Source organism: Myotis yumanensis, unplaced genomic scaffold (assembly GCF_028538775.1).
Source record: "Myotis yumanensis isolate MYYU_CA2020_CCGP unplaced genomic scaffold, mMyoYum1.0.hap1 SCAF_6, whole genome shotgun sequence".
In the NCBI taxonomy this organism is placed as follows: Eukaryota; Metazoa; Chordata; class Mammalia; order Chiroptera; family Vespertilionidae; genus Myotis; species Myotis yumanensis.
In genome coordinates, this window is record NW_027223757.1 from 12,523,652 (window position 1) to 12,812,009 (window position 288,358).

General features: G+C 40.5%; 1 protein-coding gene across 1 annotated transcript; it reads right to left on the reverse strand.

Annotated features, from left to right (window-relative positions):
- Positions 1-32,965: 32,965 nt before the first annotated feature.
- Positions 32,966-185,130, reverse strand: MAN1A1 (mannosidase alpha class 1A member 1). The gene is made up of 13 exons (XM_070417580.1): positions 184,886-185,130; positions 183,817-184,674; positions 136,829-136,925; positions 135,703-135,818; positions 126,817-126,897; positions 89,819-89,913; positions 55,377-55,500; positions 53,202-53,295; positions 47,289-47,404; positions 44,037-44,256; positions 42,362-42,534; positions 36,057-36,172; positions 32,966-35,682 (listed from the first exon to the last, which is right to left on the reverse strand). Exons 2-13 carry the CDS (start codon positions 184,429-184,431, stop codon positions 35,559-35,561), a joined length of 1,971 nt encoding a protein of 656 aa, XP_070273681.1. The 5' UTR covers positions 184,432-184,674; positions 184,886-185,130; the 3' UTR covers positions 32,966-35,558.
- Positions 185,131-288,358: the final 103,228 nt, after the last annotated feature.

Consider the following 288,358-nt stretch of genomic DNA (forward strand, 5'->3'; position numbering starts at 1 on the left):
CTGTGACCTCAAATCCTAGGCCCTTCCCCCTACATGACCTCTAACAACAGTTGGCTTAGAGGTGAACAAAAAAGAGATGCGCAGCCATTCCATTTCTGGGTCTATTCTCAAAAAACTGAAAGCAGGGTCTCAAGGAGCTATTTGTATACTCACAGTTGTTGCAGCATTATTCACAATGCCCCCAAAGTGGGAGCAACCCAACTGTTCTTCGATGGATGAATGGATAAACAAAATGTGGAATAGATATGCAATAGAATATTACCCAGCCTTAGAAAGGAAGGAATTCTGACACATGCTACCACATAGATGAAACTGGAGGCCATTTTGCTGATTGAAATAAGCCAATCACAAGAAGACAGATACTGTATGATCCCTCTTATACGAGGTACCTAGAGTAGTCGAATCCCTAGAGACAGAAAGTACAAAGGTGGTTGCCGGGCCTGGGAGGAGGGGGCAATGGGAAATTGTTGTTTAATGGGCATAGGGTTCAGTTTTACAAGGTGAGAAGAGTTCTTGGTTTTACAGCCACATAAAAGAGTTCTTGGTTTTACAACAACATAAATGCACTTACTACTGAACTGTACACGTACAAACGGTTAAATGGCGAATTTTATGTGTATTTCCCACAATTTAACATCAAGCAGAGATGTGGTGGAGCTTGTTCTGATGGCGATTGCTGGCTTGGCCTGGCCATGGGCAGGCAGTCGGATTGGACAGGCTGGTTTCCACATTCTGCCGGTCGGGGACTTGCTTCCTTTCCCCTGCCTTCCTCTCTGCCCTGCATGCCAACCCACACTCTGTTGCTGTTACTCCAAACTGCTATTGCAGGCACTTGGCTCAGGTCTTTAGCATCTGTCCCCTCCCTCCCCCCTGGGACGTACAGTGCTGTTTTCTCAGAACACTTGGGGCACACTCCCTTTGTTAGAATGAGTTGTAAACGCCAAGTGAATAGCAGCTGGCTTCCTGTAAACCTGACTCATGGCAGTTGAAACGCCAGGAGAGCAATTTTGGTTGTGCTGCTTCCTGACTTTGCCAGCTTGTGGTGAGGATGAGAATAGGGAGGGTCCCCCCTATGGACTAGTCCCCTCACTTCCAAAGCCATGCTCCTTGCCGGCCAGTTCCTGGATGGGACTGAGAGCTGCGGCTCCTGGCCTTCAGCGGGCTCTCTCTTGGTGCTCTATGGGTGGTACATGCCTCTATTTTGTTTGCCCCACCTCCCAACTCATCTTTGTGTCGCTGATGCACACGTTCACAGTCCCATTCACTTGACGTTTACAGCTCATCCTACTGAGTTTAAGGGGTGCAAAGGCGCATCACAGATATCTGACCATCATAATGTTATGTGTTGGTTGTTCTCCATCTGGCCCTTCTTGATCCATTCTTAGTCCATCTAAAGATGACATAGTCGGTGTTCCCCTTGTCCTCCAGCTTCCAGTTGGGTTAATCCCCTGGGGGGCACTGGCAGGGGACATCAGGCAGGAGGAGAATGCACCCACAGAAATCACTCCCTCTCTGCTGGCCCCTTGGCAGTGACCCACAATCTGCAGTGACCTTCCCAGAAAACCAATCCTCTTCTCCACGGTAAACAACCCAGAAACCCAGCCGGCCGTGAGTCAGGTTCACTGGAAGCCAGACTGCCATCTCTAGTGACAGTCCAGGAAGCCAAACAAGAACTTCTGTAACAAGTGATCCCCCATGGCCAGGACTTGATTCATCACTGACAACTTCCCTAATTTATGTCCCTGCTTCCAACTTAGGACCAACCAGAGAAAACCACTAACCAATTATACAGGATGCCCACTTCTAGTTAATCCCCCCTACAGCTTCCCCAGGCCAATAGCCTCCCATCAGCACACACCTGAGGTCTTCTCCTTTTGCTCTGTGAAGCTGTCCCACTCCTCTGCCTGCCTGGGGTCCCTGAGAAAAGGAAACCGACGGTGGCTGACTCCCTTGCTTGAGCAACCTAAGAGTGAATCGCCCTTGCTGTTCTCATTTGGTTGGTCTTGGTTTATTTCCACAGAGCCCATGACCTTCTTATCTCCCTGGTGTCCTGCCCTATGATGAAGACACTCAGACTCCAGATTCTCCTCTGTGGACTGGGTTCCCTTCCTCTGCTGGAGAGAGGTGTGTGGCCAGTGGAGTGTCAGCAGGAGCACCTTCCCAGGGAAGGGCCCAGGTAGGGGTTGGCTGGACTTCTGGCATTCATGAGTGAGACACATGGGGCACTTGAATTCTTTCTTTTAAAGTTTTTAAAAAATATATATTTCATTGATTTCAGAGTGGAAGGGAGAGGGGGAGAGAGAGAGAGAAACATCAATGATGAGAGAGAATCATTGATCGGCTGCCTCCTGCCTGTCTCCAACCTAGGATCTAGCCAGCAACCGGGGCATGTACCCTGACTGGGAATTGAACCAGGACCTCCTGGTTCGTAGGTCGATGCTCAACCACTGAGCTGCACCAGCCAGGTCTAAATTCTTTTAAGAGCCAGTGATCAGGCAAGACCATAACTAAAGTTTAACTCTGGTTCCTACTTTATTTTCCAGTCCCATCCACCCATTGAGGGTTGGGGCCTATCCTTACTCTTGCCAATGAACCCAAGCCCACTAGTATGGCCTGAATCCCCAGTGGACAGATTTCCTCTCTGCCAGCTGCCTGTCCCCATGCCAAGTCCAGCTGCCTGCTTTCTCCTTGCTCCACCCCTGCTCTCCTCCAGGGATCTCAGCCCTTTCTTTCTCCTCCCTCCCCCCAGTGCACACACGTGGTTACTGCCTGTATCAGATGCAGGACTGGCCAGCACCATTCTTACAAGCCGCCCAACACAATCATATCTGAATCATTCAGTGTCTCTCCTCCAAGCTTGGCTCTAGTGGAATTTTTGAACAGATTGAGAAGTGACCACATGATGGCACTATAAAGCTGTTGATGTTCTCATAAAGTTGGCAAACTGCAGAGCTCCAGGGCATCAAAATCTGCATTCTTCTGTTTTTGTGAATGTCAGAAAATAAAAATTGATAATGGTCAACAACCTCCAGAAAATCGTACTCTGTTTTGCCAAGGACTCTTCCTAATCAATTGCTATTAGTGTTTGACACTTGCCAACATCAACTCTCCTTCCTCCGCACACGTCCCCACTGCCCAAGGCCCTTGTTGCTTTGCACTCAGCACATGCACTGCCTGTCCTACATTGTCTGTTGGTTGCTATGAACCAAAAAATACACACAGAGAGATTTAAGAAAGGTGAAAATATCTTACCTAAGCAGGAATGAAATGATTTCTCCTTTTGTTTTGGGCCATCATTATGGTAAATAAATAGATGCATTTTTTCCTTTCCACATATATAAATGGGCAAATCACATGCACAAATGAAAACTGCCCACATCTAGAAAAATCTCTCAGCTGCTCTAGTTAATTAGTCACGATCATAGTTAGCTAGCACAGGCAAGGTTGCCCAGGTAATCACACAAACATTTGATATTTTCCCACACCTCTCCTATCTGATTCAAACTCTTAGAATTAAGGTTTGTTTGGGGCACACTCTTAAAAACAGCACTGGTGAGATTCACATGGATCTTAATTTTTCATGTGACCAAATGATAACCTGATAGTCCTGAGTTCTGTGTGAAAGGCAGCAAAGCACAGTGCGGAGAAATACACCTTCTGGGTCAAGATTGGGGAGGTGGTGACTCAAATCCTAGCTCGAGCCTTACTTTATTTCTGATCTTGACCAAATGTTCTCAGCTTCTTTGACCTTCAATTTGCTTATTTGTGAACTGATGTAAAGAGTATTTGGCTCCTAGAGTTATTTTTTGGGGGGGGGGGGGGGCGGGGAGGAGGAGTTAAATGAGATAATGCAAATATTCATACTAGGTGATCAATCACTGGGTGCTAGTATTCCTGTGAGTAGATTGGATGATTGAAGAGCATAACCTGTTCAAGCAACTGAAAGTTCAGGAAAATTCCTTATGCTCCTTTGGAAACCCCCAGTGGTAATTAAGAGCATGATATTTTGAGTCAAATTGTCTGGATCCAAACCCTGGACCTGCCATTTATGCAGTAAATGAATTCAGGAAAGGTAAGCAAAGCTTTCTAAGCCTCGGTGTCCAGCTTGAAATGGCAATAATCATAGCTCCCGCTTCGATGTTGAGTATGAGATAATGCATATGCTATGGGTTGAATTCTATTTCCCCCCTAAGATGTTGAAGTCCTAATCCCCAGCACCTGGGAAGGTGAGCTTATTTAGTAATAGGGTCTTTGCAGATGGGCAAGTTAGGATGAGGTCATTAGGGTGGGCTCTAAAACAATACAACTAGAAGAGAAAAAATGGAGAGGGACACCCACACAGAGAGAATGCCATGTGAAGATGAAGGGAGAGATCGAAGTGATGTATCTACAAGTCAGGGAATGCCAAAGATGGCCATCGGACACCAGGAACTAGGAGAGAGGTATGGAACAGGTTCTTTCTTATAGCCCTCAGAAGGAAGCAACCCTGCTGACACCGTGACCTCCAACTTCTAGCCTCCAGAACTGTGAGACAATACATTTCTGTTAAGCCACCTAGTTTGTGGTACTTTGTTGTGGCAGCCCAGGAAACTCAGACAGCATGGATGCACCGACCCAATGCTGGGCACCCAGTAAGCATTCAATGAATGTTACATATTATTGCTGTTGCTGTGTGCTAGTGAGATTTCTCACCTTTTTCTAACATCAGTTCCTCTGCACAGGAATATTCCCATCTGGTTTCTCTTGCCTGGTTACTAGAACCCGTGTTTCACTGTGATGCCTAAACACAAGCAGAAAGGCACATACAAAAACAGATTTCAATCACGCTGCTGATTAGATTTTAAAAAATGTAACCACCTTGGGCAGAGCATTACTAACTAGTGTATAAAAGATGATTTTATACAAGATGAGGGTAGAACAAGACAACTTCCATAATTAAATGTCAAGGTGTCCTCGAAGGTGTCAGGCCCATGGCTAGCGGCAGACAAACCAGCAGCACCGAGGCGGGCTCTCAGCATCCTGATTGGCTGTTCACTCATCTCCAGGGAGTGGAGATTCGTCTCATGAAAAGCACAAGATTCCTGGTAGGGCTCCTTGGTGGCTGCTTTATCTTACCCTTGTCCTGTGACAGCACAAAGGAAGCGGTGTGATTCTCTCCGTTTTCAATGTGACCTGTCTAGCTGATGACAGCTATGCAGAAGTCTTGACCCATCTGGCCTGTGCCTTCATTTTGGATGTTGGCATCCAAAGTGTCTCTAAACCACCCACCCAGCAGAGAAGCTCCACGGCTTCTGACTCACGCAAGGCGTTCAGTAATAAGCATGTGTTGTAAGAACAAATGACCTGCAAAAATAAGTATGTATTTTATGAATACTTAATTCTGGGTCTTAAAGATCATGAAGACAACCTCCCAGGAAAATGCACTTTAAAAGTGGGAGGTAGAAAGCATGAGTGGTCTTTCTTTCTGGAGAAATTAAAATGATAAGCATTTCCTTCTTCTCTTACGTGCCATGTACAAACAATCCCTGGAAACAAACTGTCTGGAGTATTTTATTTCTTAATTAATCCAGTTTTGCTATTTGGTATAAATAGGATGATGTTCAGGCTGAATGAAAGAACAGGAAAGTTTAAGGGATACAATCCAAGGAGGATTTTCAACTCCCTCCACATCTGCTGCTCTATTTTGCTTTAAATTAGATTTGTAAATTAATTTAATTTTTCATTTGAAATTGCTCAGCTCTCCCTCACCCCTTTTTCTTTTCTTCCAGCAGCTGGTCCTCTTGTCGGTGTCCCCAGTCTTTCCCCAGGAGACGAAACTCTACTTTCTACTTCATCTGACAATTCTCTTTCCATATTAAACATGAAGCACTTAAGCTAGACAGGTAATGTAAGAAGAGCACCACTTACAGGCTAATTGGTATGTGAAAAAGACAGAGATCTCCCCCACTGATGTTAGAAATTCCCTTCTCTGATTTGTCTCTTTCAGCATGAAAATACTCAAGGCAACACAATAGTACACATCTAGACCCAGCTTCACCTTTGTTTCCTCATCTAGAAAAACTGAGTCACAGTATGGGGCTATTTCACACGGTTATTGTCGGGAATTATATTTTCATGTACTTATTAATACTCAGTTTTCCCCCAACCAAGATTTTTATCTGCTGATCACAGATATCATACAAAAATGGTGAAATAAAATTAAGGAATCAGAAACAAGGAACTTAAACACAATAGTAGAGCATGAAGACTAAGTTAGGAAAAATGTTCAGGTGTTGGGGGTGGAGTGGCTACTTAGTTTCTGTAATTAAGCTTTAAAAATATAACTCAGATTCTTGAAAGTTCAAGGTTAAGGGTCAGTTACATGATCAGAGAAAAAAATAAGGGTCCTAAGAAATGACATATGGAACTTGAATGTCTCTCTGTGTCCTCACATGGTGGAGGGAACAAGGGAGCTCTGGGGGTCTCTTCTATCAAAGGGCACTAATCCCATTCATGAGGGCTCCACCCTCATGACCTCAGTACCTCCCAAAGGCCCTACCTCCTAATATTATCACTTAGGATTTATTTTTTATTTGTTTAGAATTAATTTTTTAAAATTTATTGATTTGAGAGAAAGAGAGAGAGAAGGAGAGAAATGTTGATTTGTTGTTCCACTTATTGATACATTCATTGGTTGATTCTTATATGTGCCCTGACCCAGGATCAAACCCAAAACCTTGGCGTATTGGGACAATGCTCTAACCAACTGAGTTACCCAGCCAGGGTGCACCACATAGGATTTGGACACATGAATGTTAACACATTCAGTCTATGGCAGTGGCAGATTCCTCTGCTCAGCAGTGGGGTGGTTCTGATCATGGAAAACTGAAATCTTTTTTTCAATAAAAAAAATGAACTCTTTTTTTTAAGTTGCCTTTTTTGAACAAAGTTAAATCCCTTGAGTAGGAGGGATGAGGAAACGGTTAGCGAGCTGACATAAGCCACAGAAGGAAGCCATGAGGAGTTTACCTGCATCGGCTGGGCACTTGGCCTCTGGTCAGTAGCCCATTATGCTCCCTTCCCCCTTTCCGGGCAGATTTCCTCAGCCCCCACCCCTGGGCCTTAACAGACTTGCCTGCCTTTCATTCTGGAATCGAGTTGCTTGACAGGAGAGGTTCTTTTTGTCTTTTATCTCAGTATCTCCAATTCTGAGCAGATTCTTAGCTCCAAGGGGGCAGAGAATCCCTTCTGTTATTTCCTGTACCTCCTGCTCAGTCTCTAATAAATATCTGCTGTATGAATAAATACATTACCCAGCAAATTGTAGGCACTTAATAAGTATTTGTTCAATTAAGGAATTGTGCTTAAAAGTAAATCATATTTTATGCAATCTGGGAGTTAAGTATATTGAGAAACATTTAATAAATCTTATATAAAGTGACTATCTTATCTACTTAAAATCTCTAGTCCTCTCTTTAGGCTTCTGATTATACAAATAGTACACGTTTCTTGCAGAAAATGGGGAAAACAGAAGAAAATAAAAATGATAGAGAATTCTCCCATATAAAATTAAGAACTGTTAATATAGTCTTAATGGCACACATAATTTTTTATTCTGCCTTTTACTTATTTGTGAATATTTTTCTACATTGATGTGCCTTCATTCCACCTAGCTATTTTTCTTATTATTTCTAATATAGGTTGGTTTCAATTGTTCATTATTATAAATAATATTAAAGTGAAAATTTTGAATCAAAGTTTCTATCTGCATTTCTGATGGTGTGCTTAGAATAGATTGCTAAAAATCTTCTCCCAAGTCATTCATGACAATATATTCAAGAAAACACTGGTACTTTCTGCCTTTTGGTAGTGACTCCGGAAGGAGGTCAACATGGTTACCAGCTATTAGTTTGCTAATTGTCCTTATTTGAAGCCAGTGACCCAATAGTTTCTACTACTCTAGCCTTGTGACCACCTCAAGATTGCATTGTTGTCTCAGCCAGGTTGATAATGGCCCACCCCCTCCAGGGTAGCCTGAGTAATGCTGGACGCTTCTGTGACATCCAAAGGTTTTGAAAAAGTAGAGATTGATGGAGTCCATTTGGAGTGTGCTCTTTAGGTGGAAAGGATAAGAGGCAAGTGCATTTTTATGATGGCTTTCAGTCATCCTGAACACCTATTGACCCAACCAGCCCCTTGAGTTTATGCCCCTCATAACCCTCTGAAGAGCACTCTGGACTATACAGACTCAAGGGCATGCTGATTCTCTACACACAGGCTGCGACAGCTGGCCCTCTTTTCTTCTTTCTGCCTAAAATACCTCATTATAGAGGAGATAAGTATCCTTTAGCCCCATACGTTACATCAGCAATGCGGCCTCCACTGCAGGAGGGTTGGCTTACCTTGACACTCCAGAGGTAGTGCTTTCCAGCTGTGACCTAAGTGGCTACAGATTTGAAGCAGGGCTGCAAAGAAATTGCCACAAGGCTAAAGACAGAGCTGGTCCTGGTCACCAGCTCCGCGTGCCCCAAGGAGGCTGCCGTGTAAATCCCTGTGGCCGCTGCCCCACGAGCTCCAGCGGCTCCTGGGAGAGAGGCCGAATGTCTGCAGGTGAAGCCACAGCTGAGAGGACAGGATGGCGCTCAAGATGGTCATGTGGCCCGGAAGGGGGTCAAGAGGGTCAGGATGCCAACATGCCCACTTCTGTTTTAGAAAACATGTGGGTTACAGTTCCCCGGGAGAAGAAAGGACATCCTTGAAAACCAGGGTAATCGCAGTCATGTGTGGGAAAGCTGTGTATCTCAGGTATGAGATAAGCACAGAGCCAAGCAGAGGGTGAGAAGAGCAGTGAAGGGGGGGCGGGTGCAGGTAACTATTAATGGGCCCAAGTTTATAGGCAACTAGTTATTCTGCTACCCCGAGAGTTCTGTTTCAGAACAAAAGACACATTTGGTCAGGAAGTAGATGACAGGCAGGATTAAAGCAGACGTTTATTAATTAATAGCATAAACTTTAAATAAGTGAGACACACACTTTACTGCAGTCCAAACACTGTGGTTTAAATAATATTACATGGCCAACAACCGTTGCCAATATATTTTTACAAGGCTGTTAAGTACTGCCAACACTCTGATGTTGAGCCAAATTGCTCTGGAATATCGTGGTGCAAAGCACAACCCTGTGTTTTTGTGAAAGACTTGGGATACCAAGGGAATAATCCATATAGCTCATGAATGTGTGGTGGGTGCCAGAAGGTATGGGTGAGAGCCACCCCTCAAAACTGAGGTTCTCGGCCAGACCTGAGCCCAGAGGGTCGGAGGGAGACCGCATGGCAGACAGCCGCGTCTCTTGGGACAGACACAGACCCTGACCAGGGTAAGGAGTTCCGCGGGTTTGCTGGCGCCAGGAGATTTGAGATTTGGATTTTGTGATTGCGGAGAACTGAGACTAAAGGGGGCATCCTGAGGAACTGATCAGACCGTGCAGTGCCCATAAGAGAGGAGCGTTTCCCAGACCATGCAGTGCTGGTAAGAGGAGCGTTTCCCAGACCGATCCAAGCAACAGCAGCCCCCTGATCACCGCAGCCTCCTGATCACCACAGCCTCCTGATCACCACACCCTCTGTCTGTGGAACAGCAACTGTACGTGAAGCCTCCCCCCACCAGCCAGAAGAGCCAACACAGCTGTGAACAACACCCACCAGAGGAGCTGCTGCCAACTGGAAAGCAGCTGCTACCGCAACCGTCTGAGCAGCAACCACAACCCAAGGAGCCCCTGCCACCCAGGGAGCAGCCACTGAACACCTCAACATCTACATATGTCAGCGAGATCAAACATGGGTAGGCAAAGAAACCCCCAAAGGAAAGAAAAGGAGGACTCGCCAGAAAAGCAGCTAAGTGAGACAGAGATATGCAACATGACGGAAAAAGAATTCAGAATAAGGTTCCTAGAGTACATGCACCACATGTTCAAGAAGCAAGAAGAAACAGATGAAAAACTCAACTACTTATGCAAGAAGCTAGAAGAAACAGATGAAAAAATCAACAACTTAAGTAAGTCCCAAGAAGAAATGAAGAGTGACATAGCTTCAATAAAAAACTCCATTGAAAGTATCAACAGTAGACTGGGAGAAGCGGAGGACCGAATTAGTGAATTAGAAGACAAGGAAGCAAAACACACTCAAACTGTACGGCAAATGGAGAAAAAAATTAAAAGACAGGAGGAGAGCCTAAGGGAGCTTTGGGACAACATGAAACGAAACAACATACGAATAATAGGGGTGCCAGAACAACAGAAAGATGAACATGGATTAGAAAACCTATTCGAAGAAATAATATCAGAAAACTTCCCTGAGGTGGGGAAGAAAAAAGTCACACAAGCCCAGAGAGTCCCAAACAAGGTGAACCCGAAAAGACCCACACCAAGACACATCATAATTACCATGGCAAATGTTCAGGATAAAGAGAGAATCTTACAGGCTGCAAGAGAGAGACGGAAAGTAACATACAAGGGATCTCCCATTAGATTATCAAATGATTTCTCAACAGAAACACATCAGGCCAGAAAAGAATGGACGGAAATCTACAAAGTGATGCAAAGCAAAGGACTGAATCCAAGAATACTCTATCCAGCAAGGCTATCATTCAAAATTGAAGGGGAAATAAGAAGCTTCACAGACAAAAAAGGGCTAAGGGAGTTTATCACCACCAAGCCAGCCATGCAAGAAATGCTAAAGGGACTGGTGTAAAAAGAAGAAATATCAAGCTCAGAAAGAAAACAGCCACACACACACACACAAAAAGAAATGGCTACAAACAAATACCTTTCAATAATAACTTTAAATGTAAATGGACTAAATGCTCCAACCAAAAGACATCGAGTGGCTGAATGGATAAAAAAACATGACCCATACATCTGCTGTCTACAAGAGACCCACCTCATTAGAAGGGACTCACACAGACTGAAAGTGAAGGGATGGAAAAATATCTTTCACGCAAATGGAAAGGAAAAGAAAGCTGGGGTAGCAATACTTATATCTGACAAAGTACATCTCAAAGTGAAGGCCATAACCAGAGATAAGGAAGGCCACTTCATAATACTAAAGGGATCAATACAACAAGAAGATATAACCCTGGTAAACATATATGCACCCAATGCAGGAGCACCCACATACATAAGAAAACTTCTGGAAGATATCAGGGGAGAGATCGACAACAATACAATCATAGTAGGGGACTTTAATACACCACTGACATCACTGGATAAATCCGCTAGACAAAAACTCAGCAAAGAAACAGCAATCCTAAATGACTCACTAGATCAGATGGACTTAATTGACATCTTCAGAACACTTCACCCCACAGCTGCGGAATATACATTCCTCTCAGGTGCTCATGGGACATATTCAAAAATAGACCACATATTGGGTCACAAGCAAAGTCTCCACAAATTCAAGAAGATTGAAATCATAAAAAGCTTCTTCACAGACCACGATGGCATAATGTTAGAAATAAACTACAATAAAAACAACCCAAAATACTCAAACACTTGGAAGCTGAATAGCATGTTATTAAATATTGATTGGGTTACCGATGACATCAAAGAAGAAATTAAAAACATCCTGGACACTAATGACAATGAAAACACAACAATCCAAAACCTCTGGGACACAATGAAAGCAGTCCTGAGAGGGAAGTTTATAGCTCTACAGGCCTATCTCAAAAAACAAGAAAAAATGGTAGTCAATCATCTAACTCTACAACTCAAAGAATTAGAAAGAGAGCAACAAGAAAACCCCAGAGTGAGCAGAAGGAAGGAGATAATAAAGATTAGAGCAGAAATCAATGAAATAGAGACCAAAAAAACAATACAGAAAATCAATGAAACCAAGAGCTGGTTCTTTGAAAGGATAAACAAGATTGACAAACCCCTAGCCAGGCTCACCAAGAAGCAAAGAGAGAGGTCCCAAATAAACCAAATCAGAAATGATAGAGGCGAAATAACAACAGACCCCACAGAAATACAAATGATTGTTAAACAATACTACGAGCAACTCTACTCCAACAAACTGGACAACCTGGAGGAAATGGACAAATTCCTAGAAAAATACAACATTCCAAAACTCAATCAGGAAGAATCTAAAAACCTCAATAGGCCAATAACTATGGAAGAAATTGAAGCAGTCATCAGAAAGCTTCCAGCAAACAAAAGCCCAGGGCCAGACAGCTTCACAGGGGAGTTCTACCAAACATTCAAGGAAGAACTAAAACCTACCCTCCTCAGACTACTACAAAAAATTCAAGAGGAAGGAACGCTTCCAAGCTCATTCTATGAAGCCAGCATCACCCTAATACCAAAACCAGGTAAAGACATCACAATGAAAGAGAATTACAGGCCAATATCCCTCATGAACATAGATGCCAAAATCCTCAACAAAATCTTAGCAAATCGGATCCAGCAGTACATCAGAAGGATCATACACCATGACCAAGTAGGATTCATCCCAGAGATGCAAGGATGGTACAACATCCGTAAATCAATAAATGTGATACATCACATAAACAAATTGAAAGAAAAAAACCACATGGTCATATCAATTGATGCAGAAAAAGCATTCGACAAAATCCAACACCCATTTTTGATAAAAACTCTCAGAAAGGTGGGAATAGAAGGATCATACCTCAACATAATAAAAGCCATATATGACAGGCCCACTGCCAACATCATACTCAATGGACAAAAACTAACACCATTTCCCCTAAGAACAGGAACAAGACAGGGATGCCCACTCTCACCACTCCTGTTCAACATAGTACTGGAAGTATTAGCCATTGCAATTAGGCAAGAAGAAGGAATAAAAGGCATCCAAATTGGAAAAGAGGAAGTAAAACTGTCCTTATTTGCAGATGACATGATATTATACATACAAAACCCTAGAGACTCCATCAAAAAGCTACTAGACTTAATACATGAATTTGGCAATGTAGCAGGATACAAAATTAACCCCAAGAAATCTGAGGCATTTCTATACACCAACAGTGAACTTTCAGAAAGGGAGATCAGAAAAACAATCCCATTTACCATCGCACCAAAAAAATTAAGATACCTAGGAATAAACTTAACTAAAGAGGTTAAAGACCTCTACTCAGAAAACTACAGGACGTTGAAAAAAGAGATAGAGGAAGACATAAACAGATGGAAGAACATACCATGTTCTTGGATTGGTAGAATCAACATCATTAAAATGTCCATACTACCCAAAGCAATCTATACATTCAACGCACTTCCCATTAAAATACCAATGGCCTTCTTCAAAGATCTAGAACGAACTCTCCAAAAATTCATCTGGAATAAAAAAAGACCCCGAATAGCTGCAACGATCCTGAGAAAGAACAAAGTAGGTGGGATCTCAATGCCAGATATCAAGCTGTATTACAAAGCCACTGTTCTCAAAACTGCCTGGTACTGGCACAAGAACAGACATATAGATCAGTGGAATAGAATAGAGAGTCCAGAAATTAGCCCGAACCAATATGCTCAATTAATTTTTGACAAAGGAGGCATGAACATACAATGGAGCCAAGATAGTCTCTTCAATAAATGGTGTTGGGAAAATTGGACAGACATATGCAAGAAAATGAAACTAGACCACCAACTTACACCATACACAAGAATAAACTCAAAATGGATAAAGGACTTAAATGTACGACAGGAAACCATAAAAATTCTAGAAGAATACAAAGGCAACAAAATCTCAGACATATGCCAAAACAATTTCTTCACTGATACAGCTCCTAGGGCAGTTGAAACTAAAGAGAAACTGAACAAATGGGACTACATCAAAATAAAAAGCTTCTGCACAGCAAAAGAAACCATCAACAAAACAACAAGAAAACCCACCTCGTGGGAAAACATATTTGCCAACGTCATATCGGATAAGGGCTTAATCTCCAAAATTTATAGGGAACTCATACAACTTAACAAAAAGAAGATAAACAATCCAATCAAAAAATGGGCAAAGGATCTAAATAGACACCTTTCAAAAGAGGACATTCAGAAAGCCAAGAGACATATGAAAACATGCTCAAAGTCACTAATCATCCGAGAGATGCAAATCAAAACAACAATGAGGTACCATCTCACACCTGTCAGAATGGCCATCATCAACAAATCAACAAACGACAAGTGCTGGAGAGGATGTGGAGAAAAAGGAACACTTGTGCACTGCTGGTGGGAATGCAGACTGGTGCAGCCACTATGGAAGGCAGTATGGAGGTTCCTCAAAAAATTGGAAATGGAACTCCCATTTGACCCTGTGATCCCACTACTAGGAATATATCCCAAGAAACCAGAAACACCTATCAGAAAGGATATATGCACCCAGATGTTCATAGCAGCACAATTCACCATAGCTAAGATCTGGAAACAGCCTAAGTGCCCATCAGTAGATGAATGGATTAGAAAACTGTGGTACATCTACACGATGGAATACTATGCTGCTGTTAAAAAGAAGGAACTCCTACCATTTGCAACATCATGGATGGAACTGGAGAGCATTATGCTAAGTGAAACAAGCCAGTCAATGAAGGAAAAATACCACATGATCTCACTCATTCATGGATAATAAAGACCATTACAAACTTTTGAACAATAATAGATACAGAGGCAGAGCTGCCTCAAACTGATTGTCAAACTGCAGTGGGAAGGCCAGAGAGAGTTGGGGGGCAGGAGGGAGGGGAGTAAGAGATCAACCGAAGGACTTGTATGCATGCATATAAGCATAACTAATGGACATAAGACACTGGGGGGTAAGGGAGGGTAGTGGTTTGTCAAGGGCGGGGGGGGGGGGAAAAAGGATACTTATGTAATACCCTTTGTAATACTTTAAGAGGAAAATAAAAAAAAAAATAAAATAAAAAAAAAAAAAAAAACAAAAAAAAAAAACTGAGGTTCTCACCTCCATGCCTGTGATGGAATGAGGGGGGGTATATTTAGAGTGAGAGGGACATCTGATTAGGAAGCAGGGGAGGCAAGACCTGGGATTTGTCTTTAAAAACCCCAAAGATAGCCCTGGCCAGTTGGCTCAGTGGACAGAGCATCGGCTTCGGACTGAAGTGTCCCAGATTCAATTCTGGTCAAGGGTACCTGCCTGGGTTGCGGGCTCGATCTCCAGTAGAGGGCATGCAGGAGGCAGCCCATCAATGATTCTCTCTCATCATTGATGTTTCTATCTCTCTCCCTCTCCCATTCTCTCTGAAATCAATAAAAATATATTTAAAAAAGCAACAACCCAAGGGTACATCTCATAACTGACTGGGAACTTCTCCTGACTTAACCTTTGCCTCAGCGTGTGGTGCCCTAAAATTGCCAGTGATCTCTTCCAAGCGCAGATCTCAGCTCTGGCTGGAGCTCAGCTTACAGACGCTTGGAGCAGGTCTCCTTGAGATCATCACCGTCAAAGTAGGCCCCGCATCCATCCAGTGCTCGCTGCATCTGCAGGCGGCCAGGCCTGCCGCCTGCCCTCACAGACCCTCCTGGCCAGGGCTGCTTCCCCGCACTCCCAGTGCGACTTCCTTCCTGCCGTTCCTCTTAATTTCCTGACATTTAGCCAAATTGCATGATTAGTAAGCTATGGTTCAGTATGTACTTCAGAATCAGGAGATGCAGAGGCCTGGGAGTTTGGCTGAGATTTAACTGGTCCCGAAGCCAGAGGAGAGCTGGGAGTGTGCTGAGGGGGCAGATGGGTTTCTCACATCGGGCTTTTCCGGAGGTTCTCCTCGGAGTTGGCTCTGGCCTGGCCCTGTATCGGGGTCTCCCATGGGGCTGGTGGAGATAGATGGGCAGATGCGTGCTGGGGGAAGGTGCTGAGTTACTGCGGAACAGCAACTACACAGACCATCAACAGAGGCATCTAACACTTGCCAAGGAGCCTGGGGTAAGTGTGCCATAACTATTTACTCAATAAAGAAATCAACGATTTCACCACAGATCACACTGTGAGAGAGGGAAGGAGGAAGTCTTTTTTTTTATACCAGGAAGTGTAGATAACTAGGTTTTTAAAAATTTTATTTATTTTTTCCTGGTAGTAATCACCCTTCCCACCCCAACCTCCACCCTTTGAATGAAGGATGATATGGAATATGGAACAGAGGCACATTGATCTTTTTGTTTCCTCCCCTGCAGTTTCTCTGCCATCAAAACTAAGCCACGACAAGTGGGAAAGAAGGGAAGCCCTTGCCAGCTGGGAAAAGGAGAGGAGAATGTTCTTTTCTTTAGGGGTGGACATAAAAAATGAGAGGAGAGGGGACATGAAGTGGGGGACCAGGGGTCCGCTGTGAGTGTCCACCTGTTGCGGTGAGGTGAGGGGGAGCAACAGCTTGAGGGGCGGACTTGTCAAGTACCGGTGGAGCCTGGAGCCCTCCTCACTGTCCCTGTCCCCTCCCTAGCTCAGTTCGGGGTCCTGAAATGTCTCCTGGGTCACTGTGGTTGGAAGCTGAAAAGGCAAAATAAAAGCACAAGAATGAATGGCGCCAAAACAGTGCAGGCTGAGCTTGCCGTCTGCGAGTTTTCAGAGTGACTTGCTTCCAACTTCCCCTCCAGAGGCAGCTGACACTGTTTTCATAGGCAGAGCTTCCCATAGCCTGGCCGCCTTCTCTGGCTGCCAGAAATGGAGCACGGGCTCAAGGAGCTTCCCCAGAGATCCGATCGTTCAGGAAGAACGTTCTCTGTGGCTGCCCAGGGCCGGGCAGCCCTGGCTCCCGGGATGCCTTGAGCGTGCGACCGGCTGTGTGGAGGAGGCCTCCTGAGGGCTGTGCAACTGCACTTCCAGCAACATCAGCCCAGCGCATGCAACCTTCCATGACCCGCATTTCCTAATGGATCGTTTCTTAATGGAGGGGCCTAAGTTTTTCTTCCTTGCTTTCAACACCCTCCTTAATCTGACCCCACCCTGCTTATGCAACTTGTTTTGTCCTCAACATCTCATCCTCAGTCTGGTTGCCCCGTTGGCTTATTTGTAAATTCCTCATCTTTCATAGAATCTCCCAGGTCTCCTGGCTCTCCTCCTTTCAGACCCCTGGTGGTGCTTATCACACGTTAGTTATGCACGCGCTCCCAAAGCTCACCCAGGTCTCCCTTGTGTGGGTTTTGTTCCCCCCAACTCATTTACCAACGCAATGAGGTCGGAGTCACTGCCCGATTCTCCCCCTTGGAGCCCTATGTTGGTAAATGCAGATAAGGCGAGCTTTCCCTGGGGTTCAGGTCTTGGGTCTCCTACCTGGGACCGAGCGCTTTTAGCTGCGACCTGCTTTGCAACAGGGAGGGACAGCTAGTTCTTGGAAGGGTAGGAGGAATGGGGCAACAACTAGGTTGGACAATTCCTGGAAGTCGAATGCACACAAGTGGAACAGGTTCGTTGGCTATGAGGGCTCCTGACCCTTTCTTTCTTTTGGTTAATCCTCACTTGAGGATTTTCCCCCCCTATTGATTTTTAGAGAGAGTGGAAGCAAGGTGTGGGGGGAGATATGTGTTGCCTCCTGCACACACCTGGACCTAAGCGGAGATGGGGCCTGAAACCCATGTACATGCCCTTGACTGGGAATTGAAGCCGGACCCTTCCGTCCTCGGGTTGATGCTCTGACTACTGAGCAACTGGCCAGGGCTATCCCTTCTTTTCATTTCTCTTCTCCCTTCAGGCTAGCTATAGGTTGGGGCTGGGAAAGAAACCACAGCCTGTGGTTTCCCCTCCTCACTATGTTGGGCTCCTGCCTGAGTGGGAAGGTTCTGTGTGAAGGCAAGAGCATTTGCCACAGAAATTGTGCTTCTGGAATTCTGGCTGACGTAGATGCCCATCTAAGCGCCTGTACCTTTGAGGCAGGAAGGCGAGCCTCCTCTCTCTGCCTGTCTGCACTCCACTTCCTCTTGTTGGCCGAAAGAGAAGTGGGGGAATCCCAGCCAGAGCAGTTGCAACAGCTTCTGCTACCTTCAAGGCGGGGACAGCCCTTCAGATTCCCCGGGCTAAGCAGTCCTCCCCCGGGAACGCTCCCACCTGCTTTTCCTTCCCCAGTGTGGTGTGCCCTCCTCCTTCCCAAGAGCCTGCTGATTCGCATCCACGTCATTCCTTAAAGAAGGTGGGACTCTTAGCTCTGCCCAGGGACACACATCCAGGGGCCCACATGACACTGGGCAGCAGGGTAAGACCCTTCCCCCCAGTTTAGGGACTGGCCAACCCTGGGGTATAGGAATGGGGAGGGGGCAGGGGATGAGAAGGAAATCCCCTTGAGAACCAAAGATCCTCCATCTCAGACTCTTTCCTTTGACCTTGGGTCTCTAGGTCGCAGTGTCCACTTGCTGCCAAGGAAGGTGGGGGCCATGAACTTGGACTGACGGCTGGGGGGGTGGGGTGTTGGGGAGAGTGGAGGGATCAAATTTGTGAATATATATACTTGTTATGCTTGTGGTTCTGGTTTCTGTTTTGTTTTTCTTGTTTTTGTTCCTGTTATTAGCTGACCTTGTTTATGTTGGAATTAAGGACAATATATATATGTCTATATATTCACATCCACAAAACAATGAGGGCCGAGATGAGGTGACTTGTTCCTGACAGGGTCTCCACAGTCCCTTCTGCAGTCCTTCTCTCAGTCATGCCCTCCCTCACGCCATTCCTGTCCCCTCACTGTTCCTCAGCCGTCCCCACCACTTCCCCAAGCCCCACAAGCTCTTAAGTCCTTTGCTCCAGCCAGTCCCTCTGCCTGGGACACTCTTCACCTGGATAACCCCAATGGTTCCTTGGCTAATTCCTCACATCCTCGTGCCTTCACTCCAATCTGCCCTCAGTGAGGTGCACCCTGACCACCTGCCTTCATACGTACTGTGTACATGCTTCCAAGCACTCCGATTGTCTTACCCCGTTCCATGTTTACATTTTCCTGTAGTTCTCATCTTCTAGCATTTGTGCAATTTCCTCATTTATGAAGACTTCTTTGTCTTCTGCTAGAATATAAGCTGCCCAGGAAAAGGGGGTGAGGTCCTTTTGTCCTCTGCTGTCTCCAAAGCATTGGGATAGTGATTGACACATGGTAGGCACTCCATCAATAGCTAAGATATCAATGTAATGAAAGGTGACCCTAGCGTTGATCCAGCAAGAGGCAGAGCTGGATTTGAATTCCAAAGCTGGTCGTCCTGCGTCCCCACCTCAGAACCCATGGCCTGTCCGGGTGGAGAGCACATTAGTGGCTGCCCAAGAGATGCCTGTTAATTAGATTTCCCCATCAGACCGCTCCCTCCCAACACAGATACTAGAGCTCTGTGTGTGAACACAGGGCCTTGCCTCGTTTTTCCTGGGTGACAGGTTTGCTGGCATCCTGCACGTCCTGATGAGGTGGCACGTCCCTGGTCACAGAGCACTAAGCTTTATGGTCCCTGGGAGTGTCCGGAACGAACCCTCTTTGAAAACAACACAAGCTGTTGGCCCATGCTGAGTGCTTAAGACCATATGCTTGTGAACTCTCCAAGCAAAGACACCTGTCAAATCCAGAATTGGCTTCCGGCCTTGCTCCAAGGATTGGCTCTCTAGGAAATGATGGAGGAACACAGCTGGGGCTTGTAAGGCATGAGCTGGAGGTGCCAGGGCAGGACAGAGCCTGAGAGGGTGTGAGGGGAAGCCCGTGGAGCAGGGACACCAGGCATTCATTACCTGGGTGGCTGCTCTCTGGGCAGAAATGCAGCTGAGCCCCTGAGGGTTGGGTTGCTGCAGTGGTTTTGTCATGTTTGTTTCTAATTAGGGTCTAAAAATGGATCTTAGTTCCTGTGAAGAAACTCCATAATGTGAGGGCAGAATTGGGCCAACTGGGTCGACTGGCTTTGAGGATGCAAGCATTTCACTGCTTCTCCCACAATCAGGTCCCTCAGGACAGACCCTCTCTTGGACTCTCGCTCACCTGACCCTTTTACTTGTTATGCTTGTGGTTCTGGTTTCTGTTTTGTTTTTCTTGTTTTTGTTCCTGTTATTAGCTGACCTTGTTTATGTTGGAATTAAGGACAATTTTCATCCTAATCTCAACATCTTGGTAATAGAAAGTTACACATTATATGGATTCTGGGTGAAAGGGAACAGTCAAATTAGGCTCATACGTACTGGCTCACTGAGTGTATTTCTAGAATAGCCCCGGAATTAATGTTTTAATGAACACTCCAACTGCTCAGGAATACCATTCTAGAACATATTAACCTAGAGATCAGCCAGTTAAGCTGGTATTTGGTCAACAACAAGCATTTCTTCCCCACAAAAGACTGTAATGGGATTAATTTAACATTTCCTAGCTTGTGGCATCTATTTTGACATAAATCTTTATACCGAGTTCGATTACACATGTAACTATACAACAGGATTTGGGGAAATATTTTGATGAGGAAAATCAGAACACAAACACAAATCAGGCCTTGGCTGATGACTTACAAGAAAACCAATGCATGTTCTGGGAACAGCACTTGGAGGTTGTGGGGCTGGGTAAGAAAGGTGAAAGGATTAAACAACAAATAAACTAAATTCATAGACACATACAACAGTATGGTGATTACCAGAGGGCAAGGGGCTTAGGGGGAGGTAGAAGAAGGTAAAGGGGATAAATAGTGACAGAAGGAGACTTGACTTTGGGTGGTGAATACAGAATACAATATACAGATGATGTATTATAGAATTACACACCTGAAATCTACATAATTTTATTAACCAACTAGGGGCTCAGTGCATGAATTTGTGCACTTTGAAAGGAACTGTGGGCTGTGAGGCTGCGGTGGGCACAGGGGCGGGTTTACGAACAGCCCCTCCTGCTGCGGCCCCTGGTCCCCTGTCTGCCGGTAGCCCTGCTCCCGCTGCTGCTCCCACGCGCTGATGGTGCTGGCCCCGCTCACACCTGCTGATGGCGCGAAGTAATTGGGGCCAGCGCTGTCAGTGGGTCTGAGCTTCGGCTGCTGCCCCGATTGCCCCTCAGGAACAGGGGGAGGTGGAGAAGCCCTGGGGGGCAATTGGGGCCAGTAGCCACCGCTTGTATCCTCTGATGGCGCCGAGTGATCGGGACCGGCGCTGGGTGTCAGCAGCGGGTTCGAGCGGTTGGCGGGACCGCAGCGTGCGGGAACAAAGAATTTTCAGTAACGACCACAGGCTCGCCCCGATGACAACAGCGACCAGTGCCCTGCCTTGGTCTGGCACCCCCGCTCACCTGCTCCACCATCCCGCTGCAGCTGACGCCCACCATGTCCTGCGCGCGTCCCCCTGGTGGCCAGTGCACGTCTTAGTGACCAGTTCGGTTGTTCCACCATTCGGTCTATTTGCATATTAGCCTTTTATTATATAGGATGTCACCACAATAAATTCAATAATTAAAAAAAATGAGCTTAATGAAAAGAAACTACCTCTACATGACTTCCCATTGCAAGATGCTGGTGTCGGCAGATAATCTCAGTACTTGCAATGAGCATGGCATTGTTTTAGTTAATTCTGGGTGATTTAGTTTTGCTCCCAATGGTTATACATTTTCTTCACGAGTTGCTTTGTAACAGAAGATCTCAAAGTATGTTGTAGGATTCAGATTGTCACTGTTTGTTTACCTAACAAATAAATACAACAAATCTCTTAATCAGCACCCTGGTGACTTGAGAGAATATGCATAGTTTCCCAGAGTGGGTAGCTTGCCAGGATGCAGTGTGCCCCTGGCCCAGACTGCCTGGTCTAGCAGAAAATGTAGTGTCACACATAGTAAGAACTTCCTTTGATATATGTGCATCTCGGTATTCTAGTAAAAACTACCAAATGAATAAAAAAAAAGAGTTCACCTCTTCACCTTACATTAAGAAGGATCACAGAGGGAAAATGAGCCATTTTAGCAGAATTCTCTAGATTCAAGCAGTGCAACAAACCTACATTTGGATAGCTCTGAGGTTAACTGAACCAACTATATTTGTTAACTGTAGCATCTAAACATGACCTTTCCATTTTCATAGTCCAAAATACCTCTTTATTCCTGTTTCTTATGATTTATTTTAAAAATTACCACATGCCTACACTCTAGTTTTATAGGACACGTAGTTTTGGGTGTGTGCATTCTGTAAAAAAACAACAAAAACCCCACTTCTCTGCAGTTCTCTGATGGGCTTGCACCTGACTGTAACTCCAACAGAGGTCTTGCCAAAAGCAATCCAATTCTGACCTGAATTAGTCATTTTATTAATTACATTTTAAGCAAGCCGATTACTTTTTTGACTGATTTCTTGTTATAAACCATTAAAGTTCATTAATATTCTGAATTATATCCTACTTCCTGCACCATATATTGGAAATAACACCAGTCACCACTATGCCGGATTGGTTCCGAAGGATCCCGGCTGCAATCTCACTCTCATGTATGACTTCGGAAGTAGTAACCACCCAAGAATAATTTCTGAGCTGGCTAATTCTTTCTTTTCCCCTTGTGCCTTCTGTTATGAAGAGCCCTTAGGAGTGTTGTCTAAATGAAATTCTTAGAGTTGGGCGGAAAATAACTTATGAAAGGGATAACTTTGTCCTAGCACAGTGGTTCTCAACCTTGGCTGCACATTAGAATCACCTGGGAATTCTATTTCTTTGTTATGGGGTGGGGCCACAACATTAGTAACAAAGAAACAGAATTTCTGGAGGATGAGGCCCAGAAATCAGGATTTTAAAAAGATTCCCAGGTGATTCTAATGTGCAGCTAAGGTTGAGAACCACTGTCCTAGCATATGGTTTATAGATAGCGAGAGTTTGGCTTGCCATTTGGGAAGGCGGGGTAGGGAATGGGAGGAACTGGGAACTGGAGAAACAGACTGAGAGGAGTAGGGAGAGAAAAGATGTGTACTTCCCACTTGGAAAAATAGAATCTTAGCTCAGTAAAATTAAATTTGAACCAGTGCATTCATGCAAAATCTTCCATAAAGAAAGATCTCTCAATAAAGACAGATCTGTTGAATGCCTGAAAGAGGGAGTACCTTCTATTGAGATGGATTGAACTTAGAAGGAAAAAGAACAAAAATTATATTCATACTGTCTTAGTCCATTCAGGCTGCTTAACAGACTCTCATAGACCAGGTGGCTTATGAACAACCTCTCACAGTTCTGGAGGTTGGGAAGTTTAGGTTCAAGGTGCTGGCACATTCAGTTTCTTGTGAGGGCCCTATTCTTGGTTCATAGACTTTGTGCTATGTCCTCACATGGTGAAATAGGTGAGGACGCTCTGTGGGGTCTCTTTTATGAGGGCACTAATCCCATTCATGAGGGCTCCACCCTCATGACCTAAACACCTCCCCAAATCCCCACCTCCAAATACCATCACATTGGGAATTAGGTTTCAACATATCAATTTTTGAGGGGGGCTGTCACAAATATTTAGTCTATAGCACATACTCATTTATTAGATGCTTATTTTATACTATGAGCTAGAGTCAAGTATTAACAGGCATCATTATAATATATTTCTATGAAAAGAAAAATATAACTTACATATTCTTTTCCAGCCAATCGATTTTGGATTTTAAGGTTGTTCCAGTTTGTCCTTGTACTGAAAACTTGTTCCCTCCAATCTCTTAAATTGGATATTATGGTTATTTCAACTTTTGAAATAACACAGAGTAGCAACAACTAGCTGAAAATAAATGATCAAAGATGAGAAAAGCTCCACTCCCATTCCTGTAAAAATGACAAAAAAGCTTAAATTCTGGACCCACAAAGTATTGCAAAACAACCTCATTCCACAACAAAGTTATCAAACTTGGCAACAGTGACTGGGGATATTAATTTCTGACCGAATTGTAGTGTAGACCAGCTTATACTTATTTAATCTGCAAAGTCAAATTGCTTTTGACAGGTTATTTTGTTCTAAATCACTAGTAGAGAGAGAGAGAGAGACTGGCAGCAAATAAACGCAGTAAAATGTAATAAGTACACCTGTTGCAGCTTATGCAAGCTGCTAACAGAGCAAAAAGAAGAAGACAGGGAAAGGTTCAGAGGTGACATTTCAACTGGGCTTAGAAGGGTAGGCTTTGTCATTTAAACCGAGTGAGGAATACAAAACACGACTGAAAATGTCTTCTCTCTGAGTGGTTAAAAACACACCACAGGGTTCTTGTGCTGATGAGTAGTACTATTAAACTAATAGAGTCAGAATCTTTTTTTTTTTTTTAAAAAAAGAAGCGTAAGTTCTATCCCTTGCATGATCATTTAGCTTTCATCATTTTTATGCTCCACTAAGTAGGATATTAAACCAGGCGGATGCATTTGGGTTGGCAGATAAAGGCTTAGAAAGTGCTAATATCAGTCATGTGAAAATTTGGAGTTAAAATCATTTGTGATCCAAGGCAGGTTGGCCAAGGTTTAATCACTGACATGTAAAGAGGATCGTTTTGACGGCCATGCCTTTGGCAGGTTTTATTTGAGGCCTACCTGTCTTTCTATCCTCTGACAGCAAGCAAGTGCTTCATGGAGCCACAGACTTCCTTCTCTCAAGCCTACTCTTTTACTGAAAGCACCTGTTAAACTTTTTTGAACTTTCATGGACGGGCAGATGTGGCTTCTCACTAGTGAGTTCAATACTGAGATATGAAGGCTCAAAAATATGTCAAAGATATTTGCTGTGTAGCTCAGGGGTGATGCATCGATCACTGCACTCAAGGCTCTCTGTCAGTTCTAGGATCTGGTAGTCTTGAGGCTTGTTTTTTTCAATAAAGATGTCAAGCTAAGCAGAGGTCCAAAATGACGGGTCTAGCTATTGTCACTTTTGCCAGTAATTCACCTACTTTCTTTCATAAATGTTACTCCTCAGCTTGGCTCTGTGTCTCAGGGAACTACATTTCCCAGACTCCCTTGCCCTGTTTTCTGTCATCTTGACCAATGGGAGGCATTTATGGAAGATTGGAAAGTAGGAGACAGAGAAACCAGGGTATTTCTCCCATTGGTTGTGCTTTTAGTGGTGTTTCTAACAGCAGCTACCATCACCTTCATGATTCTAGCTTCTGTTGGACTATTTCTCCCCTCCTGATCCCAGTTCCTGCTGGCCAGTCCTCCATTGTAGACTTAGTTCATGCTCTGGCCATTTCTGGTCTCTGGTAACATTACCTCCACCTTGTGTCTTTCTAACTCAGGCCCTAGCCGGTGGCATCCTGCAGCTGCTGATTTCTGACTTTCCATGAGAATTCATCATCCCTCTGGCTTCTCAGCTCTCCTATCACTTATGCAATGAAGTTCCTGCATTAAATTTATTCTTTTTGAGACAGAATGATACACCACTTGTAATAATCACAAAGACAATGACCACAAAAAAACACACACACACAACAAATTAGTTCACAATGTGATGCCTGCTTCTGAGGCTTCTATCCAGGAATCTTGGTATCTTAACCATCAGGCTCACAGAGAAAGCAGGGTTTCCCTGTCTTCCCTTTGAGATGTGGGGCACAGCAGTCGTTAATCAAAGGTCCCAGGGCAGTTCCTAATGTGTACTGGGGAGCAGCCAAGTGACCTCTGCCCAGCGGAGTCATTGTTGGCACTTGGTCTTGGATTTCCATCTCAGGAGGAAAAATACAATCTCATTGCCAAATGGATTTCTTTTCCTGCTTCTAGCTCTTAATAGAAATATCACGGGCAAAAAAATAATATAACATATTTGCAGGGTTGGGGAAGGAAATGCATGTCTCAGATTTCCCTTTACAGTCTTTATTCTAAAATAGAATAAAACATTTACTTTAGAGAGTATTCATGAATCATTTTAAACAAAAAGTCTTCTACAGTTAATCAATAGATAAAGACTCTTGAGAAGTCTTCGCTCCTGCCTGGACGTGCTGAAACTCCTATTTAAAGAATGAGCTGTGTACATGAGCCAAGAATGCTTTCTGGCTTGGCAGTCTTTTCTGATCTTTGGGAGAGGTTAAAAGCCCAGATATGCAATGTGGAAATTCTGAAACTTCTCCTTAATGCAGTCCTCATTATGTGAAGGGGACCAGAGAGAAGAAAACAATCTCTCCTCTACTTTTTCAGAGCTGCAAAATAAATCTAAGCTCTTGTTCGAATTTGCGATGTTTATTTACCTTTTAATCACGGTTTTGACATTCTATATGGTTTTTATCTAGTCTTTAATGGAATCCTGCCTATTGATTTATAATTGTGACAAATGTCACTTTCAGATTTTTCAGGGACTGATTCATTGCCCTGGGAGCCTTTGTTTTTCCTCCCTGTCTGCTCATTTATATCAGCACCTCCCCTAGATGCCAGAGACAAGAAGATAAGGTGGAGGAGGGTGAACGTTCTAATCAGTCATTTTTGTCACCTGTAGGAATGCTTGAAGAAAGGCCCCCTGAGAAAAGGAAGCTGAACGTATCAGAAAGAATACCACCATATAAATAACAATGGATTTGCTTTAGCCCCAGAATCCTTTGTCCTATGACTAGAGGATTACAAAAGGGCTGCCATCACCACAGAGGAGTTAGATGTTGTTGACATCACTGAGTGTCCCTCAAGTGTTTCATTGACCAGATGCCAGTCCCTGATGTGTGAGTGTGCCAGTGAGCAGTCTTCATCTGTGATGGATAGAGTAAGCAAGCAAGCAAACAAACAACTCACCCCCCACAAACACAACAAGCCAAACCCCAGCGGCCCTGAGAGGAGCTGATGTGTCTGTTGATTTTACCAACAGCGTGGAGTCCAGAAGCAATTACGATGGAGGGACCCAGCTCGGGCTCCTGGGGTTTTCCCTGAGACAGTTGATATATTATGAACATATTAAAAGATGACAAGTGGCCTATTTTCGGTGAGTTTGCTTTTGCAAGGACAGTGATGAGAATTTTCTAATGACAGCTCATAATTAGGCATCTCGCAGTTAAGGTAAACACTAGATTATCCCCTCAATATAAGCTCTGCATTCCACTGTGTAGGTAGCTGCACTACTGAGTTAGCAGGGCCTGGCGGGGGCTGTGTTCTCTTGCAGGAAAACTTAAGGTGAAAACTGTGTTTATATTTTTTGAAGGAAAGTTTTCAATTTTTTCTCCATTTCTTAACAATTTGTTCACCCTTTATCGAATGATTTCTGAGTGCCTCCTAAATATAGGATAAAAGGGTGCATTTGGGTTGAAACAAATACGTGCCCGATGCCGTATTACGTCCTGTATTTATATGAATGACTAAGTCATGGCACCTTCCTTTTTTCTAGTCTTCAGCTCCATGAAAACAAGAAAATCTTGCTCCCTGCTGAATCCCTAGGGTAGTGTCCAGAGTATTCTTGGAGCTTAATAAATATTTGTGATAGAATGAATAAATGAATGAAAACACATAGTGACACCACAGTGTGCTGCATGTGAATAGAAATTTGCATAAAGTCCTTAGGAGTCCCAGAAGGGCAAGAATACGTTGGGGGAACAGAGAGGCGGACAGGTAGGCATTTCCCAAGAAGAGGAGGAAAAGACTGGGAGGGCCATTTCAGGAAGAGTGCAGGTTAGCAGAGGGTGGCATGGGGGAGGCGGGGGTGGGAGAGAGGGGACTCTGAGCGCTTGGTTAGGCAGAACCTGGGGGCAGGACTGCAAGCCCCTCTTCAGAAGCCAAGTCTGACATTCCTGGGGAGGAGAGTAGAAGAAAAGGCAGTGTTCTTCTCACACAATTCATGTCCCCTACGCTGTGGAAACGAAGGGTTTTTGGGGTGGGTGGGTGAAGATAGGTTAAGTAGACTCTGAATCAAAATCACTTTATGTATTTTTCTTTGGATATGATTAGTTTTCAGCCACTAGAAGCAATTTTTAAACATATAAGCTGATTTTGGAAGCCATACTGGCTCTTTCAGAAATTATTCCTTCCCAATTCATAAAATTGATTTGTTGGTTTTCAAAGCTACTCTGGGATGGAAATAAACTAAAATTTAAATGGAGTTCTTAACGTGCAGTCATTGTTTTATTTTTACTAGGCTATTTCAATAGATCAATGATGATCGATAATAGTGTTCTTACCAGTGCAACAATCAGGCAGGTTGATCTTTATTTCTTCTACAAATGCGAAAGGAAAACCTGTTCTTCAGAAAAAGAAAGAGAAAAAAAAAAAAAAGTGAAAACGTCTTCCATTAGTGCACAATTCAGGTGTGAAGACAGAGCAGAGTATTTCTGTCTTCTCATGTCAGAAAGCAAGTGCTAACTCTGACCTTGGAAGATGAGCAGGAGCATGTGTTTGCAGCAGTCTGCCGGGAGGACGGCATCCAAAACCCGGCGGCAGTTGGAACCAGCAAGAGAAATAATCGCACACGTGTTGTCCTAGCAGAACACGCTGGCAGCTTGCCAACGTGGAGCAGCGAGGCTTCCGTCCCAGGATGTAAGAGCTGCAATCAGGGCCTGGAATTCAGGGTTGAAGGCCCGATCCTGCCAGGTAGAGAGCTAAGAATGTTCACCTACAAGAGCAATTTTAATCCTCAGGAAGTGGGTATTATTGGTCCCACTTCACAGATGAGGAAACTAAGGTCTGAAGTCTTGTAATTCAGGTGTGGTGGTCCCTCGTCCATGGATGGGAAACTCCTGGTTTGGGTACTGCTGGTTCCTGCTCCAGGTCCCCACACAGGCATCGTTCAGGGCAGAGCCCAGCGGCTGCCCCTGGACTAATCGCTCTTCCCTATTTACAGACGAGGAAACCGAGAAGTGAAAACTTGAGGACTTGTTCCGAATCACACAGGAAGTTCATAACAGAGCTAAGTTTGGACCTCAGTTGTCTTGATTCCTAGTGAAACGTGCTTACCATTGTATAAATCCAAATATATATAGGTCCTTACCAAAGAATAGGTCCAAATGCATCTACACTTTCTCCCCCTTCTATACCGCACCGAGGGCCGTAATTTATTATAATGGCAGTATTTAAAACATATATAATTTTGCAGCGCCTGGCTGAGACTAAGTCACAAAGTTACCAGCTTGGGACTAGCAGGCCAAAAGTGTGAATAGCTGTGAAATGTACTCAGGGTTTATGTAACTGGTGAGGGGAAGTGTTGTACTGACTGGCAGAATGGTGATGACATTTTCCACACAGAAGGGAGAGACCCAGCTTGTTCTCTGGTACTTACTAAGTGGAGTCACAACAAGCAAGAGGCCATGTCTATGGAGTGGGACCCACAGCACTGAGCCTACTTTGAGAAGTTGACATTGTGTGGCCTCCCATCCCAGTTCTAGGAGATGATTCTAAGCCTGTTTCTACTTCCCACAAAGAACTCCAAAAACAGTCAGAAAGTCAAGAACAAACTTCCCAAGATTTTGTGAATTAGGGTCATTTACTTCTTTCCCCTAAGATATTTAAAAGCAAAGCAAAACAAAATACTCTCAGATGCCAGTCGTTTTGAAAGACATGATTTGAAAAGCAGTGCATGTTGAGGCCTTGTTTGTAAAATTATGAATTAATATGGGCTCGTAGCCTAAGGCCAAAACATCCCAGTCTGTGGAAAAGTTTTTAAAAGTGCTATATATCTATTACTGCTTTCTAAGCTTTCATGGTAATTTGCATGCACTGGGGAATTAAATGGATCTGTGACACAAATTTACGTTAATTTATTCAGTAACTAATGGCATGTTTTAAGGAGATTCAAAGTGATCATAATAATGGCAAGCCAACAAATGTTTGACAATTGCATCACAATGAATGCAAAAACACAGGGGACAGAGGATAGAAATGAAGGTGCTTTTCAAAGGTCATTTCCAAGAATATCTTATATATTTATACGACACATAGCCTACCTATGTAGTCTGTGCAAGTGACAATATTGTCAAATTCAACAAGAACAGAAGAAACAATTTGAGAATTGACTTTAAAAGCAGCTACTGGGAGAAGAAAGCAAATGAAACAGTCACTGAATAAAAAGAGGGATGATTGAAGTTAATGCTTTTGAGTTTGCTCAATAAGAAAGACTTATGTTTAAAAATCCAGTGTGAATCTGTTTCTAAAAGATGTAGATTATATGGCTTATTGCTCAGAAATACTTTTGTAAAAGAATGAATCCACATTTCCAAAGTGATCCAAATTATGTTTCAAGTTGTTGTTCTGCTTAAGCCTGGAAGTAGAAACAAAAATACAGAAAGAAGATCCATGGGCTTCTCATCACTTGCTAATTAATTCATTATTTCTTCTGCTATCCTGGGACTTCCACCCCCTATAACTTAAAATTGTGGTTCTCCACTCCAGTATTCCAGGGCCCCACCACAATTTTGATTTGCTAAATTTGGGGTATGCTCTGGAACCTGCATTTTAACAAGACTTACCAGAGGTTCTGATATAGATAAACTGGAGCCCACACCTTGAGAAATATGGCCTTAGCTCAGTTTCCAAGGGTGAACTCTCAGTTTACACCTTTATTTTAGAGTGGTTGGATAGGACATGTGCTCCCGTATGTTGTTTTTAACTTTTATTAGCATAAATCTTACCAAATCACTGTACCTGGCAGCATAGAGCCAGGATAAAAAACTGTTCCTGACCTTGGGAAATTCTCGTGTCCTTATGTTTAAAATAAGAGTTGGACTGAATGCCGTCTAGACTCCGATGCAGTTCTAAGACTTTATATGCATATCTGATGCTTGGCAGATAGTTCTTGAATATTATGACTCATGTGTTGGCCAGTGTGAATGGAATAAGCCGGGAAAAACAGAAATCAGTCTCTGGGCCATTAAATTAAAATTAAATAAGATTCCTTTCCCCACCCTCACATTTCAGCCACAACCTAGCGAACTGGAATGGCGATTAGATATATGAATTTTATGCTTCAATGAAAAAAGGTTTCTCTTGTTTTCTTAAAAATTTAAGGAATCCTCTGCATGTAATTATCAGAAATTGGATGTATTGATTGCCAGGCTGCAATTTCTGTGTGGATGGTTGACGATTAGTATAAATAAAAATTATGTTTAGAAACTGTTTAATAATTTGGTCACCAACAGAGTAAACATAACCAATATCCTCTATGTTACAAGTAATTGAATTCAGAAGGTTCTCATTTGACTAGCTGTATTTTAAATGAAAAACCAATTATTTTGCTTGATGTTGTAGAAAGCATTAAAAAAAAAATATATGACACAGGACTGTGAGATTAAGTCAGAAAACAATACAGTGTAGTAGGCTATTCAAATAGTAACACTGAAAACACTATATTGGAGAAATCACGACTTACATTTCTTTGGTAGGTGTTTTCATAGGGCCATATGTGATAAAAAGTGATTTTTAAAAATCTGTTTTTTTAGTTAATTTCAGTCACAACCACAATTTACTCTGTATTTCCTTAAAACGACTGCAAGTAGCAATGAAAGAAATTGTCCCTTCTTATAATTATCTATTTAAAACAGCATGTTATGCAATTCTGGCATGTAATACTTTAAAAAATGGACAGCTTATTAGAAGACATTTGCAAATAGCTGTAGCAAACCCTACGAACCCCATTCATTCATTCATTCATTCATGCATTAACTGTTCACCAAACATTCCCTGTGGGCTGCCAAGTGCTAGACGCTCCTTCAGGCACTGGAGATGCAGATGGGAGAGGAAGGCACCAAAACAAGTAACTTCTGTTCTCATGAGGCTTACATTCTAAGGCAGCGGTTCTCAACCTGAGGGTCACGACCCCTTTGGGGGTCGAACGACCCTTTCACTGGGGTCGCCTAAGACCATCGGAAAACACACATATAATTACATATTGTTTTTGTGATTAATCACTATGCTTTAATTATATTCAATTTGTAACCATGAAAATACATCCTGCATATCAGATATTTACATGACGATTCATAACAGTAGCAAAATTACAGTTATGAAGTAGCAACAAAAATACTTTTATGGTTGGGGGTCACCACATGAGGAACTGTATTAAAGGGTCGCGGCATTAGGAAGGTTGAGAACCACTGTTCTAAGGGGTCAGAAAGACAATAGACATACAAGGAAATGAGTATGTAACCTAACAAATGCTAAGCAGGAAATACAGTAAGACCAAGGGACTCAGGGTGATGGGGAATCTTATATTGATTTGTCAAAACAGCCACTCTGATGAGGTGCCATTGAGCAGACACCCACATGAAGCGAGGATGAGCCAGTGAGGAAAGAGAGTCCCAGGCAGGCAGAAAAAACCCAAAATGTCTAAAACATTCTAGTAAGTGGAACATGAATTTGAAAAACCCAGGCTTTTTCAAAAATATTGGAGGCTCTCCTGCAGCTTAAGTTCTCTCTTTTCTACGAAGCTTCTTTGACTATCAACTTGGGTGCTTCAGGAAGGGGAGCCCCAGGCTGGACTCATTAGGGGAAAGGCCTGGGAGGTAAGGGCGGGGCTTTGGCCTCATCCTACAGCCTGGGGCTGGGCAAGCCGAGGAGTCCCTGAGCCAAGTTAACTGCACTTCCCACCAAGCAGCCTGCCCTGGTGTGCCCACTGCACTGTCACTGCAGAGAAGCCCTGGGGGGTTGGGGGGGTGGGAGTGGGGTGGTGGAGGGGGAGGGGGGAGGGGGCGGGAGACAGGCACAGACACAGGGATGAGTCCCTGATGTCCCCAGAACCCGGTCAAGCTCCAAAAGGAGGGACATATCAAATCCTAGTGGCCTGCTCCTTGAACAGAATTTCACCTGTCATTTCACACTAAATGCTGCTTTGTTTTGTTTCAGTGGGACAGTGAGGATGTAAATGTTAGCACAACGATCATACTTCATGCTATTGCTGACACCAACTCCCCCCCTCCACCCTACAGGCCCTGGTGTTGAACATGTTAGATTCTTAATAAAGGTGTTTGTTCAACCAAAGGCCATGCATGCAAAATTATTTGCAAGTTAAAGTTTTTAATGGGAAATGTTTCATTGTCAGGGTACTCTGGGTGTGGTAGGAAATCACTATTCAGATCTAATATCTTCATTTTCAACTCTACACACTCGCCCCTACATATATTCAAAAACTTATTTACAAGGAGAAAAACATAACAAAGGAGGAGATATATTAAAAGGCTTTATTCACAATAGAGAAATTTTACAAATATAGTTTTTAAAAATTATGTGTCAATCTATTATGTTTCCCATAACATTAAAGATTTATATAAAGTTGGAAATGACAGAATGGATTTATGCACAAATCAAAAACAATCATTGTAAAGGATGGATAACACATATGAAGTAATTATGTCAAACATCGAGTCCTGAAAATCGCCACACAATTTTTATGTGTAATATTAATTGCACAAAGTATAGCAAAAACACATACAGAGAATTAAGTGCTATTTTAATTATTTGCCTTTTAGGTGAAATTTCTGCAAATGAATGAAAGACAGTGTCTACGTAAAGACATCAGTTGTTTAAAATAATTAACACAAAATATAACTTTAGTTAAATTACATCACTATAATATTAATCTCTTGCTTACATTTTTGTTGTTTTGGGACTTATGTTAAAAAAATCCAAGTTCTAGAATTGAAAACACTTTATTCTTGCCATTGGCAGAACAATGTCTAGTATAATCTTTTGGCCTACTTATACCAGGATACAGAAGGTACATTGTAGTGCAGGGTGTACATAAACCTGATATTAAAATCCTGTCTGCTGCAGAAATACATACCTGCTCTGTGCTCTTTCAAATCAAATTTAAATGCAAAGAAAAGAAGGTAACTTAAATTGTTAGCCCAAGGACGTTTATGTGAAAATTATAATCTAAATACATATGGCCTGGTTTTTGCAATAATCTTTTATATTTTGCCTTTATGTTCTGGGACAAAAGAGCTCTCACTATCCATTCATTTCATAAGGTGAGCTGACATACGAGTGGAAGATATTCTGGGACTCAAAACACATTGACTTGGCAATAATGATTCATTAAAGTAATGATTAATAATGATTTAATAAAGTACATTTTTAATTTACTAATTTTATTAATTTATTCTTTGTATACCAATGTACAATATGGAAAAAAAGAGCAGGTCACACGAAGTGGTCCTTTCAGTCAAAAGAAATATTTTGAAACACCTTTAAAAGCTGAAAGACCTAAAACAATTAAGTCTATGGGGATCCAAGAAGATAACTGTCTTAAAAATATTAGGTTGAACCATATGAAATTGTTGATATTGGATAGTTTTTAAACTACAAATGCAGCAACTTCATATGCTTCAGCTTAATGCATGGGGTTGCACTGATCTATCTGACCACTGTAGGTGGAGAACGCAGGTGGTTAAAGTCTTTGTACCTCAGAATATACATCACCATATTAGCTCTTGGGGTCATATATATAATATGATCCAATATGATAAGAAAACACAAGGTATCACCAAATCTATTCTTGGGAAAAGCACTCATATCTCAACACAATGCTTTGAAGAACCATATAATTATTTTGATCTGCTACCGGATTGTGGGGGATTAGGAGCATCCATTCCTACATATTCTTTCTAAGCTGGGACATCTATATTGAATTTAACCAAAGTAGACTATATTCTTATTTGACCTAAAAGTTTATTAGATTTTCCTCAATTGACCACGAAGAAATACATTGGTAAAGCTTCTTTCAGACTTAATTCTGCTTTCATTAACTGAAATGAAATAATTTACTATATTTGAGAAAGGGCCCCTGTCAAATCTGAAAAATCTGACCCACATGTAATGTTTTCTTTACTTCAAGGAAAAAAGTTAAAGATGAAATGCAAATGCAAAATCATTTGAAATATTCATCCTCTCTTTAGAGATACCCGATTCTTCATATGTTTAGTAAAAAGCGAAAGCTAACACACTAAGAGTGATGCTATTTCCCTTTAAAAAACATAACTGAGCAATAGCAGAGATCTGCCAAACTTGCAAGCTCACTTTGCTGTGTGGTGAGGATGGAAGAAATTAACCAGCACATGATCCAGAAATGACACAGGACATTTCAAGTAAAATTTGAGAACTAATTCACAAATTAGGAAACACTAACATAATTCACCAACGGAAATATACTGTGGTTCCAATGAAATGAGGTCAACATGAGATGATCTTTTTGGAATGGCATTCTATTTTGAATTAAATTGTAGGTAAAGTATTTTAGAAGACATTCTATCAAATAATGATAGACCCGCATAAGGAGGCTGTCACAGTTATAAGATCTGTCTCTGGTGGATAGACAAACCATATACACATGAAATTAAAAAGGAAAAAGCTTTTTTAATATTTAATTTATTATTATGGCTTTTTGCAACATGGCAAAACATTACAGCTTAAAGCAGACACTATCTCCTCATAGAGGAGGAAAAAGTTTTGCAGTCAAATCAAAACTGTAATTAAGAGGTCACTGGTATACCATTTTATCCAGTCTAATAAAAATGATACTACACCTTCATGAATTCCAGAGATAACAGATTATGTGAAATAAGAAAATCTGTGATCTACTGACTGAATACTAAAGGAAGGAATTTGCGTCCCATTTAAGCCTATGAGAAAAAACATAAAAGACTGCAAAACAATTTTAGAACTGAGAATAATCACAGATCTACTAATAAAATTCATCATGGGCCTGGATACCAGAAGAGGAACTATTAAGGTATGCAGTGATGGGAATGAGCAGAGTAAAATGTCAAATGTCTTGTCATTATCCATTGACTTCCACTTCTTTTTCATTAGTGCAGAGTTTAGGGAGAAGATGGGCCTCAGTATTGAAGATCCAATGTTCCAGTGGAAGTAGATCGTCGTCAGAAAATATTAAGTACAAATATCTAGAGGGAGAAACACGAGTGTATGAAGCAGTAAAACCACAAAGGCACAGCCCAAACCACATCGGTGTCTCCATTCATCCGAGGGAGAACCAGGGAGAATCAAGTATAGCAAAGCGTTGAGGGAATATACACATTAATGCAGAGTGACGAGGCTACTCTGGGCTTTGATACTAGAGTACCAGAACCGTGGAAGCAGGCCTGAGTCAGCACACTCACACGATGACCGAGGACAAACCTGCAATCATCGCCATGTGTGTAGAATGGCATTCAGAGGCAGCCATGCGTGACAGTGCCTGAATGTGCTCATGATAAAGACATGGACAGAGGTCTGCCCAGCTTCCTCGGCCACATACTTTTAGAGGATTTTTACTCACTTTAGTGTCTCCGCCAGGAAGAAGCTCTGCTGCACATCATCGTAACTGTCATGATTGAGGTAAACATCCCTGAGGCCCGAGTAGCCCCCGCTCACCCTGCAGTGATTCTCCAGAGCCTGAATGACCAAGAAGATGGAAAAAAACTGGTCATGAGTCGGTCAACCCATTGTCACTAATTTTTATTACTAGATTGTCAAATTCAAATAAAATAAGAATTCAAATTGAATTGCTAGACTGGAACAGCTTTAGTTGGAAATTAAAAAAACAAACAAACCCTATCCAATGTAAATACAAATAAAGCATGAAAAGTTAAAGGACGTATGGACAATATATCTTCTCACCTAATTAGAAACACTTCCACATTGAGTTTTGGAATAAATTTTCAGTCATATTTACCATCTCCTACTATAACCTAGAGCAGGGTTCATCAAACTATGGACCACAGGCTAAATCCCATCTGCTGTCTGTTTTGGTAAATGAAGGGTTATTGAGCCACAGCTATACTCACATGCTGTCTGTGGCTATTTCTTCACTACAGTGACAGTTGAGTAGTTGCGTATGGCCCCCAAACCTAATTCTCTCCAGCCCTTACAGAAAACAGTTGCTGACCCCTGGTCTAGAAAGATTATTCATATCGAATGGGACTATAAACCCCTGGTGAAAAAAGTGTGCCGGACCAAAAACAGCTGCTACAATAAGCAGACCATCTTATTGCTTAAAAATCAATTGTGGAGTACTAATTAGTGATCCTGGTGAAAGAGATAAAAGTGGAAAATGGAAAGCAGTTGGAAAAATGTGGTTGGTATCTATTTCTAAAGCACACTTTTCTTTTCTTTGGTCTGGGATGGAAGAAGACGGGATGAATCCACTGGTAATATCTAGGGAGAAAGGACCCTACATTCCTGTAGCTGTCTGACTATAAAGAGTATTTGGATAAGAGATGGGATGGGCAGGGTTGGAAAGAAAATTTACAGAAAATAACTTGCCTTCTACATTGTCAGCTGCCACTAAGTTGACTAGTCCTTGTATTTTGAAATCACATTGGCTGCTTTGTTAGTGACCAGGCCTAGTCAGTTCTAAAGAAGTTATTTCCTACTCACCACATCCCATTACTCTTATTAACTATACTATAAGTCATATCAAAATTGCCATCTGAAATCTGGTTCTAATTCATGTCATTTTAAATTTATTTTTCACTTTTCTCTTATGAAACATAACCCTGCCCCTCTTTTTTAAATGTGTATAATTATGCTCCATTTTTCTCCCATCCAGCCAAACTAGCAAAAAAAGATGGAGAACATAGTTGAGATATTAGTTGAGAAAGATCGTTATTGGCTAGAAAAAGATTTTGGAGGAAAACATGGCTGTAAGAATGCAGAGACCAGAAAAGAGGGGAGAGAGAAGGTGAATCCCGTGAGCAGGGATGTGGGGCTGAGGGCTCAGCTCCCCTCTGCAGATGCTAGCAATGAGGACATTGACTTGGCACACCAGGGCTGGAGGGCCGAAGACATACAGCATTTAATTACCAGGTTAAAGAAAATCTAACTGGCAGGCTCCACGCATAAAGAAAATGTCTCATGATTGGTACTTTTTAAAAGCCCCCGGGAAAATAAGATCAACTTCAAAAATAAAATGCTTTGATTATATTCTTCGTTGCACACAATGAACCAAGAGCACGAAAGCCTACAGAAAGGGACTTTCAGGTCCAATTATTTTTTTCCTTCCTTCCTTTTCTGATCAAAGTTCCTTTTGATAAAAAGTTAAATACCAGATAAAATGGAGGTTAAAAATTGTTTGTAAAAAGAAAAAGATCGAGATTTAGAAGAAATGAGTAAGTTCATTATTATGGAACATAACGAAATCTTATTTCCTAAAAAGTAATTTAACCACACAGCTTTTTCTTGGTTTTTCTCTGGAAGTTCTTTGGCGATGAGCTAATGAGAGTGTCAGGCCGTTCTCCCTCCCATAGAGATTTCTATAAGCTCCTTCATTTTTTGCTTTGGGGCTGGCGATGTCCAAAGTTTTTCCTCTTTTCAGTTCACCCCAGTTGTCCTTTCTCTCCCATAGTCCTAGTGTGGAGAGCCATAGTAGTTAAGAACACAACCTAAAGTTTTAGAGGAGGGAGTCGTGTCCCAGCTCTGGACTTGCTAACTGTGGCCTCAGAGGTCCCTGGACCCAGGCAGTGTTCCTGTGGTCCACATGGGGTTGTTGTGACAATAAAACAAGATAGAGACACAGTCAACATAGTACAGGGCCCTGTTAGAGGTCCAGAGAGGCCTAGCTTATTTTAAAAAAAATTTTTTTAGGCTTTTGGTAAATAAATAAAAAAATGCTAAAGATGCATTGAAAAACCTTCATGTCAAGTCTAAATTTTAAGACTTTAGCCGTAACCGGTTTGGCTCAGTGGATAGAGCATCAGCCTGCGGACTGAAAGGTTCCAGGTTCGATTCCGGTCACGGGCACGTACCTTGGTTGTGGGCACATCCCCAGTAGGGGGTGTGCAGGAGGCAGCTGATCGATGTTTCTAACTCTCTATCCCTCTCCCTTCCTCTTTGTAAAAAATCAATAAAATATATTAAAAAAAAAGACTTTAGATGTGTAAATCTAGGGACAAGCAGCTCTCTTGAGCCCCCATAACAGACTGATTTTACAGAACCTCAACAGTGGAAGGATGTATCTACATAGCAGAGTCTGATCAGAGCATCATTTTACTGCAGTCTGTTCTTTGGATCCAGTCTCTGGGCATAGGGACCCCGTCAGTTTTAGTAAATGCTTACATTACTTATTAGTGACCATATGTAAATGGGACTTGCTAATAGCAAAGAAAAGGAGGACAGGAGAATGTTTATACCGACTAGAGCTCTAAACAAAAGAAGAAACACAAACCTGACTGCAAGCGACTGTACCTTTTTAGGGGGGAGCAGGTAAAAGAATAGTGAGCAGCAGGAGCTAAGTCCTAAGCCGGAAAGCATCACTATAAGAACAGAGAAGCCTTTTCTTATCTACCAGGTTAGAAAAACAGCTGATCAACGGAGATTTCCAAGGGTGGACCCCAGAGAACAACTCTAATAATAAGGCTAACTCGTTGAGTTTGGTCTGAGAACCAGGCAAAACAGACACATCAAAGAGTCTGAGGACAGGGATTGAGCCTGGGCAGGCAGAAGCAGACACTGGGAAGACAAATCATTCTCTGAGAGCCAAGATGCCCATGTGTAAAAGGTTAGATTCAGGGAACTGTAGAAAAACGTGTGTGCAAATAAAGAAATGAACATTCCTACGTAAGGCTTATCCACAACTCTAGCCCAGTGGAGAGATGATATAATCTACACATACCTACATCTATAGACATTATATAATCCATATTTACCTACACATGTATGAATGTATAGGTATAACTTATCGTAAGAGCTTTATCAGAATATTAATTATACATGTCTAATTAGAAGGAATTTAATGTAGTTCTTCATGACATTAAAGAGATGCCTCAACTCGTCAATGTAGTCGTTAACATCATTCGACCATAGTTTCCATGTAAGCCAGGGGTTTTCTAAATCTATTAAAGGAACAAGTTGACCACAGGCTGTAGGAATTAGCCCCCAGGAGAGAGGCTCCTGAGTCACAGTGCTCAGCCCTGCAAGAACACCCCTGGAAACACGTCAGGAGAAGGTGGAGGAAAAGGGTGAAGGCGGGAGGAACAGCTGGCAGGAGGTGCTGTCTTCAGATAACTGAGGAGCTAAAATGTACAAGAGAGAGATTATTTTTTCAAAAGCACAGAACTGTAAATTCTGGTTTTAAAAGGAGTAACTTCCTAATACTCCCGGCCATTAAAAAAAGTGACACGAATCACGTTATTAGTAGCATATTCCTTTTCGCTACAAAGTCCTTGAATTGATGAGGAATAGCCATCTGCAAAGATCGGCAGAGGAGTCTTTCCTTTGCGTGGAATCTGGACTTGGTGATTTTCAAGGGCCCCTATGTTTTAGTTTTGGTTCTCCTAAAAACAGAGCATGAGTCATGGGTTGGATGCAGGAAATTTGGGGGGGGGAGGTGATATCAGGAAGTAGGGAGAGTGAAACAGGGAAGTGAGAGGAGCCAGTGAAACGAGCTGTGTGCAACCAGGGCCCCCTCCCGCCTGCACCTCCAAGGAACCATGCAGAACACATCTCAGAACTATTCTTTGAAGAAGGAAGACTGGGAAAGCCACCCACTCACTCCAGTATCTCACTGGGGAGGGGTGCCCCTGGGACCAGGAACTCTCCCCCACTTCCCAGACCAGGCCAGCTGCCTGGGGAGAAGCTCCGAGTCAGAACAGCTGGGAGGCACGGGCACTTGGGTAATGCTGCCAGCACTCGGGCATCTCCCATCGGCATCCCCTATCGCAGAGGCAACACCAACACAGGGGGCCGAGGGCATGCGACAGTGAAGTAAGTATTGCCTACTCTATTTCTGTGCTTTAGAAAAGGCAAGAGCCCACAGCGCTCCCCCCTCCCCACTGCGTCTCAAGTCCAAGCAGAAGTTACTGGGGGCAAAAACAGGAGGATCCCTGCACTGGGACGCAATGAAACAATTTCACATCATATCCTACACTAAGAGGGGGCAACAGGCAAAATTCCTAACACCTCACATCAACCTTCTTCCTTCACCAACAAACTCCCCCGAAGAACAAGCAAATCAAAGCTTCCTGCCCAAATGGCAAGAGAGATTTAGTAACCTTCCATTTTTGAGCAAGTCTCTGTCATACATTTTTCACATTTTAACATCTCCAAAATTGTTGTGTCACAATTTAATTGGTAGGGCTGTACTTTCTTAGTGGTACATAAAATAATGGTGTTTTAGATTTGATGAAAAACATAATCCCTGCTATTTTTAATTTAAACTGATATTTCTAAGGTGAGCGCTAGCCTTAATTCCTTTGCTGGCTTATTGAAGACCAAAGTAATTCCCTATCAACAGAGCTTAGATGAAATATAATTTAAATACATTTTTCAGAGAAAATATTTCTAAAGAAATTGAAATTACCACTGACTAAATATAATTAGAAAACTGCAAAAAAATATTAAAAAAGGCCTAAAGAATCGCTATTACTTAAAACGAGTGATGACTAGTGATAAGACAGACACTAAATGCACAGGGTGATAAGCGAGATTCATCAACGGCTTCCTGAGATATTAAATTTTACACTAAGGCAATATTCATCTTAGATTTCCTGAGAGAAGTTGCTCCTAATGGACTGTTTTTAAAGACAGCAAACTTTCTAAGAAAGAGTGTGGAGAATAAGAAAGTGTAATTAAAGCCTTTGCTTGTTCTCATCCCCTGAATTCCCTCCCACTCCTTTCAGAATAAGAGCTCTTAAAATTAGACATTGTTCGATGCACACTCCGGAGGGTGCCTCCGCTGGCATCCACACATAATAGTTTAGTTTAGGAAGATGATATACCATATTCGGCAGGAAGAGACGCAAGAGATGACAAAGAATTAAATCAGCACACTGGACAGATGGAAAGCTTATCGACATTCAGAGAAACCTGAACTTGCAGAAAGTAGTTCTTCTACAGGTTATTTCTAAAACTAAGTAGCTAATTTACTCTAAGTCAGTGATGGCGAACCTTTTGAGCTCGGCCTGTCAGCATTTTGAAAAACTCTAACTTAACTCTGGTGCCGTGTCACATATAGAAATTTTTTGATATTTGCAACCATAGTAAAACAAAGATTTATATTTTTGATATTTATTTTATATATTTAAATGCCATTTAACAAAGAGAAATCAACCAAAAAAATGAGTTCACGTGTCACCTCTGACACGCGTGTCATAGGTTCGCCATCACTGCTAAGTAAAAGTATGTACTGTATTATCATTTAAATGCCCAAAGACTAATAGAGAATACACACACCACACACACCACACACACACACACACACACACACACACACACAGTGTTTCTTGAAATAGACAACAGGCAAGGGGTGACTATCACCAAGTTGCCTATAACCCTTGTGGAATTAAGTGGTTATCACTTCTAGTCATGGGAACTTAATTTTATAATATACCTTTCTAGATATCTCCTTCAATATCTATCTATCTATCTATCTATCTATCTATCTATCTATCTATCTTAAGCAAAGCTGAAAAGATGAAGCCAAATATGCAGGATGACCTAAATGAAAACACTCAGTCTTGAATGGAAAAAGTCTGGTAAAAACTTTAACAATTATAGAAAAGCTGATATGCTAGATTTATCTGTACATGCTACATTTTTTTTCTGAGACATTTATCTATATGAAACACAAGCAAATTAAAATTTCACCTCTACAGCTTCCCAGGCCCATTTCCTGTACTTTGGATCATGAGTCAGTCGCCACATGTACATGTAAGTCTCAACAACCTCTGGCCGTAGAATGTAGTATTTTTCATTTTGCCTTGTAGCAATGGCTTCAACACCGCCATCGAATCTGAAAGCTTCTGGTCCCAGTTTCACAACTAAAGAATATGGAATGGTAACAAAGGTTATTGTCTTGAACAATGCATAGTGTCTACCACTTAACTGAAACTAGAAAGTACTTTACAATAGTCAGGAACAATGACAAATCACTTTAAGAAATAGTTATAAACATCATATCTCTATATATAAAAGGCTAAGCCACCATCTGACCAGTAGCTATGACGTGCAATGACCACCTGGGGGCAAACGCTTCGACCAGTAGCTATGATGCGCACTGAGCACCAGGGGACAGACGCTCAATGCAGGAGCTGCTGTGACTTGGCAGTGGCCGTTCTTGGGTGATACACCCGGAACCAGAGAGGAGGGAGCCTGATTCTGGGGTGTATCACCGGAGAATTACCCTTTCACAATATGGGACCCCTCGGGGGATGTCAGAGAGCCGGTTTCGGCCTGATCCGCAGACCAGGCCGAGCGACCCAATCTGCCAGAGGGACCTCGCTCACTCCACAGTCCACCTTCAAGCTGCGATGTCACCTCAGGTGTGGCCGGCTGGGGAGGGACCATGGGAGGTTGGCTCCAGGGTGTGCCCGGCCTGGCTTGCTCAGTCCCACCCCACCGGCCACCTTCTAATTAATTTCCTTTCAATGTGCACTGGGGCACTAGTAAATAATACTCAATATACATTTTTTTTGGTTAATCCTCCCCTAAGGATATTTTTTCCATTGATTTTTAGAGAGAGTGGAAGGGAGGAAGGAAGAGGGGCAGGGAGAAGAGCGAGAGAAAGAGAAATATTGATATGAGAGAGACACATCAATTGGTTGGCTCCCACCCATGTCCCAACTGGGGGTGGGGGGTTGAACTTGTAACCCAGGTACATGGGAATAGAACTCGTGACCCTTTGATTTGAGGGCCGATAATCTAACCACTGATACACACTGGCCAGGGCTATTTAATATATTTTTTAAATTCAGTCATCTAAGGTAATGATTCTATATTTTCTTTCATTTAACCAACAGTTATTGAGCACCCAGTGGATAGGTGCAAGGCCCCAGGAAATACCTTATAAGCTAGCTAGAAAATCAGGGGTGTGAATTCTAAGTCATTATGTCATGAAAGGTAATTTAATCTTTGTGCTTCAAACCCTATTTTATAAGGAGGGAGCCAAAGTCAAAATCTAATTCATAGAGACACTGGAAAGATTAATGATAATTTACAAAAATATATTACATCTCTTTAGCAGCGAGAAAGAAACTCTTATCCAATGTATTTACTTAAAGCAAGGCCAATAAATTAGACTGGCCTAATAATGTTTTATGGCCTGAATTTCCATTTCTTGGCAAACTAAGAGTAAATATTTTTATGTAGCAAAGCAGTATCTTTTAAGCTGAAAATATACATTCCTTTAATATATTAATCATGATTATGAGGTTTCATCAGGCACAGTGGATATTCTTTTGAGGGCAACAACAACCAAGTTCTTTACTGAACGAAATAAAAGCATGTGGCAATAGACTGTAGATGAAGAATAACATGTACTCACATGTGCGATTGTAAGATTCATGGCAGGTACGGGCAATCTCAGCTCCGAGCTGAAGGTAGTGCTGGGTCAGGCCCTCCGGAGCATCGTCTGCCCCCAGCGCAAACATGCCTCCAGCAAAGCAGGTCAGGTGGCCCATCTTGTGCTCTAGGAGGCCGCCTTTCCACTCTGCGATGTAAGTCAGCCCCCTACTAGACTTGCGGATCAAGTGAGTCTCGATTGCCTGAAAATAATGCTTATTTTCAGCATTTGTAATCTCTTCTCAAATTTATACAAAAACATGTACCCTCCCCCCCGACAATTACTTCATAGCAGACTAGGGCTATAACAGTGTCTGTACCTTTTATACTATTATCAAAAAAGAGGGGTTTTTAGGAAGCACATTTGGGAATAGTAGACACAGATAAAACTTGTGATAGAGAAGAATAAATTAAAATGAATACACAGGCAGATAAAACTTTCCCTACCTTTATTATAAGTAAACAAATGAAATTAAGATGGTAATAAATAAATAAACATACTGCTGTGCTCATTTACTGTGGTTAAGCTAATTTTATTGATGACCCATTTATTACATTAATATTTCATTCTTACTTAATGCAACTGAACATCTTAGCTATTTACACTTTTCAGAGCACAAATTGCAATAAAGTCCTTCAAGCAGATACCTGTTCATCACCAAAGAAATTATTCTTTCTAGATAGCAAGAGCAATAGCTTTTGAGCATGGATTAGAGAAACATTATTATCCTGTTATGGATCCTGAATAAAGCACTATATTATTTTTGGCATGATTCTGAACAAATCGCTACTTCTCAATATAAAGTAGGCAACTAAGTTCCAAGGTCTCCACACCAATGTTTGTATGGCAATTGGCAAATATAAGTTAATACAGAGGATGGAAAAGTAGCTCTAAAAAATGTTGTGTCAAGTCTATAGAGAATTAATTAGGAAAAAGGAGTATTGGATATTTTGTGATTTTTATCCTTCTATATTAGGAAACAATTAGTTTGATGAAGCCTGTAGAAACCTAAGTGTCTAATATAGCATCTGCCCAGGTACTGATCACTCCAATGGCCCTGTGACAGGGTGAGCATCTCTCACTGTGGATTCTTAGTGTGGTCTCCAGAGAAGGCCATGATAGCCAATAAAAAGTTCAGGGTATTTTATTATTAAAACAACCAACCCCCCCAAAAAACAAACAAACAAAACAAAACAAAAAACCCATACCACTCTTGGATTAAAGACTTTCTAAAACCCACTTGCAGCTAAAACTGATGAACTATATCTCTAGCAACTCAACTGTACAGAACAATAATGCAAGATACCCTCTCCGTGGTAACAATGATCTATCTCTGTAAGTACAACCAGACAAAGAAACTTTGCTCTGTAAGACATGGCTACTTGTCACAATCAGAAGTTTAAGTGTTCTAGCTGTGCTTTCTCAGTCGAAAACACAATGGATTGAAAGTGCTTTTACTATTAAGAGAAACAAGAAACACTTTGACTTCAATTGTTCTTAATGGATTTTTTTCCTGTCAATGGTTTGTCTAAATACAGTATGTTAAAAGCTGTGTGGGTATAGTTCTAGAAACTGAGGGAAAATACTTCAAAGAATATTTTAAAGTTGCTCTTCCTGGAACAGCAGGTCTTAGGGGGCCAGGATGGGAATAATTAAAATGTCTGCCAGGATAGTAATTAAAAAATGACATAATGGAAACCACGCTGTATGGAGAGGAACTCCCTCGGTTAAAACCTAAACCTCATAGGAATGAAGAAAAAGAAACCTGGAAGAGGCCGTGTGGGCCTATCCTAGTAGAGAGGTTTTTGATGTCCATCATGTGCCTGAATAAAGGCTGTGCTAAATGCAGGCCCGGGTCCTTGCTAAGGTGTTTTCGTTCTCATATGTGAAATAGCAGAGTTGTAGCTGCTCTATTAGGGAAGCTCCCTATTGGCATTGAGTGGGGACCAATGTGGCATTTAATCTGGTCAATCAAAGCAAAGCAAGTTGCATTTATATTCAAATAAATAAATCAGTCTATATCAAAACCACTCAGACCTCTTCTGAGGGAGACCGATTTTAGAACAATGGCTGTATTTTTGGAATTCCAAGTTTCCATTTTTTTTCTCCTCTATTACTCTAAATTATATAAAAAAATTACTATTCTAAATTATAAAAAAATTCTAAGCAGTCAATTTTTTGATGATTTCACCATAATTTTACAACATTATTTGAGATGCCTTAATAATAATTAATATTTAAAAATATATGTTACCATAGAAACTACTTTTTTTTTTTTTCATAGAAACTACTTTTAACAATCAGAAGTGCACTTGATTCTGCTACAAAATTTGTTCCTGAAAAGCTGGGTACAAGTTCAGGTATTTTATATAAAATAATTTTCTTTCTTTACTGTATTTACTTTCAAATTTTATTTTCATTTTTGACTGAGGTTTAGTTTACTCTCACACTGGCCACCTCCTAAAGACTTTGCTAAGTAGTTTCTGACTTACCTCACTAACTTACTGCCCATAAGGAAATATATACATGTAGTACAGAAATCCTATTCACAAATAAATCCATAGTGGTGAGGTGTTGACACAAATTTTAATCTGAATTTTGATTTCACACTCAACCTGAAGTTCAGTAATGCAATCTGTAACACAGGTGAATAACATCTAAACTACTGTGAGGAAACAAACTAGTACTTTAGAGGATCTACCTAACACTTAGCATACAGTTCACAATTCAACAAGGGTTTGTTGCCTCTCATTCCTCCTCCATTTTAAAGGAACTCTGAAAACTGTTAGTAATATTAGGGTGATTTCAGATTTTTATTTGAGAGTACTGTCCATATACCTCTGGAGATAAGTTTATTTCAAATGTCTAGGTAGGCAATTTTAACTAAGTCAATTTTCAGAATATAAATTCAGGATTCTTTCCTCTCCATAATTGTAATGGACTCCAAGCACAAAAATATCTTTTTTTTCAGATATGCAAACCTTTTATTTTCAGATATGTAAACCTTCACTGAGGTTTGAACTACGTAAAAAAGTTAAGTGCCCTCTGAGAACTACATACATCAAATATGTTGACTATTGTTATAGTTACGTTAGCAGATCGTTTACTCTTCCTAACTGGAAGTAATTTGTAACTCACTTATGTAGTATTCCATTATTTTTCATTAAAGCTTGATTGAATAAGTAAGTTACAAGTCAGAGCTGAGTGGCAAAATGATTTAACTACTGGGTTTACCTGAACAGCATCAAAATACATCTGCTTAGCTTCCAGATCTGTCTTGTCAGACATTAACCATGCCTTTAGCAAATATTCATAAAAGCTGTCTCCGAGTCCTCCAACTGATACATGATCTGCAAGGGAGGGAAGTGCATTTTAGAGTGATTCAGCCTTTAATTCAGATAATGCAGCAAAATCACATTAGCAACTAGGATGCAAAACCCTACGTCAACTGCAACTCAGTGTTACATTCAAATTCCAACAAATCTCGTTTTCAGAAAGACATTCTGAAATGAGCAGATGTGCTGTTAACTAATGCGATATACTCTAAATAATTACCAGGGTAATTTTGTAAGCAGGAATATATATAATCCCCCCTAATTCCAAAAATCTGGTTCTCTAGTAAAAATACCAAATTAAAAATGTTTCACAGTATATATTCTAATAAATATTTGTTTAGCTCAATAATATAAACCATGGCAAAGCTATGAGTATTAGCAAATCTTTTAAAAAAGTGGTTTGCAATAAAGCCAGAAGGGTCAAAAACCTTGGGAGGGGTGGTAAGAAAGAAGATAGTGGCAGGCGCTTCTCTTCCTTACACATCGATTCTGCAATCCTCCGCTGCCATTCATTATGCCAGATCCACTACATACAGGACCAACAATCTTGCAACTTGTAGAGTAGGTGCCCTCATTAAAAATGAGAAACCTGAGCCTCACAGACGCTAAATGAGATTACAACCTTCTGATTCGTGCCAATTGATTTGACTCCTACAGAGGCTGGCCTGTGGACCTGCTGGCTCTTCACCATATAACACGACATGGGTTCCTTTGCCCTTTATACTTTTATTTTTCAAGCATGTTTAGCTACAAAGACAGATGTAATCTACAGAATTCATAGAGAACACGAGCATTAACAAGATGCACTTATTTTGGAAAACTGCATGGAGTGGCTACTCAGTAAACAATTGAACAAAGCAAAACTTCTAAGTCAACCTTAATAAGGACCACATCTATTCACGCTAGAAGGGCTATATCTGTTCAGTGGTTAAATATGGATTTTATTATAAAAGTCCAGAATAATAGTTTTAATTTTAATGTAAAATGAGTGTTTTTACAATTGTAAAGCTGGTTCTTAAAATAGCAGTGTTTGAAGTGACCTTTACAGTTTCCTAAATAAATCACCACAGAAACCTCTGACATTTAAAAATTAAATAGACGAAGACCTATCTCATCAATAATGAGCCCTGTTGTTATAAACATGATTGCAGGAGACAAATGCAAGTGATGCATGGTCAGGCAGGTCACTGTCCGGCTCCTGTCAACATAACAAGGCCTGAAGGAAATAATACGAAATGATGGCCATGATCCAGACAGGTCCTCCGAGTTAAAGCGATGAGAGTTGAAACCCAACAGCCAGAAGCAGCGGCTTCATTTTCTGAGCCCCCCTCCTCCCTACTCCTTGGGTTATGATTCTATAATAGATGCCAGAAGCAATTTTGGGCATTTGGTGATTAAAAAAAAAGGATTACATATTATTACATGTATTTTAACTATTTTTTAGTACATGCTAGTTTATTTTTTACTTTTTTAATTTCCTGCTTACAAAATTTTCATGTTAGGAAAGAATAAAAATAAAGGAAGTAGAGGAGAAATAAGAGAGAAAGTCCTTTGCGATTTTAGCATCTCACTCACTAAGCTTCCTCTGGTTTTGGATGACTGTTTGTGTTGGCAACAGGGTCCTGTGTAAACATCTTCATGGGTGTAGGAGAGAACATGCCGGATTTGGCCAGTAGGAAGGGACCGCCTATTGCTAGAAAGAACATATGTCGTATTTTTATTCCCAAATGCTCTAAGGTAATGTGTACTATTGTCACTCAATTATGTTCTTCTCTAAAGGGGGTAATTTATCCTTTTCTTCCCAATAGAAATAGGTCCCATAAAAGGATTTTTAATAATTAAAGAGAGAGAAAATAGCAAAATAAGAAGACAAAAAGAATACTCAATAGCCCCTTAATTTTGTTGACTTCAATCTGAATCTGAACTTCTCTCCTCAGAGCAATCCCCCGGTGATGCTAGTGGCACTATATGTATATTAGTGTTGTTATACAATCAGAGAAGGGTGATAATTATTGTTTATTGACATGGAGCCCCACATCTGGTCTCAATAGCTGCCAGATCTCTTTCTATGATTAGTGACCAGGACCAGATGCTGCCTCTTAGTCACAACTGAAGAGCAAGGCAAACTGTTCTAAGAGAATAAATAGAACCACTATTAAGAGCAGAGGCAGAAATATAGTCAGATTGGATACAGACTGTATGAATGTCCACAAAATTCAAGTTAAGTGAACACCTACTGGTGTAAGATACCGTGTGTTGGGTTAACAAATATGACTTAAGACAAAGTCATAGCCCTCAAAAGTTTGGATCCCTAGGTTGATGGGTAAGTATACGAATCATTAGGAAAAGGCCTGTAACTGGAAAGTACCCAAAGTGTTGGGACGAGGAGGAAGAAGGGGGGGACGAGAGGAGGAATGGGTGCTGACAAATTCCAACCGGGGTCGTGAACAAGAAGGTCTCCCAGAAGAAGTGGCAATCGAGCTGGGCCTTGGTAGAGTCAGAAGGAAACAGAACAAGCACAAATCCGGGCACGGCCAAGCAGGCCTTGAATAAAGAATAAAAACATAAGTCTTCCTTGTGGTTGGAACCCCAGATAGGGTTGGGGAGGAGAGACAGGGGACTCGTCAACCCTGTTTGTTTTTCCACCAGGAAACTGACCCATAAGCAATCCAAATATAAAGGGCTCTTTGTAGCAGGAAACATGGCCAAATAGATAGTATATTTGTGACCCAGAAGGTGAAGCCAGGATGTTCCAGTACAACGAACTCTTTTGTCCCTTTCCATTGTGACTCCTAAACCCTAAGTCACGGGGGAAAAAACCCCAGTAAATCCTCAGACTTTTCTTCAACTTTTGAACTTTCATGAGAAGGAGAATTCTAAAAACCCTGTCCTTTTAGAGAATCACATCTGGCCATTTTGTCCTTAGAAAGCTACTCTAGTTCTGCTTTATCCCAAATACTCCAGTGGCCCTCAAACTTTTCATGGTCTTAGCACCCCTTTACACTTAATAAAAAATCCTCACCTGAGGATATTTTCCCATTTCTTTCAGACAGAGTAGGGGGTGGGGAGGAGGAGACAGAAGCATCGATCGATGTGAGAGAGACACATTGATTGACTGCCTCCAGCTCGCACCCCTACCGGGCCAGGATGGAGCCTGCAACCGAGGTATGTGTCCTTGACCTGGAATCAAACCCACCACCCTGTGATGTGTGGGCCGAAGCTCCAACCACTGAGCAAAACTGGCCAGGGCACCCCCTTACACTTTCAAAAATGAATAAGCACTTCAAAAAACTTGTTTCTATAATATTACCAATATTTACAATATCGGAAATTAAAATAGAATTTAATATATTTTCTTAATATATTTAAAGCAATAATAATATACCCCTTATAACATTTTTTTTCATAAAAATGTTATATTTTTACAAAAAAATAATTAGTGAGAAGAGTGACACTATTTCATATTTTTGTAAATCTCTTTGACGTTTCCTGTTCTAGAACACAGGTGGATTTTCATATCTGTTCTACATGCCACCTATACTATATGTTGTCCTGGCTGAAACAGATGAAGAAAACTCAGTCTCACAGTTATACAGCTGGAAAAGGGAAGAATATTTAAGGCTCTTCAGATTATTGTGGATACTTTTCTTTGATACTACAACAAAACTGGACAAGCAGATTTTTTTTTAAAGGTTAGAGTGTTTTAAAAGTTGCAGTGTAGAATTAGAAACCACATCAATGCATTTTTGTGCTGTTGCATTAAAATCCATTGGTCTCCCTTGTGCTTTGAATGGATCTTTTACGTGATTTTGTAAAAGCATGCACTGGTCATTCGGAAAATATTGCTCACTTGAATTATGCAGATCTTCTACATGTTGATACATTTCATTACACATTTGTTAATGTATAATTAACATCAGAACAGTCATCAAGTGTTGCTTAAAGGCAATGAGTTCATTCCTAGTGGCATATACAAGTTTCCCAAGATTCTAATTTTCATGCAGAGTTCAAATTTTATCATCGGGACAGATACTGCCAGTTTTCCTTGATGTGGACGGGCTCATTTTCAAGAACACATCTACTAATCGCCCAACTCGGAAAAACCAGCCTGTCTTCAGTTGTTCTTTCAAGTAGAACTGGTGACCGTGAAACAGTAAGTTCAGCTCAGGACTCAGAGGATCACACAAGTGCTTTTCTGTGAGGCAACCCACTGTTCTTTATTGAGCAGCAGAAGTGCTTTGAGTGTACTTGGGATTTAATCACACAGAATGTTACGAAGATGTGTATTCAATGGTTGAGGTTTACTAGAATCAATAATTTACTTTTGCTTCATTATGAACATTCATAAGTGAAACTGGCTCCCCCCCCCCCCCTTTTTTTTTTCAAACTCGCTGTGAAGATTTAAAAATGTGACGAATATTCGGAGCCTCTGCTATGGTTCTCACTTTAGTAGTTTCACCCATCAGTACTTTTGCAACCTAAGTGCAAATGTCAGCACTGTGGCAGGCAGTCTCAATGTTATTATAAAAACACCTTTGACCTTGTGGGCTCTCTGAAAGGTCTCAGGGATGCCCAGTGATTGGTGGACCACACTGAGGTTACCTGGCAACCTTGACTATGGTTTTATGATCTCAAAACCTAGGCCTTTCCAAGCCATTACTAACACTTATAGATTTTAGCATTTTTTCCTACTAAGTTATTCTTTAAGCAAAGTAATTCTAAGGCAGCAGTGAGGCACAGCCATCTAAGAATATATGGCATTTAAATATAATGAAAAAACTCAAATCAGAGTAAATTTTAAGGCATTTGAACACACTCGGCACAGCTAGGCGTCTCACTTAGTATTCTTCACCGGCTCTCAGTTGCTGCTTCATCTACCACTGGTTTTCCAAATCAGCTCCAGGACATTTCTCTCAATGACTCTGAATCATTACACTGCTGGTCAAAGTCTGCCAGGATCTCAAGTGAGGGCTTCTGGCACAATACTTTTCTCCTACCCTAAAGAGAACTCTACTGGCAAGAAACCTTTACCTGCTGGCTTAAAATTAGGTAGAAAAAATACGCTGTTTGCTCTTTCATTTTCCCAACCCTTAAAGACTCAGGCTCCTCTCTCATCTCGTAGTCAAGCAGAAAGGAGCTGTTATGAAGTAGAATGATCTAGCTACTCTTTAGAAAATCCTGATGTTAGTCATTAAAACAAAGGAACAATTCCCCCGCCCCCCACCCACATGTGTAGTTTGTTACAGGCTAACATCCCCCCACTACCCTGACTAGATCTTCCCTTTTTGATCAATAGCTTTAAATGTGCTTATATGTCATCATGCTCACAGTTCCGCATGAAAAATAAACACTCTAGTTTCCTGGTAACACTTACAGTCTGTCTAGTGACAGAAGCCTATTTATTGAAGGAACCAGGCCTTCTTTCTCCTTTTCTAAACATTCTCCCAAAATATTGTGCTTTATTCTGCCTTTTCTCTCTGTTACCAGGACAGTGCTGGGTACCTTAAAGAGCTAAAACAATGCTAATCTTTTTTTTCACTGTTGTTAATCCTCACCTGAGGGTACTCTTTCCATTCATTTTTAGAGAGAGTGGAAGGGAGGGAGGGGAAGTGAGGGAGAGAGAGACATCAGTGTGAGAGACATGCTGATTGGTTTCCTCCTACATGTTCCCCAACTGGGTCGGAGATATAACCTGCAACCCAGGTATGGCCCTTGACCGGGAACCGAACCCGAGACCCTTCTTTGCGTGGGCCAACACTCTAACCACTGAGACACACCCACCAGGGCAAACAGTGATAATCTTTTGACTTACATTGACCCCACTGTCCACTACTGGGATTCAGATAGTTAGGGTAAAGGCCTTGTGGTTTCACCAGTTTATTCAGTACTGTCCGAATATTCATTACCTGCGATAGAAAATAAAATGTTACTGGGAAAATCCAAAAAACCATTTTGGTGCCATTCTTCTCTCTTTCTTGATAATAGTTTTCCATATTAGAAAAAAAGAAGTTGATGAAAGTTGATTTAAATGATGCAGAATTAGAGCAAAGATAGTCGCTATCAGCTTACAAAAATAATAGGCAGCAAGTGAACACAGTCACACTGATCTGCCGTATGCCAGATGCCATACAAGGAACTAGTGACGTTCCAGTAGTTAAGCAAAGTCCATGCCGGTGGGATGAGAAAGACTTTGCATAAAGAAATATCGTATCTGCAGTGTGAGGACTATAACCTGTGGTAGTAAGTGCTATGGAAAAACACAGGATGGTAACAGGGCAGAAGGCTGTGGAGTGGTGAGCTGGGTGGGGTGGGGGAGGCTGATGGAAGATTATTTGAGCAGACTTTGAAGAAACGAAGAAGCAAGCCATGCAGAAATTGGAGGAAGAGCAACCAGGGTAAGAGGGAGGAGCAAGGACGAAAGGCATGAAAAGAGAGTCGGTTGGGAGGACAGGAAGCAAAGGGGAGACACAGGCCTTGCAGGCCACGAGGGCTTATGTTATGCTGGGGGTGATAACAGAAGACGTGTGTGTAACTGGTGTGACTGGGGTGCCAGAGAGTGAGTGGCAGTCAGGGGGCTACTGCACAGTCCAGGTGACAGATGATGGGTGCCTGGACCAGGGTGGCAGCAGACGGAACAGCACAGAGCCTAAGGGTTTCTTGATGCTTTGGAGCTGAGGTTTACCAGGCAAGAACCAGGGTGACCACTGGAATTTGGGCCTGAGCCACTGGATGAACTGAGGTTTGTTACCCAGATGTGAAGACTGGAGTAGAAGCAGGTGTGGGGGCTGAGTCTGAGACGTTTTAAGGGGAAGCTAGGAGACCCCTGCAGGGGTGGGGGACCTTTTTCTGCCATGGGCCAATTGGATATTTATAACATCGTTTGCAGGCCACAAAAAATGATCAACTTAAAAATTAGCCTGTTGTATTTGGTCAAACATTTAATTAACTCACCCCTAATGCCTTGGCAGGACCAGACCAAATGATTTTGCGGACCTCCTACGGCCCGAGGGCCATACATTCCCCACCCCTGCCTTAGTGAAATGCTGAATAGGTACTTGGATTTGGAGTCAGGGGACAGTCTGGAGGTCAGGGGACAGGTTGAGACTGAAACGATAACTTTGGAGTCAATAGCATAGAGACAGCATGTAAACCCATCGGGGAAATGATGTATGGAGTGAGCATAAAAGGAAGAGGCCCAGGGTGAACGAAGTTTTCTAATGTTTAGAGGTCGGTGTGACGAGGAGGGGCCCAGAGAGGAGAATGAGAAGCCACACCCAGGAAGGAAGGAGACGAGCCAGGGAGCACCTTGTGCCCGCTGCCACGGGCAGAGAGTCTCAGGGAGAGGGCGAAGAAGACCAGGGGTGAGGATGATGACTGGGTCTGGCAATGTGGCACTCACTGGTCACCAGGACAGGTGTGGCTGGGAGAATAGCTGGGCGGGAAAGCATTCAAGAAAGTGGGAGACAGAGAGTGAGGGTAACAAACAGGGACAACTCTTCCAAGGGATTCCGCTGTAACGAGGAGCAGAGAAGTGGGGTGGAAGCTAAGGGCAGCGTGGTGGGGTGAAAATGGATTTATTCAAATATCTATGTTTGTTTCTTAAAAATTAGAAATTAATTCAATAGCTACTTTGCATTCATATGATACCCTGAGTTTAAAAAGTCTTTCACATACTTGGTTCATATAGCCCATACAACTTTATATATTTTTAGATATGAAAAAAAGTTCGGAGAAAGTGACTTGATTGAGGTATAGGGAATCAGCCATAGAAGCCAGGCGCTCTCACGCTGAGCTAGAATCATGCATGGAAAGACTGTGAGCCCACAGTTGGTTAAAGGAAAGGCGCCTGTAACAAAACTTCATATAGGGCTGCTATCTTAAACTTGGTTGTTCTTTTCCACATCCAATATTATCAAATCTCTCAGCAGAGGATACTGTTTCTCACAAGCGATGCTTTGCAATGCAAGGCATCTGTGGAGAATCTCACCTTTTCAGCAAAGACGGGGTCTCCTGATAATTGGCTCAAGTGCATAAATTCCAAATGCAGGGTCCCAAATTCGGCCAGAATGCTGCTGCCTCCTGAGGCCCAGGGCCAGTTCCTTCCAATCCCACTAAAGAGGAGAATAGATAGAAGAGTTATGGGTCAGACTAATTCCTTTTTTTCCACCGGCTCTACACAGAAGTGAAAGGGACAGCTTTTGGATAATGGCTCCTTAGCTCATAGTCCACTCTGGATATTTGAAAGCAGAGTTGTCTTTGACTGGGTACCAGTCTCAGGCTTTCACTTCTATTTCCAAATTGAAAATCAGTGTTGACTTAAGTCACAGAGAAGTTGTTATGTGCTTGCTGGTGGTGATGAACAGATAGACATTTTGGAAGGTACATGTGTCATATAGAGATGTATACACAATCTAAGTAGAATATTAAACAAAATCATACCAAAACATCCCCACCGGTTCCCAAATCCCACCTATAGCTCTTCAACATTTTAATTAATGTCAGCCTGAGATTCCATGGACTTCTATAGACATTCATATGATATGCAGGTTTTTCTTGGGTATTGGAAACATTTCAAAGATTCCTTAGTAATCCACTTACACCATACCCTCTCCAAACCTTCCATTTACTGAACTTCCTTTCTTATGTTTCTCTTCATACCATTTTACCTATATCCTAAGTATATTTTCTAAGGATTTACTCATTCCCTGACATATTTAATCTATGCTTAAAAATGTCAGCAAATTTATGTAATTCAAATTTAAAAGGGGTCAAAGGCAGGAGCTTCAAAAATGATTGCCTCTCATCTTGGAGAAATGCTCTTTAAAAAGAGTAAGTCCTAAATACACACACACACACACATATACACATACACACAAAGAGGCTACTAAAACATGATCATACTCTTGGGTACAGTTTATTTCTGGAAAGCCACTTACACTGTCAAGACACAGGTAATAATTCAAATAAAGAATAAAGTCAATGATTCTCCGGACCAGTCAATTCCCTTGCAGAAATCTGAAAACCCACATGTTGGTTTTAGTTCAGATGCGCATTTATTAAATGCCTACTCTTTGCCACGGACTACGCGTGATACTGGCTTGCAAGATGGCTATGATGAATAAATCACTCTTTTCTCAAAGACCTTTTAGTGTAACGGAAGAGAAAGATCTAAGCATAAGTAATTCCAACTGACTGTGGTAAATGCCAACGTAAATGTGTGTAGAGTTCCCCGAGCACCTAGAGCCAGGACATGAGATCCAACACAGTGAAGATCACAAAAGGCTTCTTCAAGGAGGGGAGTCCTGAGTTGCTTCTTGAAGGATAAGTAAGAAGCCGTAAGGAAAGAATGGAGGGAGGGAGAATGTGGACATGGAGACACACAGCAGAAGGGCTAGCTGGGAGCTGGAGGCAGCTGCAATACCTGTGAGTGGAGGACAGGAAAGGCAGCAGGAGAGAAGGCTATGGGTTCCACTGAGGCCACGTCTGAGTCTTGTGGGAGTCTCACTTTCCTTTCTTTCCAGTTTGGCCCCAGTTAAACACAGTTCTTGGTGTCCCCTAGATTTACTAACCCCTCTGTCTTTTCCTTATATTTTCACAGCTCTGGACAAAGCCTTCCAGCCTGCATGTCCTGCTGCAGGGCTGCCACGGAAGGCTGAAGAAAGGAAAGCAACCTGGACATCTGGTTCGTGACTTCTAAGCTGGCCTCACCCTTATTCCTGATTTCTTTGTAGAGTGAGATCTAGACTTTGTTCCAAAACTTTGACTTATAGAACACCTAATAAAGAGTAAGCAAAAGAGGCCCTTGCTGGTTTGGCTCAGTGGATAGAGCGTTGGCCTGCAGACTGAAGGGTCCCAGGTTCGATTCTGGTCAGGGCCCATGCCCAGATTGCAGGCTCAATCCACAGTAGGGGGCATGCAGGAGGCAGCCAATCAATGATTCTCTCTCATCATCGATGTTTCTAACTCTCTTTCCCTCTCCCTTCCTCTCTAAAATCAATAAAAATATATTTTAAAAAAAGTAAGCAGAAGAGATCTGAAAATCAGATATTCATTTATTTTAGAAATGCCTGATATTTATTAAGTTCTGAGAACATGAGTCAGTTTTTATTTTCATGGTTGACTTATAGAGAAAGAACATCTAATCATCCAGATAAGAGGAACAGCTACATTAAAATTTTATTAACATATGGCAAATGCACATAGTAATCGGTCATTAATATGTTGTCATGACATTATTTTTTATAGCCCAACCATTCCATCACTGACCAAAGTCAATAAGCACATTAAGCAAAATTACAAATTTCTAGGTTCTAGAGAGACTATTAAGCCCAAAGCTGCAATGTACTAGTATGGTGGTGCCAGGAGAGGAGGGCATGATGACTTCATCTTGGAAAGGGAAGAGGACAGCATGCTGAGGAACCCAGTGCACTCCCAGGTCTCCAGGACTGGTTCTTTTCAGTGCAGGGTAGGAGAGAGTGTGGTGGCGCACTCAGATGGAAAACCTAAGCAGTACATACACACTAAACTACAATTCAAATTACTTTTGTATCCAGACATTTGTTCCCCGCTATTAACATGATAAGGCAAGAGAAAACCAGTGATATAATGAAAACTTTCAATATGTTTTTAAGCAAGTAAGATTTAAAAGGATTTTACATATAAACTCTCTCCTTTGCACACATTCATATCAACAGGCAAACAGCCTTCTTTGCTATCACTGTTTAATACATAGGGGCAAGAACATTAAAAGCACTGACAAAGGATATCTCATGATAACAGAAAGGAATGCTGAGTCTAGAATACATATTATGTTATATGAAAGGATGGCTTTCGTTACCACGTTTTCAACATACAGAATTAATGCATTTCAGTAAAATTATAAGATCAACAGTTGCATTGGTCAAGGAAGGGTTTTAAGAAATGAGAGAAAGCATCATTATATCTAGATACTAAATAAGGCCACTTGCCTTTTCTTAGGCGAAAGTTTAAAGACTTGGAGGTTGGCTTGGGTGAGGACCTGCGGCACAGACTATGGGCCATCACAGCTAAAACATGTGTGTGTGTGTCCGGGAGATGGTGCTGACTTGCACAGCACATGTGCAGTGAGTGAGAACCAAGTTCTGGTTACTCACAGAATGAGTTCCAAGATCTTTCTTATCTTTAAAGTCTATGACTCTACTCAGGAGTCTATATATTTGTATGGCTCTAATATCTAAAGTGACATATATGGACAGTGGGCATTTGACTCCAAAATGGTGGAGCTGTGACAAAGGGAAATGAATCTACAGAGAGTCTTGCTCCTTTGGTCTGGGGGGTCAGGGTGCCCTGGGCATAGCATGATACAAAAGGTTAAGCTTTCTAGGCCTCTGGCTCAAAATGAGTCTCATCTGAAGGAATAGGGGATTTAAAATGTCTTGGACTTGACTCGGTGTGGTGAATACACAATACAATATACAGATGATGTGTTATAGAGGTGTACACATGAAACCTATATAATTTTATTAAGCAATGTCACCCCAATACATTCAATTAAAAATGTCTTTAACCTCAGTTCCCTTATCACAGTATTTTAAAGGCAGTCCTAGTGTTCTTTAACTATTTTGTCTTTATTTTATCAACACTAATACTATTTAAAAAATACTTTAAAGATAAAGTAACAGTTTGTTTTCAGAAACTATTAGTTCCACAAGGCAGGCATGAAAGAAAAGAATATTTTATTAATATGCCAAATGGTGTTACAATGACTGCACTTTAAGCCAAAACCATGAGTCAGCATATGGAAATGTATACACAAAAAGGCAATTAGCACGATCTGGGGAGCTGCCAAGTGTTTGTTTTGGTTCAAGGAATCCTGGAAAAGAACTTCAGGCTTTTGTGTCACTATAATTTCATTTCTTTCTGTTTCCTCCAATCTCCAGTTTTCCCATTTTAATTTGGAGTGGCATTTTAATAGGTAGTTGACACTTGAACAACATGGGTTTGAACTGCAGGGATCCACTTATATTCAGATTTTTTTTCAACAAATTCTGTAAATGTATTTTCTCTTCCTTATGATTTCCTTATAATAACATTTTCTTTTTTCTCGCTGATTTTATTGCAAGACTACAGTACAAAATACACATAACATATAAAATGTGTTCATCAACTGTCTATGTTATCCATAAAGCTTCCAGTCAGTAGTGTAGACTATTAGTAATTAAGGTTTCAGGGAGTCAAAAGTTACATGTGGATTTTCGACTGCATGGGGGTTGGCATCCCTAACCGCCACATTGTGCCAGGTCAAATATATATGTGTCAAGATTTCATTTAATTTAAATTTCCAGTAGTCTACAAAGGTAATAATTCTTTGAAAACAAAACATCAAAACGAAAATAACTGATTTTGGAAACTACAATTAGAATCATGTCTTTAAAAATGGAATCGCTATGAATCTTTTGAAAACGTGAAATACTATTTTACTCTTTAGAGTCATAATTTGAATGTAGTTTATTAGCAGTGGCAGTATACTGCACTCAAAACAAAAAGGTATAATTATTTACTGACCTCATAGCTTGATAAGCAATGGGCATTATATGTTTTTCCTTCTCTCTCCCAGGAATGGTTAATAGCACCAAAGAAAGGAACTACAGTACTAATGACACTATTCTACTCAGGGCTGAATCCCATGGGAAAGCTGCTAACTCTTTTGCTAGAGCTTGAAATGAGTCAAATAGCCAGAGGGTTGTTCTAAATTGATGGTATATATCTTCAAAATAATCTTACATTGAGGTACCTAAAGTTTTGTTATAGTTATTGCCCATTTGTATCCTTGATAAATACATTTGGCTACTCAGTATAATCGAATACAGCAAAAAACCAAAACAAAACATTTATAGAACTGAAACAATTCCAAAAAGCCAGATGAATATATAAATAAAGCATTAAAGAGTTGTAAAGTCTCAATTAGCTCTGACTTTCAAATTTACTTTTCCTTGCTGCTTGCTATTCTATGCAAAATGGGAAATGGGCCAATAAAAATTTTCTTGAGGATTCATGCCTGAATAATTTCTGATTAGCTGAGGAGTAAACACACTCCCTTCAAGGTCAGAGTAGGGAATACAGTTTACTCCCTGGGGGGCAATGGAGTTTAACAAGTTTTAGGAGAAAAATGTCCCTCACATTCTGTGTATTATGGTAAAGCCTTACTTATATATGCAAATGGAGAGGCACACATGGGTATTTATTTCAAAAGAGCAGGTAACTTAATATTATTCCTTCTGGGTTTTAGCACAAATTAGAAAAGACTAATTAGAAAGTTCATAAATGATTGCTCCATTTAGCTGTATTCCCAAAGCTCAGTGATGTTGAGCGTAAGTGATTTCATCGTCACTCATTACAAATACCTCTTTCCTGAAAGGTTCATGCAGAACCATTCTTTCAGGTTTGTGGTCTAGAACCCCACTGAGAGTTGAGCCAACAGTTCCAGGGGCTGATGTTCTAAAACTAGTCAAGATTCTATTGTAGGCCACCCTTGAAAGTTAGACTTCGGAGAACTACTTCCCCAAGGTTTATCCCACGGGGAAAGAAAAAGGCAAATAAGGCAGCCGTTTGATTACATTGATTCATAATCTACAGCTCACTACCTCTCAACAGCAGCATGTGGGCTAAATCTCCAAAGGATTCTCATATTTAGATTTTTTAACAAAAAGCCAAAATAACATTTTTAAAATTAGCCATATCTTGCTTCGTATTATGGGTATTTTATACAGGACTGAAATGGAATACTTTCATTTTAGTTTATTCTCGCTTTCCATACTGCTGTCCTTGTATTTGACTATCAAAGATTGTGTTAGTTTATTCTCACCCTTAATATGGTGGTCCCTGTATCTGGCTGTTGAGGATTGGAGGAGAGGCTGGGAGTTACAAAGACTGAGATGGTGAGAAGCCCTCTCTGATTCTGTAAATAATCTGCTCATCAGGTCCAATGATGCCAAAATTCTGTTTTCTAGTTGTCCTTTGGGTTAGATCGCCTTGACTACCATAATCAACAGACTGCAATAATTGAATGCAGCTTCTGCCCAGTTTATAGGCAAACTGGGATATCCTATCAACAGTACTGATGAGAAAGCATTTCAGTGCATGGAGGGTGTGCAGGCATGCAAACACATTCACTTTACTAAACTTAAAAACAAATCATATTCTATATATTGTTTTAAATATACACTTCATTTTTCATGAACATGCCCCATGCCAATAAATGTATATTATTATTGTTGAATGCACAGTATCTGATTGGATAAATTCTAATTTTTTTAAACATACCCCTACTACAGGACATTCAGTCTAATTTATTTATTTTTGCCACTATAAACAATGTAACAGTATGTCTAGTTCTTTTTTAAGTGAACTTATATTCACACAAAAATATCTACATAGGTACCAGCTGGAAGATGTTAGTGTAATTGTCTGAATTGATAAAGGGGATGGATTTGGGGATGTGTATTGGAGGCATAAATGTCCATTGTGGAGTTGTTTCTCTTTACGGTGTGGGCCTGCTAAGTTCCACTTGGTAGCCTCTAGAATTCCTGGGATATCTCAGATCCATTGCTGTAAATCACTGCATCACATCCTTTAACACCGGGGAGGGAGGCTACAGACAAGCATTTTTATCCAGACACTTATCTAAAAACCTCAGGATAAACAGGAGCATAATACAGTCCATCTTCAGAAATGGTAATCCACTAATATTAATTTGCCAGACATCCCCTTCCTTTGGTTTTATATACATTTGCTCCATTGTTGTAAGAGTTTAACACAAATCACCATTAAAATACATTACTTAAGATTCAAGACTTTAGTAAAATTGGGCTGTTTATTCATCTCTGTCTGCCTTTCATTCGATGGGTCTATGACTCACCTTTGGATCAAACTAAATGCAATTAGCACAGACCCCGGCTTTTAATTCTCCAGATTCTGTTCTACAGTCTTTCAGGAACCAGAATGTCCAGGACTGCTCTCTTCTTCCAGTCAAAGATCCTCAGGGACTGACTGGTTGATACACCTGTGTAATCCCCAAGTCTAGGACAGTGTCAAGAAACAGAGGCACTTGATACATGTTTCATTTAATAAAATTAAAAAATAATAATGAAAGTGTTGTCATTGGTTTTCACCCCTAACATGTGTGAATAATTTAATCTTATATTAGTGTCACCATATAGCTCTCTTATAGTCAATTAAAAAAAAACCCCATCCATTCTAGCCCGGCCAGCATGGCTCACTGGTTGCTCGTTGACCTATGAACCAGGAGGTCACGGTTCGATTCCAGGTCAGGGAACATGCCTGGGTTGCAGCCCCGATCCTCAGTGTAGGGCATGCAAGAGGCAGCCGATCAATGATTCTCTTTCATTATTGATGTTTCTCTCTCTCTCTCTCTCTCTCTTCCTTCCTCTCTGAAATCAAATAAAAATATATTAAAAGAAAACATTCTTTCTAGGCTGATCACATAGGCTACTATCACAAACTTGAAGTGGTCTGAAGTTGGGTTTTCTCAGAGTTATGGTGAAATAAGGAGAGTAAGGACAGGATGGTAAATTTTTATGAAGGTTACATTTTATTCAATTGAAATGATTGTCTTTTTTGTCCTCCCCATTTCTGTGATGCCAGGCTGATCTTTTTTCATTAAAATGAAAGAATGATAGTAGATAGTAGGTAATTTTTCTTTTCTGGTGTCTTTTATTTTTAAGGAGATAAAAACATTGGCAACTAGGGCTCGCCTCTCAACAATTAGGGAAACTACTTGTCCCATTAGCTAAATCTTTGGCACCATTGACCTTAAGATGCAGCTAAAGCTACGGAGCAATTACTAATGGAAAAGAACATCTTACTATCCATTATGCCATAACTAATGTAAGTTTCTGGCAGAAATTCGGAGGTAGGAAATAACATTCAATGATTTTGTTCAATGTGTTAAGAGATGAGCAGTTTGCGGGTATCTTGCCAAACTCAGCAAGTAAGAGTGAGTCAGTGAGTCAACCATACTTTACTGAGTGCTTACCTGTGCCAGGTACTGAGGAGCGCACCCATCGAACACTACAGGAAACCTGCTAAGGTTCTTTTAATGGTCAAGATCGTCTGCTCTGAAATTTTGGAGCTTTGGGGCATCAATTGCAACTCAATTAAACTTTTGTTCAGGCACTTGAGTAGAAGTAGAACAGTTTTTTCTGGAGAACAATTTCTGGTTTTCCTATGGGCATTCCTTAGAGGTCTTTAGGGAAGATATCAAGTGGGTCTAATTAACTTTTAATAAAAGAAAGTGATCTTTGTCTGATTGGTATCTGAAACACAGTGATATCACAGTATGACATTCAGCAGATCCTCACTGTAGGTTTTTTTCCAGATATTAAACTACTTGGGAGTAATTGGGGAAGATTCATCCCTGGATGCTAAATGAATTAGTTATCATTATACTTCAGAGTAGGCAATAAATTGCAAAATCAGTAAACTAAATGCTAAATTAAGAAGCCTGTAGTGGGAAAATGTTGCTAAATGCTACAAATGCTATTAAAATTCCCAAATGATAAATTAACAGCAAGAAAGTTTAAGAAAATAGATGATGTCTAGGTAATCAGGGCCAATAATTAGTGTGTTGTTTTAAGCTGCATTATGTAAATTCAAGACAATTCTCTTAACATCTTAAGAAAGTTAGACAGTTAATTAAACCACCTTATTATTTAAAATGCTAGCTTTTCTTAGTTTTGAGTTTTTACGTAAGAAGTATCACATAAACAAAAATGTGTGCATAGCTTGTGGTTAGAACAGATTCAGGATCACTGGGAACAGATGATGGAGAATAAAGCTATCATGTTCCTTCATTCTCATTTTCCTGCCTTCTGCCTACAACTTATGGTTTGCAGTGGTTCTCAACCTTCCTAATGCCTCGACCCTTTAATACAGTTCCTCATGTTGTGGTGACTCCCAATTTCATTGTTACAAATGGAACATAATTAAAGCATAGTGATTAATCACAAAAACAATATGTAATTATATATGTGTTTTCTGATGGTCTTAGGCGACCCCTGTGAAAGGGTCATTCGACCCCCAAAGGGGTCTCGACCCACAGGTTGAGAACCGCTGGTTCAGAGCCTGTGGAAGACTGTGTTATGAAGCAGTATAGCAACTAAAGTTTTAAAGATATAAAGATTAGAAAAAGCATGACAAAAGAATAAAGAGGATAATGGAGAATAAAAAATACAGAGGAAGAATAGGTTGCTGAGGAAAACTCAACAATGAAGACAGATATCCTCAACAGAACATGAGCTACTACAAGGAAAACACCATCTATTCTGTTTTGGCCCTCAGTGACTCCTGTTTATAAAAGACTAGAAGCCCGCCCTGCCTGCAGTATGCAAATTAGCCGCCATCTTTGTTGGCAGTTAATTTGCATATCGTGCTGATTAGCCAATGGGAGGTGTAGTGAAGGTACGGTCAATTACCATGTTTGTCTATTATTAGATAGGATAGGCACTGCAAAGTGTAATCTGCCTGTAATGAGCTCCATGCTGCCTGGTGACACCACTGTTACTTAACTTTCTGCTTACACACATCTCCCTAGCTGTAGAATACGTCCTAAATGCAGAGGTACGATTCTGTTTCTTTTACCACCATCACCTTCTCAAATAGATTTTTGCATAGTAGATGCCATAATTTGTTGGTTGTTGCATTTATATATGGAAGCAACAAATCCCTTTCAAACATAACTATAATTCATATATATACTTTTAAATTCAGGAAATACTCTAAGCAAGTATAAATAGTTTATATGTATTTATGTTTTTCCTTTTGCTTACATGTTTACTTATTTTTAGTAATTAGATTCTTTATATTATAGGGAAAAAATCTGAAAAATGTAGCTGAACTATCATCTTCTGCAAAATAAGAATAATCAAAATGGGTAGCTCACATGGTCTCAACTTTTGGTAGCCACCTAATGATGATATTAATATTAAAAAGTATTTCAAAGTACGGTTGACCTTTGAACCACAGGAGTTTGAATGGTGTGGGTTCACTTATACCAGGATTTTTTTTTGATAAATACTGTAAATGTATTTTCTTTTCCTTATGATTTTTTAATAACTTTTTTTCTAGCTTACTTTATTGAAGAATACAGTACATAACACATACAAAATACGTGTTGATCAACTATTTACATGATTGGTAAGACTTTCGGTCAACAGTCTGTTATTAATAGTTAAGTTTTTGGGAGTCAAAAGTTACACGTGGATTTTCAGTTGTGTGTGGGGATAGGAATCCCTCACCCCCATGTTGTTCAAGGGTCACCTGTACTAAGTAAATGGTTGGTGGAACTTTGACAGTAAAACTACCTATTTCCTAGCAGACATATTCAAAATATACGAGTGTCGACAGACATGAATAACTGTAGCTTTCGAAAAACCTTTATTATGTAATGTCTGTTAGCTCTGTAAAACGAAAACATCAACATAGTAACTTGAGACCACACCATCATTCCTATTTTACCGTTAAGGAAATACTTAGATAAATAAGTGCTCACATAAAAAGTTGTAGCTTGCGGTAACTTTAATTTGCTGGAAAACATTTATAAAGCTAAAAAAATGAAAACATCAAAATAGTATTTTGCAATGACAAACAGCAATCACATTCATTTCACCTTTAGGAAAAGGAAGAGAGAAAAAACCCTTCCTCCTTTGCTTCCTGCCTCTGGCGTTGAGGCTCCCCGCTGCAGGAGGGGCAGGCAGAGCTACCTGCAGGCTCAGAGCACTGTGGGCAATAACTGTGGTCCTCACCAGCTGAGGACAGGATTTGGTGATTCGTGAAGGGAACCTCGGAGAGACAGAGGAATCTGGAATTGATGGGGAGGGGATGAACTTAGGACAGATGATGCCGGAGTAAGTAAGACCAGGCTTGCCTCACACATCTAGTCGGAAATGAACTGCTGTGAAATCATGCAGTGAGCTGGTAGGAGGATTCCTGAGTTTTATGGATCGGGGCTTTCTTGGTACAAAATAAATCTCACAGCTTTGATGAGTGCCTTCTCTTCCCTTAAATGTCAATTTAAGAACAATAACCCTGTTTAGGAGCTATTTCTCCCCTGATTCCAAATGAAAAATGCTCTCTTGGGTCCCATGGGCAAAATGTACATTACCTACTTCAGTTAATAGTAAAACGCCAACGTGAAGCACGGCACGGTTATCCTGCAATATTAAGGGCTAAGAAGAAAGTGAAAGAGGATGGTGCGGCCGTCTGAAGGAGAGTGTCTTTAGAAGGGCTTCTCGGAGAGATCTCATTGAAGCGGAGATCTTCAAGCTGAGACCAGCGAGACAAAGAAGCACCTGTCAGTGAAGACTTGGGGGGTGGGGGGCTCTGCCAGTGCCCTAAGGTGGGAATGACTACGAAGCATGAAAACAGAAGGACAGTCAGTGAAGAGACTCTCTGACAGGAACCCTGGAGAGCTGATAGGGGGCAGATCACACAGGACCTGTAGGCCAGAGCAAGCATTTGGATTTATTCTAAGTGCAATGGGAAGTCACACAAAAGTTTTAAACAGGAGGCGATAAGATCTGATTTGCACATTTAAAAGTTCACTCTGGACACTGTGGGAAGAGATGATTATATGAGAGCAGCTCTGAAGTCAGCTAGCAAACTGGTCTTCAGGCAAAAGACAGGTGGTGGTCTGATCAGGGGACAACAGTAGAGACAGACAGATTTGGAAGGATTCAGGCTATGTCTGGATGTAAGAGTTGTCAGGAAGAATTGGATTTGGGGATCAGGGAAGACAGAAATTAAAGATGATTTCTAGCATGATTTTTTTTGGCTTTAGCAGCTGGGTGGTTACTGGTGCTATTTAAGAATATGAGAAAGACTGAGGTAGGAATGGCCATGATAAAGGAAAGTATGAGTTCTGTTTTTAGTTTTTGCTCTAATAAGCATAAGTAGCAATTATAAGAAAAAAAATTGTAATTTTCCTTTCTTAGTTTCTTATAAAGATCAATTTATTTAATTCAAGGAACTCTTTTGTGCAATGGTTTTCTAAAATAATTTTTAAAATCTAAAAACATACATAAGGAAAAAAATTGAAAGCATACAAAAGATTATGTCATGGAAAGGAATTGCCTCATATTCTAGATTCCATTATCATATCTCAGAGTAAAAATAATTAATTAACTGATATCTCTTCCAAAATTTCTTAGTGCATGGTCATTAGACAAAATTAAAACAACCACCAAATGAAAGAATACTATACATATTGTTATATACTGTGTTTCATGAACACGTAAAATATCTTGGTGCTCTGCCTCATTACAGCTGGCTAGTATGCCAGTGTGTGTGTGTGCATGTATGTGTGTTTGGGGGAGGGGTGTGCAGTGACTTATTCAATCACTTTTCTTTTGTCTCAAGTTCTGCTATTATAAACAATGTTACAAATTCTTGAGTAGATCTCCTGGATAAAATCCTACAAGTGGAATTTCCAGGTTATAAATGTATTTAAATTTAATAAACACCATCTGATCACCTTCTAAAGAGTTTGCCCCAAGGCATACTCCCTCTAAGTATGCATAAGAATGTTCTTGCTCCTAACTCTGGGCATTTGTAAAGTGTTTAAAACTTGGTGGAAAAAAACACCAAACACATCTTAAAGCTATTTTAATTTGCATTTCTTTACATGTGAGCTTCTGATATTCAGTGCCAATGCACATCTTTTTTTGAGAAGTACATGTTTATGGGTTTGTCTAATTGATGTATTGGTGTTACTGCTTCCCCCAGTACTATTATTTTTATACTTTAGAAAATTATACAAGTAATGCATACTCATTTTATGAGTGAAACAATGTAAAATGTATTGAGAAAAGCTAATATTGTATTCCTATCCCTTTGTACTTTCTCCACTTGCCAATTCCAGTTAACAATGTTATCCGCTCAGGTGCATAACAAACATATGGATATATATATATTCAAGACTTGTTCTTTTTCAATAAAATGGGATTGTATTATATACGTTACTTTGCAAGGTACCTGTCTCAATTAGTAGCTAATCACAGACACTAGGATAATCATTTTTAACAGCTATATTATAAATATTATTACATGAAATGGATAATCAGATTATATCAAACCAATCCTCTATTGATAGATCTGTTCTAATCTTACCTAATAATAGACAAACATGTAAATTAACCACCCCTCCCCTACGCTCACCAGCCAATCAGGAGAGTATGCAAATTAACCCAACAAAGATGGCAGTTAATTTGCATACATAGGGGCTAAGCGGCAGTGGAGCGAAGACTGAAGGCTCCATCCGGAGCTGCAAAGGTCTGGGTCCCGGGTGCTGGAGGAAAACCGGTGCCGGCAGCCAGGGGAAGGGAAGGCCTATTGCACGAATCTCTTCATGCAATGGGCCTCTAGTTTTTAGACATAACAATCAATCCACATTAACCATCCATATTCATAGTAATTCTGTTAGCAAGATATATTTATACATTAAGAAAACTTGCCTTTTAGCCATCATGTGCTTTGCAATTTTTTCCCAATATTTATGCATGCAGAGAATTGTGGAATTGTCAGGTGTGACCTTGGGCAGGTCCCTTAAACTCTCTAAGGCAGCAATCTCTTGATCTTTAAAACAAAGTAACACTTGCAAAACCCACCTTGTAGGATGTTAGCATAATCAAATGGGATAATACACATGAAAGTGCTTTGAAAGTATTTTTATCTTTTGCATTAGCAACTGACATTTAACTAACCAAAAGAAATCTGTTTTCAGGTTTTTTCCTTCAATTTTAGAGATGTCTATTCAAAAATAAATTCACCAAATGTTCACTTGGAGTTAGAAATTATAACATAAGTAATAATGAAATAAAGTAAGGCATTCCCAAGATTTTGAAATGTAACAAATTCTTACAGTTAGCTAACTTTCTTAAAGCAATTAATTGCTGTACAACTACCAAATACAAATATGTAGCACTTTAAGAGATCTTTCCTGTCTTGCAAGTCTTCCAGAGAAATTAAGTCAAAAAATATTTCCAGTTGTAAGAGACAGCTGTAGAGACGGATGACATATATGTGACTTACTCAGGTAAAGTACAAAAATCCTGTCATCACCCCGCAAAGGTGAGAAATCTCGGTCTGTTTTGAACAGATGCAGTATATCCTTTCTGCAGGTTGGCTAAATAATCAATTTTGAGTCCTTAAGGAATCATTGCTTAAAAATCCATCTACTTCTAAATATCCATATGCACAGGAAATTAGTTAAGATTACTCACTTAAAATACCCTCTGCTAGAGGAGTACTTTTTTTTTTTTTTATCACAACATTCATTTCCAGAATGATCTCCAAATCTTTCTTAGGCCCAAACTTGCTCATTATGCCAACTACTTTACCACAGGCAATAGGTAATGTTTGTAAATGGACATTATGATTTCTAGAGCTGCTGATCCAATCAACTAAACCAATGGGTTAAACCAACTGACAGTGTAAAGCTTAATTATGAAGGGTAAATATTTGATAATTCAGGAATTTATATTACTTGGTCAGCCTGAAGAAACTATGGTCTAAAATAATTTTTGAAATTAACCTAATTTTAAAATCTAATTAAAATTACCCTCATATAATGTCTTGTTTGTAAGTAAATGGTTTAAATTTCATTCTTGTTAGAGTTACCTGCAAATAAATGAAGGAGTGTAACCAATGTCGAAATTAATGGTCCTTCACAGACTTATTGGTAAGCCGCACTTTAAAAATAGCCAGTGGTTGCCCCCTTTAAATGAGGGCATGACCGGTCGGAGGTTCTTTAAATAATTCAATTAATCTTCACAACCGCCATGTAGGTAGTAGTTTCTTCCTCTTTGCCAAAGGAAACGGTGGCTCAGCAAAGCTAAAGGCTTCCTATGACCTTCAGGGAGGTGGCAGGGACTGCACATAGTTTCGACAACGTGCGCTCCACTCTTCACGTACACTGACAACGATGCATACACATCCACCCGTTTTCCATCAATAGTAGCTGACTAAACACTGTTAAGACCATATCTTAGTTCATTTCTAAGATATTCAGACTCATTTAAAAAACTTTATTAATAAAAATTTCAATGATACAAAGTAAAGCAGAAGTTCAATAAATTATATCTCAATAAAGTAGTTTTTTAAAGAGGGGAGGAAATAAACATAAAACATATTCTAACGTATCTTCTGTTTTCTAAAGTGGAATGTAAATATTTTCTATGTATTCTTAGTACTGAAATGAAAGCATAATAATTGAAGTAAATAAACTGAAGCTCCTACTCATTCCACTATTTTGCTTATGCAACCATATTTCCATGTGACTCTTGTTAACGTAAGCATAATATGTGCATACAGTTTATAGAAAGGAACAAATCAGGAATAATTTTTCACTTTATAAAAACCAATAAAAATTTTTTTAGCAAAATAAAACCCATAATAAATTTAAAGTTATGTGCCTTGAAGAGAAGTGAGTAATCCTATAGAATTAATGACAACTGGCACTGACAATTGGTACAACCATTCTGCAGGGATGTTTGGCAAAATGTATCAAAAGTATGAATAATATTCATACTCACTAATATAATAATTCCATTTCTGGAAATTTACCCTAAAGAAACAATTACAATTTTATCTTCAAGTGCAAGTACTTATATTATATCCTCAAGTATAAACACATAGAGTACTATTTATACCAGTCAAAAAACTGAAAAGAGTTTGGATATCTAACAAGGGAAAGGATAAAAATTATTGCCTATTTAGAAGATCTAATAGTAGACAGCCATTAAAGATTATGTTGTAAGAAAAGTTTAATAACACAAAGAATTCTTTATAACACATCTCTTTTCCATTGATTTTTTTAGAGAGAGTGGAAGGGAGGAAAGAGACACAGATATGAGAGAGAGACACATATTTGGTGGCCTTACGCGCATGCCCCGACTAGGGCCGGGGATCAAGCCTGCAATAGAGGTGTGTGCTTTTGACCGGGAATCAAACCCGTGACCCTTACAGCAGTTCTCAACCTGTGGGTTGCGAACAATGAAAATAGATCCTGCATATCAGATATTTACATTACGATTCATAACAGTAGCAAAATTACAGTTATAAAGTAGCAACGAAAATAATTTTATGGTTGGGGGTCACCACAACATGAGGAACTGTATTAAAGGGTCGCAGCATTAGGAAGGTTGAGAACCACCGCTAGGCTGACGAACACTGACACTCTAACCGGTGCAGGGGTGGGCAAACTTTTTTACTCGAGGGCCACAATGGGTTCTTAAACTGGACCGGAGGGCAGGAACAAAAGCATGGATGGAGTGTTTGTGTGAACTAATATAAATTCAAAGTAAACATCATTACATAAAAGGGTACGTCTTTTTTTTTTTTTTTTAGTTTTATTCATTTCAAACGGGCCATAGTTTGCCCACGGCTGGGCTAGGGCATAATACATTTTTTTTTTTTAAATTCACGGATTGCTGGCTTCCAGTAATGGTAAAGGGAATTGGTTGGCAAATACTCCAATAAGTAACAATTATAAAATCTATAGTGTGTGTGTGTGTATTTTTTTAAACCAAATAAACTGTTATTTAAAAGCACTGGAAAGTGACCAAAAGCAAGCATAAACTAAGTGCTAGCCACTGACAGGGAGCAACTGCAGTGAGTTAGAATTCGAGTTAGTGCCTTTCCCCTCCCCAGATTTCACAAAATTGTAGTTTTACTTTCCACAAGAGTTAAAGGTTGGCAGAACAGCTGAAAATCTAGGGTTGAGGGAAAATTCTGAAAATGAGTGAGCCATGTAAGGGGCGGAACCAAATATCTGAGTATAATCCCTGTCCCCAATTCCAGGACACCACTTGATCAGACATCAGTGGACGGCCAGGAAGACAGTTGACAAAAACCAGAGGGACATTTATCTCTGCGAGACAGAACTGCTCTAGATGAGATCTGTGAGTTTGCCGCTTTGTCTGAACCAGGTACTCCTGAATCTCCGAGTGACTCAGGAGACAGCAAGCTAAAGCCTTAGTGATTTCCTGTGCCAGAGGACAGAGCCTGGTGATGGCCAGACTTTGCCCAGATCCTGACGGGATGCTACATTGCACAGGTATATGAAAGGTCCCCAGGAGGTCAGGTTAGAAACAACCATAGCTGGAAACTGAAAGAACTGAACAGAAATCTCAGCTGTAGTGCACTGCAGAGGAGACAGCGTTTATGGTTAGAGTCCAAGAGAGTTAACGGTACTTGCTCACAACAACAACAAAATTCTCGGATGCATGTTACACATTGGGAGTTCCAACATATATTGGTGATGTCTAATTTTTAACCAAAAATTACTAAATATTCAAAGAAACAGGAAAATGGGACTCATGCTCCGGAAGAGGTAGTTAAATGAACTGAAACTGACTCTGAGTGGGTCTAGATGCTGATTTAGCAAAGACTTCAAAGCAACAGGTAAACACACTCAAAGACGTAAAGAAAAATGTGCCCAACAAATGGGTAGGAGAAACAGTAAACTTGAAAGTATCAATAAATCTGATCATACCTGAATAGAGAGAAAATAGATTAAATATAACTGAACAGAACTCCTAATAGAGATCAAACAGAATAGTAACTGAAGTCCCAGAAGAAGAGTAGAAGAAAGTCAGAGGGAAAAGGACAAGAACCATGATTTCACTCATATGTCGGATATAAAACAGGAAGCAACAAACAAACAAACTCATAGACACAGCAACACGTGATGGTTACCAGAGGGGAAGGGAGGTAGGAAGAGGAGGAAGAAGGTAAAGGGGTTCAAATATATACAGACTATGGGTGGTGAGCACCCAGGCAATATACAGATGACGTATTATAGAACTGAATACTTGAAATATATATAATGTTATTTACCAATGTTACTCAAATAAATTTAATTTAAAAACAAAAGTGTAGCCCTAGCCAGTTTGGTTCCGTGGATAGAGTGCTGGCCTGCGGGCTGAAGGGTCTCAGGTTCAATTCTGGTCAAGGGCACATGCCCGGGTTGCGGGCTCAATCCCTAGTCGGGGATGTGCAGGAAGCAGCCCATCAGTGATTCTCTCTCATCATTGACGTTTCTATCTCTCTCCCTCTCCCTTACTCTCTGAAGTCAATAAAAATATATTTTTTAAAAAGTGTATAATATCATTGTTGTCTCTTTAAAAATGAAAAGTAAGTGATACATAATAGGGTGTTTACACTACATTGAAACTCTATACTCAGAAGAAAAGAAACTATAACATTTATTTAAAATAATAAGCATAAAGGTTAATTTGTTCATTAAGATAAGAAAGTTCATTACATACAGAGAATACATCTGTAGTATCTCACGACTACACTTTTAAATGCTTAGGAAACCAAAATTTTTCCAAATATGTGAAAATACTTATTGGAGCAAAAAAGGAGACAAAAAGTTGCCTGATTTTCTAGCTCTCAGTTTAACATATTCAACTGAAAGTTAATGTTGGAAAACTAAACTTTTCAGACTTGTGAAGGTGACATGGTTCAGAGAGACCCTAGTAATACAACTTGGTGGTAATTATGTACAATTATTCACCAGCCTATTTTATCTAGGAGGCCCGTAGATAAAATCTTCACGTCTCTACATAGTGGGGAGGATGAGGTGTTGATGAGTAGGTTGTGTGAAAGATGAAGAGAGAAGGACTGATGCCTTCAAAATTCAAGACAAGGTGGGAGAGAGGACAAAAAGGGCTCCTTCGCTGAGCTGAGGGCCTGGCCAATGTACTAAAGTAAGTATGAGTGCTTACTTTACAGAGAAATGCATTCTCTCTTCCTAATTAGCTGACTCACTGAACACAGTTTCAAATTTTGATCATATTATCACAAACACCAGGAGACAGTACCGAAGTAGAGCAGTCACTAAGATGGCAGGAAGGCAGACACAATGCTCCTGACAAGGTTTAAAAGAATTCAGTTTCTATATTTTAGAAGAGGAGATGAAGGGAGGATTTGCATAATCCTAGTTTTTATATCCAGATAAAGAAGATGGTATGCATATGATTTTTCACTTTTAACCTGTTAGAGGTGATTCTATCTGTTTACATTTATTTTTACCCTTAAGTAGTGAAAATGAGCTTAACAGGTTGTTTGTATATATCAAAGACTAGGGTTACTGGTGAAATTTAATTCCAACCAGACCCTTGGAGAACTTCTTTAATAACCTGGTAGTGCTTAATAATCAACATAGTACAAAAAGACAAACCCAGTGCTAGCTTATAGTGGCAGTAAAATATTTGGACAGATTTTTCTGTCTTTCTATCATGTATGAGGAAATTTAAAAGCATAAACTTATTTTTTTTGTTCCAATAATTCTGAACTATTTTTTAAAATTACAGAATTGAATATTCATGCTTGTGCCACACTAGATTAAATCAAATTAATGAAACTTTAAAAATATACATATATTTGGAACTCCTATGTAGACTACAAAGAATTGTAATGTATAAGGCATTAGTAAATTAGCTTGTCTGGTGCCCATAGCTTGTACATTCATAATTCCTTTTGCTTTCCATCTCCTACCCTTTACAGACTTTTCCTTTAGAATCAACATAATAATAAATGTATTTTGTAGCACTTTTTTAGTTTGAAAAGAGACCTAGACTTTACTGTCTTTAGAAAAACTTTAAAAGCAAATTTATTATTTTTATAGATTGTTCTATAGAGTTTATATATACTTGCTATATAAATTCTATAAAGTCCAGTTTTTGAAACTTCTTTTTTAAATATAAATATGAAATCACCATTCTCTTGGTCATAGGCCCCAGAAATATAGATTAGTCAATTTTGTCATTTGAACCCTTTGAATTTAGTTAAACTTTTGCATTCCAGCACTAAATATGTTGTTCATTTTAAACCATCATCCTTTCAGTACAGACTGACATTCTTGTTCATATTTTTGGCTTACCAAATCAATATTAAAAATTAATGTCTTCAAGCACGTTCTGACTTACTGCATATTAAAACCAATAACTCATCTAAGAAAAGCTCTTGATCTAATTAAAAACCTTTGCAGGCATACTTCCTCTCTTGGCCCACTTTAAAGTGGAAAAACTTCATACACATAAAGAAGAATGTGCCACGAGACTGTTTAGTGTTATAACATTTAAATCTGGTTAAAGCTAATTTAGAACTTTCACTGAAACCAATTTAAAAAATATTCTCAAGAGTAATCTAAAAAGGATCAAAGTCCACATAATATAATGAGACAATATGCCCATTATGAACTGCTAAATGATAAGACACTTGCCTGGGCTTGATAAGGTAAGTGACACTTAGATATGTATTGTTTATGGCAGTAACCTTTGAAGCCGAATGCAAGATTCTTAATTAGAGTGCAGGAGGAAACTATCAAAGCTGCTATTTCTAAATTTTTTTTTAATCTAAAAGTAAGAAAAAAACGCTTTATTAAGTTAAATATTCAGATAGACCCAGCTCCCATCCCTTGGTGCTTATGTGAAAGGTTTTATATAAAAGATACCCAGAGGTTCTTGTAGAGATTACAACACAATGAGGAGAGATTGGCAGCGGGACTCCCACTGTTCTATGGCTTTCAGAGACTTCTGATGCATAGTCACCCCTCGATATCTGTGGGGGATTGGTTCCAGGACCCCCTCTCGAACACCAAAATCCAGGGATGTTCAAGTCCCTTATATAAAATGAGGTAATGTTTGCATATAACATATGCATATTCATCAGTGTACTTTTAATCATCTCTAAATTACCTATAATGCCTAATATAATGCAAATGCTACATACATACTTTTTATACTGTATTGTTTAGGAAATAATGTCAAGAAAAAAAGTTTATACATGTTAAGTACATTAGCAACCATCGTAGACCTACATGTTAGCAGCAACGAAACATTTTATTTTTGCTCAGCAGTTGGTCGAATCTGTGAATTCGGAACCTGCAGGAATGAGGGCCGAATACATTAGGGTTTATGAGCTATAGAATTTCACGGATACAATTAATTTTAAAACCCAAGACCTTTAAATAGAATAATTACAATGCGTTGTAAAGAGGTGTAGAGTGATCTTGAAAATATTTTGCGCCAAAAGAGATTTTCTGATTGTCTCGAGGCAAAGTATTCAATCAAGAGCTGACATTGCACAAAAAGAATGTGTCCCTATGTACTGATGTTTTCTGGGACAAGTGGTTGTCAGGAGTATGCTACCTAACAGATAATTTTTTTAAAAGAAGAAAAATAAAAGAAATAGGAAGAATACAATATACTTAGTCTGCCACTTGAAGATAAAAGTGAAAAGTTAAAATGAATTTTTAAAATCTGAATTTTAAAGAAACATTAATAAAAAAATCATTTTGAAATTTGATGTTTATGAAAATATCTGTGAAAGTGGTTTACCTTTAATACTCGAACTTATCTCAAACTTGAGAATGGAATTTTGTATCCTGCTTTAAAATCTTTCAAAGGAACAAATGATGATATCAGGAAAAATTTAAATTTTCTAGCAGAATTACAAAAATATCCTTTGCATAAGTGAAAAGTGGGATTTAAAACAAACATCATGTTTTAGGAAGGTCGGTCAACACCACACTTCTCTCATTAATATAACTTCCCATCTTTTTCACCTGGACAGAGTTTAAATCAAGTTTTGGACATTTTTCCATTGACTTTTAGACAGAGTGGAAGAGAGGGAAAGACAGAGAGAAATATCGATGTGAGAGAAATACATCGATTGGTTGCCTCCTGCATGTGCCTGCAACTGAGGTACCTGCCCTTGACCAGAATTGAACCTGGGACCCTTCAGCCCTCTATCCACTGAGCCAAACCAGCTAGAGCCAAACCAAGTTCTGAAATAACACAGAACAAGAACTTTGAATCACTCACTGTATCACAATCATTAAACTAAAATTTAAAACAATAATGAATCACTAAAAATATCACTCTTCTGTTCTAAATAAAGTATTTTATTTCCTCACTTATAGTTATCCTTTTATAATTTTACTAGAGGCCCGATGCACGAATTCGTGCAAGAGTAGGTCTTCTTTCCTCTGGCTGCCGGCACTGGCTTCCCTCCGACTGCCCACAGGCACCCAGGGTCCAGGCTTGCTTCCCTCCTGCCACCCGCAGGCACCCGGGACCAGGGCTTCCCTCGCAGCCCTGGCTTTGTCCAGAAGGACGTCCGGTCTAATTAGCAAATTATGCTTTTATTATTATAGATTTCAATTTTATTTTTGAATGTTTTAAAATGAATATGACATTAGAATAGTAATACATGCATATGTAATTTGTGAATAAGAATACATGTTTTGGAGTAAATGTTTAAAAATATTTTACTGATTAGAGAGCAAAAAAGTTTAAAAACCAAAGGCTTATTTTTATGTTCCTGATATAATTGTGGGTGCAAATTCCATCATTCAACTAGCTGTAGAAATTGCATGTAAATAAATGGCTAGGAGTGCTGTATTTATACAGTGTTAAATTAGTTTTTTCCTGTTACATTCGAGAACCACAAATTTTAAATACCTTGTCGTTAATGAAATTGCCACAATTTTAGTCCTTATTTTAGGGTATTCCACTCATTTAAAAATAACCCTTCTTCAGCTGTGCAGTTTCATTGTGCTCGTCCCTTTGTTGTCCCAGATGATGCCAATTACAATTACTATGAGGACTCTATGGTACTTCCCCTGCTTGAGGAAGACTATACAAACTGAACACACAGGAGGCTTGCTAGAATTACAGATGTGTACACATATCTCACACACACACACACACACACACACACACACACACACACACTTTACTTGAAAGTCCATTCTTTCTTGTTAAGGTCTAACTTAAACATAGATTGTATAGATGCCTACCATGATTTCAGGATCTTGAAATCCCACAGTGATCTACTCTTCTAGATATAAAAGACCCTGATTTCTCAAATTTCTAGGTTTTTGTCATGAACACTATTCCTGTAAAACTGATACTCTTAATCCCACTTAAAAAAATGAAAAAAAAACTCAAGGTTTAAAAAATGAGGATGTGTGATCACATTATTTTTAATAGTTATAGGTATATTCAGTAAAACACAGGATCTTAAACACAGATGTATTTTGAGAACTATATATATTTGTCACAGTGGATACAGGACTGACATTCCTGTTCTTTTGGCTGCCATTTTCTTAAACATTTGCAATCAGCAAAGTTAGAGGAATTGGCACTGCCAGAAATTAAAACAAAATGGCAAATTTGTAATTCGTAATCCATTTGTTTTCCAAAGTCTATTTGCAGAGTGCCAAGTAGGTATAAAAGGGCACTATGCCGAGAGCTCTCTGGGGCAGGGAGAGTGGGACAGACACTGCATAGCTCTTGGAGGAGAGGGCATCAACCAAGGGCACCAGCGCAGAAAAGCAGAGATGAGAAAACATAAGAATGTACAATGGTTTTGTCCAGGACATATAGAAGATCTCACAAAACCATGTGGTTTAAGGGCTAAGCAAGAAGATTCACTGACTTCTGAAATAAATGTAAAACATATTTAAAAAGGAAGAGCATGGCTCAGTGGTTGAGCATCGACCTATGAACCGGTAGGTTGTGGTTCAATTCCAGGTTGCGGGTTTGATCCCCCAGTGTGGGGTGTGCAGGAGACAGCCGATCAATGATTCTCTCTCATCATTGATGTTTCTATCTCTCTCCCTCTCCCTTCCTTTCTGAAATCAACGAAAATACATTAAACACACACACACACACACGCAGAAATCCAAGCTATTTGCATAATGTGCTCACATATCACTATAGCAATGAATGATATCCATCTTAAAATGATGTCTGTAACTTTTATTGCACTTCAAGGGGGATAGAACAGATTTATGCTTAAGTTTTGGAAAACTGCTCACTGATAAAGCCATTATAGTAATTGCACTGGGTCTGTTTATTAATTTGTCACAATTAAGTCAATAACAGCTTTACTAATGTCCTATTACTTGATTAGTTTTGAAAGTGATTATCTTGAGAACTCGACTTAATTGGAAGCCTCTCGATTTACAAGGTACATTAAACTCTCAGTAGCATCCTAAGATTATTCAACATATGCAGGTCAATTACCAGTAATCACTGTTTTGTATAAATGTTCCATAAAAACTATAGCATGACATGACAAAGGGGGGAAGCGAGATCTAATTAATGATGCTAAACTCCAACTGCCATGTCTAGGATAAGAGGGCAACCTGGGCATTCATACTGTCTTCCTGAAACTGGGTCTGTTACTAAGAGTCAAGTAAAGAGAAGCTAGCAACTGTCCCCTTTTCGGAGGAAGGTAATTTGTCATGATGGCTAAATCACCAAACTGCACTGCCTGTACTCATGCCCAGCTGCACATTAATTTCCAGATTAATAATTACAATTAATTCTGACGATTGCTCCATCAGTTCTCTTTTTCCAGTTAATACAAGAGACGGCAATCAATCCTTGTTCATCCCATTTTTCACAGCAGAGCAACAACAGTGGTGACTGCAGAAGCAGGTATCATGGAGTGGTTAATGCCTCCATTGAGATTGTGAGGCCTTTAAAAATTATTGGCCGTATATAAATATTTTATGTTGACCTTCCAATTCCCACTCAAAGATTCAACGCAGTTGGTTTAATATTTACAATGAGTAACAAGGATAAGGGCTGAGAAAGTGACTTGATACCAAGCTGATTTTCAAACACCTCAACACCTATTCAAACAATGTCATAAATCTTTAAACTAACTTTATTAATTAAACTAGAGGCCCGGTGCACGACATTCATGCACTGGAGGGGGGTGAGGGGGAAGAGAATCCCTCAGCTAGGCCTGTGCCCTCTCGCAGTCCGGGACCCCTCGGGGGATGTCTGCCAAGGGGTCCTTTGCGCTGCTATGGAGGCAGGACAGGCTCTTGCCACCACTGCTGTGCTCACCAGCCTTGAGCCCAGCTTTTGGCTGAGCAGCACTCCCTCTGTGGGAGCGCACTGACCACCAGGGGGCAGCTCCTGCATTGAGCGTCTGTCCCCTGGTAGTCAGTGTGCATCATAGCGACTGGTCGTTCTGCTGTTTGGTCAATTTGCATATTAGCCATTTATTATATAGGATATTTTAAAGGTTTGCCCCACGCTAACACCACGAGCCTGGTCTTGAGAATAATCACAGGGAAATTGATTGCTGTTTCATTAAAAACTTAGGGTAGCAAGCTCCTTGAATGGGTTGCTCCACTGCTGACCTGTAAAGACATTGTATGAATTATATGCTGTGACTTGTATCTGATCTACATTCTGTACACAGAACACATTTCAAATCACCAAGGCTGATTTACCACCTATTGTGTGAATAATGTGAGCAAAGCTGAATCTGTAAAACACCGGTTTTGTGCATCTGAAAACCTTGAGATGAAAGCCACTTTGCATTTGCTGCATCCAAATGACTATAATTGTCCTTAGCAAAATTTTCCTGGTGAGTCGACATGGTTAACTGCTTGATGTGGGGAAAGTAGAGGCCGTAGCTATAAATCCAGTCCCATGGGGTTTTGCACCAAGGCTCTCTAAGTACCAAAAATTGAAGAGTGAGACAGGCCCCTTAACAGACTTCCATAAGTCCCTTTCTAAGGGATGCAAGAAATCCTCTTCAGGTAGATTGTCTCTATATTGGCTACACATTACCTTTGATAAATTCCTGCACTAGGGTTACTCATATGCTGCAATTTGGCCTTAAAATGCAGGATGTTATGAAAGTATAGAACAACCCCCCCCCCCCCAATATCTAATATACGGTTGAGTAAAATATTTACTCCATTCACACTTCAATTTTTTTCCAGTGCCCCACCAGCAGCACAGCGCAAGTGGTCTGTGGCAGACGGGAATTCCTGGAGAAAGAGGGAAGGGTGGTATGGAGAAATACCCCAGGGCTTAAAAAGAGACTGGAAGCCCCATTTACCTGGCATTACCTTCCATTATGACTGGATGAGCGGGAAGAAAGGGGACAGTCCAGGCACCCTTAGGCACTTAAAGTTCCCTCTGCCTCCCAATGCACGACTGAGAAACAGCAAAGCATCCTTTGACCAGAATTGTTTGTCCCTTAAGTCTCAATTGAGGAGGCTGTACACAAGTTCCATTTAAACTAAGTGCTACCATCCTTCTTGTCCACTTGCAATAAATAAATGCCTTTGATTTGGTCAAGTGACTGCGTGCCGGGCACAGACGGAGCGGTCTGCAGCTCGGTGGGAGGATTAAAAGATCCAGAAGAAGCCGAGGTCCCATCCTCTGGTGGGAGGATAATGCTGCCTCTTTTTGCTCGGGAATGCCTTCAGGGACAGGGCGAAGTCACCAGGTGCTCAAAATAAAATCACTTTGGCTGAAGCCACCGGAATGGCTTTAGGAAAATGGCTCTCCTTTTTAACAGTTACCCCGAAGTCCTTAATTAAAAATGCCACTTTCTCCTCCCACTATATTAAAAGGGCACGAAGTTTGCTTTCTAGTCCTAATGGATAAAATGGTAATAATAATTATTATTAATGATGATGATGATGCAAGGGGGAAAAAGGACATTGTAAACTCTTTTTGGGTCATCAGTGGCTGGAATTAGCTACATTCCATAAGCAGCAACATACTGCTTAGATTGAAGTGAAAATGTTGGGTAATGAGTAAATTAGTGATAGAAACAACAACCCGCCCTCGCCACTTTGGCTCGGTGGATAGAGCATTGGCCTGCGGACTGAAGGGTCCCGGGTTTGATTCTGGTCAGGGCACATGCCCGGGTTGCAGGCTCAATCCCCAGTGGGGAGCGTGCAGGAGGCAGCCGATCAATGATTCTCTCACCATTGATGTTTCTCTCTCTCTCCCCTTCTCCTTTCCTCTCTGAAATCAATAAAAATATATTAAAAAAACAAACAAACAAAAAACCCCTCTCCCTTTCCGTGGATGTTTGGAGCTGGCTGCCTCCCTAAGCAGCTGGTTTAAAAATGTGAACAGCCCCGCTGGCTGGCTCAGTCATTTCTTGTATTACGATAGTTCTCAAAGTGTAGTCCTGGGACCACCAGCAGCAGCCTCTCCATCAACTGGGATCTGGTTTGAAATGCAAATTATGGAGCCAGGTCCAAAACCCTATGAATCCGAAACTCTGAGGGTGGGCAATATGCATTTTCACAAGCTCTCCAGACAATTCTCATATACTCTAAAGTTTGAGAACCGCTGTTCTATTAAAGCTGGGCATTATCAAACCAACTTTCTAATATTCTATATTTCAATAGGTTCACAATCAGGGGGCAGGAGAAAGTTTCCAAAGTTAACGGAGGGGAGAAATGAAACTATCCTCAGGATACAAATACTAGACATAGAGCAGTGATCCTCAAGCCCAGCTGAATATTGGAATGCCCCGAGGAGGCTTATAAAAATGCCAGGAACTACCTCAAAACCAATTGAAACAGACTGGGGGGAGGGAGGCAGCAATGATATACATGCTTTTGAATGCCCTAGTTATTCTAAAGCACTGGGGAGGCGGAGCATCACTGACAGAAAGTGAGAAGCCACAGCAGTCAGACCCTTGATAGAAGTAGGACAGCCTAGGAACAAGGAAATAGAATGTGAAGGTTTACAGCAGTGGTTCCCAGCATGGGGCACACGCCCCACAGGGGGGCAATTTGATTTTTAAGAGGAGGCAATTCGAGAATGAGTTATCAATAGTGAATTTTTTGCTTTTCTTATGGTTCTAGGGGCCTCATATACAGTATATAAATATATGTTGTGACATATTTATGCATTTCAGTTCTCTATTATATGTTTTGAAACTTTATTTGCTATTTTTTCATATCACTTCATATTATTATTATTTTTTAAAACAATTTCTTAGTGATTTCTTCCTCAGCACCTAAACTGTCCTTTCGTTCTTTTATTTTTCTCTTTCATGGATGCCGTGTTCTTTGGAAGCTTGTGTAGACCAAGTTAATGGCCTTTTAGGCTTCCTCCATGTGAATAGTTCATTTTTTGAATAATAAGAATTATACATCACGGGGGGGGCAAGGGGCATCAGGATTTTAGAGATGCTTAGGTGGGGCATGGCCAAAAAAAGGTTAGGAGCCACTAGTTTTCAGTAAGGATGCATACACCTTTCCAGAGACTGTTTGTACCATATTAATTACTAGCTAGCATGCAGAACTTGGAAAAAAAATTACATTTTATTGCCTTACGCTCTTCTTAAATCTTATGGATTAAACAGTTCTTATTTTGAGAGAAGATAATTCAACAATAAATATAATTCTGGAGAGGAAATTGTTTTGACTCTATAGATTAATCCCAAAATAACTTAAAACATAAGGAATGTTTGAGCCTGGAGTTACAACTATTCCACATGGACCACATGGAGACATTCTCTCCATCTTTCCAGCTATTTCTACCAATATTCTCTTCCGTCCTGGCCTGAGAAAATGGGACTTGAGCTTGAGAATGGATTAGAAGCACTGAGTGGCTTAAAAACTGAAGACTATCATAAAAAGGCATCAGAACGAAGTTAAGTTTTAGCTATGTTATTTTATCGTATACCATATTTCATAATAACATTTCAGAACAAGACCACGAATTAATAATTCCAATTTACATTTACTTCATGGCATTTGCAATGATTAATCTTCTAGATATTAATTCATTAGATTTCCACTAAAACCTTATGAGATCATCAGGACAGATACTATTATTATTGTTATTTTAGTTTTACTTATGAGAAGACAAACTCAGTTATGTGAATTATCCAAGGCTAAGAGCTAAATTGACAATATTAATGGCAGCTTTAATAAGGGTAATAATATTCTAATGTCTAATATTAATAACTGTGCATTTCAGTATTAAAACCTTAAAGTGTAGTTATTACTGTTTCCAGAAGAGTTTAAGTGGCCAAATGAATTAAAGTAGATAAAAGAGGGTAACCCAATATAATAAAATATCCAATCAGAAAAAATAAAACCATAAAACCGGTGAGCTTAAAATACTTGGTAAGTCTGTAACTTCTTTTAAACTTTTCTAGAGTTTGTAGAACTTTAAATTTAACAGACCCATAGCACATGTAATCTATACTAATAAAAGGGTAATATGCTAATTAGACCGGATTGACCAGATGTCTTCCAGACGTCCTTCTGGACAAAGCCAAAGTGGCTGCGAGGACCGAGCAGGGCCGGCGGTTGGCAGTGGCAGCAGCAGCGGGGTGATGGGGCGGTGCCTTCCCCTGATTGGTCCGGTTGCTTCCCACAGAGGGAGGCCAGACTGCAGCTTAGGCCCACTCATGAGGAGCGGGCCTAAGCTGTCAGTAGGACATCCCCTGAGGGCTCCCGGACTGTGAGAAGGGCCAGGCCAGGCCGAGGGACCCCCCTCCCCCCAGTGCACGATTTTTGTGCACTGGACCTCTAGTAAAGATAAAAGTGTAAGCTGTGGCTCTGATTTTCTGCTCAGTGTATATCACTGCTGCAGAACACTTTTTAGGGTAACTAATGGCTATTTTACCTCTTAGAATATTAGCAAGTCATTAAAAAACTTTGATCTGCTCATATTCAGGAAATTTGCTTCTTGATATTTCTTATGATGTAAGAATCTGAAATCAGCTACTTTAAAAAATGGTTGACAAATTTAATGATCGGAAATTTATATTTCAACTGTCAAGTAAAAACACAAGAAGATATGTTAAAAATCTTTTAAAAATATTTAACCTAATCAGATTGTTTTTCAGAGTTTGTGTTTATTTAATATTTAAGCATTTTACAACACTAAAGTACTAAGAAACCCAATAAAGGGGCTAGTGCCTTTTGTCACAATATATATAGTACATGCTTCACAAGGGATAATCTTTCACTATTAGAAAACATTAAGTTATGTACTATTCTTAATTAAGGCCCCATTTCAGTTAAAGTAAAGCAATTTGCAACTTAATTATCATAATACAAACTGCAATGTAATTAATGACAGAGTATGTATTTGCATTGGATAATGAGAGTAGTCAGCGAATAAAACTTCACACAGAAGGAAATAAACACAGGTGTCAGAGTTGTACCGCATTCATCACCTTGCTGACTAATGAGAGCCAGAATGCAGATCAGTCATTCCCCAGAACATTCCTTGATACGTGCAGTAAACGCACATGCTGCAGACAGTTCTGCTAACCTAATATAACCACCAGGAAAATGTCAGTTCAGAACAACCCACAAAGACAAACAAGTGATAAAACGGTACATAGCTAAAACGAACTCATTTATCAAGAAAGACAGAATAATTATTAGGAATGCCCAGAAGGTATGCCCTGTGATAGAAATGAATAATGGGAACAGTACCTATATTATTTGAAATTAAGCACACATTTTAGGAAACTTAAAATATAATAAGTTTACTCTACCTGGGCTTGAATTTCATGTATATTTTCATATATATGAAAATGGTGGAATACTTCATTTTACAAACCACAGAGGTGCTTTTTCTTCTTTAGGTTGAAAGAAAAAAATGAACATGGCCTCTTGCTAATCGTAACAAGATCATATATCAAATGTTGATGTTTACACATTAGAGAAATTGAGTTCTACCCAAATCTAATTGGTTAAAAGGCAATGGTTTTCGTTTAGCAGGGTGTTATGTAAGTTATGCATTGTCATTCTACTGTTGTGTTGGTGAAGCAAGCACGTTCGCCCAATCAGGTGCTGCATATACCACCATGATGTTTGTTCTGTTTGTTCCATCAAATTACCACCTGCTATTAAATCACAATTCCGACTAATTTACAACTTAATACAGCAGCTCTTGAATGTGTTACAGATGTAGCAGAAGAGATCATTATAAAATACTTTTTTTTTTCCTGAACAGATTTTGGGACAGAGCTCCTAATGTAGAATATGAGTAAATTATTTAGGTTCTCTGCTATTCTCAGTTTGCACAAGTACTGAAATCCAATTTGGCTTATTGGTGTTTTGGCTCCAAATGCATAAACCTCCCCAATTCAAAATACTGCTTGCTTTAAATTCAATTCAGTGAGATCGTATTATCTCTCCTTGGCACAGACTATTTGTCAATTACATGAGTGAATGTATAATACAGCACATAAGATATATATATTGTGCTTTAAGAATCATGCTGTAAATACCTGGAGGGAGAGACCATACCTGTTTTCTTTTTTAATAAAATGAGGAGAAGAGGGCAACCTTCCCAGGACCTGGCATAAAACCTTCATCAGAGCAGGGTCTCAAACACATCTTTATTTAGTCATTTTTTACAAAGAAAAGGTAAAGAAACCAATTATCTTTAGGCAATAACCTGAATGCTAGAGAGGTGTGAACAGATAATACCAACAGGTTCACATTTTTGTGAACAGACAGTTGTTGGCAAAGAGCAGCATCCATAACTATTTTCAGAATTGAGAGGGAAGAGCCGAATTCTATTATAGATGGCATATTCTGTGCCTCTCCCATCATAATTATTGCCAAGAGTTTCAAAGCCAGTCAACAGTGAACACACAGCTATTCTAAAGAGCATCCTCAAGCACTTTTTTCCTCTTGGGCATACACTCCCTTATTCTGGGAGAGTAATTAAGAAAATGTGCTTGTGCCAGACATATTTTTTCTCCTCTTCTTTGAACCTTCTCCTGGTGACAGCCTTCAAAAAGTTAGCAAAGAGGCTCCATGGCAGCTGTCCCTTATCCCCTGGCCCAAACTGTAAACATACACAGATTCCGATAAAACAGCATATATGTCTAGGTTGACATCAACAGTGTATCCCGAAATGTAATTATTGCAGATAAATATGAAATGTTTTCTTCCAAATCAGCGTCACAGCTGGAAGGTGAGGGGACTCGATGGGTGGATTTGGTTGGGCAAAGGGATTGGAGGAATTTAATGAAATGATATTACTAATAATTTTGCCAAGGCTTATTGTGTAAATCTGGGCAAGTCACTGCTATTTAGTAAATGGAATTGAGAGTGGATAAAATCTATAATAAAAAATTCATACGGGATGCCAGGAAGAAATTAAAAGTTTGCCTATCAGCTGTCAAACAGTCACCTGATTTCCTCTAGTTTTACTTGAAAACATTAGACAACACATAAATGAAATGGCACATTATTTTTCACCACATCCAAATTTTCTATAATCTTTGAAATTGAATAATAACATCCATATAAAACACTGTAATTGCAAAATAAGGTGTTAAGGAAAACGTGAATGCCCCATTTAATGAATTTTCAAGAAGCACAGATAGGAAAGATCGTAGACGATTCAGTATTTAATAGTTTCTAGAAGCATTCCTTTATGCACCAAAAAATATCTCCACTGTACACTAAGGACAGATTTCCTAAGGAAAAATCCTCTAGCTGTTAGAAATAAACACTAAGTTAAGTATGCTTTAAAATAATCCAATTTCTTATGCTTATTTCAAGAGAGGCTAGAACTAATTAAATGATATCAGCACCTTACAATAATTGACTGACTTTTTGCAAAGATATAGGCCCACACGTCTCTCTATTAGCTTTAGTAGCCTTTTATCTAATTTCATTACCTTCCAGGAAGCAACAAGAACTATTTCTGTGAAATCCTAGGGTAGAGGGTTGGAGTGATCAATCACTCCAGTCTTTTAAACCTGGGGTCCTTGGGTCGTAAGTGGCTGGTAAGGCACAGTTTTGCTTTTGGAAACTAAAAATATGTGTACTCAGGAATATGCAGTTTATGAGGAGAAGGCCATGTTTCGGCAGAATTTCAAAGTGGCCTGTGAACCTGAAAATTTTCACAAAAGAACAAATAAAGTAGCCTAACTTCCAGTTTACAAATAAGCCTGGAGAGTGGAAATGATTGCTCTGAAGACAAACCTACAGCACCTATAAAATACCTAGAACCAGGTCTCTTGATAACCAATTAGCTCAGTGTACTGTTCTGCCCCTATCATTTTTCTCAGAACTACCAGGCAGGGGAAAATGTGTTAAATGTGCACAGTGTGTTTGTAACCAGATCTTACTTCAGGGAATACAGTAGTTCCTAGGTCAGAATAGTGTCTATAAATCCAAAGGCTGAAGATGTGGAAGGTAATATAGGTGGTCTACATGAGTTAAAAAAAAAACTCCAATAAATGCCATGCTGCCTCTAAGCCAAGCTCATTGCCATGGCCTTGAGACCTGTGGCAGCATATGCTTTGGTCTTCAAGATCAAAGAGAAAGAAAGCCTCAGGCCCCTTAAAGGGGGACACAGATCCTGAGATATCACATATACTAGAGAACTACCTCAGTTACTAACACATGCCAGCTATGTGGTCTCTTCCCACCTCACTGCCTCAGCATCACTGCCCCTGGACCCCCCCTTCTCCGATGATTATAGACATAATCATTTCAAGGCATACATATATAACACACAAATGAAAATACTGCATGACATTTAACTGATGATTTTTCATAATTAATTTTAGGAAAGAATGTCATAAAGTAAATAATGAAGAAGAAATCTCTATTAATCCTGCCAAACCACCCTGTACAGTTTCTTGGCATTTATAAAACAAGAAAGCTGTTTAATTAATGCCTATATATCATGTGTGCATAAACATCAAAGTACATATTCTAGTCCTACCATTTATATATAGCATGGTGTCAGGCAAATGACTTAATCTGTCTGTGACTCGAGTTCCTTGTTATTAAAATGGAGATAACATCAGTACTGACATTATTGGATTGTTGTGAGCATTAAATGTGGTAGTATGTACAAAATGTCTATAACAAAGCTTTGTATTTTATGATTTTTATAAACAGTTCTCATCATCATTATCATTACCTTTCTTATCATTACTAAGAGGCACATATGCAATTAATTACTTATGGGGAAGGAGTTAAGAAGAAAGCTTAAGATAAAATTGTTTATTAACGAAATGCTCAAGCTATCATGAAAATTCAAGCTATTCCCTGGGAGAACACCAGGCAGTCTTCAGCCCAGGTTTTTCTTGGGGCCACATTCCCATGGACTTGTCACACCAGGGTTCTCCACCCAAGTGGGATGCGAGGGTTGGTTTGATCTGGGTCAGTGGAGCAGTTCCCCTCCCTCCTGTACCTGGGGGTGGGACAGCCTCAGGTGCTCCCAGTCTCATTGCGTGGGAGATCTGATTAGTCCAAGTGTCCTACCTCTCAAATATTTTCATGACAATTTTAAAGATAATGGGGTGCTCTTGGAATCTATGGAGACAGTTTTTCGGATGCAATGTCACCATGAGAATGAAAACCTCAAATCATGCCTGGCTTGGATGACTCTGTTGGGGTCATGTTATCCCATGACAAGGACCCATCTAAGGCCATGGAACACTGAAAAATTAGTAACTTCCAACACAAGGACAGATGCCAAGACTCCCAATGGTGGAAGAGGCTGACATTATACAAGTAATTATCCATCCAGTGTCTATTTCAACTTAAAATATGTTGTCAAAAATGAAGAGTTTTACCTTTTTAAATTCAGCAATGCCCAAGGTATTCCAGAGGGAGTATGAAATGCAGGTAGCAATTTTACCCCAAGTTCCACTGCTTTCTCTCGAAATATCTGAAAAGTTAAACAGTCAAGTAAGCTACGGTTGTAAGCAAAACAAAATGTACTATACTGCTATCTCTCATCCAGCACTTTTCTACTTTAAAATTTTCTATATATGAAAAAAATTAAAATTTTCTGAAATTAAAAGAATTCCCAAATAAGTATAATTATCTAGGAAAGCTAGAATGGTCCAAGGGCCACGTGTGCTGTAGGACATTTATTCCAATTTTGCTTGCACATTAGAATCACATGGGGAGTTTTTTTTTGTTTTTTTTTTAATATATTTTATTGATTTTTTACAGAGAGGAAGGGAGAGGAATAGAGAGTTAGAAACATCGATGAGAGAGAAACATCGATCAGCTGCCTCCTGCACATCTCCTACTGGGGATGTGCCCGCAACCCAGGTACATGCCCTTGACCGGAATCAAACCTGGGACCCTTCAGTCCGCAGGCCGACACTCTATCCACTGAGCCAAACCGGTTTCGGCTCACATGGGGAGTTTTAAATAATACGGATGTCTGGGTTGCACTCCTGAGATTCTGGTTTGGAGCTTCCAGATCAGAATAGTTTAAAGCATCACAGGTGATGTCAGATGATTCCAATGTGCAAGCCAGGAGGAGAACCACTGTTATTGGTGGATAAGTCGTGGACTAAAAATCCTGGTCCTTTTCTCTCCTCACTTATTTATGAGATCACAGTGAAAGAAGACCAGAGGGATGGAGGTAGTAAAGGTTAAGGGGACCCAATATATGGTGACGGAAGGTGATCTGACTTTGAGTGGTGGGAACACAATGCAATATACAGATGATGTATCATAGAAATGTATATTTGAAACCTATGTGATCTTATTAATCAATGTCACTCCAATAAAATTAATAAAAAATAAAAATAACACCCACAAAAAATAAAGTTATAAAAAGACATATTATTGTAAGTAATCGATATGTCTGTCCTCTTAGCCCTTGACAGTTTGAATTTCCTCTAATGGTAAGTGTAAGTGATTTGAAAGATACAAAGTTAAATTAGGTACACATTCTACCCAGGATTTGGTAAAGAAGATAATAGATGCACAATACATATCTAGAACACAGATACATGGGAGCTGGAGATAAAATTGTCTAGGAGTTCAGAAGGCTGTGTGGTGGAGAGGCACTTCCATGAAGGTTGTATGCAGCATGTACGCGAGGCTAATAATGCCAGAGACTGGGGTGAGGATGGGAAGTGGAGGGGGCATCCCTGAAGGCATTGGTCTAAACACAGGCAGAGGTGAGTGGGGACCTGCAGGAGAAATGGAACAGGCCAGTAAAGGGGAATGCTGCTAAATAAGGTCAGGCACACACAGCTGTGTTGACCTAAACTATGAAAGGTCATAAATGAAAGGCTAGGAATTTTATTCTGTTAAAATGGAAAAATATTGACAGTTTTTGAGCAGCCAATTCACTGGAGAAAATCATGCTTTAGGAAGATTAACTGGTTGACATCCATTCGTAGTTCTGGTCCAAAGAAAAGCACAGAGTTAGTTTACTCATTGGAGGAAGCACTGCTCCAGCTGTGGCAGCAAGCAGGTGCCTTCCCCCTTCTCCTGGTCACATGGTGTGCCTGAGCATGGGAGGCTGGGAACTACACACTTTCCTTTTGCCTCTTTTTTTCAAACAAGGGAGATGCGAGAAAGGCTGGGGGAGCCCTGAAAAGCATGGAGAATAGAAGCAAGTCCTCTCCCAGCCATTGGGAAAGCGTGAATGAAAGCAGTGTCAAAGCAGCCAGTATGGCCCGGCCGGCATGGCTCAGTGGTTGAGCATCGGCCTATGAACCAGGAGGTCACTGTTAGATTCCCGGTCAGGGCATATGCCTGATTGGCAGGCTCAGTCCCCAGCCGGGGAGGGGTTAGGGGTGGGAGTTGGGGGGTGCAGGAGGCAGCCGATCAGTGATTCTCTCTCATCATTGATGTTTCTATCTCTCTCTCCCTCTCCCTTCCTCTCTGAAATCAATAAAAATATATATTTAAGCAAATAATAATAAAGCAGTCAGTGTGGCTTCTCCAGAGAGTGGGTTCCAGTCCACAGCGCCTGCTCCAAGACCTGAGTCTCATCACAGAAACCTGGGCACGTGAGCTCCCACACTGAAGACTACCCCATAACACCAATGTTGGCTCTATTTCTGAGACCCTACTCTTTTGGAATCCCACTCTCATTTAGTAATAAAAATTAAGAAAGTAGTGTGTTTAATGTAAAACTCTGATTGACAATCGATTTAGATAAACTAATATTCCTGGAGTCCAGGCATTTGAAGTATATAGAAATAGCTAAAAAAATAGAGGTACCATGTTTCCCCTCCACAAATTATTACAACTCTTTAAAGTAGACAATTTCCTGTTCCAACAACTAACAATGCATGGAAAGAGAGGAGAGAAAAAAAAAGACCAAAGGGTATATTCTTCCTCCTTTCTCTGCCTTACCCTAGAGCAGTGGTTCTCAACCTTCCTAATGCCACGACCCTTTAATACAGTTCCTCATGTTGTGGTGACCCCCAACCATAAAATTATTTTCGTTGCTACTTCATAACTGTAATTTTGCTACTGTTATGAATCGTGATGTAAATATCTGATATGCAGGATGTATTTTCATTGTTACAAATTGAACATAATTAAAGCATAGTGATTAATCACAAAAACAATATGTAATTATATATGTGTTTTCTGATGGTCTTAGGCGACCCCTGTGAAAGGGTCATTCGACCCCCAAAGGGGTCTCGACCCACAGGTTAAGAACCGCTGCCCTAGAGAATTCCAAGTTCTCTTCTGCTGTATGGGATTACCCAATTATTGCCCAGCCATCTCTTGACTTTCTAGTTTCAACCCAATTTCTTAAAACTGTAAATTGACTCTTTTTCAAGAAACTTGTAAGAGATAAAAGTCAAACTATGCAGTTAAAACACCATCGTTAATAGTGTCGGAAACTATCTATCGTCTTCACTAGCAGAGAAGAGTACAGACCCCCAAAAGCTAGTGACCTTTGAAGCCCTAGCAAAGGTCGGAGCTGTACACCACCCAGTTCATCTAGATAATGGTAGCTGAAGCATCATCCCCACCTTAGTTCACTTAATTCCTTAGATACTCATTTAAATCCTTGTTGATTATTATTGATTAGATATTCTGCCTATTTCTGGAAATTGTCTGCTGATGAACTAATCTGTGTGTCATTGAAATCTCCTTACCTAAGGGCTACTCCAGATCAATAAAAGGTGGGAGCGGCCTGAGCATCAGTGGAAGTCTTCCTGGACTTGCCCGCCTGGTCCCCCAATATTTCCAAATTATCTCGTGTCATTTTTCTCTCATTTGTGTGCGGCTCCTCTTTCAGATCCCGAACCCTAATCCACGCAGGACGTGGAGGGAAACACACCCGACAAATAGTATAATCTTATGGCAGGTGAGTTAAGGGTCCAGGCTTTAAAAACATTCTTCAAATTGGGTAATCTTGGACAAATTGCTTAATCTCCCTGTACCTAAATTTCCTCGTTTTAAAATGGGAATAACAATAGCATTTACTATTTTAAAGGTTGTGGAAAGAAATGAACACACTATTACATTTAAAGATCTTAGAATACATAGCAACTACTCTAAAAGGCTAGTTGTAGTTTTCATAGTGATGATAATAACGGTATTTCCCCAAGAACTTTCCTTATTTAACTGCTTGAAATTTTTTCTGGTCTTGGCCTTTACCCAACTGCTGTTTTCATACCTTCTACTCAAGTTCTGTGAGTGTGTGCTCCCTCCCCCAAAACACACACTCTTAATCACAAGCATTCATTCTCAAGAACTAAGCACTCAGTTCTTACCACCTGCTGGAATTCCTAAATTCAACTTCCCAGTTTAGCTTTAGTTCTGTACTTCTATTTCTGTGCTCACACCACAGTTTGGGTGTCTTGTTGTCTCCTGACACTTAACATGTCCAAGATGAAATCAATCATTTAATGTCCCAGGCAAACTTCCCCAGTTCCATCACTGACATGGACACTGAGTCCCTGGGGCTTGAGAGCACAGGCATTTTGACTTTAGATTTATTGCTCTTCAGTCCCTGAAATGTCTCATATATAGCTCATTCCCTTTCCATGATATGAGCATAATCCATATTTTCATCGCTGGGTACAATGAAATGGCATGATGGAAAAGAAGGTCCTCCAATCAAGTCTACCACTTTCTCTTTTTAGTATCCAATGTTCTTGTTCAAGAAACCATACTGATTCCCTCTGTTGTCTAAAATATCAGGTCAAAACTGATCTACTGACCTTACAATGACCTCCATCAATCTATTATCTTCTGTTCTCTCAAAGACCAGTCTGACTCTAGCTTGAATCTCATGGTCTCAAGCACTCACTCAAGTTCAGTCCATTCTATTATCTGTTTTTTAATGTTCCTCAGCTTTATCTTTACTGAGATATAATTGACATATAACATTGTGTACAATATGATTTGATATGTATAGAAATGATTACCACAATAAGGTTATTTAACACCTCCATCTTTGTTTTTATTGGTGATGCCACCTTACCACCTTTAGTATATTTATTTACACAATTCTCTCATCCTGAAACTCCCTTTTCTGCCTCCTTCTGGGCCATACAAATTCACCTATTATTCAAGACCAAGGCCAAGATCTTTTCCTTCTGTGAACACCTACAATGCAGCTTTTGATTTTAGAAAGCAAGATATATTCCTTCCTTCTTTTATTCCCAAGTAATTTTCTTTCTAAAAGTAGAGAAAAAATCCTCAGTTTCTTCGTCATTGCCTATTATACATATCCACCTCAGACTAGGTCATTTTGTTTTTAAATGTATTGATATCACCGTATTTCTGTAAGTAGCATGGGGGAAGTTATTTATATTCTCAGTTAACAGGAAACAATGGCACATCCTGTCTCAAGGTTTTTGTCTTTACTGGTTCCTTTGGCTGCAATGCTCTTTCTCTCCACTTTCCTGTTTTGTTCTTAACTTCAGTGGTCCCTTTAAATAGTCCCTTTTTAAGAGAGGTCTTTTTCAAGAACTCCCCATAAAGTTGGCCATTTTCACTTATTATTTATCATATCATCTTTTTAATTTCCATTTCATATGGAAGCCTCCAAAGCATGGACTTCGCCTTATTTGGTGGTGGTGGTGGTGTGTGTAGCATCTAGCAAAGTAACTGGTGCTCAATAATAAAGGTTCATTTAATAAACAGACATAGCTGGGGCACTATAATGAGAAACCACTGATATTCCAGTGTTTGCAAATCGCTCCATCCCATTCCACTGGTTTCTACTACCTGAAAATAATTATGTCACGTATTCCGGAGTCTTGGGCACAATTACAAAAGAGTTTTGGATTCTAACATTAAACTATTGATGCTTTCAATGACATCATATGTGAGCCAGAATCAGTTCCAATTCTTCATGTTTGATTTACCTTCTCCTGAGATATGAAGAGAGGTTACTTGGAGGAGGAATCTAGATTCTCAAAGAGAACATCTTTCTAGCTAACATGGCCAGAAGGTAATAAAATTCCAAACTAGCTTATCAAGTTAATATTATTAAAAGAATAAAGGAGAAATGTCACAAATCATTCTAAAGGGCAGTTAAATTTTAACTAGCACATCTTGGATAATGTGCTGGAAAGCAAACGATCACAAGAAGTACACTAAATGGTACTTCAGCACTCCTTCAAAGGGGCAGGCATGACGGACAGAGGGCGGAGCCCCGGCCAGCAGGTGCTGCTAGGACCGGCTCTCCCATGGCTTCAATGGGAGGCCTGCACCAGTCACTTAACTTTTCTGGTTCTCAGTTTCCCCAGTAAAATGGGAGAGCAGGGCTCATAATCTCTACTTTTGATTTAACCCTGAAAAAAACCTAGTATTCAGAAGTCATAAAGCTAGTACTGAAATGAGACTGGCAAAAGAGCAAAATTATGCTCATGTTTTATGAAGATAAGTGCTAACTTGCCACCGGATTCTTCATCAGTCTTTTTTTTTGTTTGTTTGTTTTTTTAAAAATATATTTTATTAATTTTTTACAGAGAGGAAGGGAGAGAGATAGAGAGTTAGAAACATCGATGAGAGAGAAACATCGATCAGCTGCCTCCTGCACACTCCCCACTGGGGATGTGCCCGCAACCCAGGTACATGCCCTTGACCGGAATCGAACCTGGGACCCTTCAGTCCGCAGGCCGACGCTCTATCCACTGAGCCAAACCGGTTTTGGCATTCTTCATCAGTCTTGATTTCCAGGGTTTGTTGGTACTTATATTTGGTGAAGAGGATTTTACAAAGTTAAAAAAATAAAATGAAAAATGACAGTAAATAAAATGTAATCCATGTTGACAACAGGTATTTCCTATTTTTTTAAAAATGACCATTAAAATTAAATAGGATATTTGTGCAATTCACCAATCAGTTTGAGATGGGCAAATATCTTATGATTCAACAAGAATCTTCAGAAAAATTCTGCATAAGAGAGATTCTGATTTTACTCACAGTAAAAATAAAAACTAATATATGCTAAAAGAAGAGTGGTAAAATATTATAAAACAGCTTATAAAATAATCTTTAAAGCATGCAACTCACACATAGGTTTAGATAAAAACATTTATGGTCTAAAGTCAAGAATTTCAAAATAACTACACCCAAACTGTATCTTTCAATTACACTTAAGTAAGATCATCACAGTCTTTGATCAATGTTTAAAAAACTTCAGATTTTAGAATCTGTCAAATAAAAACATTTATCTTTTTACTCTACCCTTACAAATAGGATTGGACAAGGCCGTAAAACAAGATGTATGGCTTTCCTTGCTTTGCTAGTTTGCAGATCCCCAAAGAACTGTACAATATATTTACATGCCAGAGCCAAGAGTTTAGAAAGAAGAAGTGAAGAAGAACAGACAGTGCTGGAAAGAACCAGTTTCAGTTCAGGCATGCTTCGGTTTAAATGCACAATCAATATGAAAACCTGTCTTCAAATGCGCTCGCTGAAAACTTCACAGTTAAAAGATCAAACACCGATTTTCCCCATTAATAAAAGCAGACTTTACCTATTACTCATTATTGCTACAAAAAGCTTTCAGTGAACAATGCCAGAGAAATGATAAATATCTGGCTGAACAATAACAGAAATAACCCATATATTGTTAGCTGAGTCGATCAACACACATAATATGAACCAAATTTAATCCTTCAACAAACTTATTGAGCTACTCTGGCTTTTTTGGTTTAGAGTGGAACCTCTAAAGGTTAAATATTCAAGTAAAGACATATAAAGTAATTAATACAGCAGAAATTTACAGCTCGAAGAGCCAGCCAAGGTCAACTATTCCCATAATCTTGATATGTAGTTGAGGAAACTAAGGTTCAGAGAGGCCCTCTTCTAGTTCAGTGATTTGATAGGGGATGGTGTATGATGGTAGCTACAGCCAAGTAGTGCTGGACTCATGCCACCTCAGATACCTCTACCTCTTTTGATGTAGAGGGACTCCCCCTGTGAGTCTCTTGTATCGGTATGTGTCCACATCTTCACTTTGCTGCCTACTTTTAACCTTTGCATTTTCGCTCTAATTAATTAAAATCCCAAACTGAAATTTAAAAAAATACTTTTGTTTTATTTCTCAAATTGCATTATGAACTTCATTTTTTTCAAGTTTATAGGTTTTAATTAGATGAACACTTTTGTCAATTGTTTTGTTTTTTCCCCCTGTGATTCAGTACAATTCATTCTTTAGCTTTTAGGCAATTAGATGAAGAGAGTGTCCTTCACTTTCCTAAAAAATTAAAGCACTAAGATCTCAACTTGTTTATTCAAAACATAAAGGATATGCATACGAACCTGCCAGTAACCTTGGGTCAAAACTTAAGAGGAAACAATATAATTGTACCTTTGACTTGAGTTTCTAATGTATGAAAGCACAAAGCTTAAAAGCAAGAAAAACACTTCTTATATTTTATAAATCTAGATGCAAAATGCACTAGTGAATAGGCATTTTATTTATTTATTTTTAAAATACATTTTTATTGATTTCAGAGAGGAAGAGGGAGAGAATAGAAAATATCAATTATGAGAGAGAATCATTGATTGGCTGCCTCCTGCATGCCCCCTACTGGAGATTGAGCCCACAACCCGGGCATGTGCCCTTGACTGGAATCAAACCTGGGACCCTTCAGTCTGCAGGCCAATGCTCTGTCCACTGAGCCAAATTGGCTAGGGCATGAATAGGTATTTTAGACTTAACTATCTTTACCCTATCTAATAAAGAGGTAATATGCAAATTGACCATCACTCCAACACACAACATGGCCGCCCTAATGTGGTCAAAGATGGCTGCCCCAATGTGGACACAAGATGGCCGGCAGGGGAGGGCAGTTATGGGCAACCAGGCCAACAGGGGAGGGCAATTGGGAGGGACCAGGCCTGCAAGGGAGGGCAGTTGGGGGGGAGGGGGCCAGGCCTGCAGGGGAGGGCAGTTGGGGGGGACCCAGGCCTGCAGGGGAGGGCAGTTGGGGGTGACCAGGCCAGCAGGGGAGGGCAATTGGGGGTGACCAGGCCAGCAGGGGAGAGCAGTTAGGGGCAATCGGGCTGGCAGGGGAGCAGTTAGGCGTCGATCAGGCTGGCAGGGGCGTGGTTAGGGGGTGATCAGGCTGGCAGGCAGAAGCAGTTAGGGGCAATCAGGAAGGCAGGCAGGTGAGTGGTTGGGATCCAGCAGTCCCGGATTGTGAGAGGGATGTCCAACTGCCCAGTGGGATCAGGCCTAAATGGGCAGTTGGACATCCCTCGAGGGGTCCCCGATTGGAGAGGGTGCAGGCTGGGCTGAGGAACACCCTCCCCCCCCCCCCCCCCATGCACAAATTTTGTGCACTGGACCTCTAGTAAAAGATATTTTCATGAAAAAATTAATAGCAAGTTAATTTTTTTAAAGTTTGCTTTTATGTTATCCCCTACTCATAATGAATAAATGTTGATAAATGAACACTGATTTTTTTTCCCCTATGGGCTCTGATTTCATTCCCTGGTTCCCGAGTTGGCAAGATTTTCTAAAGTTAAGAGAACAGGGTGAAAGATGAAGAGGAAACTTGGAAAATTTTCAGGCTGTTGTCCAAGGTAGACATCACCAGTATCCAGGTATGCAGAGACCAATGCTACCTACACCTGGAAATTGCTTGTGTTTTCCCTGAGCAGAAGCTAGGGTCAAGGTGGTAACAGACACACTGAACAGGGAGTCAGGAAGCCCAAGTTCAAGTTCAGATCTGCTGCTCACTAGTTCTGCACCATGAATATGAGTAACTTCACTTCTCATTTCTGAGAGCTAAGGGGCAAAGATACATAAATGACGACACCAAGAAATTATATTGGTTGTCTGATAGAGGAAATAGCTTGAGAAATAATTAGGGTCCTTCAAGAAAGTGTCTCCTAAAGAAGAAAGTTTGTTGTAGAGATAAATGGTGCAGAGGGGGAAGCTGGGAAAAATAATATAGTATGATGATAGGAAATTGTCCCTCTTCTAACATGCATTCCATATGGAAGTTACAAGTGCACAGAAAAGGAGAGGAAAGGCTATTTAGCTCCTGTGGTTAGAATTAGTCTGAGGTGTTCCCCACATTGTGTTCTCTTAGATGCTTTAACTCCTAAAGTAGCAGCCCAAGAACAGTAAATAACAGCAAAACAGTCCAAACCATGACACAGTCCTCAAAAATGAGCTGTTGAGCTGCTCATTTTATCTCAATTTATGTTTAAAAAATGGGCAAGTTACCAACATGATGCTCTGAAAAATATGCAGTATATTGTTAATAACATTTAACATTAGATAAGTATGCCAGCAAGTTTCTAAACCCACATTTCATACAAAAAAAAAACAAAACATTTTAAAATAAACCATGCCTGCTAAAGACACAGGAATTATGAAAGCATGTACCCTATCTAGCTATGACTTCTAACATAATTTGTGAAATCCCCCACATAGAGCTTGCTAATACGTGATATCATAGCGTTAAAACAAGGAGTGTTCTATTTATTATTACACTAGAGGCCTAGTGCATGAAATTCGTGCACTTGGGGCGTCCCTCAGCCGAGCCTGTGCCCTCTCGCAGTCCAGGAGCCCTCGGGGGATGTCCGATTGCTGGCTTAGGCCCATGGGGAGCAGGCCTAAGCGGGCAGTTTGACATCCTTAGTGCTGCTGCAGAGGCGGGAGAGGCTTCCGCCACCGCCACTGCGCTCGCCAGCTTCTGGCTGACTGGCACTTCCCCTGTGGGAGCGCACTGACCACCAGGGGGCAGCTCCTGTGTTGAGCATCTGCCCTCTGGTGGTCAGTGCACGTTAAAGTGATCTGTTGTCCTGCCGTTAGTTTGATTTGCATATTAGCCTTTTATTATATAGGATTTGCAGGTAAACAGCACAAATCATTTGGAATATACAAAATTTGGACTTGGGAAACCTTTGTTCATTAGAAAGATAAGAGGAAGAAAATAACAGCCTCATCTATGCAAGTATATTATGATTCCTGGGCATTTTGGGGTTATGAAGCGTTCTATGTTAGTGAATTGTTCCAGATCCCCAATCTCACTGTTAAAGAGCATTAAAATGTTTATAGTTTATCCTTCTTCTTTGCATTGATTTCAAAAACTTGTTTAGTTCTTTTGATTTAGTGAAACGTGCAGGGATCCTGTCTTGGTGACTCAGCATCAGCATCACACGCAAACTCTGAGTTGGAGCCCTGTCATCAGCTGCCTGGGCTGTATTATCTTGAACATTCACTTTGTGCCTCAGTTTCTAGGTATATGAATAGGGAATCATTCTCCCAAATCACAAGATATTTAAATGTGATTAAATGCACAAGTGCTTTTTGAAGAGCTATAACAATAGCTATCATCTGCATTGTTCTTTGCTATAAGATAGTGGTTTCCTCAGGAATTACTGAAAGATGTTAGCATTTTTGTCCATACAAATGGACCAAAAGCTGTTGAGCTTTTTCATGTCTGCTCTTTGTCCTGTGATTCTATGGTCCTGCTCTTTCTTCCTGTGATTAGCTATCAGCTCATTACAGTGAAGATGACTCACTGTTGCTCTCCTTCTAAGTTGGAGTAATTTTGTAAACAGTTGTCTGTATCAGGGCTTGAAGTATCTATCTTTTGGGAAGGGAATAAACTTCAGGAAATGTTCCCTTTTTGTGTCAGATGACATAACTTGAACTATAAACTCTATAGGTATGAAAAAGCAATGAATTAGCATATTATTTAGCAGTAATAGTTTGCAGATTTACAAAATACACTAAATAGCCATATCTACATAGGTTTTTTTCTTTTTTGAAAAAAAAAAAAGGCAAAATGTAAATTAATCTTTTTGTTGTTGTTGTTCAAGTAAATGGAAACCTATCTGGTTGTGCATCTAATACCATTAAACTGGTGGGTTTGTTTTTGTTATTGTTGTTGTTTATCCTCACCTGATGATATTTTTCCATTGATTTTTAGGGTGAGTGGAAGGGAGGGGGAGAGACAGAGAGAAACATTGGTGTGAGAGAGCCACAACGATTGTTTGCCTCCAGTACGCGCCCCAGGGGATCAAGCCTGCAACAAGGTACATGCCCTTGACCAGAATTGAACCCAAGATCCTTCAGTCTGCAGGCTGATGCTTTATCCACTGAGCCAAACTAGCTAGGGCAAACTGGTGGTTTTGGATTTCAGCGTAAAATCTCCTTTATTATATACTAGAGGCTCAGTGCATGAAATTCGTGCACTCGGGGGGGGGGGGGGTCCCTCAGCCCAGCCTGGGCCCTCTCCCAGTCCAGGAGCCCTTGGTGGATGTCCGACTGAAGGCTTACGTCTGGGGGGAGCGGGCCTAAGCCATCAGTCGGACATTCTTAGTGCTGCTGCGGTGGCAGGAGAGGCTCCTGTCACCGCTGCTGTGCTCGCTGGCTGTGAGCCCGGTTTCTGGCTAAGCGGTGCTCCCCCTGTGGGAACGCACTGACCACCAGGGAGCAGCTCCTGCGTTGAGTGATGCCCCCTGGTGGTCAGTGCTCATCATAGCGACTGGTCATTCCGCCATTTGGTCGATTTGCATATAAGCCTCTTATTATATAGGACTAGAGGCCCGGTGCACAAAAATTTGTGCACTTGGGAGGATCCCTCAGCCGGGCCTGTGCCCTCTCACAGTCTGGGACCCCTCAGGGAATGACCACCTGCTGGATTAGGCCCACTCCCCAGGGGATTGGGCCTAAGCTGGCAGTCAAACATCCCTCTGGCAGCCCAGGAGCCCTTGGGGGATGTCAACTTGCCAGCGGGGAGCAGGCCTAGCTGCAGTCGGACATCCTTAGCGCTGCTGAGGAGGCGGGAGAGGCTCCCGCCACCACCGCTGTACTGGCAGCCATCAGCCTGGCTTGTGGCTGAGCAGAGCTCCCCCTGTGGGAGAACACTGACCACCACAGGGCAGCTCCTGCATTGAGCGTCTGTCCCCTGGTGGTCAGTGTGTGTCATAGTGACCAGTGATTCCCAGTTGCTCTGCTGTTAGGGTCAATTTGCATATTACCCTTTTATTATATAGGATAGAGGCCTGGTGCATAGGTGGGGGCTGGCTGGTTTGCCCTGGTGTCCTGGATCAGGTAGGGGTCTCCCTGGGGTGCCTGGCCAGCCTGGGTGAAGGGCTGAGGGCCGTTTTCAGGCTGGCCACACCCCTTCAGGGAGGGGGGTCCTGCTGGGGTGCCTGGCCAGCCTGGGTGAGTGGCTGATGGCTGTTTGCAGGCTGTCCACAACCCCTTCAGAGTAGGGGTCCCCACTGGGGTGCCTGGCCAGCCTGGGTGAGGGGCTGAGGGCGTTTTCAGGCTGGCTACACCCCCTTCAGGGTGGAGGGTTCTGCTGGGGTCCCTGGCCAGTCTGGGTGAGGGGCTGATGGCTGTTTGCAGGCTGGCCACAGCCCCCTGTCACCCAAGCTCCCAGTGGAGGCTGGCTGGAAGCAGGTAACTGGGATTTATTTAGCTTCTATAATTGAAACTTTGTTGCCTTTTGTGGAGGCCAGAGCTGGCCAGAACAAGCAGGAAGCTTGGCTTCCTCCATTCCCGGGGCAACCAAGCCTCCTGCTTGCTCCAGCTCCATGGCTGCCGGCCGCCATCTTGGTTGGGTTAATTTGCATAGAGTTGCTCTGATTGGCTGGTGGGCGTGGCTTGGGTGTAGCAAAGTTATGGTCAATTAGCATCTTTGTCTTTTATTAGTGTAGATTACACTGATTCCTCTAAGTACCTTTGGGCATAGAGTTCAAAATTTTATGTCAGCTGATGGGTGAACATTTTAAATTATTAAGTAGTGATGCTGCTGGACAGAAAAATTGGGAGCAGGGCAATTGTTCTCATGTTTGTTCCCCTTGGCAAGTTGATTGACCTCTCTTAGACTCAGTTGCTTTATCTACAAAATGAAAAAAAATATATTTGCACCTTAGAATTTAGAGAAGTTCTCTTTTTCCTGTTCTTTTGTCCCATACCCAAATTAAAATTTATAATTTTCTCATTAATCAATGAATATATTCTCATTATTGAAAAACCATAAAATTGTCACATAAACAAAAATTATAGGACATCATTAATCCTATACACCCAAACACACTATTGTTAACATCTTAAGCATCTATCCTTTTAAATAATATTGATTGCATTTTTTAGAAAAATGGTATTATTCCATATGTACTATGTTGTAATGTTTTAAATCCATCTCAGCAACCGAATCTACATTAAATACAACACTCTATGTCAGAGGTTACCAAAGACTTTCTGTAAAGGACTACTGTTTAGCACAGGGGTGGGCAAACTTTTTGACTCGAGGGCCACAATGGGTTCTTAAACTGGACCAGAGGGCCGGAACAAAAGCATGGATGGAGTGTTTGTGTGAACTAATATAAATTCAAAGTAAACATCATTACATAAAAGGGTACCGTCTTTTTTTTTTTTTTTTAGTTTTATTCATTTCAAACGGGCTGGATCCGGCACGCGGGCCGTAGATTGCCCACGGCTGGTTTAGCCAGTCCCTTGTTATTTGACTCTTGGGTTTCCATTGCTTTGATATTACAAACAGCAGTGGTATGAACATCCCTGTGCATATTTATTTGTACACATGACTTTCTTCAGGGTAAATGTTCAAAAGTGGAATTTCTGGTCAGAGTGCATTCATTAATTCATTGACTCATTCACTAACTATAGTTTCAGGGTCAAAGCAGCCACAGACAAAATGTAAATGAATGTGTGTTGGTACACTGTCAATCCCGGGATTATTACCTTGATTGAAAGCATTTTAAATATTTTTCATTTAAATTAGGAAGCTTTAAAATATTTTCATACATACTATTTCATGACAACACTATATCTGTTTTTAGTAAATCAGTTATATTCTTACAGCACCAGAAAGAACTCAATGAAGCAATGCCTTGTATTAATAGCAATCACCATCAGAATATCAAAATGTCACATAACGCAATACTTTTCTATTAGAAGAGTTTTGAAAATATAGAACTGAAATAATTAGAGAGGCATTTTCTCTTTAAAATACAAACAAATATTAGCCAACAGCATATATAACATCTCGTCTATTGTGGCCACTCTTGCACTATTTGAATGCTTTTTAAAGCTATTAGACACACACACACACACACACACACAAAACACTTCAACATAGTTTAAACTTTCTAAATTATAAACTTTTAAAAAGGAACTTTTTATAATTCTGACCTTTTAAAAATGTCATTTCACTTACTCAACAAATATTTATTGAGTGCCTATGTCCTACATGCCAAGTTGCAAGAGGCACTTGGAATACATAAGTAAACAAGACGGCTGTGGTCAATGACTCATAACAATACTTGTTTTTGAAGTGGAACAGTGGAGAACCATCCACAGAGTATTATTTTATGATACACAGGAAAGGATGAAGTAATAACTTCCATTTCTCCTCTAAAAACAAAAAACGAAGATGGATAAAATATTGTTGTGAGTGCTGCACGATGTTAGCAGGCAAATCCTCACCATCACAATGCCTGACCAAGTAAAACGGGTAACAGCATCACAGATATGGAGAAAGAAGATTGTGTAAAACTGTAGAGAACGTTATTTGAAGATGGTAAATTCGGCTTCAGATAAAGCAGGCTTCCCCCAATATGATCAATGCATATCAGGTATATATCTTTTCTTCTGTGACTGGTGGGTATCTTATTATTCAGATGGGAATCACCTTTAGTAGCTGAGAAACTGATCTATCAGATCTGCTCAAAAGAACAAGCTCTAATAGAAAGACCTGGAGAACAGCACTGTGCGTTTAAAAAATAAGTAAAAATCATGGACAGAGGAAGAAAAATCCTATATAATAAAAGCCTAATATGCTAAGTGTCTGGTCGACTGTTCAACCAATTAAAGCATAATATGCTAATAATATGCTAAGGTTGCTCAACCACTCACCATGACGTGCACTGACCACCAGGGGGTAGACTCTCTGACAGGTAGGTTAGCTTGCTGCTGAGGTCTGGCAGATCGGGACTGAGTGAGATGGGCTGGACATACCCTGGAGCCCTCCTGCGGTCCCTCCCCGGCTGGCCAACCTCCCGCATCCCTCCCCAACCCCAATTGTGCACCGGTTGGGTCCCTGGGCCTGGCTCGTGTCCTCTCACAATCCAGGACTCCTCAGGGGATGCTGGAGAGCTGGTTTCAGCCTGATCCCGTAGGCCAGGCTGAGGGACCCCACTGGTGCATGAATTTGTGCACCGGGCCTTTAGTACTATATTATACCACATATGTGGAATCTAAAAAAGCTGCACTCATAGAAACAGAGAGTAGAACAGTGGCTGCTAGGGGCTGAGGTGGGGTAGAGGTGGGGGAAATGAGATGTTGGTCAAAGGGTACAAACTTCCATTTATAAGATAAATAGGTTCTGATGATCTAATGTGCAGCAAGCATGGTGGCTATAGTTAACAATACTTATCATATACTTGAAAGATGCTAAGAGAGATCTTATATGGTCTCACCACAAAATAGAAATAGTAATTATATGTGAGGTGATGGAGGTGTTAATTAATGCTACTGTGGTTATTAATCATAAGTGTATCAAATCACCACCTATTGTACATCTTATAAGTCAATTATATCTCAATAAACCTGAAAAAAAGTAAGACTCAAAGTTCTGAGGCAAAGCACAGTGGGGGAAACACGGCAGTGCAGGATAAAAGGGAAGTAAACACAGAAGAGTCCACACTGGCATCCACCATCCATTTGAGGGCCAGGCAGCAGACCCACAGATCAAGGTGCCAAAGAAATGGACTCAAGTTCTTCTAACACTAAATAAAAGGCAATGCACTAGGTAAAAATTTGAGATGAAGACTGAAAATTTCCTCTGTTAACAAAATAGAATGAGAATGGGGTATTGTTCCTTTGCCCCTAATTTTAGTCACTACAAGGTAGAACTGTTGAAGACAAATGACTGAGAACCATGAGAAAAAGCAGCTACCTTTTTTTTTTTTTTATAAAGAGCCTGTTATAAGAAAATAAATTCTGGCCACGTCCAACATGGATCTTAGACTTGGAGGAAATAAGATTTCAAAAAACCTTTAAAATCTTCATCACTTATGAATGATAGAAATTTGTGTCACAGATTCTTCAGGGATTAGGAGAGGGCTCTTCTATTTGCTTTATTTAACTGGAGTTCCCCATAATGTAAATGCAACACCAAACAGCTTGTGCTGCATTGGAGACAATGCGTGTCAGATGTTAGGGAAGGAGACTGTTATGATTCCCAATAGAGGAAATGATTTTCTCAATTCTTGATTTAGTACATTAGGGCACGGTTTCCTAAACGATGGTGATAGACAAATCTGGATGTCTATTTTTTATTTTTATTTTTAAAAATATGAACCCTAGCCCTGACCGGTTTGGCTCAGTAGATAGAGTGTCTGCCTGCAGACTCAAGGGTCCCAGGTTCGATTCCAGTCAAGGGCATGTACCTTGGTTGCGGGCACATCCCCAGTAGGGGGTGTGCAGGAGGCAGCTGGTCGATGTTTCTCTCTCATCGATGTTTCTAACTGTCTATCCCTTTCCCTTCCTCTCTGTAAAAAATCAATAAAATATATTTAAGATAAAATAAAATAAAAACATGAACCCTGTTGATTGCAAGAGGTGGGTTTCATGATACTAGTCAGCAGTTCTCAAAGTGTGGTTCTCATACCAGCAGCAGCAGCAGCAGCAGCAGCAGCAGCAGCAGCAGGAGCTGGGAATGTGTGAGAAATGTAAATTATCAGGCCCTTACCCAGAACTGCAGAATCAGAAACCCTGAGAGTGGAGCTACAGGTCTGATTTAATAAGCCTTCCTGGGGATTCTGACATACTCCAAAGTTTGAGAAGTACTAAACTTCTCAGAAGGTGGACTCAGGTAATTCAAAGAATGGGAACTAAGTGGGTGGGAAACAATACTTTAATCAAAATACAGTACTTATATATTACAATGGGTATTATACTGTTCCTGCAGTGAATCAAGCAAAAATCTGTAATAATCTTTAAATTTAGCAAACAGCACAAGAGATAGAAAGCCACTGATGCTGAATTGGCAGTGTAACAGCCAACTCTCCATTTGCTGTGTGCCTGATATTTAAGAGAAAATTGGACAGCCAATTCCTAAATGAATGGCAGGCATGACTGCATAATTTCAGCCTACGTGCTTGCCACTGTGGCTTCGGAGCTTATTTTACTGTTAAGTCATGTCTCTAAGTCACTTAAGAGCATTAGAATGGAAAGATACGGTCAAATTTATGAGGCCAAGAACGAACCTCCTGTGAGTACTTCAGACCACATAGAGAATCTAATTATTAGTTGACAACACAGCATTTATTAGTCTTGCCTCTCTTCTTACAGAGTCTGTCGCAAATCAGCACACAATAGTATTGAATTTTAAAGGATCATTTACATGTAAAGTAACTCTCGTGTTTATCTGTGGTAGTTCACAGATAAAAAATCCTTCCTGTTTTAACATAGGACTAATCATACAAGGTTTAAAACATTAAAGAAAAAATAAAACAACTATTTTTCAACAGTGAGAACTCTGGTAATACTGTACATTTGGAATAATGAAACTGACAACATTTATAAAATGAGACATGGCTTTATTAATAGCGTGAAGATTTATATACAACTTTGTTAAGGCTGAATCATACAATGTATAGTATTTTGGCTGTCTGAAGCTTGTTCTCGGTAAACTCATCGAAAAAGGCTTCTGGAAACAATATCCCCTAAGTTCTTACATGCTGATAATAGTTTACCCGTTTCCTTTACACCTGAAAGTTGGTTTTGCTGGATATAAAAGTCCTTGTTTCTCATTCTCGCTACCACTGTCACAATTCCCCTTGAGTTTGTCATCAAAATGGGAAATGGGTTTATAGTGGACAGCACTCTGCATTCGTTTTGGGTAAGGAAGTAATTAAGACTGTGGCTACTCCACAGTAAAGAATCAGTGCAGGTTCCTAATTGTTCTGTGTCTAGAGCAGTTTATTGTTTACTTCTCCACTTCTTAACATCTCTCTTCCACAGTTTTTCTAGGGGATCAACTTTCCTATTCTTTTTCATTCCAAGGTACTGACTTATCTGGATGACTTAAGCATGGTAAAGCACGAAGCACAATTCTACATTTCACCAGGAGTCACTGTATTTATGCCCCCAAATGAGTTAAGAAGTTTTGAGTTATGGGAAGAAAACTTCTCTCACCACACTCTTCCTCCAATTCGTCACATTGTGTGCACTTGATAATCAGTGTATCACAGTTTGAGGACATTGGATTTAGAGGATGTTTAGAAGATATTTATTTCATATCCCGTTGTTTTCAATTAAAGAAAAAAAAATCCGAAAGTGATAAAATGACTTGCTCAAAGCAATGCAGTGAGACGGCAACCTAACAGGATCAGAAAAGCCAGGATTCCAGATTCTAAGAGCAGTGCTGTTTCATTCAGTAAGAGGGACCTCTTAAGTTCGTTAGGTTGATGTCTCTAAAACAACGAATAGTTCAAGTAGCCCCCTCTTTACAAATGTTTTACCTGTAGGCTCAGAATTTGACAATTTCCCTTAGAAGCACAATTGTAAGTAATAAGAGCCTCAGATCATTACAGGAAAGTTTATTCCAATTATAGGATCTCAGACAAGTAGCTAATATCTCATAACTGGCGTAGGGTGAGGAGAGAGAGTGAAATGAAAGAAGACATTGTTGGCTTTTTATCACATCTAGAGATTCCTTCAAACATTTTTTTAAAACTGCATTTCAAAAATATAGGAATTTCTAATACCTGTATACCCATAACCAAGATCTATCAATTCATACCATGAAGTCATGCCATCAAATTTGCTTTGAATTTTAAAAAATAAAGTAAAATAGTACAGTTTCTAATTGCTTCGAGTTTCCACCACAAAGTGAATCTGTATTTTGACTTGAGAAGCCTCAAGAGTGTCTGTAGACTGTACGCTTTCCTTACACAGTCACCTCCTTTATCTCTCAAAGTTCCCTTTCTCCCTGGCTCATCACTGAACAGCTTCTCTCTTACTTTCTTCTTCCTCCAGCAAGCATGCCTTGCTTTTGAAGTTCCATAAAGGATGTTTACTGCTGTAACAACAGAAAAAGCTTCTCTGCTATGTCTTCCCTAATACCTTCTTTTAATTAGAAGAAAGACAAAGTCACAGACTGTGCCAAGTGCCTCAGTATTCCCGGACTTCCTCCTTCTGTTAGTAATAAAAATAAACTCTATTGAATCTATACACTTATCACAAGTAATTCTACTCTTTTGCCTTTTAAATGGTTGATAACAGAAAATACAAAGAAATTTCCAATGCACATATTCTTTTTAAAATATGAAATGCCGTGCTTACTAACTTGTATGACATTTTGGATTGACTTGTGTGTGTTTAACAAAAGAAATATTGTTTTTATAATTAGCCTTTGTCTTTTAAAATTGCACTTGAAAATGCAAACACTAAGTAGTTGGATCTGAGACTGTGTAAGGATTTAGGACCAATCTGTTTACTTAAGCTTTGTTTCAATTCCATTTCCATGTGAACTGAGGATAATATTAACATCTAGTAGATGCTGCTGTAAATAAACCACCATCTGAAATGGCCATCTAGAAATTGGCTGTAAAGAAGGAAATTCAATTATTGCTGAATAAAGGTCATTTTCTTTATGAAGAAATGGCGGGGGGCCGGGGGGGAGGTGACTTTCAAGACTTTGCACCCAGATTCCTGTAAGAAAAGCTTAAAAAAATTAAATCTGAAGACAGGCTAGAACTGAATCCTGAGTAAGTCTAGGGGCAAAAGTTTGGTAATGACTTTTTTCTATGTGTATTGCAATTTTCCCTTGATATTTTTCTGATCATGATATTACTGGTTCACTATGAAAAACCTGATAAATATAGAAAAACAAAAAGGCAGGGGGAAAGGATCAAAGTAAATACAATTTATATTTAGAAAACAGTTTCTATGCAATTATTCTCTATGTTTTCCATAGCTGAAGTGGAAAGCAAATAAAATCTATATTTAGGAATACTTTCATATGTAATTTTTATATATGTTTTCCATAGCTGAAGTTGTATTACACATGAACATTCGTATCTTGCTTAATTTATGATATCAATACTTGTCCATGCCACTATATAAATGAACAAGCATGAAATGTAACGGTTGCACTACATGCCATGATGTGGGCTCTCCATGATCTGCTCCACCATTCTCCTCCTGCTGGGTGTTTGCGATGTCTCCTCTTATTTACTGAATCTATAAGATATATCCATTAGCTTCTTTAGGTATAATGTGATTACATTTCAGATGATTTCTTTTTAATAGATTCCCTAATGTGGAATAACTGGAGCTAAATAAATAACTTTATTAGGATCTTCTTATATACATAGTACTGTTCAGACTACTTGTATCAAATTACACTCCCTTCAACAATGTCTGAGTAAATTTTTGCCCTACTCTCACCAAATTTGCTATTCACATGGTTATTGGTCTTTGCTAATATGATAGAAAAAAAAGGGAGAGAGAGGAGTCAAAGCATTGGTGTTTTGAGTATTTATAAAGAGAGTAAATGATTATTTTGAATCTCTCTGAACATGGGGGTAGGGAGGGCCTTGAATGGATAAGACTAATGGGATGTGCAACACAAGGCAGAGGTGAAATGAGTTTGGCAATACAGTACTTGAAAGTATGGGAACTGCCCATTTACCTGAGGACTAATTAAACTCCATTATTTGAGGTGGCATTTTGAAATTCCAAAATGGGACAGACCCCTAGGAAAATCTCATGGCCGCATGCTGGGTCACTGGGTTAAACCCTGTGTAACCTTAGGCACTCTGGTTTTGAGTCTTGTTTTTGACAGCAGTTAATGATTGAGGAAAAACATACCATAGAATGTTGGCTCATTTCAAAGGTTAAAGACTATGACAAGTAGATATTTTAATCATTTTTTACAATTACTTTTATAATATATGACAATAAATCTGAGTTTTCTTTCCTCTTTTTTGTCTAAATAAATATAATAGAAAAAGCAAATAGGCAACTGGATTCCAAATTTTTTTTCACAGGAGAAATTTATTAAAGTGCTGTCCACATATGGTAGATTTAGAAGCTATTTCTAAGTACTTTTTGGAGTTCTCTAATTACATAAAAGCATTCCAATTGTATTGGTAAACCTTCACAATTTATGTCTGTTAATAAAGCCAAACAATTTTAGTTTCATTGAAGTAACAGGGTACTATCATTTTCCTTCATATTTCTTTATCAGAAAATATGATTCTAAATTGAAAATACTATTCTTTTTTTCTAAATTGTGTACATCTACATCACTCAGTATTCTCAATTATTGTCTTCAATATGCCTTACTTACCAAGAAGTTGAATGTATATCTTAATCATTGAAGTGTTACACCACAACATAGATAAGAATTTTATCAACATTTTGAACTGTACCAGATACTAACTCAGAAAAAAATAGAAATGAATGCTAAAATCACATTATATATATATATAATCTCAAGATTTTTGCTACATGTAGTCACTGGACAATGAGAAACATTTTATTCTACTGATGAATAGTGTAAGGGAATGAATGATAAAAACATGGAGAAGAAAAATGAGAATGCTTAAAGAATTATTTGGGGGGGTAAGGGAGGCCAGGGGATTGTCAAGGGCAGGGGAAAAAAGGAGACATATGTAATACCCTTTGTAATACTTTAAGCAATAAAAAAAAAATTAAAAAAAGAATTATTTGGGAAAATTCAAGGACAACTTTGTCTCTATTTTGAAAAAAAAAGACACAAATGCAATAAATAAATAATTTCAAATACAACTTGAATAAAAATCTGTTACAAGCTCACAAGTGTTATGAACATATTGGTTTCGTTTTCATACCTTAATTATTCTTTGTTGCTAGAAGTGGAAGATTTCATGGGTCATAGAAGATTGTTGCTAGCTTACCATATGAGGTTTAGATATTGAGCTAATGAGCAAGTAAAAAAGAAAGATTGTGGTCCTAATCCTGGTAACTTTCATTTTGGGAATAACACGTGGGCAGGATCATGCAGCGGGCAGAAAAGGGTCTGAGAGCAGTTCGGCGGCTTCCCGTGGGTCTCAGGAATCAGATGCACAGAGCTTCGGTGTATCCAGGCCAGGGAGGTTACACAACTTCCCAGCCCAGCACTGATACTGTGCACCTGGCACACAGTAAACCCTCAAGAAAACGGCCCTGTTACTTCCCACCATTATCATCACCACTACTGTCCTCTTCCTCCTCCCCCTCTTCTTCATCCCAAAGGAAAGAGAATCTACTCAGAACTCTCAGGTGCCTATGGTTAGAATGCTATTTCTCCAAATCTTCAATGGTGTCACTCAGACCCTGGCTCCCATCTGGTTTAGAGTGGTCCTCCGCATCTCCCTACCCCTCCCTCTATCACTCTATCATGTGAGTATATTGTATTTTCTTCACAGCACTTATCACTGTCTGAAATTGTCCTGTGAACTTAGCATTTTACCTCATTTTGTGAGAGAGGGGACTATGTCTAATTTATCGCTGAATCCTTCAGAGACAAGAACACAGTCTGGCACATAATAGATGCTCAAAATAATCACAGATGGCACATAATATGTGCTGAATAAAGGGGTGAATCATAAGCAACTATATCCTATATAATAAAAGAGAAATATGCTAATTAACCATTACGCCCTGAGGCGTAACGACCAAGCGCACGTCACAACCAGATCACAGATCAGCAGGAGGGTGGGCCAGCGAGGTACAAGCAGCTGTGGAGAGCTACAGGAGGGGGCAGGGCAGCAAGCTATGAGGGGGGGAGGGTAGAGGGGGGCAGGGGGAGCTACAGGAGGGTGGGGCAGCAGGTGGAGAGCTACAGGAGGGCAGCAGAGACCTACTGGCTACAAGTGGGCATCAGAGAGCTACATGACAGGGCAGGGCAGCAAGCAAGTGGGAGGCGGAGAGCTACAGGAGAGGGCAGGGCAACAAGCTATTGGGGGGGGGGGGGCGGAGAGCTACAGAGGGTGGGGCAGCGGGTGGAGAGCTACGGGAGGGTGGCAGTGACCTACCGGCGCAGGGATTTGTGCGCAGGGCTACTAATATGTTAATAATTGACGACAGACCTTTAAGATCCACAATAACTAATTCTTCAGAATGAACCTCTGGATTAGTATAATTGTAAGCCTAGCCATAAAGCATTAGATAGCTTAGCTAGTCATAAAGATTAGACAGCAGAAACACACAGATGCTATAGTTATCTGAGTTAACCATGAAGTCTAAATTAAATAGTAAGTGTACATAACCTGACTAGAGGAAGCTCATGAGAGAGGACTACAGTAAGAAGCCACTATTTAATAATTATTATACCAAGTCATATGTAAGAACTGAAACACAGCAGTCAGCAATGATCTATAAATTAGAGCGGTTATCCCTATTATTATATCAGGAACTTTAAAAAATCTGTTAAAATAATATTGAACAAGTAAATACATTAAACAAGAGGTTGTCACTAAGGTCACTACCTCTTCTGCTTCTCTGGTCTAACCCTAACTTGCTTAATGGCAAAAATGAAAAACAAAACAAAAACAAGTGTTTAGAATAAAGAACTGAAAAGATTCTTGTATCCTATGCCTACACCATAAAAGCTCTTGAATTCCCTCATTTTTTTCAGGACCCTAGAATTAATCACTATTTGTATTGCTTCAGAGAAATTGGATACTTCAAATTAAAACAAAGATCAGTTATTAAGTTACAAACAAACATCACCCTCAAGCTTGGGTGTTATCATAAATGTAAAAGCATTTTCAGCTGAATTATAAAATGAGCTGTTTGCTTTTTAATACAGAATTAATGGTGGCATATTCAGATATATCAGCAGAGCTTGCTTGGAGAAACACTTCATAATGGAGCAGAAATAAGTTTAGTTACTAGAATGGTTAACCCTAAAATTTGTCAATGAACTATTTTCTAAAATGTTTTAAAGAAAAATACTTTAGCCCTAGCTAGTTTGGTTCAGTGGATAGAGCATTGGCCCGTGGACTGAAAGGTCCTGGGTTCAATTCCAGTCAAGGGCACATGCCCGGGTTGCAGGCTCAATCGCCAGTAGGGGGCGTGCAGAAGGCAGTCGATCAATGATTCTCTCTCGTCATTGATATTTCTATCTCTCCCTCTCCCTTCCTCTCTGAAATCATATAAAAATATATTAAAAAAGAAAAAAGAGAATTAAAAAAATACATATAGTATAAATCTACATCATAAAAAGTTAATAAGAAAGCTTGTAAATTAAATCTTTAGAGGACTCACTTTACAAGGCACCTGCTACACACTGAATTTTTGTGTCCCACTCCCCCCCCACACACATTCCCCATTCACATGTTAACTCCTAATCCTCAATGTGATGTATTTGCAGTAGGTCCTTTGGAGGTGATTAGGTCATGAGGTGGAGCCCTCATTAAAGAGAGACCCCAGAGTACTCCCTCACCCCTTCTGTCACACGGAGAAGATGTCTGTCTGTGAACTAGAGGGTGGGTTCTCACCAGACACTGAGTCTTCTGGCACATTGACCTTGGACTGCTCAGACTCCAGAACATTGAGAAATAAATGTTGGTTTTTCATAATACATCCAGTCTATGGTATTCTGTTACAGCAGCCCAAATGGACTAAGATAGTACCTAATTCCTAGACTTTAAAAATTTTAACCAAGCATCTATACCAGGGGTCCTCAAACTTTTTAAACAGGGGGCCAGTTCATTGTCCCTCAGACTGTTGGAGGACCGGACTATAGTTTAAAAAAAACTATGAACAAATTCCTATGCACACTGCACATATCTTATTTTGAAGTAAAAAAACAAAACGGGAACAAATACAATATTTGTATTTGCATGTGGCCCATGGGCCGTAGTTTGAGGACCCCTGATCTATACTAATAAAAGCCTAGGTGGTCCTTGCGACCTTGTGCGCAACATCATCACAAGATGGCCACGCGCACAGCAGAGGCGGGGCCCAGCGGAGGCTCCGCACAGTGAGGCCTGGGGGTCCTGCAGCTCCACACGGCATGAAGGAGGCTGGTCCTGGCATCTACCTTGCCTCGTGCGGAAGAGGCGGGTTGCAGCAGGGGAGGGCAGTTGGGGCCATTGGGCTGGCAGGGGAGTGGTTAGGGGGCGATCAGGCTGGCAGGCAGAAGTGGTTAGGGGCAATCAGGCAGGTAGGCAGGTGAGCAGTTAGGAGCCAGCAATCCCGGATTGTGAGAGGGATGTCTGAGATTGGAGAGGGTGCAGGTTGGGCTGAGGGACACTCCCCCTCCCCCTGTGCATGAATTTCGTGCACCAGGCCTCTAGGATATTTATAAATTAAATGAGCTATATTAGGTAGGATTTAATTTTTAAAGTGAATCCAAAACAAATTCATATTTCATCTCACCATGATCAAACTTATTACATTTATTTACATAAGTTTCATCTAGTTATAGTTTAAAAGAAACAGCTCTGCACAGGTCTATTAGTTACATTAAATCCAACTAATTAGCTAATATGCATTTTGTTTACATTTCTAATGCCAGCTCTCATTATCTGAACTAATTTTTCTTAATGCACTAGAGTTGTGAAAGTGTGTCCAACAATCTTATATTTAAATTTCATGAAGCATAATACTTTCTCTTTTTTGTTTAAGCAGCAACCTTTGTTGAATACATATTTTCATACAGATTGGTAATATTATATAAACAATGTTTATATCTTAGCAAATTAAAAATAGGTTCACTGACACTTAGTATTTTTTTAAAGGCCAACTTTTACATTATATTTTTCCAATTAAAATGTATTTCATAATCAGCCATGCTGATAGATTCTGATAAAATCCCTCTTTATGCTATCCTGAATTATGAAATCACTCACTCAAAACTTCCTCATTTTTTAAATGTCTTATTCATACACCCCATTATATAGCCTTACCTTCTAGTCACCTGCTAAAACAACTGCTACTACTCCTATTCTACTTCGACTGGGCTCCAGGCAATTTAGTGCATTTTTTCTCTAATCATCACTCAACTGCTTTTTTGTTCATACTATCATTTTGTTCATATACTCATTTTGGATTTCATGGTCTATAATTTCAATAAAACGTTTGCTAAAGGCTAATCCACGCCTTTCTTTGTCATACCTGGCTAGCAAAAAACAATTAAAACCAACCAAACACCTTTCATATGCTTGTATTTGAGCTGCTGAGCTCCGAGAGAGAGAAATACCGTATACCTAGAAGGACTGATATCACCAACCTAGACACTGTCCAGGAACTCTAGTGTGTTTCTCTAGCCAACCCTCTCTAGAATGACAATTTTAAATTCTGCACACTCATTTCCAAAGTTTGTTTTCTACCTGAGTCTCAGCAGACAGACATCCTATCTTTTCTTTCTGTATGTGGTTAACGGGCCATGAGATGGTAACTGTCTCATATTTTTGACACCCAATTTAATTAGTTGCTGACATGTCATCCCCATCTTATCTCCATTCTCTCAGACTGCAATGAGAGCAGGACCTCTCTGTCCCTAATGCCCTCTGTCCTCTGAGTCCCACCCTCTCCCATCTTCTTACAGACCTTCTCCTCTTCAGTCATGCACAACTCGGACTCTGTGCAGCTACTCTACCTACAGCACCCTCAGTGAAGTCGTCTGTGACCTCCATCCTGCTACATCCCAGAGACACGTTTCAGACCTGATACAACTTGCCTTGCAGCACCTTGGACCCAAGTGAGTACTTCCTCATTTTTCAAAATACCCTTTTCCCTTGTCTCTATGATAATCACATTCTACTGGTTTTCCTCCTATTTCTGGGACCACCACTTCTAATCTCCTTTTCTAGCACTTTCATCTCATGAATGCTTAAACATTAAATCCTCTTTTCTCAGTCTACACATGCTTTGGGCAACTTCATTCCCTTCAATTATCAATTAGCTGTTGAGGACTCCTGAGTTCACTTGGTATATTGAGCTACTCGGTATATTGAGCCAGAATGCCCACATTTGAAGCACAGCTCTGAACTTCCATGCCTTTGGCTTAACGCTCTGTGCTGCTTCTTCCTCTATAAAATGAGGATAAAAACAGTATTTACTCCTACTTTATTTTTGAATTTTTTACTTTTTTTTGTTAAACCTTACCCGAGAATATTTTCCATTGATATTTCTTTCTTTCTTTTTTTTTTTTAAAGAGAGACTGGATGGGAGGGGGAGAGACACAGAGAGAGAAACATCAATGTGAGAGAGACATGTTGATTGGTTGCCTCCTGCACACATCCCTGATCGGGCTGAGGGATAGAGCTTGTAACTGAGGTACATGCCCTTGACCAGAATCAAACCTGCCATCCTTCAGTCTACAGGACTATGCTCTATCCACTGAGCCAAACCAGCTAGGGCTCTACTCCTACTTTACAGGGCTGTGTTGAAATCTAATGAATTAATATATTTGTTCGTTATTTCTGTAGCACCAGTGCAGTGCCTCGAAGCATCTGCTGATTCATTAAATAAATGTACTTACCAGATGGTAAATTATCACAATTCTGAGGAATTTTCTGCTAGCCCTATTAAATTTGAAATTCCTTGTTATAGGTACCTCATGGTGCCCTTCTAAAGGACATCACAATTTGAAAGAACAAGAATTACATAGGAATATTCCTGGAAAAATACAACTTCTGTTTAAAATACACACAAATTCTAGTATTATAAGTCCACATCAATATGATCCAGACAATAGAAACGATATGAAGCATTGGCTTTAACAGACATTGTGAATTATGAAATGCTTTAATATTACTCTAACTACAAGCATATTACCTCATCTCTTTCATTAGGCTTTTCTAAAATGAGAAGTGCCTGGCCTAGGGAACACTTACATAAAAGGAGAAAGTGGCCCTAACCGGTTTGGCTCAGTGGATAGAGCGTTGGCCTGCGGACTGAAGGGTCCCAGGTTCGACTCCGGTCAAGGGCATGTACCTTGGTTGCGGGCACATCCCCAGTAGGAGATGTGCAGGAGGCAGCTGATCGATGTTTCTCTCTCATCATCGATGTTTCTAACTCTCTATCCCTCTCCCTTCCTCTTTGTAAAACATCAATAAAATATATTTTTTTTAAAAAAAAGGAGAAAGTGGTTGAAGGAAAAGCACCAGGTCCTCAATGTCCGGCCAACATAGGAGCTGCTGCCAAAGAGCAATGGTCAGCCCCACACCAGACAGCCGCAGTGCTGTGACCGGCACCCCTTTTCTATAGGGTCGTTTATGTCTGTTTTTCAACTTTTTACTGTTTGACATTTGGAAAGTTAGGGGAGAAGCCTAGAGTAGAAGATATTTCTTGGAGAAGCAGAAGTTTGTAGACAAGTGCTGGAGCAGTAGCTTTTTACTTGAGAAGTTAGTAAAGATGTGTATTCCTATTCCAAAGCAAGACTCTCCACTTGTTCCCTTGCTTGCAAAGGCTGGAAGTTTTTTTTCTAGTTGTTGCAGACTGATTCCAGTTTGGGGACCCTTGAAGAAGTCCTTCTGCTCTCACAAATTCCTATCTTCTGCTACTCCCTGGTAGTTGAGAAGGCTATCTTGTTTAAGTGGCCACTCGGTGGCAGTCATTAACACTGTTCACTAAATTGTCTTTCCTGGGCATATGGTGCTAATGCTGCATCCTCTTCCCCAGTTAAAGTGGCCATGTGACTTGCTCTGGCCAATGAGATGCGAGCTTTCAGATAGATGCAATAAAAGCCAGTGTGCGATTTTCCAGGTTCTCTTTTGCCACTTCCCTTCCCCTAACCCTCTACGTCCCGCCTTGGCAAAATGACCCAGATGGCAGCTTGTCCATCAGTCTGTGCTCTGGCGGGAGGAGGATGAGAAACATAGCCGTGAGCAAACCATATAGTGGGGAGAGCAGAACCAGTAGTGTACAGAGCATATTGTCTTACACGACTGAGATTTTGAAGTTGTTAGTTCATCATAACTTAGATCTATTCTTATTGATGTGAATTTGTAGTCTGCTTAACTAAACAGGTTACAAATATCTGATTAAGAAACAGGTTATTTTTTTTACTTCCTCTTTCCTTTTTGTCTACCATGTTGATCAATCAGATAAGCTAGACCAGCTTCTGCCATTTATCCATTACTAGTGGCATAAATAAGTTTGGGAGCTGGAATTATTAGCAAACTGTAGAAAAGCTTTCATGAATTGCTGAGGTAAAGTTCTTACAGCTGGTAAAATTTCTGTTCTTTTGAAGACAATTAAAACACAGAATATTTACAACAGAGAGAAACACATATAACAAAACTGAGTTAAGGAGTAGGTATGATATCTATGATTCACTCTGGGACAAAAAATGTTAATAATTTCTATTTCAATGTATATTATTTTAGAATCATTTCCATATGCTCTAGATCCCTTTTAAAGCACAAATAAACTTCAAATCATAATAAAATAGTCAATATGCGACAGTTGTAACTCATGAAAACATGGTAATTTAATTACACGTATAAGCAAAATTACTGTTCTCTATTATCATGTTTTACTAAAGTAAACCTTTCAAATGAAAATATTAGGTATTATTTATATCATATTCTTTCTTTCATTAAAATTCAACAATGAATGCTAAATAGTAAGGTAATAAAGTCTACATAAGGATCAAAACCTTTAAAAAACTATAAGGATAAACACATTAGTACACAATAACATAAGGAAACAATCAATAATTACCACTTTACGGATATGATTAACATTGTTCCTTTCCAGAAAATTACATAAATATGCCAACAAATAAAGTTTCAGCTGGACAGCTTCCACAAATTAAAGCAGACATATGCCCTCTCACACTTACCTTTCCTAATTTCTTCTTAGGTTTAAAACTTCAGAAAATGTTCTAACTAAATGTCAATTCTACTTAAAGGATCCACAATAAATGACCTACCATATTTAGTAATGGTTGAAATTTAGATATGCTCTCTAGTTCACTGGTTTTCAAAACCCTTCCTCTTTAGAGAACCAGCATGTACAGAACAGATAAACAGGAAGCTGTTCTATGAGGCTGGGAGAGGTAGAAGGGGGGCGGGGTATAGGAGCTTATATGGGAGGTTTGAGATTGGGCATATTTTCAGTCCCCTTATTACACTCTTTCCCTCCCAACAATCTACCTCAAGCCTTTGGGGCCAGTTGCTTCTTTATGTTATCAATGTACAGATTTTACTTTAAAAATGATTGGAAGAATTTTTTATTGGAGTTCACAGAAAACCTAATAGAGGGTAGTCAACAAACACTAAATATTTTTCTAGGGCTAGGCACACAGTGCTAAGCAAAGGGACATAATAACAGCAGAAACTTTATCCTTATTTTCCAGTTGTACAAATTCTACTGGGAAAAGGGGGGTTGGGGTAAGGGCATAGAAGAGTCACAGAACCATAAATAACGAAGTGTAATAGCAGCATAAGCAGAGAGTGCAGGGAAGTGCCGGAACCCTCCAGGTAGAGGGAGTGGGAGGTGGCTTGAGCAGTGCAATCAGGGAGGGCTTCAAAGCGGGGCAATATCTAGGTTGGGGGGAGGTGGAAGGAACAAGGTGTAGGCAGAGGTAAAGCACACCTATGTGCCTAGGGTATTTGGGGGAGGGGGAGGGGCAGCCCATTGTAGTTAGAGAGGAAAGTGCCTGAGGGGAGTAATGAGGGAAACAGTAGGCTGAGGTCAGATTTATAAAGGTTTTGTAGGCCAAATCGAAAAGTCAACTTTTAAGGCCTAAGGACCAGGGGAGGTTTAGAGAAGGGCTGTGTGACACGAGATCTTGTCTTTATTTAGGATTGAAGTGGAGAACTGGCTGAAGAGGTCAGATGCTGAAACTATGAAGGCCAGTTCAGACGGACATCTCCAAGTCTGTGTTCCGCCTGCGTAGTGTCCTGCCAGACCCAAAATGACACGGGCAACCCAAATCACCAATCTTTTCTTCTTACAGGTCGGTTCAAGTTTCCCAGTTTGGTTTATGAGCGTCACATCTCCTCTCTAAAGGCTAAGCTCCACAGGGCAGGGGTTGAGGAGCTTTTATTCTCAGGTATATCTCAAGGCAAAGAACAGTGGCCCGCATGTGGTAGGAGTGCAATCAACATCTAGCGAAGAGATACGTGACTTCTCCCAGGTTGTGCCTGTTTTTGTGTGCCTCACTGCCCTATCTGGCCATCTCCATTTCAACACTCCTCTTGGCTCAAGCTGTTGGGCCGCAAACCCAGACCAGTGAGTTTTCCTGCTGAGAGAGCCACTCAAACGTGCTGTGCCCTTTGCAAATGCCTCCATTGCTCAACAGATAGATAATGTGGTTCTTCCTGTTACCAAGTCCTTTCCCAGAAAATTATTCTCAGGAAGAATGTTAACGACGAGGGAAAAAATGCTTTGTAAGCCCAGCCATTTTCTCATTTTACAATCTACTTAGGTCCTGATGTTTATTATGTTCCTTTTTTTCTAATTAATAAAATATAGGCTTCGTTATTCATACAGTAATTTTTTCATAATGTAGATATTTAGAGCTATGTATTTAGAACAAAGTACAACTTTGTCTGCCTTCCACATAATTTAAAGCGATGCTTATACATGAGTTGCTTGTTAGGTAGTCTATTTTAATGTTGTACAGGGGTGGACAAAAGTAGGCTTATAATTGTAGGTGAAACACAGAGTTAATAACGCTCTTGTAATAATCATAACTTACTTTTGCCCACCCCTGTATATTTGTTCCCCTTTTTTGGCTCCCAAACATTTATTCTCTCCATTCTTCTTAGAGGGCATCAATTTGCTGTTCAGGAATTATTCATACTTCCTTATCCCTAGTCCTCACAGGATCCTGAAATCGAATTCTCCAGAAGACTGCTTCTATCACCCACTCCGTTTCATTCCCCGAGGTCCCCAAGGAACCACATGTAACGGAAACTGCCAATTGACCGCTTCCTCCTGGGACTTTGTTTTTTGACAATAGTATAAAAAACAGTGCATGTTTATTAACTCCAGGATGTCAAGCCAGAGAGATGCTCTATGGCAACTTGAGACTATTAGTTCCAATCTGTCCTTCAGCCTTCTCTCTGATTCTGTGGTGTCACTACGTCCTATAAAATTCACTCTCTGCTCCACATAGCCATTGGTTTCTGTTGTAACACAGATAATAATATGCAGGATATTCCTACACACTATTTTCTACATGTATCATCTTCTATTACAATGCCTTGTTTTGCATTTGCCAATTTTCAATATCATTTTTGCTTCGGTTGCTCTTTTTACTTTTAATATATTTTTATTGATTTCAGAGAGGAAGAGAGAGGGAGAGAGAGAGAGAGAGAAACATCAGTGATGAGAGAGAATCATTGATCAGCTGCCTCCTGCATGCCCCACACTGGGGATCAAGCCTGCAACTTGGGCCTGTGCCCTGACCGGGAATGGTACTGTGCCTCTTGGTTCATAGGTCGACACAACCACTTGAGCGACACTGGCCGGGCTGCTGTGGTTACTCTTATTCTATAATGCTGCTTTCCAAAACTTGTTCTGGGAAGTAATATTTGTAACTCAGTGTTAGAAAACATTACATAAAAAAGGAGGGGGGATTATAGTTAAATAACTATGGAAAACACAGAGATTAATATATTTTAATTCATTTGTTTTTCTGTACATTGTGAATTTCTAAGAAAGATTACAGGATGTAGCTTTTTCTGACTTATTTTTAGTATGTATGCAGGCAGGTTTATCCTGCCATATCTAAAGAAATCAGTGGTATGTAGAACATATTTTGGATAATGATATTCCAGATGCTGCTATTTACTGTCTCCAATGAGGACTTACAATTCCCTTGAGCTCATAATAAAGCAATGCTATTTATTTTACTTATCTTTAAGACTGATCATTCCTGTTTAGTATTCATCTGATCTCTATCCTGTCTGTTTGTAGTGCTTCTGTTGTTTGCATTTCTTATATAGACTTTGAAAATCTTGTGGCTTGAATTTTTTTTCCCAGTAGTATTACAAGATATTTTAACTGAGCTAGGGTGTTTAAAGTTTCTGAATATGTCCTTGAAATAAAAGTTTATTACAGGTACTTAATGTTTCTATTGTTCTTTTTTTTAAAAAATATATTTTATTGATTTTAGAGAGGAAGGGAGAGGGAGAGAGAGATAGAAACATCAATGACGAGAGAGAATCACTGATTGGCTGCCTCCTGCATGCCCCCCACTGGGGATCGAGTCCGCAAACCAGGCATGTGCCCTTGGCCGGAATCGAACTCGGGACCCATCAGTCCACAGGCTGACACTCTATCCATTGAGCCAAACCAGCTACGGCTCTATTGTTCTTTTGATAGGTTTAGAGTTTCATTGCATTCCTGATTATTGTTCAGTGTTTCTAATTGTGAGCACATAACACAAATCAGTGGTACTTCCTCTTCTATTTTTGCAATATAAATTCAGGAATTTTGAGTTTATAACAATGGGGGCCTATGTACTTCTGATGATGATTTATAACATGCTCTCAAAAGACTCCTGAGCCTCAGTGATGAAATCAGAATGTTAAATTATGGTAATTTAGTAGCTCCTCTATGAGATAATTTAGGAAGATAAATTTTCTGAGATTAGCTTAGCAAATACCTTGATCTACATAAAAGTAGGTGGTATAGAACTTTATAAACAATCTTAGATCAACATATTTATAATTTGGGCATGTTGGTGTTCTTTTTATTAAATGAATGTTCAAGACCAGCCAGTGTGGCTCAATGGTTGAGTGTCAACCCATGAACTAGGAGGTCACGGTTTGATTCCTGGTCAAGGCGCATGCCTGGGTTGTGGACTTGATTCCCAGTGTGGAGTGTGCAGAAGGCAGCCAATCAATGTTTTCTCTCATTGATGTTTCTACCTCTCTCCCCCTTTCTCTCTCTGAAATAAATAAAAACATATTTTAAAAAATGAATGCTCAATATATCCTTTTAATATGGAGATATATACCTCTTCAAGCATAAGCTTGGGGTAAAATAATTTTTCATAATCACATTCCTGATAGACACTTTTCCTGAGTGCATTGGTCAATGAGAGGTAATTGTCAGTGAGGAAGAAGCAGGGAGGAAGAAGCACGAAGTGATGTTGAGAGGGTCCAGAACTAGACACTTTTCACTGGGCAATCCCACTTTAGAAAATAAAAATTTATTGACAGATTATGGCTACACTATTCAAAATTCATTAATACTGAAAAACAACCCAACTGTCCAATGTTTTTAGAATAGTTAGGCAAAACTATGCTAAGAAGATGAATTCTTATTAACTAAAATTAAAATGGCCCTAGCTGGTTTGGCTCAGTGGATAGAGCATCCGCCTGGGGGCTGAAGAATCCCAGGTTCGATTCCGGTCAAGGGCACATGCCCGGGTTGCGGGCTTGGTGGAGCTGATCAATGATTCTCTCTCATCATTGATGTTTCTATCTCTCTTTCTCTCCTCCTTTCTCTCTGAAATCAATAAAAATTTAAAAATAAATTTAAAATGTATGCCATAGAAATGAAAAAGTATGTAAGAAAGAAAATACCTTGCATAACTTGTTATAAAATAAAATACAGAAAATCTAGATCTAATAAAAAACAATGTTTGCACAGGAATAAGGACAAAACAAGTAATTTTCAATGGATGTATTCTTTGTAGTTCTTTGTTTACTTAGCTTAGCTAACTATAGAATTTTAAAAAATACCTTCTAAGGTCATAGGCAAATGACTTTATAAGCAAACTATAGCATCTGTGGGTATTACATTTATATAAGTATGTACATACTTATAGGTCTATAATATGCACATATATAGAAATAAATGTGCATAAAATTAAAACATTGTTACAAGTGAAAAAGTATCCTAACTAAACATGATGCATATTTAGAAGAAATACATTTATTTCTCTTTGTACACTTGATTCTCCTATTTGAGCTCAGATATATTTCAGCTCACCTCCACATAAATGATGAAGAAAGTTAAGACCAAGGTCATCCTAAGTATGCCATGTGAAAAACAATGAGAACACCCAGGCACTAGATACTCAAAGACAAGCATTTTAAAAGCAGAAATCTGTTAACTAAAATAACATCGGGTAATTTTAAGTATGACTTTTTAGAAGCATGGATTCCCTGGCTTAATGCTAAGAACAGTCTAAACCAAGCTGGACAAGTAAAATTATTTGGGACTGGCAAAAGAGAAGAGGCATAGCGTACCAGAGGGTCTCTTTACCCTGGCTGAGAAGGTGACAAAGTCTGTAATGAAGAATATACCTTGACATGTAAGCAGGACAAAAGAGAGAGAACTTATGGACATGGACAACAGTGTGGTGATGGCTGTGGTGCAGCAGGTGGAGGTGGAAGAGGACATAGAGGGGATAAATGATGATGGAAAAAATAAAGGATGTAAAAAGGACAGATATAGGGGAATACAGAAGCCATCTATATAACTTTGAAAAGCTCTATGGTGGAGTAAAATCTAAAGAAAGAGAAAATGTTAAGATTATGTGGGCTGTTTTATTATGGCTAAGAACCTGAGAGACAGGACAATGTCAAAGCAGTTTTTCTTGTTATACATTTATTGCTCTGCTTAATCTGTTTGAAGGAGCATAAAAATACATGAAATAATACCCCAGGTGAGATCCACTCTTCCTCCAGCTAGAACGCTGAGGCCAACACAAATCTGACTGACATGCAATTGAAATACATGACTACTTTTCCTTGACCTGAGCTCTTAACAGTCAACATCACAGGCGAGGTCCAAGTCCAAAACCTTTTAAGAAAATCTGTGTTCTTTATCAGAATGATACAAAAAAATCCTTTTTTAATCAACCAACAAAATGCAGTTAAATAAAAAAACTCCTGCTTTGCACTGAGCTGCAGATAGTGAATTAACTCACCCAGGAAGAGCTGAAAGCACTTCGCACAGGGCCACTGGCCTGCAGGACCCTCACTGGAAAGCTGAGCATCTCACTCGCCCCCTCAATTTCTTAAATACTGTAATTTTTATATCTTACTTGCCAAGCTTTCTTCATTTTAAAAAGTTTTTGAGCTAACATTATATAAGTGTTAAAATAACTTTTAAAGAAAAAAATTCACCCACAAGCCTGCCACTGCACTAAACCTCTTTATTTTGTCCACAAACACATATAATTTGTAGTGATAATCACACTATACGTAACATAATGGAGCTAGACTATTTAAAAGCATTGTGTACCATTTCCTGACAACATGTTCTGCCAAACTAATGAGTACATATTACGTAAAATTCAGTGTATGCTAGAGGTCCATAAAAATAAGAATATTCAGTAGATACCTCCTAAATATATACTCCCCAAAGCATATTTTATCCTAAAAATGTAACTTTAAGACATTTTGTAATTCCCATCTGTGTGCCACTTTTCCTTACCTCTTCTCCAGACAGATAGTAGGCTGAGAGTAGTCCACCAACAAAGCGTATATTAACTTCAAAAACAGAAACTTCAGCATTCTGTAGAAACAAAATAAAGAGGTACATACATAAACAACAGTACACAATTGAGAAAAATATTGTGAGAAATGCACTAAATCTTTATATTTTATTCAAATCATATATCCTTGCCCAGAGAGATCTATATATATAAAAGCCTAAGCGACCATTATGACCAAACGACTGGAACGACCCATCGACCAGTCACTATGTCACATACTGACCACCAGGGGGCAGACACTCAACACAGGAGCTGCCCCCTGGTGGTCAGTGGGCTCCCACAGCCATCCTCCTGTGGCCTCCCCACCTCAGCCAGCCAGCAACCTCCTGGGGTCCCTCCCCTTAGCCAGCTGGCCCCCGACAGGCCTCAATTGCTGGCCAGGCCAAGGGACCCCACCTGTACACAAATTTGTGCATCAGGATGTTAGTTTATAAATAATAGTGGAAAATTCTCTCAAAATACATAGATAGAATAATTTTGACTCAAAATCTCAATGATAAAAATACTAGAGGCCTGGTGCACGAAATTTGTGCACTCGGTGGGGGGGGTGTCCTTCAGCCCAGCCTGTGCCCTTTCGCAGTCTGGGAGCCCTCAGGGGATGTCCGATTGCCTGCTACCATATCTGTGCTCGCCAGCCATGAGCCCGGCTTCTGGCTGAGCGGTGCTCCCCCTGTGGGAGCGCACTGACCACCATGGGGCAGCTCCTGCATTGAGTGTCTGTCCCCTGGTTTGGTTGATTTGCATATTAGCCTTTTATTGTATAGGATTTATGATATATTATTTCCTCTCTCTATTCAACAGCATTTACAATGCTCAGTGTTCTCTATTTGTGCAGATGCACTAGGGCCAGGGCACTCTGTTGTTCTATTCTGTGTTCTCCTTTTATTCATTTGCTTTTTCTTCCTGCAGGGCCATTTGGACTCACACTGGCTGGCAATTCACCATTATTCTAGTAACTTTCTTGCATCATGTTAAAGTAGCACAGCAAGAATGCAAATCAGATTTTAAGCTGGGAGACCTGGGTCTAGTGCTGTTCCCAACTGTCTGCCTGCAGCCTGGAAGGGTCAGCCTCTGAGAAGAAATTCATCTTTGCATGAAGGAGATGATAATCATATGTATGAGGTACGCTGCTGAAACTGCTCGTTTATATCAATAATAGCTTGCTTTTATTATTATTATTTACACTATGCCAGATCCTGTGCTAATCTCTTTACATGGACTATGTCTTTTATGCCTTACACCAGCCCTCTGAAATAACCGCTATCCATTTTACAAATGGAGATACTGAGATTTATAATGGTTACTATGACTTTCTAAGGTCATAGTGGAATCTAATCAACTAATAAGTAGTTGAATCAGGATTTGAACTCGAGTACTAAATTCTTGGTCCAGGGCTCTGCTACCAATATCAGCTAACAAGATAATGCACCAAGTCTCTTTATTAATAGTCATATCATTGTGGCATAGCAGTCATTACTGCCAATACTTTCATTATTTTATTATATCTGACTACTAAATGGATTTGTCTTACATTCTGTTACTAGATAATTTAATAAAATGAACCTACAATAGATTCACTTTAAGCTTTAGTTCGCTTCTTTTTATATTCTCTCGGCCTACTCAGTAATTGTTCACTTCTGCCTAGCATCAAACCATTTATAGATAATCATGGGGGAGAATAGTAAATTATAATATATGGAGTAAATATCTGGTAGATAAACTTAGTCAAAATCATCTGAGATCTTATTTCCTTTCACGAACAATTATTAACCAACTTCTATGTTCTAAGAATATGGCAATGAAGACTGACAGCTCCTGAAACTCATGGAGTCTACATTATAGTGGGAAGAAACAGTTCCAGAGGAAAAAAGGAGATATATTTTCATTTAATTCACAAATGATCTCTGAAAAGGTATAAGGATCTAACAATTAAAGCTAAGTAACTGTTTAAGTTAAAAAATTTTTTCCAAAAAATTTCCTACAAAAAGATTATGAAAACTCCCTAAGGAGGAAGAATTACTGGGCCAGAGTTAAGCAAAAATATCATAAAACAATCTGTGATGAGTTGGTTAGTTGTATTTCATAATTTGTAACATATGTCTAATATAATTTGATTAAAAGCACCCTGTATAGGTGCAATTTATCCATGAGGTATATGACTTTGAATGAGTTTATGTAAATATTCGTAAAAGTTTTAGTATTCCACAAAATTATTGATAAGAAAAAGGGAATCCATTAATTTGTTTTGGATCACACAGCTGTATTTTGTATGTCTAAGGGTCATAATGTCTAATAATAAAATCTAATGACTCTAAACCCTCAAATTGTATGACTCCCAATTTGTAATTGTGTTCTTCAATTTTGAACCTGAGAACAGTCCTCCATATTTCTGCCTATTGAAGCTTGTTAAGGTGATTTTTATATTCTTACCCTGGTTATTGATTAATTAGACATGTATTCTCTCTTCCTTCTATAAAAATTTTAGATAATTAGGGCCTTTATAGAGACATCTGATAAGAATTATTGCAAGGTAGAGGACTGAGACATTTCAAACACGACCAGAAATATATCTTAAACTACGTATCGATCACCTATTAGGTACAGTTGTTCAACTAGTTATTGGTCCAGCCATGTATTCTAGAACTCTATCCTGCTCTACATGTAAGATATCGAAGTAACCTTGCAAAGTGCCATGCTCAATCAAGGTCAGTAGGTTTGTCTTTTGGATCTCATGGATCCAACAGTCTAGTGAGTCTGTGCAAGAAGCAAATTTGGCTGCGAGTGAATCCATGCCCTTCCCAGTGATTGCTCTGTCCTTGTCTTTACAAATCTGGCTCAGGAAGGTCACATCACCATCAGGAGCACTCAACAGTCATCATATCTCCCTCCTTTTGAAAACCAGAATTACATTTGAATTCCCAACATATCATTTTTTCTCCTTTCTTTTTTCTCAAAGTGAAATATAAACTATTTAGAAACCTTAATTTCCACTTTCTGGGCTACACTACATTTTAGGTCAGAAGACTGAAATTTTGACACGTCACTCTTTACAGATCTTCAGGTGAAAGAAGATAACTATTCGTCCACTGCAACAAATTGGTTGACCATATTGTTGAGCAGACTATAGAAATACTACCTTGGCCTCAGAAAGACCTGGGACTGAAGACTGGTTTGGAAGCTAGCTGAAATGTGAGATCCCAGGCAAGTAACTTATTCTCTCTCAGTCTTGGTTTTCTCATTTGCACAAGGAACAATGCGCTCCTTACAAGACACTATGAGTCTGTGAGTGTGAGGCACTGTGCACAATGCCTGGCACAGGTCAAGCACTCAATAGTGAGCCGCTGCCATTATGACCGTACGGCAGCTCAGCCTAAATGACCTTCCACAGAGGTTGCTGAAAAATCGGAAACTCCGAAATCATAATATTCGAAATTGTAGAATGCAAACTGATACATCTCTGACCCTCAGGGGAGTCATATTTCTCAATGGCTAAAGAAAACACATCCTCTTTTGAAATATAGAATTCTGACCAAACTTCCTTTTGAGTTTGATTTAATTTCTATGACATCTGATTTCCAAAAGTAAATTTCTACAATCTGAAGGTTTTAGGCCATTTTTATAAGCTTCTAATTTCATTTTCCATTAAAATAATCTTATTACATTTAAATAAATATGTACCTCCTGTTAATATTCAGGCAGTGTCTTTTAAGATGTTCTAAAATTTTTCCAGTGACTCGCCCTAATGACAGAAGAGGAGCCGGGGCAGAGAGAGGACAGCATGCGAGAGGAGGGCAAACCCTACCAGCCTGTGACACTAAGATCTTTTGTGACTTATCCTAACAAGGAAGGTGAACTTCGCCATCTCCTTCATCCGTGTCTGCTTTCCAGGAATCTGCCCTATGTATTCCAGGGCCTTTAGTACACATCATATGTGAGTTTCAGCTTGAGATGTGGATCCTGTCTTCTGTTTAAATTGCATGCACCTATTAATATCACAGCAGATGAGCAAGGGGAAGGTGGACATTTTTTGGCTAAAGGCATCGTCACACAAAAAATCAGGCTGGGAGTCACTGCTCTTTCATTTTGACTTTCCTCTACCAACAGCCTTTGAATCAAAGAGCACACTTAACCAGATTCATATAGAAATTTAATAAAATAGATGGCATAACTTAAGTTTACTCCTAAAAACAAGAGTCGAGTCTTACAAACCACAATAAAATGAGGCCTCAGTACTAATCTCTCCAATTGTCTTGGGTGTCTTAGATTGATCATTTCCACCTTTAGTGTTTATCCCTTTCCCCATTAGTTCTGTCCTTTGATTTACTCTACATCTACGCAAAACGATTAAACCGAGAAAGCTTTCTAAAATGAAAAACAGAATTTAAGTCAATAAATCATTTTGTGTACCTCCCTCCCCCAATCCTTAACATTATGCCGTATTTCTCTACTGGGAAAGGCTTTCTGCAAATCAACTGACCGTGAGCTCATGGGCATGAAGAACCTGGCCTGGGAGAGAGGGGAAGTGACCATTTCAAAGCAAGTGCATGAAAGACCAACTTCCTCCCGCTAGACAAGGTAGCTTTTAAACAACCCAGAGAAATTCATTAGGTTGTGTTTTTTATAACCAATCTATTCACTGAAATTCTCTATAAACTGATCTACTTTAATAGATCTCAATAAATGATGTGACTGGTTTGACCATTACACTAACACATTTCGGCTTGAGAATAATCCAGCCAGTTTCCTTTTGTTTGAGGAACTATAGAGGCAAAAGTTTCCCTATAGGACAGATATATGGCTGCTTTGCACTTTCAAGCCTTATAATTATCTAGAATCAAACCTGTACCAGAATTCTCCTTAGTTATTATCCTATGACTCCACACAGCTTGACATCCAATTGATTACATTAAATTGAAAAAGAACTTTTATTTTCAAAAATATGTTAATTCTACTTTTAGTGTTCAATACTAATTCTGAGAGACGTTTTTCAAGGGTAATTATCTCTCTCTCTCTCTCTTTTTAAAGGGGAATAATTCTCAGAGAGTACTCATTGGCTAGCTCTTCTTCCCAACTCCCTGTCAGCTTTCTACTCAATGAACTACAAGCCTGGGTTTCACAGCCTGTTCCCATATGTAAGATGCAAGCCGGCTGCCCGACTACAAACCAATGCAATAACTACGTTTAATAACAACTGCTCGACTACCATCCGATATCAACTCTGTGCAATAATAACTGTCCCACTACAATCCAATGCAGCAACTGTGTTTAATAATAACTTTCCACTACTAACATGTATTATAACTATGCTTTACCTTACTGAAAAACATGGTAGAAACAACATGAGACTTTTCAAAGCCACTAATTAAAGACAGGCAACTGCCTATAAGACTTGCCTATGTTTAGGCTTAGTATTCACCTTTATTTATAAATGGTACTTCAAAGTCTATGCTTAGTATACACCTTTATTTATAAATGGTACATCTGAAGATTAAGAATATGTATAAAACTCCTTTAACAGATTAGATTGCAATATTAAACAGTGTAACTTAGTGAAACATATGTCCTAGCGGCTTTTAATTTCATATTTAAGTAACACAATAAACCCTTTAAAATGAACAGAATGTTAAGTTCACAAAGACGGACAAATTACCATCTTTTCGATGTTAATAGGTTGGTTTTACTGGGTAGGTCCAGAAGGGCCTCAAGGAACAGTCTAATCCATCACTAATAATGGTCCAAGAACTGCTCAATATCCTCTTAAAGCCAAAACCCAAACCATCCCTCTAGGCAAGCACTGATTAGCATTCAGATGGAAAACACTGAATAACTCCACTCAACAGGACAGTAAACTTAGTTATGTGACCCCCTCCCCACTGGGATGTAATGCTGCTCTCAGACAGATGATCCATAGAGCAATACTGAGGCAAAACTCACTTCTTTCAGGCTGTATAGCCTGGAGCTCTGGACCCAAGCCAAGTACTCAACAGGCATCTGAGAAAATCCCAAATCACTTCTTCAGGCCAACTTACATTCTTCGGAGAGCAAACCCTACAACTTATTTCCCTGTAAAGTAGGGTGGCATTCAGACTAGATAAGAGAACAGTTTAGAACTTTAAAAAATAAAATCACTTCTGCCACAAGTATCTCTGTTATCTAAAATATATGGTGTTCATTGCAATCAAAAGTACAATCCAGGTGTGTGCCAAAGATCACTATCTCAGTGTGTTGCCAGTTAGCGTCTGGAGCAAGCTAATCATCTTTCCGTTGTCATTCTCAACACCTGGCCTCTCACGCAGAGATATTACTGTACCTCAATGCAGAACAAAGCTTCTTAAGGATAATTTTAATGTCGCTTTGGCTTTTTCTAAGAGTTTACATAAGACATTGTTATCTGGAGAAAATGTCTAAGCAGTCTATAAAATTCATTACTGAAGATGATTTTCAATATTTCTCATGTAAGGACCTACGTAAGCAATACCTCTTGAGAGTGACCATATAGAACAGGAAGCTCAATACTGGATTTAGAAATGCCCCAATACGAAACTCTTGATCATTCGGCCTTATGTTAATGATCTTCCTGTAACAGCGGCCACCAGAAATCCATTCTGGAAGTAGGTTAGGTAAAAAAACAAGTAGACCAACTGCACTTGAATTCCAGATCATTTCAACCATATTAAAAACTACAGCCACCCTTGCACCCTGACAGCTGGTCTTCCAGAGGAGTCTGTGAGGAAGTAGGACAACATAGCTTGGCTTCTCATTCATTTAATTAATATTAACTGAACACCTATGGAACAATGCACTTAATGAGCACTGTGCTACTACGATTACATACCTAACCTTGGAGGACTCAAATTCTGTCAGAGTATGTATTTCTCAACACCTGGCATTTCCTCTCCAATAGAAACAGGGTCACTGAGTTAGGCAGACCTTATTCAAACCACAGCTCTTGCTGTATGATTGGGGAAGATTAAGCAAGCACCTCTTCATCTACAAAAACAGGGAAAATGTCATTTCCCTGTACGGTTCTCACAAAGACTAAATGAGATAGCCTATGAATCACCTGGTATGTCTCCGAACTCTTTAAGAAGTAGTTGCAGATCTAAGCTGCTCCACAGACACCTGACCTGACTACAAAGCCTACTTGGAAAGCCCTTGCTCCTTCCAAGTCAAAGTTCTCAGGAAGCAGAAGTGTCCACCATCCTTAATTCCGAACCTTTTCCCTCGGTGTACATGGGTTTTGTTAAGAATAATAGTACATATGCAAATTCTTAAAAAAATATTTAAAATATATATTGACACAATTTTATAGTTGAGGTTATTCAGTCAACACATTTCGAAGCCTGATTTACAAGAAAGTGGGTGCAGCGCTGCTGGATGCTGCCGAGAGTTTAGCTACGCTGCTCCATGGAATTGCTGCTCTGCAGCCATTTTGTGCCGTCAGGTGACCTGCGGGTGCCTTACACTGAAATCAGCCTCTCTCAGCCCCTCACACAAGTGCATGCCCTAGATAACAGCCGGGGAGTTACAAGCAAATGCAAGTTCCTAATACGACTTCCCAGACAGCCCTTGTGATAAGATTCCCCAGCCTCCCAGGGCCTTCCCCTTGTGTACCCCTTAGAAAAAACACCAGGAGAACTTATCGAAACCCCGCTATTTTTGGTTTGAATGGACCAATCTGGCCTTAGCTTGGGAACTCTTAGCCACTCTTCCCAGCCTAATAAAGGCATGTACGGGGTTCCTGTCTTCCAGTCTGTCTGTACTCAGCTTTCATGGTCCTGTGTGGCCCCTGGGGGCAAGCCTTGTACGTCATCAGGACGTGTGAGTAATAAACTTCTCTATTTCAATTTCTCTTGTGGTCTTTTGTTAAACTGCACTTCCCAATCTGGCACCCTTAACAAATGTTAAACATACAAAGTGCGAAAGTATGAGCATTAGATCACACAGCTGTGCTGACTCACATCTGTGATGTGGTTAGTTGGCTGTGTGGTCTGGTGAAAACTCTGAGGCTCAGATTTCTAATCTGTAAAGGTGTGAAAACAATTCCTAACTCACAGGGTAGATGTGGGACTTGAATAAGAATACTTGGCACACATAGGGCTCGATAAATATTAATTTCTATTTTCTTTAAAATTGCCCCCCCAAAACCCAAAATGAACAAAGATACATATTTGTGTAGTAAGGGAAGACAAGAATCCTATCTAATAATGAGGGAATATGCTAATTGACCCTCACACTATCGCAAAGATGGCAGTGCCCATAGCCAATAAGGCGGGGATATGCTAATTGACTGCCATGCCCTCAAAGATGGCGGCAGGGGAGGGCAGTTAGGGGTGACCAGGCCAGCAGGGGAGGGCAGTTAGGGGTGACTGGGCTGGCAGAGCAGGGCAGTTGGGGGTGACCGGGCCGGCAGGGGAGGGCAGTTGGAGGCGATCGGGCCGGCAGAGCAGTTAGGCATCAATCAGGCTGACAGGGGAGTGGTTAGGGGGTGATCAGACTGGCAGGCAGAAGTGGTTAGGGGCAATCAGGCAGGCAGGCAGGCAAGGGGTTGGGAGCCAGCAGTCCTGGATTGTGAGAGGGATGTCCGACTGTCAATCAGGCAGTCAGACAGCCCTACGGCATCCCAGATTGGAAAGGATGCAGGCTGAGCTGAGGGACAACCCCCCAAGTGCACAAATTTTGTGCACCAGGCTTCTAGTATAGTATGATACTACTTAGAAGTTGCATTATTCTGTTAGGGTACAACACAATAACCTTCCCAATGCCATAATTTATCCCTATTAACTGAGATTTAAGAACTGAATTGGCAACTTCTTTTAACTTACCACATTAAAATCTAGATTGTCTTCAACCCATGATTTTGCCTCTTCAAATTCATCTTTCATTCCCATAATAAAAAGTGTGTCCAGGGCATCTACTATTGTTGCTCCTTTGATACTTCCTGAAAATATCAGAAACATTTTTATTCAATCAATTAATTTTTACAGATACATACATGACAATTGACCAGACCTTGGAAAGGGACTGAATTTATTAATAAACAGTAATAATGAACACAGTCTAAAATTCTTTCAGTGAAGGAGAATTAAAAAACCGCACAAAAGTCAAACAATTATCACAGGCTATAGATGGATACACTAATCTTTAGTTTCTTCTGAGTTGTAGAAAATGAATCTCTTAGAAATTTCATTTGTGACTGCATTCTCTAGCGAGAAAAGAGTAGACCTAAAAAACAGGGGCAATGCGTTCCTTTTAATGTGATTATATCAAAGTATACCTGTGTAAAACTGTTTAAATAGAATTAGCTCTAAAATTGTTTAGTGATAGCTCTAAGAAACCAGTACTCTAAAATGGAATTTGACTCCCTTTGAAGCCCTGATTCTCCCCTTCCTCCCACCCGTCTACCTAGTAGGTAATGAAGCAGACCGAATGCTCCTCTGCTGGGTTACACCTTGGGATCTAGAAACCATGATGCTGCGCCCATACCCATTAGATCAGAATCTCGGAAAGGCATTTTTTTTAAAATATATTTTATTGATTTTTTACAGAGAGGAAGGGAGAGGGATAGAGAGTTAGAAACATCGATGAGAGAGAAACATCGACCAGCTGCCTTCTGCACACCCCCTACTGGGGATGTGCCCACAATCAAGGTACATGCTCTTGACCGGAATTGAACCTGGGACCCTTGAGTCCGCAGGCCGACGCTCTATCCACTGAGCCAAACTGGTTAGGGCAGGGAAGGTATTTCTTAAGGTATGCAGGTGGTTCTACTATGCACGGGTGCTCTGTCTGAAGGATGGTCTTTGCAGATAACTCCATCAGGTATGCAAGTTTCCTAGCAACGTGGTCAGAAGGATCACACAAACATCTCCACCACCCACAAGTTCAGCCAATTAGGAGAAGTTACTGTCACTGAATTGTGACAAGTGACACAAAGTATATTCTACTCACCAAACAAACTGCTGGAATGGCCTTCTTTTGATACAGGTTTCAGTTCATTTAATCCCCAGGCATATTGTTTATAGTTATACCAAGCATGTTTCATCATCTGAGAAAAGAAATGAAAGTGGGATTATAATTTGAGATGTTTTTGCTACAGAATAGATCATATGTTAAAGACCTAAAGGTTAAAATATTAAAACTCACTGCTTAGTTTAAAAGATGATTAATTAAAACTGTGACAATGATATGAATAAGCTAGAACACGTATATACATATATATACATCATCCCTTTATGTTTACAAATGGAGATTTTTTTTGAATCCATTTTATCCTACTTAAGATATACATCATTTTCAAAAGACCGTTTCCAGCAAGAGAAATTTAGTTTATCCTTAAAAGGATAAACCATTCTTACATTTATCTATTTCATTCTCATGACAGATTAAATCTGAAAAGACTCTATATTTAAAATTCATACTTTTGTACAAGAGTCTCTGTACTTTCAATCTCAAGGTATAGTACAAATATCCAAGACAAATATCCAAGGTTATCATTTGAACACTTTGATTTATCTTGACCAAATCTATACAGAAGTATTTTTAAATATCTGCAAGAAATGAAAAAAAAAATAAAGCTCGATGGTTATATCTTGATTTTGGAAAACTTCAGCTTATTTTAATATAACCAGTCTTTAATAGTATACATATGTGTGTATACCTATGTAACAGAAGGCTGACCCTGTGTATTCCCAATATAGACTCCTTGTACCAGGAATGTTTTCAGGTCCAAACCTCTCTGTCACCATTTACTTGCATAAATCTTTTCTTTTATTATTTTTAACAAAATTAACTTATCTACATATAATGAAAACCAAATTAATTTCTCCTGGCTGATAGACAAAGTTTTGATCTACTGTGCGAGACATTAACTCTAATAGAAAGTGAATAATTTTCAAGAGGAGGAATTGTTCTAAAAGCTTGTCAAAATGGCTGTATAACTATTGTATGATAGTTTAATAAATTTTTTAATGACTCAAAGAATTTATATGTAATTATGTTTATATACATTTTTTAAAAAGAGGGACTCCCTCCCCCCCGCCACATAGAACTTATTCATGTCACTACTCCCAATCTGTTAGCAACAATAATTACAATATGGACATACTCTGAAAATGTTATAATATGGCTCCATATTTAAAATTTCTTTAAAAAAGCATCACAAAGTTATAAATACTATATAAGGGCTATTTATCACTAAATATCTTCAGTGAGATCAACTCAATTTTATGAATAAGAACGTCTTCAGATGTCCCTGAAAATGATAATGAATATCTTTCTTTAATCAATATGTACATTATCTTCCTATCTCAGGATAATTGCTACTAATAATGGCTACCAGAATTTGTGATCCCTTTGTTCATTGCAGCATTATTTACAATAGCCAAGATATGAAAAAACCCAAGTGTCCATTGACAAATGATTGTATAAAGAAGGTGTGGTGAACATATACAATGGAATAACATCCAGCCATAAAAGATTAAATACTGTCATTTGCAACAACATGGATGGAACTCTTGAGGGTATTAGACCAACTGAAATAAGTCCAACAGAAAAGGACAAAACCATATGATTTCGCCTGGATGGTGTGGCCCAGTGGTTGACCCATGCACCCAAGAGGTCACTGATTTGATTTCCCAGTCAGGGCATATGCCCAGGTTGTGGGCTTGATCCCCAGTGTGTGCCATGAAGGAGCCAGCTAATTGATGTTTCTCTCTCATCGATGTTTCTATCTCTCTCTCCTTCTTCCTTCCTTTCTCTCTAATAAACAAAATAAGCAAACAAAAAACATATGATTTCATTCATATGTGGGATATAAAACTAAAAGTACCAAATGAACAAACAAATCAAACAAACCCAAACACATACTAGTATACACAGACAACCGAATGGTGGTTAGCAGAGGGAATGGAGGCAGGGGAGCACACAGTGGGTAAAAGGGGTCTAGTGTGCGGTAATGGAAGGAAACTAGACTTTGGGTGGTGAGCATGCAGACATTGAATTGTAATGTTGTACCCCTAAAATTTATATAATGTTATTGACCAATGTTACCCCAATAAATTTAATTTAAAAAATCTGTACTATCTGCTGGGAACTCTGCTAAATGCTCTACATTCAATATTGTATTCAATTCTCATCATAACCCTGGGAAATGTGTTGTATTATATTATTTGGTAGATGAAGAGACTGAGGCTTGGAAGTTAAATGTAAACAACTTTACTCGAAGTCATGGCATTTTTTCACAGCTGAGGAGCCAGGGTTCATTCAGTTCGGCCTGACTCCAAAGCCCAGGGTGTTACCCAACACAATGCATCACTTTCCTTTAATGAGTCAGCACCAGGATCTTCCTTTGATGTATCAGACTTATCTTCCAACAATCAATAAAATGCATATAAAGCAGTGTTTTTAAGATTTTCTCCTTATAAATTCATTTTATTGGGAAGTATAATAGATTTAAGGGTAAAATGACCTGACTTATAATCCCAGTAACATCACTGCTTAGTCACATAATCAGGGATGAGTCACAGTTTTTGTGAGACTCTTTTTACTAGGAAAACTGGGATCACAAACCCTCACAGGGTGTGTATGTAAGGATTATGTGAACATGGTCTGTGTGATTGCACCTAGCACACTGCTTGGCATATGGTGGGTAATCACATGTTTACTGAATTTTAAACCTATGCTGAAACCAGTTAAACCACATCACAGAAATAGAAATCAGTGAGCCTCTGGAAAGGCTAGGTATATGAAATCCACAAAAACACCTTAAGATTACATCTGAGTTTGATTTGGTTCTCCTACCAAATGTGTAACTCTTGGCAAACTTTCCATTCCTGCAAATTTCCAAAAATATTTTATAAATTCAAAAGTTTTTGGAATACATGTGACCCAAGAACAGAAAAAACCCATCATGATTTGTTTCAGCTCCAAGACTGAATGGAAGCTAGTGCCATATACTATTAATGGCTCCAAGAGAGCATAAAGCTCTCCCATAGAAGACTGCTTCTCTGTCAAAAATGATCATTTATACAATGTGCTACTTGAGTTTCCTCTGTAGTATATATTAGCTTTTCTTAGCTTTTCCCCCAAGGGAAAATTTGACACTAATTGCTTAGTTTCCTACAGTTCTAAAGCTCCTGTCACATGTTTCTCAAACTGGGTTCCTCATCCCATGGGATTCTATGAGTTAAAGTTAGAAACGAAAATGAAAACAAGGTGGTCAAAAGCCCTGAATGGAGCATCAAGATCGGTTTCTTCAGGAATCTAATTCCAGTGATTGGTGACCTGTGCAGATGGTTTACCGTGTTAAAGCGAGAGAGAGAGAGAGAGAGAGAGAGAGAGAGAGAGAGAGAGAGAGAGATTGAATTTACAAGTCATATATATGTAAAAACAACTTTGTAACTCAGGTTTATGACTTGTACAAATATCTGAAAACATCAAACTGCTACTAGCTTTTATTGTACAGATTTAAGCTGCTAACCAGCTAGGGATTATGGGGATGCAGGCATTTAATCTCCCCAAATTCAGTGTGCTTGTGAGCTGACAGGACAAGAAGGTCACTTCTAAAATTCAACTACCAATCCCCCCTCTTCACAGGCTCCTTCATTTTGTTTTATAGTCTTTCATCAATTTAATTAGGGTTATACAACTTGACACCCCAAGTAGGATTCAAATCGGCCTACACTAGATGCTGATTGGGACTTCAAATGCAATACTGAAACCCTCATGAAAAAAGATAAATGGAAAGGAAGCCAATTTTCCCCCCTGAGTATTCATATTTGCATTGGTGAAAGTAATGGTATGAATGGAAACAAATAAAAGAAAATGATAAAATATTTCATAATAGCAATCCATTACTTTTACCGAGAGGAGCTGGAATTAAGGCATAAAATATTTTTTAAAAACAGCATTACTTCCCTTTGACTCTGTACTTATATAAGATTTCTTTGATTAGCACTTTCTTCTCATTTGGCATCAGGGCTGAGCAATTAGGCAATGTCATTTATTGAGGGTCAGCTATACTATAAATATTAAGATGCTAAAAGACTAGAAGGGAAGTGTACATTATTCTATCATGCTTATAATCTAATAAACAATGTATGGAAGCTTAACCTCTTCTTCCTACATACTCATAATGTTTATATATATATGAGAACAAGAAGAAAACTAATTAAATGTGGTGCACAGCTCTACTGTTGTACCTAACAGTTTGTTTTCAATTTTATGACCTGATCTAATCAAGGACATGCAAAGCCAGGAATAAATAAAAATATGCTTAAATTTCTCTAGGTGTGTGTTGATTTCAGAAGTTACATTTTTGTTGCTAGAAAATAAACTTAGCAAATATTTTACCTACTGATGCTTTACTCATACGATCTTAAGTTATTCATAAAAGACACATTAAAAATCTTTTTAAAAATCTATACATTTTTGCCAGATAGGTCACCATATGACTCATCAATTCCACTCCTGAGTATTTGTCCAAAGAAAATGAAAACACTAGTTTGAAGAGATATGTGTACCCTCATGTTCATTGCAGCACGATTTACAATAGCCATGATATAACCTAAGTGTCCATTGATAGACAATGGATAAAGATGATGTGATTCCATATATATATGGAATATTACACAGCAATAAAAAATAAAATCTTGCCATTTATTACAACATGAATGGACTTACAGGGTACTATGTTAAGTGAAATAAGTCAACCAGAGAAAGATAAATATGATATAGTTTCATTTATATGTGGAATCTAAAAACACACACAAATGAACAAATAAAATAAAAACAGAAACAGAGACCAAAGAGATGGTTGCCAGAGAGATGAGGGATGGGTGAAAAAGGTGAAGGGGAATATAGTCAATAATATTGTAATAAGTTTTTATGGTGACAGATCACAACTAGACAGTGGGATGATTACATTATAAGGTATAAAAATGTCAAATCACTTTTCCACCTGAAACTAAATTAAGTAATATAATACTGTATACCAACTATACTTAAATTTTTAAAATGAAAGTTAAAAAAAGAAATTTCAACTTAAAAAAACTCACACAACTTTTGACTTTCGCGGCTACATGTTCAAATCTCATTTACTGCCCCTTGCTGCCGGGTCTTACACAAAATTTCCATAGTTTATACAGTGTGATCTGGGTCCCTGGCCCCAGCTGACTGGTGCAGGGCCTGGTACCGGACCCAAAGGCAGACGACTGAGAACTGGCCATGCGATTTGCAGGTGAAGCACTCAGGTGTGAAGCTCTCTCCCATGCATGGACCAATCTAACCATCTTCCCTACATCTGGGAGTGTAACTGGGAGATAGTGACAGAGAATCCAGAGGCCAAAGTGATGTCGAAGCAGATAACTATAAATACACAAAGAGAAAAAGCCATAGAAGGAGCCAAGGGGCAACTGAAACCATGAGGAGAACCTATGAGACAAAAGACAAGGAGGAAAAAGTAAGAGGAAGCTGGGAGCAGACACGGGGAATCACGTTAGGCCTGCAGAGCTGCTGTGGAGGACAAACAATGCCGTTTGCTGTCTGAATGTTGATGAATCACCTCCACTCCACTCCATGAAACATGGCTCTTTGCTGCGGAGACTGTTTGCTTTCTTCCCTGTGTGTCCTTATAGAAAAATCCCGTCACTGACTGAGGAGGAATGAAGAAGAGCAGGACACAGGCGTAGGCAGCTGACAAACTCGGTTCTTATCGGAGCTCTCAAATCACTGACCCTAAGTGAGGCAATCAATCTCTCTGAGTCCACTTTCGGCTCCCACAAAATGTAAATAATTAAAAATACCAGTCTCATTGGTTACTACGATTAAATAAAATAATGCATGTAAAGTGCTTAATACATCACTTGACACATTGTAAGTGCTTGATAAATAATAGGCATTATAACTATTTTTATTAAAAACTCAAGCATGTCTCTGATCTTTGCAATGCGAAAGAGCTTCCTACTTTTTCCTACTAACATATAGGACAGTGATGGCGAACCTTTTGAGCTCGGCGTGTCAGCATTTTGAAAAACCCTAACTTAACTCTGGTGCCGTGTCGCATATAGAAATTTTTTGATATTTGCAACCATAGTAAAACAAAGACTTAGTTTTTGATATTTATTTTATATATTTAAATGCCATTTAACAAAAAAAAATCAACCAAAAAAATGAGTTCACGTGTCACCTCTGACACGAGAGTCATAGGTTCGCCATCACTGATATAGGATAAACAAGAGGGGCTCATCTATACAAAATCAGACAAACTATATAGTACATGCGAACTCTTTATAAAGATATGCAACTATTTGGTCTCCAAAGGTGGAGGGAGAAAGAATGAAGACCTTTTCTACAAAAGGTCTCTCCAGATGTAAGACAGGATGGCTCAACTTTGGTTCTGAAAGTTTACATATTGGCTTTCTCAAAAGCTTGGCTGTGCCAGGAATGCTTGTGTAGGAGCTTTGCCTGATGGATTTGGGGACTAATCTGTGAGGGGGGGGGGGGAGAAGGGGAGGGAGGGAAGATATGCCCATGAGGGTAAGTCATACACAACAGGCTACATTGGATGGTTCTTGGACAGGGCTGCAGGAGAGGAGAAGTCCCTCCCAGGATGAGGCTGCCCAGAGGATTAAGGGGAGGAGCCATCATCCAGAAGGGGAAAGGCAAGAAAACTCCCAGAGAGAGAGAGGGGGCTGACATGTGTAAGTGATGTCACTTGCAGGTATAGTGGACAGTCTCTGAGTCAGAAGACTCTAAAGAACAGTAGCAGTTTGAAGTCCTATAACCACAAGGCCCTATCTTATCAAGGGCCAGCAAATGCTGGGTATGGTTTCTTGGGGAATGAAAAACAGGTAGGCTCTACATGGCTAAAGAGCTGCTTGTTTGGGCTACTTTAAAAATAACTGGATGTGTGAAAATTTGAATTTGATGCCAGCTAGATTTGGAGTTAACAAGTCTCAGCCTGCAGTGAAGACATGAGCAACCTAGAGGTCCAAGGCCAAAGGCCATCTTTGGTTCATTTATGTAACTGCTTGTCATCTGACACTAAAGAGAAGGTCTTCAGTCTAGTGACACATTCCTGCTGTTCTAAAGGACATGAAGGACTGTGACTGGGTTCAGGGAGGTCTAAGGTGGCAGGTCAATCAACTTCACTGATTGTTGAAGTGGAAATTGATGGCCTTTGCTCTCAAAATTATACTCACAGTTAATGCTTTGGGAAAAACAACCAATTTTAAAAGCCTGACAGTAGTGTTCACCAAACTTTGCCTGAAATTACTTGATTGTCAGATGAAAGTAACTTCTGGAACTTTCAAATAAAATCTCAACACAGAACACTTTTAGTATCATTGTACCAACTTTTTAAAAATCTTTGATGGAACTAGCAAATGGAGAAAGAAAGAAAAAAAAAAAGTAAATTGAGGGAATCAAGTCAAAGCTCACCCAAACCCTCACTTTCCATTGGAAAAGAATTTATGGATATGTGAATATCAGACAACAGTTTAGCCACCACTTCTCTGATGCTCTCCCACTACTGACATTTCCCTGTGGAAGTGAAGACGGAGAATTTGGGCCAGGGACAGACCTGGTGCTAAGGACAGCTGTCACATGTGCTGAGGCCTGTCACAGGTCTGACCTCTCAAACCCTTAGTTTTTTTCATCTTTAAAAAACAATAATTGATGCTAACAAGCACACCACTGTGGTACATGATGATAACAGTGGGGGTGGGTGGGGATGTGCGGGGACAGAATGGGAATTCTCTATACTTCCCACTCAAGTTTGCTTTGATCCTAAAACTGGTCTAAAAAATCAAGTCTATATAAAGAAAAGAATAACACCGTCCTCCCAGCATGGTCTGGAGATCACATCCGATGATGCTCGTGGCTGGTAGCAGACGTCCAAGGAGTGTACCTGGCTTTCCTCCAGGCCACCTCCGCATTGTCCCCCCAGGTCATAGGACTTCGAGAGATAAGGGAGAGCAGCCAGAGGAAAGAGGACATGTAAGTACACTCGGAGTGGGCAGGGCAACTCAGGGAGAAGTCAATAAGCAAGATAGGAGAGGAAAGAGGCCAAGTTCACCTAGAGGTGACAGAATGCAGAGCCTGGTAGGACACTGCAGTTGTAGGCCTGGAGTCTATCAGAATTACGCGTTTAGCACCTTCTCACTTGAAGACATCAAGATGCCACCTAAAATAGTCCTGGGAATGATCTCCTCTTGACACAGTTTTTCACTGAGCAAGGCCTCTCAGTCCAGTTACCTTCTTATCTGGCATCACACGGAGGAAAATACCCCACAGCCACGACAGTTTCCAGCTTTACCCCATATCAGATTAAAACATTGAAGTACCTTGATCAAGTTATCTCATCCAAACACTGACATATATTAATTCTCTCTCTCTTTTGCCAAGGTGGCCAACATGTTCTGTTTCCAAGATTCTTTTTCCCAATGTTGTGATGACATTTACCACTTATTGAGTTCTTTATGGTGGCAGGGTATGAATTATAAATGATAAAATAGGGTGCCAGATTTAGGAAATAAAAAGACTGCATGGGACATACTTATCTATAATAATAAAAGCATAATATGCTAATTAGACCAGACAGCTGAACGACCTTCCAGATGTCATTCCGGATGTTCTTCCTGATGAAGCCACGGTGGCGGGGGACGAGGCAGAGGTGATTAGGGGTGATCAGGCAGGCAGGCAGAGTGGTTAGGGGCGGTGAGTCAGGCAGGCAGGCGAGTGGTTAGGAGCCAGTGGTCCCAGGTTGCAAGAGGGATGTCCGACTGCCAGTTAAGGCCGGGACTGGGCCTAAACTGGCAGTCGGCCATCCCCCGAGGAATCCCGGATTGTGAGAGGGATCCCCCCGGCGCCCTCCTCCCCCCCCCACCCCCCCCCACCCCCCGCACAAATTTCACGCACCGGGCCTCTAGTACTAAAATAAAAGCATTTCTGTTTATCTAACACACAAAGTTGACAGAGTCCTGCATTTGGCCCGGCAACCCCAGGATAGAGGGATAGAACACATCCAATCCCTGGTTCTGCAACCAGGGCCGGCTCTCAGGCTTGTGCCCTGCTTTGACTTGGGCTAGAAAGAGGGCCGAAAAACTCAAGGACCACACAGAAATAGAATGACCAGGTCTAGGGCAACTGGAAATGACAGGGAATTTGGCAAAAATGAAGGCCCTGACTAAAGCCATTTTTGAAAAAGGCTATAAAAAAAACACAAGCATGTTTTCAAAGGTTCTAGAAAAAAATAATTTGCTAGCTAAGGGTAAAATTCGTATCTGTGAGCCACAGACAGCTCACAGACCAGCAGTCTGTACTGCAACCCCTGGTTTATAGGCACGTGTCTAGACTGACTGCTCTGTGTTTGGCCTCTGGGCGTGTCGCTCCCCTCCAGCTTGCTGCCCACAGCTCCCAGCAGCGCCCAGACTTGTGGCACAGGCTGCCCTCAGTGCCCGCTGCTGGACTGCCCTGGCCCCACCGTTGGTGCTCTCTCTCTGTCAAAAACCAATGAAGTCCTGGAGACTTGAAATATAGGAAGCATTATGCACACCCTTCTCAGTCATTCTGGATGAGTGGTAGTTTCACTCTTTAGAAAGCATGTGGAATCCTACATGCTCTGTTCTGCAAATGCAACCACAGGGGGCTGCAAAGGAGAAAGTAATTTAACTTTGTCAGACACCTACCACAAGGCACTGTGAGGGGAACTCAAAAAACTTACCACACACTTCCTCCTTGTCCCATCCTTCAGGGTATCACTACCCCATCTTACAGAGGAGGAAGCTGAGGCCCAGCATCAGGCAGAGGAGGAGCAAGGCGGTGAACGCTCCCTTTCTAATTCTTTCCACTCCACCCCTTCGAGAGCCCTGTTTTGCTGCTGGCAAACCTTGAAGATAGTCAGCTGCAGCCTTGGAGCTCTCCTGCTGATCCATGCACAGAAGGCGGCCCTACCTGGGGTCCAAGGAGACAGGCTGAGCCTGACACCAAACAGCACACACCACATGGGGCGTGGGAGCTGGCTCAAGGAAAGAACCCGGCGGCACCTCCTTTCCCTCCCTCACTCCCGGCCTTTAACTCTCATGACCTTGCTTCCCCTCCACCTCAGCTCTGCCCAGATCTGTCCCCAACTCCTCTCCTCCTGACCCTAGAGTCCACTTGGGCAGAGACGATGGCTCTGCTCCCCTCCGGCCTCCCTGCCCCTGGAAGAAGGGAGAACCACGACTCCCTCTCCTTCACAAGCAGCTTCTGACTGCACCAGCACCTGCTCTCTTCAGCTGTGATATCTCCTGGGCCTTATCATCCTCACCGGAGCTAGTGTTGGCCAGCATTCCGTTCCTCTTCTCTACTACTACACGTCTTTCTTATCTCTGTGGGGACGATTTGTTTGTTACCAAGTACTGGAGGCTGCCTCTTAACCACTGAGTGGATATATATGTGGGCTTGTCTTCTTCAGGTTCAGATGTCCTGAATTCTCCCACATACATTTTAGAATATATGATTTTTTTTCAGAGAGCAGGATATATGTGTCATTATTTAGTGCTATTATATGAACCTTGATGGGCCACTGAGCATTAACTCCCCACTGAATTAAGAGTAGTTAGCAGCAGCCTCCCTTTAGGAAAAGAGTCAGAATGCCTGATAAAGCCAGTTTAAAAAAAAAAAAAAGAGAGAATTTAGTTAATTGCTACTTGTAGGGGACAGGTTGTCCTGTTTCTAAGAAGTACCTCATTCTCCTAAGAAAAAGGCAGTTTTTCTAGGTCTAGCTCAGGGAACTGGATCATATGCTATTTCATTGTTCCCTTGCTTTGTGATCAAATTCTGACATTATTTTAGAAAACTTCTATACTGGTACCAAATGCAGGAGGGTACAGGGCAAAAAGCAAACAAACACATACAGTGAAAATCTCAAGCCATGAAACAACCCCAAAACTAAAGGAAAATGTAGTACATGTCCATGAAGTATTCTAAAAGATAGTAATTTAGCATCTCAAAAGTCAGAGATTAGGCAAAGGCTGGTTCTTGTGTAAATACATAGTACTTCCCTTTTTTTTTTTTTTTTTGGAAAGAAGTACTATTGCTGACAAGGGTCTATCACTTGTTATTTCCTCATCAAAATGATCTGGCCTAGGCTTCTTTCTTAATAGCTTTGTTATAAATCAATAAACCTGGCCCCAAACCGACACTTCATATTGCCAATAAAGAAGTAGTAGTAAGTAAAAAATAAGACACACCAAAAACTATCTGTCCGGTGGTTAATGACTATGATCTCCCGACTCACGGTGTCGCTTGAGTACAAAAGTTCAGCATTAGGGTTTGGGGTCTGTTTATTTGTTGATTTGTAATTGACCTGACACTGCACTCTTCAGATTACCCCTGCGAAGATCTCTATGGTCAGCGGGGGGCCAGCACATCTTCCTTACTGGTCCCCAGGGAAAGACTCCTTAGGGCTTTTCTGAACCTGGGACACAGCAGCAGCTACGATCTTCCCAGCCATCAAGAGAAAATGGTACCCCCAGTTGGGATACACTGGGCCCCCTTTATTCTGAAAGGATTTGTAAAAAACTACCCCATGGAAAACACGTATTATCCTCACGGAGTATAACCTATCTCATCTCAAAAGATGTTTTTTTGGTTTCCGTATTTGTAATTAAAAGGCAAGTCCAGGCCTTCTTTTCCCGCATGCATGTTATTCTACAGCTTCACATTTTCACCACATTTGTCTCTTTTGCAATACTGACACGTGATTTTTTTTAGAACTGAAATGTGCTCTCTTTTGTTTATAGCTACATCAAGTTCATAAAGACTAATAACTTTTTATTTGTTCTTTAATATTCTTTCAAAACTTTACAGATACTATAAAGTTAGAACATAACTAATATTAAATGAAAAAGAATTCGTTTGAATTTTATAAAAATGAGAAAGAGCCAGCAGAGGTTTTACCTTTTTAAATTATATTCTTCTCTTCGCTCTTTCTCTCCATTTTATTATTTTTATTTGTTTTAGTAAACCAATGAGGGCCCCAAAGAGTCAAGTCCTGTTCTGCTTCAGTTTTCAAGAGCATCACAGGGCACAAGTGTTTCTTTCTTTTGTGTGTGTGTGTGTGTGTGTGTGTGTATGTTCTTTAAATAGACTTAATTTTTAGAGCAGTTTTAGGTTCAAAGCAAAACTGATTTTTGAATAAAGTATAAAGATTTACCATACACGCACCGCTGGAACACAGCACAACCTCCCCCACTATCAACATCATGTACCACGGAGGTACTGTGTTACGTCTATAGACCTCCATTGACACATCATTATCACTATCACCCAAAGTCCATAGTTTATATCACAGCTCACTCTTGTTGTTTTACATACTAAGGGTCTTGACAAATGTATCATGACTTGTGTCCAGCACTATAAAATCATACAGAATAATTTCACTTCCTTAAAAATCCTCTGTGCTCTGCCTATCCATCCCCCCCCCCCCCCCCCCCCCCCGCCCCTGACAACCACTGATCTTTTGACTGTCTTCATAGTTTTGCCTGGTCCAGAATGTCATATTGTTGAAGACATATAGCATGTAGACCTTTCAGATAGGTTTCTTTCACTTGGCAAATATAAACTTAAGGTTCTTCCATGTCTAAATTTTCAGAGCTTGATAGTCATTTTTTTTTTTTTTTTTAGATTATATAACATTTGATTGCCTGGATAAACCACAGTTGATTTATCCATTCACCTTCTGAGAGATATCTTGGTGGCTTGCAAGTTTTGGCAATTATGAATAAAGCTGTTATCAAACAGAGTTACAGAGCGCAGGAGTTTCCTTTACAAAGTAAAACCAGAAATTACTATTCTCTTAACTAAAGGATTATCAATAATTTTGTAAGTTATTACTATGTGAAGGCAGAATTCATAAAAAATATATTGGCTATAAAATGTCACATAGGGAAATGGTTGTTTTTTTTATTCTTATTGTTGAAAGTATCACATATGGCCCCCTTTCCCCCCAGTGACCCCTTCTAGTTTTTTCAAACTTCTGAAATAATCGGGATGCCCACTGTCATTCCAGAATCCATGATTTTATAAGATTTTCTGCAAGTAACCCTTTTGTATACTGCAGGTAACAGTTTTAGACATTATTATTTGGGCATAGGAATAAAAATATTGTATAAAAAGGTGGTGGTCTTTTAAAATTTACTCATGGAATGTAGTACTTATATATACTAAATAACAAAAATGCTAGATCTAGGAGTAGCAATTAGTGATTCTATAAGACTTAAAATCCCTGATTGGAAAAATTAAATAAAATCTATATTAATAAAAGTGTAATATGCTAATTAGACTGGACATTCTTCCGGACAACCTTCTGGATGAAGCTGGGCTGTGAGGGAAGCCTGGGTACCAGGTGCGAGAGGGAAGCCGGTGCCGGCAGCCGGGGGAAGGAAGGCCTACTCTTGCTCGAATTTCGTGCATTGGGCCTCTGGGAAATCAAATCAAATCCATGATTGGTATGTCACAAAAGCATACTTAATTATAATTCTTAAAAATTGAAAGAGCCAGCATGTATTGAACACTTATGTGTCAGGAAATATGTAAAACAGTTACACATTCTTTCAGTCCCTTAAGAACCCTGCAAGGAAGGTAGTCTCCCCATTGAGACTCCCTTGCACAGATGAGAAAATCAAAAAGTTACGTGATCTTCCTGGGGTCAGCTCTCGAGCATATGGGTGGAGGCTGGCTCTGAAGGCTAAAACCTGCTGTCTTCTACACTGTCCCGAGCTGATCATGTGACCCATGCAATCTGGGGAAGTTGACTTCCAAATGAGTTTCCAAATAAACTGTTAACCCGTGTGTTATTGTTATACATCTTTGTATGTTTTCTATATTTTTAAACCTTGATGATAAAGAAGAGAAACATTAAATATATTGGTAGATTAAGGGACTGAAATGAAAATGAGAATATCTCTTGCTTCTAGTGCCCTGAAGGAAAAAGATATCTTAGGTAGGTTGGAAAAGATTTTTGATTTACATAAAGTTTAATATCTAAAAGTTCCTTCCTTTGAAAAGTATTTGTTCATTTCTATTTGAGTATCCTGTAGTGTTAGCTCATAACCTTTACTGTTGGTTTTATAGATGGAATTTTATCACCAACACATTAATAATTTTGTTTTCTGGCTATTGAAAAAAAGATATATTGCTCAATATGACTTTAAATGTAAACTGCCCCTAAATTAGCAACATCAGATTTCTTGCTAAACAACTGTAAAAAAAGAAGTAGATAATTGATTATTTTCCAATGGTCTTTCTACTACAGTTTCCCATAGAGTTCTACTATATTACTAAAGTCATTACTAAAGGTGAAAAACATTTATCTTGTACTATATTTTTAAGGCAAGCATTAACATCTAATAAGCTTATATCATTACCACCCTATAGACTAGTATTTTCTATGGATTGAAGATCATCTGAGATGTTCTATAAAGTGATGGCAAATATTTCCTGGGTCTGAAAATGCATTACTCTAAGCATTCTGTTAGACCTATAAAATATGATAAATCCTGAATTATTTTTCAAACGGTGGAAAAAGATAGTCATCATTCACTCTCCTGTTGCTGGATGGCAAGTGCCTGGCATTAAATGTATGTGAAACTCAGTGACCTGTTAAAGTAGACTGCATTATTAGTATTAGCTTTGGGTACAATGAGTTCCAATTTGGTTCAGCTATTTTACAGCTTACAAATCGGGCAAAGACTTTCATAAATTTAAGAATAAAAATAAAAGATGCCAACTTTATCAGCAGAGGTCAAATGATTTTACTATTCAAAAAGACTACACAAAGTTGCAAAACAATAATAAAAATGGGGGAAAATGAATATGTAGTCTACACGACATAAGGCAGATACTATAGATTGATTCATTCCACACCCAGTCTCCTTCCCCCTTGCTTGTCCCTGCAACAGAAGCTGCCAAAGACAGATGTGTGCCTTGTAAGCCTGTCTATAGATTAGAGGCGGCTCTGTGACAGAGTTCAGGCCAACGAAACATTTGCCGAGGCTGGCCGGCCGCCCTACTTTCCCTCTTCCTCCTGACTTGAATGAAGGGGATGCAGGCAGGTGTGCTGTCACAGTGGCTGTTCCACTCCCACAAGTGGCTGTAAACCCAGGAGAACGTCAGAGGCATCACCTGATGGAGGAGATGGCGACCACCTGTCCCCAGTTGTGCTTTAAGTTCAAACTAAGGTTATTGCGTTACTTAACTCATCAACTACCAGCCAGTACTGCATTAAACATTTGAGTAGCTCTCTTTAGTTGTTGTTGTTGTTGTTTTTTAAATGCGTGATCACATCAAAATTGGACTTACACCATATTCCCAATTTGGGGAAATAGGAAGTTTTTCTTCTGTATTATTTCTTTTCATAATATTATTTGGTAGCTGAAAGTGCTCTAACAGTTTGATCAGAACAGTTGTATAATAATAAATGCTACGATTTATCGATGAATTTACGGTAGCCGAGTCCTCTGTTCAAGCTTTATTTGACTAATGTAATGCAGTGGTTAGGGGGCAGGGCACAAAAGGTTAAAAAAAGAAGATGCATGTAGTCAGGGTTCCTCAGTTTACTTATTAAGCAGTTAACTTCAGGGAACAATGAGTTGTTTTCCTCCACTTTGCTTGAAAAAGTAGAATATTTGTTCAAAATGGGATAAATTATTCAGGTAAATATTATTATCAAAGAGGATTAGGTTATAGTTTAATCAATATTGAATCTTAAGTATTAAGGCATCTTCTATAATATAATTTATCCACCGTGCTGATAAAAACTGATATCCTAATACTTTAATCTCAATTCTTTTTTAAAAATATGTTTTTATTGACTTTAGAGAGAGAGAGAGAAAGGGAGAAGCAGAGAGAGATAGAAACATCGATGAGAGAGAAACATCAATATTGATCAGCTGCCTACTGCATGCCCCCAACCCGGGTATGCGCCCCTACGGGGAACTGAACCCAGTGACCTCTTGGTGTGTGGGTGATGCTCAACCATTGACCCACACTGGCTGGGCTTGTCTCAATTCTTGTTAACCTTATTAATTACCTTAAGCTGTCTGAAAAAGACTCTGGTTAATATAGGCACACCTAAGTTCATTGCAGCATTATTTACAATAGCCAAGCTATGGGAGCAACCCAAGTGCCCATCAATAGACAAGTGGATAAAAAAGCAGTAGTACAGAAAAAGGAACTCTCATGCACTGCTGGTGGGAATGCAGACTGGTGAAGCCACTGTGGAAAACAGTATGGAGTTTCCTCAAAAAAATTAAAAATGGAACTCCCATTTGACCCAGTAATCCCACTTGGGAATATGTCCCAAGAAATCAGAAACAACAATCAGAAATTGTTCATAGCAGCACAATTTACAATAGCTAAGATCTGGAGACAGCCTAAGTGCCCATCAGCAGATGAGTGGATTAAAAAACTGTGGTACATCTACACAGTGGAATACTATGCTGCTATAAAAAAGAAGGAATACTTACCATTTGCAACAGCATGGATGGACCTAGAGAGTATTATGCTAAGCAAAATAAGCCAGTCAGAGAAAGATAAATATCACATGATCTCATTCATTTGTGGAATATAATGAACAACATAAACTGATGAACAAAAATAAAGCCAGAGTTATAGAAACATGGAACAGACAGTCCAACCTAAGAGGGAGGAAGGGGGGGGTAAGAGATCAACCAAAGGACTTGTATACATGCATATGTGCATAACCAATGGACACAGACAGTAGGAGGGTGAGGGCATGTTCTGGAGGGTGGGAGCAGCTGGGGAGAGGTCAAAGGGGGAAAAAGGAGATATGTAATGCTTTAAACAATAAAGAATTTAAATTAAAAAAAAGAATGTCACCACCCTTGGGGAAGAGGGGGAGTAGTAGTACATATATACAATGGAATACTACTTGGCCATAAGAAAGAAGCAAATCTTGCCTGGCCAGTGTTGTTCAGTGGTTGAGCATCAACCTATGAACCAGAAGGTCACAGTTCAATTCCAGGTGAGGGCACATGCCTGGGTTGTGACCTCGATCCCCAGTGTGGGGCATGCAGGAGGCAGCCAATCAATGATTCTCTTTCATCATTGATGATTCTATCTCTCTTTCCCTCTCCCTTCCTCTCTGATATCAATAAAATACACTTTAAAAAAAAGGATGAAATCTTACCATTTGCAATAGCATGGATGGACCTACAGGGTATTATGCTAAGTGTAATAAATCAACCACAGAAAGAAAAATAACCATATGACTTCACTTATATGTGGAATCTAAAGAACAATATAAATGAACAAACAAAACAGAAACAGATTCATAAAAATAGAGAACAGACTACTGATGGTCATTGGAGAGGGGGATCTGGGGGGCTGGGTGAAAAAGTGATTAAGAAGCACAGATTGGTAGTTACAAAATAATCATGGGATGTAAACTACAGCATAGAAAATATAGTCAATAATATTGTAATAATTATGTATGGTGCCAGATGGGTACTGGAAATATCAGAGAGCACGCTTTGTAACATATATGATTGTCTAACTGCTATGCTGTACACCTAAAACTAATACAAAATAATATTAAGTGTAAACTGTAATTGAAAAATAAAAATATGTAAAAAAGGCTCTAGTTAAAAAATATATAGTTAGTATTTTCACTAAACACTATATCTTTGGTTTAAAACTAACAACCCTAGTTGAAATGTTTAAATTTTATCTAATTTTACAGAGCGTCTTAGCTGAGTTACAATTCCTTTTTCTCAAATGTAAAAATTTTCTCCATCAATATTAAAGAATACAACCTTTTCCACCTTTGTTTTACCAAATCTTGCTTAAAATAAGTCAGTATACGTGTGATCTTTAACGATCAATTTCCATACAGACTGACTCTCTTATATTGTGTATTTTCTTCTCACTGTTTGAACAATATTAGAATTCCACATCTTTCCTTTCTGGAAACCAGACTGTTGTTCCAAATAGAGTGGGGTATGACCTTCTTCCACTGACAACAAATATCTTCCCAGTACTGAATATAAAATACTGTCCTTGGCCTAGGACTCACTAACTTGATTTAAAATACCCTTGTTTAAAATGCTTCCCTGAGCCAGAAGAAGATTTTGCCTTTTCCCAGGGTGCCCTGTCAGGATTTATGAGGGATCTGTCCATTCTTCCTGCTTTCTTAGCCCCATCTTAGAAGGTCACCCTCCCAGCAGCTAGCTAGTCACCTCTGAACTTCACTGGCAAAGACCCACGGTCCTGAAATCTAACAGACCACATCCATGGCCTGCAAATGCTGACCCTGGGCAATGGTGAGGATGCACAGTCGCCTCAGCCCTCCATCACACTGGCCGGCTCCTGCAGAGCATGCTGTCGCCGAAGGACGTCGGGCAAACCTTTGTCAGCCAGGCAGAGAGCACATCCCAGAACAGACTCAGTTGGGCAGTGGGGTGCAACTGCTCAGCTGTCCTGCTGGACTCTGGACCCCAACTCCCAACTCCATTCCCACCTGTTCCTTTGTGCCGGGCTGAGCTGCTCATTCCTCTCACAAACATCTGCACACCGTAACTCCATGGCCAATAGCACATTCAGTTCCTGGCACAGGGGGCTAACCTGTGCACAGCTGTATGTCTACGTGAAAGGCGCATCCGCCTTACTCAGTGCAGCACTTCTCCTTCCACTTGTGCTTTTTCTTCTCAACCGACTTGGGCCTCTGGGTACTGGGTTCTGCTCACTTGAGACCCATTACTACTATGATGTGCCATCCGGGTAGTCTTGAAACTCAGATCCACACCCCACGCTATTCTCACAAGTACTGATTGCCACCTCTTGTAAAAGAACTGCCTTCCTAGCATGAACTCTATCTAGCCCTCGGGCCCCTCTAGCCACTGGCTGAGGCCATCACAATAAAATGCCATGACACACACAAGTGCATACACTTCTGCCAGGTAAGAGCATGGTCCTGCGATGTTTGCCACTGAGTTAATCTTGCTTACAAAATTTCTTTCTATGTCACAATACACACAAATGCGGAGTCATTGTCCTTCAAGGTCCTCTTTGATGGAGAAACAAAAGCATTTCCCATGTCTCCTTCGTAAAGCTGTTCAGTGTTTTTACAAAATGTCTTCAGCACAAGGCTCTAAATTATGAAGCAGCAAAGTAAGATTTGGGTAGCAGTCATTTCAAAATTGAAAGAAGGCCGTAACCCAGCGGTTCTCAACCTGTGGGTCGCGACCCCTTTGGGGGTCGAACGACCCTTTCACAGGGGTCGCCTAAGACCATCAGAAAACACATATATAATTACATATTGTTTTTGTGATTAATCACTATGCTTTAATTATGTTCAATTTGTAACAATGAAAATACATCCTGCATACCAAATATTCACATTATGATTCCTAACAGTAGCAAAATTACAGTTATGAAGTAGCAACGAAAATAATTTTATGGTTGGGGGTCACCACAACATGAGGAACTGTATTAAAGGGTTGCGGCATTAGGAAGGTTGAGAACCACTGCCTTACCAGTTTTCAACGGCTATGTAGCTTGACCTTTGAGGTAGTGCTCAAGGATGCAACCAAGCCACACAGACAAAGTTCTCAATTCAAACAGCCCCAGGTCACAGGAAAGCAGCTGGACGGGGTCCAAACCCTTGAGAAGCCAATTGTTCTTAAAGCTAATCCTTCCCAATCATGAAGTCTGTGAAGAAGTAGTTACCACTGTCCCAACACTTCCAGAGCGTGTCACAAAAACCAACTTGTGAAGCTGTACACCAAAAACGCAAAGCGCTTCTCCCAGTTTCTAGCCCTGATGACCAGGTATGGCAGACAGGGTTTCTACCGACAACGTGTGTTTGTTCCTTTTCAATGAAGTGCCTGCGTGTCTCTCTTTGTATCTGGAGATTCAAAGCTGTAACACCATGACTCAAAAAGAGCAAAGCGGATGCCAGCCCCACCCCAATTAATACTTCCTTTTTGATGATATTTATATTTGCCAAGAATTTGTTAAACACAACAAGAAAAATGTATTTCCATTATAATATGATCACAATCATATATTTTACCAATCAATATGTAGTAACTGTACCATATAACCAATTATTAAATATTTTAAGCCCCTAATTGGTGCCCTGCATGTCCGTGGTCCCTTAATCCATAGCAATGTACCACTGTAGGTTGTGTTGTTTTGCGTCTGTGGGTCGCAGTTCCTCCAAGTGGTTAGAGACTGGAAGGTGTGGGGATGCTCCCTGATTCTTTCCTTTCCCTCCCGGAACGTCCGTCTAAGCTGCCTCTGTGCCCAGTGGTAATGCAGGTGCTGATGACTAACTGACCAAATCATCGAAGGATCAAATTCTAAAAACCGAGAATGGATCAAGACAGCCTCGGATGGCAAGAAAGACAATTCAAACTGCGGTGGAGGTGACAGGGGCGCATGGCAGGGAGAAAGGAGTAGTTAAAGAACCTTCTAAATCATGAGCTATGGATCAGAACGGGATGGGAAGGAGTGAAGACAGCAAACACACCCGCCTTATATAACACAGAAATAAAAATGCCACGGGTAAAAACTTTGCAGGCCTTTCCAAGCCATACACTGCAATGTAGGTAAATCCTAAATAGGTGCCTATAATGGGGAACTATCGTGACCATTACAGTGTTTCAATACAGGCAGTAACAGCTAGTTCCCAACGTCAAGTAATTTCTTTCCTATGATCTTCAGAAGAATGCTCACTGGATTAAGCATTCTTAGAAATTCCATTCATTTTTCACACAAAAATTAGAGTATTTTCAACACCTAACTGTGTATTCTAGTGGTTAAGCATATATTTGTGAAATCTGTTAGATATAAAAAAATACAGAGTAAAAGTTTTTCTTTTTTAACAATGGAAAATGTTTTTTCTTTTCATTTGATTGTACAACTCAGAGCCCCATGGCTATCAGGCATGAATATCCTCACTGTTAAAAGACACTAAGTAGGCAGCACCCTAGGCGGTCCCGGATCTGTCTCTTGCGTCAACAGTGTTTGGATAGAACAGACCCAGGGACGCCCCTTCTTCCAGCCTCCGGCCACTCTCCTGCGTCTTATCCAGTCACCACCTTCAGGACCACCTCCGAGACCAGCCAACACACCGGTTTTTCCTTAACTCCTTTTAGCCAAACAACCATGAGCTCCCAAATTCGTCAGAATTATTCCATCGAGGGGGAGGCCTGGCCAGCCTGCCTCTGCGGACCTCCCACACCTACCTCTCTCTGGGCTTCTATTTACTGTGATGATGTGGCTCTCGAGGGCATGGGCCACTGATTCCGAAAGTTGGCGGAGAAGAAGCCGAGGGCGCTGAGCATCTTAAAGATGCAAAACCAGCGTGGTGGCCGCATTCTCTCCAGGACAAGCTGAAGCCTCCCCAAGAGGAGTGGACAAAACTTAGGGCGCCATGGGAGCCGCCCTGGCCATGGAGAGGACCCTGAACCAGGCCCTTGTGGAGCTGCAGGCCCTGGGTTCTGCCTGCGCAGACCCTCAGCTCTGGGACTTCCTGCAGAACCACTTCCGGGGTGAGGAAGTGAAACTCATCAAGAAGATGGGCAACACCTGACTCACCTCCTCCGCAGGCTGCCGGCCCCCTGGCTGGGATGGGTGAGTACCCTTTCAAAGGCTCACCCTCAAGCACCACTAGCAGCCTTTGGAGCCCAGAGGCCTTTGAGGGGGCCCCTCTGCATCCCCCTGGTGTCTGGCTTTTACCTGAGCCTCTCCCCCAAACTACTAGCCATTCTTTTAGTCACCCTGAAGCCCTCTCCCATGCATTGGGCCAAATGAAACAATAAAGCTTTTTGCAGCAAATAAAAAGAAAGAGGCACTAAGGCAGCAGTTCTCAACCTGTGGGTCGCAACCCCTTTGGCGGTCGAACGACCCTTTCACAGGGGTCGCCTAAGACCATCCTGCATATCAGATATTTACATTACGATTCATAACAGTAGCAACATGACATTTATGAAGTAGCAACGAAAATAATTTTATGGTTGGGTCACAACATGAGGAACTGTATTTAAAGGGCCAGAAGGTTGAGAACCACTGATTTAATCATTCCTTAGTGACTCAGGAAAGGAAACATAAATATCTTATTTGCAAATGAGTTACTAAAACCATTAAAAGCCATTGGCTGAAAAGTGTTTCTCAGCCTCAGCACTACTGGCATTCTGGGTGGATAATTCTTTGCTGTAGGGTGCTGGCCTGCAAGATATTTAGCAGAATCCCTGGCCTTTGCCCGTTAGATGCCTGCGGCATCCACCCTGGGATGTGACAGCCAATGTCTCCAGGCATTGCCAAATGTTCCTTCGGGGGCACAATAACCAGTTAAGAACCAAGGGTTAAAAGAAACTGTTTTATTAGAACAGTAACACTAACACTTGCATAGCACTGTGTACTGGACACAATCAATTTGAACCTCAATAACAACTCTAAGGAGTCAGGCTTATTTTAACCCCATTTTACAGACAAGGAGACTGTGGTATGGAGAGGTTAAGTAACTTGCCCACTGGAGACATAAGTGGCTCAGGAAAGCCAATTCCAAAGGTATGGCTCCAGAGTTTGGGCTCCTAACTCCAACACTACACCTGCTATGAGATGGGGAGAATAAGCACAAATCAAAGTTGGTTTTCACTCGAGATTTTTAGTAGTCCTACGCACTGGGCACCTTACATATACCTCTACTGGCCCTGTGCACAGATTCATGCACACTGAAAGGAAATTAATTAGAAAAAATATTTTAATATCACTATTCGCCCTTTATAATAGAAGTGTCAACCAAATTCACAATTGACAATGACAGATCAAAACACACGCATGTGATTGGCACAACAGCTTTATATGTATCGCACATGTGCGAGTCAACTTAGCCTTTTATAGATATAGAATAAACTTGCTTAATTAGACCTACTTTCTGATGTAGCTGAACTTTTTCCAGCCCAGTGAAGCACACCAACTTCTCTTTCAGGTAATTGTCAGCAACACAGTAGTAAATATCAACACGAAGCAGATTATTATTGTAGATCACGCAGGGAAAACAAAGGGTGAAATATTTAACTGTAGCAGTGTTTGACCGTATTCTGTGCAGTGAGAAAACCTAAAGTCATTTTCAAGGTCCACCATTTCTTACTTCTTTTCAGTCGGGTCAAGTTTCTAAACTTTATAAATCTCTGTTTTCCAGCTAATGAAAAGAAAATAGGATTCTACCGAGTCTCCTATCTACCTACTTCAGGACTTCTGTGAGGATCAAATGAGATGAAGCACAGGAAAACACTTCACAGACATTTGGTTAAAGTGTGAAATGTTTGCACTTGGCTATAAAGCAAGTTGTGTTCCTGGGCTGAAGAAACAGCAAGGAGACTAGTCGTCACTAGGGAGAGGAAGCTGGGTGTTGCTACGTGACGTCATTAACCAGGGCCCACAGTGACCGTTTCTGGGCTGGGCCAGGCTGGGCTATGGGCTGCATTTTGCACCACAGGGTCTTGGCAGTGTTTGCTGCGATTTGGTGGGCTGTCGCTTCAGGGTGGTGGTGGGGCCTGTGTCCCACTTGGCGGAAGCTGAGTGTTTCTTTGTGGGCACCAGGTCCTAGGTGCCATTTCTCTGTGTGTGTCACAGCAGCTCCTGTGTTGAGCGTCTCCCCCTGGTGGCCAGTGTGTGTCATGGCGACTGGTCTGACGGTCAGACACAGCATATTAGTCTTTTATATATAGATACTTTCAACATGTTAATACATTTTCGGTTTCTCTTTCCTATTTACCTGCATATAGTAATATAGTTGCTTATACAAAGAACAAATTACCATAAAATCTGTCTTCTTTTGGGGTGAGTTACCCCTACTAGTCATCTGCGGCACAAAATACCTCCTGGGAAACAATTTGGCTGTGCACACAAACCACAGACAGACCTCACAATTCTCAATGTCTATTGAGTAGCTCTTGGATGCCAGGGGCTGCACCTGGCTTCACACACTGCCTCACACCCGTCGTATCCACAGGTGTTAAGTATTCCTCGCCCCACCCTCCCCACCCCCACCAAAGCTGTCCACTCCCCAATCCCTGGACCTGAGAATATGTTCACTTCCATGGCAAAAAGAGAGTTTGCAGATGTAATGAAAATGTTAGGAAAGTTGCATGAAGATAATTAAGGTGACCTTAAAATACAGACATATGCCTAGACTATCCAGGTGGCCCCAATCTAGTCACCTGGGCTCTTCAAAGCAGAGACTGCAGTTTATCTGGAGGCAGAAGGGAGACCAGGGGTGCAGCTGCGCAGTGCTGCCTGTGGGGTCACTGCCTGAGGGGTTGCCAGTGTGAAAAAGCAGGGTGGTGCGAACGCCAGTGTAGGCAGCCTGCGAGTGGAGAGGCTCCTGGCTGACAGCCAGGAAGGAGACCGGGCCGCAGCCCTTCGGTTGCAAGGAACTCTATTTTGCCAGCAACCTGAATGGACCTCTAAGTGGATTCTCCTCCAGAACCTCCAGGTAAGCAGCCAAGCCTGCTGACACCTTGATTTTGGTTTTATGAGACTCGGTACAAGGAAACCAAACAAGCCCACTTAGATCTGACCTACAGAACTGGGGACTTTAACTTGTTCTCTGCTGCTGTTTTTGTGATACTTTGTTACAACAGCGACAGGAAACTAACTCAGCTCACAATATTCCTGAGACAAGGAAGCACTACAGACACTCAGCCACGGCCATGCTGAGAATTACCAAGTGGCAGATGGGGTTTAGAAACTGGCCTTTCAACCCCCAGACTATTTTCCTAAATAATTAATATGTGCATCAGAGGGGACGTAAATAGTTTTGCATCCATTCACTCGATGGCTCCTATCAGCTACTGAAAGGTACGCATTACCATCCCTTCTCCAGATGAGAAAGGCATGTGTCCTTACACAGGGTCCGGCTATTCCTAAGTGACAAAGCCACAAGCTCTTTCCTCTCGTTGCCTTTGAATGTGCCGCCTTTAACAGTAAAAATGTAATAAATATATTATAGAGGATTAAAAAAAGCAAGACATGAAAGTTCAGAGAGGCAAATGCTTTTCCACTGAAGAAGGACAGAAACAAGTAAGAATTTGTGCAATTGATGACATTTTGAGTCCTGATGGACAGGTAGGATTTTCAAAAGATGAATGTTAAGACCTGCTTCTTTTGCAAATTTGAAATCAAATTTTATGTGTGTTGGTGTGTAATTGGTCACCATGGAAGTAAAAGTGTTTGGACTTCATCCCACTGTGAAGCAGCAGCAATACGGTTGGTTGTTAAATAGTGAACATCTCAGGGCAGGTGTGTTTGGTTCTTGAACTGATATTTTGCAGATGCGTTTGTATCACAGTTAATGGAACAATATGAAAATGCTAATGCTGGTGTAATTTCAAGAGGGCAGAACTTCCTATAGTGACTACATACCAGAACCCCACACAGAAACTTCCAATAATATAAATGCAGCTGGTGCAGCAGAGATAGTGGGGGACCGCTGTGCAGCCAGGCAACCATCTCCTCTCCAACGCTCAGGAGGCACTGTGCCATAGCTACACTGGTTCTAAAAATCAATACTCCTTCCCTTGGTCATTGCTATTTAGACACCTAACTACAGCTGGGTCGGATTCTCCATTCTGGGAATTTGGAATTGAGTCTCTGAGATGCTTTTTAAAAGAACCTCTATTAGTAGTTAAACTCATTAGCTATGTAAACTAGAGGGCTGATTTGTAAGGTGTTTGTTTGCAGAGGAGTGAACAGAGCAGGTGTGTCTGTAGACCAAAGCTCAGAATAAGAAACTGGAGAAACAGCAGTCCTGGTTCAAGGTGCCTTCCAGGCACTGTGAGGTCTTTCTGTACTTCTTGACTTGGATCCATGAGACACGCCCCTCTTATCTTTATAGGAAGTATTCCTCCCCAATTCCTTTAGCTTACGTTGAGTGGATTTGCATTCTCAAAAAACCAGTGATCCTTATATCACATTCTCAAAAGTAGCACTTGGGACCATCTGTCTTCTCTCTGTTCCAAGCTTGGAAAAAAACCAAGACTAGGTCAATCTACTTGTCTGGGTGGCTGAATCGTGCTAAAGAAAAAATCAAACAAATGAGCAGGTGGAACCGTCACAATCCATGGCTGCCAGCTCCCACTGTGTGCTCAGCAGTGTCCAGCAGGCCGCCAGTTTCTCTACTCAATCTTCCTGTGGCCCCGTCATCTTGCAGCTACCACTCCCTCTCGCCAGTCGCGTCCACTGTGGCCTTCTGCAAAGAGCTGTCTCTGTACCTCCTGACCTCCACTGCAATGTGGTTTCCACTAGAGGCCACTAGACCTGCCCCAGTCGGGGGCACTTTCTACCTGCTTGTTACCAATCCAAAGGCCAGTTCTCATTCCTTCTCTTGCCTTTCAGCAGCATTTGACAGTGCTGAGACTCACTCCTTAAAATATTAAATATCCCAAAATGCTCCTGGGTGCCACCTCTGCGAATTACTCGCTGTGCTCATGATGGGTCCCTGTCTGTTGTCTATTACTCTGCACATCCCTTAATCGCTGATGCTCCTCGGGCTCTAGGCCCTGACTCTTTTAATAGGACATTATCTCTGAGGGAGCTGGTTTACTTCCATGGCTTGATGGTCTTCAGACCGGTGTCTTCAGTTGAGGCCTCTCTTTGCAGTGCTTCATGTGTATTTCCAACTGCCTACAAGAGAGCCTCTCCTCTTGGAAATCTTTCTCATCTGGAGCAAAATACCTCCAACGAAACCCATCATACCTCTCCACTCCTCTCTTTCACCTGGGTACCCACCTTCACCAACCCCTTGCACAAGCCAAGAACCTAAACACTGTCTTCGACTCCATTTCCCCCTTCTCATTCCGTGTACGTGCTCACAAGGTTCTGTGAATGTTATTTTTTAAATATATTTTTATCGGTTTCAGAGAGGGAGAGGGAGAGAGAGAATCATTGATCGACTGCCTCCTGCACACCCCACACTGGGGATTGAGCCGGCAGCCCGGTCATATGCCCTGACCAGGAATCAAACTGTGACCACAGATGCTACCTGGCCTGTAAATGTTATTTTCTAAATATTTCAAGCATCTTTCTTAATCCCCATGATTCCTTTCTGCATTTAGGTCATCATCACTTCTCACCTGAATTACTGCAGAGTCTTTTAACACGCGTCCCTGACTCAAGTCTTATCCAAAAAATGCAAATTTGATACCTGACTCCTAGTGATCTCAAGATAAAGCCTAAATACCTTGTAAGATTATTCTCTGCTTTACTCCTCTGGCCCATTTCTGAGCACTCTTCTTACCCGCACTTCCCTGGTTTGGTTCTTTAGCTTCTCCCCAGAGTCTCACACAGGCCATTTATTTCTGCACTCTTCTTCATCCTGCCCTTCAACTGGCTAACTCCCACTCCTACTGAACCCCTGGGCAATCTGCTTGACCCTTCTGGCCTCTTCAGGTTCCTCTAATACTTTACTACTTTTTCAAAGTGTTCCTAAACCCCCAAATCTGAGCTAACAATCCCTATTGCACTCTTCCACACACCCTGCACTTCCCCTACTAAAGCAATCATCACACTGACTTAAAAAAAATTATCTATTTATTTTTATTGTGGTAACACTGGTTAATAACATTTCATGTGCGCAACATTATAATTTGATATCTGTATACTCTATTGTAGTGGTTCTCAACCTTGGCTGCACATTAGAATCACCTGGGAATCTTTTTAAAATCCTGATTTCTGGGCCTCATCCTCCGGAAATTCTGTTTCTTTGTTACTAATGTTGTGGCCCCACCCCATAACAAAGAAACAGAAATTCCGGAGGATGAGGCCCAGAAATCAGGATTTTAAAAAGATTCCCAGGTGATTCTAATGTGCAGCCAAGGTTGAGAACCACTGCTCTATTGCGTGCTCACCACCAAAAGTCTAGTTCCATTTTGTTACCATATATTTGACTCCCTTTACTGGTTTTGCTCACCCCACCCCCTTTTCCCTCTGGTAACCACCATTCTGTTGTCTGTATCTGTGAGTTTGTTTTGCTTTGTGTTCTTTCCCTTTTTGTTTTATATTCCACATTTTGCAACAATATAGGTGAATCTTGAGGGTATAAGTGAAATAAGTCAGATAGAAAAGGACAAAAACCATATGACTTCCCACTGGCTTTTCACTCCTTGTCCCTCAGGATTCCGGATTGGCAGCTGTTACTGTTAATCCCTCCAGTGCCACTGGGTGGGGCTCCTAAATATTTCCAGAAGGACTATTGGAAATGTTTCTTAATTTGATTTACTAAAGGTAAATAATACAAAGATTATGTTTTTAAACATCTGAATATGAATGATTAATGTATTTCCCATTTGCATATACTTTAGAAAGAGTAATAGCTTAGGACCAGTTCAATATGCTTTGGTTGTCACTTCCGTAAAAAACATGAGTGTCTCGTCAGTAACAGTGTATTACTTTGACTCACAGAATCTCTTTTGGTAATATACCTCATTACGAATTCAAAATTCACATTTCATTTATGTTACTAAGGTCATCCTTTATGAAATGTCTCGCTTAAAAATGAAATAACTGCAAGATTATTTCCTCTAAAATTTAGGAGTTACATTGGCCCAAAGACTAGGGGGAGGAAAGGAAGCACGTTTAGAGTTTCTTTTAGAGACTCTTTTCTTTCTCTTCATTTTGATTTAAACAACTTTCCAGAACTCCCCCCAATTACTTTCATTAATGCATAAAGCATTATTTTAGATAATTATATAGACACATAATCATGTATATAGTTTGTCTATACATATCATTAAGATGTATACACATTTATTAACACACAATGATAAAAATGAACTTACTGTTGAACACAATATTACTCTTCAGAGAAGCTTTTCCAAAGAAACTGATCATGGGTTTACTTTCAGTTAAGTTTTAAAAACATCCAGTATGTTGTTTGTCACAAGCTGAGATGGAAAGTGTCCACACTCAAGCCCGTTTCCCTCCTATTTCTCAGGCAAAGGAGTAACTTAGACAGGAGTCCCATTCTTTACGTAAGGTGGGTAAGAGCCTCAAGAAGGCCAGGCAGGGGGCTGGTGGGGGCTCAGGGGTGCCCACCGGGAGTGGGTGCAGGGGGAGGAAGAGGTGTGCCCAAGGTCAAAGCCCAGGTTAGGCACCCAGAAGCTCTGTACCCTTAGGCAATTTGCTTGACCCTCCTGGCCTCAAGCGAATGGGGAAAACAACACTGAATTCATAGTGTTGTTCTGAAAATGAAATGAGATTATGTATATAAAGCTGTTAGCATAGTGCCTGACAAGAAGTTAAACACGCAGCAAATGGTATGCTGTAATTATTTTCACACTTTCATCCCTCTAGAATTAAAACTGTAAAGGAGAAAAAAAATCTGTGCAAAGATGAAAGTGCAAACAACTAGTTCTTGGTTGCTTTAATTATACTTAGATCAATCTTAAGGAGACCATTCTCCGAACAAGAAAAATAGCATACATTCTATTGGGAGGAGCATATCTAAGAAGCTGTATTTTTTATTAAATGTGTGGTCTTAACTGACCACCTCTATTTTAAATCTAAAGAAAAAAGATTATCAGGCGTTGTTATTGTTGTTATCATAAACCAAATAAACCTGCAAACGAATAGCTGAGGTTTAAGAGTCAATTAAGGAATAAAAATCTCGAGTCAGGTTGGCTCAATGGATAGAGCCTTAGCCCGAGAACTGAAGGGTTCAGGGTTCGATTCCCTGTCAAGGTCATGTACCTCAATTACAGGCTCGATCCACTGGTCAGGAACATGCAGGAGGCAACCAATCGATGTGTCTCTCTCACATCGATGTTTCTCTCTCTCTGTCTCTCCCTCTCCCTTCAACTCTCTAACAATCAATGAAAAAATATCCTCAGATGAGGATTAAAAAAAAAATCTTAAGGCAAAAATTCCGTTTAAAAAAGAAATATCTAACTTAAGGTCTTGTTATATAAAGATGGAAAACCCTGGGTGCATTATATACATGGACACTCTTTCGTGCCCATCAACTGTCTGTGCCTCTGGGGCTGTGAAAACAGGATACTCCAGGGTGAAGAACAGGGGCAGTGATCTCACGGAGAGGTGGAGGAACAACCTTCCCTCCCCATCAGTTTGGTTTAGCACCTTCAGATCAGCCCCTGAAAGTGCTACCTGTGAAATCTCCCATGTTTCGGAAAACCTTGGGGACACTATGGTGATGAATGAGATTTCAGATCAATCAAAGGCATTTCCTTCCTGAGATAGCTTTTGAGCAATCCCACTGAGAACCAAAGGCCTGCAAATATAGTAACCAATCACGCAACTAGACAGCCTTCTCTCTCAGGAATTCTAAAGCGCAGCAGCCAGTGCCCAGCGGTCAGGGAAAAGGTGATCTGTCAGTGCCAACGTCTAGAATTCACCTCTCAAGGTTCCTGGAAGCAAGAGGGCTGCTCAGTCCCTACTAACCAGTCACCTCTTGATCACCAAGTAATCGGACATGAGTAATATATATAATCACACTTCTGCTGCTCGTCTCTCTCCCTTTTTGTCCATAGCATCACCTCTCTCTGAGAGAAAACACAAGCGGATGGAAGACGATGAACAGGAATGGGTAAAAAAGTATGGCAGAAAAATATTGCTAACTTAAGCCAAGTACTTGATTACCTCTGCCATAGCTATAATAATAAAAGTGTAATATGCTAATTAGACCAGACGTCCTTCCGGACAACCTTCTGGATGAAGCCAGGGCTGCGAGGGAAGCCTGGGTCCTGGGTGCCAGAGGGAAGCCGGTGCTGGCAGCCTGGGGAAGAAAGGCCTACTCTTGCATGAATTTCATGCAGCAGGCCTCTAGTATGATTATAAAATCCTAAACCTCACTTACCACATCAAAGTTAAAGTAGAGGGTTTAGGTCAAAACTTTGACTTCTCAAGAATACAAAAATCCAGAGTAGTTTTCCTAATGAGGAATCTATACTTAGTTAACTCAGACCTGGTAGTATAGTTTATCAAACTTTTTCCTAGTCCCCAAAAACCGAGATTACTAAATTCTTACGGCTTTACCTTATGAAAATCTAGAGTGTAATTCTCTAGATCACAGGTGGGTGGAGAACTACAACCACAGAATCAAATATACAACTTTCAGGCATATTCTAATAGCACTGCATTAAAGAAGACTAAGAAAGGACTAGGTGAACAGAACAGAATCTTCCTTCCCCACTCCACTGAGGGCAACTGTTTTTAAAACTCTGTACTTTAGTTCATCTTAGAATCCTATTCTAAGATATATATTCCTTCTATTTATAAAATTACAATTGTCTATTTGTCTTCAATCAATCTTAGAAACATTTCACAAGGCATGGGAAATACAAACATCCTTTGATTTGTACTTTTCTTATTTTCCTTACTACCAATAGCAAGCAGATTTAAAATCCTAATATTGAAAACAATAGATGGGGTGGGGCTTAAAAGGGGGGGGGGCTAGAAAAAAACAAAGATGAAAACATATGGATAGCCAGCAAAGAATATCTTTATCTCTCTCTATTAATAAGTTTTTATTAAATAAATCCCACATTGAAATCTAACAGGAAACAACTTAAAGTTCAAAATAACATCATAGATCAAAGGCTTTCTAATATTTTAGACTGAATCATAACAATGTGTCATCTCTTACGTTAAGACTAAATTCAGTCAAAATGTTCTTCAGAAAGTCTTTAAGAGTATAATGTTGTGATAAAAAGAAGGAAACCTTTAAGAACATTCATTGGTGTTCTGTTTCCAAATCTAATCCTCCAGGCATAAACTACAGTTAATAAAGAGCAGATTAAAACCAACCAAGGACAAATTATTAACTCTGTTTTCCATTTCACTCTTGGATTCTTGTTTTAAATGCATTAGGAATCTCTGCTCCCAGCGTGGTTAAAGCTGCAGCTCTAATATTCAATGGATCTTATCACAAAGGGTGTAGACACTTCCTAAATGAAAGCACCATATGCCTAATTATTGAGCTATATTTACACCCGTAGCTATCTCTGAATGAAACATTTCAGCTTTTGCACTCACAAATATTTCTTTGCCCCTAAGGTATTTTTCTAGATTTCATTCTTCTCTGTTCTCCCCGTTCTCCCCGTTCTCCCCCTGCAACCCCCCAATCCCCGTCACACCAATTCAATCAATCAATCAAAGAATCTGAGTATTTGAGTGATAGCAGGCCAGGAAGCCAGATGTAACTGGACACTGGTTTTCCTAAGGATGAGCATCACTTCTGTGAGATAACAACTGAAACAAGGCAAAAGAATGCTTACTTTCCTGCCACAGGAAGCAGGGATTTCGGCAACAACAAAGGAAGGTGGCAGCAACAATACAAACTGTTGGTTAACACGGTAATACTCCAGCCAACACTTCCTTTCCTTTCCTGGAAGTGACTTCTTGAATCCAATTACTTATGGACAACCGCTTTTCTTAAGAAAAGTTCAAGCTAGCATTTCAATCAACCCCTCCCTAGTTGCTAAGAAATAAATACTGTTTTTATTTATGCTACATGCCAGGCATTGTGCTGAGAGTCACATATATCTTCTCCTTTAATTCTTACAACAACACTGCAAAGGAATTATTAGCTCCATTTCCCAGATGTGGGAAGGGAGTCCCAGAAGGGTTTCCCCTGCCGCCACAATTCTAATCTGCCTACAATTTTGGTGACATGCTTAAACTGTGTCTCATTTTGGTTATATTTAAGACAAATTGCCTTCCACTTTACATTCTGGGCCATGAACTGATGAGATATTTTCAAGGAAAAGGTGTCTCCACACTTAGGGGGTCTGCTTGGAAGATAATATATAAAATTAGCCACTCACAGGCCAAATACAAATAATAAATGCCAGGGGAATTTGCAGAAGGGAGAGATCAGTAAAGGTTGGGAATGTGAGAGAAAACTTCATGAAGGACAAGGATTTTGAGCAAGTGAGAAGACACTCCATTTGAGAGGACTATGCGAGTTAGTTGAGGCAGAGTCCCTTCTAACTTAAGAGATACGACTCACCGGGCTGGCGTGGTTGAACATAGACCTGTGAACCAACAGGTCACAGTTCGATTCCCGGTCAGGGCACATGCCGGGGTTTCAGGCTCAATCCTCAGTGTGGGGCATACAGGAGGCAGCCAATCAATGATTCTCTCTCAACACTGATGTTTCTATCTCTCTCTCCTCCCTTCTTCTCTGAAATCAATAAAAAAATATTTTTAAAACACAGAGAGAGATAGGACTCAAGGAGCAAACCAAGGCAGATCTGTAGATTAGGAATGTCAGCCTAAGCAGCTAGAACTTCATTCCAGAGCAACGCTTTTCAAACATTAGTCACCCGTCCAGCAGTGTCAGCATCACCCAAGAGCATGTTAAAAATGTGACCCACCCAGACCTACTGAATCAGAACGTGTAGGGCAGAGCCCAGCAATCTGTCAGCAAACATGCCCTCCAGGTGAATCTTTGAGTAGCTAACTCCATAGGAAATGAAGGACCACTAAAATCTCTGAGCTGGGCAACAGGAGCGAAGTATTATTTTAAGAAGGTTCATCTAATAGTGATCTACAGAATGCATTTGAAAAGGGACCATTTGCAAATTCATAAAATTCATAGTTAGTACCATGCAAATATTTATTTGAGATAGCACTTTTCAGGAGATAACAATATTAAATTAGGAAACAAAGTTCTTTCTCCAAATATACCTTCTTATAGAGAACATTTTTATTAAATTCTAATTTCTCTTGTGGAAAATAACACCTAACCTATGACTTTTCATTTCAGTGTAGCATTACTTATGAAAACACCATTGTCCCTCAAAACTTTTTCACTAGGATAGGAAAAAAAACACACCTTTAATTAGGTGTATCATATATAAAATTAAAATGTAAAACAAAAATAAAAATGGTTCTTATTAATGTAGTCCAATTTCTAGATAATAATGGACAGAAATAAATGAGAACTTTACCTAAATTAAAATCAGCAGCGCTCTCTTATCCACTGAGGGATCCATTCTAAAAATCCTCAGTGGATGCCTGAAACCACAGATAATACCAAACCCTATATATACTATGTGTTTTCCTACACATACATAACTATAATAAAGTTGAATTTATAAATCAGCCACAGTAAGATTACCAAAAACTAACAATAAAATAAAACAATATACTGCAACAAAAGTTAAGTGAATGTGGTCTCTCAAAATACCCTAGTGTACTGTACTCACCCTTCTTGTGACGATGTGAGAGGACACCATACCTATGTGACAGGTGAATGGCATGGAGATTGTGACATCGCGTTAGGCTTTCATTGACCTTCTGATGGTAAGGGTTGCTTGCGCACAAGCACCGGCACACAGGAAAAGCCGATCTGATAACCAGGGTGGTTACCTGACTAAGCGTCAGGGAGCACGTACAGCAGGGAGACGCTGGACAAAGGGAAGATTCACACCCCCGCACAGGACAGCGGAGATTTCATCTCGCTACTCAGAAGAACGCACGATTTAAAACGTCTGAATTGTTTATTTCTGAAAATGCCCATTGGATATTTTCAGACCATGGTTGGCCAGAGGTAACTGAAACCGAAGAAAGCAAAACCATGGCTAAAGGTGGACTACTGGACCTGAAAAACAAAACGCTGGGTATAAAAATAAAGCAGGTGAACTCCAAAATGAAATGGAACTTTTACGTTCAAGGAGGTGTGGGCCTTCGGAGGAATCTCACCAGTATCTATATTTATTTCAGCTGTATTACAGCTGCTCAAAAGGTATTTAATGAGCGACCTTCACAGCCAGTTTACAAGTCATGTAAGAAAATGAACACAGTTTTTCATTTTATAAATTATTCTGAAAGCAACTTTAAAACTGGAAAAGGTGTTTCCTATATGGATATATTCTTTATTCACTCACTAGATGCAGTTCTGAATCACTTTTGACTGCTATCAAAAGTCAAGTGTCATAAACCAAAGAACTTATATACTTATACACATAGCCCATGGACACAGGCAATAAGGTAGTGAAAACCTGAGGGGTGGGTAGGGGCTGGGAGGATGGGGAAAAGGGAAAAAAAAGGGAGATATTTGTAATACTATCAGCAATAAAAAATACATTTTAAAATGAAAAAACACAAAACAAAAGTCAAGTGTCCCCTCAGAAGACAATGGCTTGTAGGCCATGAGGATGGTGGAAGGGTCTCTAAAGATGGTTGGATTCTACTTCCACATTATGTGATTATATAAACGTGGGGACTGTCACACTTAACCTCTGCATATGTTTGCTTTAAAACACACACTCATTCAACAAATATTTACTGGGTCACATTATGGGCAAAGCCCAGTGCTAGCTGACCGGAGGATAGATAAGGAGAAAGCTCTTTCTCCTGCTCAGCATGGTGGCTCTGGGGCAGATTCACAGCTAGCAAGAGCCAACCTCACAGAGATTCTGTACTCTTAGAGACAGAAAAAACCAGAAGCACTTCCACGCTATGCTGCCATTCTATCTTATTACTGATAGAACACTTAATTAATCATACTTTTTATTCACCCTAACTGCTAAAGCAGCTTTCAACAGTAGTTAATGAATCATCTTCATTTTTTATGCTCCTCATATTGACCAAACCCCACTTTTTTTTCTTCTTAAGCTACTGAATTCTTCATCACACACTCTAAGCTAAGTAACCCCTAGGAGGATTAAGTAATGAAGACTAACCAAAATGCTTAATAGGAGTGAATGTGCACAACATATTAACACATGCCAATTATAAAACACGCTTTTGAACTACATAAAATTCCTTTTAAACTTATTAAGAATACCATATAAAATTGCTGGCTTGGGCTAAAAATTCCTGAATACACAATATGAACCGTTTGAGGCATTTCTAACTATGAGTTGAAAACCTGTACTTGCCATTTTATATGCCACTTTGACTACAAAAGTAACACATCTTAGAGAACAGCATCCTAAATATTCTAAAATTACTATTATCTCAAACCACAATTTATAAAAATAATGTAGCATGCCAACTGTTATTCACCATGTTAATGTCGTCTCAAAGCCAAATTTAAACAGTTCTGGCACTAGGCAGACTTTTATGAACTAACCAAGGTCAGACTACAAGTGCATTTTGAAATATGTACCTCTTTGCCATCTTAAAAAAGCAGGTCTAAAACCACGTTATTAAGAGGAATTAGCAAAAAGTAAAATAAAAAATAACAAGCCCAAACTTCATAAACAAGTCATGCCTGTCTTTTATTCTAAAATAAATACCTTAGATGAAAAGTACATTTACCCTATTTGAAAAACTGAAGGCTTCTAACATACAAAAGATTGGCCTGCCCCTTCACACATACAGATGTATAGTTGCCGAAACCGGTTTGGCTCAGTGGATAGAGCGTCGGCCTGCAGACTGAAGGGTCCCAGGTTTGATTCCAGTCAAGGGCATGTACCTGGGTTGCGGGCACATCCCCAGTAGGAGGTGTGCAGGAGGCAGCTGATCGATGTTTCTCTCTCATCGATGTTTCTGACTCTCTATCTCTCTCCCTTCCTCTCTGTAAAAAAAAAAAAATCAATAAAATATATTTTAAAAAAATTTAAAAAAAGATGTATAGTTACTGCTATGAATTCTTATGAATGATTTCCTTTTGGTTAATTTTTCTCTTTAAGAATTTAACTTTGTAAGACTTGCCAATTTTTCTGGAATCAATAAATCACTTCTGAAATTCTATTTGGACTACTTTTGATCTTCAACCATAATCTTAAAAGAAAAGAAAATCATTCTGATGAATTCTAAAAAGAGAAAGATCCTCCCCCCACCCCCCACTTTCGCAGATCTCCAGAGATGCCATACTTCCTTAAATATCTGATGCAAAACCCCAACTATTACTTAACAGTGAAGATAAGCCAGTGGGAGCTTAGCTGACATAGATGTTTTCAGCAGTCCTCTGTTATCTGTGGTTTCAGTTACCCAAGGCCAACTGCCGTTCAAAAATATTAAATGGAAAATTCCTGAAATAAACAATTCATAAGTTTTAAATTGTGTGCCATTCTGAGTAGTGTGATAAAATAATAAAATGCCTAACCTGCACTAACCCTGGTGTGAATCGGCCATTTGTCCGGAGTATCTAGGCTGTATATACCCCCGGACCCACTGTGAGTCACTTAGCAGTCCTCTGGGTTCTTAGATCAACTGTTGCTGTATCACAGTGCTTGTGTTCAAGAAACCCTTATATTATTTAATAATGGCCCCAAAGCACAAAAGTAGTGATGCTGGCAATTCGAATAGCCAAAGAGAACCACACAGTGCTTCAAGTTAAAAGGTATGTATGTCTAGGAAAAAACATAGTATATATAGAGTTTGGTACTATTCAGTTTCAGGAAGCCACTGAGGATCTTGAGTGTATCCCAATAAATAGGAGGCTGTGCTCCTATCAATAAAGACTATTTTTTATCTTAGGTCCCAACCCAGACAAGAGCAAAATTTTCTGTAAGTTTTTTTTAAATTAATTTCTATTGCTTTCAGAGAGGAAGGGAGAGAGAGAGATAGAAACATCAATAATGAGAGAGAATCATTGTTCAGTTGCCTCCTGCATGCCCCACACTAGGGATGGAACCTGCAACCAGGCATGTGCCCTGACTGGGAATCGAACCATGACTTCCTGGCTCATAGGTTGACGCTCAACCACTGAGCCACACTGGCCGGGCTTCTAAGTTTTTGAAAATAAAATGCTCTCTATTGCTTTTCAGGACTTTGCCTCCTTCGAGAGTCCATGTCCATTAAGCCAGGTTAGAGCCACATTCTCTGATATTCCACCCAATAAGCCTCCAAGCTCTGCCTTCTTCCTAATCCTGCTCCTTTAAAAACTTCCTTGTAGTTTACAATTCACAATGAGGAAATGTGGTTAGTCAACCAACACAAGAGAAAATGTTGCTCAAAGGCAAATTAAATATACAAGATACTGTTCTATCACCTATGAAAGTAATATTCAATAGACTACATTCATTATATTATAGGAGGAAGTATAAATTGTTTATGGAAAGTAATTCCTCAAAATATACAATGATCCTTTGACCCATTTCATTTCCCCTTTTAGGAATTTAAAGGGAAGTGCTACTTACGGATGTGCTGGCAATGAAAAATGAGGCAAAAACTTAATGGACAAAGGTGTTTATCTCAGCAATTTTTATAAAAACAAGAAAATTATAAATAATCTAATTGTTCAGGACCAAGGGAATGGTTAAAAAAAACTAGGATCTTTTTTCATATATTATACTACCGTACAATGACACATTGAAAGAAAATGAAAATAACATATATATATAGTGTGTGTGTGTGTGCGTGTAGTGTGGCTGCAACTGTAGAAAGAAATAACCTATATGTTGGGGTAGGTGTACTGTTGACACTACTTGTGACTGAGTGACAGACTGAAGGATTTATTTTTCTTTTTCCTACTCTTGTGTACCTTTAAAAGGTTCTTTCCTAAGCAAGCATTAGTTTATAATGAAATAACACAATGAAAGATGCTTACTTCTTCTACAAGCATATTCTCACTCTTGCTAACACAAATCTCAGAGTATAACCATTTTTGCTGGGCCGCTTTAGTGATATACTTCTCACAGCAGCCTTTAAGAAGCAATACATCAACGAAAGGGAGGCCCTGGTGGTGACATTTCTGGGAATGAGATTCTGAGACTGGGCACACACCCCTGCGCTGCCTTACTCATCCCTCAGGTCTGTCCTTCTGCCTGATGCCCTGACAGACAGACACAATGAGGAAACGCCCGCCCTTTTAGTAGTTCCAGCACATACTCTTATTAAAGAGGAACTAGGGTCAGAAGTCATGCCCCAAGCATCAGCTCAGGAAAGCTGGGCACGGCCACCGGCAGAGTGGGCCAGGAGCCCTGGCCTTCTATGTCCTGACTCTCTCTAGTCCCTTAGAGGAATCAAGTGTTCTACACAGGACTTTGAAAAGGCCATCAGTGAAGAAGGATTTGGCAGATACTGAGATTTCAGCAACAGCTCAAGTCTCTGGATGTCATTCGCAGCCTGGGTACATCAATTATTGCCACACCCTTTCCTATGAACTACTGGCCTAGGCAAACGGGCATCCCCACCAGTGTCGCAACAGAGACTGTTTCAGTGCTGCTCTTCAACTCCTTGCAGAACTTGGTGTCCTTCATCAGGTTTCCAGCCCCTCACTGGCAGGCCTCCTCTCACTCTGAGAACTGGAGGATAATCAATGGGAGACCCACATATCAATACGTGGAAAACTGCCCCTGAAAGTCCATGTAATGGGGCCTGAGTGTCACTGGATGAAAGGCTGTAGATAAGAGTGATCAAAAAGTAGTGCAGAAAACCAGGGACTGTGCCTTTGCTAAGCTTAAGAGCCAGTGGACTGACAGAAAAAAGGAAGTGAGGGAGGCAATTTAGTTACAAATGTCAAGCCACTAGGAAGGATACCTACCTGCGCCTTTTAATTTTATTACCTCTGTTCTGAATTATCTGCGGGCCTGCTGCGTTCTAAAGTACCTAAAGCAACTGCCAGAGTATCCCAGACACAAAAGAGGGCTTCTCCCCTTAAATGCTCTTAAACCTTAATCTCATTAAGTTTCCTTTCAAGCACCTACTGATCTCAGAAGTCTTTATCAGGACTCAGTGGGGGAGGGGCAGAGCTGCTGCATTTAGGGCGAAGGAATTAGCCAGTATTGCTTTCTCAGGATATACCTTCCCCAGCAAAGATGTCTCATCTCCCCTTGGATGGATGGTCTCAGAGAGCTCTGGTGCTGGCCTGCCACTCAGGCCAGAGCAGGAGGTGGAGTCAAGCCATTAGAGTTGAGATAGCACAGGCTTAGCGAGGCCTGGGCGCTAAGAGGCAGTTCCCATCTCTATCCCGATGGAGTGCACTGTTTCTCATCTATAAAATGAGTACCAGGCTTCAGGCTCTCTGAGGCCCTCCTGGGCCTGAAACCCTAGTCAAGCTAAACTCAAAACTCTCAAAAAAGGCCCCAAATCATTGAGTTATAAAGGACAACTGCTGTATATGAATTTTGACTATCAAGTGACAGACTGAGCTCTGATTATAGAATTGATCGTGATTATATAAATGTTTGCCAAGTCTAAAATAATTTTCTTCTCTCTTCTTAAAAACATTCCTCCAAAGACAAAACAGGTGAGAATGCACTTGACTCAACCTCTTTCTCTATTTTGGGGAACAATTTCCATGCTTAAGGAGATAACTCAGGAACTGTGATTACTCTCAGAAGATGGTACTTCAGTAACAAGCACATTAGACTGTGAGAAAGAGACAAATTAATTCTTTACCACATATTTTGAAGTACACAAGCTGAAGAAGTATATACTTTTAAAGATACCTAAGCCTTTTGAAATGTGGCAGAAATCTGAGAAAATCAGAGTTGACAGCACCACAATAAAAGAAGAGCTGTCTGGAAAGATCATTGTGATCCCTTTAAGCATCAAACTCATTTGAAGTTGTTTTTGATAACTTTCTGAAACTTAATTACCCACATCCCTGATTTATCAAACAGTATATGTGAAACAACATAATCTTGGCTTAACAGCTTTAGGTAATAATTAAAACAGTAATAATAGGAAGTAGCATTTATTATGCACTCACTACATGCCTGATACCAGATTCTAAGTGTTTTGTGTGAGGGTCACATTTAAGCCTTCTGATCCAACAAAAATGGGTGCTATTATTATCCCCCTTTTACAAATGAGAAAATGAAGCTCTGAAAGATTAAAAAAAACAAACTTATTTAAGGTCACAAACCTTGTAAATGAAAGAGGCCCAATTCAGACCCAGGGCGTGCATCTGACTTCAGAACCAGCCCTGCTTACCACCATGTTGCTACAAGTAGAGGGAGCAGGAAAAGGTAAGGGCATCGGAGAATCTCAGGACCTACTTGGGCGAAGAGAGCTGTGTGCTCCTGGAATGAAGGATCTATAGATTGGTGTAATTTTGAATGTCTGACTACTTTTTTAAAAATGTAGTCCTTCAGGTTAGCTATCAGTTCTTCTGTTACACATAGTGCAATGTCAAAAGAATACGTACCAAGATGTGGTGCACACACACTGGAAACTCAGTTATAAAAAAAAAAAAAAAAAAAGAACAAAATCTTCCTATCTGTGACAACACGGATGGGCCTAGAGCTTATTATGTTAAGTGAAATAAGTCAGAGGAGGACAAATACTGAATGAGTTCACTTACCTGTAGAAGATAAAAAACAAAGGAACAAACAAAACAGAAACAACTCACAGAGAGAGAACAACCAGAGATGTTGCCGGACGGGAGGAGAGGTGAGGAGATGGGAGAAAAAGGTGAGGACAGTTGGGAAATACAAACTATAAGTTACAGAACAAGTCACGGGGATGTGAGGAACCGCATAGAGAATACAGTCAATAATATTGTAGTAACTATGTATGATGACAGATGGGTGCTAGACTTATCATGGTGACCACTTTGTAAGGTTCATAAATGTCTAATCACTGTGCTGCACACCTGAAACTAATACAATATTGTATGTCCACTATAATTAAAAAATAATTTAAAAACAAAAGAGGATATACATTTAAAGTTTAAAAGAGCCCCCATGCTGTCACAGCCTACTTCTCTAGGCTATCTCTCCTATCTGCTTTTCTCCCTCCCATTTTTCTCCCTCACCTCTCCTTGGAAAGAATGCCCAATTGGATGATTAGATATGCTATGCTTCCTGCAGAGACATTTATAAATAGGAAAAATGCCTATCAAACTTTCCCTGGGCAGCTTTAGAAAGATGAAATCTTCTAAATCATGCCAGTAGTAAGATTTAGAAAAAAAATTACTGTAGGTAACATAACTTAACAAGAATATGAGGTCAATTTGATAATTCTGAAGAATTACATTGTACTAGTATGTGCTTTGTACTCTGCATTAGGGTCAGCAAATAATGAAGACTTATTTGGCATTTTATTTAGGATGTGATCCATGATAGGATAGTGAGCAACACTCAACAAGGTTGGGGCTTCCATTCTCAATTCAATTCTACACCAACTGGCAACATGACTTCCAGAACAATCTTTGTGTATCAGTGGCCTCTACTGTAAAATGAATAGCTGAGCTATCTCTAAGGTCTCATCCAAATACAATACTTCATGATTTAGAGCATACGTTTACTTTTAAAAATCAGAGTTATAATTTTTAGGGCATATTGTTGGTAAAAGAAAAATTAATTTGCAGAGTTTGTGTAAAGGACCTTTAAACAGATTTAGGAATGAAGCGTTGGGGCGGGGGGCGGTTAAAGGTAGTTCAATTACTTAATACTAAGCAAGGCACTAGGCTAAGAAAAGTCAACAAGACTTAAGTCTCCCCAAAGAAAGAATTTCTTCCTTAAGCTATCAAACGCTGGTTTCTTCTTTATCATTTTTGTCTACTCATGAGAAAGGCATTTCATAGTATCTCTGGAGCTCACAGAATGGCTGCTTCTATTTTGACCAATCAAAACTCATTTTTGACAAACACATACGTTTCTATGGTTGTATAGGTTATAAAGAACTTAAAAGGCCACAGGTTCTCTACTGGCCTATGGGGTAGAAGCAGGCTCCAGGGCAGTTTTGATCTGCCCATGTACAGGCATACCTCATTTTATTGCCTTTTGCTTTATTACACTTCACAGATGTTGCTTTTTTTTCACAAACTCAAAGCAAGACCCTCCACCAGCAAAAAGATTACCACTCACTTTATTGCGAATCTCATTTTACTGCAGTGAGTGCTCTGGAACCTAAGCAGTGACACCTCTGAGGTATGCATGTGAACTTGGTCCTCAGCACTCACACAGACCTGTGGGTATTCCCTCCCTCTGACTGTGAGGCACATCTTTTAAACTCACTCAAAGAAAGAATTTGTACTCCCATAAATTATGAAATAGTTTAATACAAATATATGTAGATTCTCCACTGAATTCCCACAAATTCAGATCTCATACAAAGGCATTCTTTACACATGTGAAATACTAGGATACATTTCTCCAGATGGTTTCGTTTAGTAGCTCACATAAGAAATGCAGATGCAGTAACTCAAAAATGCATTTACCTCTTTTCACACCCTTAGCTAGATTCTAAGTCCTAACTACAGCTCCTTTCTATGAATCTTAAGTTACCTGATAAGAGGAAGACAGAATACTCCTCTCAGACAGATTACCAATAGTTTACAGAAGAATTACGCTGAACATAATTGATTATCCATTAACAATCTTTTCTTGCTTTCCTATATTAATGTTCAATAGTCAGTGTCTACTCCGGTGCTTACACTGTTGAAATCCAAATTTATTCATCTACCTGTTAGAGAGAGAGCCTTCCCGCAACACTCCATGAGGTACCTGTTCTGGGAACGGTCCTATCAGTGGGGAAATTTGCATTTGCCCATATTCAATGTGTGTGTTTCAGAGCAGGGAGAGCAAAGCAGGCAACGTAACAACACAAGGGTATTTAATAAGCTCCTTCAGAGTCAGGTCTTCAAAGTGTGGCTTTTATTATTTTGCAAAAATCATTCTCCACACCAGAACTACCCATACAAGTAAACTGGAAAGTTAAGTTTCAAAATAAAAGTTTTGTTTTAATCTGCCAAAGTAGATTATTCCTATGTCTGATCTTTAATAAAAGGGTTAACTGTTAATAGTTAACATAAATTATAGATTCAAGAACAATCTAAAGCTAGTGTAATGTATGAAAATGTATTTTAGCTATCAGCCATCAAAATAAAAATATTTTTAAACTTATAATTACATAAACAGGTCTGTAATCAAAAAAACTAAAGCCTGTTTAGAAGCCAATAGTAACTCCACCCACCGCCGATAGGACCTGATGCCTTACCTGATGGACCCCCCAACTGGCGAATCAGCCCCAACCCCCACCCCATTTGGGTTGGTGGGGACTCCGCCCAAAAAAATCATCTTAATTTTTTGAGAAATTGACAATTTTTCTAACTTCTGTGCTTCATTATTCTAATACTGCTTTTAAAGCTAAGGGCAACTTGAGTACAATTTTTAAAAGATCAAACTCATGAAAATATATACTATATATGTCTTATAAATTTCAGGGAAATTCCAGAGTTAATTTATTTACAAACTTACCATGGGTGTGTGTGTGTGTGTTTGTGGGTGTGTGTGTATGTGTGTGTCAATTTCAATTTTAAGTTTTACACCAAGATTGAACATCCATCAAATAAGTACTGGAAAGCAGATAATGCCTTTTTGTGGAGTGCACTAGGCAATATCCTATTTGAAATGACAGAATGTCTTCTCTGGGCACAAATTTGTTAAAAATTTATCACAGTACCAGTAACACAACTGTGTTGGCAATACAAAAATAGTATTGGCTGTCTTTAAACCAAATAAAAGTTTGGCTCAGAAATTAGAGACTACACTCCCCAATATTAGACTAAAATATTAGACTTGCCTATATCTTTTAATTTTACTATAAAACTATTAGTACATTTAGGTGTAATAGAGAACCTAAGTATGTAAAGAGAACAATAAAATATAGGAACGATCAAGATCAAAACCAAGGCAAAGATCCATTGGTTCAAGGCAAGGAGTCCACAGCGGTACCTGGAACGGAATCTAAATGTGTAATGTTAAAAGTCCAGTGCCCTCTTCACAATGGGCAACCACTCTTTTCTCTCTGAAACTGCACATTTACAGCCCAGTTTTAGACTAACATGAGTTACTTTGTTATTTTTATTTACAAAGGAACACATCTGCCTGAACTAATCTGATGAAAAACCATAATCCATTTCTTCCCTTTAGACTTTGACTAAATACTGAAGCTAATTATGCTGGCTTTTTTTTTTTTGGATTCTCACAACATGGAATATAAAGAACACATTTAGTTCCACCACTTTATGCTAGACTGGGCAATTTCAAAACATCTAGGTGCTAACATACGGACATGGAAGGCAACCTAAATTCCCTTTCCATGGTTAATTAAGACCTTTTGATTTAGAGACCCAGATAGCATGAACCTAATAGGGCCAGATATGCATGCTGCTAATATGACTGCTACTGTCCCGCTGCTTCTGCTCTAAATGCACTTTGAATCACTATTAGTCAGTACCAATAGCTTTTTAACATCCATACATCTTTAATATTTAAAATAACTTCCTTGGACAACAATGAACTCCACTAACCGGCAGATCACAGGAAATTAGAAGCACGAGACATGTCAATTACATTGCTTCAAATTTAAGGAAAATATAAGCAGATAAAGATTTAGGGTGAATTTACCTATGGGTTTTGGTGGGGTATTTTTAAGGAGGCTGGGGATGAAGAGGGGAGGGAGATGGCTGGTGAGAAGTAGAGCTTTTTCCGCCTTCCTCGTTCTGGAGCCCTGATAGATGTTCCTGGGGAAGGCAAACTGCTGGACCAAAGCTGTCAGGGGGAGGGAGTGAAAATCCATTCCTGCAAGTCTAGGGGGTTTCTACGCCTGAGGAAGGGTCTCCAAGCAGAAAAGCTGAAGGGCTGTGGAAGGAAGCTGTCTGCACAGGGGGGATGAAGGCATGCTACCCAGGGAGACTAAAAGGGACTCAAATCCACTTTAACTTGCTCCAGCACAGCTTAGCCAAATTCATCTGGTCTCATAGTAAAGTCACAAATCCTATGACAATCGAGCGTATTCCATTCTGTAGCCACTCAAGCTGAATACCAATTCACCTCCTCAGAATTCTCTTTCCTGTCTGAAAATGGGAGGGCCAGGGAGCTTTCGCCCCGGATTACCTACCCAATGTCAAAACGCCAAATGTATATTCAGAGACTCTGAAATTCTTTAAAATGACAAAAACATGACTTCCCTTCGTAATGTATTTCAGCAAGCTGAATCAAGAGGTGAGATGAAATGTTTTTTAATAGGGTTCCAACATCTCTTGGACCGAGTACAAACCTGGCTGGTATAATTTCACACGGGAGACTAGCTGTGGAAAGGGGCATGTCCACATGCCTGGCTACAGGTGACACAGGTGACAGGGAGGAAGTCCAGGTTTTAAGTCCTGACTCCATCAGTAACAGGCTCTTTCATCTCTAAAATGACTGTCTAACATTATTTTAAGGTCAACTTCAGCTTTAAGCCAGTCATGAACTAACCACATGTTACAAGATCTAAATGAAAATAACGAGAAAGAAATTATGAAAGACTTATCGAAGTCCATGTTTGTCCTAGATTAAGTCTGTCATCATTGTGCTGCCGTAGAGGCAAACCTGTTGCATCACATGAAATACTTCTTTTTCTGACTACACCAGAAAGGCAACAGCCAGTAGGTTTGGCTTTTTCCATTTTTCATTTTTTAAAAAGTTAAACACAGTGTGCGCCCCCCTCCCCCATGGTAGCAAGTTCTCAAGTTTCACTTTGATAGTCTGAAAGTACACACACACACACAGCAGGATGCCACCTGGCAGGCTGGGGCCACATGCCTGAACGCTGGGGTGTGCTGGCTTGCTGTTAGAATCTTTTTATCATGTGTGATTGATGCTTAGTGTTTACATTGGCTTCATTTCAAAGCCACGTCCAAGTCTTCCTGGGGGCTGTTTGGGACCTTCAATGCCGCCGTTCTCAGCGACAATTAACAGTATCAGCCAATGGAAGAAAAAAGAGGTTTTGCACACCACTTGCCCATGCATTTAATGCCTCCCTCGTGTGGCCTACGCTCACCGGAGCATGCAAGTTAGAAGCAACGGAATTCAACCTCGGATGGTAACTGGCCGCATCTATTACGCTACTGAAAAAAGGGGAAATGAAAGAGTCTTTGGCACCACACCTGGTGGAGGTAGTAAACCTCCATCCATGCCCCCCGAGACTGTAATATTACAGTATGAATAGTTTCAAAGGTTTGTCGTTTCTCCCTGCACAACACGGCGGGTAGGGAGGAATTTCTAGCACCGAGCACTCACCTCTTTGATCTTTGCCCTCTTCTCTCGGATGGCGGCATCGGCCGGCTCCCGGTCCACCGTCCCGATGGGCGGCACGAAACGCACCGGGGGCAGCCCCCGGTACGCCGCCTTGTCACGCAGCTGGTCCTGGGCCACCTTCTCCTTCTCCAGCAGGATGTCTCTCTGGATCTCCTCGGGCAGCTTCTGCAGCGTCTCCTTGGCTTCCCTGAGAGCCCGCTCGTGGTTTTCGCGGATCCTGGCCAAGTTGTCCTCCAGGGCGGCGGCGGGGTCCCCGGGCGCGCCCTCCTCGCCGCGCCGGGCTCGCCCTTCGGCAGGGTCCTCGGCGCGCGCCCCGGGCCCGGGCTTGTGGTCGGCGGGCGGCTGCAGGGCGGGGCTGGAGTGGAACAGGACCCCGCTGAGCAGCTTGGAGGAGTCGGGCAGGAAGAAGATCGCCCCGAAGCAGAGCGTGATGAAGGCGCTGAACACCAGGAGCAGCACGAACTTCTCCGTCAGGCGGAAGGCGGAGGGGCCCGACCCCTTCCTGCCGCCGCCGCCGCCGAGCCCCCCGCCCAGGCCGCCGCCCAGGCCGCCGCCCGAGGGGCTGCCGAAGAGAGGCAACAGGCCCCCCACCGGCATCGCTCCCCCCGCGGCCGCCGGGCTGCCCGCTGTCCGCTGACCCTGCGCCCCGCCGCTCAGCAGCCAAACTTCGCCGCCGCCCGGCGTCAGCGGCTGCGGGGCCGGGTCCTGCGCATCCAGGCCGCCCCAACCCCGGGGCTGGGCGGCAGGTAGCCCCCGGGCAAACAACTCCCCTCCGGGTCTTCTTCCTGGGGCGGCTCCTTTGGCAAACAAGCAAGCGCGGCAGACAGCTGGCTGCAGCCCCTGCGGGAGAGAAGCAGTGAAACGCAGCAATTACTGGGCTGGTGATAAAGTTTCCAGCGGGTCCCCGCCCTCCGACGGCCGGGGGAGCCTCCGGGACTGCTCCCCGGGCGCGGATTCGCGAGTCGGGCTCAGGGCACCGCCCTCCAAGTCCAGTCGCTGGACTTGGGGTGAAGTTTGCGGGTCCCCGGGGGGCGAGGTGTCCCGCGCACACCTGGAGCAGGGTCGCGTGCGGGCACCGCCTGGAGAGGGGAGCGCCCCTGGGGGCAGGAAGCGCGCCGCGTGGGTGGGGGGACTCGTCAAGTTCGCCCCCTGCGCATCTTGGACCGAGACCGGCTGCCTCTGCTTCCCAGGCAGCGGCTGAGCTGGCAGCCCGGCAGCCCGCCGCCCCGATCGCCGCTCCGCTAGCTCGTGCGCCGACCCGCGGGCGATAGGGAGCGCGCCGTGCCGCACGCTGCCCTCCGCCGCGGCCCCGCGAGCACTAACACCACTGCCGGGCTCCCGGGCGGTCGGAAACGGGGGCGGGGCCGCGGCCGCAGAGTGATGGCGCGGCCGGGCCAATCGCGCGCCGCCCAGGGGCCCTCGGGGGCGGGGCGGAGGCGGGGAGGGGGCCGGGCGGGGTAGGGAGTTTACGGGAAGCGCTGCCTCGCGGGGGCCCGGCCGGGGGCGGCGGGGAGGTCCCGGGTGCCCCCGGGACGCGCGGCCGGGGGGAGCGGCGCTGGGGAGGGAGTGCGGACCCGCGGCGGAGGCCGGTGGAGCCAGGCGGCGGGCGGGGCTCGGGGAGCGCATCCTGCGCTGGCCTCGGGCCCGGGTGATGATGGTTCCCGAGTCGTCCAAGCGGTTCCTGGGCTGACGCGGGACCTCCCGGGCGCACCTCGGACCGGTGCAGAGTCCAGTGGGGCTCGCCCCGAGGGGCCGCCGGCCAGGGCAGGGTCTCCAGGGGAATCGCGGGCACTGGGTCCTATGGAAGCGCGTCTTTTCCACAAATACCCGCTTTTTACCCAAGGCAGGGATTCCGCCGATGCCCCGTAGCAATGAATCCAAAAGTCCCTGGGTGAGCAGCTGGGATCCGAGAGCCTTCGAGCAGCCTGGTCTACCATCGTTACAGCTCAGGGTGTTCTGGTTGCTTAGGATTCTTCCCATGCATCCTCTCCCCCTTACAAAAAAAAAAAAAAAAAAAAGCGTGTGCCTCTCCCACCCACTCCCACTTTCCAATGCATTTACCTCATAGAAGTTGTCACATTTTCCATTTAAAGAAGACAGTTTTCTGTTGCCAGAGCGTCAAGTAATAAATTTGAACATTGTGTTGAAATTGTGTTGAAATTAAGGCTTGGATTTGACTACTTCCATGGAAGTAAGGACTTGGTCCAAAAGAGATTGTTTTCAAGACATTATTATTTTCCAAACTGTGTTCGTAATTCCCCCGTTGCTCTGCAAATAAAGGGTTATCAGAGAGGAAAAAGTTGACTGATTTCCCGTTTCTGAAAGCTGGTTCTTAGCAGCCTCATCCTACCCCTCGCCCTTCTCTGGAACGTGATTTGAGCTCTGTTTCTGCTTGTTGTCTTAAAGCAAACAGCTGGCCCCTTTCAGGAAAGTGCCCACAATACAGTGGTTAGGCGATGAGAAAATATAAGAGTAAATGCAAAAATTATTATTACACTTTTAATTTAAGTATTCATTTTAACCATCATTATTCGTTGTATATTTGCTTTGTGTGGAATGAGTCATACATCCAACGTTTCTGTTGATAGGAAATTATTGTTTGATAAAACCAATTTTATGGCTTGATTATTTTGATAACTGCTATGAAATTCTATGCCCAGAAGAGTGCAGCATATCCAAGCAAGGTGACAAACTTTAGGAGGATTGAAAAGAAAGTAATGATTTATTTTTTTGAAAATGATGGAATGGTAATTTTTCTTTCAAAGCTGTGGATAGATTGAAAAGTTTGAATCCTTGTGAAATAGTATTGTTCTCAACATCAGCCTTAAAATTGAGTTACCTCATGGATGGATAGATAACAGGTAGGGTTAATTACCCTAAAAATCAATCTCTTCCAGAATGAGTTATTATTTTATCTATTTGTTTTAAAATTGGAACTATTTCTTATAGCCAGAAAAGCATTTAGACACTTTGATTTATAATAAATATTACTAAGTATTCTAGAAAAGCAATAAGATCTACTTTTTTGGGGGTTTTTTGGTTTGTTTTATTATTTTATTTTCAATATATGTTTTTGTTGACAGTATTACAGATGTTTCCCATTTTTTCCCCCTTTACCCCCTTCGACCCCCCCTCACCACCACGCCCAGGTCTTCACCACCCTATTGTCTGTGTCCATGGGCTACGCATATAAATATGTAAGTTCTTTGGTTTATCTCTCCTCATCCCCCCCATCCCCACATCAAGATATGCCAGTCTGTTCCATGCCTAAGATCTACTTTTAGGTGCATCTAAAAATGGCAACGAGAGGTTACAAACCTAATTGTAATATCAAACCAGTTTGGACATTTAAACCATCACCTATGGCTGAAACATTAAAGATGATTTTCCCCCTAAAAACTTTAAATTTGCCCTGGCCAGTGTGGCTGGGTTGGTTAGAGTATCATCCCATGCACCAGAGGCTGGTGTTCCGCTGGAGGCAGCCCATAGATGTGTCTCTCTCACATTGATGTTTCTCTCTCTCTCTCTGCCCCCTTCTCCCTCTCTAGAATCAATGGGGAAAAGGCGGGGGGGATGGGGCAAAACCCCTTAAATCTGATTTCTCTGCGTTGGGTTTAAATATTTTAAAGTGACTGCTCTGCTTATTTCTATTCACCTTTATGAAGCTTATTCCAAGATTGCTTCCTTTTTACCTGTATTTCTTATAAACCGAGGCTTATTATGAGTATAGCCTGGCTTGAATACTTTGTTAAACAAGAAGTTAGCATTAGTGGTTGATTATGGCATATGGATTGAAGGATGCCCATCTGTGTTAAGTAGGATGAAAAATATGTGGGAGTGCTTGTATTTGGGCTACATGAAGTTAAAAAAATTCACAGAGGGTATTTGAAGAGACATACCAACTAAATTAACCATGTAAAACCCTTTAACCATGCAAAGTGCTGTGTATTCACAGTAAGGGAGGAGTACAGAGAGGTCGGTAAATAAAAATGTGTATTTTGAAGCAAAATATCACATTTTACCCTGATTTCAATACCATAAGCACTTCACATTCTACAGTTAAAAAATAGTGCTTTGTGTCCTGAGATAAAGCAAAAATAAAGCTGACTTGATTCTGGTCTCCAAATAATAAAAACTTGACTATTATCTGTAAATCTAGTGTCTCCCCCACCATATCTCCTTGAAGATCTGTCGTGATTTTTGTGAATACATGATTGTGATGAAGTTAGTGTTTTCTCATTATGAATAGTCTAATCTAAACTTAGCAACCTTAGTAATTTTGTGTGGTTTTCAGTTTAAATGCTTGCTGTGTTTTCTTATTTGGCCAGCCAGTCCTGAAGTATGACTCCTTTGTACCTTTGGCAAGTTTACTTGCAAACTTAATTCTTACTTTTTCCTTTTCCAATTATTTTTAGCTCTGTATCTTTCCTTGACAATTTGTAAGTTTTTGAGTTTCAAGATAAAATCTTTAGGATCAAGTAACCTTTAAATATCTGACTTTAGTTAGAGATATCCCCCCAAAATATAAAGAAATCCCTAATTTGTTTGCCTGCTTAGATTTCTCTGATTTTAAAATTAAATTTAACCAAGAGTATATTTAACTTTTACATTAACATGCATAAAATTAAATATAGTAATAATTATAAACAGGGTTACAGATGGAAAATGATAATATTTTCATAAAAACTGGTGAGTGAATATTTTTAGAAACATAAGTTCTCAAACATCAAAGTGCAAAATTATTTCTTAGGGATTTTCTAGAAGGTACTAGGTGGAAGTTTATGGGAGAATCCTTTTCAAACTCTTTTATAATTTAAAAATAAAAAGTAATCTAATAAAAGTAACATTTAACACATATGTGTAATAATTAACTACTGAAATTCTCTAACAAGATGTCTGTTAAAGTCTTGCTATAGCTGGTTTTCTAATTGTCTTCGAATTCCATTCCGGGTCAGAGTAGGTTATTGCTTTTATTTTTAAGACACCAAAATGAAACATGCAAAAAAATAGTTTATTTTGAACATTAATCTTGACATTTCAATACTTCAGTGGGCAACTCTGAATTTTATATGAAGTTTATTAAGATGAGAATTAACCAACATTTTAAAATAGACTATCAATAATATCTGTGGTCATATGAGGGGTTACAGTCATATCTCTGATTCTCTACCCCTACCTTTTGATTTACTTTGGAACTGCCTAAGTAGCATATTATTGTTTTAGAACTCCAATCACGTGTGTGTGTGTGTGTGTGTGTGTGTGTGTGTTGCAGGGAGAGGGGGCTGAGTGAGAGGCTGAATTAATCAGTCCCCTCTGTCTCTGCTTGAAAGATCTGTTTTGTTTTGAACATTCATTTCATAAATATTGGCAGTCCCCAACCTAAAGACAGTGTGTCCCACAAAGTATTTATGCATCGGCTCTTTGGAACTTTGAGAACATTTCTCTCCATAGAAATAAAGTTGCAAATGGTGCTTTGGGTTACTAGTCTGCTCTACCAAGATCTAAGACCTTAGGGAAGAATAAAATGTTGGCGAAAATACTGTCGCAATGCAACTCATCAAAGTAGCATTAAATTAGAAAGTGTTTTATTTATCTCAAATGTCGGAGCCTGAGGACAAACTGACTTATTTGGTTGCAGAGTAGATATAATGGTTGTTTCAGAAAGATTCCAAACTAGCTTTCAAGGTCAGAAGTTTTTAGGTATAGGTTTCCCTCCCTAAGTATAGCTTTCTTTTGGTTTCAAGTATATCACGAGTCCTACCCTTATAGTGCTTTTGTTTTGTTTTGTTTTGTTTTTATTCGGTTAAAAAAGGGACTGAAAGCAATAAGCCCAGAGAGAGGTTTCCCTGAGGTGACTGGGCAAGGGTTTGCGTGAAAGAGTGATTTATTATAGAGGACATGCATGTCCTTGGCTGTGTCATCATGGGTCGTAAGTCACATATCTTCTGTATCTCTCATTCTTCATCTGGAACATTGCTGTGGCTCTCAGATGAAATGATACACATAATGTCTCTGGCACAATGGGCATTCAAGAAATGTAATCCAATTTCTCCCCTCCCTTAAAAAGGGAATTAATGTCAGAAATCATAAAATAACAGTGACTATGGGATCCTTACAAGAAAAAGAAGCAGAAAAGGGTGGCAGGGAAGAAATTTTGCATTATGTGGTTCTTCATATGGTTTTCACTTTTCAAATTCTGACCTCTATTTACATAATGTGCCCTGGAGAAGGAGTGATGGTGGTGGTGGTGGGGGAGGAGGGTGGGCAGCCCCAGGTTTGAGAGGGAAAGTGTCCTCAAGTGTTTCTCTACTTTTTAAAAATATGTTGTTATTGATTTCAGAGAGCAAGGGAGAGGGACAGAGAGAAAGAAACATCAATGATGAGAGAGAATCATTGATTGGCTGCCTCCTGCAAGCCCTACACTGGGGATGGAGCCTGCATCCTGGGCATGTGCCCTGACTGGGAATTGAACTGTGACCTCCTGGTTCATAGGTCAATGCTCAGCCACTGAGCCATGCTGGTTGGGCTCTCTACTCTTTATATAAATAGAACCAACAGTTTACCAACTAACCAACTTTATAGTTCCTAAAGCCTTGAGAAAACGTGAATGATGGCAAATTTTCAAAGTGCAAAGAAAGGGACTACCACTCAGTACTTTAAGAATCAGGAAACCAAGGGTTCAGGGCAGAAAGGCTGGACAGAGAATGCCAACAACAACCCTGTCTCTAAAATGTTTGAAGGGGTAAGAGATCAACCAAAGGACTTGTATGCATATAAGCAAAACCAATGGACACAGACAGTCGGGGGATGAGGGCATGTTCTGGGGGGTGGGAGTGGCAGGGAGAGGTCAATGGAGGGCGGGGAGAAGGAGACATATGTAATACTTTAATCAGTAAAGAATTTATTTATTTATTTATTTATTTATATTTAATTTTTAAAAATTAAATCTTTATTGTTCAGATTATTACAGTTGTTCCTCTTTTTCCTCCCATAGCTCCCCTCCACCGGTTCCCACCCCACCCTCTGCCCTTACCCGCCCCCCCCCACCGAATGTCCTCATTTATAGGTGTACGATTTTTGTCCAGTCTCTTCTTGCATTCCCCACACCCCTTTCCCCCTGAGAATTGTCAGTCCACTCCCTTTCTATGTCCCTGATTCTATTATATTTGCCAGTATATTCTGTTCATCAGATTATTTATTCACTTGATTTTTAGATTCACTTGTTGATAGATATATATTTGTTGTTCATAATTTTTATCTTTTTCTTCTTCTTCCTCTTCTTAAAGGATACCTTTCAGCATTTCATATAATACTGGTTTGGTGGTGATGAACTCCTTTAGCTTTTCCTTATCTGTGAAGCTCTTTATCTGACCTTCAATTCTGAATGATAGCTTTGCTGGGTAAAGTAATCTTGGTTGTAGGTTCTTGCTATTCATCACTTTGAATATTTCTTGCCAATCCCTTCTGGCCTGCATAGTTTCCATTGAGAAATCAGCTGACAATCTTATGGGTACTCCCTTGTAGGTAACTAACTGTTTTTCTCTTGCTGCTTTTAAGATTCTCTCTTTGTCTTTTGCTCTTGGCATTTTAATTATGATGTGTCTTGGTGTGATCCTCTTTGGATTCCTTTTGTTTGGGGTTCTCTGCACTTCCTGGACTTGTAAGTCTATTTCTTTCACCAGGTAGGGGAAGTTTTCTGTCATTATTTCTTCAAATAGGTTTTCAATATCTTGCTCTCTCTTCTTCTGGCACCCCCATAATTCAAATGTTGGTATGCTTGAAGTTGTCCCAGAGGCTCCTTACACTATCTTCATATTTTTGGATTCTTTTTTTCCTTTTGCTTTTTCAGTTGGGTGTTTTTTGCTTCTTCGTATTTCAAATCTTTGACTTGATTCTTGCAATCCTCTAATCTGCTGTTGGATCTCTGTATAATATTCTTTTTTTTTTTTTAAATCTTTATTGTTCAGATTATTACATTTGTTCCTCTTTTTTCCCCCCATTACTCCCCTCCTTCCAGCTCCCACCCCACCCTCCACCCTCACTCCCCACCCACTGTGTTCATCCATAGGTGCATGATTTTTGTCCAGTCACTTCCCGCATCTCCCACACCCCTTTTCCCCCCAAGAATAGTCAGTCTATTCCCTTTCTATGTCCCTGATTCTATTATAATCACCAGTTCATTCTGTACATCAGGTTATTTATTCACTTGATTCTTAGATTCATTTGTTGATAGATGCATGTTTGTTGTTCATAATTTGTATCTTTACCTTTTTCTTCTTCTTCCTCTTCTTAAAGGATACCTTTCAGCATTTCATATAATACTGGTTTGGCGGTGGTGAACTCCTTTAGCTTTTCCTTATCTGTGAAGCTCTTTATCTGACCTTCAATTCTGAATGATAGCTTTGCTGGATAAAGTAATCTTGGTTGTAGGTTCTTGGTATTCAGCACTTTGAATATTTCTTGCCATTCCCTTCTGGCCTGCAAAGTTTCTGTTGAGAAATCAGCTGACAGTCGTATGGGTATTCCCTTGTAGGTAATTGAGCCTCTTTCTCTTGCTGCTTTTAAGATTTTCTCTTTGTCTTTTGCTCTTGGCATTTTAATGATGATGTGTCTTGGTGTGGTCCTCTTTGGATTCCTTTTGTTTGGGGTTCTCTGTGCTTCTTGGACCTGTAAGTCCATTTCTTTCTCCAGATGGGGGAAGTTTTCTGCCATTATTTCTTGAAATAATTCTGCCATTATTTCAATATCTTGCTGTCTCTCATCTTCTGGCACTCCAATAATTCTGATATTAGTCCGCTTAAAGCTGTCCCAGAGGCTCCTTACACTATCTTCACACTTTCGGATTCTTTTTTCATTTTGCTTTTCCAATTGGGTGTTTTTTGTCGAATCTTTGGTTTGATTCTTGTGCTCCTCTGGTCTGCTATTGGGTATAATATTCTTTATTTCAGTCCGTGTATGCTTACTTTCTAATTTCTTTATCGTAGCATCGAGGGTCTCATTAGTTTTCGTGAGGCTCTGCACAAATTTATGGCAAGCCCTCAAAATTGCGATTCTTAGCTCCATATCCTCCATTTCTGTCATGTTTTCTTGTCTCCGCATCTTTTATGCTTTTTTGGTGCACCCCCTTGTGGTCTCTGTGCGCAGTCTTGTTCTAGCCAAGCCTTAATTGTTGTAGTTAACACTAGAGGGATTTGACCACCAGGCCGACTGGCTATAGGAATCAGCTGTTTGGAAAGCGTCTGTCTTCTGGGGAGGCGCTAGTCCAGCCCTTGCCTGAGGCGATCGGCAAATGGCTCTGTGCAGGGTTTGGGCGGGGCGGGCTCAACAGGGCGGGGGGAGGGAGCAGCTATGGCCGCTCTCAGTTCGTCCCCAGGGGCTCTGCCTCTCTGTCCCAGAAACCGCTGCAAACCTCGGAGGGGCCGTAGCCAGACAGTCCCGCTTCTCCCGTTTGAGTCTGGGTCCCTAGAGACTCGCCCAGATCTGTAGCCCAGAGTCTGAGACTCACTCCTGAGTGAAAACGACAACCGCGCCCTCAGCCACCAGCCCGCTTTGCGCGTGCACCGCCGCACCACCGTACCTTTAAATTTTCCACACTGTGCCTCCTCTGTGCGTCGGAATGCTGTTGTTTTTGCTTCTAGTTGAAGAGTCTCTCCTCAGCCATCCTTCCTGTGGTTCTGGTTGATGTCCGTTCCGACTTTTAGTTGTATTTTTAAAGTGGTTGTTTACGGCGGCAGTCTCCGGTGTTTACCTATGCCGCCATCTTCGATTCTCCCCCCCTGTTGGATCTCTGTATAATATTCTTTATTTCAGTCCGTGTATGCTTAATTTCTAGTTGGTCCTTTTTCATATCCTCGAGGGTCTCACTAGATTTATCGAGGGTCTCACTAAATTTATTGGCGGTTTCTAGAAAATTCTTGAAAAACCTTATAAGCATGGTTTTGAACTCTATATCCAGTAGTTTGCTTTCCTCCATTTCTGTCATTTGTGACCTGTTTCTTTGTCTCTGCATTTTGGCTGCTTCCCATGTTGATAGAGTGGCTTTCTGTGGTAGGTGTCCTGTAGGGCCCAGTGGCTCAGCCTCCCCAATTACCTGTGGTGGACACTCTTGGTGCACCCCTTTGTGGGCTTTGTGCACAGTCTTGTTGTAGTTAAGCCTTGATTGTTGTAGGTATCACTGGGAGAAATTGACCTCCAGGCCAATTGACTGTGAGAATCAGCTGTGTCTACGGTGGGAGAACATCTGTGCTGGAGACACCCTTCTGGGGCAAGACTTGCTTCAGTGGGGCTTTGGTGCTCACTGAGTCTGCCCCCTGAGTGTGTCCCTTATGGATCTGAGGAGTTGTAATCTGGATGGTTCCACTCTGACCACTGGGTACACTGGCTCTTGGATCTCTAAGGAGGTGCTAATTTAGCCTCTGCCTGAGGCTACCCAGCAGGAGCTATGGAGAGATCTGCAGATTCCTCTTCTTTGTTTGGGATTTGGAGGTGCCTAGATGAGGCCCAGCTGTGAAGCAATGCAAGCTGCTGTGGGGCCTTGGCCTTCTTTTGGATGTTCTGGGTCTCTCTGTCCCAGCTGCAGTTTGTTAGGTATTTTTAGATTTCAAAGGGCCAGGCCATTCATATGCAAAAGCCTCTGCACACACTTGGGTGGGGCGGGGTCTCAGGGAATCAACAGGGTGGAGCAAACAGCTATGGCTGATCCTCAGTCCTGCCCTAAGAGGCCCTGGGTCTCAGTGTCCCGTGGTAATCGCTGCAAGCACCTTTGAGAGAAAGCCGATGCCAGACAGTCCAGTTTCTCCCTGTATGAGTCTGGGTCCCCAGAGACTCGCCCAGAGCTGGAGTGTAGGGCTGTCGGGAGCTGTGTCTCCCTCCCAATTGAAAAAGACAACCATGTCTTCAGTTGCCAGCCCTTTCCACATGCGCCTCCGTACCTCTGCACTTTACTTCCGTACCTCCTCTGAGTCTCAGTGTGCTTTTCTCTTTCCTTCTAGTTGTAGAATTTCCACTCAGCCAGCCTTCCTGTGGTTCTGGATGATGTCCGTTTTTTCTTTTAGTTGTATTTTTGAAGTGGTTGTGCAAGGCAGCAATTTCAGGTGTTTACCTATGCCGCCATCTTGGTTTATCTCTATGGCTTTTTTTTTCCTAATCAGTAAAGAATTTAAATTAAAATGTTTGAACTTTAGGGCTTGAGGAGAATATAATATTTCAACTGAGTTGAAAACTGAAGGGAACACTTTCTTTCTATGGCCATAGAGAGATACAATATTTTTCTTTAGTTTTTTAATTCACTAGATGCATTTTTTAAAAAATATTTTTCCTTTAAAAATATTTTTTTCTCTCCATTCTCTGTCCCATAAAAGAGCATATGCTTTTCCAGAGAAAAAAAACAAGCTCAGAAAAATAAAAATTCTGATACATTGTTCTGCCCAATTGAATTTTTTTTTGGAAATAAAATAAAATGAAACCACATGTTCGTATTCCTATTTTGGACAAACTATCTTCTACTATGACACGACAACACTTTGCTTCCCAATTTCATTGCAAAATAAATGTGGTGTTTGCACTACATGTTCAGTCTTTCCTATTGTCCTTCTGGGCAGAACTTTGTTTTAGCTCTGGGTCTCTGTAAATGGATAGGAACTCACTTGTGATTCTTTGTCCAGTGAACTTGTTTTTCAAATTCAGGAAGAGCATTCTCTTGCAATATATAGATTCATTTAGGAGCCAAGGCAAAAGCAGATATGTGTTGGCGATAGTACCTGAACAAATAGCGACTGAATGTGTGACTAGTAGTCTATTCTTTTTTTTTTAAAATATAATTAATATAGTCCGGACTGTGGGAATGAGACAGACACACTGAAATTACCATAGGAAAGAGAAGGAAAGAATTCCAAATCAGTGACCCATATATCAGTGACCCATTAGACTTAATGGCCTGGAACTGGCAAGGTCTCATATAGGGTTTCTGCAAATAACTGTTCTTGAAATGTGTTGAGTTTGAGATAATTAATCTGGCTCTTAGATTATAAAAAGTTCTGAACATTCACTGAGATTATTAGATTCTCCAGTTTCTCCCAAATAGTAAATGGGTGTCCTGCATTCTACAACTATGATATATCCTCTGTTGAACAGTAACCAACAAGGAATGAAACTGTCCGGTGCCTAATAGTGCCATCATTTTACATTCTTAACATAAAAACCCACATGTGTCCTTATCAAGAAATTAATTTCTGTTCTTAAATGTAAGTAGCCATTATAATGATTTTAGTTTGCTTAAGTAAACCTATAGCTAATTTCTTTTGCTATAGGTATTCATAGGGGAGAATAAATTAAGAAGAAAGTTAGGAAATGTAACTTTGTGAAACTTTTCAATGAACTAATAGGCTGTCTGTACTGTTCAAATAAACATTATCTCTGGATTTACTTCCGTCTCCCATGTGTCACCATTAACAAGTTTGTTGTGGTAACTAATATCTCTTTTTAAATTAACCTTGAAGATAGATGGGGATGGGTAATGCTTTTGCTAAACCTCTTGACTTCTCATTTTTAAACATAGTAATAAATGGGAAATGAAAGAGGTTTTATCATTGATTTCCTCTTTCTAATCACTACAGTTTTCTGTTTATGCTGACCATCTATTTCTCTACTTTCACTTGATGCCAAATCATTAAACTGTGGTAACCTTTTCTTTTACTGCAGAGACATGTTTTTATAAAAATTTGGGGGAAAGACACGTTAAAAAAAAAAAAGACACCAACCATTCCCACCACATAGAAATAATCACATTTAATATACTTTTATATTTTCCTTGTTATTAAAAAAACATACACATAAAGACAAAAAATTAAAACCCATAAATATAAAACATCTGAACAATCAGGAGCAATTTCTTTTTCAAACCCTAAACATTTGGCATGTAGAGAGAACTATATTAACTAGTCAAAGAGGATTTTTCTTAGCATGGGCTCTTCTTTTTACATGCCTATTAGAGTCAAATTGTACAATCCTGCTTGGTTGACTAAAAGATGTAGCTTCTCTTCAGTTTTTATTATGGTTTGCTTTCCCCTTTGTTTGAAAGTTTTTGGTTCAATTTAAAATGTTTGGTTGTTTTTTTGTTTTGTTTTGCCTTTCCCCTCATATGCTATATACAGTTAGAAGAAACTGGCTCATTAGTTCTTTCCATCTCTCAAAGTAGATTTTGTTGTTAATTTCTCCCTTCAGTGTTACTGGTCTTTCCAAAAGATAAAGATTTAGTTCTGGGCGCTGCCCTACAACAGCCTTACATGACACTTTAGCCAACAATCTGTAAGTAAAAACAAAGTCCTTTGTCGTTGCATAAGTGCCTCACTGTTTATGTATTACCTGTAGCAAAATAAGGGACTTTGAAATCTGAAATGCGAAGGTAGAACTGCAGCAGTTTTCAGACCTAGTTCATAAAAAACAAAACAAAAAACTGAACATGATGGAAACAATGTATTGAAATTAGGATATAAAGTAAAAGGAACCCATTTTATTTTCTATTTAATCTCATTTCCGTCATCCAGTGCATGAAGAAGTGATTATGTAAACTGTTTTTTAAGAGTGTGTGTGTGTGTGTGTGTGTGTGTATGTATCTCAAAGATGTTTTGGCCAAAACTTCATTTCTAGTTCCTAAAGTTATCTCAACAGTCTTCTTTAAATTTTTTTTTCACCTCCAACCTGTGTAGATTCTGTGGTTCATAATTTTAACAAATGTTTTGCCAATATCCTAAGCCCTTTGTCCCTGTGTCTTCTTGTCACACTTCTCTGGCAAAACCTCAATTTTGGGGAACACAAGCATGTACTTTTTTTAGTGCCTGCACTCCGGCAGCCAGATCTTGGTAGAAAAAGTACAGTGTGACAGATTGATTCCACCAGGACTCATATCCAACCTCAAATGGGCCTTGACTCTGCCCAGGAAGCCTCCTGTGTCTGTTTGGTCAATTTACTTTCCCACCCTGCACAGCAATTTCCGTCCTCCCTTCCCTTCTGCTTTCTCCAGCCCAGTAATTCTCAACCAGGGGCAATTCTGATCTCCTCCCCCATCTCCAGCCCCCAGGGGACACTTGGCAATTTCTGAAGATGGTTTTGATGATCACACCTGCTGGGGGTGGGGATTGCTGCTGACATCTAGTAGGCAAAGGCCAGGTGTGCAGTTCAGCATCCTACAAGGCACAGGACGGTCTCACGCAACATAGAATGATCTGGTCTGATAGGTCAGTAGTGGAGAGATCCAGGAACGGACTCCACCACCTTTGTGCTCAGCAGATGCCTTTCTTCCTGTAAGAGAAAACAGCAGGCAACGGTTGGGAACGCCTTCATCTTTTCTATTTCAAACACAAGCTACATATCTCTGCACAGAGCCTCCCATCTTGTTATAATAGAGGGGCTGTTCCCTTCTCTGGCTGAGGCTAACCTCACCACCTGGGCTCTGGACTTCAAAGCCTCTCACTTTCTCCATAACATTACACCTCATTAAAAATATATTTCGTATTTTCAAATTAATATTTCTGGTCTAGATCTCTCAGAGTTTTCGATCTGTATATACAGTTACCTGCTTCTTTTTTTCTTTCTTTTTCTTTCTTCCTCCTTCTTCCTCCACCTCCTTGTTCTTCTTCTTCTTTGTAGGTCTCAAAACATTTCAATCTCAACATATCTCTAATTGGCATCTGCCTCACTTCTTAGACCCTCCTCATTCCAACATTCCCCTTCCAACTTGGGGGAGACTCCCTTACCTTCTACTACTAAATCTAAAAGAGCCTGATCCTCATTCTTCCTGACATCAAGGCATCCAGTTCATAGCACATGATTAAGGCTTTTCTAATCACTTCTTTGCCTTTTGAGTAACAGAAAGGCAAAGATGTGTTCAACACTCATTCCAAGGTTGGATGGCAATAATGGTATTCTGCTGCCATATTTCAGTGTTCTGGCCAGATTGTTGCTCCTAAAGGATGTTTATGGTCCTCTGTGGTTCTAAGACCTGTGGGGTGACCTCAGTTCTTATCTATTTTCCAAGCCTGATCAGTCAGGAAAGTAAGGATTGCTTCTAGGACAAGGGTCCTTCTCTATACCCTCATCCAAATTCTTTTGGTACCACTCTTTCACAATAAACTCTTATTTTCATGTAAGACCTGGCTAGATTGACACTGAAACGTGTCAATCCAGAAAGAATTCATGCTGGAAATGGGAAAACTCTGTTTTTGGCGTTGGTTTTGCTAGAGATTAAAGGGTCTGTTAGCCTAATCATTGACAGTTCTTAGATTTTAATTCATACTATAGGCCAAAAATTTAGGTATTTGAATTTAATAATTTCTTTCTTTAAGGTTTCCAATGCTATCAAATATACCAACTTCCACCCATGGTCACTGAATTGGGTGAATCACTGGAGGTGGCAACATCGTCCCTTAGATTTTTCAGGCACTTGAGTTCAGCTAGCCAAGGATAACTTAATTACCCTTTGGTTATGGTACACAATGAACTTCCAGATTATCATTATATAATACTAGAGGCCCAGTGCACGAAATTCATGCACAGAGGGGGTGGGGTGCCTCAGCCCTGCCTGTACCCTCTCACAATCCAGGACTGCTGGCTCCTAATGCTGATCTCCTCCCCCACCTGCCTGCCTGATCACCCCTAACCACCTCTGTGGAAGGTCGTTTGGCTGTCCAGCCTAATTAGCATATTACACTTTTATTATTATAGATTAAGGAAATACCATTATATAATTTTTCGTGGCTCTCAGTAACACCCCACTTCTCTGTAACACCCTACTTCCTCATTCCAGTATCTTTTATTAGTTAAGATACTTTTTAAAAAAATATATTTTATTGATTTTTTACAGAGAGGAAGGGAGAGAGATAGAGAGTTAGAAACATCGATGAGAGAGAAACATCGATCAGCTGCCTCCTGCACATCTACTGGGGATGTGCCTGCAACCTAGGTACATGCCCTTGACCGGAATCGAACCTGGGACCTTTCAGTCCACAGGCCGACGCTCTATCCACTGAGCCAAACCGGTTTCGGCTAAGATACTTTTGATTGCAAATAACAGAAAGCAATACTCATCTTCTCCAGCCAAAAATAAAAGAGGAGGGGGGATTTATTAGAAGAGTAAGGTTCATGAAATCATGACTCTTATTCGTTTAAATGAGATGGTTATGCTGCTAGGGGGAACTAGAATTATTTGCAGACTTGTACCCAGAGTCAGGACCCAGAAAGCCCCAGGTCACCAATTATAAAAGTGAAACCTGGGAGGAGAAGGCTTAGACATCAGAAGATTTTAGGACTTTATCTATTTACATCAGCGTCATTTGGAGAACACATGAAGAACAGAATTTTAGAGCCTATGACCAAATGTGAAGAAACATAACTCTAGATTAGGCTGAATGTACTGATATAAATTCACATCTGAGATTCCTGATGCCAGGTGATGGTAAGAAGTTGGGCTCGTTAACTCTTGACTAGACTTACAAATGAACTTGAGATGTCAGAAATGTTTAGAATAATAATGTAGAGAAATAATGTAGAATAATGTGGAGAAAATATTGGGAGATTGGAGTGACTGGATTTGACCATCCAGTAAGTGTATCCCTCTAGCGGACCCAGGAGACATTCCATTCACTTGGGTTTTGAGCCATCCATTGTGATTGAAGCTCTGGCATATGACAAAAAGAGGTGTACTGTTTTCTGGAGTCTGTGGGAGAAACTGAAATAGAAATGGGTTTCCTAATTTCAGTAGGAACAGTGAGTTCCTAAGGTTGTAGAAGGTAGATAGGTCACCCACCACCAGAGGAATGGTAGCAGGATATGAAACAGGCTGACTGTGTCAGTGACTAATTTGATAGTGGAATCCTTGAGTTTGAAATAGAGGCATAGTCCATTAAGAGTCATTTTATTACTCTAGCCCAAAACTACAGGACTGGTAAAGAATTCCTTCTCTACACTCCATACTAAAGTGGAATATATGTGGCTTATTAGTGGTGGTCAACTCTAAAATTTATCCTTTAGGCTATAGAATATATATTACAATGAAGCTAGAGGAGGAAGGGACATTACCTGGAGTTTGTGCACTTTTGAGGACATAGAGTAACTGATGAGATTTGAGATTGTTTTCATTTGGAAAAGGAGTGCGTTTTTGTGGTACAAGTAATATATGCACTATGTTAGGAGGAAATATTTGGGGGGAAGTATAACTTTGGAAAGAAATATACAAGTGAATGTTAATCTGCCAAAGGTGTGGACTGCGGTTTACTTTTTTTTTTTTCATTTTATTTCAGTCCACCATTTAACTACATTCCTATTTGGTGCATTCCCCAGGGAATATTGTCTTGGCAAGGAAAAGTGCCCCACCTCCTACAGTAACATTGAAGGTGTCAGTTCTTGTCTTCCCCGGCTCTTGGAAGACCTAGCCAATTAGACACTGCATCCCAGGACTCTAAATTTGAAATTAGAGCACGTAAATGACAATAGGATGAGGATTCATCTTTGATATGGTGGCATGATTCTTGTAGAATCAGAGGTGTTCTGGCCCCATGATCTGTGTCAAAAGACTCCTTATGCCCCCTCTTCTTGGATGTCTAGACCTGCTGTGGCTTCTGCCTGGTTTCCAGGCCTCGGGTTTCAGCATACTTCGACTTGGTGAGCTCTTGATAGCATTTCTCCTCTTCATGCACTAGATAGAGTTCATTAATATTACTTGCACATGCTATTTGGATCCTAATAGAAACAGAATTTAAATGCTAATGCTCTTTTCTCCATAATCCTGGTCCTGTTCTAATATCTCCTGTCTCAATGAATGGCACCGTTATTTATTGAGTTGAACAAGCCAAAAGCCCAGGGCACATCCTTGACAATCCCTCGCTCTCAATCCCACATCTAATCCATCACTAAGTTTTATTGATTTTTTTCCCCTTCCTAAATATCCCTTGACTCTATCCACTTCTCTCCAGCTCTACCAACATCAACATTGACACCCTAGTCTGAGACTCCATCATATCTTATCTGGACTACAACAACCTATTTGGTCTACCTATACTTTTCCACGTCCTCTAATCTATTCTTTCCTAAATGTAAAATTTAATACTGTTACACACAGCCCCACTACCCAGTTAAATTCTTCTCTTTCAGTTACCTGGGAAATTGCCTAACTGCTTCTTACCTCTTGGCCTCTGCATTTGCTGTTCCCTCTCTCTGCAGCTCTCTTCTTCCCTCATTACCCTTCACATAGTTAACTCCTTAGAACCCTTCACATCTTCTGTCATAGATCCTTTCTTCATGATCGCTGTCTGATCCTGTCTGCTCAGGCTGCTAACAAAATACCACAAACTGGGCATTTTAAATACAGACATTTATTCCTCACAGGTCTGGCGCCTGGGAAGTCCAAGTTCAAGATGCTGGCTGATTTGTTTCCTGGGGAGAGCTCTCCTGGCTTTCAGACAGCTGACTTTTTACTGTGTCCTCACATGGCCTTTCTGTGGTACATGGGCAGGGAGTGGGGCAGGGAGTGGATCTCTTCCTCTTTTTATAAGACCACTCCGCCCTTGCAACCTCATTTAACATTAAAGGCCTTATTTCTAAATGGAGTTACATTGGGGTTAGGGCTTCAAAAGATAAATTTATATGAACATAATCCATTCTGCCCCGGTCCTCCAGAACTCATGTCCTTAATGCATGCAAAACACTTATTCTATCACAACAGCCCCAGAGTCTTAACTCATTCCAGCATGAACTAGCAAGTCTAAAGTCTGAAGTCTCATCTAAATATAATTGAAATCAGATGTGGATGAGACTGGAGTTATGACTCACGCTGGGGCAAAAGTCCTCTCTAGTTCCGAACCTGTGAAACCAGGCAAACTATGTGCATCCAAATACAATGGTGGGACAGGCGTAGGGTAGACATTCTCATTCCAAAGAGAGACATAGGGCGAGGAAAGAAGGGATGATGAATCCCAATCAAGTCCCCACCCTTACAGGGCAAATTCTGTTAGGTTTTACTGCTTGGGAATAATCCTCTTTGGTTTGACGCCCCGCCTTCCAGACCCTAGGCAGGGGTCACATCCTCTCGGCTCTGTCAGGCAGCGCCCTCTGGCCTTCTGATACTAGGGGTGATCTCTGAATCACCTTTAGGGTCATTCTTCCCTTTTCTTGAAGGATAATGCATGTTCAAGGCCAAATACTCTATGGCCCCATCCTCTAGAATGCAAGGACTCTTACAGCCTTCTTTCCTCAGCCTCCTTTGCTTAAACTGGCAGCATCTCTGCTGGTATAGGTAATCCCATCCCTAGTCCTGGCTTCTGCTGAAATGGCTGATTAAATCCATGAGTCCTACCCAGCATCTCTTTATTAAATGGTTGTTCAGCCACACCACTAGTATTCTCTTCAGAACAATTTCTCTCTCTCTCTCTCTCTCTCTCTCTCTCTCTCTCTCTCTCTCCTCTTTCTCTCTCAGTTTAGAATATTCCAAATCTCCAAGTTCTGGTTCTTTTATGTTGAAAGTTATTTCTTTAGCCCTAGCAGATTTGGCTCAGTGGATTGAGCATCCGCCTGTGGAATGGAGGGTCCTGGGTTCGATTCCTGCCAAGGGTATGTGCCAGCTCCCAGCCCTGGTCGGGGGCATGTGGGAGGCAACCAATCGATGTGTCTTTCTCACATGGGTGTTTTTCTCTGACTCTCCCCCTCCCTTCCACTCTCTCTAAAAATCAATGGAAAAATATCCTCTGGTGAGGATTAAAAAAAAATAAAATTATTTCTTTAAGCCATCTCTCATCTCTCATTATCTTACTAAAGCAATAAAAAAAGACCCAATACATTTTAGTAGAAATCTTCTTTGCTTGTGTACAATTTTATTTCTCAAAAGTTGTACCTTCTACAAAATAATATAACAATTCAGCCCAGTTCTTTGCCACTTTATAAGAAGGATTACTTTTCTTCCAATTCCCAAAGACCTGTTCTCCATTTTTGTTTGAGGCCTCAGCAAGTCTGAGTGGAGTAGGGTTTGAGAATTTTCATTTTTAATTTTGAGAATCACTGCTAAAGGCTATGAACATGCTTCTTAAACTTTAAGGTCTACGTGACTCCCTGGCCATCTTGTTAAATGTGGATTCAGATTCTGTAGGTCCGGGGGAGACTGGGGGTTTTGCAGTTCAAACCAATTTTCAGGTGAGCAGCAAATTGTTTCTGGGTCAGTTGCATATCATGGCCTGAAAGTTTGTTAGAAATGCAACATTTCCCACCTGTATCCAGCCTTCTGAATCTGAATCTACACTTAACAATGCATTTTAACATGGTTCGTGTTAGTTACTGTTTAAGAAGCACTGTTCTAATTGCTTTGTATCACTAGGAAATTTAGGGAAACTGCCATGGAGAATAGAATAGGCTTGACTCACAGGAAACCTATGACAGTGGTTCTCAACCTGTGGGTCGAGACCCTTTGGGGGTCGAACAACCCTTTCACAGGGGTCGCCTAAGACCATCCTGCATATCAGATATCTACATTACAATTCATAACAGTAGCAACATTACAGTTATGAAGTAGCACGAAAATAATTTTATGGTTGGGTCACAACATGAGGAACTGTATTTAAAGGGCCAGAAGGTTGAGAACAACTGGTATAGATACATCATTTATTTAAGATCATGCAACTAATACATGATAGGTCTTTAGCTTGAACTGAGTTTGGTGTTCTTTTTCACTAAATCATACTTCCAGATTCTTCTATCTATTAAAAAAAAAAAAAGCTGATTTAGAAAGTGTATTACCTGAGAGAGAATTGATCTTTCCAATCTAATTGTTTCATATGATTCGTCAGACTGCCCCTTCCAATTCTCCAAAAAATAGCTTCACCATGCTCTTCTAAGATGTTCTTCTCTGTATGTTTTACCTTTTGACAGCTGGGAAATGGCCCAAAGTCAGGAAAGAGAGAGAATTCTGCACAGCCAAGGTGGAAATAAAAAGATCACAATGCTAAAGCTTATGCAGTTTACCCAGAGGTAAAGCTCTCTTAGGTAGAAAAGCTCCTGGAGCCCTCCCCCAGGGGGAATGGTCTGGAACTGGTCCTAGAAGTATGGGCATTTTTGTCATCCTTCCTCCTCCACCCTCATCCCTACCCCCTGAATCTATAGCATATAAAAAGCAACATTTGGAAGAGGAAGAGTTCTGGTCACAGAGATACAATGAGGTAAAACAAAAAAAAAAACACACACACCACACAATCTTGACTCCTTTGTAACAGAAAAGAGGGAGTAGTCAAAGAAGAGAAATGAGATGGAAGAGGAGGAGGAGGAGGGGAAGGAGGAGGAGGGGGGGGGGGGCGGGGAAAGAACTCCGAAAGCTCAGTAATACACAGTTCTATGCTCCATAGTAGATCATACAGTCATCATTGCTCTACACTAGAGTGGAATTTCATTTTAAAATAAAGATCATTGTACATCATCCAAGAAAAGGTTAAGTTATATTTAGAGTACTTTGTTTAAGAAAGCAATAAAATATGCAATATAATTCAGAAAGATTCCCATAAAGAGATTTAAGTGAGCAAATCTTCAATGTTTCAGAGTGATGCATCCTCTAAGGACTCCTGATAGTGAGATTTATTATACTTTCTTTCTTTGGTCTCCCTTCCTATTGTAGTGGTTTAGAGTATGGGAAAGACATTTGCATTTCACTTACTAAATTCAGCTGTATGTATGCAGGACAAAAAAAAAAAAAAAAAGAAAAGAAAAAATTATGCAGCCATTCCACTCAGTGAGCACGTATTTCGGCCTGAGCTTGGGGCGGAAAACAGATCTTTGCTGCTGCTTTCAGTCCAGTTACTCTCAGCGCTCTGGTGGTGCCGGACTCTTGCTTTGTGACTATAGTGTTTGAAGGCACTTAGTTTTGTGCCCCGTTACCAAATAAATATTTTATCTGTTGAACTGAGAAAACATTAAACTCTTCAAAAGCTGGAGTCAAAAGAAGGAGTTGGATTATACTTGTTGTGTTTGTTTTCAATGTTTAGTGTCAAGTAAAAATAACACTCATTTGGACTTAGTAAGGAGAGACTTTATTTGAAAGGATTCTGCAAGGCGAGGGAAGGACAAGCATCTCAAGAGTGAGATAGGAAGGTTGGTTTTTAGTTGTACAGAAAGGAAGAAATAAGCCTGGAAAGAACTAGGTGGAGAGAAGTGGGATGAGAGAGTGGCACAATCTGCTAGGAGTTCGGAGAAGTGTTCACCCTGAGACCAGCCTGTTTGAGGAGGGTTGTGAGCTGGCTCGGGCTGAAGAGGAGCCCGAGTTCAGGAACCTTGGGCAAGGAGAGACGCTGAACCGAAACGTGGTTAAGAAGCATTTGGGCCGGGCTGGCGTGGCTCAGTGGTTGAGCATCGATCTATGAACCAGGAGGTCATGGTTCGATTTTCAGTCAGGGCACATGCCCAGGTTGCAGGCTGGATCCCAGGAGGCAGCCAATCAATGATTCTCTCTCTCTCTCTCCCTTGTATCCTAATAGAAACTGATGTTTCTATCTCTCCCTCTCCCTTTCTCTCTCTGAAATAAATAAAAATTAAAAAAAGAAGCATTTGGTTCACATTGCTCAGTGGGTTGAGCAGTTCAGCTAATCATTTTTGAAGCAAAGCATGGGAGTTTGGAGGTTCTGTGTCTGGTCTCACCCAGGGGAACTGGGGAGGCATCCCTAATTCTTATCTAAGTCCTATAGGAAAGGGCTGTTCAGGGTGAGTCATTTCCTGGACACAAAGGGTGTGTGTGGGGAGGGGGGAGGTGGGATTGTTAACTATGGCTGTTTTCTAGGAGTAAAGGACACAATTAAAGTTCAATGTTGTCAATAGCATGTAAATATTACTACATATACTTGGGGTAATTTAAGAAGTTTCCAAAGGTAATTTAAAAAAAACTGTTGCTTATGATTATTATATGCACCTATGTCAGTTAGAAATTCCAGTCCCTATTATTTCAAAATCTCTAAAGGAATGAAATCGTATATATGTAGATAAAATATGAAGTTATGTTGTTTCTTCAAAGGAGGCCTTCTTAACCCAGGTCAGTTTTAGTTTAGGGGCCTGTTAGTTGCTTTTATTTCTGCTTCTTAATACTCACATTTATACATATGCTTAATATTTCTCTTTCATAATAGATGTATGCTCAGTGGAGACAGGGACTCTGCCTGCATTGTTTGCCACTATGTTCCAGCACCTGGCCTATAATAGATGCTCAATATATACATGTTGGATGAATGAAAGATGTTTCTATTGTTCTCTCACTGTAGAATGAACTGAGGAAATAATAAAATTATTGTTGTTTCTAAGAAAATTGCTCTACCCTATGTCTTCCATTGTATATTGTTTTGACTGGTCATTCCTTATAATTTAGGTTTGTAAAAACTGGAAGGAGTGTCTTCAGAATCATTTTACAATATTCTGCATAAGGTAGATAAGTCTATGTACATGTGATGCCATCACTTATTAATTGACAACATCTAATATTTCGTAATGCTTATTATATGTTAAGTGCTTTATATAAATTATTTTTAATCTTGAAAATAATTTTATCTTTAGATTGTGGATTATAAAAGGATGGTTTTAGGCAATGTATATATAAAGACTATAATAGTCAAAATACTAACTTCTATGGTAATCATGAATATTCCTGGAGTATAAATAAAAACTGCATTCCAATGCAAACTTGGTATCTTTATTTCTTGCAGTTACTCTACATAACACTTTAAAATATATAAATTATGAAACATGGTGTGGTAAAAGGAATCTGGGAGATAATTCTTGCTTGTAGAGCTCCACCCCAAATTTAACAGTTTATAATGATTTCTTCTTTGGTTATATGTATGGATTTTTGTTGTCGGTGAAAAAAATACAAAATGAAAATTATTTGCATTAGATAGAATTTAATATAGCACAAATTCACCTCTATGAGCCACAGGAAATGATGAATAAAAATGGTGTAAGCCAAATACATTGAGTATAAAATAGGGACTAACAATATGATTCTGAGTAAGATTCCTTTGTCCAAGCAGGAGACCCAGAGTGTGGAAAAGATGAGGGGAGATGCCATGTACAGAGGGCCTTGTTGCTGGGTTCTTTGGCCAGGTCCAGGAGTCCGAGCTCTGGTCATCCCCTAATTCCTAGTTAGTTGAGTGGATAAAATAATTGGACAAGCCATTCAGATAGGGACCAGCTCTATAGACTTTATGCACTTCCAAATTTCTTGGACTCTAAAATCTGTTTGTACTGCTTGGATTATGATGGTGGGAGTAGGAGTGGGGAGGCAGAGCCTAACTTCTTTGAGGAAGTTTAGCACTTCCTCCTCCTCTCCCACCCTCCTTCCTAATGCCTTTGCATGCTCAGTAAATGTGGGAGTTTGGGGAAGATGAAGGACAATTAAGAAGAAAAAGCCTTTTTTGTCCTTGGTTCTTTATCCTCTATTGCCCTGAGGTGGAACTTTAATTAGAGCTTTGAAATTAAAAACCAGTGTATTTAGATTAATAGGAAAGAAATAGCAAATTCAAGATTGCCAAATTTGTGTATTATTCTTGAATTTTTTCCAGAATCTTCTGGATCTTCTTTTTCAGAATTTGTTTGATAATGATGACTATCGGAATTAATGCTGGCCATTATTCAGAAGCAGTTTTCCTTCTAAGCCATTTCTGCATGCCATCCACCACTGCTCTAGGCACTGGAGAACTGCTCTAGGCACTGGAGACACATGGGTGAACAAAACAAAGTTGTTGTCTTCAGGGAGCTTAATTCTAATGATGAAAACAAGACATACAATCTATAATAATAAAAGTGTAATATGCTAATTAGACCAGACAGCCGAATGGCCTTCTGGACGACTACGCTTTGACACCCACTGGTGCCAGGCCAGCCAAGGCAGGTGCGATGCGATTGGTTGGGGGCCCGGCCATTGCCCCATGATTGCCCTGCAGAGGGAGGCCCAGGCCACTGGCCAGTGGGCTGTGGTGGTGGGCGGGGCCTTCCTCTGTGGAGGCGATCCATCACGGAGCCCAGGCTGGGTGGGCAGGGCCTACCTCTTTGAGGTGATCGATTGTGGGGCTCCCGGACTGTGAGAGGGCACAGGCTGGGCTGAGGGACACCCCCTTCCGCCCCCAGTGCACAAATTTCTTGCACCAAGCCTCTAGTGTACTATAAAACATAAGTGACCAAGAAAATAACCAAGCAAAGTGTCATCAATTTTCTAAAGATTGGAATTTTGCAGACTATGTTATATGACCAAATAAAATGAAGCTAGAAAATTCTAATAAAAAGATTATCTGTCAAAAAATTCTGTACCCCAGCAAGTAAAAAAACACCACACACACCACCATATTTCTAAATAACTCATATATCAAAGAAAAAAATCCGAGGAAAATTAGAAAGTATATAAAACTGAATGATTACAAATGCACTCTCTTCCAAAATTTATGGGAAGTAGCCAAAGCATTAAAAGAGGAAAATACATAGCCTTAAAAACTTTTATTAGAAAGGCATCAAAAATGACCCCAATTTTTGTGGCAAAGCAATTATAAAGAAGGCATTGCCATGAACTAAAGTGGAGAGAAAATAGTGAAAAGAGTTACAGGGGGAAATGGGGGGTCAGCTCCCGCTACTGGGACTCCCTAACAATTTCTTCTTCCGCCAGGTGGAGCTCCTGTGACAGGGAAAGGCAGTCTGGGAGGCCAAGCAACCTAGAGTGACTCTCCCCTTTACTCAGAAATATGAAGCAGGAAAATGAAGAGAATGGAATGGTGTCTGGTGTTTTGTGTCATGGGGACCTGCAAGTCTTGTGAGTTTCTGAAAACAAACCATAACACAATGAACTGGAAGAGGAGAGAGCCCTACACACATGCCTCTGATGAACTTACTTCTTATCCTATCTAAAACAAAAAATGGATAGGGGAACGCTATGCAGATTTATTCACTGTATACCTCACTGTGTTCATTTTAGTCTACGTTTTATTTCTCTTATACTAATGCATGTCTTTTTATCAGTAGGAAACTTGGTCCATACAATACAGGATCAATTAGGGAATTTCCTCCTTCATAGAAAAAAGAAAAAGAAAAAGAGGACTTATATTTGTGGAATGAGGGTTTCGGTGAATTTAAGTTTAGATTAGGAAATTTTAGACATAAAGTCTTTAAATATAAATAAACATAAAATGCTTTCATTATCTTTCACAACACATTTAGTAAACTTTTTGCGTTGCTTTGTCTAGTTTGTCTTCCCTGAAAATTGGGTAAACATTTTAGTGTGCCAACTGGTTGTTTGGTAAGCTTGCTAAAGACTTGACTGGCAGCTTGAGGTTTTCTAACTTATGTTATTTGTTCTTGTTTAAGACACGAAAGAGACAAGGCCTGCTACTTTTCCCCTGTAGAAAGGACAAATGTAATAGAAAGAGAACAGTTTCTCAAATAAACTACTTGCACAATAAGATTTCTGAAACACATCAACAAAACACAAACTCTGAGCCATATTTTTTGTTGGGGTCCATAAATTTGAAGCTGGACTGGAAATAAAACTTCCTGTTTCCCAAGCCAAGATTTGAAGAAGATTCTTTAAAAAAATATATTCTTTAAATATATATATATTTAGAGAGAGAGGAGGGGAGAGGAATAGAGAGATACAAAGATTGATGAGAGAGAAACATTGATCGGCTGCCTCCTGCACGCCCCCTACTGGGGATCCAGGTTGTTGCTCTACCACTGAACCACACTGGCTGAGCAAAAATATTCTTCTAGCTAAACTTCCAGTGGTGACCTTTGTTCCCTGGGCCTGTACAGGCATAGGACAAAAGCCTTTTCCATGCTCTAGACCAGGGTAGGGAGTGTCCACATAAGGCCCTCGAAATCATTTGGTCTGGCCCTGCTAAGGCATTAGGGATGAGTTAATTAAATGACCAAGTAAGGTAGGCTAATTTTTAAGTTAATAATTTTGTATGGCCCGTGAATGATGTTATAAATATCCAAATGGCTCTTGGCAGACGAATGTTCCTTATCCCTGCTCTAGGCCATTTACTAAGGTGAAGTTGTAGGGTCATCAATTATAAATGAAAAAATAGGATGACTACAATGGAGAGAACAATTGACCGATGCATCTCCTCCAATTCTCAAGTTCCTTTCTGTCATGTTGCATTGGCTAGGTCATTCCTGGGCCTTTGCACAGGATTGGGATAATGTGTAAAAGAGGAAAGCAGAAGTTTTGTCTGATTTAAGTTGGAAAGATCATAAAATTTCTTCAGGACAAAAAAAAAAAAAGACTAGATTCAAGAAAGGAAGAAAGGAAGGAAGAGAAGGAAGAGATTCAACAAGGGCCAGCTTTGAGGGGAAATGTTTTGGGGATTTTGCTAGAGGAGGGAGCAGGGGCGCTCAGTGTTGGGAAGTCAGCTGCTTCTCCACCCAAGGGGCCTGCCTGGTACTGTAGCTGTGAAAACGGAAGCAATCAGAATAGGCATCCCTTTCCCTTGAAACTTGAAAGAACATAATTCATACATTATTTACTTTAATCTTAATAATTTCAAAGGTTATTTCCATTTTATTGATGAGCAGACAGAAGTTCAGAAAAATTACATGACTTGACCATGGTCTTGTGAAACCCCAAATACTTGTTTCTAATGGAATACTTGCTTCTAATGAATAATATAGTAAGGTAGAGTTTTGAAGCCTATATTCAAGTAGAATAACATGAGATTTTTAAATATTCTAATTCCCTTTTCTATTCACATTTCAATGTAACTTTAATGCTTTTTTTCTCTCTATCTACCACTCCCACTCTTTTTGTCTCATTGACTTGTATTATATACAGACTGTTTCAACCATTTACTATTTGATGCCAATATTTTAAAGACTTGCCTTGATAAACCCAAATCAAGATGTTTTATTTTAACACAATTTGCAGAGTGAAGTAATCTGGAAATTTTCAATCAGAACTATACCTGGCTTGAGTTAATTAACGGTGTAACAGCAATATATTTGCAACCTGTGACCTGGAAAACTTAATTCCCCAATTAGGAACTAAGAGCATGATACAGTCTGTAGGGTCCATTTGGTTTAATTTGTCCACTTATAATTATTGAGGGCTTTTTTTCTTTTAAATTCAGGACATTAGAAAACAAAAAATTTACTTGAGAATTCATTGCAATGTGCACAACAAAAATGTCTTATTTATACTACTATCTCCTCAAGAGAAGGCAGATTTTTATCTATCTATCTATCTATCTATCTATCTATCTATCTATCTATCTATCTTTCTATCTACCTGTCTGTGTGTCTATCACCTATCAATCATCAATCAATCTATCTATCACCTCTCTTTCTCTTTCTCTCTCTCTCAACCTCTCTCTCTCTCTCTCTCTCTCTCTTCCTGGGACTAAAGGCCAATTCTGAGTTCTGGCCAGGGCCCTCTTTGTATTCCTCTGATTCTCACCTACTCACCATTGATAGAGAATTTTAGTTTTCCTAACGGTTTTTCCTTCGTGATTGGTTTAGTATAATGACTTGCCAACTTGCCCCAGTAAATTCTCTACTGCCAGTGCTGCTACTTTCTGTTCAGAGCACTGGGCTCTGTGTTGCAATCCCAGTGCTGGGCTTGGTGTCCCTCATGCTCATTTTGTTTTTGAGTTATGTAATCTGAGTACACACATTTTCTGTGGCCTCCTGAGCTCAGAAAGCAAGTCTGAGGCCCTGGGACACAACCATTTTAGTTCAGTCTCTCCTGTTGTGTTCTAATCTGACCTCTGTGTCCAGTAAGAGGACTCTCCTCTTATCCTGGAGAGAGGGCCCCTACTCTGTGCCTGAGTTCTGCATGGGGAGGAAATGCCTCCAGGCAGAAGCCTCAGGACAGATAGTCTTGAGGAAGCACAGACATCCTGGTTCGCAGTCATTTTCTGCTCTGTCCCTTTCCACATGTGGCTTAGAGGACTTCAGCCGTGTTGGGGCTCATGGCTAGGACTGTGTACAGCTGGAGAAAAGGCTCATACCATATTGTTCTTTAAATCCTTGTCTCTCTTTACACTTCACGATGGCCTCATGGATGAGAAAGAACTGCAGAAGAGCTATCAAAGAGAAAAATGGAAATAAACAGATTTGCACCAAATTGGACTATTGACATTTGGCTCTTTCTTGAATTTTCCAAAAAACAGGAATTAAAATGGCATTCTTCTGTTTTAGAAGAAGGTCCTCAGGCATCATTCCTCAAGGATTTCTGAGAAAGAGAAACCATTTTGGACTATTTCTTCTGGATCAGTGCCTGTTTTTGGCCCAATGGAGGTAGGTTCTCTGGCTTCTGGAGACACCTAAGGCTGCCTGGCTTCCACTTTACTGGGGTGGTGCTTCTAAACCCCCCAGCAGGTCTGCTTCATGGCATGTGGCCTATGCAGTCACTTAGGGGCCCCCATTAGAAGGGCCTCATGCTTGGTTTAACACTATGCTGTCACCATGTTGCAATGATTATTTTTGAACATAAGGCCCACATTTTCATTTTGCACTGGGCTCCACAAATTATATAGCCAGTCCTGCTTCCCAGATTGTTTGCCTCAGAATCACCTGGTATATGCAAATAAGTCAGATTCCTATTATATCAGATACACTAAGACCCCTGAATCAGCCTTTTAACAAATACCCAATGAATTCTTTCACAAAGTTTGCAAAGCCAGAGAACCACTGGCATAGAAATTCAAGATATCATATTCTTGGGCAGCTTTGCTTGCTAAAAGATTTTAAACAGAATTCCTGGCTGTAATATCAAGTAGGGGAAAAAAGAAGCATCCATAATTTAAAATGTTTTATGTAAAATATATTAGGCAGTTTTGTGTTATCACCAAGATAAATATTTGAAAATATGCCTAAAATATTAATTTAAGAATCCTCATGGTCTTCATTCATTCTGGCATATTTATTTATTTTATTTTTATTCATCTCCCATTAAGTCAGAGCAATGCATCCCATAATTGTTAACTAATTAGGCCTGCTAAAGGGGGGTAATATTGTTCTGAAAGCAGTTTCAGTTTCCTCCAAATCCCTCAACATCCTGACAAATCAGAAAAGATGGAGTCCTCATACCTCCTGTAGATTTTTGAGAAGTATTAGTTCAAGCATGTCAAACTCAAAGGCTAACACAGGCCAAATAAACAAGGTTTAAGTGTATGTGGGCCACAAAAAAACAAAAGCTTCAATTTTCATAGAAACGTAGGTTTATTTCGATAGAGACATGCTGAATACAAAGGGCTGAAATAAATGAGTAATCGTTAACATAAAATAATAGAACATTTTAATAAAAATTAATATTTTTCTTGAACATTAACTTAGCAGACACTGAATAACTGCATAAATTAATAAGCGTAACTCAAATAAACCTATTTTTCTTGTTCTCCGAAAGCGAAATATTTCCTGTTGTGCACACCAAACAAGTCAGTCCAAGACTAATGACGTGGCCATCGGCTGCTAGAATATTCGTTGCCAATATTAGTGGAGAGAAATGGTACGCCTGCGTGTAGGGCGTGTAAGGGAAATGCAATTATAATAATCAGTCATTAGCAAACATTGTAGTTCATTATTAATAACTAGAGGCCCGGTGCACAAAAATTTGTGCACTCGGGGGTGCGGGGGCGGGGGGGAGTCCCCTCAGCCCGGCCTGTGCCCTCTCACAGTCTGGGACCCCTCGGGGGATGACCATCTGCTGGCTGAGGCCTGCTCCCCAGGGGATTGGGCCTAAGCTGGCAATCAGACATCCCTCTGGCAGCCTGGCAGCCCTCGGGGGATGTCCACTTGCCAGCGGGGAGCAGATCTAAGCTGCAGTCGGACATCCTTAGCGCTGATGAGGAGGCAGGAGAGGCTCCCATGACCACCGCTGTACTGGCAGCCATAGGCCTGGCTTGTGGCTGAGCAGAGCTCCTCCATGTGGGAGCACACTGACCACCAGGGGGCAGCTCCTGCATTGAGTGTCTGCCCCCTGGTGGTCAGTGTGTGTCATAGTGACCAGTCATTCCCAGTCTTTCTGCTGTTAGGGTCAGTTTGCATATTACCCTTTTACTATATAGCAGTGATTCCCAAAGTGGGTGCTACCACCCCCTGGTAGGTGCTGCAGCAATCCAGGGGGGCGGTGATGGCCACAGGTGCATTTGGGGGTGATGAGTAACTGCTATTAAAATTTAAAAAATTTAATTTCCAGGGGCTGAGTAATATTTTTTCTGGAAAGGGGGCAGTAGGCCAAATAAGTTTGGGAACCACTGCTATATAGGATAGAGGCCTGGTGCACAGGTGGTGACCGGCTAGTTTGCCCTGAATGGTGTCCCAGACCAGGGTGGGGTCCTGCTTGGGTGCCTGGCCAGCCTGGGTAAGGGGCTGATGGATGTTTTCAGGCTGCCTGCACCCCCTTTAGGGTGGGGGTCCCCACTGGGGTGCCTGGCCAGCCTGGATGAGGGGCTGATGGCTGCTTTCAGGCTTCCCACACCCCCTTCAAGGTGGGGGTCCCACTGGGGTGCCTGGCCAGCCTGGATGAGGAACTGAGGGCTGTTTTCAGGTGGGCCAAGCCTGCAACTGAAGCTCTCAGTCTCTCCTTTTTTTTTCTTTCTTTCTTCTTTTTTTTTTTTTTTTTTTTAATTCTGGGGTTTATTTACCTTCTGTAATTGAAACTTTGTTGCAGCTCCAGCTCCGATGCAGGGCTGTCTGAAAGCAGGTCTCTGGGGTTTGTTTTGCTTCTATAATTGAAACATAGTTGCATTTTGGAGCTGTTGCTTTCAGGCTCAGAGCCGGGTGGGCGCAGCAGGTGGGGAACCTTGCCTTCCTCCATTGCCAGGGCAACCAAGCCTCATGTTTGCTTCAGCTGCGTGGCTGCCGGCCGCCATCTTGGTTGGCAGTTAATTTGCATATCACCCTGATTAGCCAATGGGAAGTGTAGCAGAGTTATGGTTAATTACCATGTTTTCTATTATTAGATAGGATTATGGATAACAGGATATTATAAAAATTAAGTTATGAAGTTTTTATTGAAATGTTTCTTACATACCATTATATTGGCTGGGTCACAAAATTTGTTGTGGGCTGCATGCAGCCCGTGGACCATGAGTTTGACATGCTTGTGTTAGCTGATAGTCTTGTAGGTGAATATATTTCATTTTTTTAAAAAAATATATTTTATTGATTTTTACAGAGAGGAAGGGAGATAGAGAGTTAGAAACATTGATGAGAGAGAAACATTGATCAACTACCTCCTGCATGTCCCCCGACTGGGGATTGAGCCTGCAACCAAGGTATATGCCCTTGACCAAAATCGAACCCAGGACCCTTGAGTCTACAGGCTAATGCTCTATCCACTGAGCAAACCGGTCAGGGCTATATTTACTGGTAGTTTTGATTCTAATCTAATTCCAAGACTAGAAACAGCCTCAGCCTCCCAGACGACTTCATGGACAGATGTTAACCTGACTCTGGAAGCAAGGCCCTGGATCCAGGGACTGGGTACTGTTGTCTTCTTGTGGATCTTTTTTTGAGCCTATGAACTTGAAGATAATTAGTATCAGTTGTGCTAAGATTGTAGCATTAAATATTGAATCTAGGCTAACTCATCATAGAACCATTAGACGGAAACAGCTTTTTATTATGGTGTGCAGGACACAATTTTAACCAGCCCTCTATTGATGAAGAAGTCTACTTGCCTGGTCAGCATGGCTCAGTGGTTGATCATCGACCTATGAACCAAGAGGTCATGGTTCGATTCCCGGTCAGGGCACATGCCTGGGTTGCAGGCTGCATACCCAGTAGGGGGTGTGCATTAGGCAGCTGATCAATGATTCTCTCTCATCATTGATGTTCCTATCTCTCTCTCTCCCTCTTCCAAATCAATAAAAATATATTAAAGCCATAACTGGTTTGGCTCAGTGGATAGAGTGTTAGCCTGTGGACTGAAGGGTCCCAGGTTTAATTCTGGTCAAGATGCCTGGGTTTCGGGCTCAATTCCCAGTAGGGGGTGTGAAGAAGGCAGCTGATCAATGATTCTCTCTTATCATTGGTGTTTCCATTTTTCTCTCCCTCTCCCTTCCTCTCTGAAATCAATAAAAATATATTTTTAAAAATATATATTAAAAAAAGAAGTATATCTGACACCAGAAAGCCCTTGGCTTATTTACTACATCAGTGTCTGGTCTGGGCATGAAGTTTCATTCTTTCTGACCACATTGAGCTCAATCTGTAGATGTAGAATATTTTCCTAACCCATGTTTTTAGAGACTTGATGGTCAATACATTGTTTTGACTGATTTTCTGTGCATTTTAAAAATAATATTTATTATATTTTTTCCCTTCTTATGAAAATAAAAACATTTCATGGTATAAAGTTTGGGAAGAAATGTTTATTCTTGGACAAATGTTTTAATGATATTTGAAATTTCATTTTACTGAATCTATTTTACTTATTAATTAGAGCTATTTATAATATACCTGAGGTCTGGTGCACAAAATTTGTGCCCGGGGTGGGGGGGTGGGTGGTGGCGTCCCTCAGCCGGGCCTGTGCCCTCTCACAGTCCAGGAGCCCTTGGGGGATGTCCAACTGATGGCTTAGGCTCGGCAGTCGGACATCCTTTGTGCTCCCACCACCACCACTGCGCGCTCACCAGCTGTGAGCCTGGCTTCTGGCTGAGTGGCGCTCCCCCTGTAGGAATGCACTGACCACTGAGGGAAGCTCCTCTGTTGAGTGGGATCGGGTTGAAACTGGCTCTCCAACATCCCCCGAGGGGTCCCAGATTGTGAGAGAGCACAGGCCAGGCTGAGGGACCCCACTGGTGCATGATTGGAGCCAGGGAGGGACACAGAAGGTTGGCCAGCCAGGGAGGGACCGCGGAGGTTCTAGGGCATGTTTGGCCCATCACGCTCAGTCCTGATCAGCTGGACCCCAGCAGCAAACTAATCTACCAGTTGTAGCGTCTGCCCTTTGGTGGTCAGTGCACGTCATAGCGAGCGGTTGAGTGGCCTTAGCATATTATTAGCATATTACGCTTTGATTGGTTGAACGAACAACTGGAAAACTGAACACTTAGCATATTAGGCTTTTATTATATAGGATAGGGTGGGACAAAAGTAGGTTTACAATTGTTTGTATGAAAAATAAGACATTAATAAATAATAATACAAGAATAAACAATGTGTTTCATGTACTCACAACCGTAAGCCTACTTTTGCCCCATCCTATATAGCTGTTATCTTTGATTCAACTATATGAATAAAAATTTTTGGAATTTAATTAGCAATACTATTAATTTAGACACTTGCTGTTTTTCCCTCATTGTATGTGTTTAGATTTACTAGGTGTACCAGTTAATAATGATGGGTTTTGTGATCAAAGAAAACACGAGAATTTTAAGAGAAACATCAAAAGTGCTTTATTCAAAGTAATGTCCATTGCTAGCTATACATTTCCCCCATCTTTCAGATAATTTGTGGATACCATCCCTATAGAACTTTTCTTGTTTTGAAGCAAACCATCCAGAGACCCAATTTTCACTTCTTCGTATGTTTTGAAGTGCTGCTCAGAAAGTGTGTGTGCCATCAATCGGAATGTAATCTGAAGGAGCAAGGTCTGGTGAATATGGCAGGTGGGTAAATACTTCCCAGGTAAGATCTTTTAACGTGTCTTTAACTGGTTTTGAAGTGTGTGATGATGCGTCATCATGAAGAAAAATCACTTTGCCGTGTCTTCTGGCCCATTCTGGTTGTTTTACGATCTAAGCGTGGTTCAAATTGATTATTTGTTGTCGGTAGTGATCAATATTAATGGTTTCACCTGGTTTTAGAAGCTCATAATACACCACACCTTCCTGATCCCACCAAACGCAGAGCATTGTCTTCTTTCCGAAGCAATTTGGTCTTGCAGTCGATGTTGATGGTTGATCTGGATCAACCCATGATTTTGTGCATTTGGGATTCTCAAAATAAATCCACTTTTCATAGCCAGTCACAATTCGATGCAAAAACGACTTTCTTTCATGCAGTTGGAGCAACATTTTACTGATGACTTTTTGGTTTTCCATTTGTCTTTCATTCAGTTGATGTGTCACCCATTTCCTTCCTTTAAAATCTTTCCCATTGCTTGTAAATGATTGGAAATTGTTTGCTGAGCAACGTTTACTCTTTCTGCAAGTTGTTTTTGAGTTTGACATGCATCTTCATCCAATAATGCTTGTAATTGTTGGTCATCAAACTTTTTCAGTTGACCTGGATGTTCTTTGTCTTTCACATCGAAATCATCACTTTAAAGCATTTAAACCAGCGTTCACAAGTATCTTGAGATGGAGCATGTTCACCATAAGCTTCCCGAAGTATACGATAACTTTCAGCAGCACTTTTCTTCAAAATAAAGTAATGGATTAAAACTTCCCGCAAGTGCTCTTTTTCTGGCACAAAATTCGACATTTTTACGCGTAAAAATATCTATGATGTTAACACCTTCAGAAAATTTGACATGTGGAGTTTTGAAGCTTGTTGTCAATACAACAAAATAACATACCTATCAAATCACATATATATCAACATATGTGTAACTCCATCTATTGAAAAAAATTTGCATTATTAACTGGTATACCTAAAAACGAAAACCTTTTAGGATGGAGTTTATTATTATTTTTTAAATAAGCTATTTTTAGCCTGAACTTTCTCCTGACGTTGGATAAGTTCTTTAGAGAAAAATGAGAAAATATACATGCAGAAGTCAGGTCCTAAAGACTAAGGGTATAAATGACTTCCCAGGAGCCTCTTCTCCTCTTTCTGTTTCCCTCTTGATTCGTCTGCCTCCGAGCTCTGGGAGGGGGTGGCCTCTCAGGCTGCTGCTGTAACCAGCCCTGTAATGCCAGCCGCACCGGAACCTTTCCCAGAACGGCATCCGGGCATCTGCTCTGCCAGGAGGAAAGGCCAGAGAAACAAATGGAACTGCACTAATTGCCTTGATTGCTAAAGCGAGTCAAACAACTGGGCCGGGGCCTTAAACAATTCAAACAAACACAACCTCACAAACATCTGGGATGTTCTTTTGGTTTTTGATGTTGTTGCCCAGTTACATAGTGAACATGGCTTGTGTGCATAGTTATTCATAATTTTGTTGGGCCTTTTCTCTACAAAAGATCTCTCTGGCTATTAAAGAATAAACATAATGCTGTGTATTTTGTAAACAGGTGTTAGTAGGCTATACTTATTTGGTTATAAAAAGGTGAACTCGAGCCAGATCTCAGAGATATTTGCGTATCCAGATTCATAGTGGTAGTATTTATAATAGCCCAGGGGTGGAAGCCATTCAAACAAAGGCATGAATGGATAAAGATGTGCTCTATGCATACAATCAAATGTTTTCAGCCTTAGAAAGAAGACAGTCTTGTCACATGTTACAACATGGGTGAACCTTAAGGACTTTATGCTAAGTGAAATAAGCCAGTCACAAAAAGACAGATAATGCAGGATCCCACTGACATGAGATTGCTAGTCAAATTCAAAGAAAGACTAGAATGGTGGTTGCCACAGGATTCAGGATGGGGGGAGAAAGGGAGAGTTATTGTTTAGTGGGTACAAGTTTCAGTTTTATAAGATGAAAAAGTTCTAGAGATCTGTTGCACAATAATTTGAATGTACTTAACACTACTGAACTCTACACTTAAGCATGGTACATTTTTAACACAATTAAACATATAAAAATTAAAAAGTAAACAGTGTATGATGGCTGATTAGCTCAATTAGTCGGAGCAGCCTGGCTGGCGTGGCTCAGTAGTTGGGTGTTGACCTATGAACCAGGAGGTCACAGTTCGATTCCCCGTCAGGGCACATGTCTGGGTTGCGGGCTTGATCCCCAGTGTGGGGCATGCAGGAGGCAGCCAATCAATGATTCTCTCTCATCATTGATATTTCTATCTCTCTCTCTGAAATCAATAAACATATATTAAAAAAACAAAACAAAAACAAACAACAACAAAGAATTAGTTAGACAACAGGTTTAAGCCTAATCTTAAACTTAATTTTAATCCAAAACTGAATAGTAATTGTCTTTCTTTAAACCAGTTAACTTTCCCTCTGTTGTGTGTTCTGATACTACATGAGTTAGCTTGGCCAGCTATTTTCTGAATATTTGCCCAGTGTTTGAGGGCATTGCGACCAGGCAGAAAGGTTAAAGGGCATGCCTTCCCAACAGCTTTAGAAACACAAAGGGGAGCACACTTTAGAGTTACTGTTTTAAAACAAACCCAAAGCACAGCGCCTTGATCTTCTTAAATGTAAAGGTTGGGAAGAGAATACACACAAACTCCCATCCCCTTTTCATTTTTGCTTTCAAGTTTTTAAAATCATTGTTTTGACATTAAATAAAGTAGCTTACATTTATAAATAATGAAGGCTAGGGAGTAAAAAGGGAATTTTAATTAAAATTAGCTATTTTGTGGAGACTCTGCATTAGTATTTAATAGGTAAAGTTCATGAACAGATTGCCCATTTTACAATTCCAAATGTATTTCCTATTATCAGGCACTGAGCTAGAATTGGGAGATTATATGTGTAGGCTTTCTGTTCACCAATTTAGTACACTTCTTGTAAACACTAGAAAGAGGCTCTGGGTTAAATGTTTAAGAATTTTTGCCAATGACTAATCCTTGACGGTTGTAAAATGAAACGCCTGATGTAGTCCAGTTATAGGAGTGCTTTGGAGAGTGGCCCCAAATTCCAGATGATATATCTGACAGCGAGCCTTACGCGGCACAGCTGAATTATTTTGTACCAGCACCAACCTGATTGACTGGTCTTTTGTCATTCTCAGTAGCGATTTGTCCTTTATAGGAATGAAACAGATTATAAAAAAAATATATATTGAGCAAATTTATTACTTTGGGAAATGTCCAGCTCAATCTTTGTAGGCGATATAAATTTACAGTGCACTGCATTTACATTCTCAATGAATGATTGGGAGATCCACCAAAGTTCTCGCTCAGATTTAGGTCATTGCTTTTGGCTTAGAAATGTGACTCCACAGGAATTCAGCTATTTACCTTGCATGAAATGAAGGTTTTTTTGTTTTGTTTTGTTTTTTAATCTCACTCATGTAGCATATTTCAATTACCTCAATTATATATCACCAATCTGTAATCGAAGCTAAGCGACTGCTGTGTCTAAATCATTGTGTCATTTATTTTGACTCTTCCCTTGTAGATAATAAAAAATGCAATTAAAGGGGAATTTTAAAAAATGACAGGATAATAGAAGAAGATTACAAGTGAAAGTTTATTAGGACATAGCCCTCTTTAAGGATTTGGCGATACTGTGGTTATGTTGTATTTTCTTCTTATAAAAACTAAATTTACACAGTTTTCCTCTCAAAGTAGTCTTAGGCCTGTCTCGCAACTCTAGTATTAGAAAGGAATTCAACTGTCTTGGAAAAATTTAGGATTTATGGTATATGTAAACATAAGGTAAATGTATTGGGACAATAGTTTTTATGGCTGTTGCAATTTGCCAGATAGAAAGCATGTTGCTGATTGTGTAGAATATCCTTATAGTGCTAGTGCCACTTATTGGCAGAAAACAACAAAATTAAGAAAAAAAGTTAGGGGAGTGAAAAATGTTTTTAAGTCTTTCATTTTGACAAAAGTTTTTAATTGTGAAATTATTGGTTTTTCTAGTAGGCTATTTACCAATAAGCAAACGAGCCCATTCTTAAATACGTAAGCTATTTCAGACCTTTAACATTCTTTCCCAGGCATATGGGCTTCCCCATAGCCCTCAGCAGGTGATTTTACCTCCTAAACCACAGAAGTTTATCAGGAGGCAATTTCCTTAGCTTCCTATTTCTTTCTTTTTTTTTTTTTTAATATCTTTATTGATTTCAGGGAAGAAGGGAGAGGGAGAGAGAGATAGAAACATCAATGATAAGAGAGAATTATTTCTTAGCTGCCTCCTGCACGCCTCATTCTGAGGATGGAGCCTACAACCCGGGCATGTGCCCTGACTTGGAATCTAACCATGACTTCCTGGTTCATAGGTTGATGCTCAACCACTGAGCCATGCCAGCCGGGCTACTTCCTATTTCTTTCTCCACCCCCTTCTACTAAGTTAGCACTCTCTAGACCAGGATGTAACTTACTCCCTCCATTTTAGAGGAATTATTTTTTCTACTGTCAGAAATGTAATCTCCATCTGTTCAGTTGATACCACTCGTCATTGTGTAGTTGTGATTCTCTTGTATGTGATTCTCCCTTTCTTCTATATCTTGTCCTCTGAAGATTTCCTCCTCAGCATACAAACCCACTGAAGTCTTCATCAAACAAAGGAAAAACAAACACATTCACAAAACCACACTCCCACAACCCTCCCTGACTCTCCAGCGTCCTCTATCTACTAGGTTATTTTTAAATTCATTTCTAGCTGAAATTCTCCCCAGAAGACACTTGTCTCCAAGACCTCTTCATCTCTTTTTTGTACCTGAATTCACTGCAATTTACTCCTATCACTTAATTAAAATTTCTCTTTCCATATCACTAGGGTCCTGGTTGCTAAATGTGACACTTTCCCATCTTTTTCTTACAGCATCTCTCCTCAGTGTTCAGTATTACTGTACATATTGTCTATGGAACATTTTCGCCCTTCATTATACTAACTTTCATGGTTTTCAGGATATCGTTTCACTTCCTGCTTCCTTTACCTTTCCTTAAGCCTTGGTACTCCCTAGCAGACCATGCTCAGGCCTTTTCACTCCTTGATCCACATACTTTCTATGAAAGGTCTTTTTACTTTGCTGGCTTGAGTTATGACCTACATGCTGATGAACCTCAGGCCCACATTGCAACCCAGATTTCTCTTCTGAGCTCTGGCCTTGACTGTGTCGCAGGCACCTCAAAAAAACTTGGTTAAACTGTTATCTCTACTGAATCTGGCTTTCTTCTGTGTGCTTTCTTGTTCAATGGACCAGCAGATAGCCTTATCCAAGATAAACTTTGTACACAGTCTAGGTTTCAACTTTTTCCTTCGTATCATGTCTAAATAGTGGCAGAGTTTTATCAATTTTATATCTTTAATATCTTCAGAATTCTTTCCCTTCACTTGTCACTGGCTTGTTCACTTGACCATTGTTATCTTTAAATAATAGTCACCATACTACGCTTTCTAAATCCAGCCCTGATCTAATAAAATACATTCTTCACCTTAAAATATAGTAATTTTTTTAAACACATGAATCAGTCATATCATTCTCAGTGTAACATCTTTAATGTCTTCAAAAATAAAGACGGTCTTTAATTTGGCCCCGTTTTGACTCTCTAAACTTGTCTCTTACTACTCTCTGTCATTTATTTCTTGCTGTCTTCACTCAAATCATAACAAATCTCCCTCCTTTTGGGAGGGGCCAAGTCTTCTTCTATGTATCGTTGCAAATCCTATTACTGCTGTTTGGTACATCTTTCCTATCCCTTTCATACCCATGTATGTATCCTTCAGAAATCAGCTCCTCAAAAGAAATTTCTCAGTGGTTCAGTCATCTGTCCTGAGAGCTCATTTAAAATCCTGTGCTTAGCTCACAGAACTTTTTCATTTATATTGAAATTATTTTCCTCTTCAAACTCCTGGAGGTCAGAGGACCTTTATCTCTGATTTCTCAGTATCTGAAAACACAGTAACTGATAGAGAGTTGGTGCTCAATAAATGGAAAAAGAATGGATGAAAATGGAAAGAGAATTAAGTGTTTTCTTGGAGCCAAATAACTCTGAGAATCTGTTCTAGCTTACACTGAGATTTGAGAGAGCCACTCAATTTCATTATCTTGAAAATAGAATAAATCGTGATGATGATTTTTCATTTTCTTTCTGAAAGGTTTTGACAATAGAATTTCCTAAGTATAGTATTTTATGTCCAAGATATACTTTAGAAATTAAGGCTGTGTCTACTAGCCACACATATTTCAAATAAATATATGTGGGTCAACACCATTAAATATAAAGATGCAAGATCCGGTGATAATAACATATGAAGCAATCTTGCTTATTAATGCATTTTCAGTGGTATAATGTACATAAAAGTTGATTCATTGTAATGCACCTTTTTCTAAAATATTCTTTCAGAAAAATTAGTATTTCCCAGGCTTTATTGTAATCTGCAATATTTTTCAAATATTACTGTCATATGAGTTCGCTATTAACAAAGAACAAACTAAGCATCTTTGTAGCTAAATAGTTTTAAAAATCAAAGGAATAACATACTCTCTTAGTATATATTTTCTGAAATTCTTTACTAAGTTTATCAACCACAAATGAGTTTTAATTGCCATTTTAATGTTGTTTCTACCTTGTGAAATGTAATGGTTGAAAAGTAAGCCAATTCCATCACCCACATGTTTTGTCTACTTAATCTTAGACAATGGGTTTGACTTTTGCCTCTCTTACCTGGAATTGTGAATAAATCAACCAATCATTTTGATCTTCTTTAATTGTTAGGGGTCTAGAAACATATTTCTGGGTGCTGCACTTGTATTCACTCATATGTCTGTTCTTTAGACATTATTAGACTTCTGTGGAATGGCAAAAAACTTATAATTCAAAGTAAATTTGAAAGACAGATAAATTGATATATTAATGATGCTTTAATCTAAAAAAAAAAAGTAAACAGTAACAAAATATAAATAGCAATCAAAACATGCACAAATCCTTCTAAAATCCATCACCCAACTATTCCTCTTGCTTCTGAGAATTTTCATCTGTAACCTTGTCCTACCTGATCATGCAGGAGTTTAGCCTTGTATCAATTCCCTTTCATCAAGAATTGTGTGTGCATGTGTATATCATATAGAAAACAACACAATACATAATAATACAAGAATAAACTCTGTGTTTTGTGTGTTCACAGTGTAAACTTAATTTCGCCCCACCCTGTATGGAAGAGTGAGAAACCTCATTCTCACTCTCCCAGATCCTCCCACCTCTGTTTCCCCTCCTCCATTCACTGCACTTCCAAGATTTATCTTCTGTAAGCTAGTTTGGAAAGACATCCTCTCTTTATTTGTATGTAATGCTGTTTTAGAAAGTTGCCTAAGTACCACTGCCTTGTGACTCATGTTTAAAAGAGATTTTAGGGCAACCAGCTGTGAAACCACTGGAGAGGGGTCTAGAAACAATGCATCTTGCCTGTTGTCCCTGTTTTATGAGTTGTAATCCAAAATGCAAGCCTCTCCATCTACCAATTAATTCTTGAACAGAGGTACCTACATCTTACTTGGAAGTTGGGCTATACAGTTAGTGTTTGAGGCAAAAGCAGAATGACTCTGGAAAACCTTTTAAATTATTCATACAAAATTGTTTACATGGCTTTGAGGGTACAGTTCTCTACAGCAATTCGTTGAGAACCACTGAGGAAGACTAAAGGAAGGAGCAGAGGGAAGGAAGATAGGCAGGTGTGCCTGACTTGTCTCCTTCAAGGTCATCTTTACCTCACCAGTGGTAAACAGGGTGGAGGATTCTGAAATATTCCAGCTTATCTATCCAGTAATCCACTCTGTATTAAGACTGTAAAGACTTAATAACTTTACAATCTTAAAATGGTTTGATTTTTGGTGGTGAGGATTAAATGAGATAATAAACATGCGTGTACCTAGCTCAGGCTTTGGCATATAGTAAATGCTCAAAAAATGTTTGCTGGATTCAAGGCTAAATCTTGCTTGGTCACATTATCATTTACACTGTTCTTTGAAAATAGGCTGCCTGTTTCCTGTTTTTCCAAGTTGCTTTCCCTCTTTGGACGGCTGTAATTTTTATGGGCATTGCTCTCATTACCCATGTGACCACAGTGAGGAGTCACAGCTTCCTCAAGGGTTAGCCTGTCGGGTGTGTGTGTGTGTGTGTGTGTGTGAGTGAGATGAGGTTCTACTGGACTCCCAGCCCCACCCACACTCCCCTGTACATTTCTTTTCTAGCCAAACATCCTCCATTACCTTCACTCTTGCTCCTTGCTCTAAAATTCCTCTTTCTTGGGTAGCAAACTCTCCAACATTCATAGCCTTTTTCTCTGACTCCTTTCTCTTCTTCCTTTTCTTGCCTGACAGCTAGCTGGATATTTTTATTTGATCTGTTTGTTTGTGTCATATTCCATGTTCCTCAAGGCCAGGAGTGGGCGGGTGTCCTTGCTTCATAATGTGGCCTTCAGAGCACTATTCCTTCTTATTAAAGCTCTGCTCCTTTGAGGCTAATCTTTTTCTCCCCATCTAACAATATCAGTTAACATTTATTGAACACTTCTACCGAGCCAGGCAGTATGCTAATCACTTTGCACAGATTGTTTCACTGAACACACACAATAACTCCGTAAGATAGAAACTATCATTACCATATCATTATTAGCATTACAGAGGCTAAGAAACATGTTCACATCTGTATACATGGATATGAGTGTCAAAATATCCATTGCAAGGTATAAAAATATGTAAAGTGCTCAGTAAATACCATATAAGTGTTTGCTGTTATTTTTGTTGTCTCAGGGAAAACCAACTTGTGTGAAGTGGAAGAGCTAGGATCAAACCCTGGCAGTCTGACGCTAGAGTACACATTCTTAATCATTATGCATGGCCAGATGACATTCTACTGACCACCCTTCATTCAGTAATAATAGCCTTGGCTCACAGCTTTTGAAGCCAATTCCACTTCAGTTCTCTAGGCTTTTCCACAGTGTATGCGGTCATTCTCCATAGTGCATAGTCATTCTCCACTTACTCTTGTTTCCTTTGTCCCCCCTGCTAAAATGCCCTCTACCTTCTTCACATGACCCCTGCCACCCACTGCACAACACACCCTGCATCCTTCACTACCTCTGAAGCCACTCAATCATATCTCACAATGTCACCACGGCCCTCTGCCACTTTGGTACCTCCTCACTGAGACACCCACTATGACCAAAATTATCACCACAATTTCATTACCTATCAACTGTCTTCCACTTGTCTTTTTGCCCAGCTGAGGTTTAATGGTTCAAATCATTATCATGTCCTTATAGAGAATCCAAATTCCCTTATTCACTTCTCTGCCTCTCACATTCAACTGGAGAACTTTAATGCTGGTCGAGCCCAGCTATCTACCTTCTCTGTATCTACATCTGAACAGTTGTGGATGGTTGGAGAAAAATCAATAACCAAGCTGCTTGATTTTTTTCATTAGATAAATTAATCATCATATGTAAGTGTCTTAAGTAGGCACTTGGCACCATACGACAGAATAGTGTTTCCCTAGAAAACTTAACCACTCTCAAGGTAATTATTTTATACTTTCTTCCCTCACCTCCCGTCTTGTACACCTTCCCTTAGCACTCACTCTCACTGAGGACCTTGTATTTTGTGTCATTTAAGAAAATAGAGGGCCCTGCCAATGTGGCTCAGTGGTTGAGTATCGAACCATGCACCAAGAGGGATTCCTGGGTAGAGCACATGCCTGGGTTGTGGGCTTGATCTCCAGTGCAGGGGCATGCAGGAGGCAGCCATCGATGTTTCTCTCTCATTAATGTTTCTGTCTCTCTCTCCCGCACCCCCTCTCTCTAAAGTCAATAAAAACATATTTTAAAAAAGAAAATAGATGTAATGAGATGGAAAACCCTTCAACTTCCCATCTCAGACCTATGAAACCAGCCCGGCCATTAGTCTCTTCCTTTCCTCTCTTCCTGTTGATACAGATGAAGTGTCGATTTTCTTGTCCAAAACCAGCCTCTACATGTGTTCTGGATCTGATTCTCTGCTGGTTTTGTAAGAACTTTCCTTCTTCTCTTTTCTGCACGTCTGACTCTCCCTCTCAGCAATGTTTCAGGACGAAACTCTCCTGCGGTGCTCATATCCGTTCAATTTCTAGGAAGCTTAGCTCTCAAGTGGACCGTTATCTGCAATCTCTGCCTCCACTTCCTTACCCCACATCTACTGTATCCTTACCTCATCATCCTACTCCTATTTGGCATCTAAACTACTTCTCTAATGAAACTGCTTTTCTAGGGTCAGTGAATTCCGTGAGGTCAAATGCAATGGATGCTTCTTATCTCAGTTGATTCACTCCCAGGATGACTCCCTTTGTCATTCAGATGGCATCTCTTTAGAGAGACCTTCTCTGATGACTTAAGCTGAAATAGTCCCTCCCTTCCCCGCCGCCCCCCCCCCCCCCCCCCCCCAATAATGGAGCCATTACATCACTCTGCTTCATGTTCCTCATGGCACTTATCTGAATTTATCTGGTGCATTTATTTGTTCATTTGTTGGCTGTGTATCTCCTGCCCCCACCTAGAACAGTGCCTGGCACATCACAGATACTCAATAGGATTTCTTGAGTGACAGACACAATGCTATATTTAGAATCTCTCTCTCCTCCAACAACAAAGCTTTTGTTAACTGGATGAAGTTTGTCAGTCTGACTCTGTCTCATGTTAGTATAGCTCTCTAGTCCCTCGGTCAAGGAGACTTCCTGGTGGACTGCCCTCATTCTTGGAAAGGTCTGAGTCCCACAGAGGACCAGCCTCATTTTGGGTATACGCTTCCTATTGTTCTCCTCCCCCTTGTTTTCCCCACCCCTCCATGCCATTCTGGCTACACATTTCTAGTCTTTTCTTTTTCAATATGATCCTCAGTTTTAAAATCTCTTTCTTAAACACTAATACAGGTGGTGGTGGTGATTGGTGGTATCTCTGAGCCAGGTTGGGAATGCCTCAATCTTACACTTGCGCTATAGGTCTGGAAAATTTCCCTGTTTGGGGCCAGCTGGCTAAGTTGAGATCTTGTCTCCAATTTTCTGAAATCTTAAGTGTCTGGGTCACAGTTATTTGCAGACTTGACTTTGGTCATCTAGCTACTAAACAATAGTGGTCACCCAGTGAAGCTTACTGATAGAGAAAAGGAGGATAAATGTTCCTACTAGAATCTCAACCTTTACTAGTATGTTTTTCTAGGGTGGGTTCGGCTAGTCTAGTCTGACAGGACAGATTAGCAACAGTGCCAAAAAGAATATCCAAATTTAAAAAATCACCACTGCCAGCCAGTCGTTATTCTCCATTCTCCTAATAAACAAACATGAAAACAAAACAAAGCCCACGAAGGTCTTGTTGGGAAACATTTTGAGTTCTAATTTTATTACATGTTTCCTTAAGTTCTCATAAATTCCTTTAAATCCCGATTAATGATAATAAAAATATTGCCATATACACATAGGCATATACATCTGTTAGAGACCTGAACTTAGTGTGGGTGTATGTTAGAAACCTAACACTCAAAAAGACCCAGAGGGGTAGGCAAATGCCACTGGCTGTGCAATTTCAGCCCCCATGCTGACCATGCCCAACATAGGCACCACGTGTTGGGCGATCATTTAACTTACCACCCAAACTTGGGTACTATTAATTATGCTGGGATAACATGAGTAAACTCGGCTGTCCTGAGAAAATGGGCACATATAGTCATTCCAACCTTAAGTTCTGATGATAACTGTGGACCAGTCCAGTCTCCTGCAAACCAAACAGAAGCTCTGGCCCCTGCAGCTGTAACTTGTCACTGCCCTTGGTCCCCAAGCTTAAAGGTGTATAAAAGGCATTGTTAGTCATGAACTAGGGACTTATTTAATTGTCACAAGGGCATTTTGCTAATCTCACAAATTTGTGATAACACAGACCATAACCTTTATGGTGTTTTCTACCCCACCTCTCCCAAAATAAAGCAGGCCCTCAATAAATTACTTTAAGAGGGAACTGAGAGGCGTGAGTGAACTAACTTCCCTTTTCCAGCTCAACCATTGTTTAACTCAACCATAGTCTGCTATGGCAAGTAGAATCAAGTCCTTTGTAGAGAGCATGTTACTAGTAATGCAGTTTCTAGCAGAAGAAAAATGTAAATGTGTGTGTGTGTGTTAGGCATGGGGTGGGTGGGTGGGTGGAAAAACAGAATAGGAAAGAAATGAGGTTGGAATTAGAGCTAAATTTTTCTTCATTCCTCCTTAAACTGTGCAAATATGTGCATGTACATATATATGTATATATACATATTTATATAAAATATGTAACAAATATGTTTCTTAGAAGGTTATTAGATAGATGCCAAAAATAAACCAATAATTAATTTGATAATGCTTATATTCCAGTAAGATTCTGAAAAGGCCAGGATGCAGGATGCTTTGCCTCCTTCACGGTGAGCAGATCCTGGTTATTCTCTTTTAATTGAGGCCCCAAGGCTGGCCCTCAGGCGGAGCACCAGCATTGTCCTTCTGCCTGGCTTTAAGCTGTAAGCAAGCAGTCAACCATGAGAAAAAACTGTGAATTCTGAGAATATGAGGCACGTCTGAAAGTAAAGGAACTCTTTTCCTTGCTGGCTCATGGACTTTACCTGCTCATTTCACATACGCCTTATAAAGTCCTGGATCCCATGGATGGGTTTGCCTTGGAAAGTTATAAACTCTCACCTTCCTTTTATTGGCAGCCTCCTGCTGAGCTGAGTTTGAGTCTCTCCAGTGAGAGCAAATTTGTTACCTCCCATTGGGCAGCTGTGACTGTTCGAAGGTGTCTTCCTTTAATTAAACTGGATTCTGTCATCCCAGCTGAACAACTGTTCTTGTTTGCCCAGCAATGTCCTGGATTTAAGAAAATATTCTGCATTCTGGGGTACCCCTCATCCCCCATAAACCAGGACAGTTGGCCACTCTTTTATTTTCATGTCTTGGCTCTATTCTCTAGCCTGGGCTATGCAAAGAAGTGCTATGTTTTTCCTTCCAAACAGCATCTCTTTGACACATTTAAGGTACATTTCTCTCGCTCCAGAAATTCTTAGCTGACATAGTTTTAGATTATTTTCCACTTGTTCTGCTCACACTGTGCTGCCCTTTGCTGGGGGACGAGCTTTCCTTTCCTCTCCGTATGTTTCCACACAGGAGGGGACTATTCCTGCTCTGTGGGGGCGAGGGTGGGTGTGAACACTTCTGTTGGTTCTCCACCACTTTTTCTCTTAATCCTTACTTGTCCTTCAGAATCAAATCAGGGGTCACATTCTCTAGAAATCTCTCCTAATCTCATCTTCCTCCATTATCAGTGAGGCTCATTTTTGATGTTCCCATTGGAATCTAAATGAAAACTCATGGGTGAATGAATGACCATTTCAACTCTCCACCGAGATGGCTCTGAAGATCTTTGGGTGGGACATATAATTTTTTATAGAAAGCCTCTCTACATTCTTTTATAAAAACAAATGCATTATCAATGTCTCAAAGCTCTCTACTATACGTAGAATGTGTAGATATAATATAGCCTGGAATATGTTCAAAGGAGGAATTGCCAATTGCCAGTCAGTCATACAGAGTTTTTAGTAGTTTGCTCAAGAAACATCTGGTTTGGCAAAAGAGCTTCCCACTGAAACTGCCAAGGTCCTAAGTATCCACAGGAATGATTTGTTAGATGGAATTATTAAATGTAAACGAATTGAACCAGGGAATAGCTGTCAAAAATAATGATTTTTACTTTCAGAATTATTGACCATAACCTATTTTCTTTAACAATCATTAGATAGCTAAACCAATTAATTGTCTACTGCTGCTGTTAGTTCATGACAATAAAACTATGTCATCAATGTATGGGAGGGAGATTTTTCTTTCGCTAGCTGGAGAATCTGTTTTCAAATCATCCTAAGGGAATTTTATTTCATTATAATATGTTTTTTAAAGTTTAAATTATGGTTTGAGCTGCTAAGAAGCTTTCTACAGACCCCAAGTCTGATGGTGGTGCTGATGAGAAGGTTCCGTGTAAGCATTGCCAGCTTGGGGACATTGGCTTAGCCTACAATTGCTTCTGGTCTGCAGAGTTAAAGGACAGGGACAGTCAAAAATCTTTCTTTTCATGCCCAAATGACTGCTTGTGTGAATGATACCATGTTGTGTTTTTCTCTTGACAAACGTTTTCACAAGATCATTAGAGAGGGAAAGCTAAAGATTATAAGCTCTGCTCATGCTCTCTTAGCCTAAACATTAGAACTGAATAATCGTCAGGGTTATATGGAGTGTCTAACAACAAAGGTGGCTGCAGTTCTGGATTAGTAAAGATGTGTGTATTTTTGCAAACAAGATAAATACTATTTCACACTCAGCCAGACAATATGACCCCTAGACTTAATAAAGACCAAAACATAAGTTTTCAAGAATTGGAACTCATCAGTGAGAATGAAGAAATCTATATATCAATATTAAACATTGGTAATAAAAAAGAGAAAACTAAGTCTCCTGGTGCAAGGTGGGATCTGGACTTCAGTTGGCTTTATCAGATTCACAGCCACAGATGTATTTGTCCCCAATTACACCTAAGTGTTTAATGTTTAATTAAATTAATAAATGCCCCCAAAGGTATCAAAGAATCATTTATTTACGAAAAGTATTGTCAAAGAATATTTAATGAAAAAATAAAATATGTAGGTGAAAAAACTTAAAAGCATGTGTAGTATGATCTTAAATTTAAAATAATGTACAGGTATGCCTATAAAAACATTGAAGAATTTTTCACAAGGATATTGAATTTTTTTAATTTTATTTTGAAGAGTTAAAGTGTGGGGAAATGACCCAAACCATTTGACCATCTTTCAAAATCCACCCTAAGAGGTATGGTGGGCAGATCCAAGCAAACCTGTGCCTTAGACCACCAAGATGGGTGCATAAACAAACATTCTGAGAGTCTTCTCTCCTGTGTGGTATCAGTTTCTGGTCTGGGCTATTTTTAATGAGGAGTTTTCTATAGGAGTTGACACAGCTGATCCTAGAAGAACGGCCTGGGGGAGACTGCCCCCCTCCTACACTGGTCCTGGCAGAGCGTGGTACCCTGTGGATAATCAGCCCGCACAGAGCAGTGCTCAACTGTACTGCGATTGTTATCTGTAGCCCCGCTGTCCAGCTGGGGTCATTCTTTCTCGATGGGCATATGTCTGGGGAAGCACAGGGCTCTGGCCCCTGCATGGAAGGCCCCATGCAGACACGTGTGCCCTTCCCACTGACCTAAGGGCGTTGGGATTGGTTTGGGAAGATGAAGTCATTTTGTATCCTTGTTGCTGTCTCTGTCCACTAAGGACTGTGGGCACGAGGAGGGAAGGGAACCCCACCCCAAGCCTCTCTGAGCAAGTGCGTTTGTGGGTGAGCTCATGGGTATGAAGAGGATGCAGGTGGTTTGGCCTATGGGGTCAGAGGACTTGAGCAGTGTGGGTGGACATGGCCCACTGTGATCCTGTTTAAAAGGGGATCGAGCCCTAGCCGGTTTGGCTCAGTGGATAGAGTGCTGGCCTGCAGACCAAAGGGTCCTGGGTTTGATTCTGGGCAAGGGCACCTACCTTGGTTGCAAGCTCCTCCCTGGCCCAGGCCCAGGTTGGGGCTTGTGCAGGAGGCAACCAATTGATGTGTTTCTCTCACATCAATGTTTCTCTCTGTCTTTCCCTCTCTCTTCCACTCTCCCTAAAAATCAGTGGAAAAATATCCTCGGGTAAGGATTAACAACAAGAACAACAACAAAAGGGATAGAGAAAGGCAGGCTTTTTTGTTTCTGATGGTTGGGGCAGATGTTGGACTCATTTGAGCATTTTTTCTTTTTGCTCCCAGAAATCAGGCAGCCTGGGGAACAGAGCTGGCTCAGGGCTGAGTCCCGAGAGTCCTGAGTGAAGGAGTGAGGCTGAGTGTGTGTGTGTGTATGTGTGTGTGTGTGTGTGAGAGAGAGAGAGAGAGAGAGAGAGAGAGAGAGAGAGAGAGAGAGAGTCCAGCTTCTATTGTGAGAATCCCTTGCTAACTGGCCTTAAGCAGGAAATCCACCAGGGACTGCAGCCCAGTGTCCTTTCAGATACTCACGAGGAGAAAAACTTGTGAAGAACACAGCAGCCAGCAGAGAGTTCCTTGGCTCTGTGATCGATCAGACCTGGCTGAAAGCCGCCCCTTCTGTACAGTATTTATGGCACTTTAGGCTGCGGCCTTGAAGCTTCGCCTCATGTCAGCTATCCATAGAGGAGCTGATTTTTATAAGAACAACAAAAAATATATTCTTGAGCTTAGGGTTTCCTTTTTGTTCTTTAAGATTTCTCGAAAAGACTTAAGAAGGTTAAACAGTTGCAAAATGACCAAACGCTGAGGCACAATACTGTTTAGAGTAAATAAAAGAGTTTTTATGAAAACACCATGCTGCATGTACAGTGGTTTCTGCATGAATCAAATTGTATGCTTTCAACACATAATTGATACTCTTAGGGGGGATGATGGCTGGGCTCCCATCTGTATCCCGAGTGGACTAGCACCAGCCTGTCAGAGATAATGACTAAATCGAAAGAAATGACACCAGCCCAGTAGTGCAGAGAATCCATATTAAAATACCAGCACAAACTCGAGTTTGGGAATTATTTATAACCTTGAAATTCAAAAGGAATTGCCAGGGTGCACATATGAGCACATACCGATGATTTATCTCGGCATCTAATGAAATCTTGGCTTTTCACAGGTTTAGGAAAACAGTAATTCTTTGGTGGCATTGTGTATCTCTCTTAGGAAGATTATGAAGCTTTGCCTGGTTTTGGAAATAGTCCGAATAAACAGTATGAATTAAAAAAAAAGAACAATTCGTAAATGAAGACCCTCTTGTTCCCTTTCTCTTTTTCTTAGCAGATATTTTTGAAAGTAACTATTTCAGAAAGGAAAACGGGTATCGTTTGTTGATAGAGTGTGTTGCCGATGAATCTTTCTTTCTGAGTTTACAGTTCCTACGGGAAGAAATGCAAAAATCTTTCAGCTACTGAAAAGCATTGGAGTGTGATGACAGAGCTTCAATAATGTCCTATTTTTAGTCAGGGAGGGGGTTCCCTATGTCCCTTGTGTTCCACGGCGAGAACGAATGTCCAGAGACTCCCATGACATTGGGCTGTCTTTCTCTAAATGTTTTTGTTCTACTGTCAGTGGTGTGAAGGGAAAAAAAACACACCGCTGTAACTCATAAAAATCACATTTCTCCATTTCATCTCAAGTACAAGTTTTGTTCCAGAGACACATTTAAAGTGGAGAATAGGACAAAATATGTTTTATGTTCCCATTCATCTTTAAAATAGCCTCACAACACTGTGAACTTGAGACCGGACAATTACTTGGCACATAACCCAGGCAGACACCAACCTTGACAGAATTAAAGGGAACCTTCCTCCAAGGGTGAGGAGCTCTTGAACGACTCACCAGAAGCTTCAGGCACAAATGCACTCTCTTTCTACACCTTGCGCACGCCAGCCTTCTCGCCTGCCTGTTTTCATGTGTTATAAATGGTTTTGTTTGTTTCCTGTTTCCTGTTTTATTTCCACACTATCCCTTCCCTGTGACTCACATCAGTTAGGCAGATATGGGAATGTTCCACATATGTGTATTTCAGGTCCCTTCAGAGCATTTTTTCTTTTCTTCTATTTTTTTTTAGAGGATGCTTATTTGACATTAACAATAACCTACATTATTCTTCAAATGTCATAAATCCTATAGAAAAAGAGCCCTTATTTAGCTCACTTTTCTGCTCTTGCTGAACAAAACACATTCTCTGAGCATGAATTACTGACATGAAGAACAGCATTTATTTCAGCCCAGGGCTGGGCCTTATTTTATGCTCAGGTAAATAGAATTAATGGCTTGCCTACTTGGGGAGACTGTTAGTTGCTATTGTGAATCTTTAAGGGACCAGGTAGAAACATCCTTCTCAATACACACACACACACACACACACACACACACACACACTCCACGTGCTCACATTATGATGTCAGCATGTAAAGAACTGGGAGTCTGATTTTAAAAATTTCCTGAGAAGTATGATGCCCTTTAATGGATCCCCACAACCTCTTACCTTCGAAAGCACATGGGTTCTCACACCCCTTTCCTGTAGCACTGTGTCAGGCGACATTTTTAGGGCTCAGTCTCCTGAACTCAGTCTCTTGGTCTTGTCCTCATTCTTTCAGATTGACTTCCACCTTCAGATCCCATTTTTCCATCTGGCCTTGGTCACAACGCTTTAGAGCTCTCCTTACTCTCCAGCAAGTCCATATGTGATATTGTGATTTATAGTAAGAAATACATATTTGGTCTTCACCCCATTTCTGTCACAAAGTTCCTAAAACTCCTGGAATTTCCTAACTGTACAGAGCAATCAGGATGCATTTTGTTATGTAAATGAAGTGACTTTAGGAAAGCCCCTAGGTAACCTAAGCATGGAGGCTGGTTGTCAGTGGAACCTACCAGGAGATTAGAGGGTTGGAACTTTCAATACCTCCCCAACCCCTCAGGAAGGCGAGAGGGCCTGGAGAGTGAGTTCAATCACCAATGGCCTGTTATTCAACCATGTCTTTATAAAGAAGTTTCCATGAAAAACCCAAAGGATGAGGTTCAGAGAGCTTCCAGGTTGGTGCCCCAGTGGAGATGCAGGGGGAGGGAGGCTCTGGGAGGGAGAGGGTGGGAGCTCTGCACCCTCTCCCCACATTTTGCCCTCTGCATCTTCCCTCTGGCTGTTCCTGAGTTATATTCTTTTATAACAAACTGGTAATCTGGTAATAAGTAAATGTTTCTCTAAGTTCTATGAGGCAATGAATAATACTCTAGCAAATTAATCAAACCCAAGGAAAGGGTTGTTGGGACCCCTGATCTATAGCTGGTAGGTTAGAAGCATAGGCGACAACCTGGATTTGCAATTGACATCTGAAGTGGAGGGCACTCTTGTAGGACCAAATCCCTAACCTGTGGGATCTGATGCTCTCCAGGTAGATAGTATCAGAATCGAGTTGAATTGTAGGACACACAGATGGTATCCAAGAATTGCTTGCTGGTGTGGGAAAGCCCCCACATTAAGTTGCTGTCAGAATCATACCCTATCTAGGATGATTGCTCCCCTTTGATCATATGTCCTGCACTCATGGTTAACCTTCACCTTTGCTTAGCATCAGAACTCATTTCTATTTGTTCTTCATCCAGTAGCTTATCAACTGCCCACTCCCATAACCAGCCACAGCTCCAAGGGTTAAAGCTAAGAAAAAGGGAGTTGTAGAGAAAATAAAATGCTTTTTCTCTTCTTTCCTTTGTTCCATTCATGGTCCTGAGCATCAGTATGCTAAATGTAGAATTCTAGCATTTTGTGGGTACCTGGAAACAAAGAGATTTATAGAAAGGAGCCCTGGAAACAAAAAGATTTATAGAGAGGAGCTTTCTCATTCATTTACTCAGGACCCATTTTAAGCTATTTTTTTCCTCTATAAAGAACACTTCAAAGTGATTTCCATGCATTTAGTTTTTATCGTCACCTACTCAAATGCAGCTTTATGGCTTGTGTGTCTCAGTGACAATTTGTGAGAAAGACTGAACCAAGCAAGGTGCTACTCCCATTTTTTGCCTTTCATGACCTTTCCTTGTGCTTAGCTTTCTCGACAGCAGGGACATGGCCACCAGATCATCATTCCCAAAGCAAGCCAACAGCAGGAAGGAGCCTCAGGAAAGCTTGTTCTTCCATGGCAACACTCAGCCTTTGCCGGGCCTCCTGGTGGCTTGCTCTGTACCCACCATCTCCGCTGAGGGACAGAGGAGGGTGGAAGTCAGGAGCAGGCAAACCAGCACAGAAAGTTGCTGTGTTCTTACAAAAGTGGGTTCGAAGAGTCACAACACTTTAAAGTTACAGACAATTGGATATTAGGACTCTATTGCTGCAAAAATTATCAAATAAAAACATCTTACTCTATAGTGTTAGAGAACCAGAAATCCTTTTAACCTATTGGGCAGACTTCAACATGAGTGATAATAGTGAGATCATTACTCTGATGGGAATTGTAGCTTGAAATTGGAGAACTTTTAAATTATTATACAGTTCTGATAAGTATTGAATCTATGCGTTTTTGTAGCACAAAATTTTTTAAAAAGCCCATTATTGCCGTTCAAAAGGCTCCCACTAGTAACAATTTTAAGCCAAGGTAAAAATATATTTCATAGTGTCAAGGTTTCAGATTAATTTTGTTTAGGAAAAACTTTCAAAGAAGTAAGTTTTTAGTTGATTTATACTCATATAAAATGTAGGTTCGATATTTTTGCCATGGCATCTTTGCCATAGACAACTCTGTCACAAGTATTTTTGCCACATTTTTACCACATAACTAATTGCTGTAAGGCAATTTTGCTGTAAAAAAAAAAGAAATTCTGGTAGACTGTTGGGTTTTCTTTCTTTCTTTTTTTTTTGTCAGTTTCATTTCTCCATTGACAAATCAAACCGCTTTCAGCACACTTAATGTATTGAAGATAGACGTCAGTTTGGTTTCATTTCTTCATTGATGAAGTACTCGCAGTTACTTCCGTTTTTGTTTTATACATAAATCTTAGCTAGCCCTCCTATTGGTCTGTAGAGTGCAGTAGACATGGTGATGGTCTCCAACTCGTTAGCATGTCTTCCAGATGAGGGTGATTTGCCACAAGGGTTGGTTTCTTATTTTGAAACACACCCCGTGAGAGGAGAAAGACAGGCCAGGGGCCATCTTTGAAGGTGCAGAGTTGAACCCATATTTCCCATAGAATGGAGGCAAGTGCTTTGATACAATCCACAGTGTGAGATCAGTGTTGCCATGAACCTTCACACATTTTTAAAAATGTCTTTTTAACTTTGTTATTCATTTTTTATGTTTAATTATGTCCTTTTAAATGCCCCTCTTTCTTTTGTCATAATCATCTTTTTTTTTATGACAAAATTGCCTATGGCCAGTTAGTTATGTGGCATAAATGCTTGTGGCAAAGATGTCTATGGCAAACATGCTACAGTAAAAGTACCAGAACCTTTCATCTCATTTCTGTTATTAGGAGTAGTTTAGTGATATTGAAACTGCAAGGGGTTTATGAAGTGATGTAACTCTGACAGAGCACAAACCCTGGCCAGAGGGTTGACTCAGCATTGGAGGATAATCTACTCTTTAGTGTTGGCCCTTGAAATCAGTTCTAATCACCATGTGCCACGCCAATGATGGCTTATTTTTAAAAAGTTGAAAGCAGTGGTATTTGACTGGTTCACTACTCATTTCTTGAGCTGTTACTATATACCAGTGGCTGTGCTAGGCCCCAGGGACAGAGTAGTGAACAAACATGAGATTCTGCTCTCATGAATCTGTAAAACAGCACAACTGGACAAATCAAACCAAGATCAAAATAAACCCTACTGGCTTGCTCAAGCTATTTTTGTACTGGCTTTATTTATTTATTTATTTATATTTTAAATATATTTTTATTGATTTCAGACAGGGAAAGGGAGAGAGAGATAGAAACATCAATGATGAGATAGAATCATTGATCAGCTGCTTCTTGCATGCCCCACACAGAGCCTGCAACCTGGGCATGTGCCCTGACTGAGAATCAAACTGTGACCTCCTGATTCATAGGTCAACGCTCAACCACTGAGTCACACTTGATATATATATTTTTTCATGAACTCTTGGCTCCACACTTAAATGTTGCCTTCCACCATTTGGAAAGCACATCCTCTTTGATATTTTGCACACTCCCTTCCAGGCATTTGGAGTCTTTGCACACCTCTCACCTCCAGTTTTGTTCTCCCTTTGACTTCTGCCTTTCCCATTGCTTGGTCTTCAGATACCAACTGTTTTCACTGCCCAGGCCATGGCAGTTATAGAGGCCAAGACACCTCCTTGGTCTCCTTGCTGGTGTGACCTGCACGGGGATGGCTCTGTGATCTCAGGCGACTGAGAAGTGCTGGGGATCTGTTTCCATTTCTGTGATCTCAAGTGGGAATTAGATGGAAACATGTTGGGGGCCTGCAGCTAAAACCTCATCATGACAGATTTTCAAAGGAGACAATGATGACAAAACATTGGAAGAAGAACATCTGAGGGTATTTGACTTGCCATCCTGACAGCTTCATTTCTTAGAAGTGAAAAGAGGAACTGGTGCTCTGGACCTAATTCAGATGAACAGGGAAGATAAATTGCTGAAGTGGAAGTGACTGGTATGCTATATATAATAGCCAGGGGGAAGAACCCTAACTTCTAGGGAGAAGCAGATTTCTCAAAACCCATAATCCCTAAACCTGAGATTTTAGAAGGGACCCAAGAGGCATGAGTGGCTATCAAAAGAAAAGAAAATCTGACAGTCCTGTAAGAAATAGTTTTTATTCTTATGATTGATAAAATTAAAAATTCTAAAGAAATCAGGAGGTCTCAGGAATGAGTGCATATTTCACAAGGCTGTGCTCTAAGCGCCACCACTTGCAGAGTTTTGATCCCATTCTTGGAATCTGAAGTGAGTGTAGAGAATAAGCAGTTGTTTTTATCAGTTTTGTCTTTCCTACTCACCTTTGTTCTGTTTCCCTTGTTTGTTTTTGAATGTTTTCTCTGGCTTTTGATCTCCTTTTGCCCTTCTCCCCCTCCCCCTCTGTAATTTCTTCTTGGAGTTTCTCTTCTTAGATTTTTAACCTACACTTACATGGCTTATTCTTCTCTGTCCAGATCCTGCTGGGCTCCTGATCCTGTACTCTCAACTCCCTGCTTTCTTTTTCCCTTTCTCCACCCTCCCTCCCCACTATGATGGCCAAGGAGCCTCCACAAAAAGACTACCCCCATTTGGAATTGGGGGGAAAAAGCACAAAATATTTAACCTCCACCATTGCTAGCCCCTGTTTTTTCTAAATTGTTTTATTGCTTAAAGTATTACAAAGAGTATTACATATGTCTCCTTTTTTTCCCCGCCCTTGACAATCCCCTGGCCTCCCCTACCCCCAGTGTCTTATGTCCATTGGTTATGCTTATATGCATGCATACAAGTCCTTCGGTTGATCTCTTACCACCACCCCCCCCCCCCCCCCCCGGTTTTTTTCTTCACATTAGTAGCAGAATGAAAATCAGAAGATAAATTCAAGAGTGAATTCATTTAACAAAGTACAGAGGGATTAGAGGCTCTCTAAGTAGCATCTTCTCAAGTGTTTGTTTATAGATCATTAAATACTTAACTTTGTAGGAAACTAAAAGTTGAAATGTTCCAAACCACTGCTGATTAAATAGCAATCTGGAATTAAGATAAGGCAAATCTAAAATTAAAATAACAACAAATTTGAAATATTCATGTTACACAGATAAGAAGCTAAAATACTTGACTGCCTGGTTCAACAGGAGACATCTGGCCAGTCCAGGGCTTGTTTATTTTGTTACTGAGACCGGATACTCAAAATGTGTGTCCTTCTGATACCTGTCTGTGCTGCTTGTATTACTCGGTCCTCCCCAGAGCAGGGGACACCTGCTCTATTCTCAGCCTGGGTCCCTACCTGCTCTCTTTTGGCCGGGATACAAAAGATTGAGGAGGGGCTCATTGCCAAGAATGAATGTTCCTAAAGTGGATAAAAATTCAGTAATATGATTAGCAAGTCTAAACATTGTCATGATAAAAATGCTCAAGATGATAGAAAAGGACATTGGAAACTATATTTTGAACTAAAGAATCAGGACGAGGAAAAGGCTTGATGGAGTAGGGATGGGTGGTATAAGGCTAAGTGACCCAGAGAATAAAACTACTCAACTTTGATTTCACCTCTGTCTTTCCTATCAAGGAGAATGATCTTCAAAATGAAAATGACAGAACAAACATAGTTAAAAAGGAACAGAAGCCCCAGATAAGTAATAGTGAGAAAACACTTAACTGCTGACAGGTATTCAAGACTCTGGGTAAACTGTATTCTTGCAGAACTGAAGTGCTTACTGTTGTGATGATGAAATTACTCTTGGTAATTTTGTAGGATTTATGAAGAGAGGTATCCAAAGTCTGGAATGGGTTAATATCCCAATTATTAATAAGGGAAAAGATGGATTTCAGGCACTAAAGACTGGTGAATTTGAAGTTAAGATCTAGAAGAAGTGATGACTTTGACTAACAGTGTGTATTTAGAAAGTAATTCATTTCCTTTTTCCTATGAGAGTTTTAAAATTTTTTTTTTAAATATATTTTATTGATTTTTTACAGAGAGGAAGGGAGAGAGATAGAGAGCTAGAAACATCGATGAGAGAGAAACACCGATCAGCTGCCTCCTGCACATCTCCCACCGGGGATGTGCCTGCAACCCAGGTACATGCCCTTGACCGGAATCGAACCTGGGACCTTTCAGTCCGCAGGCCAACGCTCTATCCACTGAGCCAAACCGGTTTTGGCTAAAATTTCTTTTTATAAAAGTTACTAGCTAACATGTCATAATTCACTTTGTTGATACATACATTTACTAAATACACACACTGTTAAGTGCTTAACTGGCTCTGAGGCCAGGTATGGGAGAATAGAGATAGTCAGACCATGACTGTGACCTCAAGAGCTCCTGGTCTATTTGGGAATTGAGAAGGAGAAACAGCTCTGAAGCGCACAATGAGTGTGCCTTTGGGTTGTGTGGACTTTGAGGTGCCCTGGGTCTTCTGAGTTGGGAAATGTGGTTGTCATGTGGCTCCAGAGAGCTCCTGTCTGGGAATGTGGATTGGTGGTAGGCAAAGCTGTGGTCACTCGAGAGGAGAAACAAACACCAATCTTGGAGAACAGTAGTGGGGGGAGGAGCCAGTTAAAGAGACCAAGACAGAATTAGCAGGAAGGTCGGCTTAGCATCATGAAGGGTGGCGATATAAAAACCAAGGGAAGTGAGAATCTCACAAACAAGACAGAAATTAACGAAATGAGACCTGCAGAGCCCACTACCTTCAGAATTTGGTCATTGATGATCTTAGCAAGGCAGTATAGTGGAGTGTTGAGGACAGAAGCCAATTGTGGCAACCTAACGAGTTGCCACAATTGAAGAGATGTAAGAAAATGAAGACAGAAAACGGAGATTTTTATGGGCTTGGCTATGAAGTTTAGAGTGGGACACTGGGTAGAGGGAAAGATTTTTATTGTTTTAAATAATGATAGAGACTTAGGCATTTTTAAATAGATTAAGCAAATATTGCTTCCATTTATTGAATAGTTGAGTGAGTGCTTTACTTGCATTATCTCATTTCATCTTCATGACCATTCACAGGGATGGGTATTATCATTCCCAGTTCTAGATTAAAATATCGAGGCTTAGAGATAGTAAGTCATGTGACCTCAGTACACAGACAGGAAGGGAGACAGCAGGAATCCAAACTCAAATTTCCCTGGCTGTAATGCTCTGTTTTTATTCAATAAGCTGACCAATGATTTCCAGACTTGAGGGTGCATGAGACTCACCTGGAGGTGTGATTAAAACACAGATTGCTGGGCTCTATCTAGCCCCCCAATTTTTGATTCAGTGGGTCTGGAGTGGGGTCCGAGAATGTGCATGTCTAACCAGTTCCCAGGTAGGGCTGATGCTACTGGTCCAAGGGCCACCTGTCAGAACCGCCGGAATTTGTTAGAAATGCAAATTCTTCGGCTCCAGCAATCTGTGACTTAACAATCCTTCCAGGAGATTCTGATGCATGCGAAAAGTTCAAGAATCACCTTGCTAGGCTAAGGAAGAAGCTGGTGAAAAGGCCGAGATGAAAAACGGAGAGGAAAAATAATGCAATAAAAGACCTAGGGGAGATTCGAGGTGCTGGGATTCCTGGCTCAGGTGCAGGGAGAAGACCTTGGCAGAAAGACTGACTGTGACTTCGAGGTGGGAGGAGGTGGCATGTGTGCAGAGGTAGCTAACTGCATGAGAGGGGAGTAGAGGATGGAAACTCGAGGGCAGAGCTATGACTTTCAGTGTTTTGAGCTTTTAGCAAGACATTTGATAGTCCTCTCTCTCTTTTTAAAAAAAAATATTTTTGCTGATTTAAGAGTGAAAGGGAGTCGGGGAGAGAGACAGAAACATCAGTGATGAGAGAGAATCATTGATCAGCTGCCTCCTGCATGCCCCACACTGGGGATTGAGCCCGCAACCCAGGCATGTGCCCTGCCTGGGAATCGAACCCTGACCTCCTGGTTCATAGGTCAATGCTTAACCTCTGAGCCATGCTGAATGGGCTCAGTTCTCCCATCTTTAAACTTAGGGCTGTGCATCATTCATTCATTCATTCATTCACTCATAAGCATTGCTTGCTCTGTGTTGGGAATAGCTACATGCTTGTCCTAGGGCAGGAGCCGCCCCAGCTGTCACCTCCCTGCACACTCACACACCCAACAGAATGCAGCCCTTGGCTGCCCCATGGTTTTGCTGTGTGACCTTGGGCAAGTGCTGCCCCTCTCTGAGCCTTCTTGGTTTTCCTTCTCTGGGCTCCCTTCACCCTTGGCCAGACATGATTGCTTCCCCATCAGCCTCCAGGGGGTCCTGTTTCCAGCAGCAGCATGTACCCCGCCCCCCCCCCCCCCCCCTTGTGGCTGCTTTCCAGGTCCCCAGAGAGGCCAGGCCCGGCTTGAGGCCTCAAATCCAGACTGCTCTTCCCCTGAGGCTGGCCAGGCAGCCAGAGCCCAGCCATGGCAGGGGGCAGCCACAGGCCCTCCCACCTCCAGCTGGCCATTCTCTGGACCCCTCTCCTGACAGTTTTTGGAGAGGGACACTGCTGAGTGTGCTGGTGTGGGGATGGAGGTGCTACTTCTTCCCTCAGTCCTCTTTTGATGCTCTTGCTGGAAGGTGAAGAAATGGGGCTCACCGAGGGTATCTTAATTGTCTTTGAAGCTGGCTGTCTCCTAGAGGAAGTTTTTAGGGATTTGCCACAGGGCTCTATCAAATTTTTAATAAACCAGCAGCAAAGCATGAAAAGCCCCCTCTTCAAATCTGAGATGACATGAAGCTGGGAGCAACAACTAATTACTTGGATGACAGTGTCAAGATTCAAAAAGATACTGGCAAGCTGGACTGATGAGCCAAAAGAAACAAGATGAAATTTAATAGGTTTAACTATAACCTCCGGCACTTAAATTTTAAAGCACATCAACCTCACCAGCAGAGGGGACATATCCAGAACCTTAGGCCCAGTGACTCAGGCAGCTCAGCGTTGTATTATTCTTGGGGCTGCATGGCTCACCTCTTAAATCCTGGTTCCATAACAAAATTGTCACCTCATTCCTTATGCCAGATTCTTTCCTTGTAACTCATCTCTGGTCACACAGCTCTCTCTGGTTTTGTCTTTGTGCCTATGCTCCTGCCTTGGTTTTTCTGTCTCTAAGTTTCTCTGAAATTGGGGTCTGACTTCACCCTGGTAAATCCTCCCTGGGCTGAGCCCCTGGATTCCAGCACCCGATGCCTGATGTTTCTGATACCCAGTCCTTTTCCCAAGTCTTGGTGTGTTTCTGTTTGTCAAGCATCATGGGTGTTGTTTATCAGACCTGCCTGGGGTCCTATTCTTCTTCTTTTTTTCTTTTTAAAATCCTTACCTGAGGATACGTTTGTTTTTTATTAATTGGAGAGAGAGAGAGAGAGAGAGAAACATGGATGGGTTGACTTCCGTACATGCCCCGACTGGGGATCAAACCCACAACTTATCTATGTGCCCTGACTGAGAATCATACCTGAAACCTTTGTTGTAGGACAAAACTCCAATCAACGGAGCCACCTGGCCAGGACTGTGGTCTTATTCTTGGTTGACAGTATTTCTGATGTCACCTGCTTGCCTGATGACTTCCTGCCAGTTACTGCTGCTGGGTGCACCCCAATACCTGCAGGAAATAAGCAACTGTGGAGATTTTTAAAATGAAGTTTATTTTGAAGGAGTGCAAGTTTTAGTTTTAATTTGTGAATAATAGTGTACAAAAATAAAAGTCTGCACTCACATTGCACTATAAAATGTATGAAGTGCTTTCATGTACTTTTTTCATTTCAACTTGATCATATTCTTGTAGATTAGAAGGTATTGTACTCTTCATTTCACAGTTGAGGAAATTGAAGTTCAGAATGGTGGGAAAATTGCTTAGAGCCACACGGCTTCTAATTGGTAGACCTGGGACCAAACCCAGGCCTTCTATGCCAGCTACCCCTTCCCAGCTGCACCTGTTTATCAACTTGTAATGAAAACTTGAGTTTTCTCCCAAGAATTTTTTTAAAAAGACACATATTGGGATATTGTCAAGAATACAATGGTTCCAGTGTATTAAAGAGAAAAAACAGCAAGGATTTGAGACAAAAATATTAAGTGTAATATATTAGTTTTTTTCTCATTATTAAACACATCAGCAACTAAATCACCACTCAAGCTCTCTAGGTAATTTAAACAGATAATTGTCTTAATGAAACATAATTCAGCTTAGTTCAGTGTTGAGCTATCATTGCTGTTTCTTCCTGGACTCCCTGTCTGAGCCCTTATTATTTCATGCTGGATTTGGCTGGTGCATCTGGGCTCATTCTCTTTCCAGCTGTGGTTCATCCTGCACCACAGTGATGGGGGTCTTTCTGAATTGTTGCTTTTCTTATTGCCACACAGCTAATCAACTATCTTTATTGGCTTCCTCTTGCCTGAAACCTCAAGTTTAAACTACGTATCTGCATGGCACATGGCTTTCAGTGTCGTTCCTAATCTGACCACATTCTACTTGGCAAACCTATTCCTGAAAACACACCAGTCTCCTCTTGGTTGATCCATGCCAGTTACTCCTCATGCTCCCTGAACTCCCAGATCCAATTGACCTCTTTGCACAGTTTTCATATCTACCTTGGATTGTGCCCATGTTCAGCCCTGCATGCTTAAGTGACTAATAGTATGGCTCCTGATTTAGCTAGAGAAAACACTTGCTATATAAAACAAATAACCATAGTGGAAATCAAGGTTCTTAAGCATGAGCTGAGAAAATTTTTTTTTTTGGAAAGAGCACAGAGTAGGAGATTAAAACAAACTTGAATAAAGACATCTGACAAAGAACAGGATGTTGTTTGGAATGTATGAAAATGGTGATATTATGGAGATCATGGAGTCTCTTGATTTTAGGAAGGGGCAGGAAAGGTCAATTATTTTAAATGAGAAATAGAGTGTGTAGGGAGGACACGGGGTTTGGTGTCAAAATCTCATCTCTAACATTTATCAATTTGCTAACTTGGGTCAATTACTGGTCCTCCCAAGCCTCATTTCTCTTATCTCTAGAGTAGAAATAATGGTAGTTGAGAGGATGAATGAGTGGAGTGAGTTACATAAGGATATACAATAATTACCACATAGTATGGGCTTGATAAAAGGAGTTATTATTATAAAAAGACATGTTAGTGTGGATGAGGTTATAGTGTTTGTCTGGGAACCCTGATCCTGAGCACCCTAATCCTGTCTTTGTTTTTAAGAAATACCAATGCTAAATAAACAGTCTAGGAAGTCCATGCATAAGGCCATTAATTGCCCTCAAGCCCAATGTGCAGGCCTTCCTTGGTGAGTCTTGAATCCGTCCTCTAAGACAGTGAAGAGGCCAAGGACTGAGGCATTTGCCTTAATATAGGCGAATTCGTCACCTTCTAAAGACTTTGTGCATTTCGTGCCCAGCATACCCCTGCTTGGGCCAGTGTGATGTGTAAGAGCAGGGGAGTGTCTCTCTTCTGGCCTGGTCTAGAGAGCAGCTAGCTTCTGCAAGTCACACTCATACTAACTTCTTCCACAGACTCAAACTGTATAGTTTTTCTCTGAATTCAAGGGAGAAATAAGCCAAATCTTGGGGACAAACATTTTAGAAAGCAGGACTTCAAAAAGTCTTATGTGGATTCTATTTATTTTGGGGAGTCTTTACCTAAAAATAATCTTGGGCAATGGATGTGTAAAGAGCAATTTAAAACAAACTTTGGGCTTTTTTTTTTTTTATAAGGGAGGAAAAAGTATAAATTTTAAATTACTCCATTTCTTTTCTTTAAAAATGAAAGTAGAACATACTATTTGATTTAATACATAAAAACAAGTAAAATGTATATTATGGCCTTTTGAGGAAGAATGAAAGGAATGAGAGAGGAAAATTGAAGGAAAATGAGGGAGGGATAAAGGGTTAGAAGGATATGGTTTTCCATCTGGAGAGATGCATGGAAAGAGGGAGACAGAATTAGCGAGAGAGGAGGAAGTATGCAGAGGGAGAAAAAAGTGAAAGGCAAGACCAGAATGTTCTTCTGCTTATTCCATCTTCTGCAGGTCACACCCCAGCCTCAGAGTGTGGCTTGCCTGCAGTCAGGCTCCTGTTCAGAACACACTTCTAGATGCGTGCAGAAACTGGCAGCCTTTGCTTTCTCTGTCCACAGGCACCGAGGACGCTGTCAGCTCTTCCTGGCCAATCCCCCCATCACTGTCTTGTACCATCCACTCCCTATACAGTGCACCCCAACTCCTGACCTAGGGCCTGGAGAGAGGCCTCTTGCTCCAAGTAACAGACTCAGGGCACAGCAGCCAGAGGAGAAAGGTGCTGTTGGGGTGTCAGGACCACTCTGGGACCAAGTGCCCTCTGGGATACGGAGACAATTGGATTTGACAAACTTTCTTTAGGCATATTAGGAGCTATCCAGTTGATGCTTAATTTTAGGAAATTTGCTATACAGCTGACGAAATTCGGATGGGCTTGATTTGGTCATGGGCCAGCGAGGGGTTCCACACCCTGACAAACACCAGAGGTAGCTGAACTGCTTTACACTTGAGCAATGTAAAGTTCTCTGCTTGAGGCTGACAAGTCCAGTCCTGGCCATGCCAAGGAGAGAACCAGGTCTCTGTACTCCCCATGCAGTGCTCTCTCTTTTATCTCATGCTGCCTCCTTATAGGGGCAAAGACTGTGTCTTACATGTTTTCGTTTTATTTGTTTATCAATTATGTATTGACCACAAAATATGGGCACTCTTGCACTGGCTGGGTAGCTCAGTTGGTAGGAGCCTCATCCCTACACCAAAAGGTTGTGGGTTCTATTCCCAATTAGAGCACATACCGAGGTTGCCAGTTCCATCCTAGGTCAGGGTGTATATGGGAGGCAACTGATAGGTATTCCTCTCTCACAACCAGGTTTCTCTCTCTCTCTCTCTCTCTCTCTCTCTCTCTCTCCTCCCCCCTCTCTAACAGTCAATAAAAACATATCCTCAGGTGAGAATTAAAAAAAATACGGGCACTCTTCTAGATATTAAACATAGGGAAAAATATATTTTTATAGTATATCCTAGCATGTGTGTGTGTGTGTGTGTGTGTGTGTGTGTGTGTGTGTGTGTGTGTATGTGTGTTGGGAGGGGTGGTAGGAGTGAGAAAAAGCACACAACACACAGAAACACATTTTTAAGATGTTATGAGGAGGCATCTAAGCCCCATGTGTAGATGCCTACACAGAGAAGATGCTCAGATGATTGTTTGTTATTATTTGTTGATTTAAGTTCTCTACCCAAAGTCCCGAGGAAACTGTAAGAGCCTTTTTAACTCTGGGAAGCTATATTCTACCGCTCCAGGAGTATTTCCTTCATGCATGACTGTGGTTTCTTGAGAACGACCTTCTTTAAAGCAATATTTATAGTACATCTTAAAAATGCACCACTGGCATTTTAAAGTCCAAAGACAGATGTAGTCTCCTTGGACCCACCCATTATATCAACAATGATCACATCCTCAATGTGGAAATCTTCATGCTGCACACATGCTTAGTAAAATAATACTCTTAATATGATTGCAATTTAATTAGCAACATTCTGAATCATATGTTCCTAGTCATTGCACTTAATTTTAGTTTTTTTATAGTAGTGAAATATTCTCTGACATGTTATGTTTTATATCTTAGTCATTCTTAACAAACTTTGTTTATGCTGGTGTCTTGCTAATGGAATACACAATATTTCAGCTTTCTTAATGCCACTTCAAACAAAATTGTCAGTTAACCTACTTACACTTGTAATTAGCACACTTCACATTTTTAAATTTTAGAACAGAGTTATATTAGTATTGCTAATAGATTTTAAAAGAGCTCCAGTTTAACCTACTAAAGGCTGTCAAAATTACTTGGACAAGAAGCTTATTATATTTCTTGTGTAGATAAATAATGAGACACCCACCAGGAATGCTAGACACATGATTGCAAATGCTTAAATTAAAATTGTATATCAAGCTAATTTCTGATCACCTGGATGCTTGCCAGCTTTTAGATAGTAATACATTGAATAGAGTTTAAGGTGTTCGAAAAACCCTTCTATTCTGCAGGCTGTAAGTGTCATGAGAACAAGGACTAAATCATTAATATTTATCAGTGTGACTTCAAAACATGACTTAACCTCTTTATGTCTCAGTTTCCTAATCTTTAGAATTAGGATAACATAGTATGTACTTCAGAGTCATTGGTGAAGACTAAGCGACATAAATATGTAGAAGGAGAGAACACTGGCACTTGGCATCGGCTCTTTACTGGCCTATCTTCTGTTATGCTCAATGGCAGGAATACAGGAGGTGCCTAATACATGCTGTAAGTGAGTATGGACAGTGACAGATGTAGAGAGCCCCCGCAGAAGATGGCTTACACACACATTTACAAATGTACTGTGTTCCTTTGTCCTAACATAGCAGATACATTTTTTTCCTATCCACCATCTGGTTTTCAGACCCTAGGTGGTTACGGGGCAGGTTCAGGAAAATTTTACAAACTAACCTTGTGATCTCTTAACCACTCTCAGGGCAAAAGTGTCAAGGAGGTAAAGTCTACTGGCTCCCCACCCATCTGCCGGTCTAGTATCCCGCTAGCTCATTCAGTGTATCCATAAGTCACTGCTAGAGTGTTAGCAGGCTGGGATTGAAATAAAAATTGCTAGCATGTATTGAGTATACGTAATGTGCCAGGCACGATATTGCATATGCATACAAGTTCTTTGGTTGATCTCTTCCCACCCCTCCACCCTGGTTTTTGAGGTATAATGGTATGTTCTTTAAGGAAAACTCTTCATTTCTATTAGAGGCAAACTGAAGTGATTATGAATAAAGTGCTATGATATTGGTAAGGTACTTTCAAATGGTTCAGTAGAACAAATATACACACACAGATAAATATATACTTATGTATGTGGATACACACAGATAAAGCAAACATAGTAACATGTTAAAAATGTTAACAGTTATCGAATTTAGCCAGTAGGAATACTTATGATTAATATAACAATTTTTCAACTTTTCTGTATGTTTAAAAAATTTATCATAGTAAATTTTGGGGAAGAGTCCTAAAGCATCATTTAGTTGGTGTTGAGCTGCACGTAGCTTGTGGGCCTGGAGTCCTGTACGATGGCGAGACTGAGCCAGAAGGATGTGTGATGCTGTTGTGGTGTCCTCCCCGCCTTGCCAGCTCATTTGACATTCCCTGGAGTCAAGAGGCTGCCTGACTCATACCATCTGGGGGCTTCTCAGGGGACCACCTCTCCCTCTTCCTTTCCTTTTCTCCATGGGTGTGGCCTTCTTTCTCATTGGCCCCTCCTCATGATCCCAAGTGGTTCAACTCCATTGTTTTGGAACCAGGAAAAGAGAAACAAGGAAATCAAATAAATATATCACATCAAGACACTGGAGGAGGCTGTAATTGAGCAAAATGAAAACAATTCCTCTGTAGCCAGCACCACAGCAAGAGCTGAGTTCCGCGCCACATGCAAAACGCTGTGTAAATATTTTCAAATTGCCTTGCTAAAGAAGAGAAGAAACCCAGGCTGCATCACACAGTGTGCAGATGTATTAGATCAGAAGAATGAAAAGTGCAAAAGGTCAGATCATCTTTCTGCAAAGGAGAGAATATCTGTATTACTTACAAAGGGCAGAATGTGGATTACATAGACTGAGGCGACAGATCCTAGCAGGCAGCCTCTGAAAAGTTAATGGAGCACTGCAAGGTACAAGCAGATGAAATCCTAGCCATGGGTGAAAGGAGAAAAGCGGGAAGGCTTCAGGACTGATATTCTGCCTGAACTATCATGGCTAGAGATCCTCCCAGCAACGATGAGACTGTTTAGTAATCCTAATTTCCCTTATGTACACTGTTGAGAAGCACTGATAAGAAAGTTTTCCAACAATAACATTTTGATGTCCATCCATCACTCAGTTTAAAAAGTTTCAAGGTGGACTCTGGAGCCAGAATGCCTGGGTGTATAATTCAGGCTCCACTGCATTTTTATTAATGTTGTGACCTTGGGCAAGTCATTTGCCTATCTGACTCTCCATTTCCTTATTTACAAAATGAGGATGTTGTTAGTGTGTATTTAATGAGCTGGCTTTCAATGTTACTTTGGTTAACATGTGTAACATGCAATCTGGCATAGACTAAGTGTTATCACTTGTAGACTACTATGATGGCGATGGTGATGATGAGCAACAGAAGGAGGAGGAAGAGCAGCAGAAGTAGGAGGAGCAGCAGGAGGAGGAGGCTTTCATAGGCATTCTCTTCCCTTCAACAATTTTTTCTTACCTATTGCTTTTTCTGAAACCATAACTTCAGCCTCTGACCCCAAATCTAGAAGTCACTGTTCACTTCCTATTTTCTCCAAGATTTCTAGAGCTCAATTAGTTGACACATTATATTGATTTGACCTTCTTATGTTTATCATATCTCTTACCTCATTTCATTATCAATGCCTTCACTCTAAGTTTGCTTCCTACCTAAAAAATTGACAATGATTTCTTGGTCTTACAACCCCTCTAGATCCCTCCCCTCCAGTAGGTCTTTATAATGCTATTATCTTGGGCAATGTCAAAACATACTCAAAACCTTTTAGGGGCTGCCCATTGCCTGTCAACTAAGCATGAAGTCCTTAACTCAGCATTTGGAGACTTGGGGAATTCTGACCCCCCATTGTTAGACTTAGTTCCTTTTATTTATTTATATGCACTAAGTGCTCTATTCAAACTCGATTTCTTGCAGTTACCTGAACTGCTGCTCTCAGTTTCAGATTGGGCTACTTTTAGCTATATGGTCCTGAGCAATTAATAAGAGTTTATGTTTCCTCTTTTGTAAAATGCAAAGAATAGACTCCTGATTGCAATGAAGATTACAGGAGTAAACCCAGGTAAGGGACCAAGCGCAGTGCCTAACATTGAGTGAGTACTCAGTAAATGTCAGTCATGATAATGATGATGAGTGCTATTATTTATGCTGTCCTTTTACATAAACGTTCCTCACCCTGTTTCCTTTGACAAAACACTAGCTATTCTTCAAGTCACTTTTTAAAAATATGTTTTTATTGATTTCAGAGAGTGGAAGGGAGAGGGAGGGAGAATCATCAATAGGTTGTCTCCTGCATGCCCCCTATTGGGGATCGAGCCTGCAACCTGGGCATGTGCCTGACCAGGGATTGAACTGTGACCTCCTGATTCATGGGACAACGTTCAACCACTGAGCTACACCGGCTGGGCAATCCTTCAAGTCTTTAAGTCTTTTTTCATATCATACCCATTTAAAAACTCTTTTCCTACTCCATTCAACCAATTATCTTCTCTTCCTCCTCTGAACCCTCAGGTACTCCTCTTTCTTTTGGAACTTATATTCCTTCATGTCCTATAATTATTTTTGTACTTTGTAAACCTTTTTCTACTACCATCCTCGCTCAAAAACCACCACAAAAATTCCCCAGACAGACAATTAACCTCTTGAAGGGAAGGACTACTGCTTTACTTAACTTTGTGTCCCCTGTAATATTCAACATGATCACATAGAAGATCCTTAAATGCCCCTTTAATTAATAATGTAAGTGTCTGAGTAGAGTATGTGGGGGTTATCCAAGGCATCCCTTGAGATAAACTTAACCATGCAGGTGTTCGGACATTAAGTAGTTGCTAATGAAGAGACTATTCTAAGCAAGCAGGACCTAGGCTAGGCATTATCATCTGACCTTATATTAATATAGTTAAGACTGCTGGAGGAATTTTGCCACACAAAAAAATATGCAGTTGCAAATCTCAAAGCACAAGGTTCCTGGTGCCATGGGCTCAGACTTAACGGGGTCCCCGGGGAAGAGTGGTGTCCTATGTGGGCAGCGGCAGAGGATTCATCTTTGAGTGGCTGGCCTGTCAGTGGGAGGAGGGCGACCGAAGTCTCATGATAGGAGGTTCGGCCATTCTTCTGCCGTCCGGCTTGGAGCAAGGCAGCGTGGAGCGTGGATCAAGAGGCGATGATCGATGTCTGAAGTCGGGGACTGATTTTTAAGCCTGTTCTGGCCCATGGCAGTCCAGGTGGCTATCAGTAACATGCGTCATCACACAGTGTTACTCAGAGTACAAGCTGGTTATCAGTAACATGCATCCACCTATGGGTGGAGTACAGGAGGAATATGGGGTAAGTTTTAGCTATGTCACACACACACAGGGAGGTGGCTACCTAAGTGGTCAAGTCGGACCCTTAATATGTCACTCTCAAGAGTTCACCCTAAATTACAAACTTATAAACTAGAAAATTATTACTATTACAGTAAGTTTAATTGATAAATTAATTATTAAGCTTAAGTAAGTTCAGTTTGCTTGATTACCTGTCATAACCCCCAGAAATCCTAAATTTTGAGATGACAGCCATGGAATTAGGTGTGACCACTTCCTAAAGCCCCTAGGTCCCACAAGGGACTACTTAATAAGAAAGCCTAGCCTTAGGAGAACCGTAACATTGTATCTAAAATTCTTTGGGAAAAAGTTTCATGTCTTATATTTCTCTGTTAAGTGATAAAGATAAAAATAATCAACATGAGAAATCAGAACTTTGTTGATTCTCCTTTACACATTTTGGGTGTAATTGAATGCATTATAATTTTTTCAGTGTTTAAGCTCTAAAGTTCTTAGTCTGATCCTATTTTTTTCCCCTCTTTTCTAGCAAGAAACGTTGCTTAAGCTTACTTCCACCCCCCTCCTTTATTCTTTTGCACCCACTTGCTTTACAGTTGGTGTGTGATGGTGGTGGAAATGTTGGTTTGCAACCTCCGACATCTCCCAGGTGAAATCTGAAATTGGTCCTCCAGACACAGAGGGCAAGGAGAACCCAAAGAAAGCAGACCTCCAGGCTGGCAGGTGGCAGTTTTAACAAGCCAGGCAACTGCACACCAGGCTTGCCTTGGGCACCAAAGTGAGTAAATAGATCTCTACACCTGCCGGCCAGAATCTTAAAAAGTTACTTAGAGGCATGACCTGGATTCAGCGGCATATACCAGCCACCTGGCCTCAACAACACCTTACTTTCTCAAGGCTGTGTTATTAAGGATGGTTCCTACTGTGGGAACGGTGGACAGGAGGTACATACTAGGGACAGGGGAGGGAGGGGGTGTAAGGAGTCTACAATAGTTCTGGGGTCAAACGGAAGTCATGCTCTCTGGACGACCTTCTCCAAAACTCCACCCCTTGTGAGCGCCTCTCAGTTGTACACACCCCCTTCTCCACAACGTGCTGTGGATGGTCAGCAACGGGTTTCATTAGCATGGAGGCCACTCATTTGGCAACTATTTGGCTGCCTGGGGGGTTGGTGGGGCGATACCACAGCAACAGAGTAGGCTCCTGCACGAGGAAACAAGTTCAGATGATGAAGCACAAAATAAGTAACACGTTTTCCCAATAAGAGTCCCATGATCCCAACTCCTGATTTATCAAGGCCCTGAGGCTGGGGAGATTGGAGGATGAGGGGTGGAGTGTTAGAGGAGTCGCCGAGAGGACCTGAGGGCTGGTGGCCCCGGGAGCTGGACCCAGGCAGTCGGAGGCCCCTCGCCCTCTCCCCTGTCCTCAGAACGTACCTCTGTCCTGCGTGGCACCGCGGGAGCTGTTGCTTTTTCCCCAGGACACCGCCTCGAGAGAGTAATGTGCTGGTGAGACGTCTGGACGGTAAACGTGACTGCGCCCCGTTAATGCCTCCACATAAACTTTCAAGGTTTGTGCCAGGCGGATGCGCAGATCTACTCGGCTTGCAGCTCCCAGGACAAGGCTGGCATGGAAGTCCCCTGGCTCGTGAAAGATGCCACCTCTCACTGTGGCGTGACCTGCCTTTCCCCAGCCTCTCTCTGCCCCTGTGAACGGGACCAGCTGGGAAGCAACAGGGAAGTGTCAGGAATGAAGAGGACCCCTTTTCTTGGGAAGAGTCTCTACCTACACCCTTCGCTGCTGCTCCCTCTGAGGCAGCCACCTGCACCCCGAAAAGTTTGAGCTGCAGGAAGCTGCTGGTTCCAGACTTCAGGTGAAAAGCCAAAGCAGACACGGCGTCTCTGGGTGAGCCCTTGAGCTCAGACGCGGAGTTCCCTGGAGCAAACCAGACCACTTGGGCAAGGGTTTGAAACACCGAAAGGTAAGGTAATGGATTTGTTTTCAGATTTATGTTTCTAAGGACATTCTTTTATAGATTGCATATCTAAGAGCCCAGGCCCCGTAAGCTGGCGAGTGAGGGCAAATTCGGCTCAGCCTAAGCCAGTTATTACAGATTCCAGAGCTGCTGATTAGAAAGTCTTCATGTTAGGACGGAGTGATTGCGTATGCAGCGCCCACTGCGAAAAGGCCGGGTCACCGCACCTCTTACCTGCGTCGGCTGCAGATCCGTGATTGAAAACGTCTGACTTCCACAGGTAATGGGATCTCTTTACAGATATCTTTCTCACGTATTTACTTCCCGGACGGCCAAATGCCAGGCTGCTAACAGATGAATTGTTTGTACTTTAAAAGTTTACTGTTTCAGTTAGGACATTCTTGATGGCATTTTATAGTCTCCTTGCAGTGCAGGCAGCTGATTCATGCTGTATTCTGAAGGTTATGAGTCTCCATGTGATGTTAAAAACTGTATGTCTGTACCATTAAAGAAGGAGTGTATAAAATGCAGTGTTGCTCGATGGAAGTATATGAACCAGAAGTATTTCATTTTACGCCACGGCTCTAGCTATGTTTGCAGCATTTGAGGACTGGTAGTTCTAGTTTCTTTCGCTTTTGGAGTTATAGCTGTCTCCTCTGTTGAAAAACACAAGCAAGATTGTTACCAGATGAGCTCTTTATATTTATTATATGTGCTTTCAGTTCACCTTACAGATGGCACTATTTACTGAATTACTGTTATGTATAAGACTTTCACTAGGTGCTGAAAGGGCTACCAGAATGATTCAGGTATAGTTCCTGCTCTTTAGGAACTTACTGGTATAAGTACATCCTAATTGAGGTGCATGATAGAATGTGTTAGAGATGATTAGAAAAGTAAAAAGTATTAGAAAGATTTGAAAAAGGGGAGATAACATATTTGTTTGGGAGATCTGAAAAAACTGCATATACAACATCTTTTGAAATATGCACCAGAAGATGGGTAGGAATTGAAGAGAGGGAGCTTGTTTGGGGTAAAGGAATTTCAGGAAAAGGAAAAATCATGATTTGCTATAGAATCTTGGGAAGTGTGGAGTGCCTTTAAAGGGCTGTGGGTAGTCGTGAATAGAGGGGCTGTTCTTCTCCATATTGTGGGTGGAGAGTGACTACATTTCTCAGATTCTCTAGGAATAGAGGCAGAAGTGATGGATTATTTCCAGGCATCATGTGCCACTTAGATATTGACTTTGAAGATGACCTTGAAAGTCTCATACTGCAGTGGGCACAGCCTCTGTCAGCTTGAATTCCGAATGACTGAGCGGAGCAGAGCACGCCCTACCTTCCCTCTGCTACCCTCAGTGGGAACATGCATGTCCTTAGGTGAGCAAGAGAAAAACTCTTTAATGTGTTTAGCCACTGAGATATTGAGTCTGGGCCATGTTTTTGAGATACAGCATGACCTAATGGAAACAATTGTAAGCTAGCAAATAATGGATTTTATGTATTCATTTATTTACTTATTCATTCATTTGTTTCATATTTACTGAGACTTTTTAAATTTTAATTGTTGACATGAGTTAAATGCTGGGAATGCTATGGTTAAAAATGCACAGTTCATGGCCTTATTGGAACCGACACTGCAGTGCAGGAGAATTGAAAAGAAACAAACAAAAACAGGCTGTAATGATCCACTGGAATGCTTTAGACCAGAAGGGTCAGCATCACTCAGGATCTTGTTGGAAATGCAGAATCTCAGCCCCACTCCCAAATCAAGGAATCATGATGGACGTTTTAACAAGACTCCCAGGCGATTTTCATGCACCTTGAAGTTTGAGAAGCGCTGGTAAATGAGAGCTTCGGTAGGGATAGGCACAGGGCAATGGGAAACCAAAGAAGGGACAATTAGTCCAGTCTTGAATGAGACTTTTCAGAAGGCCTCAGACTAGATGGTGGCTAAATGAACTGCAAAGCAGCATATTTCAGTCATCATACTTATGTGAGTTTGGGTAAGCTGCTTACTCTCAGCTTTGGTTTCCTTCTCTGCAGAAGTAGGGATAATATTCCAAGGTTGTTTTGAGGTTCAAATGAGCAATATGTAAAAGTGCTTTGAATACTCGAAAGCTGTAGACAAGTGGAAACTTTTACTTTTTCAGCTGTGGTCGGAATATAGAAAAAAATTATGTTCTTTGATATAATAATGCATTTTAAACAGCGCTTAGTAAGAAAAAAATGACCCTGTATGGATTCTTTGTTTTGATTATATGGAGAACTGAAAGAGAATTTCTTCCTCCTGCTTAATGCAGATGTGTATAACATTTGAAATATAGGTCTAGCATGTTGGTCAAATAAGATGTCCCCTGAGGTTGAAAAGTGCATTCCCTTGGACCTGTGGGGTCTGAACTTCAACTCTGTATTGTGCTTATCCAACACAGAGATAGTAAGGAGGGACTTTTTTCTGACTAGGACAAACATTAATTCCTTAGCAAAAATAGGAAAATCAAACTGAGTTTATTCAGAATTAATAGGACTGCAGAAATCCTATTTTTCTTTCTATAATGAAAAATAAACAAAGAACAATAATTAATTAATGATATTGGCAATATAGTAATACAGCTCCTACACAGAACTTTCTCACCACCCACAAGTATTAGTGTTTACTGGATTTCAGCAAAGCTGTAGTTGTATATGGTCCAGTACACATAGTGACCTGTCCTTTTGTTTCTGTCTTTTTGTATCTTCTATACTAATAATCTATACTAATAAAAAGGTAATATGCTAATTAGACCGGATAGACTGGATGTCTTCTGGACGTCCTCTGGACAAAGCTTCTGGGCGGCTGTGAGGGCTGAAGCAAGCCGCCATGGCTGGGAGGACCCATTGCAGAGCCCTGGCCGGGTGGGCAGGGCAGGCAGGGCCTCCCTGTGGGTGGTGATGAATGGCAGAGCCCAGGCCCTATGGTCCCGGACTGCGAGAGGGTGCAGGCCGGGCTTAAGGAATACCCCCTCCCCCCAGTGCATGAATTTCATGCACCAGGACTCTAGTATATATATTTGCCTGTGGTATTCTTCCTTTTCTGGACCATGTGGGCTACTGGGTCACTTGATGATCACCCTAAAGACTTCATTCAGACATCATCTCTTGACAGAAGGTAACTTTTATTGATCTGTGTGGGCCAGTTCACACTCACCTTCCTCTGCAGTCCATGGAGGCAAGAAGAGTATATTGAATTACACTGTGATCTTTACTCCATGTGTCTTACTCACTTTCTATTCTTAGCATCTGGCACAGTGCCCTGAGCATAGTAGGTCCTAAATAAACATCTGTTGAATGAACATGAGAAAGGCCAACAATTTTAAGAATGAATATATAAACAGAAAGCAGAAGTATGGTTGCTAGGAGCATAAAATGAGGAATTATTGTTTAATGGGTTTACAGTTTCAATTTTTGTTTTTGTTAATCCTCGCCCAAGGATATTTTTCCATTGACTTTTCAGACAGAGTGGATGGCAGGGGGAGAGACAGAGAGAGAAACATCAATGTGAGAGAGACATTGATTGGTTGCCTCCCGCACAGCGGTGGGGGATAGAGTCTGCAACTGAGGTACATGCCCTTGACCAGAATCAAACCTTGGACCCTTCAGTCCATGGGCTAACGCTCTATCCACTGAGGGGAAACAGGCTAGGGCTAGAGTTTCAGTTTTTTTAAGATGTAAAGATTTCTGGAGATTGGTTGCACAACAATATGAATGTACTTAATACTACTGAACACATATACTCTTAAAAGTGGTTAAGGTGATATATTTTGTTATGCATGTTTTATCAACAGTTTTAAAAAATACCTTCACAGCAACATCTAGACAGATATTTGATCAAAAACTGGGTACTATGGCCTCGCTAAGCTGACATAAAATTAACCATCACACTTACTTTCCTCTTTTCTAGAATATTAGATAAATGAATTATGTAATATGTAGCCTTCTGTGACTTGCTTATTCCACTTGGCATAATGCTTTTGAGATTTATTGATATTGTTGGATGTATCAGGAGCTTGTTCCTTTTTTATTACTGAGGAATATTCCATTGTGTGGATATACTATAATTCCCTTATTCAAGTATCAGTTAGTGGGCATTGGGGCTGTTTCCAAGGTTTGGCTATTATTATTATTGCTATTGTTCTTAAGGCTGTTATGAACAGTCACTTACAGTACTTTGTTCCTATTCTGAGCAAACATTTAAAACATGACATCATACAGAATGCTTGTGGCTGCAACAGAAAGCAGCTGCCTCCACTTAAAATCTAGAAATGTTTATCTCATTAAAAAAAGTCAAAAGAAGAGTGGCTTGTAGGGTGGTTAATTCAGCTGATACACATCATTGAAGACCTAGGCCAGTGGTGGCGAACCTATGACACGCGTGTCAGAGGTGACACTCGAACTCATTTTTTTGGTTGATTTTTCTTTGTTAAATAGCATTTAAATATATAAAATAAATATCAAAAATATAAATCTTTGTTTTACTATGGTTGCAAATATCAAAAAATTTCTTTGTGACACAGCACCAGAGTTAAGTTAGGGTTTTTCAAAATGCTGACACGCAGAGCTCAAAAGGTTCGTCGTCACTGACCTAGGCTCTTTCTCTCTTCTCAGGATTCCATTTTGTTGTTTTTGTCCCTAGTCTAGCCTCACACCTGCTCACAAGATAGTTGCATTCCACCAGTTAGAACAATGTCCAGAGATAGAAGATGGAGCTGTCTTTTCCTGAAGGTCAAGGAATCTTGCCCAGAAGTGTCCTAATAGACTGTGTTTCACTATTTATTAGTTTGAATGACATCAAATGCCCAGAATGGCATCAAATGACTATAGCAACTGATGGCAAGGACAGGGGGACCCCTTCGTTAGTTTAGAGCTTTCAGGACTCACTCCCTTGGAATGAGGTTTGTACAGTTTCCCCCAAAGCACATGACTATGCAGAGAAGAGTGGACACCTGAACAAAGTCAGTGCTTGCCAGGAAGGAGAGTAAACAGATGCTGGGTAGACAGAGTCCACTGGAGTAACAAGTCTGTCCCAGGCCACGTTCACACTGGTGTTACTGTTCCTACGTACAGTAGTTTCTGAAATACTTCCACAACGATTATTCTATTTTTTACTAAAAGGTAAACAACAACAAAAAGAAGCTCCAATCCCATCCTTACAATAGATAACTGAGAATTCTACTTGTTTGGCCTTTAAGACTAAATTATTTCAATCATTCATTCAACAATAATTTGCTGAACTCCTATTCCATGGAAGGCCCTGCAGCACAAACAAGGAAGGATAAAATTGAGATTTCTGCTCTAATCACGTCACAATCCAGATTAGAAGGCAAATTAAAAGTGATCAGTTAAACAACCACAGAAGAGGTAGACAGTGGTTCCACATAGCTGTGCGGAGCTGGCACAGGCAGCGTGCTTAATGGTTAAGTGACAGCAAGTAAGTACCACGGCAGGCAGTTCAGAGGCGGACGAGATACCTGCGTCTGGGGCGGGCTGAGAAAGCCTTCCAGAGGAGGAGGGGTTGCCGATGGGTCTTGACAGGTAGGATTTGCAGAGGCAGACAGGAGTGAGGGGGGGCTCCCCGCTGCAGCATCAGGGACTGTTTGAATGGAGTGGTGGAACAGTGTCATGTTTGTTTGACTCCAGCCTGTAGAGCAGACTGTTCCGATTGTTTTTTTTTCTCATTCATTAGAGCAATATTTTGTGTGTGTGCCTGTTTTGTTCCAGGCCTTGTTCTCTGCAGAGAGGATGCTGCAGGAAACCAAACAGACAGACATTCTGTCCTCATAGAGCCTGTGTTCTAGTGGAGGACGGTGGACAGCCACATAATAAGAAAAATATATCTTGTGTCAGATATCACAGAGAAACACTGGGAAAGGGCCAGGCAGTATGATGGGAGAGGGTGACATGATTCTGGGGATGTATCCAGAGCTGGGGGTCTGAGCTGGTTTCTCTGTCGTATATACACAGAGATACAGGGCCAGGTGAGACTGGCCCCAAAGGCATATGTGGTGGCAAGGCTGTGTGTCGGTGGAGGAAAGAAAGGGTGGAGGTCTTGCCAGGAATATGCAGGGACTGAGACCATCTCCTTACTCCTGCCAATGGTGAGGGGAGCTGGGGAAGGCTCAGATCTACTCAGAGCACATGGAACTCCAGGAAGCTTCTTTATTTCTGCCGTGGGGGAGGGGAAGTAGGGAGGTATAGTTTTATTCTTTACCGATAGTATGAGTTCAGGTTGGAAAAGTAAGTTGGAGCCAGTTCTTTGAAGGCCTTAGAAAGCAGGCTAAGGAGACTGGATGTGGTCTTGCTGAGGAAAGAGCCGGTTGAATTCTTATTTGCTTGGATGTTGGTTTGTCACTATGATCAAAGCAATGTATAGAATGGGCTCTCTTAAGTACCACGAAAGTCAGGTACCTTAAATTTTTGGAGGCTCCTGATATGTTGCAAAACAGAAGAAAATCCAAAATAGTTTAGCAAATGTGCGCTCTATTTTAAATGTTGAACTTTAATAAGTGAATGTTTTATTAGACAATAACACAATGCAATATAATTGTGCTTCTCTTAAGATATTACAAGGCTTAGAAAAAAACTCGTTTGGCTCAAAATGCTCTAATAGGTTTGGTCATGGGATTGTTACTTAAAATTATATGACAAGTACCCTTTCTCAATCCTGTCCGTTTATCTCTCCATCTGTGTGTGTAACCTCATTTGGCCATAACAACCTTCCACTTGGGGCTAACCTTGGACTTTTGCTGCTTTTCCATTTGCTCATCGTTGGGACTTTTATCATTCTCTGGCCTCTGCTGTCAGTGTCTTTTTGATTTTTATTTGTTTAATGACTTTTGACCAACCCCATTACAGTCGTGACCCTCATGTTCTGTCTGTATCCTGGTTTCCTGGTTTTGGCTCCATGCCTGGCTCCCTTGACCTGCTGCCATTCACAGCCTGGCAAGACAGATGGCCATAGGCTGATGGCAAGGGCAGTCCATCAGAGCGTTGGCACTGCAGTCAATGAAGATGCATGACAGGCAGCGGAGAGGAAAACACGAACAGGTAGGATGATGCTCTTCACGGCTCCTGTACAGTGCCAAGTCCTGGCTGAACTGTTGGTTGTTTACCTACACGAATTGCTGTAAATGAGACCTTGGGTACACAGGCTTTCCCTTTAGGTCAGACAGCACAATGTCTTCATTCAGTGCACGCTTGTTCTAGGACATTTCTGCACAAAGCTGTGCTGGTTACTGAGGGGGATACAGACATGACGTGACACTGTTACTGTCCTCAAAGAGTTTACAGTCCAAGTAAGAAGATGCTTTTGTAAACAGGAAATTGTGACATAAATTAAGATGGGAAAGTCCTGTGATGGAAATCCAAATCCAGCTCCAGGAAGCATGTGGACAAAGCCATGGGCTTGATCAGGTGAAGGACTTGCTGATGGATGGAGGTGACAGTTCTAGTTGCTCGATATGCTTCTGGGTCTTGAGAACACACAAAACCAGTTCCTGCAAATGGTTTAGGGTAATTTATGCAACTCATGATTTCAGGAGAGAAAGAAGCATTTAGATACAATTGCCACAATAAAGCATTTATCTACTCCATGTGTGAGATTCAAAAGTGGGTCATATTTCTCGAAGAGGAGGTGACAGTAAAATAAAAGGTAAACAGGAAATGGCTCATTATGGTAAAACCATACCATATATTAAGCAATACATTTTAATGTCCAAGGTCAAACAGTATGTAGAATATTTTGATCATTTCATTATCATAGGCCCACTGTATCAACTATAATATTCATTTAAGCATCTTAGGGTACAACTTTTCACCCCAAAGCAAAGGAAAACACTATCAAAAATGTTTTGAAGTTAAAGATTTTTCTACATGGAGAAACGTACATGGAGAAATATACCATATCAATTACTTTAAATGTTCCAATTAATATTCCTAATATTTACTTAAAAATAACTGTATTACATAAAATGAACCACTTTACCTTTTTGATGAAAACAAACAAAAAATAATGACAATTTTAATCCCACAGGAAAATGTATAGAAAGTTATTTTGTAAAATATAGGTTTTATACACAAACTGGTTTCTGTGTTTCCTACCAATTTTGCTCAGAGAAATGTTGTGCATATATAATCCATACAACTAGGCATATGCATGTGTATAGAAAAAACATATCATCCTGCTTCTTATGATCAGACTTAATATGTATACAGATTATAGCGTGCAGGACATAGACCTTTATTTTTCTGAAACTGTAATTTCCATTTCAATCTCCTATATTTCTGGGATGGTAGACATTTAATCTTGTGAATCTGGGAGTTCTTCCCATATCCCCCAGGGTCATGACTAAAGTCTGGGGGGTTCTCTCTGTCAAGATATTGGAAGGTGGCTTGTCAGACATCCAATGCCATTTGTCTGTGCATAGAGATACCTGAAAAGATATCCCTATTTCTGTCCTGAATTACCCTTAAAAAAACCTCAATTCCTTAAATTACCTCTATGCATTAAATAAAGCCCAATTTATGTTTTAAATTATCTCTCTGCATTGAATAATTTATTAGTTTACTGCAGTTCATTCTTTAGGTATCTTAGTAAGTATTCACCCAAATGGTCTATACTATGTCATATCTCCATGCAGCAAAATGAAACTGAGGTAAATACAATCTATGTTTCAATTTATTTTTAGCTATACCTAATGGAGACATTCCAAATCCTTTTTAGAAGTAGTAGATATGGATATAAATAAATAAAAACAGCCATACTCGTATGACTGATGAATTTCTAAATGTAATTATTTATAATCTTATTTTCTCCAAAAAGGATTTCAGGAAGCTGGCAGAAATGAATACAGTAATATGTCATGATAAAATAAATAGATAAAAATAAATCATACAATAAGTTTATGGAAAATGGCAGAACTAAATTGCAAATTTAATTTTTTTAGTGGCTAAAGCAAAGAGCAGATTGCATCCTATTGAAGGATTCATGTGTCATCAAAACACTGTTTAGAGGCGGCACAGCGTCCCCAACACTGGGACCTCGGCGTGGGCTCTGCTGTAAATCTTCATACATGGAACCTTGTGATGTCCTCAAAGCCATCCTTAAAACCAATCTGATACGATTCTGCGCAGTTCATGAGAGGTGATTTCAAAAAGGCACCAAAGCAGTGTTGCCCAAGTACTGAGTTCTCTGATGGTGTAGTTTCAACTAGAAACAGTATTTGAAACACCCAGAGGAATAGAAGTGAAGTTGGCATTTATTTCAACTAAACACTTCCATCTGTGATTGAATGAAGGCTGGGATATACCTCCAACCAAAGCACACCCAAGCATAATCTTGGTGGTTAGGGATTCCTCTCCCTCAGCAGTAGGAACTCAGTTGTTGACACACTTTTAGAGTGCAAGACATTTGCTGTGTGACCTTTGAGCTCAGAGAAGAGCAGCTGTGGAGCCCAGGACGAGCTGAATGAAAAGCAAGCTCATCACCTGTGTGATGTGTGACGTGGTTTCAGATAGCGCTGTTTTCACCAGGTGCCACCTGGCCTTGGCCTATTTTTACTCGTTATTTTTGTAGCCAGGTGCTGAGCTCGCTTGTTTCAAGGTTATTAAAAGGGAGTGTATCCTGTAAACATGTAAATGTCACCTATGTTAAAAGAAATAAAATTTCAATATTTATTAGTATTATTTGCTCCCTATATATTTCGATGGCCCACAACAACGGCCCAGGTGCTCTGGTACACGGTAGTCACACCCCTAATGAGCTCTGAGAATGTCTCCCATTTCAGATCCACTCTTTTGTACCCCAAATACATTGGTACCTCAGAAAGATGAGAAACAAAGTCTTTGCTGTCATAATGATCCTTGTGAATTGCAAATAGTTATTTACTTTTCTGGTTCTGCATTATTTTGCAAGCTTCCTAAGAGCAGGAAGTATTTATTTGACTTAGATATATTTTAAAACATTTTAACTTGAAAAATTTTTAGAGGCTTTTGTAAGTACAAGAAAATGTGGAGTATAATTCTTTGCCACGTATCCAACAATTAGCATTTACAACAGGTGACATTCTGTCACATTATCTTATAGTCTTCTTCTTGGCATGGCAGAGTGTTGAGCTATCATTTATATACAGTAATGTGCATAGATCTTTCAGTGCGCAGTATGAGAAATTTTGACAATTATACCCTTTTAACAACCACTCCAAACAAGATATGCAATAGTCTCATGAGTCCAAAAAGATTCCTAAGCCACTTTTCTATCCATCCCCCTCCCCCTGTAAGAGGTAACCTTTCTGATGTTCTTTCTGATTTTTTTCTCACCACAGATTAGTTTAGCCTGTTTTCATACCTCATATACATTAAATCACATGGTACACATCCTTTGTGTTAATCTTTTTTCACTCATCATAATGTTTTCTAAAGTCATCTGTGTTGGTACATCCTACATAATAAAAGCATAGTATGCAAATTGTCCCCTCCACCGGGAGTTGTCCGGGCGTTTGACCAGGGGTCAGGGCCGGCCAGGGGAAGGGAGGGAGGCCCAGGCCGACCAGCAGCTGCTAGGGACCCTACCAATGCACAAATTTCATGCACTGGGCCTCTAGTATTACAATAATGTGTTTCTTTTCATTGATGAATACTATTTCATTGCATTTGTTCATTCTCTCTGCTAATGGGTGACATTTAGATTGTTTCTAGTTAAGGCTACTGTGAAAATTCTTGTACAAAGTTTCTTCTGGAATATGTTTTTATCTCTCTCTCTCTCTCTCTCTCTCTCTCTTTTTGGAGAGAGTAATTATTTAGGAGTGGGATTGCTGAATCAGAGGGTAGGTGTATGTGAAAATGCCAAATTACTTTCCAAAGTGACTGTAGCATTTTACACTCCCACCAGCAATGTGCAGGAGTTCTAGTTGATTCATATCCTCCCTGACATTAGGTGTTGTCAATCTTTTGTTTAGTCATGCAAGTAATTTTATTTTGGATTTCTCCTATGACTAAAGATGTGGAATACTTATTGGACACATGGATATCTTCTAATTTGAAGTGTCTATTCAAGTCTTTTGTAATTTCCTGTTTCTTTTTTCTTCTTCATCTGTTTTATTGGTTGTCTTTTTATTCCTGAGTTGTAGTTCTTTACATTTTGGATACAAGTCCCTCATCAGATATGCACTGTAAATATTTTTCCAAGTCTATGATTTCCTTTTCTATTTTTTGCCTATCCTAATTTATAAGTATATTCTTTCATGTTTTCTTTTAGAAGATTTAAAGTTTTAGTTTCTACTTTTAATCCAAATTCATTAATTTTTGTATATAGATTTAGAGAGGAGGTCAGGGTTCTTTTAATTTCTCTTTCTCATGGATATCTAGTTGCCATAGAACCATTTATTGAGATTTTGTTTTCCCATTAAAGTTGCATTGGTGTCTTTGTTGAAAATCAATAGAATGTTTTAACTGTAATCTATTTCCAAATTTTCCATTCTGTCACATTGATCTACTTGTCTGTCCTTATGCCAGTACCACTCTGTCTTGATTACTGTAGCTTTTGATGAAGTCTTGAGGTTACCTAGTCTAAGCCCTCCAATTTTTGTGTTTTTTTTTTCCCCCAATATTGTTTTGACTATTGAGAAACATTGTGTTTCCAGGTAAATTTTAGAATTGGCTTGCAAGGGTCTATAAGAATCTGTTGTGATTATGATTAGGATTACATTGTATCTGTGAATTAATTTAGGGAGAATTGACACCTTAATATCAATTCTTCCAATCCAATACCATGTTATAGCTCTTTTTTATTTAGATCTTCAATAATTTTTAAACATTTTTTTTGGTCAGTGTGGATGTTGTTTCTGATACTATTGTAAATGAAATTGCTATTTAAATTTCACTATCCAATTATTTGTTTCCAGTGTATAGAGATACAACTGAATTTTTTTATTTTGACCTTGTATCTTATGACAGTTAAATTCACTTACTACTTCTAGTTGCTTTGTACATTTCATAGGATTTTCTACAAGAAAATAATTTCATCTGGATATGGCATTTTTACAATACCCTTTGACTCTTTATGCCTTTCATTTCTTTTATTTGCTTTATTGCACAAAAGGGTAATATTTTGTTTTATTTTCTTCAGGTATTTTTTCTTCTTTATTTTCCTTACCTTCCTTGTTACCATTTCCATATTACCTTATCTATGTTTTTGCTGCAGCTCTGAAATTATCTTCATTCTTTAAGATATCCATATCCTCATTTATCCTTGTAGGTTAGTCATATTCTCAATTACAATCACTTAGCATTTTCAAGTATTCAAGCTGACAAAGCTCCATGAGGCGCCTTTTCATCTATGACTATAGGAGAAAATTAAAGTACACATTTTTTCAGAAGGACTAAATCTCATAGCCAGGAAATAACAAAATTCTAATTGTGTAGTGAATTCTAAAACAGGGCTTAATGTAAATACCTGAATAAGCGAATAGCAAGTGAACTCAGAAGCGACTATTTATTACTCATATGTCAGGCTGTTTCTAAGGGCAACTCGACATCATCTAATTGTAGAGATTTAAGAGTCCTATAAATTTTAAGTCATTGAGATAATGGTTTTGTTTGGTTCACTTAAAACACGAAATCGATATAAAAATTCTGTTCATTGCATCAGATGTTTCTTTATATCACAACAATGATAAGGAATACCTTTCCATTTCCACTAAAAATGATAAAACATGATCTTTACATACAACTTGTAATCATAATTTTATATTAAAATTATAATTGATTTAACTAGTCAATTTATAAGGTGATATTTTCTCTAAATTAATTTATATTTATTATAGAAACAAGATCATTAAATGATAAATTAAAATTGTTTTACCAATATATAGTTCATGAAACAGCTAGTAATCTCTTTGATGAGAAGATATGAGTACTGATAAAATGCTGAAAGCTCATTAATTTTATGAATCTGCGTCTAGACACTTAGCTACAATTTATATTTGAAATAAAGTTAGTCAATAATAGTATAAATAGATCAAGACTCAACCTTTTCATAGAACTAATTTTATTTCTTAAAAATTTGATTAAAAATTTAATCAAATGATTAAAAATTTGATTAAATTTTTAAAAATTAATGATTAAAAATTTGTGACATGGCAAAAATACATTCTACATCTTAGTATCTCATATTAATGTTCAGTTTTAATCTATATTGATGATTGTAACCATGTAAAGACCTGTAGCACCTGCATATAAAGCATATAACCTCTAGGACAGAGGTTTTCATCACTGATGTCATAGTAGAATCATAGTAGTAGGTACTACTAAATATCTTGATGTCCTACTCTGTGAGACTCATACCATTTGCTCATGTCAACTTTTTATAAAACCTCAGCACTGTCACCTATTGTATTACTGTGCTATCGCTGCATAACAAATTACCACCAACTTAGTGCTGAAAATAGCCCATTTATTAACATACAATTCTGTAGGTCAAAGTCTGGGTAAATGTGATGGGGTTCTCTGATCAGTGCCTCACAAGGCCAAAATCAGTATTGTCTGCGCCTAGCTGGTGTGGCTCTGTAGTTGAGGGTGGACCTATGAATCAGGAGGTCATGGTTTGATTCCTGGTCAGGGCACATGCCCAGGTTGTGGGCTTGATCCCCAGTGGGGGGTGTGCAGGAGGTAGCTGTTCAATGATTCTCTCTCATCATTGATGCTTCTCTCTCCCTCTCTTCCTCTCTCCCTCTCCTTCCTTTCTGAAATCCATAAAAATATATTTTAAAAAACCAGTTTTGTCTAGGCTGAGCTCTTTTCTGGAGGTTCTGGGGAAAAGATATGCTTCTAGATTCACTCTTATGTTAATAGAATTCACTTCCTTTTGGTTGTAGGACTGAGAACCTGTTCTCTCGCTGCCTATTGGAAGTGGGCTAATCTCACCGCTTAGAGGCTGCTCTCAGGTCTTTTCCTTCAGCTCCCTCCTTCTTCAAGCCAGAAACAGGGAACTTTTTATGTACAGAGTCCCCCCCCACCCCTGTCCTTCTACTCTCTGACTTCCTCTCTGTGACTGGCTGGAGAAAACTTTCTGTTTTTTAGGGGGCTCATCTGGAAAACCACCCTATTTTAAGGTCAGCTGAGTAATACACTTAAATATACCTGCATATCCCTTATGCTATGTAGTGTAACACCATCATAGGACACCAGGGAGTAGAGATCAGGGAGCCATCTTAGAATTCTCCCTCCCCTACCCACCAACCTCCAGGCCACATCTCTCTACCCACTGACCACTTGAGCATTGCTGTCTTCCTTTCTTTCACACTTCTAATGTGACAGGGGGTGGGGGTTGGGGGGGAGGAGGGACGGGGGAAGCTCAGCATTTGTGCAGACAGCTTTGTTACAGGTTTACCTTTAAGTTCCCTGACTCCATGCAAAAGATAGTCAGCTCCAGACCTTATTATCATCATCAGAAATACTGTACATCTGAAACCTGTTTTTTACTCTTGGAAAATAACATTCTCCTAATGTCTTTGTTATAACCCATGTTGACTTTACCAGGAGAAGGAATGCGAGGGAAAGGAGAGGGAGTGAGCAAAGGGCAGGACCAGGGCTGCGAGGACTGACTTTGTAGGAGGGCTGGATGCTTTAGGCCAGCAGAGACATAGTAGGGCATTCACAGCATTCAAGGAGGAAAGACCTCATATTGATACCTAAAAATTCTGACTGCATGATTGGGTTGAAGTTTTTGGTTTCCGGGGTACTGGAATTTATGAGGTAGGCATGTTTTGGCACCAAGGGTCAGTCTAGATTGAGGTCGGAACTTAAGCCAGCAGGTGGTAGCAACTAGGTTCCATGATGGATAAGAGGACTGTCAGAGATTAGGAATGCTGTTAGCACTATAGGCAGTCATTGGCATCAGGGCAGAGCTCAAAACCCAGTTGGAAACCTGTTAAAAACCAGAAATTGGGCCTAGGAGCAAGCAGCTGTGGAGGGAGTTGGGGGAAAGCTGTGTTCTCTAGAATTAGAAAGCTTTTTTTGGGAGGTATTTAATGCTAATGTCAATTAAAACACAACAAGTTTGGGGGATAAAGATCTTGTTCATGACTAGGACAGAAACATTATCCTTGTATAGCTGGGATTTTATCAGTATCTTATTGAAAAATGATTGGCAGCTAAACTGTAGGTCCAAAGTGCCGTTTCTGTGGGTGCTATTTGTATTTTGCTTTGTGAGTTTATAGTTGGGTTAACCATTGTAGATGTACGTGGTTTATTTCATTGCAAGGGTGACATTCCTTTCAGCCCATCCTGCTCTTGTTCTCACAGAGCTTCAAGGTAAAGGCTCCTCACTCAGTGCTGTCACAGGGAATCGCTTGAACAGCATGTGCTTAATTGATTGTCTTAGAAGCTCTATCTGTGCAGACCCGAATAACCCCTTTCTTTAGTGATGGGACTCTGGAGGTGCCCATAGCGGTCACAGGAACATGCATGCCCTTCGGAACACAGCGAATGAAGTACGGGCACATCACTGTAATGTCCCTTCACACGTCCCCAGGACACACAATTTTCCAGTAAGTGTATGAGAGGGTTTGCAGAGCTGGTCAATGAATGTTAATTGAGGGCTTTACTGTTTTCTCTGAGCAAGAATATGGCAAAACAACAGAGACCCACGTGTGGCTCGAAGCCTGTGGCATCAGTGCCTTGCTCCTGCCTGAAGCTCAGTTCAGCCACTGCATCCTCTCCCTCACCTGGCTGAGCAGTGGCCGGGCCAGAGCGCAGGTCTCCTCCTGCCTGGCGCTCAGCACTGTCAGATACATCCCTGTATCATCAGTTCCCTAATCATTCCCGAGTGGCTAGTGCATTTCTGCAAAAGCCGATTTACATGGTGGGACTTACAAATGAAAAAGGATGGATTTTGTTCTGGTTTTGTTGAAATCATTCTTTAGGGACAATGTTTGAAACAAAATTTATCAAATGGTCTGTGGTCTATGTACTCCCAGATATTAATCTCTGCCAACAGTGCTGGGAGGTTCTTTCCCTGGTGAAAAAAATTCCATTCTCGTGCATTTAGTCTATTCATGTGGACTCAACCTTATAGGACTATTATTATTGCCTTCTCTCTCTTATTTTTTTTTAAGGAATAGAACAAAAAAAGAAAAGGCATTTGGCAAAGGATTGTTTGGCCCTGTTCATAGAAGGAGAGACAAATGATCTTATTCTTTAAAAATATACAAAGGTCTGCTAAAATAGGACTTCATATTACAGGTTGCAGTTATTAGCTTAGGAGGTAATGGGGTTTCTACTTTCTCACAATAAAAGCTTCCCATGTTAATACCACCTACTGCATAATGTCTTGGCACAATGTGCAGAATTCTCTTTGTAACATAGTCAGTGAATGGCAACTTTCCCCCCATGCCTTCCAATTTTGAGGCAAAGATAATGCCATGATTTCTAAGAATGAGAGTTTGTGTTCTCCTTAGAAATAGTGAGCAAGGCAGTACAACAGATACTATTTTTAGGTTGCTTGTTAATATCCTGCTGTATTATATGCCACAGGTATCTTATTCAGAAGACTTTCCTAAAATATGAATAGGAATACATACTACAATTTTTTACACCAAACTAAATATTTCTGGGAAAATGTGTGGTAAGTAAATGAGGTTTGGTAGAAAGCTCTTTTGCCTTCATTCTTAATCTTCTTGGCTCCTCCCTCACTTTCCTGCACATCTAAAACTTCCTCTGAGCTCTGTCCGCCATTGAAGCAGGAAGATGGAAGGAATGGATGTGGCTGAGGAGCGTCCTGTACTGGGGTTGGGAGCAAGGGAAGTGAGTGCTGAGGGAAGGAATGTGTCTCTAACAGAGGAATGGATTTGAGTTTATGGATGTGGGACAAAGGGACTGTCAAATCCTTTTCCGGGCCAATCTCAGTCCCTCTGGAGAGTGGGATCTCCAACCACCTCATGATGCAAATTCTTTCCATCTTCCCTGGAATTGTGGTCTTTCCACATGCCTATGTAGGGAATATTGACAGGTGGGGCTTAGGGGTGGTGGCAAATTATTTCCAACCAAAGTGCTCCAGTGTGATTTGTGATTAGAGGCAGAATTGAAGGGTGATTCGATTTCTATAACAATTGGAGTATTTGAAGCACTGAGAGAAGTGTTTTGTAGTTTTTAGATATTTTAGTTTTGTTAATCATCACCCGAGGATATTTTTTTCATTGATTTTTAGGAGTGGAAGGGAGGGAGATAGAGAGAGACAGTGAGAGAGGCACATGGATTAGTTGCCTCCTGCACAGGCCCTGGACTGGGACTGGGGATCCAGGCTGCAACCTAGGTACATGCTCTTGACAGGAATTGAATCCAGGACCCTTCAGTCTGCAGGCTGACACTCTATCCACTGAGCAACACCAGCTAGGGCTATCATTTATAAAATGTTTAGATTTATATTGCAAACAAGGATAGACTTAAGGAAATATCAGAGTGCTAACTTAAAAAAGTATAAAATATAGTTCTGAATGCCTTTTGTGTAGAACATTAGGTCTGTGAGATCCAGAAATTGTAGAATAATAATAAACTCCTATTTTCACTTTTAAAATACAAGCCCATATTTCACTCTGCTTGTTATGCAGAGTAAATGGAAGAAGAAAACATTGAGAATATTATGAAGTGTTGTGTTTCTGACTTAAGCTCCTGTTTAGAATGCTGATTGTCATTCACATTTTCTGTATAGGGAACAATATGAGTTTTATACGATTACCAAGTTTATGAGAGGATTAAGCAGGTTTTGCTTTTATAGTCATAACATGTTCAAATGCATTTGCATCAAATGGGAGATATAATTTCTCTTTGTAATTGAAATTTAAATCTCAGCATAAATACGGCGCTTAGAAAACTACTTTATGGGCCTTTCTTTTTGTGAAGATTCTGCATGGAAGAAGGTTGCACAGCTGGAGATTGTTCAGAGACAATTAAGACTTATTGGCTTTTCAGCTGGTGATAAAAGCAGGGTGCAAAGACTCTTGGCGTCTTGAAATTGTTACCCAGGTGAATTTCCTTTACAACACTAAGCTCTTCGGTATTCTTAAAAAAATATTTAGCATGAGAGATTTAAGGGGATGATATATGGGAGTTCAAGCCCATGATCAATGCAAAGTATACATTTGTCTTTCATATGATTCAAACAGGGTGAACCTGGGACCCTAGCCATATTTTCAAGACTATTACTTTTTTACTGAGGAAATTTTACTTTTTTATTGAGGAATGATTAATTTTTTTTTTGTTACCTTCTGAGCCTATTTCTAGTCCCTCTGAAATGATACCCCACTTCCTGTAGATTTTACTATCTACCTCCTTCCCTTCTCTACTCCAGATCATGAAAGAGGCTCCCTGATACAACCACCCTGATAAGTAAGTGAATTAGATTTATTCTCAAAATACTGGTGACAGTGATAAGGATTTTATGGATCACTTTTATTAAGGAGGGACTTTCAGAATCCATTGATATATTTTTCAGTGAAGAGATCTTTCTGGTTGCTCACAAATCACATCACATAGGGAATACTTACTTTATGAACAAACTTGTCTATCCTATATAATAAAAGCGTAGTATGCAAATTGCCCCCTCGACTGGGAGTTTGTCTGGGAGTTCGACCAGGGGGCGGGGCCAGCCAGGGGAAGGGAGGGAGGCCCCAGTCAGCAGCCGGCAGCTGTTAGGGACCCTACCAGTGCACGAATTTTGTGCACTGGGCCTTTAGTATTTTTATAAAACCCTTGAGAATATAATCTTTTATAGTTAAACACTTTAAGTTGTCAACTGGTTTGATCACTTTTTAGCCAAACTACGAGGGGCCATGGCACTCTGGGGTGAATAGATAACCTAAAGCATCAAGGTTTTGAATTCCTTTATGAATGTAGCTAGAAATTGGACTTGACTTGTTCTCATTAGTGTGAGTGTGGATAGTATACAGGTAAGGATGAATCTATGTTATAGAAATTTGATTTCCAACCTGAGATTTTTACCCTTATTTGACTTAAATCTCTCTACATTTTAATGTGACAAAATTTATTTCTTGATACATAAAGGCAGGCTGAACAGTAAATTAATTTGTCCTATCACACTAGTATTTTGTGTGTAATATCTTTGCGGGGAGACGTATTGAACTTGTCTTTGATTTTCTGTTCCATGTAGAGACCAGAGATGGTGTCACAAATGCTTCCATCTTTGTACTTTGCTTCTGCTTGACATGGCTTTGTTCTCTTTGACAGACATTCAGTGGTAAAAAGTAGTGTAACTATTAATTTCCTACTTGACATTGTGAACATTTCAATGCTAAGTTAGCAGGGGAAAATGTCATAATTCATTTCTGTTATACCTACCTACAGAACTTCAAAGAACTCCTAGCAATCAGTTCTTGAGTCAGAAAGAAGACTGACATGGAGATACCAAGTGAAATTAACCTTGTTAACAGTACTTAACCTTTCTGTAAAATACTCAATTTTATCAGACACTTTTCTTCATGATGATAATTTGGAAAAAATTAACATTCATCGTCTCATATTGCTTATGTTAACTGGAAAGAAATTATCTTAGTAAAAGCCCTGCATTAGTCTCTCAAGCATTGAGCAAATGCTACTCCCTGGGGCTATAATAACCACCAAGCTGTGGTAGGTACAACGAAATACCAATCTGCTTTGTTGAAGTGTATATGGTGGGAGACAATTGCTTCTTATAAAGGCTGTACTGATTAATTAGCTTCAGAGAGTTATATCTCAGTCATATTAACTTGACTATTACTGCAGCAAGGAAGAGCACTGGGCACAAAGGTGTGGGGAGGGAGCATAGCTTTCAGATTACGGTGACTCATATAGCTCAATGCTTGCTGCATTTAGAAGATTTCTAGTGGAACATAAAAAAATATGGGAGTTAATTTTTATAATATATTTTATTGTTATGCAGAGTATTTTCACTTCAACATGCACTGTCAGCCCCATGTCCAGTGCTCAATGGCCACATGTGGGAATTGATGATCCAAATGGGAAGAAAGTGTTTTATTTGAATCTGCTTGGTGTGGTGCAAAGAGTCCCGAGACAAGTGTTCAGACAGCTCTGGTTTGCGAGGGCCATTTACTAGTGATGGGGACAATTCATGCGAACCTCACTGAGATTTAATTTCCTTATCCACAACATAAAAATAGTGCTCTGTCTACCATAGTACCATACGTAGGTAGGCATATGAAGGCATTTAAAAAAAAAAAACTACTAAAAGGTACTCTTTTGGGGACAAAAATTTTTTGAGGCCAAAGTAATTCTTTGGGGAATTTTAACTGAGGGCTCCCCGCTGGATCCTATACAGTTGTTTGGTTTGAGGCTACTTTTTTTTTGCCTCTGCTTCCTGGCTCAGTTCTTCCTTTAACCTTTTGAATACATTCTAATTCCCCCTTTAACACACTTAGTTCAATCATTTTTAAAAAACTGCTGTCTACGTGGTACAGGTGTTAGACTAAGTGCTTTATATATATCTGCTCACGTAATCCTACAGACAACTCTATGGGTTTGGCTTCATTGTCTGGAGGAAGGTGATTTGCAGAGAGATGAAGTAACTTACCAACATCCCACAGATAGTGAGCTGCCATTTGGGTCGGGCCATCTGAATCCGGAGTCCAGCTCCTTGTGTACCAGACTGTGCTGCTGCCCATCTCCTTCGCCGATGTGTGCTCCTGAATGTACTGGATGTTTATTTTTTATATTCTGTGTATTACAATCTTTTGACATCTTAAAAGAAATAATCTTTGGGACTGGGGAGAGCCTGCCCCTCCTGGGGCTAGCCAGTTCTCAGACAGCAAGGACTCAGCGGGAGCAAGCCTTTGATGATGTAGGTTGACCTATCTAGAGCCTCTCCTCCTCTACCTGCCCTTTCACCCCAGAGGCAATCTTTCTCTGTCTTAATCATCCCAGGGCCAGGAACTAGGCAACTAGAGACCACCCCTGTAGTTTAGAGTCCACTGAACTCATTCAAACCAACCCGTCCTATGCTAGTTACCCTGCCTGCCTTGTCTTTTCTGAAGAAGCACCAATGAAGGTCTTGGCCTAAGTATCCCCCTTGCTCCTGTCTTCTGCCACCTGCCCAGAACCTGGTGCTTCCCCTGTGACTCTGAGTGGCATGCAGTGACCTGCCCCCTCACCCGGGCCTGTGAGTGTAACTTTGTTTTTTGTGCCTCTCCTGTGTCCCATCTTGTGGCTATACTTGGCTGGCCATCATCTAAAAGAACCCAGAACGATTAACTACAGGGGGCTGCACATGGCAGGATTAAACTGATGATAAACTTTTGAATGAAATTTTGTAGTTTTCCAACTTGTAGGATAACTATGAGGTGGCAATGGAAAACCAAGAATGACTAAAATATAAAAATGCCTGGAGATTTCCACAAGTTTAATGAAGATACCCCATGGGGAAAAATAGAAAATACTGTGACATTTGAACGGAAAGAGCTTTTTAAAGTTTTCCTTAGGGACTGGTAAAGTTATAGTAGTCAAAGTTTAGTTTTTAGAACTGTGGTGAAATTGGGTTGGTTCTTGAAATGTCCATGGAAAAAAATCTAATTTGGAAAAATAATATGAGTGTGGATGACAGATATGAATTTAACATAGAGTAGGGAGAAATGTACAAAGCTTCATGCTCTTGTTTTGTGTAAATGGTGTCTGTAATATAAGGGACATGAACAAGCTAACAAGAATTTATTGAGCACATACTCCTTTGAGGGCACTGTTGAGTATACAGGTAGGACAGAGATATCACAGGCACAAGCTTTCTTATTGAGGAGCTAAAACATACCATGTGGAAAATCACATAATGCAGAGAGGACTGCAAGGAGAGGTGGCATATGCCTATTGGCTACAGGGGTCAAGCAGTACTTCCTACTGTGGTCTGGATGAGGTGAGAGCACTGAACTGAGCCCAAGGGTGAGACCTCCATCAAGAGCTGGGGCAGACGAAGGCCAGGAAGATGGTGAAGGGTTTGTAGACTCAACAAAGAAATGAGAAGGTAGTTCAGATACTTAAGAAGGTATGCAATTGACTTTTATATGTTAATGCTTAAAACATAGTGGGGAAGTGGGAGGAGAGATAAGTAACCTGTATGTTCACTTAAACCTTCATAACCAAGGTGACTTTCAAATGCCTCCAAAATGCTGAAGAACAGGACCAATGATCAGACAGCAAGACGCATTGAGGTGAAACTTGATTTATCCTGATCTAAAAATTCCTCTGTAAGAAAGTGTGTTTTAGTTAGATTCAAGTGTAGCCTCATTATAAGGAGGATGGAGCTGGATGACCAGGAAGAAGTTCAATATGCAGCTCGGGTTTGAAAACACGCCCTCTGAAGGGTTCTAAGGGGAAACTTGGAGATCTTCTGGGTGATGCTGGGGCGTGAAGTCTTCCTAGGCGTGGAGCCTTACTAGTCTTCCAGCCCACAGAGCTGTAGGGATCACACTGGCTGAGAGCATGTAATCTCCATTGCTGTCCTTGCCACCTCCAATCACTGTTTTCTGGTTTCTTCCCCACTGATACGTTAGTTTTAGTGCATACACTTGTCACAAATTGAAGGCTCAGTAAAACATAAGAAATGATTGAGCTTGCACGTTGTGGAAAGGCAAACTTGATTTCACAAGCCCCAGGGGATAATTTGCTTCTCATCTCCTCCCTCTCTCTTAAAATAGAGAACCTCCAATGAAATGGTATAGAAAGGAAAACAGAGCAAACAGAAGAGGGAAACTTGGCAATTTATTAACTCAGGCATGGAAATACAGAAAATAAGCAGGGCTCAACTTACTTGGAAAAATAAGTGAACCTATTTGCATTAAAACATGGAGTTGCACTAATCTGATGAGCTTTCAGGCAAATGAAGCATGAAACATTGCCAAAATATAAAGTCAGTAAAATATCCAAATTACTCTTTAATGTCATATGTTTTATCTTATTGAGAGCTGGTAAAGAATAGATTATCCCTAAATCTGCCTTAGCAGGAAAATAAGTGAAATTATTTTTACAAAGAATTTATTATTCTTATAAGTTAATGGCAAATCGAAGGGAACTGAAATTTGAGCAAAATATATGTGCATATCTAATTCACAGAAAAGCATTCACAAAACAGTGCATTTTTACTTAAGTCATTCATTCTCTAGGAATTCAAGATAATGCTAAAGGAGATAAAACAGGAGAATATAAGAAATTTTGAGGCTAGCATAAAATAACTAAGGACTACAATATCTTCATAAGATTTATTTAGAAAATAATAAAGATAACATCTTTACTCTAGAATTCATCCTAGAATTATTCCATTACATTCTGGATATGGTTGAATACAGCCTTTCCTGTGTTTGAATAAAGCTGAGTGGGATCAGAAAAAGCTTTGGCTCATGTTTTCAGTAGTGAAAACCAGAAGTGATTTATTCTAGAAACCCTGATTGTATTATAGTGCTGTCAAATTATTAAAATATTGCCAAATTATATACAGTTTAGTGAAGGATGGCAGCTCATGAATTTTTAAAGTTCTTATTTATACAGTTCTTTGAATCTATTTATGTACCCATTTGTAATTATTTCTAATGATTAGTACTACTGGCTTTTATGTGACAAACCCCTTTTCAGAGGAAAATTAATCTTTCATTCCTCACATTGTCAAAGCCAGCTTGTCATTTTAAGGCATATTAAGTGCCTTCTGGCGGATTTAATTTTGTATTTATTCTGCCTAGGTGAGGCAGGACTACCTTCACAATTTTTATCTTTGGAGCAATCGTCCAGTGTGTATTGACAGTTCATTTAGTTTCAAATGATTCTAAACGATTCGCCACACTTGGGTAGATGTGCTTATCTGTGAATAAGTAGGTTTCTTATGCGCACTTGTTTCTGTCACCTTGAGCTGATTTAAATGCCCTTGGCGTTCTAGAATCATATTACAGTGGGAGGACATCCGAAGAAGGAGCTGGCCCAGCAGGAAGCAGAGAATGTCGCCTTTCTCTGACTCTTGACTCAGACTGAATTTCTGGCCTGACAGGAATGAGAAGTTGCTCATTTGGTCTTCAGTCCACTGCTTCAGTCCACCAGAAATCCCGTCATTACCCATGATTCTCCCTCACCCCCTCCTATGCTAAAGCCGTCAGCAGTCATTTGATCTTTTGTATTCAAGCTCTTGTCTTCACCCTTATTTATTTTTTAAAATATATTTTTATTGGTTTCAGAGAGGAAAGGAGAGGGAAAGAGAGAGAGAAACATCAATGATGATAGAGGATCATTGATTAGCTGCTCCTGCAAGCCCCCTACTGGGGATCGAGCCCACAACTCAGGCATGTGCCCTTGACCTGAATCAAACCTGGGATCCTTCAGTCCGCTGGCCGATGCTCTATCCACTGACCCAAACCAGCTAGGGCTCCACCCTTCTTTTGGGACCAAATTTGGGACCCTCATCCCCCCTGATTTGCCTTTGGTGGCTTTGCACCTTGCTCTCTCGCTCAATAGAGCTAATTGCCTCTTCCCTGTGTGAGATGTTTTGTTTCCTCCTGGTCCAGGAGGGAAGGTAACACTACTGCAGCTCATGCATTCCATCTGCCTACTTGGGCTTAAAATGGTCTGGTAAAAATTGGAGACAAAATTTTTAATTGATCACTAACCTTAAGTTAGTTTCGATTTCCGGTCAGGGCACATACCTGGGTTCGGGCTAGATACCAGATTTGGGTGTGTTCAGGAGGCAGCTTTTTAATATTTCTCTCTCACATTGATGTTTCTCTCTCTCTCCCTCTCTCTCCTTCCCGCCCTCCCTCTCTCCCCCTTATTCTCTCTAAACATGTCCTTAGGTAGGAATAAAAGAAAATCTGCCTGTGAGTCTATGACACAAATAAATTAATTTGCCATTGGATGTCTATAACAACAGAGTGGGTGAGGCTCCCTAAAATCTTCAGTACATGCCTATACAGTATGCTTCCCTTAGTGGTTTTAAATGCTTCCTGGTGTTGAGGGAAAACTGCTTTGGGGTTTGTTAAATGGGGGAAGAACAAAGCAAATCTTTCCTTGTGCAAATAAGTTTGTTTGTTTAACTGTTAGACAAATTAAGCAGATTTATTTACTGATACTGTTCCTATGTGTTAATAAGCTCTGTGAATCTCCCAGAGGAAGACGTACTATGCAGCGATTCCTGAGCCAGCACGAGCATGTTTCTCTTCTCAGGACACAGGCTGTGAAAGGCCCGGGGACAAGTTCATAATTCTGTCTACTGGGTGGTAAAATCTAAGCTCCACCCTCCTGAAATGTTGAATAGCTGAATTATAAACCCCAGATCAAATATCCATGAGAGTATAATCAATACCAGATACATTACTTATCAAGGCTTCCCTTGCTATAATTCAGACTTTTCTCTTCTGCTCATAAAAAGGCCTCTCACAAATTAATGATGCCATAAATCATTAGAGAAAAAGCATACTCTGCCTGCATTATTATTATGGGGCATATTTTCCCAGTCTTTTAGGGAGAAGCAGAGACGGGGGGGCCCTAATTAGACATTTTATCAGTTATGTCACTGCCCCTTGCCTTTGCAAATGTTGTTCCCTCAGTTTTTAATGTTATAAATAGTGGTTTCACTTTGGCAAAGACTCAATGTAAAAAAACCTGGGGAATAAAGGGAGGGGGGCGACTGGCTCCCATCAATTGAGCGAGGCAGGGCAGGGCAGGGATGCAGTGGAACCAGGCCCTGAATAGAGCAAAGGCTGAGCCAGCTGCCTCTGATCTCTTTTGTCTGTGTGTTGGCAGCATTCATTTTTCTGTTCTTCGTTTCTTCCACGTGGCCTTGAATGTGGCTGCCAACATCTTATTGCTTGACATTTTCCTCGCTTCACCACCAGAGATCTATGGATTCAATTCATTTCCTTCTAATTTAGAAAATCATGGAGGAGGAGGATGACTGGCGCATCTTGGAACACTTGTCACCTGGACAATCACTATGGCCCCACATGCAGGGCCGTTTAAGAAGAAGACACCTCCCTGTCGGAGCATCCCATGCCAGACCAGGGGAGGGTGCAGTTCCCATGAGATGCAAGGGAGGTGAACAGTTTCTCGAACAATAAATGTCTTCCTCCAATGTAGTGGTTCTCAACCTTCTGGCCCTTTAAATACAGTTCCTCATGTTGTGACCCAACCATAAAATTATTTTCGTTGCTACTTCATAACTGTTATGTTGCTACTGTTATGAATTGTAATGTAAATATCTGATATGCAGGATGGTCTGAGGCGACCCCTGTGAAAGGGTCGTTCGACCACCAAAGGGGTCGCGACCCACAGGTTGAGAACCGCTGCTCCAATGCGTCCCTCCTTTATTGCCTAACTCCCTCTCATTCCCAGGTGTCAGGCCTCGCCGCAGGGGCCCTTGAAGTCCTCCTCCGGACTCTCTTCCCCCACAGCCCATGCATTCTGAGGGTTGGGAGGGTTCAATGCCTGCAGGCTGAGGAAAGCACATAGGAAGGGTGAGCAGAGCAAACTGTTGACTTCCCTCACATACTTAAGGTCAGTTATGTTTGGGAGCCTCCTCTATGGGATTGGTGTGTGCACAACAGGAACATCTGTCCTCTAACTTGGCTACTTGCAAGGGAACCTGTTTATCAGGGTGATTCGTGTCTGTATGGAGTAATTTTTTAAATCTCTTGCAGTCGAGTGATTCTGATAATTGTCCCTGTTCCTGATGTCCCCGCGCTTGTGACATTTAAGATCAGTTCCCAATTAGTCTCTTCTGTCCCTTATCTTCTGGAGGAGAGATGAAACTTTGTGTCTATCCTTCTGGCAGGACAGGGCCAACTGTGGATCTCCTATAACTTTAGTGAAACTCCAAACGTGATTCTACTACCACTAAAACTTGGTTCGCCTTCCTTGCTGTCTATGGGTGGACTAGACTTACATAATTATAACAGATTAACAAGTTATAAATTTCATTTGATAATGTTTCATTTGATGAATTCATTCACAAATAAGACATTTAAACTTTTATTTCTACTAATGCCTATAGCATGATATATCAGTGACTATTTCATACAATTTCAGAGTGTTAGAGCTATGTTGAAATTTAGACATCACCTGAATTGGTAGTGTTTTGTTTTGTTTTTAAAATCCTCACCTGAGGCCCTAACCGGTTTTGCTCCGTGCATAGAGTGTCAGCCTGCGATCTGAAAGGCCCCAGGTTCGATTCCGGTCAAGGGCATGTACCTTGGTTTCGGGCACATCCCCAGTTGGGGGTGTGCAGAAGGCAGCTGATTGATGTTTCTCTCTCATCAATGTTCCTAACTGTCTATCCTTCTCCCTTCCTCTCTGTAAAAAATCAATAAAATATTTAAAAAAAATAAAAAAAATAAAATCCTCACCTGAGGATGTTTTTATTGATTTGAGAGAGAGAGAAGAAGTGTGTATGTGTGGAGAGAGGGAGGGAGAGAGAGAGAGAGACATTGATCAGTTGCCTCCTGTACCCACTCTAACTGGGGATTGAACCTGCAACCTTTTGGTGTACAGAATGACACTCCTACCCAGCCAGGGCAATACTGTGTTTCTTAAAGATGAGAAAATGGATGCCCAGGTTGGTGATACACAACAGTTAGTTGAGGAATTAGGCATCTTAGCTCTCTCCAGGCCAGGTACTTCCTAGTTCAGTGGTCAGCAAACTGCGGCCCCTTGAGTGTGGCTCTTCCACAAAATACCATGTGCGGGCACGCACGTACAGTGCAATTGAAACTTTGTGGCCCCACTCAAGGGGCCAAAGAGTTGCATGTGGCTCGCAAGCCGACCACTGTCCTAGTTTATATTGATGCTTCTTACACCTTAAATCAAGTGGGTAATTAGAAAACGTATGTATCACCACTCTATTTAGATTAATCAGTGAAGACCAGTGAGTTCCAAACATAGGGTAGTACTTGTAGATGTAGTGCTGAAAGAAGACCTAGCCTCAGGGTTTTAGCTCTTGAAATTACAGTGTTAAGTCCCTCTTTCCTTTCCTCCGCCCCTCTCTTCTCTTGCTCCCAGTCTTCTTTAGTGTAATGATCATTGTAGGTGGTCAACATACATTTTGGTTGCCTGAAATCAAACATATTTCCCCAAGAACTTACTTTTGTTTTCATAAAGAATATATATATTTTTTTACTTTAAGAAGAACAAATAAATTCACATAGCAAGATTTGTCAAAAACGGATGAAAATCACAGAAGCTTGACATGGAAACTTCTCTCATTCATGTCAAAGCTGTAATGGATTTTTGAAAGATAAAACATATTTTTGTAGAAACTTTTATTTATTTTTATATTTTTATTGATTTCAGAGAGGAAGGGAAAGGGAGAGAGAGAAAGAAACATCAATGATGAGAGAGAATCATTGATCAGCTGCCTCCTACTTGCCCCCTACTGGGGATTGAGCCTGCAACCCTGGATATGTGCCCTGATTGGGAATCAAACTGTCATCTCCTGGTTCACAGATCAATGCTCAACCTCTGAGCCGGTTGGGTTGTAGAAATTATTATAGATTGTAAAGCACTTTCATAGAAATAAAATCTTATTTTATTAGGGTTTCCAGATTTGGGGGAAAATAGAATATCCAGTTACATTTGAATTCTAGACACATGAGTGTAAATATATTCAAAATATTGCATGAGACGTACTAAAAATTTATTTCTAGATGCCCTGTATTTTATTTGGCAACTCTATATTTGATCCTCTGATAATTCTGTTTAGTTCATAGTACAATGTCTCTGTTATACAGATGGGAACCTTAAATCTGGATGGCCTATTATGTGTCAGATCCTGAGCTATTCTTGAGCACGACTTGATGCATAAGTCATAGATCCTGGCTTTAAAGATACTACAGTCAAGTAAGTCATCAGGAAAACTCATCAGTGTGATGTATGTAATAATAAAAAATGAATAGGATAATGTGGAGTCCTATAAAAAGGGCATCCAATCCAATTATTGCAAATTGGAATATTTCCTAAGAAGATGACATTGTAGTTGAATCTCGAATGTGGAGTAAGAATTAGGTCCAGATGAGGTTTGGTAAGGAAAAAGGAAAGAGGAGAAAAGTTATTCTGGTATCTTTTAAAAATTGCATGTTGTTCAGGTGCCACTTGACTGTCTGGAGGATATACTTTGAGTTGGGGAGTGGTGATAGATGAGGTTAGAAAGGTGAGCAATAGTCAGCTCATAAACTGATGTGCATAATGCTATTTGTTTGTATTCTTTGGGGCAGCAGTTACCCTTCAAGGTGAGGTAATGATAGAGTTTGTTTTAGAATTATCACCATGTGCAGGTAGGAGCATGAATGGGAAGGGACAAGACTTAAGGAAAATCATTCATTTATTCAGCAAAATTTTATTGAGTGCTAACTGCAATAGTTTAGGTGACAAATGAAGGTGTTGAGCACTAACATAATGGTCATCCAGATGTGGGGGACATAGATCTTTGGGGAGATATTAAGACAAATCAACAGAAATTGATTATTAATGGCTTGGCATGTGAGGGAGAGAAATAAGTGAAACTGCTGGAAGCTGGATGGATGAGTGACATCATTTGTTGATGTAGGAAACAATGTTTCGTGGGAGGAGAAAAATACTTTTCCATTTTGGATATATCCAGTTTGATGTGCCTGTAGGGCTTCCTGGGAGAGATATTAAAGAGGGCAGTTTACATAAACATCAACCCTAGAAGATAGATGCGGGCCAAAGGTTCTTCATGACTTATAAATCATGAGCTTATGAGAGCTGCTTGTTGAAATTGTAGGCGAGAATGAGATCACCCAGGGAGTGTTTGGTGTCAAAAGAGTGGTTGCCAGAGAGAATCTCCAGGGAAAATCAACATTTATGAAGCAAAATGAGCAGAGGCAGCCAACAATGCAATAGCAATGGGAAAGGAAACTAAATGAGAAAGTCTTGAGACCAACAGAGAAAAACCAAGGAAGAAGGTTTTTTCAAAGATGTAGAGGTCCAACTTGTCAAAAATTGAGGACAGATATAGTGAGATGAGAACTGAAAAAAAAAGTGTTCCCTCTGCAGCCACTCAGAACAGCTTGTTGATGACCTTTTTAAAAAAAATTTAAATTCTTTATTGTTGAAAGTATTACATGTTTCCTTTTTCCCCCATTGACCTCTCCCCGCCTGCTCCTGCCCCTCCCCCAGCACATGCCCTCACCCCCCTACTGTCTGTGTCCACTGGCTATGCTTATCTGCATGCATACAAGTTCTTTGGTTGATCTCTTACCTTTCCCTCTCACCCTCCACTGCCTTCCCTCTAAGGTTTGATGGTCTCTTTGATGCTTCTATGTCTCTGGATCTATTTTTGTTCAACTGTTTATGTTGTTCATTATATTCCACAAATGAGTGAGATCATGTGATATTTATCTTTCTCTGACTGGCTTATTTCATTTAGCATAATGCTCTCCACGTTCATCCATGCTGTTGCAAATGGTAAGAGTTCTTTCTTTTTTACGGCAGCATAGTATTCCATTGTGTAGCTGTGCCACAGTTTTTTAACCCACTCATCTGCTGATAGGCACGTAGGCTGTTTTCAAATACTAGCTATTATAAATTGTGCTGCTGTGAACATAGGGGTACATATATTCTTTCTGAATGGTGTTTCTGATTTTTTGGGATATATTTCTAGAAGTGGGATTACTGGGTCAAATGGGAGTTCCATTTTTAATATTTTGAGGAAACTCCATAGTGTTTTTCACAGTGGCTGCACCAGCCTGCATTCCCACCAGCAGTGCATGAGGGTTCCTTTTTCTCCACATGCTCACCAGCACTTGTCATTGGATTTGTTGATGATAGCCATTCTTGATGATCTTGATTTAATAACGACTGGCTCGGAATATGAGGTGAACGGTATCACAGGAGGGAACTATTTGTAAATAGAGTTGTGAGGAGTTCAGGAAGATCAGAATAGGCCACAATACTTGCCTAACTCTGTTCCTTGGAGGATTAATATAGTGAGAAACTTACTTAGAAAAAATCTGGTAATATTACATATTATGTTGGCATATTTAATATTCTGAGAAGGTCTGAAGCAATGAAATCTGCCTAATTTTGCTTATCTTAGTGTTTCCCATATATATTATTTTGTTTCATGTAATAACAATTAATATCATGGAACAGTTTAGGAAATTTCTGGCTAGCAGAAATGAGGCAACAGGTGCAAAAAGTGAACAAGATTGTTTTAAGAAATACTAGTAGAGGACATACTGACACAACCTTTTGGCTATAGTTGTTTGACAAAGGTACATTTTGACAAATTATACAAATTAACCAATTACACAAATTAATCTGCTAAAAAAATAAAGAATCTCCCCAAAAGAGGAGTGAGAAAAAGCCAAGGAGATTATGGGGTCTAAATCTTG

Excerpts from the sequence above, each read along its gene's own strand:
- MAN1A1 (XM_070417580.1), bottom strand. The coding sequence starts at position 184,431 with ATGCCGGTGGGGGGCCTGTTGCCTCTCTTCGGCAGCCCCTCGGGCGGC. Across the intron at positions 135,819-136,828 it reads CCATTCCAGCAGTTTGTTTG|GAAGTATCAAAGGAGCAACA; the intron begins GTGAGTAGAATA and ends TGATATTTTCAG. Across the intron at positions 35,683-36,056 it reads TTCCTGGCGGAGACACTAAA|ATATTTGTACTTAATATTTT; the intron begins GTGAGTAAAAAT and ends TTCTCCCTCTAG.